Source organism: Carcharhinus amblyrhynchos, chromosome 5 (assembly GCF_965287045.1).
Source record: "Carcharhinus amblyrhynchos chromosome 5, sCarAmb.v2.hapA, whole genome shotgun sequence".
NCBI lineage: Eukaryota > Metazoa > Chordata > Chondrichthyes > Carcharhiniformes > Carcharhinidae > Carcharhinus > Carcharhinus amblyrhynchos.
The window spans coordinates 31,888,816-32,177,173 of record NC_137328.1 but is presented as its reverse complement, the minus strand read 5'-3'; the positions used below and the strand labels follow the sequence as shown (position 1 = coordinate 32,177,173).

The window sequence follows — 288,358 nt, the reverse complement described above, 5'->3', positions numbered from 1 at the left end:
TCAGAGACCCCTTAGCTGCCCATGCAGCCTGGCATTTCACTGGCCTCACCTTGGAAACTCACAGTTGCCCCCTATGAATTTAACTACTCCCACCCAATTCCAGTTGCCACTCCGGAAAGACAATCCCTCCAAGGAAACATTGTTTAAACCCCAGCAAGGGGGACCTGAGGTGAGCAAAGTCCACCCCTAGCACCAGATCAGGAGACTAAGGAAATTTGGCATATTCGCTACAACTCTGACCAACTTCTACAGATGCACTAGAGAAATCATTATTTCTGGTTGTATCACAGCTTGGTGCAGCTCCTGCTCCATCCAAGACTGCAAGGAGCTACAAAGGGTCTTGAATGAAACCCAGTCCATCACTCAAAGCAGATTCCCATACATTGACACCATCTACACTTTCTGCTGCCTTGAAAAGGTAGTCAGCATAATCAAGGACCCCACACATCCTGGACATACTCTATTCCACCTTCTTCCATCGGGAAAAAGATACAAAAGTCTGAGATCATGTATCAATTGACTCAAAAACAGCTTCTTTCCTGCTGCCATCAGACTTTTGAATGGACCTACCTCGCATTAAGTTGATTTTTCTCTACATCCTAACTATGACTGTAATACTAGATTTTGCACTCTCTCCTTTCTTTCCCTATGTGTGGTATGCTTTGCCTGTACAGCGCGCAAGTATACTAATATATGTGAGAATAATAAATCAAATCCAATCAAAGATTCCTGGGAGACATAGAGGTTTACAATAGTGAAAGCCTGCCAGAGCTTGCAAACAGCAAGACCGTATGTATTTGTGTGAGTATGTACATGTCTGTTTTATATATATGTATGTGTGTGTCTGTGTGTATGTATGTATGTGTGTGCATTGGTAGATGTTTGTCAATTTGAGTTGGTTGCCAGTATAATGGTAGTGTTTCTGTATGCATGCAGACATGCATGTACATATCGGAGTGCCACAGGTAAAGACTACAAGTGAATGTTACTAGAAACTGCATTCTTTTAAGCAAAAACTGAATTGACAGCAGGATTCCTGGTGCAATTATTCTTTACTGTATTTGAGGATTCCCAGGAGCTGCAGTTCAACCTGTGTGCTGCAGGCTGACCTTAGTAAAAGGCCACACGCAAACTTTTTAAAAATTCTTTCAAGGGATGTAGGCAACAGTAAAAAGGTCAGCAATTTTTGCCTATCCCTAATTGCCCTTGAAAAGGTGGTGGTGAACTGCCTTCTTAAACTGCTATAGTCCATGTGGGGTGTACGTATGCCACAGTACTATCAGAGAGGGAAGGAATGACAATATGGCTGGAATTTTCGGTTTTGGGATGAGCGAGGCTGTAAAATCCCACCTTAAATTTCCAAGTCCAGATGGTGAGTGACTTGGAGAGGAACTTCCAGGTGGTGGTGTTCCCAGGTATCTGCTACTCTTGTACTTCTAGGTGGTAGTGGTCATGGGTTTGGAAGGTGCTGCCCAAGAAAGTTGAGTCTCTGCAATGCATCTTGTAAATGATACACACTACTGCTACTGTGTAGAGGATGAAGTTAATGCTTGTGGATGGGATGCCAATCAAGTGGGCTGCTTTATCCTGGATGTTGTCAAGCTTCTTGCCTGTTAGAGCCGCAGTCATTCTGGCAAGTGGAGCGAATTCCATCACACACCTGACTTGTGCCTTGCAGATGGTGGACAGGCTTTGGGAAATGAGGAGGTGAATTACTCACCACAGGATTCCTAACCTTTGACCTGCTCTTTTAGCCACAATACTTATATGTTTGGTCCAGTTGAGTTTCAGGCCTCCAGGATGTTGATAATGGGGGAGTTAGTGATGATAATGCCATTGAATGTCAAGGAGCAATGGTTAGATCCTCTCTTGTTTGAGATGATCATTGCCTGGCATTTGTGTGGCTCAAATGTTACTTGCCACTTGTCAGCCTAAGTCAGGATATTGTCCAGGACTTGCTGCATTTGGACATGGATTGCTTCAGCATCTGAGGAGTAACAAATAATGCTGAACGTTGTGCAGTTATCAGCAAACATCCCCACTTCTGACCTTATGATGGAAGGAAGGTTATTAATGAATCAGCTGAAATTCATTGGGCTCAGGACATTACACCCTGAGGAACTCCTGCAGTAATACGCTGCAACTGAGATGACTGATCCCCAACCATCGTAACTATCTTTGTGCCAGGTATGGTTCCTGGTAAATGAGATACCGTTTATACATTGCTTCACCTCCCACGACCATGCTGATGAACAAAGACTTGATGACTTCTAGCTCTCTTCTTGTAACATCAATCGATGGATAGATTGTCTTAGCTATTAGATAACAAATCATGGCTTAAAGTCAATATTCTGGGGGTAAGAGAGGAAATCTAAAGTTTTAAAGTTTATTTATTAGCGTCACAAGTAGATTTACATTAACACTGCAACGGAATTACTGTGAAAGCCCCCTAGTCACCACACTCCAGCATCTGTTTGGATACACTGAGGGAGAATTTAGCATGGTTAATGCATCTAACCAGAATGTCTTTTGGACTGTGGGAGGAAACCCACGCAAACACAGGGAGAATGTGCAAACTCCACACAGACAGTGACCAAAGCTGGAATTGAACCCAGTTCACTGACGCTGTGAAGCAGCAGTGCTAACCAATGTGCCATGAGAAAGTTGGCTGGATTCTGCCCTTTCATGGTTCAAACCATACACCATCTTCCATTCACATAGTATGAAGTATTTTTGAAGTACCTTCGTTAGGTACATCCCATGGGGCCTTGAGGAGGATAATTAGACACAGATGAGTACTGAGCAAAAGGAAATGTTAAGAGGCATGAGTAAAATCTTGGTTCAGAACATAGGTTTTGACAGGGGGCTGAAATGATCACAGAGTGTTAGAGAGGGATTTCCTCAATATGAGGTCTAGTTGGCTGAAGGCACAGCCACCAAGTGAAAAGGAACAGGGTATGCACTCTGGATCAGAGCAATGGAAAGTTCTGGTGGGTAAGACTTTGTAAGATGGAGGGAATTGAAGAGAATGAGAAGGGCAACGTTGTAAAAGTTTTACATATGGCATGAGATTTGATTTGATTTATTATTGTCACATGTATTAGCATACAGTGAAAAGCATTGTTTCTTGCGCACTATAAGACAAAGCATACCATTCATAGAGAAGGAAACAAGAGAGTGCAGAATGTAGTTTTTATAGCTAGGGTGTAGAGAAAGATCAACTTAATGCAAGATAGGTCCATTCAAAAATCAGATGGCAGCAGGAAAGAAGCTGTTCTTGAGTTGACGGAACGTGACCTCAGACTTTTGTACCATTTTCCCGATGGAAGAAGGTGAAAGAGAGAATTTTAGATCTGAAGTGTTAGGCCAGCAAAGTGCAGTTTAAGTGAGCATGGACCGGAGTGATGGGCGAGCAAGACTTCAGCATTCACTGCATTTTACTCTTCTTCATCTAATAATGGGAGTGCAAGCCTCTGTTCCAGTGCACTATACTGTGTTGGCTTTGCCCCATGTCTTTGATGATTTAGTCAGTTATACCCACAAGCTGGTTATTAAATTATAGGCTGGAATTTTCTGGGGCCTGCCATTAGCCAGTGGCAGGATCTTCTGGTCCCAAAGTCTTCAAGCAGTTGAATGCACCCCTCGCCACCAGGAAACCCATGACAGGGGTGCACTGTTGGCAGGACTGGTAGATTGCACCAGTGTGAATGGCTGGATGTTAAGAAGCATGAATAAAAGCTTAGCTCAGAACATAGTTTTTGACAGGGGGCTTAAATGACCAAAGAGTGTTGGAGAGGTTTAGAGAGGAATTTCCTCAACGTGAGGTCTATTTGGCTGAAGGCACAGCTGCCAAGTGAAAAGGAAGTGGGTAAGACAACCCTGGATAAGTCCTGGAAATTAGAGGGTGTTGGCGAGAGGTCTGTAACATGTTAACTCCCCCATGAGGTGTCCCCACCAGTTACCTCTATAAGGGATGATAAATTCTTTTTAAAAAGTGCTCCACTCCTCAAGGTCCAAGCCCAAATCAATGGATTTGGCAAAGTGGCCCAATTAATCATGGCTCAATGTCTAAGTAGGAAGGTTATATATGGCTATAATACCACTCCATATGAGTACATAATCCAAACTGTTAGTACAGTGCAGTACTGGAGGAAATGTTGCATCATCTTTAGATGAAGCATTAAACCAAGAAACCATCTGTTTTCTCAGGTAATTGCAAGGGATACCTTGACCCTATTCAAAGAAGAGTTCTCCTGGTCTCCAGGCCAACACTCATCCCTCAATCAGTACATAAGTTGGTCATTTATGTCATTGCTATCTGTAGACCTTGCTGTGCACAAACTGGCTACCATGTTTACTACACTGCAATAGTGACTATACCTCAAAAGTATTTGATTGGTCCTGAGGTTGTAAAAAGCATTATATCAATGTAACTCCTTTCAGTCATATAGTGGGACTTACCAAGAGCTTTGGATGCATGTTTTCTGGTTTTGTTGCTCCCACCACTGGACCCACTCCTTCCAGTGGAGCTGGGATTGAGGCGCTATCTCTTTCAAAGCCGTGGAATCCCGGACATGCATAAGGCCAAATTTTGGAATTATACCAAATTAATTCCACACTGTCAATCCCATTATTCCTTTGGAGAATTATTCCTTTGTGTAACTGTTTTAGAATATTTAGAAAATGTTTCCTGGGAGTCTTGCTTTACCAATCTATTTGTTACTTGCACATAATACTTAGGCTTTAATAGTAGGGGCATTGAGTACAAGAATAAGGAGATGTAATGTCCTAACTATGTTAAGGGTTGTGGGTCATTTGCACATGCAGATTCAAACTAACAACGAGAGATTTATTGAAAGAGCTGTTGCCTCTAGAGAGCACTTGTAAAGAAATCTGCATCCAGGACGTCATTTTGAGCTTGTACCAGACGCTAATTCACCTTATCTGGCGTACTGCTTCCCGTTCTGGGCATCATACTTGAGGAAGGATGTGAATGCATTGGAGAGAGTTCAGAGGAGATTCATAAGAATGATTCCAGGGATAAAGACCCTTAGCTATGTGGATAAATTGGAAAAGTTGGGGCTGTTTCCACTGGAGAAAAGAAGGCTGAGAGGAGATTTGATAAAGATATTCAAGATCCTGAGGGGTATGGACAGGATATATAGTGAGAAACTGTTCTCAGTCATGAGAGCATTAAGAACTAGAGGGCACAGGTTCAAAATAATTGGAAAAAGCATTAAAAGTGATGTGAGGGAAATGTTTTTCAGCACAGGGTGGTTGGCGTCTAGAATGAACTTCCTAAGTGGGTGGTGCAGGCAGGTTCGATCGAAGTGTTCAAAAGGATTGCCATCTGAAAAAGAACGTACAAGGTTACAGAGATATGGCATGGGGGTGGGATTAGGTAAAATACTCCTTCAGAGAGCCAGTGCAGACTCGATAGGCTGAATGGCCTCTTTTTGCACTGTAAAGATTCTGTGATACAAGGAGTCAATCAAAAATTAGAACTGGACAAGGAGGCGCCAGCACTCCCATTATAATAGGCCTTGCTCAACATAATTTGCAATGTCAGACACAGGATCTGAGTAAGCACTGAACTGAAACCAATTTTCTGAAGCAACCTTTGTCCCCATGTCAACAAGAGTTCTGAAAAATTGGGAAGCAAGGAGCATGCAACAGCAAGATATTGTAAAACTGTGAACTGTCGACGGTTGTGATTTGTTTGAAGATTTTGTTTTTGAAATGTCAAAGATTTTACACTTAACCAACTAATCCAATCGGAAATGTCAATGTACTTTTTTTAAACTGGTGAACAGGTTGAAAGAATAAAATGTGCTGAGTCCAGCACAAGTTAAGTTAAACTAGTATTTGAATATCATAGAATTCCTAAGAAACCTATAAAAACAGGCCAGTAAATCTCAAGGCTACATACAAGGGCCAGTTCAGTACAATTGTGTACTGTCAAATTATGAAATGAGTATAGTTTTGGACTGTGGCATTGGAGTTGTCAGAGTTTAATATTAATACTTTATCAGAGTGTTATATTACGGTAGTGTCAGTTACTGCAGGATTAGAGTTTGCATTATTGTAAGATTAGAGTTATAAACTATCTCTGTACTTGCAAAGCACCTTCCTTTTCCTCCCATGTCCTTGAATATATTGTCAACTCTCAAACCTCTGCCCATATTGCCCATAAGTCTGTGCTTCAAAAGTACCTCAATAGCTGCAAGACATTTTGGGATATCCTGAAATTCTGAATCTATGAATACAAGGTGTGGAGAGTCTGCAGAAGGATCTAGATAGGCTGGGCGAATGGGCCAGGAAATGGCAAATGGAATTTAATGTTGGTAAGTGCGAGGTGGTCCACTTTGGTAGGAATAATGGTAGGAAGGACTATTACTTACGTGGCAAAAAACTGCAGCAGGCAACGGTGCAGAGGGACTTCGGGGTCCTTGTGCATGAGTTGCAAAAACCCAGCCTGCAGGTGCAGCAGGTGGTCAGGAAGGCGAATGGGATGCTGGCCTTCATAGCGAGGGGGATTGAATATAAAAGTAGGGAGGTCTTGCTGCAGCTGTATAGGGCATTGGTGAGGCCGCAGCTGGAGTACTGTGTGCAGTTTTGGTCGCCGCACTTACGCAAGGATATTTTGGCCTTGGAGGGAGTGCAGAGGAGGTTTACTAGGCTGATACCGGAGTTGAGGGGGTTGAGCTATGAGGAGAGGCTGAATAAACAAGGCTTGTACTCGTTAGAGTTTAGAAGAATGAGGGGAGATCTCATTGAGACATATAAGATGATGAATGGGATGGATAGGATAGAGGTGGAGAGACTCTTCCCGCTCAGAAAGGACAGTAGGACTAGGGGGCACAGCCTCAAGATAAAGGGGGGGCGGTTTAGAACGGAGTTGAGGGGGAACTTCTTCACTCAAAGGGTGGTGAATCTCTGGAATTCTCTGCCCATTGAAGTGGTGGAGGCTACCTCGCTCAATATTTTTAAGACGCGGGTTGATGGGTTTTTGATAAGCGAGGGGATTAAGGGTTATGGGGAGAGGGCGGGAATGTGGAACTGAGCCACGACAGATCAGCCATGATCTTATTGAATGGCGGGGCAGGCTCGAAGGGCTAGATGGCCTACTCCTGCTCCTATTTCTTACGTTCTTATGTTCTTATGTTATGTGTCCATTTATCCGCTTGTTCAACTATCCATCCCTCGTTTTCCCTCTGTTGAAAGGTCAGTACGAGTGCCCTCACTTGTTCCCAGTCCCATTAGAGGAGATGATGGTCTAGTGGTAGACTATTAATCTAGAAGCTCAACTAATGTTCTGGGGACCTGCGTTCAAATCCCACCATGGCAAATAAAAAAAAGTCTGGAATTAAGAATCTACTGATGACCATGAAGCCATTGTTGATTGTTGGAAAAACCCATCTGGTTCACGAATGTCCTTTAGGGAAGGAAATCTGCCATACTTAATCTGTCCTACATGTGACTCCAGAGCCACAGCAATGTGGTTAACTCTCAACTGCTCCCAGGCAACTAGGGTTGGGCAATAAATGCTGGCCCAGCTAGTGACACCATGTCCCTTAAATTAATTTAAAAAAAATCTTTCTGGTTTGATCATGGTAGGATCAACTGTAGAAATCAATTCTCTTTCATTTTACTTCCAGAATGGGATTGGCGACACCCAGTTCCACTTCTTCACCATCTCCCTTGATAGCTCCATTGTCCTCCTGTTGTCAGAATCTAGGGTGAGCCATAATTTCCTCCAGTCGGGTTGACCAGACCAAAGGAATCATCTTTGGCCATCACTCTTCTGTGGGAACTGACTCAAGCTAAACCACACTTTTCGCAACTTCAGTGCCCAATTCCTGAGTTGAGCTTTCGACCTCATTCCTTACCATTACAAAATTGCCTACTTCAACTCAGAAACATCAGCTGTCTGTCCCTATTGTTGCCTCAGTCTGTCTGCTGCTGAAACCCCAATCCATGCCTTAGTCACTTCTGCATTATCCAGTCTTCTTTTGTTCAGCTTCCCATCCCCCTTCACTACTCCCTGTCTCTAAGACCTCATCCTGCTCCAAAACTGCCCTCCCTCCAAAACACTCTGTACCTCTGACTTCAATCTCTTATGTATCCCCATCGTCCCACAACGCTGGTGGTTTTCTCATCAGTTGCATGGATATCCTGCACTGAAATTCCATTGTTCGTACTCTTGGCCTCTCTGTCCTTGGAATCCCTACAGTGCAGAAGGAGGCCATTCGGCCTATCGAGTCTGCACCAACTCTCTGAAAGAGCATCTTACCTAGGGCCACCCCACCACCCCCGCCCCGATCCTATTTCTGTAACCCTGTGTAGTTTAGCATGGCTAATCCACATATCTTACACATCTTTGGAAAGTGGAGAGCCTGGAGGAAACCCACACAGACATGGGAAGAATGTGCAAACTCCGCACAGGCAGTCACCCGAGACCAGAATCAAACCCTGATCACTGAGAGGCAGCAGTGCCAGCCACTGTGCTGCCCTCCTTTAAAATCATTCTTGGTATCCCTCCTAATATTACTTTATTTGGTTTGGTGCTCATTTTATTTTATCTTCTGTGAATCACATTGGGATATTTTTTCCATGATGAAGGCACTATATAAATGCAAGTTGCTTGACACATGGTAGGAAATAGGAAATGTTTAACTGTAATTCATTCCCCAGACATAAAGAACAGAATTCTCATTTTTCATTTTAGTTTTGCTTTTGCTGATCTTTACCATCTGAAAAGCCGATTTGAGTTACAATTCCTGGGAGTGAAGAGAATTGTCACCAGGGGGCAGTAGTTGAGTCAGCTGTTTGGGTCTTCTGCTCCAATGCTAAGAGAGAGTGGGTGGTGGATGGGGGAGCCCTTCAGACCACCACAGAAATTAAACTGACTGAACATGCAACCTCTAAACCACAACAAAGACCACAGTCACACATCACAGTCGACCACAAGGGGTACCAAAAGCTCAGATTTAATGCAGACAACAGTACAAAGAATATATTTTATAAAATCAGGCTCTTCAGTTCTAATCTCAAAACACTGAAGCAAGCGATGGAAACATACACCAGCTGCAAACACAAGAATCAAACTTAAGGTCTAGAATGTGCACAGCTGACAGCAAGCTGCTTGATGGTACCAAATGCATCCAGATGGTGGAACATGAAGGGACAAGCCATACAAATAATCTATTTCACCAGAAAATAAGATTTTCACATGATGCTCTGGTTCAACTCCACTATGATCAATGATGGCTCATTTCTCAATTTTGTTTTCCCTCACCAACTTGGAGAAATGCTTTGCTTTTAGGCTCTTAATAATAGAAACCGGGACATTAAGCATCATACTACGTGTTACACGCTATATAGGCAAATCCTGCAGCTAACATCTGCATATCGCAAGACCCTATAATTAATCTGTTTCTGGTTGTATTAGCTGACACAACCTTCTCACGGGTGGCAAGGGACCTTTTGCAACCAACTGAGTAAGCAGAGCTTTATTTTAATGTCTCACCCAAGCACCTCCAACATCATATTGATGGGTGGAATTTTCTGGCTTATTTTCAGGGTGTTGTCTCAGGCAAGAAAGTGTGTGTAGTGTGTATCAGCTGCTGCTGGCTTTTCCACTGAATTTTTAAATACTTGGGATAAAAGAAGCTGGAGGTGGGTCCCACATTGTCGTGCTGGCAGCGCCCACCCAGCTGGCAACATCAGCCTTCCAGAGATCAAGTACCTATTTTAAGGTGCACCTCCATCGAATAGAATAATAAGTTGTAACAAAGATTTCCCACCCCATGGGCATGGAGACAACCCCCATGGACACAGGGAGTGCACCTCCCCCAGACCTCCCCAGAGGAAGTCTGCCTTTCCCCTGCTTCTGGCACTGTCCCTGGCATTGCCAGTTGCCACTGTTCACCCAATGCTAGGGGACAATGCGAGATCTCACTAGCTCAAATCTCATTTTCCACCTCTCGTGAGATTTTGCATATCATTGCTATTTACGTCTGTGGAAAACAGGGCACAAATTCCACCCCCTCATCTCTCAGTCTTTTACCAGACCATCAGCCTAGATTGGGGTTCAAATCCACAATTTTCCTGATTCAATTTGTCTCAATCGAGTTGCCAATTCCAAAATGGCATTTAAAGGAAGAATTTCACCAGTTACAGACTCCTTACAAGGAGCTACGCATCACCCCATCAGATCACACAGGCAACTTAGAAGAATTTTCCCATCCCGCCTGCTGCATTTTTGTGGGTTGCAGGCGGACAGCAGCAGAGAATCCAGCAGCAGACACAACGTTGGAAACTCACCAGCGTAAAAACAGTTTGCAATTCTCTTGCCTGCAAAATAGTTAAATGCCACAGTATGGCATTTGCATTCATTAACATCTCCTGAATCATCATTAAAACAGCTATTCACCACAATTTCTGGAGTGGAGGTGCCGGTGTTGGACTGGGGTAAAGACAGTAAGAAGTCTCACAACACCAGGTTAAAGTCCAACAGGTTTATCTGGTAGTAAACACCACTAGCTATCGGGGTTTGCCCCTTCATCAGGTGAGTGGGAATTCTGATTTGATTTTCTGTTTGTGATCAATGTGCCATGCCCTGTGGAACAAGAGCAATGCGAGAGAAGACTTGAAGCCTTTGCTGCCATCTAATGATACACTGTGACCTCTGAGATGAGGATATGGCTAAGAATCTCCTCCTCACATGCAAATCTTGTCTTCTGCCGTTGCCACTGACACCCAATGCCGCTGGAGTATCAATTTTGATGAGATGACCTCATTCAATGGACGAATGGAGAAGGGTTAGAAAGACTTAACATCACGCACATCTGCATGACATCACACAAGACTGCAGAGACTATTTAACTGAGGTTGACATTACATGAGCATAAATCTCACAGTGTTCATTAACACTGGGCAGAATTCTCCTGTGGCTGCACCAGGCTGGGTTCAGAGCAAGGGGAGAGAATCTGACTGGAAAATTGCAAAAATCAGTGTCATGCCAGTGTTAAGTTTCTGTGGTATCTGCTGCTGGTGCTGCCATGATGGATTGGGATGCCTGCGAAGGCCATGCGAAACTAATTTGCATCCGACTAATAGGATGCAGATGAAAGCCTGATTGGAACCTTCCACCCGTACCCAATTTGCCGCAACTCCAGTGGGAAAACACAACGGTGCAAAAGGTATCTGGAACAACTTGCAGATGTTGGAACGTACCTGAACATTGCCGGAAGTGGATCTTCCAGCTTTAGTGTCATTGAGGAGGTCCATCTTCCAGCCTCAAAGTCTTCCAGGGGATCTATCTTCTTGCCTCAATAGTGGATCAGTGATGTTGGGCACATTTTCACTCGGGCATTTGTGTACGACAGTGGACTATGTGCCATCAGGCCCACCCACTGGGGAATTTGGTGCAAAATAACTGGTTTTATAATTAATTATGTTGGAACTGGAAGATATGCTTGTATTCCTGCTGATTTCTGCAGTGGAAATATTCCAAGTTCCTGCCTCTGCCGTAAGACTTAATTCCAGAGAGGAGAATTCTGTTCAGTATCACTGAGTGAGAGGATGGCTAAACCTCAACAGAGGATCCCAATGCACAAATTTACAGTGCTTTCAGTTGAACAAAACATTCACATCAAATTTATTCACAAAAGTGCAATTTCTTTACAGTGATAACACACCTGTAACCCAAAAGTGTCATCAAAATGGTTTAACTTTCCAAACCCTACTGCTACATGGAGATGGAGGCAGCCTGCTGATTGGCATCTCCTGATGATGACCTGGCAGACGCCCTCTGGTGGCCTTAGGTCTGAAAACCCAGGCCTATAAGGTTCTCCTGCTGAGGGGCAGAGTGGCCTGAGCAGCAGGGGTGGATGGGATCACAAGTAAAGGGGACTGACAGCAGCTAGCTGCACATCCTCGGGATGTCAGGTTAATGCTCATCATCCTGTGCATGCTGGTGAGACACTGCCTGATTCTTGCAGGTATGGTGCTCCTTGGGGCCGGTTCCTCAAAACCATGTGGCCTACATCTTGATGGTGTCCACGGGGTACGTGGCCATAAGTGCAGGGTCTCCGTGATAGTTGCCAACCTTTCCATGATGGCGCTCACATGTTGAAGGCACAACATTAGAGAGAACATGGAGGGACTCCTCCATCATTCAGTCTAGTCTGCTGAATTTCTACCTGATGTTCCACCAACTTGCATCTCCAACATTGATTCGTGGCTGCTTCCAGAAGCTCCCCATGGGAAATGGGGCTGAAGGGGCAATGTGAGTATAATCTGAATGTGCGCCCATCTCAGGATATTGGCTGACAGACTCCTTACAGGGCTTTGAGTTCATCTACAACTAAATTATCCCCTCTGAGAGTGGTCACAGATGTCCTTTACAATGCATAAAAGAGTGGATCAGCTGAGCCTGCACGTTCAGCCACTTATCAGAGGGAGGTGAGTACATCACTGGGCACTAATGTGAACATTCAATAACGAATGAACAAAAAACACAAAATTGTTTCTTCCACAATCTCGGAAATGTTCTTAACCCCTCTATAAACAATAGTGTGAGATAATCATGAGGCATTCCGGTGCATTTAACTCTCTGACTAAGCTAGTCTCAACAAATAACTTTGATACACACTTGAATAATGTGAAATTGATGTAATGTGAAATATTTATAAGAGAAATTTAAAATTGAAAAACATTTTGTGCTCTTAGGCCTTACACTCTTGGCAATGGTATTGAGCAAAAAAAGTGGTGATGCAGAGCTTCCCTGTTTAAGGGACCAGGAACAAGAAAAGGCCCCAGTTCAGTTAAAAATAGAGGGGCAGAGAAAAAGGCCATGGTGAAGAGATTTTAACTGAAGAAGATCAGTAACTCCATGGTGAGGACCGTTGGGGCAAAGGTACTCCTTTCAAGCAGCGGTGTTCTGCTTGGAACAGCCAAAGAGCTGAAATTGTGCTTGTAAGTTGATGCTTGAGTGTAGTCAGGAACCCAAGGGAATGTAATCTCAAAAGGTGAGATTGAAAACCCTGTGAGGTGAGCATCATTGATGTCTTCCAAGTTGGTGTGACTTTTGGAGAGAATTCCAAGGTTCAATCTTAGAAGATGAAGAATGGAGTCCCTCATGAGAGAGGTAAGAGTTTAATGGAGATTGGTTGACTTACAATGTTATTGACAGACAGGTGTGTTGTTGAGAAATCCAAGGACTCTTTTTTTGGTCACATTTGGCCCTTTGGCAGAGTCATGTGTTGAGCCACAGTTTGGCTATTAATTCACACATACTTCATATTGACCCTGTAAGTTAGAGTATAAGATAGATATTGTAAATAGTTCTTTCTTTCTGACTTTGTACAGTAAAGTTGATTTTTGTTTGTTCAAAATCCATGGAATCTTGTGGCTTTATTCACTGAGTGTCCTGAATCTCAAACTTCATCCACTTTAAACAAAACATTTATTGGTATCTAACCAGATGTTATCAACAATTCGGGGGTCTGGCCCAGGATTATAGCAATTCTTACAAAGTGAGCAAACTCACACTTCCCCACATGATACTCTATTGTCACTTCGTTGTCTATCCACTTAACCTGTCTCTTTGAAACCTTTGTGTACTCCTCACAGCTTGCATTCCCACTTATCTCTGTATCATTGGCATTATTCTCTATCTGTCCATTTAAGTCATTAATATAAACTATAAGTAAAGACCCAGCACTGATTCTTGAAAAATTACACTAGTCACCGCTGCCAACTTGAAAATGCCTCATGTACCCCTACTCTCTGCTTACTGCCTGATGATCAATCCTCTAAGCATGTGAATATATCATCCCAACTCAATGAGCCCTTATCACACTATTAGATTGCTACAGCCAATCTATCATAGTCACTAGATTAACAAAATGCCCTAAACAGTAATATGAGTGGTTACGGCCTTGCCATCCAGATGATGCACTGGTGTTTGTATTACAGCCAACAACAACCTCTCTGACATTATATCAGATGCATTGTTGACAGACTAGAGGATGTAGCCATAAAGGACACAACCTGCCAAAATGAAAGACATGTGATGATAATCCAGGGCAATTGTTTCTGAATTTTGACGGCAGGCATGAGCTCAGTGCGAGTGAAGATTAGAGTTGTGTTTGAAATACCCTAGAAGTGTGCTGGCCAGTGGGTGTGTCAGGTACTGGATGCATGGTCTAAAGTGGGAACTAAGTTGTTCCAGTCTTTGAGAGGTATGGTCAATAGACTTTCATCTCTGGCCAAATGACACGTCTCTGCATGAACAACATCAGACTTTGTTAATAAGCATGCAAAATTCCTTGGCAGAACACATTCTAAAATAGTCACTGATGTCTAAGCAATTTGGCTGGATATTTGGTTGTCATAATAACCAGCCCTTCACACTGAGGTTGTGTTCAGTCAGTTAAGTTTAGTTCATGTTCAGAAGTAACTCATCAGTTGCCAAAGATAGACTCATTTATCATAATGAACAGCAAACATTTTGTTTAAAGAACAGGGGGAGTTCAACACAAAAGCCTCACAATCAAAGAGCAAGGAACAAAGAAAATTACAGCACAGGAACAGGCTCTTCGGCCCTCCAAGCCTGCACCAACCATGTTACCTGACTTAACTAAAACCCCCTATGCTTCTGGGGACCATATCCCTCTATTCCCATCTCATTCATGTACTTGTCAAGATGCCCTCAAAAGTCACTATCTTATCCGCTTCCACTACCTCCCCCAGCAACAAGTTCCAGGCACCCACCACTCTCTGTGTAAGAATCTGTCTCGTACATCTCTTTTAAAACTTGCCCCTCGCACCTTAAACCTATGCCCCCCAGTAATTGACTCTTCCACCCTGGGAAAAAACTTCTGACCATCCATTCTGTCCATGCTTCTCATAATCTTGTAGATTTCTATCAGGTCTCCCCTCAACCTCTGTCACTCCAGTGAGAACAAATCAAGTTTCTCCAACCTTTCCTCACAACTAATGCCCTCCATACCAGGCAACATCCTGGTAAATCTTTTCTGTACCCTCTCCAAAGTCTTGACTACCTTCTCCACCTGCCTTGCACTTTCAGTGACCTGTGTACCTGTACACCCAGATCCTTTACCTATCAACACTCCTAAGGGTTCTACCATTTACTGTATATTTCCTATCTATATTAGATCTTCCAAAATGCATTACCTCACATTTGTCCAATCTCACAATCTTCTATATGCTTTTGGTTCACAACTCTACACAACAGGTTTTGCTCTAACTTGCATTTACCTAGTGTCTTTATCACAAGAGACAATGTCCTAAGGCACTTTACAGGGAGAAGTGAAAAGGAATAGGCACCATTTTGGCAAATTAGGAGAAGTAAGGAAAAAATGAAACTGAAGTGTTCAGACTGAAGTTCCAAAGGGGAGGCCAAGGGTTTGTTGAAAGATCCTGTCATTCAATAGTGAGGTGACGAGAGGGGAATGACATTAAGATAAGGACCAGGATATCCAATTCATAACATTCAGAGCAAGAATTAGAAAGGAAAAAAGCTACTGGTATGTGGCACAAGATAAAGGCAGGAGAGGTTTGAATAATTCATCTCAGCTGTTACAAAGGGTAAAACTGGAGATCACACCCCTGATTTCATTGACTCCTCCTGTCTGTGTAAATCTTGGTTCCTGAAATCCCAGCATTTAGCTACCCAAGCAAATCTCACTTCCCCATTGGAAGAATTATATGTAGCAGATAGTGATTTAGATTCCCCATCTGTGCCTAACAGCACAGTTGGAAAGTGGCCTTTAACATGAAACAGCAGGTGGTCTTATGACAAGCTACAGGAAAGCTTTCAGCCTATAGAAATAAATCAGTTCTGGGACGTCAGTTGCTGAAATGAAATCAAGGTTTTGATGTGGGGCTCTCACAGGGTAACACGGGGTCACAGGCCCCAACCTACAATACTATAGCCTGACCTCTAATCACCGCACCCAAGAGCAAATATACAAATATACAAACTGGTCCCCTAAGTCCCATTCTAACCCACAGGCTAGAATCTTTGTTTATTCTCCTCTCCTTCATATTTAAATCTGAATACATAAACTTACACATGCTCATTTCAAAGCATCGTGTTTTAACAATTTGTCATTATTACTGTGTCAGCAAACCTGAATTTGTGATTGTTGTTTGGTTTGCTTATTGGGCTGACTTTAAGCCTTATTCTAAGTTCCCTCTAAAGATAGTTCCAGAATTTCATTTTTAAAAGGAAGTCAGAACCCCTTTACACTGTCAACTTCCTCATCAGTTATTGCTGGCAACTAGATTTCATAAAGGCAGAGACACCAAGCTTCCCCCTTTCCTGTGTGGGCAAGAAAATATCAACTTGCAATATGATACAACACTTTGTTCAAAAATAGAAGATTAGGACATCTAAAAACATCTTGTAATCTTCACTGTACCCTGTCATTACCTTTCAGCTACAACATCAAAAGGCATCCCATTACACTTCAACAATGTTTCAGTTTAGCCTAGAGAAGCTTTCGACTGCACCTGCACAGTTGGTGTTTGCATCAAGACCTCATGTTCTCACTATGTGTTCTTGTTTGGCAGCCTGTAATTGGTCCAGCTTGTTGAATGCTACTTGTCCGAATTTTCAGGCCGTTCTCACTGGCAGGATCTTCCCGTCCCGCCAACTGTGAAGCCCCACCATGGGTTCCTCAGCAGCTAGGGGGAGGAGGGGGTGGGGGTGGGGGTGGGGGGGGGGGGGGGGGGGTGCATCCACCGGGAAATCCAGTCGACAATAACGGGACCAGAAGATTCCACCTCCGTCAACTGTGTGCCACCTCTGCTACCACCAAGGGGATGCACATAAAATTCCCTCCGACAGATTCATTTGGATCCTCTGTTAGAAGTGACAGGAACCAAAGTACCATCTTCACTTTCAGGATAATTTCCATCATGATATGCGGCATACCCTAAGTCAATGCCTGGTAGTATGTCCAATTTTATTCTTACTTAAGTATTTTCTAGTTGTTGAATTTAACTGAGTGGCTCAGTAGATCAATTCAGAAGGTAGTTAAGAGTTAACTACACCGCTGTGGTCGAGGAGCATGTATACACTAGACAGGGTAAGGACAACAGATTTCCTTCTGCTTAAGAATATCGGTGAACCAGATGGGTTTTATGAGAATCCTGTACTTTCATAATCATTAGTGATGAAACTAGTGTTTTATCCTTGACTTATAAACTGAATTGAGAATCGCCCCCAGCTGCCATGGTGTGATTTGAACTCATATGTCATTGGAATATTAATCTGGGCCTCCAGATTAATAGCCAAGGGCATTACCACCATGCTACCATCCCGTTAGGTGTTGGAAGTTCCAGATTTCCACTATCCTTTGTATGAAAGAAGTGCTTCCTGACATTACTGATGAGCAGCGTAGCCCTAATTTTAAAATTCTATCTCTTTTTTCTGGATTCCCTTAACAGAGGAAACATTTTATCTGCTTTATCAAATCCAGCTATAAACAGCTCAATTAGAACACCCTTTAATCTTCTATATTCAAGGGAATTTCAACCTATACAGTTTTTCCTTACAATTTAACCATTTTAAGCTGCTGTCATTTTGGTGAATCTGCCACTTCATCTTTCAAGGCTAATATACCTTTCAAGTGATACAGTACTCCAGATGGCATTTAACAAGAGCTGTGTAGAGACAATGTCAACTTCTTGAGTTCCAGCTACATTGAGACAAAGGCTAACATTCTATTCATCTTTCAACATATTTTTTGTGTCTGCCCACTAACTTTTGATGATTTTTGTACTTGGACCACAAAGTTTCCTTGCTCCTGCACCCCAACATCGCACCATTTAGAAAATAGTCAGCTCTATCTTATTAATCACAAGTAGGTTCATATTAACACTCTAATGAAGTTACTGTGAAAATCCCTAGTACCACTCTCCGGCACCTGTTCGGGTACACTGAGGGAGAATTTAGCGTGGCCAATGCACCTAACCAGCATGTCTTTCAGACAGTGGAAAGAAACTGGAGTATCTGGAGGAAACCCATGCAGACATATTCCCGTGGACAGTGAGTGTTGGCTCAGGATTACCCCATAGGCTTCCAAAAATTAATTCTATACTTTTTTAATAATGGAGTAATACTGGCAATTTTCCAATCCAATGAAACCATTCCTGGATTGAGAGAATTTTGAAAGATCATGACTAGTGCCTCGTGATTCTTGTAGTATCTTGCTGAGCAAACCATCGGATTCTGGAGATTCGTCTGTCTTTCATAAGAACATAAGAACATAAGAAATAGGAGCAGGAGTAGGCCTCTAGCCCTTCGAGCCTGCCCCGCCATTCAAGGCTGATCTGTCGTAGCTCAGTTCCACATTTCCGCCCTCTCCCCATAACCCTTAATCCCCTCTCTTATCAAAAACCCATCAATCCGCGTCTTAAAAACATTTAGCGAGGTAGCCTCCACCACTTCAACGAGCAGAGAATTCCAGAGATTCACCACCCTTTGAGTGAAGAAGTTCTTCCTCAACTCCATTCTAAACCGCCCCCCCTTTATCTTGAGGCTGTGCCCCCTAGTCCTACTGTCCTTTCTGAGCGGGAAGAGTCTCTCCACCTCTATCCTATCCATCCCATTCATCATCTTATACGTCTCAATGAGATCTCCCCTCATTCTTCTAAACTCTAATGAGTACAAGCCTAGTTTATTCAGCCTCTCCTCATAGCTCAACCCCCTCAACTCCGGCATCAGCCTAGTAAACTTCCTCTGCACTCCCGCCAAGGCCAAAATATCCTTGCGTAAGTACGGAGCCCAAAACTGCACACAGTACTCCAGCTGCGGCCTCACCAGTGCCCTATACAGCCGCAGCAAGACCTCCCTACTTTTAATTCAATCCCCCTCGCTATGAAGGCCAGCATCCCATTCGCCTTCCTGACCACCTGCTGCACCTGCAAGCTGGGTATTTGCGACTCATGCACAAGGACCCCGAGGTCCCTCTGCACCGTCGCCTGCTGCAGTTTTTCACCACATAAGTAATAGTCCTTCCTACCATTATTCCTACCAAAGTGGACCACCTCGCACTTGCCAACATTAAATTCCATTTGCCAGTTCCTGGCCCATTCGCCCAGCCTATCTAGATCCTTCTGTAGACTCTCCACACCTTCCGCACAATTTGCCGTTCCCCCAATCTTGGTGTCATCAGCAAATTTCGACACCCTACACTCGGTTCCCTCCTCCAGATCATCTATATAAATGGTAAATAGCTGAGGCCCCAGCACCGACCCCTGGGGCACTCCACTAGTCACCAACCGCCAATCCGAATAGCACCCATTGACCCCCACTCTCTGCCTCCTATTTGACAACCAATCCTCTATCCACGCTAACACCCTACCCCCAACTCCATGTCCCCTGACCTTCTGCAATAACCTCTTGTGAGGTACCTTGTCAACCGCCTTCTGAAAATCAAGAAAGACCACATCCACCGGCTCTCCTCTATCCACCGCCCTAGACACATCCTCATAGAACTCCAGTAAATTTGTCAGACACGACTTCCCTTTAACGAAACCGTGCTGTGTCTGCTCTATCAAGCAATTTCCCTCAAGATGCCTCGCTATTTCCTCCTTGATGACGGATTCTAACATTTTACCTACAACAGACGTTAAACTAACCGGCCTATAATTCCCTGCCTTTTGCCTGGCACCCTTCTTAAACAATGGCGTAACATTAGCCGTTTTCCAATCTTCCGGCACTTCCCCGGAATCCAGCGACGTCTGGAAAATAACCACCAAGGCATCCATTATCACCTCCGCCATTTCTTTCAGAACCCTCGGATGCATTCCATCCGGCCCTGGGGACTTGTCCATAATCAGCCCCTCCAGTCTGTCGAGCACCGCCTTTCTAGTAACAGTAATGTCACTGAGACCCTCCAGTCCTACCAGCTTTCCATCTCTAACACCCGGCAAATTATTCACGTCCTCCTCCGTGAAGACCGAAACAAAAAAGTTATTCAAGACCTCAGCCATATCCCCATCCCCTACCACTAAGTCCCCCTTCTCATCCTCTAAGGGTCCAACGTTCACCCTAGCCAGCCTCTTCCTTTTTATATATTTATAAAAACTCTTGCTATCCTTTTTTATATTAAGCGCTAGCCCAGCTTCATAGTTTCTCCTCCCCTTCTTTATCAAATTCTTTGTCAATCTTTGTTGACATTTAAACCTCTCCCAATCCTCTTCTCGCCCACTACTCTTAGCTACTCTAAACGCCTCCGCTTTTAGTTTAACACTTTCCTTCACCTCCTTCGTTATCCACGGCTTATTACCTCTCCTCCTACAGTCCTTTTTGACCATCGGAATAAATTTCTGCTGAGCACCAAGAAAGATCTCCTTAAAGATCCTCCACTGCTCCTCAGCAGACCTACCTTCCAATGCGCTCCCCCAGTCCACATTCGCCAATTCCTCTCTCATCCTACTATACTCCCCTCTGTTCAAACAAAGGACGCGTGTCCAGGAACCCACTTTCTCCTCCTCCATCTGCACCAGAAACTCCACCATACAATGATCACTCTCCCCAAGAGGATCCTTCACCGCAAGGTCCCTAATTCTACCCGATTTCATTTCATTAGTTTCTCCATCACCATGAACTAGATTTTACAGCCCCCATATTTTCAGCAGGAGAAGCATGTATAATAGGGGTGCCCAGATCACCACCTTCCTATCCATTCTCAAGCTCTTCCATATAATACCCTGGGTGGACGAGTGCTGAAATCAGCAGTATTAAATTAGAGTACCAAATGAACTTGTACCAAGCCAGCTGACCAGGATTTTACACTGTCCACCCCGCAATACAGTTGACGTGGGAAGATGGCAAGAATAGGCACTACATTTTTTGAAGTTGCATTAGAAAAAGAATGAGATGGAGGAGTGGGGGCACATGCCCCTCAGGGGCACCACCCCAAGATATCATCCCCTTCCTTGCTATCTGTCCTCCAAAAATTGGCCCCCCAATCCCTTGCCCTGGGCTGTCAGATCTCTCACTATACTAATAGCCCGGGACTTACCTGTCTCTAGCTGCCATCGCTCTTCTTCCTGTTCCTCCTTGCAGTCCCAGCAGCACCCACGACCGAGCACTGGTGCTGCCGGGACTGCTAGAGCAACTGACCAATGAGGTTGGCCAGCAGCTCCTGAAGGTGGAGCTTCCTCCCACTAAGGTGTGGATGTTATGGTGGCAGATCGGCAGGGGGGTTGGGAGAGCGCAGGGAGGTGTCAGCCACTGGCTAACTTTTCATCTGATCCAACTCTCCCTGGCCTCAGTAAAATCCAGCCCATATCTTTATATTGAATCTAGTTAGTTCATCTCTTTCATCTTTTGATTTACTTTTACTTTTCCTTCTCTCTGATGCTTTATCCTCATTCTCCGTTGTAAAGGCTGATCCACAGTCATTACTTAAGTCTATCATTTTCTGATTTCCAATCACAGTATCATAAAAGTCCCACATTGCTCTTTGCCATCCTTTTTGTCATATTTGTTAGAATCTTTTGTGTTGTCCTTGATGTCTCTTGCAATCTATTTCTGGTATTCCCTCTCTGTAGCTCCCACCAGTTCCTTTGCATCTTTTTGTTGCTCTTAATATCTTTTTCAGTTCATGGAATGTCTTCTGTTCCTTCCATTTCTTTAAGCCCTACCTTTTAGATTTACCTTATCTTTCACTGCCCTTCTTGAGCAAGGTTCTTTCATTACATAAATAGAACTGTTGCTCTTTAGTGTATATCTGGCTCTTGTAGTCCACCAAATACCTCCTTGAACACTTCTCTCAGTGTTCATCTGTCATCTTATCAATTAATAATTTTGACCAGTCTACTGTGGTCAATTTTTGCCACATCCAATATTTGTCTTAAAGCCTTGTGGATCATCATTCCCCTCTTGAATTTGATATCAAATTTAATCAAAAAATAGAACACAAGATTCGTTAGCTAAGTGTTCCCTCACTGTTTAATTGCTGACTAATTCAGACTCACTATTCATCACTAAATCTAATATGGTCAGTCATTTTGTTCATTTAAGAACATATCGTCTCAAAATATTGGACACAGTATTCCCTCTGTGACCTAACTAATGATTTGTGCAAGTTTAGTGTTACTCTGCTGTGTTGTACTCTATTTCCTGGATGTAAAACCTAGGATTTACTTTTTATTAACAATTTTATCAACATCTTTCCAATTTGTGCATCTGAATCCTGACTTCCATCTGCTCATCCACTCCTTTAAATTTTTACTGTTTAGTGAATGTGATTTCTCCTTAATTTACCCCCCAAATTTCAGCACTTCATATTTTTCAACAATAAATACCTAACCATAACTCAACCAATTAACCTAGAATTATATCTTCTTGAAGTCGCTTCACAGTTCATGATGCTTCCTCCTTTTGCATCACAAGCAAATTTTGATATAAAAAGAAAATTTAAAATAGATATGCAGGGGCTGAGTGTTTCTTCAAAAGGAACTCTTCAAATGCATACAATAAAAGATAGAACAAAACTTACTCCGGCTTATAAATCAAAGAAATGGTTTAATAAAGAAACATCATTACTCCAAACTTGGGACCACACCCTGGGCCACTCCAAGCTCCACACAATTCCAAACAGGTTCTTATTTATGGTGAGACAGCTGGTCAGCTGACTATTACATCACTCTGTAATTGGTTTCATGATTTACTGGGTCAGCTGACCCTTACAGCTGGTTATCAATACTCACTACATACAATACAAAGTTGTCAACGGTTATATTCTAACACTGAGTTTTAAATACTGAGAACAAATCAGTTCTCAGGACAGATGGGGGTGGAAATTTCAAAATTCTGAAACTTGATCCCAACTTAATGAAGTTGGCTCAGGGGGCTAAACAATTAATCCACTCTCGGAATGGGGTTGGTCACTGAAATCTTGCAAAAAGGCTGTGGGCTCCATTATAACTGCAATTTTTTCCTTAACCCCCAGGAGCTGGGTTTCCCAATGTTTAGAAATCCCATTTGGTAAAAGAAGATGAGGCAGACTGGATCTATGAGCTAAGTACATTTGCAGCACTGTAAAGCAGAAGTGTTTGCCCCTGCCACCCAGAAAGCTACCCGCTTTATAGACCCTGCAATCAGGCCCTGCATAGTCTAATTCACCCCACCATCCACATGAAATCCTAACCCTAACCCTAATTCCTCATCCTTTTCATGCAATCTATGACTATGTACAATCCACTTTCAACACTCCCCTACTTACCTCACCATCTGGTCTTACTCACCTGACCGCCAATCCGGCTGACTGTCAGGCTCCAAACCCACTGAGAACTTAAAAGAGGCATCCTACAGTTAATTTGAGTGGGTTATTCAGGAAATACTCCTCAGCCCCGAATTTCTTTACCTCTGAACTTGCAGTATCCAGCACCCTTATGAGATCAAGACATCGAAAACATTTTACAGACAATTAAGTACTTTTGATCTGTCGAAATGTATGACACATAGCTGCCAATTGGCATAGAACAAGGTTGCATGAATAGCAATGAGATCATAACCAAATAACCTGTGTTAGAGATATTGGATGAAGTATAAATATAGGCTGAGACACTGGGGAGAACTATCCTTCCCTCTTTGAAATTGTGTCATGGAAACTTTCATCCAAGCAGTTTAATGTTGCATCCAAAAGGCAGTGCACCTCAGTAATTCACTGACTGTCAGCCTAGATGTAGGGTTAAGAACCTGTAGTGGTACTTGTGCCCACAACCTTCTGACTCAGGGGTGTGAGTGCTAGGCCTGGCCCACAATGACTCCTAATTTGCATTGCCTGTCTACCTGAGTCCAGCTTGGTTATTTATTGGAAATACACTGAATTTAAAAGTTGTCTACAGGCAAGAATCGTGAGATTTTACTGAAACACACAGGCTAGAAAGCAGAAATAACCTATCTATGAATGTACAGAAAAGTGATTGATAGGCTGATGGTTTATCGCATTCCACATGTTGTCGCCTGCATAATATTAAATGAACCCATCTAATCCCCTCCACCACCAGCCAGACAGCCTCCTCAAGCAGGCAAAGGAAAGGTAAAGCTTAAACTAATTTTAACAATAAAGTTCTGGAAAACCCCTCTCTCCCCAAGGCAATCAAGCAAACTCTGGGAGACTGCACCAAATGATTCACTAATCATTGGTCACCTCACCCTTTTCCTATAGTTCAAGGTACCTTCCACACACAGGAAACTATCCAGCTTATTTTGAACACGTTCACCAACCATGGTCCAGATGTCAATAGCTCTCTATGAAAATAACTTCCCAACAGCTAGCAGATGAACTGGAACATAGAACATAGAACATAGAACACTACAGCACAAACAGGCCCTTCGGCCCACGAGTTGCGCCGATCACATCAACATCAACGATGGACAGCAAAAGGCCAGCTGGCCGATCAAGCCTGTTCCACATCACAATGGTGACAGTACTACAGCCATTCTGTTGACTTATTCTATTGTTGGTAATTGGAGTCTTTGTACCTCAAACCTCCCAGCAACTGTGTAAGCCCATTGGAGAAGCAAACAATTAAGGAAAAATCACATGGAACAAAAGGGGAAATAAATGGGAAAATCCTTTTCCAAATCCTCAGCAATCACAACCAGTCCAGGAGATCACATGAGCCACACACACATTAACAGAAAGCAAAGAGTGGGGGTAAATGAGTGTTTTTCTGGTTGGTAATCAGTGATTAGTGTTATGCCTCAGGGATCTGTGCTGGAACGCAATTGTTTACGATTTACATAGATGATTTGGAGTTGGGGACCAAGTATTGTGTGTCAAGATTCGTAGATGATACTAAGATGGGTGGAAGAGTAAAGTGTGCAGAGGATGCTGAAAGTCTACAAAGGGGTATACATAATTTAAGTGAGTGGGCGAGGGTCTGGCAGATGGTAAATGTGAAGTCATCCATTTTGTTAGGAATAACAGCAAAATGAACTATTATTTAAATGGTAAAAAATTGCAGAATGCTGCTGTGCAGAGATTCATTAGGTTGATTCTGGAGTTGAGAAGGTTGGCTTATGAGGACAGAATAAATAGACTAGGATTATACTCATTGGAATTCAGAAGAATGAGGGGAGATCTTATAGAAACATATAAGATTATGAAGGGAATAAATAAGATAGAAGCAGGGAAGTTGTTTCCATTTGTAGGTGAAACTAGAACTGGGGGGCATAGCCTCAAAATGAGGGGAAGCAGATTTAGAACGAGTTGAGAGGAACTTCTTCACACAAAGAGTTGTGAATCTGTGAAATTTCCTGCCCAGTGAAGCAGTTGAGGCTACCTCATTGAATGTCTTTAAGGCAAGGATAGAAAAATTTTTGAACAGTAAAGGAATTAAGGGTTATGGTGAGTGGGCGGGTAAGTGGAGCTGAGTCCACAAAAAGATCAGCCATGATCTTATTGAATGGCGGAGCAGGCTCGAGGTGCCAGATGGCCTACTCCTGCTCCTGGTTCATATATCTGTAGAACCAGTTACTGTTGAACTGATCCAGGTTACATAACTCTGTACTTTTACCTATTACCTATTCAGTCCCCCACTGTCAATCTTGAATCGGTGCCGTTAAGTCACTGTTGTTTCTCCTTGTAGTGCGCGTGACCAACAGCGAAAGCCCACATTTATTCCTTTTAATGTATCTGTAATTCAAACCAGTGATTATTACCGTTTAAATTTTTTACTTCCCCGCTCAGCTAAGCACCTGGATGTTATCCTTCAATAGTGAATAAACAATTACATTACCTTCTGTAAGACCCATGTTATTTAGGACTTTTGAAAAATTCTCTCATGAGCATCACTAGCCAGGCCAACATTTATTGCCCATCTCTAATTCAGTTCATCCCCACTCCAAAGATTTGAGTCCAAAGCATAGGCGCACACGCCAGAATAGTACTAAGAGCACGCTACGTTTTGGATGATTGTTCAAACTGTGGTCTAACAGTCCCCTCAGATGGATGTAAAGGGCCCCAGAACATTACTAATAGAACAGGAAGTTTGCAGGGTGGCCGATATTTATCCTTTAACAGCATCACTGAAAACGGCTATTTAATGATTTATTTACCCAATTGTTAATTGTGGGACAGTTGCTGATATGTTTCCTAATCAGCAGTCAAAAAAGTAAAGCATTTCAGGATGCCTCAAATCTATGAAAGGTGTGAGATAAATTTAAGTTTTTAACTAAGTGTTTGAGGAGGTAACTAAGTGTGTAGATGAAGGTAGAGCAGTTGATGTATATATAGATTTTAGTAAGGCGTTTGATAAGGTTCCCCATGGTAGGCTCATGAAGAAAGTAAGGAGGTGTGGGATACAAGGAAATTTGGCCAATTGGATAAGTAACTGGCTGTCTCAGAGTGAAGACAGAGGGTGGTGGTGGAGGGAAAATTTTCAGACTGGAGGCCAGTTACCAGCGGTGTATCACAGGGATCAGTGCTGGGTCCTCTACTATTTGTGATTTTTATCAATGACTTGGAAGAGGGGGCTGAAGGGTGGGTTAGTAAATTTGCTGTTGACACCAAGATTGGTAATCCTGATAAGTATGAGGTGATTCATTTTGGTAGGACAAACTTGAATTCGGATTACAGGGTCAATGGCAGGGTTCTGAGGGATGTGGTGGAACAGAGAGATCTTGGGGTTCATATCCAAGATCTCTGAAGGTTGCCAGTTAAATGACTAGAACTGTGAAGAAGGCTTATAGTGTGTTAGCGTTTATTAACAGGGGGTTTGAGTTTAAGAGCCGTGAGATTATGTTGCAACTATACTGGACCTTGGTGAGACCACATTTGGAATATTGTGTGCAGTTCTGGACACCTCACTATAAGAAGGATGTGGAAGCATTGGAGAGAGTGCAGAGGAGATTTACCAGGATGCTGCTTTGTTTGGAGGGTAGGTCTTATGAGGAAAGGTTGAGGGAGCTGGGGCTTTTCTCTTTAGGGCGGAGGAGGATGAGAGGCGACTTAATAGAGGTTTATAAGATGATGAGGGGGATAGATAGAGTGGATGTGCAGAGACTATTTCCTCGGGTGGATGTAGCTGTTACTAGGTGGCATAACTATAAGGTTCATGGTGGGAGATATAGGAGGGATGTCCAAGGTAGATTCTTTACTCAGAGAGTGGTTGGGGTATGGAAAGGACTGCCTGATGTGGTAGTGGAGTCGGACACTTTAGGAACTTTCAAGAGATTATTGGATAGGCATATGGAGCACACCAGAATGATAGGGAGTAGGATAGCTTGATCTTGGGTTGGACATAGTTCGGCACAACATTGTGGGCCGAAGGGCCTGTACTGTTCTATGTTCTATTAATTTTAAATTTTAATAATTTGATTGCAATACCATAACATAATTTACAGTAACACATTGCTCCGTACTCTCATCGGGGATGGCGATGGAGATTGGGGCTGGGGAGAAAGTGAGGGAGGAGGTCAGGGCTTCCACAGGGGCAGGGGGTTGCAGATGAGGGCTGCCCTGGTTGGGGGTGGGAAGAGTGGGTTGGGTAGTTTAGTGATTGGGGGGACTGTGGAGGTGGAGCCATCAAGGGAGTTCCGGGGAAGGCCAGCGATGGGGTGGGGCCATGCATGGATCTCCATACTGACAGAACAGCGCTTGCACAGTAGCCCACTCAGCGCAATGTTGCTGATCTCCCAGGTGGGAATAGGCCCCACCTCCTGCTTTTCAGAGTGAATCATGCTATGGTACTCTGCATTGCATAGAGTGTCAGAGATCCATTCAGCTGAGTACACCCTAAAAACGGATGGGAAATACTCCTGTTTTCCCACTCGTTGGGCACTAGCTTTGTTTTGGGAGAATTCCAGCCATGATTTTTAATCCATGTCTCTTTTTTTCAATTCAACAAAAGTAATCATTCACCATCTATTCTCCCAAACCTTTTGGTAATTTTGAAAACTCCCATGGGATTCTCCTTAATGCTCTCGGCAGCAGTGAAAATATATTTTCATCTCATTCTTTGTAACTATTGTGCTTCATTCTTGGTATGGTTTGAGAGACTCTTCACTGTCCCTTTTTCCTGGCACTGTCGTATTCCAGAAACCTGGCTGCCCAAAACAGCCCACAATATTCCAACTGTAATCTCTCCAGCGTCTTGTGCAAAATTTATTCTGCTTCAAACAATGTGGATCTTAGTCGAACTGAGTTGCAATCTTAATATTCAAAGGATGAAGGTAGTGCAGATGTTCCTGAGGTTTTGGTATGAATAATTGTTACCTTTGCTATAAAATCTGGTAACATTTTGCCAAATTACTTTAGAACAATTCATCCCAGAAACAACTGAAATTTCCAAGGTGGAATTTTTGCGAGATAAGGCTATTAGAGGAAATAGAGGAAAAGTGAGCAGAAAGAGTTGAGGAAAAGATCAGTCATTACTTAATGAAATGGTAGTATCATTTTGAGAAGAGCTACGTGTTACACTTGTTCTATGTTCTTATACTTTTGAATGCTTATCTGAAACTTTGAAAAGATTCAACAAGGAGATTTTTCACTTCTGTCTGAAATGGGTATAAAGTAGGTGAGACAACAAAGAAGACGGCATCTTTTAATTTATGGGATGCAGGCGGCACTGACTAGGCCAGCATTTATTGCTTTTGAGAAGGTGATGGTGAGCTGCCTTCTTAAACCGCTGTAGTCTCTCTTCTGTAGGTACACTCACTGTTCGGAAGGAAGTTCTGAACTTCTGACCCAGCAACAGTGAAGCAACAGTGATATAGTTCCAAGTCAGGATGGTGTATGACTTGGAGTGGAACTTGTAAGTAGTGATGTTCTCATATATCTCATAAAATCCCTACAGTGTAGAATCAGCTCTGATTCTCTGAAAGGGCATCTTACCCAGGTCCTATTCTGATAACTCCACCTATTTACCCCAATAATCTCCCTAACCTACAGAGTAAGAGACAAGTTAGCATGGCCAATCCACCTAACCTGCACATCTTTGGGCTGTGGGAGGCAAGCGGAGCATTGAGAAGAAACCCATGCAGGCACAGGAAGAACATATAAACTCGACACAGTCACCCAAAGCTGGAATTGAACAAAGGTCCCTGGCACTATGAGGCAGCAGGGCTAACCACTGTGCCATTGTGTCCATGCTATCCTTGATCTTCTGGCTGGGGGTCATGTGTTTGAAAGATGATGTCGAAGGAGCGGCATGGTGGCACATCAGGGAGCACTGTTGCCTCACAGCAGCAGGGACCCTCGTTCGGCTCTGGCCTTGGATGACCGTGCAGAGTTTGCACACTCTCCCCTTACCTACATGGGTGCTCCAGTTTCCTCCCATGTTCAAAAGATGTGAAGGTTAAATGCATTGGTCATGCTAAATTGCCCCTTAGTGTCCAGGGATCTGTGGGTTGGGTGGATTAGCCAGGGTAAATGCATAGAGCTTTGGGGATAGGACGGAGTAGTAGGCCTGGCTGGGACTCAGAGAGTCAGTGCAGACTTGATGAGCTAAATGGCCTCTTTCTGCACTGTAGGGATTCTACGAACGTTGGTGAGTTGCTGCAGTGTATCTTTCATATGGTACACACTGCCGCCACTGTGGTGGTTAGGATGGCAATCAAGCATGCTGCTTTGTCCTGGATAGTGACAAGTTCCTTGATTGTTACTGGAGTTGCATTATCCCTTTGTTTACAGTGTGCAAATCTTCATCTCTGCATCAAAGTTAGTGAACATGATTTCAGAAAGATATTGCTCCAGTTAAGATTTTTTAAAGCATGAGAAATGTTGTCAACATCTATAGTGAATATTTAGTGTGTTCTGTAGAAGGGTCATTTGGACTCAAAACATTAATTTTGTTTCACTCCACAGTTGCTGCCAGACTGGCTGAGTTTATCCAGCATTATCTGTTTTTATTTCAGATCTACAGCATCTGCAGTATGTTATTTTTAGTTGAGTGTTCCTATGGCATTGGCTTTTCACCATTTAATGCTGGCATGAGTCCATTTAGTATCTCTAGCCTTAGATTCCCATTTTTTTCATATTGATTGAGGCTTATTTAAACATTGTTTGGATTTGGACAATATTCAAATATGTGAAATGGGCTCCAATCAAAAATCATACATGCTTTTCTAACAGTCTTATCAATGGAAGGTATTTTGAGAGACATGATCTACAGGCATTTAGAGATGAAAGTACTAATTAAGGGCAGTCAGCATGGCTTTGTGAGTGGAAAATCATGTCTCATAAACTTGATTGAGTTTTTTGAAGGGGTAACCAAGAAGGTAAATGAGGGCAGTGCAGTTGATGTTGTCTCCATGGACTTTAGCAAGGCCTTTGACAAGGTACTGCATGGTAAGTTGCTGCATAAGGTTAAGTCTTATAGGATTCAGGGTGAGGTATCTAAATTGATACAGAATTGGCTTCTAGAGAGTTATTTTTCAAACTGGAGGCCTGTGACCAGTGGAGTGCCTCAGGGGTCAGTGTTGGGTCCACTGTTATTTATCATTTATATTAATGATTTGGATGAGAAAATAGGAGGCATGGTTAGTAAGTTTGCAGATGACACTAAGATTGGGGGCATAGTGGACATGAAGAAAGTTATCTCCAATTGCAATGGGATCTTGATCAATTGGGCCAGTGGGCTGACGAATGGCAGATGGAGTTTAATTTAGACAAACATGAGGCAATGCATTTTGATAGACTGAACCAGGGCAGGACTTACTCAGTTAATGGTAGGATGTTGGGGAGAGTTACAGAACAAAGAGATCTAGGGGTACATGTTCATAGCTCCTTGAAAGTGGAGTCACAGGTGGACAGAGTGGTGAAGAAGGCATTCGGCATGCTTCGTTTCATCGGTCAGAACTTTGAATACAGGAGTTGGAATGTCTTATTGAAGTTGTACAAGACATTGGTAAAGCCACACTTGGTCACCCTATTATAGAAAGGATATTATTAAACTAGAAAGAGTGCAGAAAAGATTTATTAGGATGCTACTGGGACTTGATGGATTGAGTTATAAGGAGACGCTGGATAGACTGGGACTTTTTTCTCTGGAGTGTAGGAGGCTGAGGGGTGACCTTATAGAGATCTATAAAATGAGGGGCATAGATCAGCTAGATAGCCAATATCTTTTCCCAAAGGTAGGGAAGTCTAAAACAAGAGGGCATAGGTTTAAGGTGAGAAGGGAAAGATACAAAAGTGTCCAGAGGGGCAAGTTTTTCACACTAAGGGTGGTGAGTGTCTGAAACAAGCTGCCAGAGATAGTAATAGAAGCGGGTACAATTTTGTCTTTTAAAAAGCATTTAGGTAGTTACATGGGTAGGATGGGTATAGAGGAACATGGGCCAAATGTGGGCAATTGGGACTAGCTTATGAGTTTTAAAAGAAAAGGGTGGCATGGACAAGTTGGGCCAAAGGGTCTGTTTCCATGCTGTAAATCTCTATGACTCTAATGTATCATAGAATCATAGAAACCCTACAGTGCAGAAAGAGGCCATCTGGCCAATCGAGTCTGCACCGACCACAATCCCATCCACATCCAACCCCCATATCCCCTACACATTTACCTGCTAATCCCTCTAATCTACACATCTCAGGACACTAAGGGGCAATTTTACTATGGCCAATCAACCTAACCCGCACATCTTTGGACTATTCTGTATCCTGTGCCCTCCTATGCAAAACCAGGGTCTCTCAATTCCCAAACTCACTTAATTTACACTATCTGTTGCCAATTGTCTTCCAAAATACATAAAAAATGATGAGGAGATTCTCTGATCTCATCCATACCTGCCCTACTGCCAATGAGAATGAAGAATTTGGCTCCACCTACTCCATTCACTACAATCGGACTGGAGAATCCCAGCCACGCATTGGGTCAGAGATTTCCGGTGCATAGTCCCACAGAATTGAAACAAGGTGAGTTAGCAAATAAGAAACATAACATAAAATGGAACTGTGTTGCCCTAGCTCGATGGGCTGGATCGCCAGGGGCCAGGGATTGCATATGTCCTCGGCATTGCAAGTTGGAGATTAGAGCAAAGGCTGGGTTGGGATCAAAGTTCAGATTTCAGCAACTTGACCTTAAGAGGCAATAGTTTGGATAGGGAGAAATTGTTCCTACTTGCAAGAGGTAGATAACCAGATGGATTTATAGTAATTGGCAAAAAGCCAGGGAGTGGGTGGAGAAGTGGTGGTCATTAAAAAGAATGTTTAGACTCAGTGAATTGCTATGATTTGGAAAGCACTGCCTGGAAGCAAATTTAAAACTAATTTTCAAATGGGAATTGGATATACACTTGAACAGGAAACTTCTTCACGGCTGTGAAGAGAGAGCAGTGGGTAGCTCTTTCAAAAAGCCAGCACAGGCAGGATGACCAAATGAATCTTTCTCTGCTATATAAATCTATGATTCTCTTTGATGCTTATAAATCTTACTGTAATCCAAAAAATAGGTCCACAGAATTGAAACAAGATGAGTTAGCAAATAAGGAACATAACAGCAAATGGAACTGTGTCGGCCAAGCTCCATGGACTGGATTGCCAGAGTCAGAGGCTGCATATGTCCTAGGCCACACAGGGGTGGATGTAAGGTCAAAGGCTAGTTTGGGGTCAAAGTTCAGATTTCATCAACTTGACCTTCAGAGGCAATAATTTAGGTGAAGGGAACACTGGGTGGAAGATCTAACGTCACAATTGCATTCCTGGCCATCATGAAATCCTCCAATGTGACACTGGCGTTCCCATCGGACATCAAAACAATAGTACGATCACAATTACAAAGTAAAATCTGAAATGAGCAAATTATTTGTAGCCTGTTTAAGTATGTCCTGTTAGAAACATTAACCAACCTCCAACCTTGAAATAACTAGCGAGAGGGAAAAGGGGATGGGGGTGGGAGATGGGTTATGTACCCCTAACACAATCTTCTTTCAGTTCGCTGTTGCATTCTACTGTTCCTTGGAATTGCCAACTTCAAGAGCAGCAGCTGCACTTTGAGATGAAAAGCCAGTTTATAGTCAGAGGAGTTGCAATTTGACCTGTTTGCTTGGGTTGAATTTACAGTGAGCACTGCCAAATTCTCTTCGGAACTGTAATCGAACAGCAGAGTACTGCAGATGCTGCAAAGCTTTTTATGCTTCTCAGGAACAGGCCTCACTGCCGCTTACATTTAGTAATTTGAGTGGATTTGGAACCTGCTCCTGTCAGACTGTCCCCTCCAAATCACAACAAATAGCAGAGAAGTGGAAATTCCTCTTGCTTGCACTGTGCATTCACACACTTCGGCTCTTGCCATGTGTGCGGCACTTGTACACATTTAAAACACTGTGAATGTTTACTTGAACTGGCTATGTACTATTTACTATGTTTCTCCATGTTGAGTTGAATGCTGAGCACAAATTGGCTCAGGATAAATAAGGCTTTAGATTCAGTGTGGATTGTTTCAGAGTCAACTGTTAACTTGTAACTAACAGGTGTACATGAAGAAGTTCATTCAAAACAGCAATTAAGATAACTATGCATTTCATGTGGATGGCAAGTATGATAGTCAATCTCTCTCAATAGAATCATTGAATCAGTTCCGTTTGCACTGATTATAACTTACCATTTGTCCATTTTTCTCCATATTCTGTCCACACTGACTTTATGTCAATGCTTGCCTTCCAAATGAGATGGTGGGGAAATTAATCATCTTACACAGTGCACTTTCATCAACAAATTCAACCTTGGCACTTTTGATATCAGTCAGTCAGTCAACTGAGAACAATACGACTAGCAACTGTGTGATCCTTCATCCAAGTTAAATGGCTGCCACGTGTTTCCAGAGTTGATGATAGTGATAAGATATAGGAAAATACTTAGTTCAAAGAACCAAGACAGTAAAGAGAAGGCAAAACACAGTGTGGCTCTTTTCCATTTGGTTTTAGCCAGCCAAATGACATGGATTTTATTATATTATGGTACAGCTAATGTCAAAACTGTTGGATTTTAATAACATATAGGTGATATAAACTAACATTTCTGCTTCAGTCCAAAGATGTGCAGGTTAGGTGGATTGGCCATGCTAAATTGCGCCTTAGTGTCAGGGGACTAGCTAGGGTATATGGGGTTATAGGGAGTTTCCTGGGTGAGATTGTGGTCGGTGCAGACTTGTTGGGCTGATTGTCTCCTTCTGCACTGTAGGATTCTATGACTCTACGATTTACAATAAAACCCTTGATAGATTTAAATACCCTCAATCATGTGACAAATCCTACATTAGCATATGAGGAATGTCATGGCTAAAATTAGACTAATTTGATTTGGTTTGATTTATTATTGTCACATATTATTATATAGTGAAATGTATTGTTTCTAGCGTGCTTTAGAGACAAAGCATACAGTACATAAGAAAGGAAAGGAGAGAGTCCAGAATGTAGTGTTACAGTCATTTCCAGGCTGTAGAGAAAGATCAGCTTAATGCAACGTATGTCCATTCAAAAGTCTGATGGCAGCCGGGAAGAAGCTGTTCTCGAGTCGCTTGGTATGTGACCTCAGACTTTTGTATCTTTTTTCCAATGGAAGAAAGTGGAACAGAGTACGTCTGGTGTCCAGGAAGTCTTTGATTATGCTGGCTGCTTTTCTAAGGCAGCGGGAAGTGTAGATAGTGTCAATGGGTGGGAGGCTGGTTTGAATGATGGACTGGACTTCGTTCACGATCCTTGGACAGGTAGGAGCCATACCAAGCTGCGATACAACCAGAGAGAATGCTTTCTATGGTGCATCTGTAAATGTTGGCAAGAGTCGTATCTGACATGCCAAATTTCATAGAAACATAGAAAAGTACAGCACAGTACAGGCCCTTTGCCCCTCAATGTTGCGCCAACCTATGTCCAAACCCACTCCCTATCATTCAGGTGTGCTCCATGTGCCTATCCAATAACCACTTGAAAGTTCCTAAAGTGTCTGACTCCACTATCACAGCAGGCAGTCTATTCCACACCCCAACCACTGAGTAACAAACCTATCTTGGACATCCCTCCTATATCTCCCAGCCTGAACTTTAAAGTTATGCCCCCTAGTAACAACTACATTCATCTGAGGAAATAGTTTTTGCACATCCACTCTATCTATCCCCCTCATCATCTTATAAACCTCTATTAAATCACCTCTCATCCTCCTCCGCTCTAAAGAGAAAAGCCCCAGCTCCCTCAACCTTTCCTCATAAGACCTACCCTCCAAACCAGGCAGCATCCTGGTAAATCTCCTCTGCACTCTCTCCAGTGCTTCCACATCCTTCTTATAGTGAGGTGACCAGAACTGCACACAATATTCTAAATGTGGTCCAGTATAGTTGCAGCATAACCCCACAGCTCTTAAACTCAAACCCCCTGTTAATAAACACTAACACACTATAAGTCTTCTTCACAGCTCTATCCACATGAGAGGCAACCTTCAGAGATCTGTGGATATGAACCCCAAGATCTCTCTGTTCCTCCACATTCCTCAGAACCCTGCCATTGATCCTGTAATCTGCATTCAAGTTTGTTCTACCAAAATGAATCACCTCGCACTTGTCAGGGTTAAACTCCGTCTGCCACTTCTCGGCCCAGCTCTGCATCCTATCGCTGTCTCTTTGCAGCCTGCAAGAGCCCTCCATCTCATCCACTACTCCACCAATCTTGGTGTCATCAGTAAATTTACTTCAGCCCCCGCTTCCAAGTCATTAATAGGTCTTCTGAGAAAGTAGAGACATTGGTGGGCTTTCTTAACTATGGTGTTGGCATGAAGAGACCAGGTAACATCTGGACACCTAAAAACGTGAAGCTCCTGATCATTTCTACTTAGTCCCCGTTGATGTAGACAGGGGCATGTTCTCCACTATGCTTCCTGAAGTCAATGACTATCTCCTTCATTTTGTTGACATTCAGAGAGAGATTATTGTTGTCGCATCAGTTCACCAGATTCTCCACTTCTTTCCTGTACTCTGTCTTGTCACTGTTTGAGATCCAATTCATTACGGTGGTGTCATCAGCAAACTTGAAAATCGAATTGGAGGGTATTTTGGCTACACAGTCATAGGTATATTAGGAGTATAGTAAGGGGCTAATGCCCCAGCCTTGTGGAGCATCAGTGTTGAGGATGATCGTGGAGGAGATGTTGTTGCCTATCCTTACTGGCTGCGAGCTGTGGGTTAGGAAGTTCAAGGTCCAGTCACAGAGGGAGGTGCTGAGTTCCAGGCCACGGAGTTTGGAGATGAGTTTCGCAGAAATAATGGTGTTGAAGGCTGAGTGTTCTGACGCTGAGTGCAGGGCCAAGGAAATGGTATCTGCTATGGAGCTGTTCCAGCAGTTGGCTAACTGTAGTGGATCCAGGCATCTGGGAGGCCAGAACTGATTCATACCATGCCTAAAGTTTCAAAGCATTTCATAATGATAGATGTTAGAGCCACTGGATGATAGCCATTAAGCCTTGCTGCCTGGTTTTTCTTTGGTACCGGGATGATGGTCATCTTCTTGAAACAGATAGGAACCTCAGATTGTTGTAAAGAAAGGGTGAAGATGCTAGTGCAGGGATCCCTGTTGTAAATGTGGAATCAGGGCAACCAGCAGTTTCTGTTGTCGAGGATGATACTTTAGAGCCATGGACCCTATGGAGAGGTCGCGTGGGAAGCTGAGTCGGTCAGGAGCGAGGGTGCGCATTCTGAGTCAGCAATGAAAATCAGTTGGGGCCAGGGAGGAGAAAAGAATAGACATGTCTTAGCTATGCCAGACCCAATCGTATTTATATAAATATCATTGTTAATAAATCAGTTATTATTTGAAGCCATAATGAATCACCTTCAAGTTATTACAGTCTTAAAGGAGGGAAACAAGAGGTGCAGGAAAGATATTCCAGAGTTTGGAGCCTATGCAACTGAAGGCGAAGTCACCAATGGTGGATCGATTAAAATCAGAAATGTTTGAGAGGGCAAAATTAGAGGGAGGCAGGAAACGCACAGGGATGGGATTACAGAGTTAGGGAGGAGGGAGGCCATGGAAACATTTAAAAACAAGGATGAGAATTAATTCTAGCTTCCCAAGCTCCTCAAAGTGGGGGAGCCCAGCAGCCTGCTGAGAACCTGAAAGATTCAGCAGACAGTTCGTGACTTTTTAACACGGCTATTACATTTGCTGCTGCCTTCTGAGTTTTCTAACCCAGAGTGAGTAAGCATAATGATAACAACTCTCAACAGTCTATTTCACCAATTTAAAGTGTCCTATCTACCCCTGCAGCATAGCACATGCCTTCAGACAGAGTGAGAAGCTACAACACGCAGCAAAGAAGCTTTGGTCATGTACTGCTGGACATGATGCTGTAGGTTTTAAGCGCTGCAGAGAGAGGCAGAAGCAAAAGCATGGAGAAATGATTGGAAATAACAGAGGTAAGCAGCCAGAGTGTGGTGCCAGATGAGTTTCAATGATTTATCGGGTGGATTGGCATGGCTTCTTCAACCACTATATATCATAATCTGCATCTTACCCACACTTCCTGGGTCCATCTGCTTTTTTATTCTTTCATGCCTATACTTTTTACCTACCCCCAATTGCCCCTGAACTCAATGATTTGCCAGACCTTTTCAGAGGACAGTTAAGAGTCAGCACATTATTGCTAAGCGTAGGCCAGATCAGGTAGGGATGGCAGATTTCCTTCCCTAATGAACATCAATGAACCAGATGAATCCTTGCAGCAATCAAAGATGATTTCATGGTCACTGTTACTGAGACTAGCTGTCAATTCCAGATTTATTAATCATGGTAGATTGTAGGATTTGAACCCAGGTCCTCACATCATTACCCTGGGTCTCTGGATATCGGTGTGTTTCCAGTGACAATACCACTACACCATCACTCTCCCTTTGTTCATTGGCATTTCTTTGTGCAGCAGGGTCACAATGTGTTCAGAATTGGTTTCCTGGCTGACTGAACTGCCTCAGCCTCAGTGAAGGGTACAAGAATCAGTCAGTCCCTTACATCCTAGCTATGTGTGGCCATTGGTGCCTTTGTTACATTTCCTCCTGCTGTTGCTCTTCCTCCTTCCCTTCCTCCAAAGAGATAAAGCACTCAGCAACTCCTTAGAATTCCTACAGTGCAGAAGGAAGACATTCGGCCCACCAAGTTCACACTGATAACAATCCCACCCAGGCCCTGCCCCTCAACTGATGTATTTATCCCTCAACTGATGTATTACCTTTCTCCCAACTAGAGCATCAATTGGTAATTTTAGGAGATCAAAGTTGGAAAAGATAAAACTTAACTGCAGTGCTGTCAACAGATTGGTTGATGCTAAAATAGACATCAGTACCTTCTGCATTAATACAGGAGTGTGTTCAAAGAGACACTTGGCTCAATGAAGGGGGTTCAAATGAAATTCAAATTAAAGCCTAAACCAAAAAGTTTCAAAGCAAGAGTGGTACCATGTGCAATTTGTCAAAGAAGAAATAGAATGACTTGTTAATACTGGTGTGGTCGAGCCAGTTACAATGAGTGGCTGGGTTACCCCCCATTGTACCAGTCGTGAAACCAGAAGGTTCAGTTTGTATTCATGGTGATTTTAAAAAAACTATAAATCCAGTGTTGCGTGCTGATCAATATCTGCTTCCTTTAACTGAACATTTTTTGCTGGGTTATCAAGTGGCAGAAATTCAGCAAGATTGATCTTTCACAAGCATATTTACAGATGAATGTAGTCACTGAATCTCAATGATTTCTTACGATCATTACTGATAAAGGTCTTTTTCATTATAAAAGATTGTCTTTTGGAATAACATCTGCAGCAGCCCCTATTCCGAAGATTGATGGATCAGCTTTTAATTGATCTCTCTGGTGTATAGTGTTACCTGGATGATATTCTAATTGTAAGGTCCAGTGAACAGGAGCACTTCAATAAGTTAGAAGCAACACTGGAAGGTCTTCAAACACATGGCTTGTGTATCAGAAATAAAAGTGTGACTTTTTCAAGACATCAGTCCAGTTTTTGGATCACGTTACTGTCTATAAAGAGCATCTAAAAATGTGGAAGCTATTTTAGAAGCTCCACGTCCGACAAATGTAATGCAATTGAGGTCCTTTCTATGAATACTAAATTACTGTGGTAAATTTGTTCAGTTCAAATCTATCATCAAGGAAGAAATAGTGAGACATTTGGATAGAAATTGTCCCATTGGGAAGACACAGCATGGGTTCATGAAAGGCATGTCATGTTTAACTAATTTAATGGAATTGTTTGAGGACATTACGAGCGCAATGAACAATGGGGAACCGGTGGATGTGGTGTATCTGGATTTGCAGAAGGCATTCGACAAGCTGTAGCACAAAATGCTGCTGTATAAGATAAAGGTGCACAACATTACAGGTAATGTAATGGCATGGATAGAGGATCAGTTAACTAACAGAAAGCAAAGAGTGGGAATAAAGGTTAGTAATCAGTGACTAGTGGTGTGTCTCAGGGAACTGCAGTGTTTAGAATTTATTAGATAATTTGGAGTTGGGGATCAAGTGTAGTGTATCAAAGTTTGCAAATGACACCAAGATGAGTGGCAGAGCAAAGTATGCAGAGGACATTGAAAGTCTGCAAAGGGATCTAGACAGTTTAAGTGAGTGGGCAAAAGTCTGGAGTACAATGTTGGTAAATGTGACGTCATCCACTTTGGCAGGAATAACAGCAAAATGGACAATGGCAAAACATTGCAGCATGCTGCTGTGCAGAGGGACCTGGGTGTCCCTGTGCATGAATCACAAAAAGTTGGTTTGCAGGTGCAGCAGGTAACTAAGAAGTCAAATGGAATGTCTTCCTTCATTGCTAGAGGGATGGCGATTAAAAACAGGGTGGTTATGTTGCAGCTGTATAAGGTGCTGCTCTGGCCACACCTGGAGTACCGTGTACAGTTTTGGTCTCCTTACTTCAGAAAGGATATACTGGCAATGGAAGGAGTGCAGAGGAGATTCACTGGGTTGATTCTGGAGTTGTGAGTGTTGGCTTATGGGGAGAGGCTGAGCAGACTGGGGCTATACTCATTGGAATTCAGAAGAATGAGGGGAGATCTTATAGAAACATATAAGATTATGAAGGGAATAGATAAGATAGAAGCAGGGAAGTTGTTTCCACTGGCAGGTGAAACTAGAACTAGGGGAGCATAGCCTCAAAATAAGGGGGAGCAGATTTTGGACTGAGTTGAGGAGGAACTTCTTCACACAAAGGGTTGTGAATCTGTAGAATTCCCAGCCCAGTGAAGCAGTTGAGGTACCTCACTGAATGTTTTCCAGCAAAGATAGATAGATTCTTGAACAGTAAAGGAATTAAGGGTTATGGTGAGTGGGCTGGTAAATGGAGTTAAGTCCACCAAAAGATCAGCCATGATCTTACTGAATGGTGGTGCAGGCTCGGAGGGCCAAATGGCCTACTCCTACTCCTAGTTCTTGTATTCTCGCTGAAAGATTTATACAATCCTTGAAACATTTTTTAAAAGATTCAAAAGCTTCATGAGAGCAAAATTCATAATCACATCACGTGAATAGCTTTTCAGCATCTTATAGAAATACTACTCATGCATCTTCCTACATTATTATTCTTAAAGAGAAAGTTGAGAACTGTGTTTGATTTGTTATCACCTCCAGAAACTTCAGAGAGTATAGAGCATCAATGATAATCTCAAGTTGCTAGATAAGAAGTGAGGGCAAAACAATGCTCATTCCAACAAAGAGATCACGTGTTAGCTTGTAATTATGCCATGAGGGAGAAATGGGTACCAGCTATAGTTTCAGAAAAACAGGTCCAATTTCTTACACAGTTTAAACCAAAGATGAATTTGTTTGGCAATGCCATGCTGACCAGTTGTCATCTGAACACAGCTACATGTGAATACACACATCACATGTGAATACATTCAATCACATGTGAACACAATCACCCACATGAATATACCTACACATGAACATACTGATCCACATTTGAATACACTAACCCACATGTGAACATTCTCACTCAAATGTTAATGCACTAGAAGTACATGTGAATACACTCAGGCAATTGTCAATACACTCACCCTCATACAAGCACACTCACCCACATGCGAACACATTCACCCACATGCATACACAGTCACCCACATGACAGCACACTCACCCACATGTGAACACATTCATCCACATGGGAACACATTCACCCACATGTGAACATTCTCACTCAAATGTTAACACACTAGAAGTACATGTGAATACACTCACACAATTGTCAATACACTCACCCACATGCAAACACACTCGCCCACCTGCAAACACACTCACCCACATGCAAACGCACTCGCCCACATGTGAGCACATTCACCCACATGCGAGCACACTCACCTACATGCGAGCACACTCACCTACATGCGAGCACACACACCCACATGCGTACACAGTCACCCCACATACGAGCACACTCACTCACATGTGAACACATTCACCCATGTGTGAACACATTCACCCACATGCGAGCACACACACCCACATGTGAGCACACTCACCCACATGTGAACACACTCACCCACGTGTGAGCACACATACCCACATGTGAACACTCATGCATATGTGAAGTTACCCATATGTAAACACACTCACTCAAATGTGGGCACATTGATCACATGGAAGACACTGACCCACATATGAACACTCATACCCACATGTAAACATTCCCACACTCACCCACACGTGAGCACTTACCCACATGCATGTAAAAACATGCATGTAAGAACAGTCAATGTTCACAATGACACATTCATTGTGAACATTGCCAGGCGCATGTGAACACACTCACCCATGTGTGAAGAAACACAGCTACTATCATATGAAAAAACATATCCACATGTTAACATACTCACACATGAACATACTCACTGACATGTGAACAGACAGTATAAACAACATATGGACACAGTCACCCATCTGTGAACAAATACACCCACCCCCATGTGAACATATGCGCAACACAATCACCCATCTGTGTTCAAATGCACATGTGAACACTTCCACCCACATAAACACACTAATCCATATGTGAACTTACCCACATGTGAATACATTCACCCATATGTGAAGCACACATGGACTCACTGACCCACATATGAAGAACTGATCCAATATGAACATACTGACTCAGAGGTGAACACACATCCATATGAACACACATCCATATGACTACAACCTCATGTGAGCACATGTGCAGATGAACACAGCTACACGTGATCACACTCACCAACATGTGAATACATACATTTGTCCACATGAGAACATATTGACTCACATATGAATACAGACTCACATTTGAACACACTTGGGGGGTGGAGGGGGGTGGGGCACAATGGCACAGTGGTTAGCATTGCTGCCTCACAGCACCAGGGACCCGGGTTCGATTCCCGGCTTGAGTCACGGTCTGTGTGGAGTCTGCACATTCTCCCCGTGTCTGCGTGGGTTTCCTCGGGGCGCTCCAGTTTCCTCTCACAGTCTGAAAGACATGATGGTTACATGCATTGACTCAGACAGGCACCCTAGTGTAGCAAGTAGAGGAATTTCACAGTAACTTCATTGCAGTGTTAATGTAAGCCTTATTTGTGACTAACAAATAAACTTCATAAACTCACCCACATGTGAACACATTCAATCATGTGAACATTCTCACCCAAGCGAACACGCTCACCCACATTTGAACACACCCACATGAGCACATTAATCCACACATACATGTGAACACACACATCTAAACACACTTACTCACATGTGAACACTTGCATCTGAATATACCTATATGTGAACACATGCATCTGCATATGGACACACCTATAATGTGAACATACTTTCCCACATCTGAGCACTCTCATCTACATGAACATTGACCAGGTTATTCTCCAATATCAGCAAAAGTCCAATATCGGGCAGGGAAAACAGCATTTAGGCCATCAACTGGATGATTCCATCGTATAGTGCCATATAGAGAAGAAGGCAGGCAAGCGTTCCATGCTGTACCACTGGCAGGCGGTCTCTGATTTGCTTGCCCTGCCATCAACTCAGCAAATCCATGATCTGGGCATCATTTTTAAAGGATGACGTAGCACACAGCGAGCAAACCAGGAAACAAACTGCATCCATGTGCACCCCTGGCATTCACCCAGGTATCAAGATGGTATTACCCTGGCATGACTCTCGCTGTGCTTTGTGGTGTGCTTATCTCTGAGCTTCCTGGGAATACTGCTTGCCAGTTACATGCCTTCTGAGATTAGTTTGTGCTTCACACCATTCTGACATTACGCTGCCATAGGTACATTACTTAGGTGGGAGATGATTTCAGCTTATGGGTCCAATAATAAGATATTCATTTATTATAATGAGTTTACTGATGGTGCACCGCACTAATGGGGTGGGGTGGTGGGAGATAATCACTTCCTGCTTTCACGTCGATGTGAAAAGCAACTTTGGTCTTTTCACAATATTTTCTGTTCCCATCACTGAACCTGCCTGATGCAAATGGGAGCAAAAAATCCTGGCCACAGACTCACTCTGTGAACACGGCTCATCCACATTTGGACACAGATTCACTGCAGCTAGCATAGGAAACTGTATAGCAATTTCTTGTTTCCACTATCTTGCATTCTTAAGGGACTTACATTTCTCTTCGCCAGTAACAACTTTATGCTGAGGGAGGTGAACACACATGTAAATAATGGGGCAATGGATAAACAGTATTGTTGCTGTACCTCTTGACTGATTCAGTTACAAACTAACCACCAACACTAGATGGCAATCTGCTGTACTGCTGCCAGGAACGTCCCGTTCCCATTAAGACTATAGCCAGGATGGCTTGTGAAGGGACACAAGTTAGAGTTGTGTTGGATTAACCTACAGAATGAACATGCCTCCTCTCAAGATCAGGTCATGTCTCTAACTGTGATGGGATGTGATTGCTCCTGTCCTGATTGTTGTGGGGCTGAAGTATTTCTGGCCGCACTCATATTGAAAAGATGATTTCTATGAGACTCCTATACTATTGCTGAGTCAATAACATTGCATGATTCTCTCTGTAATATCTTAATAGTGACCAATTCCATATCTATCCCTCAATCAATGTCTTTAAAAGAGAGGCTCTGGTCATTTATCTCTTCGCTATTTGTGGACGGTTGGCTGCTACATTTCTCTATTCTGCAACAGTGACTATGACTCAATACTGCATCATTGACTGGTGCGCACTGAGGTTGTGAAAAAGTTCTATAAGCACACAAATCCATTGAAATTGTGATCTCAGTTCTTTTTTCAGTAGCAAAGCCATTTAAACAGGAGAATTTTTTGGATGACAAAAAGCTTTGACGTACACACTGCCATGGAAATGCATGACAAAAGAATAATTTAAAATATTTTGTACCTAAGGTCTGGTTTAATATAATTACCACTTACAGTTACATTGCATTGGTGCAGTCAGGGCTTTGGCTACTAACAGCAAAAGCACCATATTACATGTCAATAATTGCTGGATTGATTCTTCATGGTTCAAGACTTGTTCAAATAGCTTCTATCCTGTCACACACAAAGTTCCACTCCGCAATACCAAATTTTGCATCCCACATCATCATTGCCTTCACTAGCACATTGTGATCCAACAAGTTGAATTAAAAATCCTCATCTATGTCCTCAAGTCTTACTCCAGCCTCCTCTCGCTTATTGTCTGCCTTCTGCTCCTCCAACACTGATGCCATGGGCATGCTTTCTCTCTCTCTATCTTGCCAGCAGCTGCCTCATTTCTCATCCCGAGGATTCCCTCCTGGAAACCTCCACCTATCCTTGTCTCCCCCTGTTAATTGAATCATTTGTGGTTTGCTACATACAGCTGGAGGGCATTGATTGGATGGTTATCTGAGCAATATAAAGAAGTCGTTTTGACACCTCTCCAAGTGGGAAAGATAAAACCAATACTGGCAAAAGGAAATGTCAGTTCCTTAAGAATGCAAGATAGTGGAAACTAGAAATTTCTATGCAATTAATGGTTAGTTAACGTTTCCTATGCTATCTGCAGTGAGTCTATGTTCATATGTGGATTCACGAGATATTCACCTATGATGTTTCCTCTGTGAATAAATCGATTCCAAGATTGGCAATGGTTTCTAAATTTACCAACTGGCTATCAGGAGTGTAACACTCTTCACCAGTACAATGTTCTTAAACCCATCTATTCAATGATTTTGCCACCATTCCTCCCCTTTTTACAATGACACAGCTTCTAGTCCAAAATTTCTCCAGAACTGCCCCACGACCATAAATACATTTTATGTATTTCAGATTGTGAGTTTCAGATTGACTAGGAAGGCTACAAGGGCAGTTTCTTGTCACTCTGTCACAGTTGCCAGTCTGTCAAGCATATCACTTGGTCAGACTGCAACTGTAACATTATCACTGACTCACATTTGTAACCACAACTTTTTTTTTGAGCCTAACTGTATGTCATAATATCACACTGTCACTCTATAGTGTAGCTCAGTCTGCAGTACTGACCACTCATACTTGTGGCAGTATTCAACTGTTACACTTGTAGCTTCTACTCTACTCTAATTGGTCATGCCTTTGACAATGTTACACTGTCAGCTTGTAATGACTTATGAAAATCTGACATGCTGTAACTTTGTAAATCTATCATAGAACCATACTGTGACTCTACCATGCTGTAGCTCTGAAAGGTTGCAACTCTGTAGCACTGCAACTTTGCCGCACAATAACTCTGCTGCACCGCAACTGGCATACTGGGCAGAATCCTATAAGAATTTGGCAGAGTGTCAGCTTGGAAGCAAAGAGGGAGGGATTCTCGCCGACAGCACTGGTGGGATTTCTGAATGAATCTTACACCTCATTATGAAAATGTTTGTACATACGAGAATCATGCCATGCTCGCAGTGTGTTCCCTCTGATTCACCCACCTCACCACAGTTTAATCACTGCAATCACTGGGGACTTCCATATAAATGGCTCTTCAGCACTTGTTCCACATCTATTGCAAGGAATGGCAGCCAGGAAGCCCACACCTCGTCTCTCAGAGGAAGCCCTGACCAGACTGTTGGATGGGGTAGAGTAGAAGCAGGGTACACTCCACCCCCGCTCCAGAAGAAAACCTTTTCCAGCGATCTCTGACTGCAATTCTGCTGCTTCTGTCTCCATTTCTGAGGCAGAGTCTCACGTTCCTGTCTTGGGATTTCTGTAGGTGGAGTTTCCCCTCTGCAGGCCAATGCATAACGTGCCAATGGACAAAACCACACGTAAGATGGGCTGACACCTTCAGACTAGGCTTAGCCTGACTTTTGAAATCTGGGTGGCAAAATCAAAGAAAAACAAGAAGCCCAGCAAAGGGTCCACAATGGACATCAGCCTGACAAGTCCTTCAAATCAGGAGACATCGTCTATGCATGGAACTTCTGAGATGGCTCCCCATGGATCCCAGCGGCTGTCCTTTCAAAAACCGGGGCTGGTGTCATACATGGTTGTAATGACTTTAATCAAGCAGTTGAGGTGGGCCTGTTAGAATATGAACTCCCTGCTTAAGGGCCAAATTGATGGGCCAATCAGGAAGCCTCTTGCTTTGTTCTTAACCAGGGCTGTCAGTTCCTCTGGCATGCCTCGTGTAGACTGCTCACTGAAAGCAGTGAATGTTATCGTCAGACTTGTAAATAAAGGGATTTTGGTGAAAGGACTTCTGCCTCCGAGGACTTATTATAATGATAAAAACTGGGGAGAAGACTATAAAAAATGTTAATCACTTTTACCACTTGGAACCCTCTACAGGAGCGACTGCTTTAACTGTGTAATTCTATGGTTCTATAGCTATTACTCTCATCTCACCTCTGGAATTCAGCTCTTTTGTCCATGTTTGAACTAAAGGCAGGAGCGAAGTGACCATGGTGAAACCCAAAATGGGTGTCACTGAACAGGTTATTGCTGAGCAGGTGATGCTTGTTTACGAACCCTTCCATCACTTTACTGATGGTGAAAAGTAGACTGACTGGGCGGTAATTGGCCGGGTTGGATTTGTCCTGCTTTTTATGTACAGGGTGTGCCTGGGCAATTTTCTTCATTGTTGGATAGATGCCAATGTTGCACCTGTACTGGAAGAGCATGGCTAGGGGAACAGCAATGCTCTGGAGCACAAGTCTTTTGCTGGAATGTTATCAGGGCTCATTGCCTTTGCAGTATCCAGTGCCTCCAACCATCTCTTGATATCATGTGGAGTGAATCGAATTGAATGGAGACTGGCATCTGAGATGCTGGGGAACACTGAAGGAAGTCTAGCTGAGGAAGCTCAACACTTCTGGCTGAAGATTGCTGCGAATGCTTCAGCCTTATTTTGTTTCAACCACTTTGTAACCCTGTCAAGACTGCCATGCTACATCTCTGTCATACAGTCACTTTGCCACACTGTAACCCTGTCAAAACTGTCACGCTGTATCTCTGTCAAAACTGTCATGATGTAATCCTGTCAGGATTGTCACGTTGTGTCTCTGTCAAGATTGTCACACTGTGTCTTTGCCATGCTGTGTCTGTCATATTGTAACTTTCTACACTGTAACTCTGTCAAGATTGTCACTCTGTGTCTGTCATACTATATTTTTATGCAAATATAAGGAGGAAGAGGGTAGCTAAGGAAAGGGTGGGTCCACTCAAGGACAGTGGAGGGAATGGGTGTGTGGAGCCAGATGAGGTAGATGAGCTCCTTAATGAATACTTTGCATCAGTATTCACAAAGGGGAAGGATGTGGTGGATGGTGAATGTAGAAAGAAGGATGTTGACATTCTAGGACATGTTGAGATAAGAATGTAGGAGGTATCGGAGGTTTAGAAAAACATTAAGATGTATAAGCCCCCAGGGCCAGATAGAGTCTTTCTCAGAATACTGAGAGACGCAAGGGAAGAAATTGCTGAGGACTGGCCAAAATTTCTGTATCCTCTTTCTGTAGCCACTTGTGAGTTACCAAAGGATTGGAGAATAACTAACATTTTTCCTTTCTTTAAGAAGGGCAGAAGAGACAATCCAGGAAATTACAGGCCTGTGAGCCTTACGTCAGTGGTGGGGAAATTATTGGAAAAGATTCTCAAGGACAGGATGTGCTCACATATGGGAGAGAATGGGCTTATTATGATAGGCAGCATGGTTTTGTGAAGGGGAGGTCATGTCTCACAAACTTGATTGAGTTCCTTGAGGAAGTGACAAGAAAAACTGACCAGGGCAGAGCAGTGGATGTCATATACATGGACTTTAGTAAAGCCTTCAGTAAGGTTCCTCATGGCAGGTTGACACAGAAAGTAAGTCATATGAGATCAGAGGTGAGCTGGCAAGATGGATACAAAACTGGCTTGGGCGTAGGAGCCATGACATGGAGATGCCAGTGTTGGACTGGGGTAAACACAGTAAGAAGCCTCACAACACAGGTTAAAGTCCAACAGGTTTATGTGGTAGCACAAGCCACTAACTTTTGGAGTGCTCCTCCTTCATTAGGTGAATGGGAGTTCTATTCACAAACAGGGCATATAAAGGCACAAACTCAATTCACAAAATAATGGTTGGAATGTGAGTCTTTACAGGTAATCAAATCTTAAAGGTACAGACAATGTGAGTGGAGAGAGGGTTAAGCACAGGCTAAAGAGATGTGTAACTGTCCTGGCTGGAGACAATAATGAGATTTTGCCAGCACAGGCAAGTCGCGAGGGTTACAGATAGTGTGACATGAACCCAAGATCTTGGTTCAGGCTGTCCTCATGCTTGCAGAACTTGGTTTTCAGTCTCTGCTCAGCGACTCTGCGCTGTCGTGTGTCGTGAAGGCCGCCTTGGAGAACGCTTACCCGAAGATCAGAGGAAAGGGTCGAATTGGACTCCTTCGGAAGGCTGCTGCCCTCGTCTTGATATGTATGCCCAAGCCGACGGGAGGTGCGTCAATGCCAGATTCATCAGCTGCATTCGCAAGACAGCCCCGAACATCACCCAAGCACAACGCAGTGCTATCTGCGCTCTCAAGACCAATCGCGACATTGTCATCAGACCAGCAGACAAAGGAGGGGCCATCGTCATACTGAACAGAATGGATTACTGCAAAGAACTGTACCGACAACCGAACAACGAGGAACACTACAGTTACCAGCAGATCCGACCAAAGAACATATCCATCAACTCAACAGACTGATCAAGACCTTTGATCCAAACCTCCAGAGCACCCTCGGTGCTCTCATCCCACATACTCCCCGCGTTGGAGGTCTCTACTGCCTCCCGAAGGTACACAAGGCAAACACACCCGGCTGTCCCATCATATCGGGCAATGGGACTCTGTGTGAGAACCTCTCCCGCTACATCGAGGGCACCCTGAAACCCACTGTACAAAGAACCCCCAGCTTTTGTCGCAACACTACGGACTTCCTACCGAAACTCAGCATACATGGAGCAGTTGAACCAGGAGCACTCCTCGTCACAACGGACGTCTCGGCACTCTACACCAGCATCCCCCACAACGATGGCATTGTTGCAACTGCCTCAGTATTCAATGCTGACAGCTGCCAATCTCCAGATGCAATTTTACAACTCATCCGCTTCATCCTGGGCCACAATGTCTTCGCGTTCAACAACCAGTTCTTCATCCAGACACACGGAACAGCCATGGGGATCAAATTCACACCTCAATATACCAACATCTTCATGCACAGGTTCAAACAAGATCTTTTCACCGCACAGGACCTTCAATCGATGCTACACACTACATACATCGATGACATTTTCTTCCTTTGGACTAGTGGTGAACAATCACTGAAACAACATGATGACATCAACAAGTTCCATCCCACCATCAGACTCACCATGGACTACTCTCCGGTAATGTCTGTATTCTTGAACACATGCATCTCCATCAAGGACAGTCACCTCAGCACTTCACTGTACCACCAGCCCATGGATTACTTCACGATATTCCACTTCTCCAGCTTCCACCCTAAACACATTAAAGAAGTCATCCCCTCCTTTATGGCTTTAAATTAAGGGGGGGTAGTTATAGGACGGATGTCAGGGGTAGGTTCTTTACCCAGAGGGTGGTGAGGGATTGGAATGCCCTGCCTGCTGCAGTTGTAAATGCGCCTAGTTTGGGGGCGTTTAAGAGATCCGTGGATAGGTTTATGGACGAAAAGGGATTGGTTTAGGTTAGTGGGTCATTGTTTTGTAACTGGTCGGCGCAACATCGTGGGCCGAAGGGCCTGTTCTGCGCTGTAATGTTCTATGTTCTATGTATACACAAGATCTGCTCAGATGAGGAGGATCGCAACAGACACTTCCAGACGCTGAAAGATGCCCTCATAAGAACAGGATATGGCGCTCGACTCATCGATCTACAGTTCCAATGTGCTGCACCAATCTCCTCAGAAGACAGACACGGGACACGGTGGAAAGAGTACCCTTTGTCATCCAGTACTTCCCTGGACACCTTCTCCAAAGCCTTCAATGTGTCATTGATGAAGATGAACATCTCGCCAAGGCCATCCCCACATCCCCACTTCTTGCCTTCAAAGAAACACACAACCTCAAACAGACCACTGTCCACAGCAAACTAGTAAAAAGTCTGACAACACCAGGTTTTAGTCCAACCGATTTATTTGATAATAGACTCACAAGCTTTTGGGGTTAGCCCCTTCGTCAGGTGAATGGAGAGTTCTGGCCTCAAACAGAGCATACAAAGCACAGACAGTTTAGAGATGTGCTTTGTATGCTCTGTCTGAGGCCAGAACTCTCCATTCACCTGACGAAGGGGCTAACCCCGAAAGCTTGTGAGTCTATTATCAAATAAATCGGTTGGACTAAAACCTGGTGTTGTCAGACTTTTTACTGTGTTTACGCCAGTCCAACGCCGGCATACCCACATCATCACAGCAAACTACCCAGCCTCCAGGAGAACACTGACAACAACATCACACAACCCTGCCACAGCAACCTCTGCAAGATGTGCCGGATCATCGACATGGATGCCATCATCTGACATGAGAATACCATCCATCAGGTACACAGTAAATACACTTGCAACTCGGCCAACATTGTCTACCTGATACGTTACAGAAAAGGATGTCCCGAGGCATGGTACATTGGGGAAACCACGCAGACGCTATGGCAACTGATGAATGAACACCGCTCGACAATCATCAGGCAAGAGTGTTCTGTTCCTGTTGGGAAACACTTCAGCGGTCACAGGCATTTGGCCTCTGATCTTTGGGTAAGCATTTTCCAAGGTGGTCTTCACGACACACGACAACGCAGAGTCGCTGAGCAGAGACTGATGGCCAAGTTCTGCACACACGAGGACGGCCTCAACCGGGATCTTGGGTTCGTTTCACACTATCTGTAACCCTCACGACATGCCTGGGTTTGCAAAATCTCACTAACTGCCCTGGCTGGAGGCAATACACATCTCTTTAACCTGTGCTTAACCCTTTTTCCACTCACATTTTCTGTACCTTTAAGACTTGATTACCTGTAAAGCCTCGCATTCCAACCATTATTTTGTAAATTGAGTTTGTGTCTTTATATGCCCTGTTTGTGAACTGAAATCCCACTCACCTGATGAAGGAGAAGCGCTCCGAAAGCTGGTGGCTTGTGCTACCAAATAAACTGTCGGACTTTAACCTGGTGTTGTGAGACTTCTTATTGGGCATAGGAAGAAGAGAGTAGCTGTGGAAGGGTATTTTAATAGCTGGAGGTCTGTGGCAAGCGATGTTCCACAAGGATCAGTGCTGACACCTCTTATGTTTGTAATAAACAACAAAGAACAAAGAGCAGTACAGCATAGGAGCAGGCCCTTCGGCCTTCCAAGCCTGCACTGATCATGATGCTTGTCTGAACTAAAACTGTATGCACTTATGGAGTTTGTATCCTTCCATTCCCATCCGATTCATGTATTCATCTAGATGCCCCTTAAGTGCCGCTATCATACCTGCTTCCACCACCTCCCTGGGCAATGTGTTCCAGACATTCAGCGCCCTCTAGAGGTAAGAAACTTGCCTCACACATCTTCTCTAAACTTTTCTCCACATACCTTAAACCTATGTCCCCTAGTACTTGACTTTTCTATCTTAGGAAAGAGCATCAGACTATCTATCCACTCTGTCCATGCCACTCATAACCTTGTAAACCTCTATCAGGTCATCCCTCAACCTCAATCATTCCAGTGAGAACAAACTGAGTTTATCCATGCTCTCCTCATATCTAATACCCTCCAGACCAGGCAACAGCCTGGTAAACCTCTTCTGCACCCTCTCCAAAGCATCCATTGGCCGTCTTGAAGATGATATTGGTAACTTGAAGGATGAGATGGCTCGTCACTTGCAAGAATACCAAGAGTGGTTGACCATAAAGATGGCTCTAGGTATTGAGATCATTTCCATGCTGTAACCCTGTCCAAGCTATCACACTGTGGCTCTATTATATTGTAACTTTGCCATGCTATAACTTTGTCAGGTCTGTCACGCTGTGTCTCAGTCATGAGTATCATGCTGTATCTCTGTTGTGCTGTAAATTTGCCACACTGTAACTTTGTCAAGATTGTCATGTTGTGTTTCTGTCAAGTCTGTCATTATGTGACTCTGATGTAGAGATGCTGGCGTTGGACTGGGGTAAACACAGTAAGAAGTCTCACAACACCAGGTTTAAGTCCAACCAGTTAAACCTGGACTTAAACCTGGTGTTGTGAGACTTCATACTGTGACTCTGTCATACTGTAACTTTGATGTGGAGATGCTGGCGTTGGACTGCGGTAAACACAATAAGAAGTCAGACTTCTTACTGTGTTTACTCCAGTCCAACGCCGGCATCTCCACATCATGACTACTATCGACACCGCAAACTGCCGGATCCAAGTGGAGAGGATCTCCAAGAAGATTGCGCATATCAACGCAGGGTCAATCTTCCATACTGTAACTTTGCCATACTGTAACTCTGTCAGATTGTCACACTGTGTCATGTCATGAGTGTAGCTTTCTCATACTGGAACCCTGTCAAGATTGTCATACTGTGTCTCATGCTGTAACTCGTCGGGATTGTCATACTCTGTCTCTGTCAGGACTGTAATGTTATGACTGTCATACTATAGGTTTTCCACACTTCAACCCTGTCAAGACTGTCATACTGTGTTTTTGTCATACAGTAACCTTGCCATGCTGTGAAGCTATAATTCTGTCTGATTTGATTTGATGCATTACTGTCACATGTATTAGTATACAGTGAAAAGTATTGTTTCTTGTGCGCTATACAGACAAAGCATGCCATTCATAGAGAAGGAAAGGAGAGAGTGCAGAATCTATTGTTACAGTCATAGCTAGGGTATAGAGAAAGATCAACTTAGTGGAGATAAGTCCATTCAAAGGTTTGATAGCAGCTGGGAAGAAGCTGTTTTTGAGTCGGTTGGCACATGACCTCAGACTTCTGCATCTTTTTCCCAATGGAAGAAGAAGGGTGCATTGGAGCCGGCAATTTTACATGTCTTCATCTTGTAGCCTGTTATACTGTAACATTGTCAGTGCTGCAACTCTGTCAAGACAGCCACACTGTTTCTCTGTCAAACATTATCTTTGCCATGCTTTAATACTGTCAGGATTGTCATGCAGTGTCTCTATCATTGGATAATGTTGTCACACTGTAATCTTGTCAAGGCTATCACACTGTGTTTCTGTCATGCTGTAAATTTGCCACACTGTAACTCTGTCAAGACTGTTATGCTGTGTCTCTATCATACTGTAACCTTGCCACACTGTATGCCAGTCAGGATCATCATGCTGCATCTCTGTTAATGCTATACTGTAACTGTGTCGTACCATAACTCTCACTCTCTCCCTTTATCTCTGCCTCTGTATAACTCTGTTAAGATGTAATTTGTCACCATGAAACTCTGCCATACTCTAACACTGTATTTCAGTCCAGCTGATTCAAGGGCAGATTGTAACTCTGTTGTGCTGTGACCTTTATCGTGCTGGACCTCTGTAACCCTATCACATTGTAACTCTGTCATGCTGTATCTCTGTATACACTGTAACGCTGTCACACTGTATTGCTGTCACACTAACACTGTCACACTGTAACTCTCATGGGGTGGCTCTGCCATGCGGTGACTCTAATAGCCTCCAAAAAAAATTCCTAAATAGGATGATTGAGCAATAAAGTTAGAAAAAACAGTTTACTCCTCAAAAAAATTGTTAAACCTTATAAAAATATGTACCTAATGGAAGTGTTTGAATGCCACTACTGCAGGAATAAGGCAGTTTGCGGTTCTGCTCTGTTAATTATTGTAGACAAACTGAGCCATTATCTGGAGTTCTCACACCTCCCGCTGTGACTAAATCATTAGTGTATGGAAAGTAAATAATTGTAGCCACTACCCCATTGTTTTAGCTCGCCCTCCAGAAAAAAGTAGCACCTGCTTTTTTTGCAGCCACTAAATCATTAGAAGCTGCATTTGGGTTTTAACACGTACGTAAAGGTGGATGCTGTCATCACTTGAATCTGAATTGCATTAAGTTCACTGATTTTTGAACTAGCAAATGACAGGGTGCTGAGTGGCTGGAGAGAGTGCGATGGTGGTGGAGCAGGAGTGTGGGACAGTAGTTAATTAACAAAGCAGCCTTTGTGAGGTTTTGTCTGCTACTTGCTGTATTAGGGGTGTTGGGGGGGCCAGCACAGTGCAAGAAGCTAACTTGCGCCTCTCAATGAATTTGAAAATTAGCATTTGCAATCCATGGTGGAAGATTCTAATGCAGCTGATAAACTGCTGATATGTATATCCAAAATTGTGCTTTGATATCATCTGATATGGAAATGGATGGATAGATTCCTAGTCAGAAGTGATTTGTCATTAAATCCCATCCTTTTAAAATGACATTGTAACTTTTATTTCTGTTCAGTGTCCAAAATGTTCAATCAAAAGACTGGTGTTCTTTCCTGTTTGGAATTGTAGTTCTGTTATACATTTGTTTCGGAATATGCCCTTCAGTGGACGGTGCTGGGTAGTGAGTCTGCGCTGTCCCCAGTCCTGCTTGTCAATGAAGTATCACGATGATGGAAGGTTTTTTATGAAGCAGCCCTGTCTGTTTTTTTGAAGTTGCACCTTCTGGAAATGATTTTGTTTGACTTGTTTGACTTGGGCCTTATAAGATAAACATGTAAAAGTCTGAGAAAAGTAGAAGAATTTCAGTGAGTGAGTAAACATTTCCCATCCCCCACTCTACATTGACACAAACTCCATCTTGCTTGAAGCATTCCCTCTCCACAGTTGACTTGCGGGGGTAGTGCACTCCATTCAGAGTCAACAAATGTCACTTTAGAAGCTTGGGCGGGTAAGTAACTAGAAGGAGCACAGGCAGAGTTAAAAGCTGCTCTAGGGCAGGGACTAGGATCAGGCAGATCAAGCCAATGCAAACCACCTGTTCTGTTAAAGACAGCGCAGTTTAAAAGGCAGGAACAAGAGGACGGTTTGGCAATAATGTAATAACAAAAGCAGCATTCTCTGAAACAGGGAAATACACCCACTGATCTGTTTAAAATTAAAACACAAAATCTGTTTTCAGAGAAATGGAAGCCTTAATCTTCAAGATGTTAAGTGGGAGGAATGCTGCTGGCAGAAACTCAATACCTGGTGCTTTGGGGAATGTGTGCACATGTTTGATTTAATCAGTGGATCCACGTGGGTTGAACCAGTGTGTGTATGTGTGCTGGAGCGGAGGTGGGGGTGGGGGGGGGAGGACCGGGGGAGGTGGGTCTTGACATGAGTGGAAAAAAATTGCTGACTCTCTTGTGCTTTAGCACTGAATATAGTTTTACCACAACACTGACACATGCCTTTCATGAGTGAGTTCAAACAACAGTCCCCCTGGAAATTAAAGAAGGAGTTCTAGAAACGGTAAATGTGATGCAAGAAAGGAAGTGACAAAAACATCACTGGGAAAGAAACAGGAACTTCTCAGAAAACAGTCAGCTTCCTATGAGACTTCTTTTTAAAAATCAGTCTCAGAGGCTTGGGGGGGTGGGTGACTGACTAGTCAGAAAGGGGTTTCAGTTACACAGCAGCAGAGGGGGAGGGGCTAGTCCTTGCCTAGTATGATCCAGTCCAGAGTTTCCGTCCAACCTCACTAATGTTCACTATTGTGCATTTAGAAATCATAGGTCCTTTGTGTTTAAGGACCTGGTAGGGAAATGATTTACAACTACCCAAACAAGCAAACCGATCTTCCTGACAGAGCCCTCACTGGATGGAGCACATGCTAGTCACGTCCACACTTTGAGCTGGGGAAGAGTAACATTGGGGTTTCATTGGTGATGATAATAGATGTCAGACTGTCATATGAATATTGATGCGAAAGCTAGTCTGCTTTCGTAGAGGAGCAGAAGGAAGCAAGATGGCTGCCCTTTAGGATTTGTTTGAAAGGAGACAGATTGTACTTTGCTGGATTTCTGCGACGCTGAGGGAGATACGGAGGCTGGAGCTATTTTTATGTACCAGTAAGATCTTATGCTTCTAATTTGCCTGTTTTCTTTGAAGCAAGCATGTGTGAAAATTTACTTTGCATGATCTCATGAAAGAGGAGAAAAGGTGGGGGGTTTGCAGAAAATTAGCCAAAGCCTCTCCAACATGGCTGACGATATTAGTTTGAATAAAGAAAAAAATTACCAGTGCAGTACTTGATTTGTTATCTTTGAAGTGTGCAGTCAGGTTTGTAATGCTGCCGTCTGCTTTCATTGTGAAATCTTTTTGAATTTTAAGCTGTGGAGAATTTACACGATCAGTTTTATCCTTATGTAGTTTTTTCCTCTTTTAGGTTTTGAAGTGTTTTTATCAGAACCCAGTAAAGGGATAGTGGTACCGTGGAACAGGTACTGTGTTTTCACCTCCCTGATGTGTGTGCACGGGTTTTAATGGCGTCTTTTAGTTTTTTTTTAATTTGTCATTTCTAATGTGTGCAGTGAAACCACTCTTCTCACGTACCAGGAAACACTTAAATAAATAAATGAAGGAATTGAAATGGCACAGAGAAATAGCTGTAGTATTCTGGCTTGATTTTTTTTATTTGGAGATCTTTGGTGTTTCTTTTTGCGTGTCAGCTTCTATTTGCTTGTTTGATGACTGACAAGCAGACACAAAGGCAAGAGCAGGGAAGAAAGGATCGCCGATCCCAAGGACTGCAAGGTCAGGGGCAGCCAAGGAAATGAAATACAATCTCGCTGCACCATTAAAGGGAGAAGGGGGATTTTAAAACAGGTTCTCCTTTCTCTCAGCAGTCTCAGTATTCAGCGAGCCCTGTGTTCCCAGTAGCTGTGCTGTGGACCAAATGGGGCTTACACACAGCCACAGCATAACTGCTGGCTTTACAGTTCACAAGCAGGCATTTCTTGAACGTGGTCCAGTACTGACTACTTGTTAAAGCTTTCTTTCTGATCATTCTTCTGCCTCATTTTAATGGGACTTTAAGATATTGGTCAGTGGTGTAACCCACATTTGCCAGCTTCCTCAAACATCTTTATGTGGATTGAAAACTAAATAGGTAGCCAGCTCTTTGAAGTAGAAAGGGGCTGTTTCAAAATAAAAGGTGTTTGCATGAATCTCAGATTAGAAAACATGGGTGGGGGCAAAACGGAGTCCATTTCGGTGAATGAGAGGTTTTTTTGTTAAACAGTACTACAGAATTCCTCCACTACCTATACAAACAAATCACTTATCAGTTGTATTTAGCTTATTGGGAAGGATAAATAGTCATTAGGATTAGCATTTTAATTACCTCCTTGAATATTTGTAGGTCATGAATAAAACAGCCTGGTTATCTGTGTAGTTAGATTGTGTATTCTCCAGCTCCTGCTTTCACTTCAGGTTTCAGAATTGGTGAGTCTGTAAATTTTGCATTAAAAAAAAAGTAAGTGTTGATGGAAGAATGCTGGCAGGATGAAGCAAATGATTCAGGTATGCTGAACAAACACGAGGAGAATGTTCGTTGACATTATCAGCAGAACTGAGGGGAAAATAACCCAGTATGATTTTATGCAAATAAAAAGCAGTGTGGAAAGGATGTGAGGAGATTTTACTCAACCCCCTTTCAGTTGGTGCATAACATTTCTCTTGTTAATGAACTTAAATCAGACTTAGTCAATCAAATCATATCTATTCTGTGGAGGAAAAGATGCTATAACAAACACTAAGTGACACTTTGAGGGAACATGGCTAGAGTGGTGGTGAGAGGGTTGGGAATGAGGCATTGGTTTGAGATATTTTCAAGTATGTGCAGTATACCGTTTGGGTCATAGTGCAGGTGACAATTTAAACCTTGAAACAAATTCTGCTTTCTGACTGAATGTCACATGTTGGCATGGTACCACAATATGTGCAGAGCTGTGTAGTATAATAAATAATACAATAGCAGCAGTCACCAATGTCTTTGTATTCTATTGGGCAATTGCAATTATGATAATCATATGTATTTAACAAAAGTTAATGTCAGCCCATGGCAGTGGAGTCTGCTCATCTGGCCATAGGTATTGCTGATTAAAGGTCCAGGACGATTTGCACTTCAAAGGAAAGTTTTAAACTTGGATTTATAAACAATTGGTATATCTTGATTCACAATCAATGAGGTACACGAGGTTTATAAGTCAATGCAGCAGTTGCATGAAGCAAGCTCCTACAAACAGTAATGAGATAAAGGTCAGACTTTCTGTTTTGGGATGTTGGTTGAGTGACAAAATATTGGTTAGGACACCAGGGAGAACTGCCCTACTCTTCTTGGGGGTAGGCAGGAATGTGGGGTTGAAGTTACAGGCAGATCAGCCATGATCTTATTGAATGATGGAGCAGGCTCGAGGGGCCAAGTGGCCGACTCCTTCCCCTTGTTCGTATGTTCGTATCTATGTGAGAGGGCAGATAGGGGTCTCTGAATAACAGCACCTCCAATGGTGCAACAATACTATGGTGCTGCATCAGTTTAGGGGGAATGGGTGTGGGGATGTGGGGAGAGGTGGTGGATCTCTGCATTATTGTATAGATCCCTAGGGAGGTAAATAAGGGAGAATGAAATGGACAATAATTGCTATAAACAAACAGCTGCTTGAATATGGTGTCTTACCACGACAAGGAAGTATGAGAAAAATACTGGGTGAGATTCTTTGGCTTCCCTTTAATGTTTTTCTCAGGGGCCGGGAGTACTGCACCGTTGTCCGACAGGATCCTCTGGTTCTGCCGCTGTCAATGGAATTCCCATTGAATCCACATATAGCGCTGGGAAACCCGCAGCAAGGGTCACGCTGCTGACAGGACCAGAAAATCTTTCCGGTATGAACGGCCAGAAAATTCCAGCCAATGTCTGTCATCGAACAATTTCTGTCACTACGTTTTCAAAAGAAATTTACTCAAATCTCTATAATAAACAATTCCTTGCTTTTTTTAAGTTGAAGAATATTAAGGCTAGGGCTTTAAAAACAAAATAAATGTCACACACTCTCTCCCTTGCATCACAGTGCTGAATATTGAACCATCCAATTCACTTAAAATAAAGTTAATGAAGGATGACTCAAAGTAGTGGAAGAAATCATGTGCAGGCATTGCTACCACACAGTCAAGGTAACAGCTTCTCAGTAAGTTATGGTATAATAACAGAATGTTCGATCCAGATGATCAAACATCATCCAGGTGAAGAGACACTTTTCTGCTCTTTTGTTGCAGTCTATAGATATTAAAGCTACGTACTGTCAACTCTGTTGAAATATTGAGGAAATAACGGGTGTTTCAGTTGTTTTGACAAGAGAACTCTTAGGCCACTATCCCACAGCAGCTGTGTAGAAGCGTACAGTGTGTTATACAGAGAACTGGACTGTAGGGGAGACACAAGTCCCCTATCTCTCACACAGTCATCCTTCAGGGTACATTCTGTATGCAAAACAGTGGATGTAACTGGTCTATGAATGAGATTTTGATAATCATATAAATTTGAACATGAGCCAGTGTCTGCTCAAACCATCTAGGCCCCAATCTCCAAGCATGCCTCCCTAAACCTCTTCACCATTCCAAGTCTCCTTCCTTCTTTAAGATACCTAAATGGACCTACTTCATTGACCAAAGTCACCAGTCCTCAAATCTCTCTGAGGGAATACTTAGCAAGTCAGGCAGCATCTGTATAGAGAGAAACAGAGTTAGTATTTCGGGACAATGACCTTTCAACAGAGCTAATATCTTCTTATGTGCCGCGATGTCAAATTTTGGTTGATAACACTCCTGTGAAACACCTTGGGACTTGCTTTAAAGATGCTATATAACTGCTAGTTGTTATTTTGAAACAAGAGATATAACAAGTAAATTCATTCACTAAGGTCCTTTAACAAAGGAAACTTGCTGTCCCTCCTTGTGCTTACTCAAGTCCCACATCAACAGGGTGCACCCTCGAATGCTTTCCAAAATGGCTTAATGAGCAGCAATGGACAATAAATGACAGCATTGCCAGTGACAACAACTTCTTGAGGATATTTCTAAAAGTAGACTGGGATTAGTGTACACTGTAAAACAATATAATGGCTGATATTTTCTGCTATAATTGATGGTTTCAGGGTAAATGTTGAACCTCCATTGCTGAAAGACTTAATTTTGGCTAGTTATCAGGTATAGAATTTCTGCTTTGATGAGCAGAGCAAGACTTTACAGATGACAAGTAAAAGGAATGGGCAATTAATTTGTTTACTGATGGTGTCTTTTGAGGGATGAATGTTGGCCCAGGACTCAGAGATCAAGTATCCTACTCTTTTTCAAACAGGGCCATGGGATTATTTATATCCATTCGAGAGGTTAGACAAGGTCATCTTTCAATGTCTCAATTGAAATGTAGCACCTATTATAGTGCAGCACTCCCTGAGCATATGTTGGAGCATTAGCAGAGATTCTGGCTGAGACCTAAGAGCGAAGCAAGAGACTATCAACTGAGCTAAGCTGACTTCTTTAGCATTGAATGGGCTATCAGGATAATTTTGACATAATAAGGGCAATATTAAAACTCATCTACCAATAACTCTGTGAAGCAAACGATTTCAGGATAATAAGGGGAAATTGATAGGGTAGATAGAGTGAAACAATGTCTTCTGGTTGGGGAGTGTAGGGTTAGGGAGCATGGTCTAAAACTTCAGGAGTGAAATGAGGAAATATATTTACATACAAGGGGGCTGTAAGAATTTGGAACTATCTTCACAGATGCTAGATCAATTGTCAATTTTAAATTGAGATTGACTGTATTTTGTTAAACAAAAGTATTAAGGGATATGGAGTAAAGGCAGTATTTGGAATTATGCTGTAGATCAGCCATGATCTCACTTAATGTGTATTACAGGCTCAAGGGGCAAAATGGCAAACACTTACTTCTGTGTCCATTCTTTATGAAACCCATTTGATTTTCAGTTCACTGAGTAAAATAACTTTCATTTAAATAGCATTTCCAATGACATCCCAAAATGTTTTACAGCCAATTAATTATTTTTGAAATGTAGTCACAGCTGTAAGGTAGAGAAAAACTAATTTATGCACAGTGAGATGCCACAAGAAGCAATGAGGCCATGGCCAGATAATCTGTTTTCAGTAATGTTAGTTGAGGGGTAGGGATTAGTCACGCCAGCTCCACTGCTCTACTTCAAAATAGTGCCATCGGATCTGAGAGGATAGACTGAGGATCAGTTTAACACCTCATCCAAAACACCTCTCCTGAGAATGCAGCACTCCTTCAGTACAGCATTGAGAATATCAGCTGGGGTTGTATGCTCAAATTTCTGCAGTGGATTTGAACTCTCAACGCAGGGGGTCTTGAACTCACAAGTGAGAGAGATACCAATTTAGCCAAGACAGTCATTGATTGTTTGTTAAAACATAAAATTAAATAAAAACCCAGGAAGCCAATTTTTGTAAGTGTTGCCATACTTTGACAGTACAGCACTTCAATGCAGGAAGTGAAATATTGGTGCTGTATTTCAAGGATGATCATTGCCACATACTGAAGTATTTAAAAACATTATTTGCACAAATGGCTCCACCAGGTTACTGCCAAGGTGGTGAAAGGAAAAATGACCCATACTTTCTCTGATCATCTTGTCACACCATTCTAAGGATTTAAAATGCCTGTAATCACTTATGGGGAGGCAGTGGTATACTGATATTGTCACTGGATTAATAATTCAGAGATTCAGGTTGGAAACCCACCATGGCAGATGGTGAAATTTGAATTCAATAAAAATCCAGAATTAAAATTTTGTTGGGTCTAGATAGAGTGAATGCAAGCAGGCTTTTTCCACTGAGGCTAGGGGAGAAAAAACCAGAGGGCATGGGTTAAGGGTGAAAGGAGAAAAGTTTAAAGGGAATATTAGGGGGGGGCTTCTTCACGCAGAGAGTGGTGGGAGTGTGGAATGAGCTGCCAGATAAAGTGGTAAATGCAGGGTCACTTTTAACATTTAAGAAAAACCTGGATGGGTTCACGGATGAGAGGGGTGTAGAGGGATATGGTCCAAGTGCAGGTCAGTGGGACTAGGCAAAAAATGGTTCGGCACAGACAAGAAGGGCCAAAAGGCCTGTTTCTGAGCTGTAATTTTCTATGGTTTTCTATGGTAAAATTTTAATGTTGATCATGAAATCATAAAAAAACCATCTGGTTTACTAATGTGAAAGAAATCTGCCAATCTTACTTGGTCTGCCCTATATGTGACTTCAGATCCACAGCAATGGCCCAGCAAGCCAGTCAGTTCAAGAGCAATAAATGCTAGCCGAGTAACACCCACATCCCATGAATGAACAGAGGGAAAAAATTCTGTGTGGCATTTATGGAAAGCAACATTTGGAAATTAAGAACAGGGTTAATAAGTTAATATCTCTGGGAATCGATGACTGTAAACAGACAGAATAGGGATGGCTAGCATTTGTTGATTCCATGTGTGGATGGACCAGGATAACCTTTCCCCCATCCACACTTGGAGGAGGCTTTGATAGGAATAATTTCTAAACAATAGGCAATAAAAAACAAGTAAACTACTTTCAAGAGTGAACTCCTTTCCAAACAGATAGTCATGTTAATATCTTTCAGCAAAGACCAGAGCGTTCACTGAATAGAGTGTTGGTTTAAAACTTAAAGTAACATAGCTTCTCACTCATGAGGCAAAAAGATCCTCAATTTTTAAGAACTGGAAGATAAGGTCTGGTAGCATGGTTGCTGTGATGGAAGATAAGATAAAACCAGAGAGCCACAGCCTAATTATTGTAAAAGTTATAGAGCAGAGTGTCTGTTGGCTGAATCCAGCTGCACTAAAGGAACCCAAACTGAGCTTTCCAAAGTCCAGAAAGTCTGCATTTCATCAGTGTTGAAGTACAACTGTGTCTGTGCAGGAGGAGTTCAAGCATGCTCTGCTGTTCGTTGTCTGCCAGAAGATTCACTTATGTGACCTCTTGACAGTTTTAATCAATGAACATCTCTGGTATGAATAGAATATCCTGCTTGTCAGTCCTATCAGGCAAAAAAATTCACCATGTGACCTGACCTCCTGACTTTGTCATTTCTAGTGTATCCCCTGTTCAATATAACTTCATTCTTGTCCTTTTTCCTCAGGTTGGTGCATTTCTGTAATTGTGAGGCACATGCAAAACCATGGGTGTGCTTAACAGTGTGATTTGATTCTGATAGATAAGGGAGTTAAGGGTTATGGGGAACAGGCGGGTAAGTGGAACTGAACCATTATCAGATCAGTCATGATCTTATTGAATGGTGTGGCAGGCTCGAGGGGCTATATGGCCTACTCCTGCTTCTATTTCTTGTGCTTACTTAGGAAGGGACTAAAAAGGCTCATATGCCCACTGTATGGAGTCTTGTGAAAGAGACACCATACACGACAGAGATCCATGTGTCCAGCACACAGCTATGGCTGATTCTTTTGTTTAATGAGCAAGTCTGCGACAAGATGAAAGTTAAGATCGCCACTAACCGATCAGATGAAAAATTTAGGAGGCATTTCTTCATACAGAAGAGATAGAAACTGAGTAGGCCATACAGCCACTTGGGTCTGTTCTACCCTTCAGTAAGATCATGGCCAAGTTTTTAACTTCAACTTCACTTTCCCACTTGATCATTACATCCTTTGATTCATCTTAATATTCAAGAATCTCAATGATTGAATGTCCATACCCCCATACTGAAAAGAATTCTAAAGCTTCATAACTCCAGGTGAAGAAACATTTCCTCATTTCAATCCTAAATGGCAGATGTCTTCTTCTGAGACTGTGCCTCTAATTCTAGAATTTCCAGTCTGGGGAAACAGCTTCTCAGAGACTATAAAGCCCAGTCAGAATCTTATATGCTTTAATGAGATCACCTCTCATTCCTTTAAACTCCAGACAGCAGTTGAATGTCAAATCCCTTGCATAAAGGCCAAAATACCATTTGCCTTCCAAATTACTTAGTGTACATTCACGTTGTGGATGGGATTTTCCAGTCCCTCCCTCCAGCGGGGTCTACAGGTCATGCCAAAATTGTTGCCTGTCAACAGATTTCCCAGGAGTGGGGCAGACGAGCCACACAGAAGCTCATAAATTTTGGCAGGACCAAAAAAATCCTGCTGACAGCCAGTGGCTCGGGAATTGGGAAAACCCAACACAGATGGGGACAGAAAGTCTCAGCTACCACATTTTGTATACAAAGATATCCCAACCCAGGTGAGCCCCAGCATTTAACCCTTTCTCACCATCAGATTAATCCTTTTTAAATTCTTCTATATGAGTAACTTCACATTTCCACATTGTACTCCATTTGTTATCTTCTTGCCCATTTATTTAACCCGATTATATCCTTTGCAGACTTCTTCTATCCTTCACACAGCCTACTTACCCACCTAGCTTTGTATTGTCAACAAACCTGGGTGCAACACATTTAGCCCTTTCATCCAAGTTATTACTATAGATTGTAAATGACCGAAGCAGCAGCATCCCAGCTTTACGCACCCCACTAGTGACAGCCTGTCAACCTGAAAATGGCTCATTTATTCCTGAGCTCTATTTCCAGTCCTTTAACCAATCTTTTACCCATGTTAATATCTCATCCCCACTTACCTCATCTTTGTATCCACCTTTGTATGGGACTTTATCAAGAATCTTTTGGAAATCTATACAGCTTCATACAAACTTATAAATAGTTTAAATACGATTTCCTTTCATAAAACCACTTTGGCTCTGCATAGCCATACAATCATTTTCTAGGTGCCATTACCACTTCCTTAGTAATGGATTCCAGGATTTTCCCAAGTATATGCTGGTTAGGTGGATTGGCCATGTTAAATTGCCCCTTAGTATCCCATGATGTGTAGGTTAGATGGATTAGCTGAGGTAAATGTGTGGGGTTACGGGGATAGGGTGGGGGAAAGGGCCTGGGTGAGATGCTCTGTCAAAGAGTCGGCCAGGCCCGATGGACCGAATGCCCTCTGTGCTGTAGGGATTCTGTGACTGTTCTCAAGTTACTTCATTGGCAGTTCGCTATTTTCTCTCACCTGCCTTTTCCTGAACAGGAAACATTCGCTATGCTCCAATCAATGGGGACAATTCCAGAATCCAGGAAATTTGAAAGATCAAAACCAATGCATTTACCTCTTAGAATCCTAGGACATAGACCATCAGATCAAGAGGATTGGCTAGCTTTTTGTCCTATTAGTTTCTCTTTGCTGATATCAGTTATTTTAAGTTCCTCACACAAAATGCTGGAATGTAAAACTTCCTGCCACATGGAGTGGTCAAGGCAGATGCCACAGGCAAATTTCTGGGGAGCCCTGATGCACACATCAGGGTGGAAGGAATAGAGGGATATGGTGGGGGGTGGTGGGCATGACAGGAAGAGGAAATTACAGTGGGAGGAAGTTTGTTAAGGGATAAATACTATGATAGTCCAGTTGGGTCAAATGGTATGGATTCAATGTCACTGAAACGAGCTCTTGCCCAAATTCCATATATATGTTCCTATTGTGCAAATCTCTGTGCCAGGAATACAATCGTCACAGAGTCTATAATAGTTCAGAAACAGGAGTAATAGATAAGGTTGTTGGCTTGTCACCTTATCTGGGAGTTTTAGTTATGCAAGATTGTAGCTATAGTGTGACGTTTTAAAGGTTTGTATTTTTAAAGTGAGTTTGTGCCCATCAATCTAAGGATTGGTTGGGCTGTGTCCAACTGTCAGCATCAAGTATTCCCTGATCAAATTTGGCATTGATCACGCACAAAGTAAACCCAAGAACACATCGTAATCTCACACTTGGAAATCTACTCGCAATGTCCTCACCCGATATTAGGCACCATTGTGTCCTTTGTGCAGAAAATTCCAATTTATTTTCCATAAGAATTGAATTATAGGTTCCTTTGTGATTGCTGCAAGAAGTTCTGACACAGCCGAGATTTCTTCCAACTTTAAAGATGACTCACCAGAGTGACATCCCAATAAAGCCAAGACCTCGGCTACTCTTTGTTATCCCAGTGTAGCTACCATACCATGTGAGTGGCTATTAATGGGTGTGTTTTCTGCCTCTAAGTTCACTCCTGTATCTTTTTCCTGACAGAAGAAGGTGGAAGAAAGTATGTAGGGGATGCGTGGGTCCTTAATTATGCTGGCTGCTTTTGTGACACAGCGGGGAGTGTAGACTAGTTTGAGGCTAGCTTGAGTGATAGACTGGGCTTCGTTCATGATCCTTTGTAGTTTTTTTGCAGTCTTGGACAGAGCAGGAGTGGCTCCTGTTCTGTCCAACCATAATTAAACCTAATGGTTGAACATGCTGGCAGTGCCGAATAGCCTATTCTTATTCCACTGTTCCTCAGAGAACAGTTTTTCCCTAATGCCGTTTTGAGTGTTTTCAAATGCGATCTGAACCTTCCCACAATTCTTGCTGTACATTCCACAGCAGAGTTTAGTATGTCAGTATTTTGCTTTTGCATTGATCATCTCCCCTGTTAATCAGTACACAGCGATGTCCTGAGCTCTGCCCTATTCAAAAGGAAATTGGATAATCATCTGAAGAGAAAAGAAATTGATGAGTGGGATTAGTTGAGTTGTTCTTACAGAGGGCTAGCATGGACACAACAGACCAAATGGCCTCCTTCCACAGTGTAACCATCCTCTGATTTTAAATTGATTGCGGACATGCAACAAGGGAAATAATTCTGATCTTTCCGTGAGAGAATTAATATGACCTCACTGCCACCTTCACAAATTGTGCTGGCATTAATGTTAATGACAGGGATTATCTGTGGGATTTGCCCTCTGGATCAGGGAGCAAGCCGGATTCATTGCACGTGCTCTTGTTTACAACACACATCCCCAGAATTCCGCAGGGTTATCACACAAACACAGATGAATTTCAAGTGTCTGGAACTTGAATGCCCAGCATTCTGTCGCTCAGCATTTTAACTGGATTGCACTTTTCCAAACCCTCAAAATGCAACAGCATCAAAATGCAATTTGAATTTTCTCTTGCTGAAGTCTGATAATCAGTGTACATATCATAAAAGCTGCATTATTCCCCGTGACAGAAAAGAACTCAATTGTCCCAAGGAGAAATTAAATTGGAATTGCCAACATGTGCGGTAAGGGATTTGTTTTGTTTGAAATGATTTGTAAACGTAAGAACATAAGAAATAGGAGCAGGAGTAGGCCATCTAGCCCTTCGACCCTGCCCCGCCATTCAATAAGATCATGGATGATCTGTCGTGGCTCAGTTCCACTTTCCCGCCCTCTCCCCATAACCCTTAATCCCCTTGCCTATCAAAAACCGATCAACCCGCGTCTTAAATATATTTAGCGAGGCAGCCTCCACCACTTCAACAGGCAGAGAATTCCAGAGATTCACCACCCTTTGAGTGAAGAAGTTCCTCCTCAACTCCGTTCTAAACCGCTCCCCCCCTTTATCTTGAGGCTGTGCCCTCTAGTCCTACTGTCCTTCCTGAGCAGGAAGAGCCTCTCCACCTCTATCCTATCCATCCCATTCATCATCTTATATGTCTCAATGAGATCTCCCCTCATTCTTCTAAACTCCAACAAGTACAAGCCTAGTTTATTCAGCCTCTCCTCATAGTTCAACCCCCTCAACTCCGGTATCAGCCTAGTAAACCTCCTCTGCACTCCCTCCAAGGACAAAATATCCTTGCGTAAGTGTGGCGACCAAAACTGCACACAGTACTCCAGCTGCGGCCTCACCAGTGCCCTGTACAGTTGCAGCAAGACCTCCCTACTTTTATATTCAATCCCCCTTGCTATGAAGGCCAGCATCCAATTTGCCTTCCTGACCACCTGCTGCACCTGCAGTAAACCTAGATGATAATGTCTTAACAAGGATGAGAAAAGCCATTTTGTCCCTTTTCAATCAATCCCTCTAATCACTTGTGTCCCCATCATTACTCCTCTTAACTAATCCTATAGTTTTTAAAGGGGACTAAAATCATTGCCCAGATTTGACTTTATCAGAACACATTTTTCACTGGACCCTATACTAAATTTACTGATGTCCAATTCTATTCTCTCCGTATCCTTTCATGCGTTAATTTGCAGTAAAAGTTTCTTGTACTGTGATGAGATGTTCTCTCCCTGTCCTCTTCCTAGGGTTTAATGATTAAACTTAACCCTTCATTCAAAACTCATCTCTCTAAAATGGTCTATCAGTTCTTCATGCATATTTTATGATCCATGTATTTATTTTGTGAACCAAATCATTTTGCCAACTTGCTCAGACTGGTACATTGGAAAACTGCAGCATTTACTAATTTGATTCCGTTCATCGTAAACTTATCTTCCCACAAATTTTTAACCTCAAATTTACATCATTGGGCAAATTGTTAACCAATTAAATCGGCGATCTCAATGGTTTAGCAAACCTTTTGCTGTACAGTGGCACAAAGGGTGGCACGGTGGTACAGTGGTTAGCACTGCTGCCTCACAGCGCCAGGCACCCATGTTCAATTCCAGCCTCGGTCACTGTCTGTGTGGAGTTTGCACTTTCTTCCCATGTCTGTGTGGATTTCCTCTGGGTGCTCCAGTTTCCTCCTGCAGTCCAAAAATGAGTGGTGAGGTTGATTGTTCATGCTAATTTGACTCTCATGTCAGGGGGGTTAGCAGGGTAAATGTATGGACTTAGAGGAATTGGGCATGTGTGGGATTGTGGTTGGTACAGGCTCAATGGGCCTAATAGAACATAGAACATTACAGCGCAATACAGGCCCTTCGGCCCTCGATTTGCACCAACCAGTGGAACCAATCTAATGACCCTCTAACCTAAACTATTCCAATGTTATCCATATGCCTATCCAATGACCATTTGAATGCCCTTAAAGTTGGCAAGTCCACAACTGCTGCAGGTAGGGCATTCCATGCTCTTACTACTCTCTGAGTAAAGAACCTACCTCTGACATCCGTCCTATAATTATCATCCCTCAATTTAAAGCTATGTCCCCTTGTGTTAGCTATCACCATCTGAGGAAAAAGGCTCTCACTGTCCACCCTATCTAACCCTCTGATCATCTTGTATGCCTCAATTAGGTCACCTTTTTCTGTAGTGTAGGGATTCTATGATTCACCACTGATTGATTTTTGAATCATTTTTTAATTTCAGTAAGCACACAATTAGGTTAGTCATCCAAGTTAATTATGTTGTAGATCATAACTATGTAGACTCTGACATTACATCCCCTTCCCCCTGAGCACACTCCATCCCACATCTTTGAAATTCATGTCTTATCAGCCCCAAAGTCCTTCCCTAGATTTCATAATAAGCTATATCATAGAAAGTTTTACAAACTATTTTACCTGGTACATTCTCAAATCAGTTAGTGAGGCTTTTCACATGGGACTATCCCTTTCAAATCCATGTGAATATCCATGAGTCATGTTTTATAATTAGCAGAGAGCTTTTTTCTTCCACTTTGAAGAGTAATATGGTCAAGAAAAATGAGTCAGTTTTGGATAGAATTTGCAGAAACTTGCAGAGAGCCTCAAATATCAAGATAGTGTGTGTTGTATCTTACATCTCAGATATGTATATCTGCATGAGCATTAGTGGCAGGCTACTGTTATAGTGTACCAATTCATCGATCATGGAATCTACAGTGCAGAAGGCCCATCAAGTCTGTGCCGACCACAATCCCACCCAGGTCCTATCCCCATAATCCCATGCATTTACCCTAGCTCGTCCCCCTGACACTGAGGTGCAATTTAGCATGGCCAATCCACCAAACCTGTACATTATTGGAGTATGGGAGGAAACTAGAGCATCCACAGAAAACCCACACAGACATGGGGAGAATGTGCAAACTCCACACAGACAGTGACCCAAGCTGGGAGCTGAACCCGGGTCCCTGGCGCTGTGAGGCAGCAGTGTTACTCACTATGCCACCATGCTGTCCTAGGTGTCACCGTGCTTCCCCAGTGCTCTATGTGCAGGTTATTTATTGGATTTAGTGGAAAAGGATTCAAGGTAGCGTTACAGATTTTTCAATGCAAACTAATGTGTTGTGGTATTAACAGTGGGTGTGAAAACTGTTTGAAATTATTCCTGCTAGTTGTTTTACTGAAAAATGTTGACGCGAGAACAAAACGGGATTGTTCCATTACATCACCAACTAAAGAACTTTCTGCCCTGATATTGCCCTATGCCATCAGTGACTTGTTGGGCATTTGATGTTCATTCCATTTGTGCTCTACTTTGTTTGTAGTGTAGCATGTTTTAACAGAAAGGATTGACAATAAAATGAAAGGTAGAATGTTTGAAGATTGGAATTGTGCAGGTTTGGATGTCAGACCGAGTGCCAACACTGCCTTCGTAGTGGCTATAGATATAGAATCCATGTGGAAACAATTTGGGAGTTGAGTTAGGTACAAAGATCCCAGGTGCTAATGAAAGAACAGAGAATTCTGCTGATGACCTGATCAACGTTCTTCCCTCAATCAACGTCACTATTGGTCATTCAGTTCATGGCTGTTGGTGGAATGTAATGGTGTGCCAAATTGTTTTGCATCATTCCCCTACATAACAATAGTGAGGACTCAAAGTAATCACTTCATGTGGTGCTTTCTGAAACATATATGACACAAAGATAAGCTGCTATATAAATGAAAGATAATTTTCTTTCAACTGTTGTCAGCTTTTACCCCTGATGGTGAAACCCTTAGCACTTCTTCACTTATCAGCATCTTTGGCTTCTCTTCAATACCAAATGAAATTCCCAACCTTCAGTGCCAACTATCTCAGAAACAAAAGCGTTTCCTTTTCGTCACTGGCGATGTCCTGCAGTGGAGGCTTTGACCTTTCACCTTTCTGTCCCTCAATTTAAGAATGCACAGAAATCTTTATGGCTTCAAAGTTTTGTTTTCATCTAAAGGAATTGTTTTTTGGACAGCAGATGGCCTTGCTTAAGTTAATGTTCACAGTTTAAAATTACAGCACTCCTGTGAGCTAATAACCATGGCAACCAAGCCCAATGAAAGAACTGAGCTCAACCATATTAGGCCTGCAGATGATCAGGAGATTCATCCGAACATGTTTAATCTATGAAGAAGTAGATTACTATGTACCGGGAAGGTGGATTAGAAAGGCAGTGTGGCTGTTTGGGTGTTTATGCTGTTTGAAATCTCAAAGTACTAACTGGAATGACATGAATTTTTTTACAGCTCAGTGCATGGTTTCTTCACAAGGGAAGAAGGACACAGGAGAAAGGGATAGAAACTAGCAGAATAGTAAAAACACTTCAACATTAATTAAAATTGACTTGCAACTACTTTTAGTCAATAGAACTCTAAAATGTGAAGTAATCAAGACAAAGAGCCAAACCGTTGATTCAGTTTGTCATGAAAGAAAATATTATTCTGAGGGAAAATTGTGATAAAAATATGTTTGAATTTCTATTCACATGGCAAGAATTGAACCGATGAAAGGAAATGTTTTTATTTTCCGGATATTTATTTAGCAAGTGATAGAGTTTGCAGCGACATTTGTTGTGAAGCCCATCAAACATGTTTTGTCTTATTCCTCACTGTTGATTTGAAATACCAAACTTCCAACACTCTGCAACATGGTGTAACGCTAGGCTCTCACCTTGTTTCCTCTCCATCCCATTTCCTCCATTTTAATATAAGCAAATGCAGAAGGTTTTTTTTTAAAGGGGGCCTTTTGGTAGTATCATTCAGCTTGCTGTTAAGCTGTTTGCTCTGGTTAGTTTCCAGGATACCTGCCACCCAGTCCTGACTGTGAACATCCCCAAGGTTTTGCTTTCAAAGTCAGAAATCAGTCATCAGAGTTCACTCCAAATGGACAGGGAACTCACTTCGTCATTGTGTAGATCTCCATACGGTGTTCAGACTTCTAAGAAGTTTAATTCAAATTGTACAGAATGAAAGAAAATTGATTTATTTGTGAATCTAGGCTAATTGCAATGAGAATGCTGGCAGATCTATGTCTTATTTGCCTTATTAAAACAAAAGAAAATATATTCATGTTGATTAATAGTGTGCAAACATCATCCAATAATTCTATTTTGTCACTATCTGCTACCACCAAAGTGTGATGAACTTTTTTTGGGTGTTTGAGATCTACAACTAAAGCTTGCACTTTACAAAGCGTCTTGAGCAAGAAAATGTTACTTCACGATAAAAACTGACAATAGGGTCAAACAACAAGGCATTACATCTGAAAACAAAAAGCTTGATTAAAGTGATAAGTTTCAAGGAGGAGAGTGAGAGAAGTGAAAAGTTTGAGAAAAGTAATGCCAGAGCTCATGACTGAAGGTATGGTCACTGGTGTTGGGGTAGAAGGCTGCAATACTGGAGAGGATTACAGTGTTATAGAGGAGGCAAAGCTATCAGACTATTTAAAAACAAAAATGAGAATTTTTAAATTGTGCTTTGGCACCTGGTCCACTGAATGTAGATCAACAAGATTAGGGATAATGGAAGAATGGAACTTGGTATGAACTAGGTCGCAGATAACACTGTGTCGAATGAGTGAACATTTTTGTCGGGTGACATTATGGGAGGCCAGCCAAGTGTGCATTGGAATAGACAAATACGGAGATACAGGCAGCATGGTTGAAGGTGTCAGCAGTCAATGGCTGAAGTGAAAAAGGAGTTGAGATAGGCAGTGTTAAACAATCTGGAAATAGTTAGTCTTAATGATAGTGAGGATATTGGGTTGGAAGCTTGGATCAGGTTGAAATAAAGTGCCAACATTGAGAGCAAACTGGTTCAGTCTGAGATAGTGGGTAGAATGGGGGATAAAATTGATGCTGGGGAAATAGAGTTTGTGGCGGGGCAACAATATATGACTGTAGTTTGAATTATATTGAGGCTTTGTTCTACTCTCAGAATTGTTAATGATTAGTACAGCACATACCATGCTTTTAAGCCATGTTCCCAAATAAATCAGTGTTGTCCTGCCACAACACATTTTTTATCAAACTCTTAAAAATATATGGGGAGTAACAAAATGAAAAAAGAGACCTCCGTTTAATCAGAATAGTGTACATTTCAGCCTACCAAACATGTATTAGTCCCATAAAAACACATTTGTTCTGCACCTTGTACACACCCACATCTTGCTGTAAGTGCTTCCCTGCGCAATCTGTAGAATCACTTCAGTATTTAATTATGGAAAGGGGTGGGTGTTTACTCCCTAGCGTAGTGTACACAAAGACTTCAGCTATCCCCCTTTACCTTGGGTAACCCATCTGGGAGTGGTGAATCTCTCTGCAGGCTGAATACCAGTTGCAACACGTCTGGTAAGGAATCAGAGCAATTTCAAAGATCAGCCTGAGTGATTGCCAAAAATATCAAACAGAGCAAAAACAAAACTTTGGTCCAATGTGGTGTTTAATCAGGAGCATGTGAGGAGTAACCTGCAGATAAGAAGGACTGTTCATCAGCAAAGCAGTCAACACAGTTTCTGCTGCAGAAATTACAGTGTTGTAAATGAAAGAGAAAATTGAAGATTTGGATTTATAGAACTCTGCAGGTCATTGCAAAGAGTACTCTTGAAGTATATTTATGGTTGTAATTTAAGGTGCACAGGAGCCAAGTTCTTGTGTCTCACAACAGCAAGGTGATAATGATCAGATATTTTGTTGTTTAGGAATCATTGTTGAGGGTTTAATATTGGTCATGATTGGAGAAAACTTCCTTGCTCTTCTTCAAAATGGTGCCATGGGATCTTTTAAGTCCATCTTGGATTAACAGCTCATCTGAAAGATGGCACTGCTGACAGTTTAGCATTTCTTCAGTAGTGAACTGTAGTGTAATTCTAAGATTTGTGCTAGAGTCTTTTGGGGCCGGGTGAGGGGAGGGGGCGAGGTGTGGTAGATAAGTGAGAGTGCCAACACTAAGACAGGACTGACTGGTTGAGCTTTGAATAGTAATTCATTGTAAAGTATGAATATACTTTGTATTCATCGAGATAGGAACGTGAAAGCTGATAAACGTAACATTTCTTTGTGTTTAGCACTGAATGGAAAAGTGTTTAGCACTGTTTCCAATAAGTTGCTTTTCTTTCAAGGGACACCTGGTACTATGTCCTTGTTGGCTTATGTTTTGAAGTGTTTGATTCATAGAGTTAGGGAATGTCTTTTACCCCATTCAGACATTGAATTGAGTAGCTTTCAGTTGATCATTGGAAAGGTTCTGATTCTCTTATCTTTATTCTCATCATTTGCAATGTATGGGGCATATTTTTCATTTTGCAGTGCACAGCATTGCCACTTGCATTCCCAAGGCTTGACATGCTCTCTCTCTCCAGGCTACTAACAGTTAACATTAGATATATATTTCATGGAATTGATGGATTTTGACTTACAAATCAGTCAAATTAGAGCATCTGTCGGGGATTTTTACCTTTTACCTCAATGCATATCGATGAGGTAAGAGTTCAGTTTCTATTTTCTGCAAGGGTTTAAACAGTCCCAACCAATTTATTGATAGACATGGACCCATAACACAAAATTGGTCCAATGTGGTGCTGGTTCAAAGGGATGAGAGTGTCATGTTAGAGGTGTAGCAATAGTCTGGCTGAGGTTTGGGGTGATGTACATCACTAAGGCATGGTGGAAGGAGTGTAACCCTGCCTTGGCTCATCCAGTGCAGTATCTGTGAGTGCTTGATGCTGAGGCAGGGTTCCAAAAAGAGAAAAATATCTCATTCAGTAAAAACAACAAGGAACAATGATGGAATGGAGCAGTGGAAAATCCAGTAGAGCTGTGGGTTTGAGTGGTGGGATGGGCAATGGGTGGACGGGCAGTTGCAGCTTGGGCAGTGGGGGAATGGACAATGGGACAGCTGGGCATTGGAGCATGGATATTGTGGGTGGGCAGTGGTGAATGGGGTTTAGGGGATGGAATGTAGAAGAGGGCTTGAGATGTAGAAGTTTTAAGTGGAAATACTCGCAGTTGTGCAACTGACAGTTAACAGTAAGAATCTTGCAGGAATTGAATAGGCTAGTGAAGAAAATTGTTGATGAAGAAATAGTAAAACAGATCTGGTGGTGTTACATTATTAAAGAGCTGCAGTGGCAGCGGCTGGTGTAGAATGGATCCTTGTGGCAGATGTAAGAACTCAATATAAAATAATTCTTGAACAGAAACAGAAAATGCTGGAAAATCTCAGCAGGTCCTCTGATGAAGCGTCAACCAGACTCACAATGTTGGCTCTATTCTCTCTCCACAGATGGAATCAGATCTGCTGAGAATTTCCAGCATTTTCTGTTTTTATTTCAGATTCCAGCATTCACAGTATTTTGCCTTTATGTTAAAATGACTGTGACATTTAAACACAGTTGCTGGCGGACCAGATCTAAATCTGGTTTGGTAATCTAAAGAACAGAACTTCAAATCCCACCATGGGTGTAAGAGAATCTAAATTGTGTTAAAAGAATTGGTGACAAGTGAAGAGGGCACTGTGCACATCTCCGCCATGACATATAAACCCACTGCTGTTCCTTGAGACTTTTCACTGCTTTGTTGATGCTCTACCTATAAAACTGAGAAAATAATTCTTTTTATTAAGAGTTTCCATCTCACTAAGAAAGCTTCAAGCCAATTCCCGTCCAGTAATCTGCTCTGAAAACTCTGCTCACACTTTGACAGCTGTGACACATTGCGCTACAGCAGTTGAAACCATCCACAATATCTTAAAACAATCAACAACATTCTAAGTAAAACAACCCACACAACATAATTCTAAACCAGTAAACCAATTATTTGCCCTATCTCTCTATGTCAACATCCTTTAAAAAAAAATCAGTATGCAAATCCTCATCTTCACCAAAAAATAAGCAGTTCTTCTTTGGTCATTCCCATCTGTGTAACAAGTTTTGTTGAAATCCATCTATTGGTTTAAAGACAGACATCCTTACTGGGCAAAAACAATAATGGAAAGATGGAATCAGTAGAAGTGACCCTAAATTGCCACAAAAAATTGCCCAACTTTTAAAAACCCTTTCACAGTACATGGCCATTGCTGGCTATGCCAGCGTTTTGTTGCCGATCTATAATTACCCTTGGAATGGTGGTGCTGAACCACCTTCTTGAATGGCTGCAATCCATGTGGGGTAGGTACACCCACAGTGCTGTTAAGAAGGGAGTTTCAGGATTTTGACCCAATGACAAGAAATGGGTTCATTAATCTCCCCTTGGGAAGTAACAACCATCCTTATTTCTTCTGCTCTGTATGTGACTCTAATCCCACATCAACTGCCTACCTTTGCGAAACTGCAATGCTTCAAAAAGTTGGGTGAGTTCATGCTGAACTTGTGGAGAATTCACAATTAACTGCCTGCTTGTATTGAGTTAGAGAACATCCTCTTCTGTAGTAAGAGGTGAAAGTGTAACAGGAAGCATGTGTGACTCTTACACGTACTCTGCAATATGCAGGATTTTTAATATATGATAAAATAGTATGAAGTGGGTCATTTAATTCAACAGGTTTGCTTACAAATTATGTGATTTAAATACAAAACACCATTCCTCAACTTTGCATCACTATTCTATCAGCAATAGCAATAGCCTGCAAACTGAATAATTATGTTTCTTTCAACAGTGACTGAACTCTTCTGTAAATCAATTAATTTCTCGAAAGACATTAAGTTGGTTGAACCTTCGTTGATAATGGAGATGGGTGATGGTGGTGGATCTTCTGATACCCTGCTGTAACTTTGGCAGAAGATATGGGGAAATGCCAAGAGATGGTGGGACACCCTCTGTGAGGGGTGCTGACATATATGTAGCAAACATGAAACTTGCAGTGGACATCCATTGTCTAATATCTTAGAAGTTGATGGTGATGCTAAGAAAGATGTGAAATAGATATTGTGAACAGAAAGATAGTCCAGTACCAAAGCAAAATTATAAAGTTGGGTATTGTGACTGAATTTAAGAATAAGTATTATTCATTTTTGGGATGTGTGGGCATCACTGGCCAGGTCAGCATTCATTGTTCATCCCTGTTTGCCCTGAGAAGTGGTATTAAGCCTTCCTAAATTGTCTGCAACTGAATGGTTTGCCAGGCCACATCAGAGGACAGTTAGGCAGAGAGTGGGGGTCAATGGGTGCTATTCGGATTGGTGGATGGTGACTAGTGGAGTGCCCCAGGGGTCGGTGCTGGGGCCTCAGCTATTTACCATTTATATAGATGATCTGGAGGAGGAAACCGAGTGTAGGGTATCAAAATTTGCTGATGACACCAAAATTGGTGGAAAGGCAAATTGTGCGGAGGGTGGGGAGAGTCTACAGAAGGATCTAGATAGGCTGGGCGAATGGGCCAGGAAATGGCAAATGGAATTTAATGTTGGCAAGTGTGAGGTGGTCCACTTTGGTAGGAATAATGGTAGGAAGGATTATTACTTACGTGGAGAAAAACTGCAGCAGGCGACGGTGCAGAGGGACCTCGGGGTCCTTGTGCATGAGTCACAAAAACCCAGCTTGCAGGTGCAGCAGGTGGTCAGGAAGGCGAATGGGATGCTGGCCTTCATCGCGAGGGGGATTGAATATAAAAGTAGGGAGGTCTTGCTGCGGCTGTATAGGGCATTGGTGAGGCCGCAGCTGGAGTACTGTGTGCAGTTTTGGGCGCCGTACTTACGCAAAGATATTTTGGCCTTGGAGGGAGTGCAGAGGAGGTTTACTAGGCTGATGCCAGAGTTGAGGGGGTTGAGCTATGAGGAGAGGCTGAATAAATTAGGCTTGTACTCGTTAGAGTTTAGAAGAATGAGGGGAGATCTCATTGAGACGTATAAGATGATGAATGGGATGGATAGGATAGAGGTGGAGAGACTCTTCCCGCTCAGAAAGGATAGTAGGACTAGGGGGCACAGCCTCAAGATAACGGGGGGGGGCGGTTTAGAACAGAGTTGAGGAGGAACTTCTTCACTCAAAGGGTGGTGAATCTCTGGAATTCTCTGCCCGTTGAAGTGGTGGAGGCTACCTCGCTAAATATTTTTAAGACGCGGGTTGATGGGTTTTTGATAATAGAGGGGATTAAGGGTTATGGGGAGAGGGCGGAAATGTGGAACTGAGCCACGACAGATCAGCCATGATCTTATTGAATGGCGAGGCAGGCTCGAAGGGCTAGTTGGCCTACTCCTGCTCCTATTTCTTATGTTCTTATGTTCTAAGATCAACCATGTTGATATGGGCCAGGTGTTACACATAGGCAGACTAGGCAAGGATGGCAGCTTTCCTTCCCTAATGGGCATGGTGAACGAGTTGTTTTTAATTTGAATTATAGAACCCAAGAATCATAGAATCCCCACAGTGCAGAAGAAGGCCACTCAGCCCATTGAGTCTGCATTGACAACAATCCCACTGAGGTCCCATTCCCGTATCCCCACATATTTACCCGCGAATCCCTCTAACCTACACATCCCGGAACATCAAGAGGCAATTTAGCATGGCCAATGCACCTAATCCACACATCTTTGGATTGTGGGAAGAAACTGGAGCACCTGGAGGAAACCCACGCAGACATTGGGAGAACGTACAAACTCCACACAGACAGTGACCCAAGTTACTGAGCTTTTAAAAGAAAGAACATTCATTTTTGCAGGATTTTTTTAAATGAAATTCCAAAGCACATAACAGCCATGGCAATGGTATTTGAAGTGCAGTCACTATTGTTTTGTAAGAAACGCAGCAAACAAAAATGCACAAAGTAGAGCCCCACAACTGTTTTTAGTGATGTTGGTTGTTACAATATAATTATTGATCAAGTCAACAGGGAGAACCAGGTCCCTGGAGCTGTGAGGGAGCAGTGCTAACCACTGTGCCACCCAATTACACGATTATTTCAATAGGCACATCCATCATTTCCAATTCAGGCAGTAGCACCAGAGCAATACCAAAGTGTCAACTGCAACTTAGTGGTATCACTCACACCCCGGGTCATATGATTGAGGGTTCGAGTCACCACTCACAGGGACATGAGTACAAAATTCAGGCTACCACTGCAGTGCATTACTGTGGAGGGTGCTGCAGTGGTGGACATACTGTCTTTTGTGTGGGAAGTTAAACCAAGGCCCTGTCTACCCTCTCTGCTTGATTCACTATTTCAAAGAAAAGTAGGGAAGTACAATATAAAGTTACTATTTCCCCTGACACTGGTATTCTTGCAATTGCCCTGGTGGATGCAAGATGAAAAGCTTTGACAAAATGTCCTTTTTTAGCAATACTCTTGATACCTGCTACCAAATGATTATTTGTACATCCGATTTTGGGAGAAGTAGCGCTTGCCTGGCATTTACAATTCTTTTGAGGAAATAAACTGTCTTTGTTTTTGCAGCATATTTTTGGTGCATTTTCAAATATAATTTGGACAAAATTATTCTAGAAGGGGATTTTGTTTTTAACAAAGAAGGCTGAAAGGAATGAACACCTTCACTTAGCTTGCGTACATTTTGTTGTGTGCTGTTCAATGCCCTGAGGCTTGGGTGGGTTCTGATGGTATCTACAAATACCAGCATTCGATTTAAACTATGAAGAAAATACATGGTTCTTTTCCACTGCAATGCATTTCCAGTTACTGAGTTTTTAAAGAAAGAACTTTCATTTATGCAGGATCTTTTATGAAATCCCAAAGCATATCACAGCCATGGCAATGGTATTTGAAGTGCAGTCACTGTTGTTTTGTAAGAAACGTAGCAAACAAAAATGCACAAAGTATTCACCTGATGAAGGAGCAGCTCTCCGAAAGCCCGTACTACCAAATAAACCTGTTGGATTTTAACCTGGTACTGTGAGACTCCTTACTGTGCCTATCCCAGTCCAACGCCAGCATCTCCATCTTGTGATTGCCGTAGTGTGTGCAAAATGGAAAGCTCTGACAAAAAGCTTTTTTTCTGTAATAAGCCAGATGATTTGTCCTGAGCAGCTGTGATACTCCCCAGCAATAGAAGTGACCTGAAAAGGCATGCTTACAGTATGAGGATCAACAGGAAATTATTGTTGCAAAAGAAAAATACCATGGGTGCTGGAAACCTAACATGAAAGCAGAATGTTTTGCAGGAAATACTCAGCCATTCTGGCAGCATCTGCAGGGGGAAGAAACTGATCAAATGTATCAGGTCAATGACTTTTCAGCCAGTGAACTGGGAAATATTAGAGATGTAACGGGTCTTAAACAAATGAAGGGTCGAGGAGTGTGGACAGTAAGGAAAGGAACAAAAGGAAAGTTTTTTTATTAGTGTCACAAATAGGCTTACACTAACACTGCAATGGAGTTACTGTGCTGTACTTTGGGTACACTGAGAAAGAATTTAGCATGACCAATGCACCTAAATAGCATGTCTTTCAGATTGTGGGACGAAACTGGAGCACCCGGAGGAAACTCACACAGACACGGGGAGAATGTGCACATTCCACAGAGACAGTGATCCAAGCTGGGAATCGAAAGAAGGTCCCCGGCGCTACGAGACAGCTCAGAAACGTCTGTGATAGGTTGGAGGGCAGGAGAGCTTCAATGATAAAAGGGTTCTTGGTGCAAGGTCAAAAGGAATGGGACAAGAAAGGCTATGTTTGGAGGAGGTGTGAATGGCAGGATCATTAACAGCTGCCATTCAAAAGAAAACAAAGGAAACATAAAGGAGAAGTCAGAGGAAATAACAAATCTAGCAAAGAGAAGGGAAATAAAATGGGAGCAGAAGTTCCAATTTAAAATTGTTGAGCTGAAAGTGTCTGAAAGGCTGTAAAGTGTTCAGTCGAGAGATGAGGGTCAGGATTTTCTGGCCGCCTGCACCCTAAGATTGTAAGTTTCTGCCCGACGTCAATGGTTGCATCATCAGAATGGACGCAACGGAGATGGAAACAGGGAGAATGGAATGGGAGACCTGTGAGGGAACAGGGCTTGAGGAAGTGCAATCAAGGTAACAGTGGAGTCATTGGGTTTGTAGTGAATATTGGTTATCAGCCTATCCCTAGAAATTGAGATAGGAAAGTCAGGGAAGGGAGGGAAAGGATCAGAGGCAGACCAGGTGAAGGCAAGAGGAAGATGGAACTTGGAAAGAAGATTGATGAGATTTTCCTGTGCTGGGTGAGAACAGAAAATGGCATCAGCACATCAGAGTCATTAGAATATGAGATAAAGAGGGGAAGGATGGGGACTGAGTAGGATTTGAATAATGAATGTTCCTCACATCCCACATGGAACCATCAGGTTACACGTAGCAACACCTTTTATTAAGAGAAAAGTGAGTGGAGTTGAAGTGAGTAGAGCTGAAGGAGACATTGTTCAGCATGAAAACAATTTTTGTCAGGTGGTGAAGGCTGGTGGGGAGAAGAGGCTGGCTGGCCTCCATTGATGGTTGAAGCAAAAAATCTTCAGACCATTCTGATGGGGGAAAGGAGGTGCAGGGCGATTGAACATCCATGGTGAAGAGAAGGCAGTTAGGGCCTGGAAACTGTTAAAGTGACAGAGGGCATCTGAAGAATCATTGGTATCAGTGGGAAGAGACTGGGGAAGAGGAAAGTTGAGTCGAGACAGGAAGAAATCAGATCAGTTGGGCAGCACCAGGCTGAAATGATGGGTTTACCAGGACAGCCCTATTCTTGCATCTTGTTGTTACAAAGAAAGAGTGCAGCTCAGGAACAGGCCTTTTGGCCCTCTCACTGTATTTGATCTTGCATTTAAATAGGGCAAGTGATAACCACAAAATGATTTTTTTAATGTATTGGTGTAGCATCAAGCATTGAAGCCTTAAGGGTTGGGAGTTAAAACAGTGCACAGAAGAGCAGTACGAGGATGTTAAGCTTTTGCAAAAAGTCCTGATCGTTTTGCTCCATTTCAAATAATCCTTCTCCATTTCAGGATAATGCCTGTCTAAAAATCAGAATTCTATCCCCTTGTTTATTGCAGTGTGTTGCTTGAAGATTGTCTGAATTGTGTCAATGTACAAATTTACAAGGGGATTAAATTATTTATGTTATTGGCCCCAGTCAGAATAATTTGTTCGGTTCTACGTAAGTTATTGATCTGCAAACGTCTAAGATTTCAACAAAGGTGTTGTAGCAGCAATGGAACTTAGGTTTCAAAGCATTGTTTTGTTGACTTTACCTGGAATCTGTAATACTGGTTTTCATAAAGCTCCAGTAATTCAGGAAAGACGAAGAACAAAAAATAATTTAAAGAGGCAAATGGAATGTTGGCTTTAATCTCAAAAGGAATGCACACTCTGATATAGCCATGCAAGTTCAGGTCAGACCCTATTTTAAGTATTGCATTCAGTTCTAGACACCACAGGTACAATATGTTGGCAAAGGAGTGGGCAGCAATGTAAGAAAAAGGCTAAAAGGGTTAAATTATGACAACAGGTTGTGTTAACTAATCTTGAATTCCTTTGCCCCTTAATCTTCTACAGTCAATCTAAATAAGGTGCTCACGACAATTAAAGGATTTGAAAGGGTAAAAGGACTTTGCTCAGGCAATCTGGAACTCCCGAATAATGTTGCCGTGTTGCCTGCCTGGTGTCAGGGTTAAGGGCATCTACTTGGAGCTGGAGAGGAACTTGGAGTGGGAGGGGAAAAACTGAGTTGTTGTTGTTTGTATACCAACACAACATGTAGCTTTAAGAAAGAGGTCCTGCTAAGGGAGATGAACAGCTATGGGCTAATTTAAAGAATAAAAATCACAAAGATAATAATCTCTGGACTACTATCTGACCCTTGGGAAAATTGGCATAGGGTAAATAAGATTGCTGAGTTGAATGAGTGATTTGAAGATTGGAGTGTCAAAAATGGGTTTCAACTGCTGCCTGTATTGGGCAAAGGGAAGAAGTTCCATTGGGATGAACTTCACTTGAATCGCACTGGGACCAGGGTTCTGGAAAGTGGGATAACTGGGCTGTTGCTAGGGCTTTAAACTAAATAGTATGTAGCCGTCAGGGAGAGTACAAGGGGAAATTTAAAAACTTAAAGAGAAAAGTCAAGGCAATAGTGCAATGTTTGGATAATATGGATAACAACAGGAGTAAATTACGCTAAGCTCCAGCCTCCTACTCTTGTATTCAATCCAACATTTTATACCCCAGAGCAAGTGGTAAATTTCAGAAATTCTGCACAGGAAAAGGAACTTTATCTGAAGTGCATGTCGGCAATCAGTTTATTCAATAATGTACAGGTGTCATTGAGTTTAAGTAGTGATGTGCATGAAGTCGCAGATCTCATAGAGTTTGATGTCATTAGCTAACTCCATGATTTATATGATGTCAATAACTAGCACGATGATATGTTTGATGTATTTTAGTTTACATAATGCACACTGAGAAAATGGCATACTATTTTTGCTTTTCAAGAAAGTTTTTATAGAATACATGTGTTGCAAGGTTGCATCTATTGCACATTTAACTGATCTGTGGAAGTGGTTGTGGGTCTTCTAGTTGGACTGCTGCAGTCCATGCGATGCAGTGCTTCTCTTGCCTCTCTTGACTCCATGCATGGAAAAATGTGATGCTCTGTTGGTTAGGCCAGGGAAGACCAAGATTCAGTTTTTTGGCTGTGTTACCCTATCATTAGTAGAACAGGAAAGGAACACCAAAGTTTGTCTTACCTGCTTGGTGGGGAGGAACCTCTGCTCCTTATTGGCTTCCGGTCACTGCTGGTGACTCTCATGTGACTCCTGGTGAAGGCTGGATCATGCTTGGCTGTAGTGCATCCTCCATTGCTATTTGGCTAACTTACCATCACTCGCTGTCCAGGTTCATACAGGAGATGGATCAGGACTGGACTTTCACTGACTGCCTGGCACTATATTGATGGTGACCCATTTTCCTGTGTCAGGGCTCATTACAGGTACAGGTCGAGCTCCCGTCATTACCTCTGTTAATGCCCCATGCCCACTGTTGTCAGAGAACACATTTCAGTGGGACTCTGAACCAGCACTAGTAAGAGCAGAAACCTAGTTTAAAGAAGTTACAGTATCAGCAAGATTTTTTCAAACAGTTCAAAAGGGCTGTCCAGAAGGTGTTGAAAGGAAGTGGAGCTCTGAGGGACAGGGGTCCATCAGTGCGTATCTCTATCCCAGTGATTGGGAGTGGAAATGAGTGATTGGTGATGGAATTATTTGAATGGACATGAAAATGGTTGATTGGATGTGATAAAATAATTGAATGATTTGGAAAATAGTGAACTAGTTGTGAAAAATAATTGATTGATTCCAAAGAATTTTGAGATTTTCAGAGATCTTAAAGGGCTACATAAATGTACACTGTGGCCTTTTAGTTCCAAATAAAGAGCCACCCAGCCCAAAAGATAGGAGGCACACAACACAACTGAAGGAGAGGATTTTTTTCTCTGTTTACAAGTTTTCAAAACTGTTGCTATTTGGACAAAAGAACAATTTAAGTGCCCTTTGTTCATGTGAACCCTGAGGGAAAGAAAAGTTAGACAATGGGATATTTAAATGCAGCTGAATGATCAGGCTGCAGAATACCCATGTGAATTTACTTGACCTTTGTGCTACTCAGATAGCCCACAATCAAGGGCAATATCTCACTATCCTGTCACTGACTGAATCTGAACTTGAACTGTATTGACTGTCAAGCTCATTACACAGTAATGGTGCACACTGTTTCCAGTACATTGAAACCATGTCAGCACTGATACTGTTCGTGTGCATCTGTACCTCTGTATGCATGTCAGAACATAGAACATTACAGGACAGTATAGGCCCTTCGGCCCTCAGTGTTGTGCTGAGCTATGTCCAATCCCAAGATCAAGTTATCCCATTCCCTATAATTCTGGAGAGCTCCATGTGCCTATCCAATTACCGTTCCTAAAGTGTCCGACTCCACTATCATAGCAGGCAGTCTATTCCACACCCCACCCACTCTCTGGGTGAAGAATCTACCTCGGACATCCCTCCTATATCTCCCACCATGAACCTTATAGTTATGCCCCCTAGTAACAGCTACATCCACCCGAGGAAATAGTCTCTGAATGTCCACTCTATCCCCCTCATCATCTTATAAACCTCTATTAAGGTAACCTTGATAGTGACCCAAGCCGGGAATTGAACCTGAGTCCCTGATGCTGTGAGGCAGCAGTGCTAATCACTGTGCCACTATGCCGGGTGCAACCCTTGCAACCAGGCCTTCCTGTACAACTTTAGAGGAGAAGGAGAAAGAGCAGATGGAAGACGAGAGGAGGAGGTGGAGGGGCAAGAGGAGGAGGCTTCCAGAAACCCTTTGCTCTGGATAGTCTGGCTGTGAGAAGCTACTTAGCCTCCTGTACCCCTGAGAACTCATTCTTGCACCACTGCAAACACCTTTGACTACAGGTCATTACTGCATTCTATTGACCAACATCCTGAAACAGGACATTCAAAACATCATTCCATAATAACTTTATCAAACAGCACTTTCAATAGTAGCCACACTACTGCATTCCCTTCCTGCCTGTCCTGTCTTTGTCCACCTGACTGTTCCTCTGCAGTGCTACCCAATGACTGGTGGAAGCAGCTGACTTTTATTGGGGAGGTTGCAAAATAGGACAACAACAAGCAGCTCTGGGTTTGACGGCCCAACTTCAGGCTGCACCATTTCAACATGGATGGCAGCAACCTTGACTAGCTGGGTGAAAGACAGTAGCAAGGGCACTGGCAGAGTTGCAGTGATGGGAGCATGAGTACCATCATTCCTGACAGGACAGCTGGATTGTGTTCCAGGAAGCTTTTGTCACTCCTTCAGGATACCACCTCAGTAATCCCAGTAATCTTCTGGAAAAGTGGATTACTGGAGTGCAGTGAGTGAGTTTCTCTGCCCCTGTGAACATTGATACCCACAGCCATGAAGGCAGCAGTCTGAACCAGCTTGGAATCAGGTTTGGCTTAAATGGCATCAAACATTGATCTCAAGACCTGAGCTTCCAGTGCAACACTCAACTGTTGGGAAGTTTCCACCTGTGCTGTAAAGGAAGTTGAGATATTAACCATCACACAGTACATCATGGGTATGTCTGCAAATTCTATGACAAATGTGGCCACCATTTACATGTTGGGAAGGATAGCCTCCATTAGACATGGGATAATCATACAGAATGATACTCCCATGCCTACTAATGGACCACATCAAATCTCTTTCGTCATGTGTGTTTGTATATACATACATATGTACAAATGTATATACGTATATAAAACAGGTTTGATATTTATTTTCAGCTGTGTGTTTATGTTGCTGTACATCTATGTGTTTGTTGTATTATCTGTATGCTTAGCTGTATATGTTCTGTGTGTATGTATATATATATGTATTTGGCTTTGTTTGTGAATGTGTATTTTTCAGTACATATATTTGTGTATACACTTGTGTAAGTATATACATATATATCTATGTGTATTTGTACATAAGTGCATCACAATGTACTTATGTGATTGTATATCTGTGTATGTCATGTGAGGCTGCACATATTTGCGTCTCATGTGTGAGTTTTTGTGCACGTGTATGTAGCTGTTGGTGCCTGTGTTTGTCCGTATCTGTATGCCTGTATCAGTGTGAGCTTGTCTGTATGCATTTCCATGTGTCTGAATGTTTGTATTCTGTATAAAACTATGTGATTACATGCATGTGTCTGTGTGTGCGCACACGCATATGTCTGTCTTCCTATGCATGTGTATGTGAATATCTGTCTGTGTATCTGTATGTGTGTCTGTCAATGTGTGCCTGTGTTTTTCAGTGTTTGTGTACATGTGTATATGTGTCTGTGTATTGAGTATGCAATTGTCTGTGTATGTTTTTCTATCTATCCATATGTATCTATGTTTGTGTTTATCGGTGGGTGAGATTTTCCCAGAAATTGGCACAGACCCGATGATAGGCGGGAACAGTGGTGCTGAAACTGCGGACAGCGATGGTGGCTTTGAAAAATGCCACCTTAGAAAAAAAGGGATAGGCTCCACAATGTATTGCTGGCCTCTGATTCACCACCCTAACAACAACTTAAATAACCGAGGATTGGGGCACTATTTTTAAAGGCTTCTCCTGGGCACAAATCGAGTAAACCAGTTCAAACCCCCGGGTACTACAAGGGCAGTGCCCGGGCATTACCATACCCTCCCCTGAGCCCTACACTCACCCCAGCTCTCCTGGAGGTCTGCTTGCCAGGCACAAACTTTGGTGACGAGTCGTGATTTGTGCAGTTCCGCCATCACACCAGCGTGGATGGATTTTCTACCAAAGTTGGGGGAGTGGGGTGGGGGATGATTTTGAGTAAGGGATGATACTGATAAGTTATTTTATTCTAATGATGTTCCCGACATTGAACATTGGGAACTGTGTTCAGTCACTGGCGGAGGGGACAATCGCGTCATGCATTTACAGCGACGTAAAATACCGATTTTCAGCTCTTGCGATATTTTCCGCTTCTGTTGCCAAACCGGCCCAAAGTGAACGGGAGCGGAAAATCCTGGTCTGTATCTTTGTGTGTGTTTCTGTGACTGTGTGTGCATTTCTGTGACGGCCCCTTTGTGCTTGTGTCTGTTTCTGTGTGTGTGTGTGTGTGTGTGTGTTTCTGTGGCTGTGCCTTGCGCCTATGAGTGTGTTTGTTTGTGTTACTGTAACTGTGATGTGTGTGTGTGCTTCTGTGTGTGTTTGTGTGTGTTTCCGTGACTCTGCCTGTGTGCGTGTTTGTGTGTGTTTCTGTGGCTGTGCCTGTGTGTTTGTGTTTCTGTGACTGTAACTGTGCCTATGTATTTCTGTGGCTGTGCCTGTGTGTATGTGTATGTTATGTATTTCTGTAGCTGTGCCTGTGTGCGTTTGTGTGTTCTTCTGTGACAATGTGTGCATTTGTGGTTATGCCTGTGTGTGTATGTATGTGTGTGTTTCTGTGATTATGCCTGTGTGTGTGTTTGTACGTGTTTCTGTGATTATGCCTGTGTGTGTGTTTGTTGTGTTTCTGTGACTATGCCTGTGTGTGTGCTTCTGTGGCCATCTCTGTGTGTGTTGCTATGACTGTGCCTGTGTATGTTTGTGTGTCTTTCTTTGCCCATTCCTGCATGTGTTTCTGTGACTGTGCGTCAGTTTGTGTTTGTTTGTGTTTCTTTGGCTGTGCCTGTGAGTGCCTATATTTCTGTGACTGTGCCTGTGTGCATGTGTTTGTGTGCATTTCTGTGATTGTGCCTATGTATGTGTTTTTGAGCAAGTTTCTGTTTTTAAGGCTGTGCCTTGTGTCTGTGTGTGTTTGTGTGCCTGTGCGTGTGTATGTCTTTCTGTGGCTATGTGTGTGTTTTAAAGGCTGTACATGTGGATGCCCATGTGTGTTTCTGTGGCTGTGCCTGTGTGTGCATTTGTGTGTGTTTCTGTGGCTGTGCATGCCTGCGTGCTTGTGTGTATTTCTGTGGTTGTGTGTACCTATGTGTATTTGTGTGTGTTTCTGTGGCGGTGCGTATCTATGTGTAAATGTGTGTGTTTCTGTGGCTGTGCATATCTCTGTGTGTTTGTGTGTGTTTCTGTGACGGTGCCTGCAAGCCGCAATAAGAGCACTGCACATGTGGCATTAAGTAAGTTATCCTGAGCTGACCTCTAGATCCCTGTGTTTACTGTGTAAGTAGCGAACTCTGCAGCTTTTTCTTTCACTAAGGGTTCTGCGCAGATGTTTCTGATGTCACATGTTACTGCCTATCACACAAATGTTTACTAAGAAAAGCTACCAGACCGGTTCTGAAATGGATAACTTGCAGCAAATATGAAATAAAGTTTTATGTCTGCCTGCTAGCCCGATTCAACTGCATTTAAACCAATAAAGCAGTTTTACTCACAGTTGAACTGCTACTCATTGTGTTTCAGGCAGAATATGCAAATACCATGGTTCAACCCATCCTACTGGGAAACCAGTTTGAGATCACTCCATAACAGGATGCCTTCAAACAGAATTATAAATGGCAACTGATATCAACCAATGTCCTGTTACTTAATTCATTTTCATAAGAGTTTTCAAATGCAGGCTCATCAAGAGAACACAGGAACAGAAAGGATTGCCCAGGCCCTTGAACCTGTTTTGCCAATCGGTTAGTTGACCTGCATCTCAACTCCATTTACACATCTTAGTACCATATCCCTGGACATTCTTTCCTGAGACAAATCATAGTCTTTAAATTGTTTCAACATCAACGGGGTTGGGGGGAGGGGGCTACTTCTTAATTTCATTCCTAAATGTCCTAGCTCTAATGTTGAAATCATGTGCTTGCTTTTCTGATTTCCCCCAAAAAGGAAATAATTTTACTGTATCCACACTACAAAACACGATTAGCTCAGCCCTCCAACTTTCCATGGGTGATTTTGTCTGCTTCACTGACACAGTTTTAACCATTTAAATAGATGAGAATTATCACCAGTTAAGGAAACTCAAAACACATTTAAAGAAAGAAAAATGTCAGGATGTTGTAGTCACGAATTTGATACAGATTTGCACAGCGTGTTGCCATAAAATGCAGTCCTCTAACTAACTGCTGTCCTAGTTACTCGGAGGCCAGCAGGTGAAGGCAACTTGTGGTGCAGCCAAAATCACCTATGTCAAGGCTAAACTTGTAGTGTGAACACAGCCCTGTAAAAATCTTACCTTAAGTGAGAAAAATTGAAATTCTAGGGGCACCCAACCAAGAGGAGTTTCAAGATAAATGCTCATGTTTAGGTTTCTAACACATCAGTGTTTGCTCATGTCTGAATCAGAATATCATGGATTCAGGTCCCAATCCAGAGGTGATGGCATGTAATTTATATTGACACTGTCAGAGATGGTGGTGACTTTCTGACGAGATGTTAAACTGAGCCCCCACTTGCTGTCTCAGGTGGATGCTAAAGATCCAATGGCAATATTTGGTCAAGAGCAAGGAAGTTTTTCCAGTCTCCTGGATAACATTGATTTCTCACCGAATACATAAAATAGATGATGTAGCATATTTATTTTCTTGCTGTTTGTAAGAGTTTTCTGTGTGCAGTTGGCTTCCGTATTTCCTACATTACCGTGGTGGTTACACTTCAAAAGTACCCACAATAGTTGCAAAACTCTTTGGACAACCTGTGGTTGTGAAACACACTTTGTAGATGTCAGTTGTTACTACCTTGAATGGTGTTTATTTACTCAATATCACTCCTTGCAGACCCAATTGGGAACAATCAGTTTGATATGTAGCTTATTGATATAAACAGGAGTAGTTCACAGTCAGTACATATTCTGTTGGCTATGTGGAGCTTGCATTAGTTTGGATTTGGTCTACAGATGAAGTAATTAAGAATTGGTAAATGTAGAACTAAAAATCACCCGTAACTAAGCAGTTGCATTTCTGTCCTTTCTGAAAGGTTCCATTTTCTCTTCACTATTGCAATTGTAAGGAAATCAAGTGTTATGGGAAGTGGGTGGCAAGGTGGAGTTGAGTTGGCCATGACCATATTGAATCATATTGGGCACGTGGTCATCTCCTGCTCCTGTTTCTCATGTTCTTGTGACAGAGAGTGTTTTGTTGTCAACTCTCCAGCATGACTGAAATGACTGATGTCATTAAATTTAACAGGAAAATAAGTGAGACAAGTTGTTAGATTTGTAGCCTCTTTTGGAGTTCATGCAGCAGATTCATTTTGAGAAAACCAAGAATTTGGGGATGATCTTTGATTGGATTGGCGTGTGAATGAGGCAACACTAACATTACCTGCACTGTTTCTACATCTCAGGGTAGGAAGGAACTGGAAATATCAGCACAGTGGCTCTGCAATTAGCTAATTCTTCAGAGAACTTAAGACTGGCTGGTCAAATTGATGTAACTGTATACTGTAACATAAGAAGCTGACTCTAAGAGTACAAGTCGACATTTGGGAAGATTAGGCAGGGTGAAAGGTTTTATTAGTTTAAACAAGGGTTAATGATCAAACAGATAACTACAATTGGCCATTTCTAGTCGACTGGACACTGGCCTTTTGCACAACAAACACTTAAGGTATTTGAAATCTTTTTTTTAGTTAGGTATTGCTGCAAAATGTGTGGTGCTATATCAAAGTTCTAATTTAAGCACACAGCACTCCAGTCACTCAGCCTTTGTTATCACATATGTAGAGAGACATTTCTGTGGGTGTAACCAGCTATGACATGAAAGTCCAATCCTCACTAAATCCTGACATGGATCTCACTGCCTGGAATTCAGCCCTGCCATGCCTATTAATAGCAGCACTTCTGGCAGTCCTCTTATCAGTCAGAGTGCATTAGCGGGGATTCCCCATCTGACGTTTAATTGCATTACGTTGATACGTTAATCTGGGAATTGGTCAGGCGGCAGATGCGACTTTGGGACGGCAGACTGGCTGAATGAGTTTTAAGACTATCTTAAAGATGTCCTAAAGCGAGACATATTGAGCTAAGCAGGTCTTTACGATTAATGTGGCAACACCCTAACACGCACAGTGAAGTCTTGTGATATTCTTCAAAACAGAACATTCTTAATACAGGGTATAATACGATTAAGGAAATGAGAAATGATCAGCTATGTTTATGGATCCCGAAGGTTGCCAGTCTCATCTGTAACTCAACTTTTTTTTTAAAAGCACGATTAGCGGGATATGACGGGTTATCAGTTTTGATGTATCTCAGGGACCATCGGAGCAGGGTATTGCATTCAGCTCCTCGAACTGATCCACCTTGTAAATTAATCAAAGCTGATGTATACCCCAAATTTATTCACCCCTCCTTTCCCCAAAACCTTCAAAATCTTTAGATAGCAGAAATTCAACCATCTCAGTCCTGACGGCTCTGATCTTCCCAGTGCCCACAGCCTTTTCAGGCAAACTTCCAGATTTCTATTACTGAGTGTGTGAAAAATGCTTCCCGATTTCCCTCTGAAATGGCTTGGTTGTAACATTGTTATGTCCTCTTGTCCCTATTGGTCCCACGAGAGGAAATAGTTTCTCCAAATCTAACCCATTGAATTCTTTGGATATTTAAACCACCTCAATCAAATGACTCACCAATTTTCTGTTCACAAAGCAACACAAAGAAGCAAAGCTGTCCTCACAAACTAACCCCCTAAACAAACATTTCCTCTCATTTTTCTGGTTGTGCAGTTGATTTATTTAAGCACACAGCTCCTTTAACTATGTTCACATGGTAATTTAAAGGAGCAGACTTGTCCACAGTCCATGTGGAGATTCTTCAGGTCGCAGCACTGTTACATTGCTCAAAACCCCAGTGCCATTCTGCTGTATGCTTTGTGCCCCACTCCAACACCAATTCATAACATTATTGAATATTATATATAAACGGTGTGCAAAACTCAATGCACTACTCCAGATGGAACCTGACCAATGCTCTGTATAACATTCTTGACCAGATATTTACAGCTTTCTGCGTTTGAATGGCTTTGTGATCTACCGCTCATCTTCTAATCATGCTGCCATACCAAGCAAGACTTTGATGTTGCTATCTCTGCCATTAAAAGTAAATGATTCTGAGTCTAGTATCAAGTAGAATCCACAAAATCAGAGTAGCCAAGAACTCTCAAGCATCAGCCAGGCTTGGGTAGTAGCACCATTTCCACCATCCCCCACTGCCCCCTCCAACCTCCACTCCTTCCCCCCATACCATGAGTCAAAAGGTTAGGGGTTCAAGGATGATCATTAAAGCCACCAAGAGCACAGTACAATGTAGGCTCATCAGATTAACGCCAAGAAAAAGTGACTTTAGATTAAGGAATAATTTCCACTTCAGCAGAGCAGGCTAAGGTTAGAAATATTTGTTTGATTTTATTACAAAGGGTATTTACAGAGTGAGTGGGAGAGATTATTTCTTGTGGTTTGGCAGTCAGTAATAAAAGGCCAACAATTTAAATTTGCCACTATGAAATTGTGCACGTGGAATTCTTTACCAGAGATAATTCTTAGGGCAGACACTACTCTGAGAAAGAAATAGAGGAGAATACAGGAATATGGAAACGTGAGACCTCAGGATTAGTTTGTGGATTCCTCCAGCAAAGTGCCAGGGCAGAAACTATAGGTGCAATGGGTTTTTTCTATGAGGCGTGTGTGTATGTTTGCACGGACAGGCATGTGTCCGTGCATATGTATAAATGTGTTTATGGGCTGGACCTATGTCTGTGAGGGAACCTATGTCTGTGTTGGAGAGGTGGAGCTCACATATAATTGGTAGGTAAAAATGAGGAGATAGTATGGAAGTTTGGGTAAAGACACTGGAAAAAGGTGCGGCATTTTTAATTAATTAAGAGCAACTGTTCCCTAAAATCTACAATAAAAATATAAGAACTACATTGCAAGATTTGTGCAACAGTTACTGCGGTTACAGGAACAAAGGCTGGTGTCTGTTATATCTTAAGGACATGTCAAAGCTCTTCACAGACAATAAATTACTTTTGAAATTAGATCATGGTCATTTTGTGGGTAGGTAAAGCAGCTCATTTGCACACAAGCAGCAATGAGATAAATCACAAGTTAACTTGTTCAGTGGAATTGGGTTAATGATAAATATTGCACAGGAACTCAGAAACAGTGCTGCAAGATGTTTTGTTTTAATTTATTTGAATAGGCAGTTAAATTCTTGATCTAGTACCTTATCTAGAAAACAGGACCCTCCACAATACAGCACTCTCTCAATATAACCTCGATTATCAGTCTCGATTACTCAATCACATGTTTAAGACCTGTTGTGGGGCTTGAACCCACAATCTTCAAATCAAACACAACCAATGAGCCAATTTGACATTTACTAAAGTGTGAGAATGAACTGCCCCAGCAGTCAGCAAAGCAGGTTTTGGCTGTGCCTGTCTAAGCTCTCCCTAAAGTGCACTTTTTGTGCAGGTTAATTAAATAATTACACCTCTTACAAAGGAAAACAGTGTGGGGTATTTTGTAACGTGCTATCACAGGGGGGTGAAGATAGCAGTTCATTGATAAAGCTTGTCTGGTAAATATTTTGAATTTGTTTTTGAAATAGATTGACTGGACCCAGTTCTCTCTTTGCTATAAATAAACATGTTGCTATATCAGCAAATGAAAACTACGCACAGTAAGGTTTAGAAACAGGGAATCGTAGCTTTGGCAAGGACTAATCTGGGCACGTTGAACTAAGAAAATAAACTTGAACACCAGCTATATTACAGGATTAGCAGAAGGCAGTTTTAGAGTCATAGAGTATTGCAGCACAAAAAGAGGCCCTTTGCCCTGTCGTGTCAACCTCTTCCATCTGTACTGTCCTCCATCATGGAGGAGAAGGGGTTAGGTGGCCATGCTAAATTGTCCCTTAGTGTCAGGGGGACTAGTTAGGGTAAGTGCATAGGGTTATGGGGATAGGGCCTTGGTGGGATAGTGGTTGGTGCAGACAGAATGGGCCGAATGGACTCCTTCTGTACTGTAGGATTCTATGATTCAGTGTTAACACTTTCAATTTGCAGCAGAAGGTCACAGATTCATGAATTTGAGCACAAAGTCTAGGCCAACACAATAATGCAGTACTGAGGGAGTGCTGCCTTTTCTGAGCTGCCATTTTGTCCCTCAGGTCAAAGGTCACAATGTTAAAATGGCAGCGTGGGCTTGTTGGGCCGAAGGGCCTGTTTCCTGTGCTGTGTTGTTCTTCGTTCTTCGTTCGTATCCTTTGGCATCTGTAGATGTTGTCAATGTCACCTCTTACTCAGCATGTCAGGAAACGTGCTGAATGTTTTACCCCCATCATGCACAGGTCTTGTCCTCTGGTTCCATGGTTGTGGGCAGGGGGAAACAGCTACTCATGGGCTCCGCTATTGACTTAGAATCCAAAAGAAACAACAATCCAAGAAATAGGCTTTGCTATTTTCTTTTTATTACTTTCCTCACTAACCATGACAAGTGGTGTTCTACTTTGTCATGAGACCACATTTACAGCAATATTGAGCATATTCTGCACAACCTTTTGCCATCTAAAGAGGTCATTCTGAGATTCTGCAGCCAACATGAAATGTCTTTTGCTGCGTTTATCAGTCTTGGATTCATGTTAGTTGACCCAGAGTGCTCACTGCTGGTGGAGCGGGGCAGAATATTCCTTCTGTGTCACCGCTCAGATTCAAACACTATCAACACTTTGTTCACTTAGGAGTGGCACAGTGGCTAGCATTGCTGCCTCACAGCGCCAGGGACCTGGGTTCAATTTCCAGCTTGGGTCCGATCTGTGTGGAGTTTGCACATTCTCCCCCTGTCTGCGTAGGTTTTCTCTGGGTGCTCTGATTTCCTCCCAAAGTCCGAAGATGTGTAGGTTAGGTGGCCATGCAAAATTGTCCCTTAGTGTCAAGGGGACTAGTTAGGGTAAGTGCATAGGGTTATGGGGATAGGGCCTTGGTGGGATAGTGGTTGGTGCAGACAGAATGGGCCAAATGGCTCCTTCTGTACTGTAGGATTCTATGATTCAGTGTTAACACTTTCAATTTGCAGCAGAAGGTCACAGATTCATGAATTTGAGCACAAAGTCTAGGCCAACACAATAATGCAGTACTGAGGGAGTGCTGCCTTTTCTGAGCTGCCATTTTGTCCCTCAGGTAAAAGGTCCCCCTAAAGATCCTTTGGCACTATCTCAAAGAAAAACAAAAGAGTTCTTTCCAGTTTCCTGGTTATTATATATCCCTCAATAGCAATAGATTATCTAATTAGAATATCAGTTAGAATGTTAGAATGAAGATGGTCACCGATTTCAGGGACCATAGTGGGGGATATGCCCCTGGCTAGATCAATGGGGACAAAGTGACAAAATTCCCCATGGTAGGCTCGTGAAGAAGATAAGAATGTGTGGGATAGAAGGAAATTTGGCCGATTGGATAAGTAACTGGCTGTCTCACAGAAGACAGAGGGTGGTGGTGGAGGGAAAATTTTCAGACTGGAGGCCAGTTACCAGTGGTGTACCACAGGGGTCAGTGCTGGGTCCTCTGCTATTTGTGATTTTTATCAATGACTTGGAAGAAGGGGGTGAAGAGTGGGTTAGTAAATTTGCTGATGACACCAAGATTGGTGGAGGAGTGGATGAGATGGCGGGCTCTTGCAGGCTGCAGAGAGACATTAATAGGAAGCAGAGCTGGGCTGAAAAGTGGCGGATGGAGTTTAACCCTGATAAGTGCGAGGTGATTCATTTTGGTAGGACAAACTTGAATGCAGATTACAGGATCAACAGCAGGGTTCTGAGGAATGTGGAGGAACAGAGAGATCTTGGGGTTCATATCCACAGATCTCTGAAGGTTGCCACTCAAGTGGATAGAGCCGTGAAGAAGGCTTATAGTGTGTTAGCGTTTATTAACAGGGGGTTTGAGTTTAAGAGCTGTGAGATTATGCTGCAACTATACCGGACGTTGGTGAGACCACATTTGGAATATTGTGTTCAGTTCTGGTCACCTCACTATAAGAAGGATGTGGAAGCACTGGAGAGAGTGCAGAGGAGATTTACCAGGATGCTGTCTGGTTTGGAGGGTAGGTCTTATGAGGAAAGGTTCAGGGAGCTGGGGCTTTTCTCTTTGGAGTGGAGGAGGCCGAGAGGTGACTTATTAGAGGTTTATAAGATGATGATGGGGGATTGATAGAGTGGATGTGCAGAGACTATTTCCTCAGGTGGATGTAGCTGTTACTAGGGGGCATAACTATAAGGTTCATGGTGGGAGATATAGGAGGAATGTCCGAGGTAGATTCTTTACTCAGAGAGTGGTTGGGGTGTGGAATAGACTGCCTGCTGTGATAGTGCAGTCGGACACTTCAGAAACTTTCAAGCGGTTATTGGATAGGCACATGGAGCACTCCAGAATTATAGGGTGTGGGATAGCTTGATCTTGGGATTGGACATAGTTCAGCACAACATTGAGGGCCAAAGGGCCTGTACTGTGCTGGAATGTTCTCTGTTCAATGTTCTAAAGTGGAAATGGTCAAGAGCTTCAAGTTTCTAAGTGTCCAAATCACTAACAACCTGTCTTGATACCTCCATGCAGACACTATAGTTAAGAAAGCCCACCTAGCCTCTACTTTCCCAGAAGACTAGGGAAATTTGGCATGACTGCTACAACTCTCACCATCTTTTACAGATGCACCATAGAAAGCATCCTTTCTGGTTGTATCAGCTTGGTATAGTTCCTGCTCTGTCCAAGACTGCAAAAAAACACAAACGAAACCCAGTCCATCACACAAACCAGCCTCCCATCCATTGATTCTGCCTGCACTTCCTGCTGCCTCGGAAAAGCATCCATATAATCAAGGACCCCGTGCACCCCAGACATACTCTTCCACTTTCTTCCATCAGGAAAAGATACAGAAGTCTAAGGATATGTACCAACCAACTCAAAAACAGCCTCTTCCCTGGTGTAATCAGACTTTTGAATGGACTTACCTCGTATTAAGTTGATCTTTCTCTACACCCCACTTATGACTGTAACACTACATCCTGCACATTGTCCTTTCCTTCTCTTTCCTTCTCATATCAAAATGACATAGCTAAATTATACCTGCTCAGTGTTTTGATCCATCTGTAGCCTTTGACTTGGTTTTACTACATCATCTTCCAATGCCCCTCCACATCATCCAGTTGGCTGGGACTGCTCTGACCTATTTCCATTCTTATTTGTTCAATTGCAGCCAGAGAAATTCCCTCATTGGCTTATCTTCCTGCTTCCACACTGTTACCCCTGGTGTCCCCCAAAATTTATCCTTGGCCTCCTTCTATATCTTGTCTAATTTTTTTCCCTCAGTACCATCATTAATAAGCAGTCAGTTTTGACATAAATGCTGATGATATCTATTTCTAGCTCACCTCCATCCCTTTTGAGTCCCACCACTTGTCAGACTGGCATCCCCAAATTTCCTCCAAGTATGCATTGGGAGGCTTGCAGCCATTGACCAAAGTTCTAATAACAAATTCTATTCCTTGTCAGCAGCTCCATTCCTCTCCCTCAGTTTTCTGAGGTTGGACCAGATGGTTCACAACCACAGTAGTACACTTCAGTCAAAGCTGAACTTTCAACCACATATCTGTGCAATCATTATGACTGCCTATTTACAACTCTGTAACATTGCCAGTTCTGGCTTTGCCTCAGCTTAACTGCCTCTAGACTGGACTTTTCCCATGCATTCCTGGCTGGCATCTTCTGTTATATCCTCGCAAATGTATGGTCATTCAAAATTCTGCTGCAGTGTCTAACTGGCAGTGAGTCCAATGCACTTGTCGCCCCTGCTCTCATTGACTTACATTAGCTGCTAGATAGGCAACATCTTAATTTTAAGATTCTATCATCATGGTCTGGCCCCCTCCTCATCTCTGTATTCTCCTCAAACCTTGCAGCCTCGCCAAGAACTCTGCATTCTGCTAATTGAGCACTCTCAATTTTAATCTCTCCAATCGCACCCTCAGCTACCTAGACACTAAACCCTGGAATTCTCAGTCTTAATCTCTCAGTCATTCCACCTTCATTTCTTCCTTTAAGACACCCCACCAAAATCTCCTTCTTCGACCAATTTCTTTTGGTTATAAAGAACAAAGAAAATTACAGCACAGCACCGACCATGCTGTTGGACTTAACTAAAACCCCTTGCCCTTCCAGGGACCATATCCCTCTATTCCCATCCTATTCACGTATGTGTCAAGACACCCCTTAAAAGTCACTACCTTATCCACTTCCATTACCTCCCTCGGCAATGAGTTCCAGGCACGCACTACTGTCTGTGTAAAAAATCTGCCTCGAACATCTCTTTTAAACCTTGCCCTTCGCATATTAAACCTGTGCCTCCTAGTAATTGACCCTTCTACACTGGGAAAGCTTCTGACTATCCACTCTGTCCATGCCTCTCATTATCTTGTAGACTTCTGTCAGGTCGCCCCTCAACCTCCATCGTTCCAGTGAGAACAAACCAAGTTTCTCCAAACTCTCCTCACAGCTAATGCCCTCCATACCAGGCAACATCCTGGTATGGAGGGCATCCTTTTTTGTACCCTCTCCAAAGCCTCCACATCTTTCTGGTAGTGTGGCTACCAGAATTGAACACTATATTCCAAGTGCGGTCTAACTAAGGTCTTTTAAAGCTGCAACATGACTTGCCAATTTTTAAACTCAATGCCCCAGCCAATGAAGGCAAACATGCTGTATGCCTTGTTGACTATCTTCTCCACCTGTGTTGCCACTTTCAGTGACCTGTATACCTGTACCCGCAGATCCCTTTGCCTATCAACACTCTTAAGGATTCTGCCATTTACTGTATATTTCCTATCTGTATTAGACCTTCCAAAATGCATTATCTCATGTTTGTGCGGATTAAACTCCATCTGCTATCTCTCCGCCCAGGTCTCCAAATGATCTATATCCTACTGTGTCCTCTGATGGTCCTCATCGCTATCTGCAAATCCACCAATTTTTGTGGTGTCCGCAAACTTACTAATCAAACCAGTTACATTTGCCTCCAAATCATTTATATATATTAACAAACAGCAAAGGTCCCAGCACTGATCCCTGTGGAACACCATTTGTCACAGCCCTCCATTCAAAAATGCATCCTTCCACTGCTACCCTCTGTCTTCTTTGACTGAGCCAGTTTTGTATCCACCTTGCCAGCTCACCTTTGATCCCATGTGACTTCACCTTCTGCACCAATCTGCCATGAGGGACCTTGTCAAAGGCCTTATTGAAGTCCATGTAGACAACATCCACTGCCCTACCCTCATCAATCATTTTTGTTACTTCCTCAAAAAACTTGATGAATTTCATGAGACAGGACCTCCCCTTCACAAAATCATGTTGCCTCTCACTAATATGTCTACTTATTTCCAAGAGGGAATAAATCCTGTCTCAAAGAATCCTCGCCAATAATTTCCCTACTACTGATGTAAGGCTCACAGGCCTGTAATTACCTGGATTATTCTTGCTATCCTTCTTAAACAAAGGAACAACATTGGCTATTCTCCAATCCTCTGGGACTTCCCTGTAGCCAGTGAGGATGCAAAGATTTCTCTCAATGCCCCAGCAATTTCCTCCCTTGCCTCTCTCAGTATTCTGAGGTATATCCTATCAGGCCCTGGGGACTTGTCTACCTTAATGTTTCTCAAAAACCCCAATACCTCCTGCTTTTTTTTCTCAACATGACTCAAACTATCTGCGCATCCTTTCCCAGACTCATCATCCACCAAGTCCTTCTCTTTGGTGAATACTAATGCAAAGTACTCATTTAATACCTCCTTATCTATCCTACTAATTCCCTTCTGTTGACTGAGTGTCAAATTTTATTTGATTATGCTTGTAAAGCATTTCTGCAAGTTTATTACTTAACAAGTGCTATTTGAAGGCTAGTTGCTGTTCTTGCTGCTTATGGGATCTTGCTGTGTGCAAAACTGACTATTGAGTTTCCTCCGACACAGGCTACATTATTAAAGTGGTGTTTTGGGATGTCATGAGGTTTTAAGAGACTCTATAGAATCTAAAGGCCCTCTACTTTTCACTTTGATCAGTCCCCTAATGGCTTCAGATTCTCATCTCTATTTCAACTGGCGCTTTGAAATGTAGCCAAGTTCCCTGTCACTCCCGGTGGTTTCCCAGTGGGTGTGAGTTTCACTTAGGCTGTTTAATGATTAATAAAGAGCAACTAAAAAAGAAGTGGCTGATGCAATTTCTAAGATAAGGATAAAATATTTTGGTTAAACACAAAGTTTCATGTGTTTATTAAGGGGCAAAAAATGGAAAAAAAAATCAAAGCAGCATTAATCAGAGTGCTGACCTCCATCTCCTCCACCATTCAGAGCACAGCCCTGTACTTGGAGTGGTGTAAAACTCACCTCTTACATTTCCAGCTTTGACTACCACATGCAGCTGCACTCATGGTCAATGAAGCCTGGGGCATTCCCCAGTTGTGCTCTATTCAGAGCGCAGTTTTACTCTGACTAAATAGCATCTTGATTATTCTTTGTGGGATCTTACTGCATCAAATTGGCTGCTCTGTTTGCCTACAGAGAAATAGTAAACGGGCTGTTCATTCATTGATTGCAAAACACTGTGGCATTGGGTGGATGTAACTAATCACTGTCTAAATGCAGGGTCTTTATTTCTGTTGCCGGGTGTTCTTCCCATATGCTGCACCTTATTCATGTCATAGAAAGAACCTGTTTATTCCTCAGCCACAGATTAGTTATTTTTATATAGAACCATAGAATGCTACAGTGCAGAAAGAGGCCCTTCGGCCCATCTGCACCAAACACAATCCCACCCAGGCCTTACTCCCATATCCCTACATATTATACCCACTAATCCCTCTAACCTCCGCTACCATGGACACTAAGGGGCAATTTCTTAGCATGGCCAATCAACCTAGTCCGCATATCTTTGGACTGTGGGAGGAAACCAGAGTACCCAGAGGAAACTCACACAGACACGAGGAGAATGTACAAACTCCACACAGACAGTGACCCGAGCCAGGAATCGAACACAGGACCCTGGAGCTGTGAAGCAACAGTGCTAACCACTGTGCTACCATACTGCCCCCATTTTTGCAGTAGGTTTAGTAGGTGCATTCACATTAAATGCAAATTTAGTGACAGACTGTCCAGTGATGATGGTTGATGTGTTTATCTCTTATCACAGGTACATAGGAACAGCTGGAGGCTATTCAGCCCTTCAAGCCTGTCCCAACTCTTGTTGTATCATGGCTAATCTGTGGCCTCAACTCCTTATCTGCATAATCTCATGACATTGTTAGCCAATAGAGTTCCATTGATTTCATTCTTAAAAACGCCCATTGACCCAACATTCAAAAATCTACAGCTTTTGTGGGTGCAGGGGAGGGGCCAGAATTCTGGATTTCTATAACAAGTTCAATTTCCCTTCAATTGGTTCATTTAGCATTATTTCCCATCATCATTAATTCTGCCATGAAAGGAAATATTTGCTCTGTATCTATCTTACCAAATCCCTTTTGACATCTTAAATATCTTAATCTGTTCACCCATTCAGAGTCATAGGGGATGATCTTACCATTGGCCCTGCCTCCCGATGGATGGGGCAAACCAGTAAAATCATGAGAGAGCTGGAAAATCAGGTTTGCGCCCAATTTGTCACCTCTCATGATCTTACCGGCACCGGATATCTGGCGCATCCATTGAGGCCTGCAGGGAAGTCGGTGGCAAGTATCCCTTGGGCAGTGCCAGCCTGGCACCCTGGCACTGCCCACCAGGTAATATCAGCGGGTGGGCTGATCAGTAAGAGGAGGGAGGGGAATCATTGCGCACGCTGCATAGTGATCAGTGGGGGAAGGGGAATGGCGATCGGGCAGCTGGGAGAAGGGGTGGTGAACGGCCGTGGGGCCTGCCTGAAAGCACCACAGGCAGATCTGCACATATGCAATTGTGGCCTCTACTGCTATCAGCCAGCTTTCGGGTGATTTATGCCCCACCCACTCCTCCTATTGGCGAGAAATGAATTTCAGGGTATTTTCATGCGTAAGAGTCAACATTTGGACTCACTGGAAAAAGGGATCCGAAACTTCAAACTTCTTCTGGTCTTAGAATTCTTTTCATAAGATTGCCCCATAGAGTTTTACAGCACAGAAAGAGGCCCTTCGGCTCATTGTATCCACGCCAGCCATCAAGCACCTAACTATTCTAATCCCATTTTCCAGCATTTGGCCTATAGTCTTCTATGCTATGGCCTTTCAAGTGTCCCTTTAACTATTTGTTAAGCATTGTGAAGGTTTCTGCCTGTACCACACTTTCAAGCAGTGAGTTTTAGATTCTCACCACCTTTTGGGTGAAAAAGATTTTTATCACATCTCCTATAAACCTCTTGCCTCTTGACTTAAATCTATGCCCCCGATTAATGACCCCTCTGCTAAGGGGAAAAGTTGCTTCCTATCCACCCTATCTTTGCCCCAAATCTTCTACATGAAAAGGAATACAAGAGAGATTTGTGCAAACTGCCCTCATATTTTAACCTTCTAAGCCCGATACCATTCTGTCATCAAACAAAAGTTGGCCAAAAAGCATTTATTAGGGATAGAGTGTAGCTGGTTTTCCTCTGCTTTGTAATGAGATATATCTGTTGACAAGCCCTTCGGTTCTATCAAATGTTGACCCACCAAATCTTGGCACGAGGAGACTCGAGTTTTCATTAAACAGGAATCGTGCCTCCTCAAAGTTTCATGTAGAGGGAGCATGAGTGCCATTGCAAGTGAGATGTAGGTTTTTATACCAATAAAATGCTTTGCTCATGCATTGTGTGCAAGAGTGGGAAAGCAATGAAGGCACTTCTGAAGCATCCCTCCATTTTAACAGTTAGTTCTGGACCAAGAGATAAAGCAATACCCCGGACTCAATTTTAATGAAGTGAAGACAAAATGGGGTCACAGTCAGACAAGAAATAGAAAGTGAACTTTCTTTTTATCATAATGGTACGCGACCTTTAATTTATCATAAATATATAATCAGGGCATAATATCATTGAAATATAAACAATGTGGCTATTTCCAGTCAAGGTTTCTTGTGGCTCGATTTTTGTTTGACCCGGGTTCAATTTTCAGGTTGGGTCACTGTCTGTGTGGAGTTTGCACATTCATAGAACATAGAACATTACAGCGCAGAACAGGCCCTTCGGCCCACGATGTTGCGCCGACCAGTTAAAAAACAATGACCCACTAACCTAAACCAATCCCTTTTTGTCCATAAACCTATCCACAGATCTCTTAAACGCCCCCAAACTAGGCGCATTTACAACCTCAGCAGGCAGGGCATTCCAATCCCTCACCACCCTCTGGGTAAAGAACCTACCCCTGACATCCGTCCTGTAACTACCCCCCCTTAATTTAAAGCCATGCCCCCTCATGCTAGCTTCCTCCATCCGAGGAAAAAGGCTATCACTGTCCACCCTATCTAAACCTCTAATCATCTTATATGTTTCAATAAGATCCCCTCTTAGCCGCCTTCTTTCTAGCGAAAACAATCCCAAATCCCTCAGTCTCTCCTCATAGGACCTCCCCTCCATACCAGGCAACATCCTGGTAAACCTCCTCTGCACCCTCTCCAAAGCCTCCACATCCTTCCTGTAATGTGGGGACCAGAACTGCACACAGTACTCTAAGTGCGGCCGCACCAGAGTTGTGTACAGTTGCAACATGACGCTGCGACTCCTAAATTCAATCCCCCTACCAATAAACGCCAAGACACCGTATGCCTTCTTAACAACCCTATCTACTTGATTCCCAACTTTCAGGGATCTATGTACACATACACCTAGATCCCTCTGTTCATCCACACTATTCAAAGTCCTCCCGTTAGCCCTATACTCAACACATCTGTTATTCCTACCAAAGTGAATTCTCCCCGTGACTGCGTAGATTTCCTTTGGGTGCTCCGGTTTCCTTCCACAGTCTGAAAGACGTGCCGGTTAGGCGCATTGGCCATGCTAAATTCTCCCTCACTGCACCCGAACAGGCACCGGAGTGTGGCAACTAGGGGATTTTCATAATAACTTAATTGCAGTGTTAATGTAAGCCTATGTGTGACTACTAAATAAACTTTAACTAATTAAGGAATTGAGATGAATCCACAAACTTTAAGCAAGTCTGGTGAATTATGACACAAAGATCTACCAGAGACCAAATATACCAAATTTAAGTAGAGTGATAATCAGGAAACTTTTCAACAAATCAATCCAAGGGAGACAGCAAATTTATACTGTATGAGAAAAATTGCTGACTGATTTGGCAAATGGACTCTGATTTGTAGAGGCATTGTCATGGAGCATGCACTAGTTGATGGTGACTGCCAGTCAACGGTTGAGATTTAAACCAGGCAGCTCGATCCAGTTGTTTAAGGAGAAATGAACCAGTGAATGGCTGTCATGTAGACTTTACTTTTGGTAAAAGCACATCAAGTAGCATCATATGTCACACCAAAAGTTTGGGCATTCAATCTTGCTAGATGTCACTTCAATACTGAGGGAGTGCCACCCTGTCACAAGTGTTGCGTTTTTGTTGAGATATTGAACTCAGGATTCATCTACTCTCTCGGCTTGATAAAAAGGCACGGTGACCAACTTTGGGTGAAAATAAAAACAAGGGATACTTCACTGTGGGAGACGGCAGAGGCAGGATTTGCTGAACATATAGGAACAGATCGGGCGGACGATTTTGGTCAGACCATAGGAGCAGTGTGGTGTGCTGCTGGCACCATGGAAACAGAGTGAGGAGTGGAGTGGGAGTGCGGTGAGGATACTAATGAGAAAAATTCCACCCCCCTACCCCGGCCTTCTCAACATGGGCCAGAACCCTCCTTTCTGACCCCCCCACATTCTAGCCTGAGAATGTAGGTATAACTGGCCCCAGCTTCAACTATTCCCTCCCAACTGGAATCCTCTTCAAGTTAGACCTGAGTGCTGCCAGTCCTCCTACTGGACAACCCTCTCCCCGACCCTCGAAGCCACCTGCCACTGCTGGACAACTTTGAGATGAGAATGCCAGATGGTGCTCCTGCTCTGTTGTTGCTGTGTGGGCTAGCGTCAGCATCTGTGCATAGCACAAATGCATGGATTAACGGAAAGCAGAGAAGAAAGCCAGGATAGATGGCATCCTGGGATGGCCAAATCCGGGACACAAGATGTAAAGCCAAATGTTGACAGTCCCGGAAAATCTGGGACAGTTGATCACCATGTACAAAGGATGCCAGAGCATTCTCCAGATTAGAGCCAAGAATTATTCCTGGTGCCTTGGCCAATATTTCTCTTTCAATCAACATCACTAAACAGATTATCCATTAGCATTATTTCTTTGCTGCACAAATTGGCTGCTTTGTTTCTGCCATTTACAACATGGTTGCACTTCAAAGGAATTTCATTAGCTGTAAAGTGAAGTACTTTGGATGTTCTGAGACAGCAAAAGCCACTATGCAAATGCAAATTACCTGCTCAGATCTGGTGTTTAAAGCAGCTCACTTTATTGCAAATAATGAAGTATACCTCTTAAAATAACAATTCTGATCTTGATTAAAAATTAAAGAAGCTGTTTGAAGTCAGTGTGATGAGCTGCTCATTGGCCAATTGCAACACAACATCCAACAACTCCGTTTAGATCAGCAGCTGCTGAACCTTTGACAAACATTGAGGTGTCACATGATGGACTGACATCAACCAGCAAGTGAAAATATGACAAGTATTAAACCACCTCTTATCAATACATTCAAAGGCTTGTGCTTCACTTGACTTCTATACGTGTCAGTTACGCAATTGTGGTCATGCCGGCTAACTGAGTATAGTTGGAAGATTTATGTATTCAGTCACTTCCTAAAGGTCCTTGGATTGCAACTCAATATGTTTAGATAATGGATTTGGTACTTTACTGTTCTTTTAATCAATCTCCTCTCCAGCTGCCTGTGATTGAAATCAATCCATCAAATGTTAATGCAACACAATCTATTTACATAAAGCTCTCATAAGATGCTGTACATGCAGGTTGTCTATTTCAGTTTTCTTATTCAATTAAGTAGGAAGAGGTCCAACCCTGCATTCCCAAACTCTGCGTCCTTCCAAATATGATATTTGTGCTCATCTACTCATAGATCCCAGGAGTCCCCTTCTGAAAACTCTCCATCTCCTCTAAGAGTCACCATGAAACCCACCCCTTTGGCCAATACTTGGACACCCTTCCTCCTGTCTCCTTGTGGTGTGCTTCAACTGCTATGAAGCACCTTGGGATGTTTCATCTACATGGGGAGCCCTGTGTAAATGGCAACTGTGGTTGCTGTTATTTGAATTGCACCTCCTTAGTTTTGCTGGTTTGGATTTTTCTACTGTCTCTTTTTGTTCTAATTTGTTTCGCAGATCCCCCCCATGTACCTCTGCCTCTTTGAGCCCTTACTGACTGAAACATAGAATAGATTGCAGCACCAAAACCATCAAGGATCAAACCCCTGTCCTGTCACGGGAAATGAAGATGCCAAAACAAAAAGGCCTGAAAATTAAATAACTTTGCCACTGAGCTATCAAGCAGTCCCAGGTTTTACCATTGATCTAAGCTGAGTCAGTGATTTCTGTCAAGCAGAAGTGACCTTATAGGCTTGTTACCTTTGACCTGAACATTCCTAAGATTACAAAAGGGAAAGATAAGATGAACCAGAGTTTTGATTCTGTCCCCTATCCAACGATCTGTGTGATATAGCTGAGGACAGGTTTATGCTCATTTGTGGTAGCCTCACCTGCTAGGAGGAAAAGAGATGCAGAGTATTTCTTAAATGGTGAGAGACTAGGAAGTTCTGATGTCTGGATCTGGGTTGTCTTGTTCATAGGTCACTAAAAACTAACATGCAGGTGCAGCAGATAATTGGGAAGGGAAATTGTATGTTGGCTTTTATTGTATGAGAATTTGAGTGCCAGAGTAAATAATAGGTAGGCAAAGGGATGATATCCTGAAGTGTGAATATAGACAGGCAGAAGGCTAAAGTGCAGGACCTCAAAGGTAGTAATTTCAGGACTACTACAGTTGCCACATGCTAGTGAGAGTATGAATAGGAGGATTAGGCAGGTGAATGTGTGGCTTGAGAACTAGTGCAGGGGACAGGAATTTAGATTTTTGGATCATTGGGGAAGGGCCGACCTATTCAAGGGGGACGTATTATACCTGAACTGGAGGGGGTCTAACGTCCTGGCGATTTGCTAGAGCCACTCAGGAGGGTTTAAACTAGTTTGACAGAGGGATGGGATCCAAAGCAGTAGGGAGACAGAGGCGAAGTTTGAGAACAGCGCAGAAGTTAAAGAGAGCACATTAAATAGTCAATAACCCTAGTACCAGACAGATCAGGCAAAATCAAGACAGAGAGCAAGGGCAGTCCAGATTAAACTGCATTTATTTCAATGCAAGAGCCCTGACGGACAAGGCAGATGAACTCAGGGCATGGATGGGTACATGGGACTGGGATATTATAGCAATTACTGAAATATGGCTAAGAGAGAGACAGGACTGGCAGCTCAATGTTCCAGGGTACAGATGCTATAGGAAAGATAGAACAGGAGATAAGAGAGGAGGGGGAGTTGCACTTTTGATTAGGGAAAGCATCACGGCCGTACTGAGAGGGGATATATCCAAGAGTTCGGCCACTGAGTCTATGTGGTTAGAACTGAGAAATAAGAAGGGGGAAATCCCTTTGATAGGGTTGTACTACAGGTTTGCAAATTGTCAGCAGGAAATTGAAGAGCAAATATGTAAGGAGATTACAGATAGCTGCAAGAAAAATAGGGTGGTAATAGGTAGAGATTTTAACTTTCTCAACATTGACTGGGACAGCCATAGTATTGGAGGGTTGGATGGAGAGAAATTTGTTGAGTGTATTCAGGAGGAATTTCTCATTCACTATGTGGGTGGTCCGACTAGAGAGGAGGCAAAACTTGACTTCCTCTTGGGAAATAAGGAAGGGCAGGTGACAGAAGTGTTAGTGAGGGATCACTTTGGGACCAGTGACCATAATTCTATTGGTTTTAAGATCGCTATGGAGAATGATAGTTAAAATTTTAAATCTAAATTCTAAAAGTTAAAATTCTAAACTGGGGCAAGGCCAATTTTGATGGTATCAGGCAGGAAATTTCAGAAGTTAACTGGGGGAGTCTGTGGGAAGACAAAGGGACGTCTGGTAAGTGGGAGGCTTTCAAAAGTATGTTAACCAGGGTTCAGGATAAACCCATTCCTCTTAGAGTGAAGGGCAAGGCTGGCAGAAGTCGGGAACCATGGATGACTTGGAATATTGAGGCCCTGGTCAAGAAGGAGAAAGAGGCACATGACATGCATAGGCAGCTGGGATCTAGTGAATCTCTTGAAGAGTACAGGGAGTGTAGGAGTAGAGTTAAGGGAGAAATCAGGAGAGCAAAAAGGGGACACAAGATTGTTTTGGCAGATAAGGCAAAGGAGAATCCAAACAGCTTCTACAAATACATAAAGGGCAATGGATTTACAAGGGAGAGAGTAGGGCCACTAAAGGATCAACAAGGTAATCTATGTGCGGATCCACAAGAGATGGGTGAGATCCTAATTGAATATTTCTCATCAGTATTTACTGTTGAGAAAAAATGGAACTTGGGGAAATAAATAGTGATGTCTTGAGGAGTGTACACATTACAAAGAAGGAGATGCTGGAAGTCTTAAAGTGCATCAAGGTAAATAAATCCCCAGGACCTGATGAGGTATATCCCAGGATATTGTGGGAGGCTAGGGAGGAAATTGCGGCTCCCCTAGCCGAGATATTTGCTTCATCGATAGTCACGGGTGAGGTGCCTGAAGATTGGAGAGTGGCAAATGTTGTGCCTTTGTTTAAAAAGGGCTGCAGGGAAAAGCCTGGGAACTACAGGCCAGTGAGCCTTACATCTGTGGTGGGTAAATTGTTGGAACGTATTTTTGAGAGATAGGATCTACAGGCATTTAGAGATGCAAGTACTGATTAAGGACAGTCAGCATGGCTTTGTGAGTGGAAAATCATGTCTCACAAATTTGATTGAGTTATTTGAAGGAGTGACCAAGAAGGTAGATGAGGGCAGTGCAGTTGTTGTTGTCTACATGGACCTTAGTAAGGCCTTTGACAAGGTATCACATGGTAGGTTGTTGCATAAAGTCAAATCTCATGGGATCCAGGGTGAGGTATCTTAATGGATACAAAATTGGCTTCTTGACAGAATGTAGAGGGTGGTTGCAGAGAATTTCAAATTGGAGGCCTGTGACCAGCGGTGTGCCTCAAGGATCAGTGCTGGATCCACTGTTTTTGTCATTTATATTAATGATCTGGATGGGAATATAGGAGACATGATTAGTTTGTTTGCAGATGACACTAAGATTGGTGGCATAGTGGACAGTGAAGAAAGTTATTTCCAATTGCAACGGGATCTCAATCAATTAGGCCAGTGGGCAGATGGAATTTCATTTAGATAAATGCGAGTGATGCATTTTGGTGGATTGAACCAGGGCAGGACTTATTCAGTTAATGGTAGGGCATTGGGGAGAATTACAGAACAAAGAGAGCTAGGGGTACATGTTCATAGCTCCTTGAAAATGGAGTCACAGGTGGACAGAGTGGTGCAGAAGCCATTTGGCATGCTTGGTTTAATCAGTCAGAACACTGAGTATAGGAGTTGGAATGTCTTGTTGAAGTTGTACAAGACTTTGGTAAGGCCACACTTGGAATACTGTGTGCACTTCTGGTCACCCTATTATAGAAAGTGTATTATTAAACTGGAAAGAATGCAGAAAAGATTTACTAGGATGCTACCAGGACTTGATGGATTGAGTTATAAGGAGAGGCTGGACAGACTGGGACTTTTTTCTCTGGAGCATAGGAGGCTGAGGGGTGATCTTATAGAGATCTATAAAATAATGAGGGGCACAGATCAGCTAGATAGTCAATATCTTTTCCCAAAGATAGGGGAGTCTAAAACTAGAGGGCATAGGTTTAAGGGGAAAGATACAAAAGTGTCCAGGGGGGCAATTTTTTCACACAAAAGGTGGTGAGTATCTGGAACAAGCTACCAGAGGTAGTAGTAGAGGCAGGTACAATTTTGCCTTTTAAAAAGCACTTAGGTAGTTACATGGGTACAATGGGTATCGAGGGATATGGGTCAAATGCGGGCAATTGGGGTTAGCTTAGGGATTTTCAAAAAAAAAGGGTGGCATAGACAAGTTGGGCCAAAGGGCCAACTTGCTGTAAACATCTATGACTTTATGACAAGGAGCGATTGAGGAGACTGGACAATGAGGTGATCTCATTGACACTTCATAAACTGCTAGAATGGGTAGATGTAGAAAGGATGTTCCCCCTGGCTGGGGTATCTAGAACAAAGACACAATCTCACAATAAGAGGCAAGCCATTTACACATGAACATATAAATTAGGAGGAGCAGGCCACTTTTGAGCCTGTTCCACCATTCAATAAGATTATGGTTCATCTGATTTTAACCTCAATTTTACATTCCTGCCTATTCTAGATAATCTTTCATCCCCTTGCTTATCAAGGATCAATCTGCCTCTTCCTTAAAGATATTCAACAACTCTGCCTCAACTAGCTTTTGAGGAAAAGAATTCCAGTATCTCACAACCCTCTCAACTGGATGACCCCTTATTTTGAAAGTGATCCTGAGTTCTTGATTCTCCCATTAGTGGAAACATCCTCTCTGCATCCACCCTGTCGGGTCCGCTCAGGATCTTATATATTTCAATCAAGTAAAGACTGAGATGAGGGGGAATTTCTACACTCAGAGGATGGTGAATCTTTAGAATTCTCTACCCTAAGGGGCTGTGTAAGGTCAATCATCAAGCATTTTCAAAACAGAAGTCAATAAAGTTCTGGATACTAATGACATCAAGGGATATGAGGAAAGCACTGCAAAGAGGCTTTGAGTTAGATGGTCAGCCATGACGAATCAAATGGCAGAGCTGGGTCAATGGGCTGAATGGCCTACTCCTAATTCTATGTTCTTTCAATGAGAAGAGTATTGTGAACTTGCACTTGCACCTTCTCCACGATCATACTCAACACCAGTGCCTCACAAGGCTGTGTCCTCAGCCCCTTACTATACTCCTTATATACCTCCAACTTGATTTTCAAGTTTGCTGATGACACCACCGTGGTGGGTCAGATCTCAAAAAATGACGAGACGGAGTATAGGAAAGGGATAGAGAATCTGGTGAATGGGTGCGAAGACAATAATCTCTCCCTCATTGTCAACAAAACAGAAGAGATAGTCATCGACTTCAGGAAGCTTAGTGGAAGACATGCCCCTGTCTACATCAATAGGGATGAAGTAGAAATGGTTGAGAGCTTCCTGTTTTTAGATGTCCAGATCACCAACAACCTGTCCTGGTCCCTCCATGCCAACACTATAATTAAGAAAGCCCACCAATGCCTCTACTTTCTTAGGAGACGAAGGAAATTTGGCATGTCGACTATGACTCTCACCAACTTTTACGATGCACCACAGAAGGCATTCTTTCTGGCTGTAACACAGCTTGGTGTGGCTCCTGCTTTATCCAAGATCACAAGAAGCTATAAAGGGTCATGAACGAAGCCCAGTCCATCATTCAAACCAGCCTCCGGCCGATGGACACTGTCTATACTTTCTACTTGCTCGGAAAAGCAGCAACATAATTAAAGACTCCATACACCCCAGATATACTCTCTTCCACCTTCTTCCATCAGGAAAAAGATACAGAAGCCTGAGGACATGTACCACCTGACTCAAGAACAGCTTCTTCCCTGCTGCCATCAGACTTCTGAATGGATCTACCTCGCACTAAGTTGATCTTTTTCTACACCTTACCTTTAGCTGTAACACTACATTCTGCACCCTCGCCTTTCCTTCTCTATGTAAGGTATGCTTTGTCAGTATAGTGTGCAAGAGACAATACTTTTCACTTATGTTAATACATGTGACAATAATAATTCAAATCAAATCCTGGTGTAGAATTGAAATTGGAATGCAAAGGCCAGGGGAACTCGCAAGATCTTCGATTCATGATCGCCAATAACTTCAGTGTCTGGACCTCTGTCACGTGCTTCCAGTAGGTGTGGCTCTGTGTCAGAAATACAAATTTAGAAAATGGATCCAACAAAGAATGGCCAGTTTGGATTAAAACTAGAGAGTCACAGTGTTGAGATCAGAATGGCCCCACCTTATTCTACCCTCAGCAGGCAAATTTATGTAGAGCCACTATTATTGTCAGGAATTACTACCTTATGGGGAGGAGCAATGGTATGTAAGATCTGTGGTGAAATTATAGAGGGCCATGGGAGTGAAAGCACAACAAAAATGAGCAAATCTTTACATGGCACTTTCAAATTATTTTTACAGTCATCCGTAATAGTCATGGTGGAACAGTACTTAGCACTTCAGCCTCACATAAGAACATAAGAACATAAGAACATAAGAAATAGGAGCAGGAGTAGGCCATCTGGCCCTTCGAGCCTGCCCCGCCATTCAATAAGATCATGGCTGATCTGTCGTGGCTCAGTTCCACTTTCCGGCCCTCTCCCCATAACCCTTAATCCCCTCTCTTATCAAAAAACCCATCAACCTGCGTCTTAAAAATATTTAGCGAGGCAGCCTCCACCACTTCAACGGGCAGAGAATTCCAGAGATTCACCACCCTTTGAGTGAAGAAGTTCCTCCTCAACTCCGTTCTAAAACGCCCCCCCTTTATCTTGAGGCTGTGCCCCCTAGTCCTACTGTCTTTTTTCAGTGGGAAGAGTCTCTCCACCTCTATCCTATCCATCCCATTCATCATCTTATACGTCTCAATGAGATCTCCCCTCATTCTTCTAAACTCCAACGAGTACAAGCCTAGTTTATTCAGCCTCTCCTCATAGTTCAACCCCCTCAACTCCGGTATCAGCCTAGTAAACCTCCTCTGCACTCCCTCCAAGGCCAAAATATCTTTGCGCAGGTGCGGCGCCCAAAACTGCACACAGTACTCCAGCTGCGGCCTCACCAATGCCCTATACAGCTCACAGCGGCAGGGACCTGGGTTCGATTCCCAACTTAGATTACTGTCTGTGCAGCATCTGCATGTTCTCCCTGTGTCTATGTGGGTTTCCCCTGGGTGCTCCAGTTTCCTCCTACAGTCCGAAAGTCATGCTGGTTAGGTGCATTGGCCATGCTAAATTCTCCCTCTGTGTACCCAAACAGGCACTGGAGTGTGGCAACTAGTGGATTTTTGTAGTAACTTAATTGCAGTATTAATACAATATAATTAATATATGACAATAATAAATAACATTAAAACTTTGAAAATATAGAGGCCAATTTGCCAAATTGGTGTGTTTTACTTAGCTATGGGCCGAGAGGAGAATGTGATCCACCTCCGATGATGCCACAAGAGTTTTGATACCAATCTGAGCATTCCTTCAATGCTGCAACTGTCTGGATTATAGACTGAAATGCTAGAATGAGGCTTGAACCCACAACGGTCTGATGCAGACGCAATCATGCTCAAGTTCTGATAGAAGAGCACACAAGGAGGAAAGTGATGAATTATAAAATTCGAGTCCCTCACTCGGTGATATCTTTATTTCCTGTGTGCGTCCTCTTTAGATCCCACAACTCTTCCCATTCCCTCTGCCCTTAAAGTTTAGCACTGACAAGCAAATTGATTTGTTTGTAAACATACAAGGCAGTTCAATTAGATTATTTGCCTGTAATTTCATGTCCCTGTATCTGCTCTGATCCTAGTCGCTCTCGGAATCCAATCACATGGCTGTGGGTTCAGATTATCATTCAGGACTATTAGGCCAAAGAAAAGGCGTTTCCAAAGAAATTGCAAAACATCCATTTATGGAGACGTCAACATACAATGAAAAGGGTGGTGTTGTCTTTCAAAGGCGTCAGGTTTCGCTGGTTTTGCAGGCAAGGACATATGGAAGCAAGTTTAAACATTGGACCTCCTGAAAATACCCTCAACAACAAAGCAGTGTCGCAATACATGGTTATGCGTTTCAAAGTTTAAACCTACGTTGTGTGTATTGTTGTCGATCAGGATGCAACATACCAGGAATAACTTATTTTCAGAACCGGTTTGTCAACTCAAAATTTGCAGTTCAACTTGCAGCTGGCAATTGGGCTGATCCCAGCTTTAGTCTGCAAAAGGGTAGGACTCGAGGAGGTAAATTCAGCAATCCCGCACTCTCATTGAGAGGCTGCGCTGGAAGGGTTGGCAAACCTAACTGTCACATCAGTAGCTGCCTTGTCCCCCACACCACCAGCTCCATCTCACTCCTCCAATTTACTTTACAGCTCTTTCTTTGCCCACATTTTAATACTTTCTTCACCCCTTCTCCCCACGTGTTTGCTTTGTTCTTATACTAACCACAGTAGGAGGAGGACGGTCTAGGTCCCTGTTTATGTAATCTTGTAGATCAAGATTTTTCCTGCTTGAGATTAGGGTGTGGTTGTGTTGTGGTTCTGTTACTGACCCAGTAATTCAGAGGCCAGTATCAACAATTCAGAGTGACCTTGAGCTCAACTCCTACAAATTTCTGGAAGTAAAAAGCTGGTATCAGTAAAAGTGGCCAAGAAACTCTGAATTTGTTACAAAAATCCAACTGGTTCATCGGTGTCTGATGGGAAGAAATCTGTGGCCCTTACCCAGTTTAATATGATCCCAAATTGACATGGACTCCTCTCTGCCTGCTGAAGTGGCCTAGAAAGTCACTCGGCTGTATCAAACCACCACTACCAACAGCTGAACAAAGAACAAAGAACAAAAACAGCCCGGGAAACAGGCCCTTCGGCCCAACGAGCCCACGCCGCCATTTTAACATTACGAGTCCCCCCTCCACCCATGACCCTTATCTATGCTTATGGCATTCCACATTGAGGGAAACTAATTTAGCGACAATTTATTACCACCAGTCAGCCTAATAGCACATCTTCGAGGTGTGGGAGGAAACCGGAGCAACCGGAGAAAACCCACGCAAGCACGGGGAGAATGCGCAAACTCCCACAGACACTGGCCCAAATCCACGTGTCTGCACAGCAAACAGTGATAGTCACTGAGCTGTCGTGTTGCCCAGCATCTGGTCCCGTTTAAGTGTACACTAACTACATGAAGTACTAGGCTATTCTCGAACAACCAAGAGCAGCCCAAGTACGACCCATCACGTGTATGCCCCTTGTCGGACAACAAGGGGGACTGACTTAAAACCTGTGAATTAAAAGAGAAAAACATTAGTATCATTCCACATCCTATACATTACCAGAGATGTTCCAAGGCTGAAGATGATGGCCATGCACCACCTTCTCAACAATGACCAATAGATGCCAACAACACTCACATCCTGAGTAACTTTATAAAAAAATTGTGGCAAAGTTGCAAACATCCAAAACTATTCACTGATCATTCGGAAATCATCTGCCTAATCCTATCGTGTTACCACAGCAAGTGTAAAGTAATCCCTTACTCTACCATCCGGAGTTCTTCATAGTTACATTTGTTCCTTGAGTGCCCTAAATAAGTTAGCCTTTGCTCACAATGAGGCAGTCTCATAATAATATTAGACTGTTGCATTGTAAACAATTAGTCCTGGTGCAAGATAATGATCCATCAGATGAAAGGCATTAATCTAAGTCAATGTGGATTTATGAAGGGCCAGTAACATGAGAACAATTTTTGCAATTTCTTTGGGGTTGGAATTGACTGAGGGGATGATGGTCCTATGGTTTGTACTATATGAAGAGATATAGTAATATATAATAGGGAGTTCAGGTGAAACTTCTTTACTCAAAGAATGGAGAGGAGTTGCAACTAACTCCCACAAGGAGTGGTTGAACTGAAAGGTATCGAGTCATTTAAGAGGCATCTAGACATGCATTCCAGGGACAAGTGTTGTGAAGTTGAGTTTATAAAGAATGTAAAATGCCAAAAGGAGAACAACAGTGTGTGGTCCCTTTAAAAGCTGGTTTTGTGTTCAATGCTGGAATGTTTAAAATGCAAGTATGGAGTACATAGATGGTAACATATGTAACATACATGTTGCATTACATTTGTAGGGTTGCGTTGACAATAGGCTCTGCAGGTTTTTGCATTTCTGACAGCCTATCAATTTAAAGAAAACATTCAGCTTACAGGAACCTATCAAATTTGAATTTGCTGTTGTTGTCAACTTCAGACCAATCTGGATACAAGGAATGGATAGGTCATCAGGATCATAAACAGGACCTCGCCCTCCTGCCTGGGGTTCAGTTGAGTTCAACTGAGAGCCCAGTTCTCAGAACAGAAGGACCAGCTCTCCATGCTGCGAGCTAAAGAACTATCTCTGGAGAGAAATCTCCATCTATCTAACAAAAGTGTATCAAATTAGAAAGATGTTAATAAACAGAAAAATCAACAAAAAAGCTCCAAAAGCCATCAGACCTGGTTGTATATTTTCTTTGAGAGCGACTAAAATTTTATTATTACTGATTTGATACTGAATGGTCCTTGTATATATTTGAACAGCATTGCAGTCGAATCTTATTTTAATTAATATGGTACTTGTTTAGTTAAAGTTCCGGTCGGACAAATAAAATAATTTGTAAATTATTCACTTAAAGTGAGTGTCAGATCTTTATGTTAATAAATCTCTAAATGTTAATGTAGAACAGTTAGTACACATTCTCAAACACTTTTACCAGATTATTAAGCAAGTTAAAAGGGATTAACCTCTGCATCGTAACACAAGGGAATAGCTGATTAACAGTATAGATTTAGGTTAGGAAAGATGGGAGGAGGCTTGAGTGAGCCGAACCACTGGCATGATGGACTGAATGGCATATATAACCTGGGCAAAAAGATTTTAATAGTAAATTTTGATAGATTATAATCTGGCAACCCTTCTCCCCAGTGGATATGAATTACATTTTAGTGTGCCAACCTCTTTGAAAATGATAAAGGCAAAATACTGCGGATGCTGCAATCTGAAAATCTGGACAGCGCAAGCTGCAGTCTGGACAGTGAAGAAAGTTATCTCCAATTGCAACGGGATCTTAATCAATTGGGCCAGTGGGTTGACAAATGGCAGATAGAGTTTAATTTAGACAAATGTGTAGTAATGCAATTTGGTCAATTGAATCAAGGAGAGTTACAGAACAAAGAAATCTAGGGGGTACATGTTCATAGCTCCTTGAAAGTGGAGTTACAGATGGACAGAGTGGTGAAGAAGGCATTTGACATGCTTGGTTTCACCGGTCAGAACATAGAATACAGGAGTTGGGGCATCTTGTTGAAGTTGTACAAGACATTGGTAAGGCCACACTTGGACTACTGTATGCACTTCTGGTCACCCTATTATAGAAAGGATATTATTAAACTAGAAAGAGTGCAGAAAAGATTTACTGGGATGCTACCAGGACTTAATGGATTGAGTTATAAGGAGAGGCTGAATAGACTGGGACTTTTTTCTCTGGAGCGTAGGAGAGTGAGGGTTGACCTTACAGAGGTCTATAAAATAATGAGGGGCATAGACAAGGTAGTCAATATCTTTTCTCAAAGGTAGGGGAAACTAGAGGGCATAGGTTTAAGGTGAGAGGGGAGAGATACAAAATTGTCCAGAGGGGTAGTATTTTCACACAAAAGGTGGTGAGTGTCTGGAACAAGCTGCCAGAGGTAGTAGTAGAGGCGGGAACAATTTTATCTTTATAAAGCATTTACATAGTTACATGGGTATGATGGGTATAGAGGGATATGGGTCAAATGTGGGCAATTGGGATTAGTTTAGGGGTTTAAAAAAAAAGCGGCATGAACAAGTTAGGCCAAAGGGCTAGTTTCCATGCTGTAAACTTCGATGACTCTATGACTTTATGACACAAAAACAGAAAATGCTGGAGAATCTCAGCAGGACTGACAGCATCTGTGGAGAGAGAATTGGCCTCCCATGACCTGTCATACCTTACATGCCAATCAATGGCGCTCTACCAATCCCAAAACCCCTCATTTCTTCCATGCAATCCTATGCTCACTCACCCACACTGTAACTCCATATACTCCAATTAATGGTCATCACTCAACCTTCCAAGGCTGTTTATAACCCCATGCCAATTATTGCCTACCAATGACTCCCACCTTCTGCCTTTTCACCTACCATACCTAGTTGTCTGGTATCCACCACAGGCAGACCTCAGGAGCCATGCTGAGACTTAAATAAATTCCAAGGGCAGAATGGGTGGAATGAGCCGGTAAAATCGCGCACGAGCCGAGAAATCAGGATCATGCCTGATTTCTCAGCTCTTGTGATTTTGCAAGACCTGGATTTCTGGCGCGATCAGCCTCTTGCCAGAAATGGATGAGAAGCTGACTAATTTCTTTAAACACAGTTTTACATTTGCTAGTAAGCCTGGCGTTCAATCATCCTGGCTCGTTTGCATTTATGACCTCACCAGGAGAGGTTTTCTACAGTGAGGAAAACAGCTGCTCCTCATGAATGGAGAACAGTCATGTTGGCATTACCAGTGGAAGCGGAGGCCATCCCCCCAGCGAGGTCGGGGGCAAGGCAGGGGTGTCTGCCTGGCATCTTGGCACTGCCAGCCTGGCACCTGGGCAATGCCAACCAGGCAGTGCCAGGGGCAGTGCCAATGAGGAACGGGCAGCCTACTACTACTCTACAAGCAATCGGTGGGGGAGGGAGGGTGGGTGGGGGCTCCGCAAATTGCTCTGGATGGCAGGGGGTGGTGTTGGGCTGTATCTCAGACCACAGCCCCCACAATTGTAAAGTGAAGGTGGAGTTAGTTGAGACTGTCTGCAGTAGCAGGGGCCTGACAGCTCTCTCTCTCTCTGTCTGTCAGGCCCCTGCTATTGTTAACACACATGTGCAGCATCACAATACCTCTGTTTACAGGCTGTCTGGTGAGTTAAGCCCCACCTACAGTCTCTGTGGCCAGAAACTCATTCATCTTTTCAGACAGAATGCATAAGATTGGATGTAAAAACTCGCCTGAAAAACGAATCTGGAACACTCTCATTTTCTGACTAGCTGGACACTTAGAAAACATCTCATAAAATTCCACGCTAAGTGTCTGTTGCAAACTTCTAAACTTTAAAATTTCTCATTCTTAAAAAAAACTATATTTACATTCCTCCAACTATTTAATTCCAAGAATAAATGTTTCATTCAAATGCTTAATCCCTTAGGAAACAAGCAGTGGATTTCAACACCCCCGTGAAACACACATGCCCAAATCCAGGCCCATTCCCAGTCCCACAACAATAGTAGGTATCATTGATTTCCATAGTTGCAAAAATTCAGACCACAATTTTGACTCATGGTCCCAGTGGGCAATTCTTCCCACAGGTAACATCAAATCAGAAAATGCCCCGCTTGTAGTCTTGCAAGAGGGGAAGCTAAACTCATGGGAAAGAAAAGGACACAACCAGACAGGATGGATAGCCTTTATGCTGCTTTTATTGTTCTTTGGCCCCAATCTCCTGCAGCATTGGTTTCTTAGGTTAGCAACAACAATCTGCATTTACATTGCACTTTTTAGTACAGTAAAATGTTCCAAAGCCATCACAGGAACAGCATCATCAGATAAAAGAAACTGACCCCAAGACAAGGGAGGAGACATTAGGACAAACGAGCAAAAAAAATGATCAAAAAGATAAGTTTGAAAGAGCTTTAAAAGAGGAGATAGTTGGAGCGGTTTAAGGAGAGAAATCCAGAGTGAGCAGCCTAATTGGCTGAAGGCATAGTCATCAAAGATGGGTAATGTTGGAGAGGTACAAGAGGCCGGCATTGGAGAGTTCTGAGAGGATTATAGGTCTTATGGCGGTTACAGAGACAGGGAAGAACACAGCCATGAGGGATTTGAACACATGGAAAATAATTTTAAATTTGAGGTAAAAACAGAAAATGTTCAAAGTACTCAGCAAATCAAGCAATATCACTGGAGAGAGAAACAGAGTTAACGCTGAGATTCTTTAACCTCGTCCATGGCTGGGATTCTCCAGGCCCATTGCAGTGACTGAAGTTTTGACTGAGCACCAAATTTTCTGTTGTCGCTGGCAGTGGTGACAGGGTGAACATCATTGGAGAATTCTGGCCAACGTTTGAGGTTCTGATAAAAGATCATCAAACTGAAATGTTACTATTTTTCTCTCCACAGATGCTGCCTGACCTGCTGAGTATTTCCAGCATTTTCTGTTGGTGTAACAGATTTCCAGCCTTCACAGCGTTCTGCTTTTAAACACGAAGAGTGACACAGTGGCACAGTAGTTAGCACTGTTGCCTCACAGTGCCAGGGCCCCAGATTCAACTCCAGCCTCAGGAGTTTGCACGTTCTTCCGTGTCTGTTTGGGTTTCCTCCAGGTGCTCCAGTTTCCTCCCACAGTCCAAAGGTGTATAGGTTAAGTAGGTTAAGGTAAGGGTGGTGGTGTAGCTCTGATATTTAATGATGACATCAAGCCAGTAGTGAGAGATGATATGGAAAAAAAGGCTGAATCCATTTGGGTAGAAATTAGAAATAGTAAGGAGAAAAAGTCACTGATAGGTGTGGCCTATAAGCCACCAAATAATATCATGGTGGGGCAAGAAATAAACAAAGAAATAACTGGTGCATGTGAAAATGGTATAGCAATTATCATGGGGGATTTTAATCTACATATCAATTGGTCAAACCAGGTCAGTCAAGGCAGTCTTCGAGTTCACAGTATGTATCTGCGATAGCTTCCCGAACAGTATGTAATGGAACCGACAAGGGAGCAAGCTATCCTAGATCTGATCCTGTGTAATGAGACAAGAATAATTAATGATCTTACAGTTAGGAATCCTCTCGGAAGAAGCAATCACAATATGGTTGAATGTAAAATACAGATGGAGCGTGAGAAGATAAAATCCAATACCAGTGTCTTGTGCTTAAACAAAGGAGGCAACAATGGGATGAGGGAGGAGTCGGCTAAGGTAGACTGGGAGAGAAAATTTTATGGTGGGACAATTTGAGGAACAGTGGAGGATTTTCAAAGCGATTTTTCATTGTGTTCAGCAAAAGAATATACCAGTGATAAGGAAAGATTGTAGAAAAAGAGATAATCAGCCATGGATATCTAAGGAAATAAAGAAGGGTATCAAATTAAAGAAAATGCGTACAAAGTGGCAAAGATTAGTGGGAAACTACCAGATTAGGAAATCTTTAAAGGTCAACAGAAAGCCACAAACAAAGCTATAAAGAAAAGTATGAGAGTAAACTAGCTCAGATATAAAAAAAAGATAGCAAAAGTTTCTACAAATATATAAAATGAAAAAGAGTGGTTAACATAAATATTGGACCTATAGAGGATGAGAAGGGAGATGTAATAACTGGAAATTAGAAAATGGCTGAGGCATTGAACAGGTATTTTGTGTCGGTCTTCACAGTGGAAGACACAAATAATGTGCCAAAAATGGACAGGAAGGTTATGGTGAGGACCTAGAAACTATCATTATCATGAAAGAGGTAGCGCTGGGCAAGCTAATGGGGCTAAAGGTTTCTTGGCCCTGATAGAATGCATCCCAGGGTACTAAAAGAGTTGGCAGGGGAAACAACAAATGCATTAGTGGTAATTTGCCAAAATTCGCTGGACTCTGGGGTGATTCCCCCAGATTGGAAAACAGCAAATGTGATGCCACTGTTTTAAAAAGGAGGTAGACAAACGGCAGATAACTACAGGCTGCGCTTAACTTTTGTAATAGGGAAAATACTTGAATCTATCATCAAGGAAGAAATAGCAGGACATCTGGATATAAACCGTCCCATTGGTAAGACGCAGCACGGGCTTATGAAGGGCAGGTCATGTTTGACCAATTTGCTGGAATTCTTTGAGAACATTACATGTGCAATGGGCAATGGGGAATCTGTGGATGTGGTGTGTCTGGATTTCCAGAAAGCATTTGACAAGGTACCATACCAAAGACAGCTGCATAAGATAAAGGTGCACGGTGTTACGGGTAATGTATTAGCATGAAAAGAGGATTGGTTAACTAACAAAAAGCAAAGAGTGGGGGTAAATGGGTGTTGTTCTGGTTGGTGATCAGTGACTAGTGGTGTACCTTAGGGATCAGTATTAGAACCCTCAACTGTTTACGATCTATATAAATGATTTAGAATTGGGGACCAAGTATAGTGTGTCAAAATTTGCAGATGACATTTAGAGGAGTGGCAGAGCAAAGTGTGCAGAGGATGTTGAAAGTCTGCAAAGGGTCTGGCAGATGGAGTACAATATTGGTAAATGTGAGGTCATCCATTTTGGTAGGAATTACAGCAAAATGGACTATTACTTAAATGGTAAAAAATTGCAGCATGCTGCTGTGTAGAGAGACCTGGGGCTCCTTGTGCAAGAAACTCAAAAAGTTGGTTTGCAAGTGCAGCAGGTAATAAAGAAGGCAAATAGAATTTTGTCGTTCATTGTTAGAGGGATGGAGTTTAAAAACAGCTAGGTCATGTTGCAGCTGGTGAGGCCACACCTGGAGTACTGTGTACAGTTTCAGTTTCCTTACTTGAGAAAGGATATACTGGCACTGAAGAGGGTGCGGAGGAAATTCACTAGGTTGATTCCAGAGTTGAGAGGGTTGGCTTATGAGGAGACACTGAGTAGACTGAGGCTATAGTCATTGGAATTCAGAAAAATGAGGGGAGATCTGACAGAAACATAGAAGATTATGAAGGGAATAGGTAAGATAAAAACAGGGAAGCTGTTTCCACTGGCAAGTGAAACTAGAACTAGGGGTCATGGCCTCAAAAGAACGGGAAGCAGATTTCGGACTGAATTGAAGAGGAACTTCTTCACACAAATGGTTGTGGATCTGTGGAATTCCCCGCCCAGTGAAGCAGTTGAGGCACCTTTTTAAATATGTTTAAGGCAAGAATAGGTAAATTTTTGAACAGTAAAATTATTATTAAGGGCAATGGTGAGTGGGTGAGTAAGTGGAGCTGAGTCTACAAAAAGATCAGCCATGATCTTTTTGAATGGCGGAGCAGGCTTGAGGGGCCAGATGGCCTAATCCTGCTCCTAGTTCTTATGTTCTTATTAGACATAATAAATGTACAGGGTTATGGGGATAGGGTGGAGAAGAGGGCCTGAGTGGGCTGGCCTTTTGGAAAGTCGGTGCAAACTTGATGGGCTGGATGACCTTTTCCTGCACCTTTAGGAGTTCAGAAAATTCTATGGTGATGTGTTGATGGATTGGAAGTAATGTAGTTCAATAAATAGAGTGGGGGTAGGTGGCTAGAACTTGGTGTGACTTAGCAACAAAATTGTGAATGAACTGAAATTTACAGAGATGGAGGATGGGAGGGCAGCCAGGAAAGCATTGGAAGTATCGAGTCAGGAGGCAACTCAAAAGTATTCAGGGATAAGTCTTGCCTCACAAATTTGATTGAATTCTTTGAGGAGGTAACGAAGTGTGTAGTGAAGGTAGAGCAGTTGATGTCGGTGACATGGATTTTAGTAAGGCATTTGATAAGGTTCCCCATGGTAGGCTCATGAAGAGGTAAGGAGGTGTGGGATAGAAGGAAATTTGGTCGATTGGATAAGTAACTGGTTGTCTCATAGGAGACTGAGGGTGGTGGTGGAGGGAACATTTTCAGACTGGAGGCCAGGTACCAGCAGTGTACCACAGGGGTCAGTACTGGATCCTCTGCTGTTTGTGATTTTTATCAGTGAGTTGGAAGAGGGGGCTGAAGGGTGGGTTAGTAAATTTCTAATCACACCAAGGTTGGTGGAGCAGTGGATGAGCTGGAGGGCTCTTGTAGGCTACAAAGAGACATTGATAGGACGCAGAGCTGGACTGAAAAGTGGCAGATGGAGTTTAACCCTGATAAGTGCGAGGTGATTAATTTTGGTAGGACAAACTTGAATGCAGATTACAGGGTCAACGGCAGGGTTCTGAGGAATGTGGAGGAACAGAGAGATCTTGGGCTTCATATCTACAAATCTCTGAAGGTTGCCACTCAAGTGGATAGAGCTGAGAAGAAGGTTATAGTGTGTTAACGTTTATTAACAGGGGGTTTGAGTTTAAGAGTCGTGGGGTTATGCTGCAACTATACAGAACCTTGGTGAGACCACATTTGGAATATTGTGTGCAATTCTGGTCATCTCACTAAACGAAGGCTGTGAAAGCATTAGAGAGAGAGCAGAGGAGGTTGACCAGGATGCTGCCTGGTTTGGAGGGTAGGTCTTATGAGGAAAGATTGAGGGAGCTGGGGCTTTTCTTGTTAGAGCAGAGGAGGATGAGAGGCGACTTAATAGAAGTTTATAAGATGATGAGTGGGATAGATAGAGTGGACGTTCAGAGACTATCTTCTCGGGTGGATGTAGCTGTTACTAGGGGGCATAACCATAAGGTTCATGGTGGGAGATATAGGAGGGATGTCCAAGGTCGGTTCTTACTCAGAGAATGGTTGAGGTGTGGAATGCACTGCCTGTTGTGATAGTGGAGTCGGACACTTTAGGAACTTTCAAGCAGTTATTGGATAGGCACATGGAGCACACCAGAATGTTATTATCTGAATGACATTATTGTTACTAGAGAGGCAGTGCTCAAAAGACTTGGAGGGACTGATTGTGGACAAGTCCCCAGGACCGGATGGAATGCATCCAAGGGTTCTGAAAGAAATGGTGGAGGTGATAGTGGATGCCTTGGTGATTATTTTCCAAACCTCGCTGGATTCCGGGGAAGTGCCGGAAGATTGGAAAACGGCTAATGTTACGCCGTTGTTTAAGAAGGGTGGCAGGCAAAAGGCAGGGAATTATAGGCCGGTTAGTTTAACGTCTGTTGGAGGTAAAATGTTAGAATCCGTGATCAAGGAGAAAATAGCAAGGCATCTTGAGGAGAATTGTTTGATAGAGCAGACGCAGCACGGTTTCATTAAGGGGAAGTCGTGTCTGACGAATTTATTGGAGTTCTATGAGGATGTGTCTAGGGCGGTGGATAGAGGAGAGCCGGTGGATGTGGCCTTTCTTGATTTTCAGAAGGCGTTTGATAAGGTGCCTCACAAGTGGTTATTACAGAAGGTCAGGGGGCATGGAGTTGGGGGTAGGGTGTTAGCGTGGATAGGGGATTGGCTGTCAAATAGGAGGCAGAGAGTGGGGGTCAATGGGTGCTATTCGGATTGGCGGATGGTGACTAGTGGAGTGCCCCAGGGGTCGGTGCTGGGGCCTCAGCTATTTACCATTTATATAGATGATCTGGAGGAGGGAACCAAGTGTATGGTGTCGAAATTTGCTGATGACACCAAGATTGGTGGAACGGCAAATTGTGCGGAGGGTGTGGAGAGTCTGCAGAAGGATCTAGATAGGCTGGGCGAATGGGCCAGGAACTGGCAAATGGAATTTAATGTTGGCAAGTGTGAGGTGGTCCACTTTGGTAGGAATAATGGTAGGAAGGACTATTACTTACATGGCGAAAAACTGCAGCAGGCGACGGTGCAGAGGGACCTCGGGGTCCTTGTGCATGAGTCGCAAAAACCCAGCCTGCAGGTGCAGCAGGTGGTCAGGAAGACAAATGGGATGCTGGCCTTCATAGCGAGGGGGATAGAATATAAAAGTAGGGAGGTCTTGCTGCAGCTGTATAGGGCACTGGTGAGGCCACAGCTGGAGTACTGTGTGCAGTTTTGGTCGCCGCACTCACGCAAGGATATTTTGGCCTTGGAGGGAGTGCAGAGGAGGTGCTCTGATACCGGAGTTGAGGGGGTTGAGCTATGAGGAGAGGCTGAATAAACTAGGCTTGTACTCGTTAGAGTTTAGAAGAATGAGGGGAGATCTCATTGAGACGTATAAGATGTTGAATGGGATGGATAGGATAGAGGTGGAGAGGCTCTTCCCGCTCAGAAAGGACAGTAGGACGAGGGGGCACAGCCTCAAGATAAAGGGGGGGCGGTTTAGAACGGAGTTGAGGAGGAACTTCTTCACTCAAAGGGTGGTGAATCTCTGGAATTCTCTGCCCATTGAAGTGGTGGAGGCTGCCTTGCTAAATATATTTAAGATGCGGGTTGATGGGTTTTTGATGGGCAAGGGGATTAAGGGTTATGGGGAGAGGGCGGGAAAGTGGAACTGAGACACGACAGATCAGCCATGATCTAATTGAATGGCGGGGCAGGCTCGAAGGGTTAGATGGCCTACTTCTGCTCCTATTTCTTATGTTCTTATGTTCTTAGGGACTGAGATGGCTTGATCTTGGGTTCAGACAAAGGTTGGCATAACTGCAAGGGCCGAAGGGCCTGTACTGTGCTGTACTGCTTTATGTTTCTATATTCCTATGTTAATACACGCAAAGAGGGTGATAGAAGATAACTACTGCTGACTCAACAATACATACTTAAAGCTTGATCTCTAATGGGTTGGACATTTACATAGTCTAATTTTCTAAACAAAAAGTAAAAGCTTTTGTCCAGCACTGCCATGCCATCCATCCCAAGTCAGTAAACAAGAAAGCTGCCAACAATGCTTTATTTTTAGATGCCTGAATATGAGCTGACCTGTTTGGAGTCTATGGCAGTTTCTAAAAGGCAGCAGCAATATCAGGCTGTGGTATAGTATTACACTTATTTCCATGGAACTCCAGTTATAGCAACAAAAAAAGATTTCCTGGTGGCATTCAGTCTTTGTAACTACAGCATCCATTACAGCTTCAAGATGTACCTATCTTGCAGAGTACATCATTGGAAAAGTATTCACCATTCTGCACTGCTCTATTTTAATTCCACTATAATATTGAGACATTGGGAGGGATCCTCCAATTTCATCCACACCTGCCCCGCTGCCGGAGGATGGAAAATTTGGCACCGGTGAGGTCGGAGCTTTCTGGCAATTGTGTTTTCTCACAACGAACTATGATGATCATTTTAGCAAATTTGCACTTGGAGATTTTCCTGTCCGCAGGCCCATATTCAAAATTAGGACATATTCTCCCATTCCTGATATAAATTCCCCCGGGAGCTACCCTGCAATGGGAATGCAACTTCCCAAACTACCCTCATAACCCTGTTTCTGGCCAACACTTTCACATTTGACATTGTTGTCTCTGAGGAAGGTAATGGATTCGAGGCACATGCACTCTCAAAGTCCCTTTTTGAATGTTATTATTGTTTCTGCCATTCTTTCAGGCAGTGTATTCCAAATCTCAAAATTCATTGTGTAAAAAAAAGGCTCCTCACCTTCTCCTCGTATTTTTTGTAAATTATTTCAAGTTGGTGTGGTTTCATTACTGATCTTCCTGACAGTAGATACATTTTCTCCTATTCACTTTTCTCAAAACCTCTCATAATTCTGAACACCTCCAGAAAACCTTCCTTTAACATGTTCGAAGGAAACAATCCCTAGTATCTCCCCATAAATGAATTCCCTCATTCCAGGCACCATTATATTAAATCTCTTCTGTTCCCTTCCAAGGCCTTGCCACCCTTCCTACAGAATATAGCCCAAAATTGGATAGCATTCACCACTGGAGTGATTTCTAAATATTTAACATAAATTCCTTGCTTTTGTACAATTTGTAAAGCCGCGGAACTTTGCAAACGAGACTAGTGACCTGCATCATATAGCCTTGGCAACACCATACCTGACACCATCCCAACTACATCTACTTGCAAAGTTTTATTTGTCTCACATGGTGTCTAGACTTTGATGATGACAAGTGCACTGCCATTGCTAGGTTCCATTTCTTGAGACAGCCAGTGCTAATTCATTTTGTATTTGGGTCACGTGTTACTTTGTTCGATGTGAAGCACTCTGCAATTGTCTTTGGTAGACAAGCATCTGCCACCTGTCTGCTGCATTTACATAAACATTGCAGATTCCTCGCTGCCCTCAGCTCTGCTGCTGCTTTCTGCTTTCATAATCAAAGTTTTGAGCCTTCTCCTTATACATCACTAGACATGCCACATAGAAACCAGGCCCTGTTATTGTCTGCCTAAATCTGAGCTGTGAGTCGTGATGTCAACGATCTGTTTTCGGAATCTGCATCATTTGTGTGTGACAGACTAGAGGTTAAAGATGGAGCACTTACTGTATTTCACATATCCCATCCCCCTGCCAGCCTTTCAATGTGGCTTCCTATTTCTCATCTGTTAAACAAATTTCATACCCTGCTCCCTCCATACTGCCCTAAATTCCCATGCCATCTGGTTTAATGAGATGACATTCTTGCATAATCTGCTCGACGGTCTCTACCACTTCAAATCACTGAAACTTTTTTACTGTTTGTTTTTCTTATGACATTCTCACAAAAGGTCAAGAAGATTGTTAGGCAGAATCTTCCAGTTCATAGCTCATAGTGATGATGGTTATGCTATTTCCATACTACTCCTACAGTCTGTTCTTTAAACTGGTCTGCATTATTTTGCCATACTTTAGATGTTTGGCTACCTCATGTTTAAGAGTCTGGATGCAATTTGCTTTCACTAACAATCATATCTGCTTGCCGTCAATATGCACATATCTCATCATCACACAGTAACAATCCCAATCCCTCACCATCAGCCAGTAACAATCCCAATCCCTCACCATCAGCCAGTAACAAGCTCAGTCCCTCACCATTAGTCAGTAACAAGCTCAGTCCCTCACCATCAGCCAGTGACAAGCTCAGTCCCTCACCATTAGTCAGTAACAAGCTCAGTCCCTCAACATTAGTCAGTTACAAGCTCAGTCCCTCACCCTCAGCCAGTAAAAATCCCTGTTACTGGGTATTGGTGAGGGACAATCCCAGTTCCTTACCAACACCCAGTAACAATCTCAGTATTTCATCATCACCCAATAACAATCTCAGTAATTTACCATCACCCAATAACAATCTCAGTATTTTACCATCACCCAATAACAATCTCAGTAATTTACCATTACCCAGTAACAATCTCAGTACTTTGCCATCACCCAATAACAATCTCAGTACTTCGCCATCACCCAATAACAATCTCAGTACTTTACCATCACCCAGTAACAATCTCAGTACTTCACCAATATCCTGTAATAATCTCAGTCACTGCTATCATCAAAGTCCACATCACCTCCATCCACACATTGACCAGAGCGAAGAACCTCAATGGACACAACTATACCTTAAAACCGCAAACTACTCTCACCATCTCCCAGATTCAAAAAGACGCAGTCACTCCAGGATGCGTGCAAGCCTGCAGGTAGACCGAAACAATGGCAGTTCCAAAGCTTTCCTTCCCAGCTTACTGCCTGCATATGTTCAATCTCTGGAAAACAAGCTAGATGAACTTAAGTCAGACTCACTTTCCAAAGAGAACTGAGAGATTGCTGCGTACTCTGTTTCACAGAGACATGGCTCATTCCTGCTTTATTGGACTGCGCCCTACAACCAGAGGGCTTCTTAATCCATCGAATGGACCATACAGCAGCCTCAGGCAAGGCTGGGAGGGGAGTTATCCTGGCGGTAGTTTACATCCCAGCCCATGTGGACATGAAGAATGTGCTGGACGAAAAATGCACACTACGAATAGCCTTGAGATGAAACATCCCTAGGTCTTGTTCATCATTATTGGGGATTCCTGTTCCACCAGAGGCCAAAACATCTAAACACTGCTACACAAATATCAAACATGCCTACCACTCCATCGCCTGCCCTTACTTTGGCAAAACAGACCACAAGGTTGGACTCCTGCTCTCAGTTTACAAGCAAAAAATGAAGCAGGAGAATCCATCAAAGAAAGTCAGGCAATGTTGGTCTGAGTAATCAGATAATCTCCTATAGGATTGCTCAGAGTCAGCGGATTAGTCTGTGTTTAAAAACTCTGCGACCAACCTGAACGAGTATGCCACTACAGTAACTGATTTCATTAGTAAGTGTGTAGAAGACTGTGTGCCAAATCCCCAACTGGAAATCATGGATGAACAGGAATATCCACTGCTTGCTGAAGTCTAGTTCTGAGGCTTTCAAGTCAGGCGACCCTGACCTATACAAGAAAGCCAGATACAATCTAAGGAGATCCATCAAAAATGCCAAAAGACAGTACTGGACTAAGCTAGAGTCCTAGTCTAGCCACACAAGTCCCTGACAACTATGGCAAGGTCTTATGAAGCTATGTAGAATCACTGGTTCCAACTGGTTCCCTGATGAGCTCTATGCCCATTTTGAGCAAGAGGTCAATGAGAGCATGCCCTCCACCCTGGAAGCCTTGGATAAGCCTTTATCTGGGGTCACCATTGCAGATGTCAGAACAGCTTTCTCGAAGGTTAACCCACTGAAAGTGACTGGCCCAGACGGGGTACCTGGGTGAGAACTCAGATCCTGCATGGATCAGCTGGTGGGAGGATTCACAGATATCTTCAACCTCTCTTTACAACAATCTGAGGTCCCTATCTGCTTCAAGATGACGAATATCATCCTGGTACCTAAGAAAATCCAAGCAGCGTGCCTTAATGATTATCATCTGATGGCTCTGACACCCATCATTATGAAGTGCTTCACAAGGTTAGTCATGGCATGAATCAATTCCAGCCTCCCGGGCTACCTAGATCCACTACAGTTTGCCTGCCACCACAACAGGTCCACAGCAGGTACCATTTCCCTGGCCCTGCATTCACCTTGGAACATCTAGATAACAAAGACACCTATGTTACACTCCTATTTATTGACTAGAGCTCAGCCTTTATTCTCACAAAACTCATCTCTAAACTCCGTGGTTGGGCCTTGGCTTCTCCCTCTGCGACCAGATCCTGAACTTCCTAATTCACAGGCTACAATCAGTAAGGATAGGCAACAACACCTCCTCCACGATCATCCTCAACACCAGTGCCCCAAATGGCTGTTCTCAGCCCCACACGATATTCCTTATATACCTATGACTATGTGGCCAAATTTCCCTCCAATTCGATTTTCAAGTTTGCTGGCAATACCACCACAGTAGGATAGATCTTAAACAATGACAAGACAGAGTATATGAATGAGATAGAGAATCTGGTGAACTAGTGTAGCGACAATAAACTCTCCCTCAATGTCAATAAAACGAAGGAAATTATCATCGACTTCAGGAAGCGTAATGGAGAACATGCCCCTATCTACATCAATGGGGACAAAGTAGAAAGGGTCGAGAGCTTCAGGTTTTTAAGTATCCAGATCACCAACAACCTGCCATGGTCCCCCCATGCCAATACTATAGTTAAAAAAGCCCACCAACACCTCTACTTTCTCAGAAGACTAAGGAAATTTGGCATGTCAGCAACGATTCTCACCAACTTTTACAGATGCACCATAGAAAGCATTCTTTCTGGTTGTATCACAGCTTGGTATGGCTCCTGCTCTGCCCAAGACTGTAAGAAACTCCAAAAAGTTGTGAATGTAGGCCAATCCATCACCCAAACCAGCCTCCCATCTGTTGACTCTGTCTACACTTCCCGCTGCCTGACCAAAGCAGCTAGCATAATTATGGACCCTACGCACCCCGCACCCTAGTTATTCTCTCTTCCAGCTTCTGCCATTGGGAAAAAGATACAAAAGTTTGAGGTTACATACCAACCGACTCAAGAACAGCTTCTTCCCAACTGCCAACAGACTTTTGAATGGACCTACCTTGCATTAAGCTGATCTTTCTCTACATCCTAGCTATGACTGTAACACTACATTCTGCACCATCTCATTTCCTTCTCTATGGACATTACGCTTTGTCTGTATAGCGCACAAGAAACAATACCTTTCACTGTATGCTAATACATGTGACAATAATAAATCAAATCAAATCAAATAACCTCACTAATACCCAGTAACCAGCCCAGCACCTCACCAATACCCAGTGACCCCTTCTGTCCCTGATTGGGTTAGCGTAGTGCTAAACTAACATGGAAGCATATCGTGTGTTCATACATCTCTTTGATCTCTCCATTAATATATTGTCTGCTGACTTCTGCTAAATTAGAAATAAAGAATGTATTTTGGAAAATTCTACCCCAACCATGTGATTTTCCAGTCATTAACTTTAATAGGTGAAAATCACGGGCTGGAAGTGTGCATTTTCCTGATATGCAATCTCAATGTGGAACAGGAGCAGCAGGATGGAAAGTTCTAGGCCTATGTGTGTGTTTAGCATGTGCCATATTGGTCACATCCCAGGCACCTCACCTTCAACTATTTCACTCATGAAATGGGAAGCAATTACTGCTGTGAGCATTACGAATCTGCCCACATGCAAACAGAAAGCAGGAACGAAGATTACCTTTCCCAATATCATTTCCCAGTATTCCACAGTCTGCAAAAACAAACCAAAGAAATCCCTCCAAATAACTTTTCAAATTCCTTTCAGCTGCCATCTTGGTTTCTCAAATAGCTAAAATCTTGATACCAGAAATAAGGTTTTGAACACAAAAATGGCAAAGTTCGCAATATCATAATTAAACTGCCCTTTATGTCTTTTTGTTTTTGAAATTTCTCTAACATTGTTTCAATTGGTGGCCTACATCTGTTGATAAAACTAGATCTATCACTCTTTCTTTCATTCTCGGAACAACTAGTTAATAGAGTACAATTTCCAAAAAGGATCAGGGTGACTTTATGCATGTAATCTTTGATCAGCATTCAGTGTTATTCTGTCAACAATTTACCCTTCACAGCATCCACAATAACATACAAGGCTGCTTTACTCAAAAACCTAACAAACAACACACATTCAAACAATGGGGGATCTGCATTGCTTAACACACCCAGATTAGTTTATAACTAAAAACAAGACTAGCTATTCACAAAATGTGCCATAACTTGCTGTTGGCCTCTGTTATTCCACTGCAGATAAAGAGTACAATTTTTAAAATAAAAATGCCAAAACAAAGTAAAACAAAACAGGGAGAGAGAGAGGAGCTAGTGGAAACAGAATGAGAGGAGTATATACAGTGAATGAATTCGTTTTGGCACATGCAGAGATGGAATCTGCTTTTCCTAAGTACACTGAACTAATTAATCATGAAAAATACAGTGAGAGAACCAATTATACTAAATATAGTAGAAGAATTAGTCTTGATAACAGTGAAAGACTTGTAATAATAGTGGAAGAGTCAATCATGATAATACAATGAAAGAATGAATCATGATGATGGGCAGCATGATGGCAAGCACTGCTGCCTCACAGCGCCAGGGACCCGAGTTCAGTTCCCAGCTTGAGTCACTGTCTGTGTGGAATTTGTACATTCTCCCCATGTTTGCATGGGTTTCATTGGGTGCTCCAGTTTCCTCCCACGTTCTGAAGGATGTGCTGGTTAGGTGCATTGACCCGAACAGGCGCTGGATTGTGGTGCCTAGGGGAGTTTCACAGTGGCTTCACTTAATGTAACCCTTGCTTGTGACTAATAAATAAACTTTAAAGATAATACATTGAAGAAATTAGTTATGAAAATACAGTGAAAGAATCAATTGTGATAACATGGTGAAGGAATCAGTCATGATACTTTCTACAGAACTGCTTTGAAATGCATCATTAACATGCAGCATTCAATCCAATGTAGGGCTGCAATGAGCTATTTGAATGTGGTCTCTATTTTAATACTCGTACCTTGTGTTCATCAGTTGTACGACAGTGAGTCTCGTAGCTGTTCATGCTAATAAGGGAAGAGACAGTGCAGGCTCATTTATTGCTGCACAGATGTTTGAGCTAATGCAATGTAAATTAATTATCCTGTGATGAGATAACATCAAGCTTACTGTGCATTGTCCTCCAAGTGGAATGTAAATTGCAATCACAGGACTCAGACAACACCAGCTTACCAGCCATCCTATCAATGGCTGGAATTCTCCAATCTCGCATGTTGCACCAGCACTGCTGGCAAAAACAGAGAATTTGGTGCTCAGCCAAAACTCCATTTACCAGAGGTGAACAAGTTTGGAGAATCACAGCCAATGTGTTTCAATGGGCAATAAATGCTCAACCTTTGAGCTTTTGATTTTCCATTCTTATTCTGTTCCTACCTCAAAAGACAAACTTCTTTCTTCACATCTATATTAATTGAGCATGAATGAACTAGACAAATTCTGCATTGCTTGTATTAACACTTACAGGCAGCTGAAGATGGAAACACCTGTTTAAATCAGGGCACAAATATATGGCTTTCTCAGGGGAGATCATGGATGGAATTTTCCCCCCAAAAAATGAAGGCCAGAGCTTCGTGCCACAGGATTCTATAGTCCCACCAGCAGCTCTCACCAACTTTTACAGATGCACCATAGAAAGCATTCTTTCTGGTTGTATCACAGCTTGGTATGGTTCCTGCTCTGCCCAAGATCGCAAAGAACTACAAAAGATTGTGAATGTGGCCCAATCCATCACGCAAACGAACTTCCCGTCCATTGATTCTGTCTACACTTCCTGCTGCCTCAGCAAAGCAGCCAGCATAATTAAGGACTTCAAGCACCCCGGACATTCTCTCTTCCACCTTCTTCCTTTGGGAAAAAGATACAAAAGTCTGAGGTCACGTACCAACCAACTCAAGAACAGCTTCTTCCCTGCTGCTGTCAGACTTTTGAATGGATTAAGTTGATCTTTCTCTACAACTAGCTATGACTGTAACACTGCATTCTGCACTCTCTCGTTTTCTTCTCTATGAATGATATGCATTGTCTGCATAGTGTGCAAGAAGCAATACTTTTCACTGTAAATACACGTGACAATAATAAATTAAATCAAATCAAAGGAAACCCCTGCCCACAAGTATCGTAGCAGCATGGAGTGACATCAATGGGAAATCCCACTGACAGTGGCAGGACCAGATAATCCTGCCACCAGCGAACACCCACCGCCTTCCATTGCTGGGAAACATGCGGCTGGGAGGCTGGATAATCTCGTCCTGAATGTCATAACGGCGAGAATACCAGGAGGATCGACGACAGTCCGTTTGGCAGGCTTTGCACCTCAATTCTCACACCCTCAGTTACTTGGTGAGTTGTGTGCAAGTTCAGGAGGGAGGGGTGCTAAACACAACAGTGAGTCTGGCTGCAAAACTCTCAGGTGCTATTTCACAGTGCACTGGGACACCCATTCCATAGACATTGGGACCCCAGCATGTTCCCCCAACCCTCCCCCGACTCAGGCCACCGGCATCAGGGCCCTTCTGCTGGGGCCCCCTACCTAACCCCCTATTGCACCCCCCAATTTATGACCACCTTCAATAGCTCTAACCCTGTACAAGTCCCCTCGACATGGTGCCCCTCGGCTCTCACTCAGGCCGCACCCTGACACACTGACAGTGCCAACTGACCCTGCCAGACTGTCTGGTGGGCATTGCCAGGTAGGCCCCTGCCTGATGGGCAATACCCAGCCTGCCCCCGACCCCCTGGGGGCTTCAATAGCCTCCAAGCACCCTGTTGTGGCCATCGTACCAGGTCTCCATCAGCAGCGAAGACCAGTAGTAATTCTCTCCGTTCATACACCTGCCTGAAGTTCAGAAGATCCTGGGAGCTGGGTGAATCCGGTGTCAGATGGGCTAAGCATATTTAAATGCTATTTTAAATGTGGTAATCGGCCTCATTTCTTTCTGGGATGCCAAATTTTCCATTCTCACTGGCAGTGGCAGTGGGGCATGTCAGATTGGAGAATTCTGGTCATTTTCTTATACTGAGACTGTGCATTGCTGAGATTCAATGATTTGGAGCAAATATTTTAGTTTTTTCAATTCATATGATCTTATAGAGGTCTATAAAATAATGAAGTGCATAGATCAACTCGATAGTCAATATCTTTTCCCAAAGATAGGGCAGTCGCAAACTAAAAGGCGTAGGTTTAAGGTGAGAGGGGAGAGATACAAAAGGGTCCAGAGGGGTAATTTTTTCATACAGAGGGTGCTGAGTGTCTGGAACAAGCTGCCATGGCGGGTACAATTTTGTCTTTTAAAAAGCATTTAGACAGTTACATAGGTAAGATGGGTATAGTGGGATATGGGCCAAGCATAGGCAATCGGGACTAGCTTAGGGGTTTTAAAAAAAGGGCAGCATGGGATAAGTTGGGTTGAAGGGCCTTTTCCATGCTGTAAACGTCTATGGCTCTGTGCTTGAGTTGTGGATATTGCTCCAAATGTCAGCTTCTATTGCCTATGCGTGGTTGCCTGGTGAAGGTGATGGCGAGCCATCATTTTGAACAACTAGAGCCCTTGTAAGATGGGCTTCCAGTATATTCAGGATTCTGATCCAGCAGTGATGAAAGAACAGACTATTGTCAGACTAGGAATATGTGCCGATCTTGGTGCTGACAGATAGGCGCGTGTGCAGTGGCCTGCTCAGCACTATGCTGCATGCCTCCCGATTGGGAATAGGCCCCACCCCCTGAATTCTGGAGTGAATCATGCTTGTGCACTCTACAGTGCACAGAGTGTGGGAGGTTCATTTTGAAACTCCCACGGAAAAAACCAGTGTGATTTACTCCAGTTTTCACGCAAATTTAACACTTTGAATTCTTTTGCAAGAATTGCAGCCTTCAACAATGGCTACACTTCAAAAGTATTTATGTAAAGCATTTTGGAAAGCCCTGACTTTGTGAAAGAGGCTGTACAAATGTAAGTCTTGCTTTAAAATAATTCATTATTTCTCCAGACTTACAGAATGGGGTTGTTTTTATTTATCGTTACAGCCACGTGAAAGTCTACTGACCAACTGCATGAAGTATGTTACTGTTTTGTAACTGCAAGGTTAGTGAACCAGAAAAAGAACCAGAAGTGAAATAAAGATAACTTTTCTTGTAATGTAGTGAACCCTGAAAGGGAGGCAGAGGTAGATCGAAGGAAGCTGGATAGTAAGGGAGTTAGACACTTCCTTCCCTCTCGAAAATCTGGGTTCAAATATAGCCTACGATTATATGACTGGTAGCTTTACTCTGTATCTAACTTGTAATGTATGTGTACTGGGAGTGTAGAGGGACTTTAATTATGTACCTGCTCCAGCTTTACTCTGTCTCAAATAGGTTGAATAGCTGAAATTGCATAGTTTGATGGAGATTTTGGAGGGAACTTTCCCTGGGTCTATTCTGTACTGTACCCAACTTGAGAGTGTTTAATCGGTAGTTTCTGATGGAACTCTGTAAAGGGAGCATTACTCTATATCTAATAGTACTGTACCTGAAATAAAAAGAGAAAACAGAGTGCTGGAAATTCTCAGCGGATCTGGCAACATCTGCGGAGAGAGAAACAGAATACATGTTTTGAGTTGAATATGGCATTTCTTCAGAACATAGGCTATGTCTGGTCTAGAAATGTTTGATGAAACCTTGTAAGGCAGATTTACTTGGTATCTAACCAACACAGTTCTGAAGATGTCATATTCAAATCAAGACATTTCTTTCTCCACAGGTGCTGTTCGACGTGAATTTTTCCAGCATTTCTGTTTTTATTTCAGGTTTCCAACATCATCAATGTTTTGCTGTTATTTTGTACTAAACATGTCCTAGAAATATTTGTTAAGACAGTGCAGTGGGAGATGTACTTTTATTGAACCTTTGCCATAGCTGCCCTGGGAGTATCTGATGGTGTGGAGATGCCAGCATTGGACTGGGATAAACACAGTAAGAAGTCTCACAACACCAGGTTAAAGTCCAATGGGTTTATTTGGTAGCACAAGCCACTAGCTTTCGGAGTGCTGTCCTTTCATCAGGTAAGATGATGAAGGGGTTGACGAAGGGGCAGCATTCCGAAAGCTAGTGGCTTGTGCTACCAAATAAACCTGATGGACTTTAACCTGGTGTTGTGAGACTTCTTACAGTGCCTGATGAGACAGCGTAGAAGGATCTTTGCTCTAAAAGTATTTGTTAGGATGGTGCGGAGGGAACATTACTTAGTATCGAACCTTCATTGTAGCTGTCCGTATTTGATTTAACATTATAGAGGGAGCTTTCCACTGTACTTAATCAATGCTGTATGTAGAGAATGTAGAGGGACTCTGTATCTAATCTGCATTGTACGCGTCCTTACCGTGACAGTATAGAAGGAGCTTTATCTGTATTTAACAGGTGGTTTGGCTGGTTTTGGAGTGTTTGATGGGATAGTGTGGAGGAACTGTTGCCCTATCTAATCTGCACTGTGCCTGCCCCAGTAGTTTTGATGGGACAGTTTAGAAGCAAATTTACTCTGTGTTTAACCCCATGTGGCACCTACCACGGAATTGTTTGATGGGATAGTTTGGGGAAGCTATTTAACATATGTCAATCTGACATAGGAATGTTTGATGAGATATTGTCAGAGAGATTTTGACTGGGATTTTGTGGCAGGACCTGGCACAGGAGATTCGGTGGCACAGGCAAAGTCCATTGACTTTTGGTGAGACTGAATGATCCCAACGATGGGCGAGACCAGAACATCCTTCCACACAATATGTAATGTTATATGAGGGCTGGGAATGTTTGATTGGACAGTGTATCTATGCAATACAATGTCCAGCCCTGCGATAGGAGAATGCATGGCGGGGGAGGGACTGTAAAACTCTGGCCTCTGTGTCTAACCTACACTCTGTCTATATGTCTATTTGGACAATTTAAAGACAGTGTAAAAGGAGCTTTACTGTATATTTAAACCATGCTGTGTCTGACCCAGGAGTGTTTGATTGGACATTGCGGTGGGTTATTTACTCTGTATTGGGAGTGGGGCTCTGTAGTTAACATTTGCTCCATCTGTTTGATGGGTCAGTGCAGGAGTGCATGTTTTATCTGTTTTGGGAACGTTTGTTGAGATAGTGTCGGAGAAAGCTTAATGCTGTTACATGCTTGATCAGTCCTGGGAATTGAACAGTGGAGATTATTTACTCTACTGAATATCAAATGCAATGTCTACTTGATCCAGGAGTGTTTTATGGCTGAGGGAAAAATTAGTGGGCAGGTCATTTGGGAGAGCTTCCCTGCTTTTCTTCAAAATATTTTATCTCTGCCTAATGCAGATTGGTCCTCAGAGTAACAGCTCATCTAAAATCTGAGACCTCTGACAGTGCAGCACTCCCTCCACAAGATATTTGGATATAATATATGGAAATATTTATATTTTTATGACTGTAGGCTTAATAAATATTTACCATTATTCAGCTGAAGGTTGAAATTTCAGCAGTTGCAAATTATGGCACCAGCTCAGAGTACAGACGTGGAATTGGAACAAAATCAGGACAAATCCTTCATGTAACAGGAAGTCACAGTTAAAATGACTTCATTTTTACTCAACTGAAAACTGTACAATGATGGAAATCTAAAGTGCTTGGCTTTGGACTCTTCAGCAGAACTGGTGCTACTTAGATCAGGAGTCTACCTTTAGCAGGCAAACTGCTGGGAGTTTCCAATATTTTCTATCTATATTTATGTTGTAATTCAATCTACAGGAATTAGTATATTGGGTACAGATCAAAGATGATTCAGGTTTTCGATTTCTGTTCACTTCAAAGAATTAGTAACTTCTCAGGCTTTGCTGTTACCTTTCTCATTAACTGCCAGAGTTTCCCGGATATTAATCATCAATTATTTAAAGACTTATTGGAAGCTTTCGGTTGATCAATATTTGTGAAACTGCTAGGTAAAAGCGCCAGTTTTTTATAAAGAGGGACTTGTATTTTAAAATATTTTCTTCAATATCTTACACATTTTAAAGAAAGATTGAATCATGAGGAGAGAATGGAAAAAGAAAAAAGAGACTACTTTTCAACTTTTCACATTTCTCAGACTTGAGATCAAATTAGCAAGTATTTAAAGATGTTTGAGACAATCAAGGACTTCCAGCAAACGTTTATAAATTGTGTTTGACAAATTTATTAGAGGTTCTTTTTATTGAAACAATTAATTGGATGTATAAAGGTATTGCAATTGCAATGCTGTATCAAATTCCACAAGATATTATTCTAGAACATAGAACATAGAACATTAGAGCGCAGAACAGGCCCTTCGGCCCATGATGTTGCGCCGACCAGTTAAAAAGCAATGACCCTCTAACCTAAACCAAACCCTTTCCATCCATAAACCTATCCACGGATCTCTTAAACGCCCCCAAACTAGGCGCATTTACAACTGCAGCAGGCAGGGCATTCCAATCCCTCACCACCCTCTGGGTAAAGAACCTACCCCTGACATCCGTCCTATAACTACCACCCCTTAATTTAAAGCTATGCCCCCTCCTGCTAGCTTTCTCCATCCGAGGAAAAAGGCTATCACTGTCCACCCTATCTAAACCTCTAATCATCTTATATGTTTCAATAAGGTCCCCTCTTAGCCGCCTTCTTTCCAACGAAAACAACCTCAAATCCCTCAGTCTCTCCTCATAGGACCTCCCCTCCATACCAGGCAACATCCTGGTAAACCTCCTCTGCACCCTCTCCAAAGCCTCCACATCCTTCCTATAATGTGGGGACCAGAACTGCACACAATACTCCAAGTGCGGCCGCACCAGAGTCTTGTACAGTTGCAACATGACGCTGCGGCTCCTAAATTCAATCCCCCTGCCAATAAACGCCAAGACACCGTATGCCTTCCTAACAACCCTATCTACTTGATTCCCAACTTTCAGGGATCTATGTACACATACACCTAGATCCCTCTGTTCATCCACACTATTCAGAGTCCTACCATTAGCCCTATACTCTACACATCCGTTATTCCTGCCAAAGTGAATTACCTCACACTTTTCCACATTAAACTCCATCCGCCACCTCTCGGCCCAGCTCTGCAACTTGTCCAAGTCCCCCTGTAAACTAAGACACCCTTCCTCACTATCTACCACACCTCCGACTTTGGTGTCATCAGCAAATTTACTAATCCACCCAACTATACCCTCATCCAGATCATTTATAAAAATTACAAACAGCAGTGGCCCCAAAACAGATCCCTGAGGCACACCACTCGTAACTGAACTCCATGACAAATACTTACCATCAACCACCACCCTCTGTCTCCTATCCGCTAGCCAATTCCTGATCCAATTACCTAAATCACCCTCAATCCCATACATTTGCATTTTCTGCAGAAGCCTTCCATGGTGAACCTTATCAAATGCCTTACTAAAGTCCATATATACCACGTCAACTGCCTTACCCCCATCCACCTCTTTGGTCACTTTCTCAAAAAACTCAATAAGGTTAGTAAGGCACGACCTACCCTCCACAAAACCACGTTAGAATGTTAATCATAGGAGGTTTACAGCAAAAGTTCAGCTATATGGTATAAGAGACGTAGCAGTTTGCAAAGAAAGTTACTTATTAAGACTATAAATATTTAGGATTAATATATGTTACTGCGACTAGGAGAGGTGTATTAGAAGTAATACAACTCAAGAATCAATGCTCCTGTTTGATTGCTCAATTCGGGCAAAAGTCCCTCTTGTCTCTGCCAGCCCTCTTGTCTCTGCCAGCTCCATTATGGGATGAGCAGTTCAACCACCACTGATCCTGCAACTTTCATATATATACATGGTTCAAGGCATTTGAGAAGAGATATGAACCGTGGGGAACAAGTCGGGAATTCTTTGATTGACAGATTTTGAGCTATAGAAAAAATATTTTCTCTATTGAGAAAGAAGTACTCAAATACATTCAAAACTCGAGAAAAGGTGTATTAGAAGTAATACAACTCAAGGGTCAATGCTCACTTTACTGAGCATTGTTGATTTGGACTTGTGTATTTTTGTTAACAGTACAAAATTAAGGTGTGGCCAACAAAATGAAGGATCATTTTAGAAATAGACAGATTAGCTAAAGCTTTATCATGGCCATTTGACAACATAGCTGTTTGACCTGACACATTTTACAACTTCATGGTTTTCAGAGAAACCTGTCCTGCTAGGATTCTTGACCATTGCTCCAAAACCCTACCTTGGTGAACATCAAAGTCAACGTGTTTTGGTGACCAGCATTGATCAAGGTGCAGTTTGACCAGAGTAAAGTGTGATACTGACTTCCTCTGATTTATATTCAACAGTCTTGACTGATATAGTACAACATTGTATTGGATTTCTATCAGTTGGACATGTTACACAGCGAGTCGAAGGCCTGGAGCTTTGCCCAAATTGAGCAATCAAAATAGCAAGCAGGACCCGATTGCGAGAATCTATTTCCATTCTCTTTCACTGCAAGCTCTGCCTTCAGAGAACAATGCTACAGGACACACACACACACACACACACACGCACACACACACGCACACACACACACACACACACACACACACACACACACCCTCTTGTCTCTGCCAGCTCCGCTATGGGATGAGCAGTTCAACCACCACTGATCCTGCAACTTTCATATGTATACATGGTTCAAGGCATTTGAGAAGAGATATGAACCGTGGGGAACAAGTAGGGAATTCTTTGATTGACAGACTTTGAGCTATAGAAAAAATATTTTCTCCACTGAGAAAAAGGTACTCAAATACATTCAAAACTGGAGAAAAGAGTTTTGAAACTCAAAGCATCATGATCTGATATAATCTAAATGTTGAGATTGCTTTTAATTTAAAAAAATGCTGTGCAGCTTTTAAAAAACTATATCTGCTCCTGGTTGACATTGATTAACAGGCCATCTGGCGTAGTTTAGAAAAAAAAGCCTATATCTACAGTTTTTAAAAGTTCTATTGTTTTCATTTCCAAGATTTTGTTTTGACAGTTGAAGCCATTTTAAATGCTTTGCTGAGTTTCAAAAGCTAAAAATCAATTTCTCCCAACAGTAGATAGTTTGAGTGACACTTCTAAGAAGTTATTAAAGGATTACTTGTATTTTATGTGGTTACTGACTAAATGTTTATTTGCTATTATGAGATTGGCCGCATGAGGGAATTTAATCATTTTAAAAGGCTCTGAAGCATTTTTTAAAAATGCTATTCTTGGTGCTACATTGGTCTACATTAGATTCCATGGGCATCATTGTAGTCATTTATTTATTGTGTCTGATACTCTAACCTAGCTCTGCTGCTCTTCTGATTTGGTACTGACTGTTAATTTCACAAACTTGCATTGAGTTTCCCAATCAAATGCAAAATCAATTTTCCTCATACACAAGTTATGCTCCCCAGACTCTACACATACATATTGGTTTCTTATTGCACCACACAGATGTAGTCAAAGTGTGGAATTCTCTGTTGCAGGGTGTTGTTGAAGAAGAGCTCATAATTAAAAGTCATTAGGAGAACTGCTTGCAAAAAGCAATTTATGAAAAGGTCTGAAGAGGGAGCAACAAATTGGATTAAACTGGAAGTCTCATGTGGAGAATAACATGGTTGCAGCTTTGAGGACAGGATATCATGTTTCATTGTTGCAATTCCCCTCAAAAAGACTATGGGACAATTAGCACTTCCAAGATGGGTAGGTTATTGTGAGGCTCATCACCACCTTCTCAAGAGCAGTTAGGGCAATAAATGCTAACATAGCCAGCAACATCAACAACCTCTGAATGAATAAATAACATTTTAAAATAGGCCAAAAGTGGGAAATGGTGTGGAGGCAAAGATCAGTCATGTTCTAATTGAAAAGCAAGAATGGGTTCAAGCGGCCAACTCCTGTTCCTAGCTTATTATGATTCTAGATGAAGCTAGACTGCAGCTAACCTCTCCCTGTTCTTCAGTAGGGCTGAGTGCCAGTGAGTGCCTGAAGGAAGCTTAGCTTTGTTCCCTTGTATAAATTTCTATTTAGTTCCTGCATAATTGCAAGTCTCAGGTTGGCAGGATGGCAGGTTTTCAGCCTGACCAATCCAAGGACAACGTGGAGCTGAAGCTAAATGATGTGTCTTTGACTGAACAGAGCCAAAAGTCCTCATTATGCCCATTGAAATGTGGTGAATGAGCAAGACTGGACTTCAATAAGCCATTCTTTATTGGCTCGGCTGTAGTAATGTAGAACTTGGCACGGTTGAAAAAGATGCTAATGACTAAATTGCGGCTCATTAGGAATGCTGTTCAGAATATTTAGCAGTATTTAAAATGATCAGCATGTCGTAAGCTAAATTCCACCACAGTGCTGAGTGAAGTAATGCAACTAAAATTGCCCAAAATTGCGCAAGTCACAGACTCCAAGATAATACCAAGACTGAAATTTGCTGGCTCAGTCGTGGGGGCACCATGTTCTTGTGGAATTGCTGGCACAGGCATTGCTTTTATTTTAGTTTTTACTGCCCATGTTGGATGTAAATGGCTGCATCTGCCGATCTGTGGTGGTGATTTGGGGAAGAATGTGGAAGCTGGTCACCCAACTCTCATGATCTCAGACATTGGGGTGGCATAGTGTCACGGTGGTTAGCACTGCTGCCTCACTGCACCAAGGACCCAGATTCAATTATCAACTTGAATCACTGCCTATGTGGAGTTTGCACATTCTCCAAGTGTCTGCATGGGTTTCCTCCAGGTGCATGGATTTCCTCCCATGTCCAAAGATGTGTGGGTTAGGTTGATTGGCCATGCTAAATTGCATCTTAGTGTCCCAGGATGTGTAGGTTAGAGGGATTAGCAATGTAAATAAGTGGGGTTGCGAGAATAAGGCCTGGGTGGGATTGTGGTCGGTGCAGATTCAATGGAGTCCTTCTGTAGGATTCTATGATTTTATTCTATGATCACTCTCTCAGACTCCTGGGAAAAAGGGGTTAAATATTCAAATAATCCTGTTATTTGCTTTTCTGAGGTCTAATGCAACTTTGTAGAAGCCAATACACGCTTATTGCACCAAGTCCCATTGGACCATAAAAGCATGGAAATTCCTGACTCTGGGAGTCTCTGCCTTGGATTTTATTCCCCTTTTTCTCCATTCCTCACAAGGGGACCAGGACAGCAGGGCAGCCACAGTGGCACAGTGGTTAGCACTGTTGCCTCACCACGCCTTGAACCTGGTTCAATTCCTGGCTTGGATCACTGTTTGTGTGGAGTCTGCACGTTCTCTCCGGGTCTGTGTGGGTTTCCTCCAGGTGCTCCGGTTTCCTCCCATAGTCTGAAAGAAGTGCTGGTTAGGTAGATTGGCCATTGCTAAAGTCTCAGAGTGCTCCAGTATAGGCGCCGGAGTGTGGCGACTAGGGAATTTTCATGGTAACTTCATTGCAATGTTAATGTAAGCCTACTTGTGACACTAATAAGTAAACTTCAACTTTAAACTTAAAGGAAACTGCTAGACATGGAGGAGTCTCGATGAAACCATTAGGGTTTTGCTGATCTCCTACTGGAGTTACAATGGGAGTCCAGCAGAATCCTGATAGGATTTTGAACCCCCTGTGTTTTCTCAATTGTTCCTGGAAACTGGGTAAAACTGGCAAGGTTTAATGTCAATCAAAGCTGCTTTTGCAAGTGAGTAACTTGCAAGAGCTCTTTACTGTTAACCCTACAGACAAGATCCACAGGTTCCCTTCCCTGATTGCATCTTTCAGTTGAACTGGCATGTTTCGTAATCACAATTTCTATTCATCAGTTGCCAATATTCGCTGGTTCTAGTATCAGAGAAACCTTCCTTATCCAGGTGGCAAGGGACAAAACCAGTGGCACTTTAAAACCTGCCACTGATAAAAAGTCAAGCTGAGCAGTATGGTGGTACAGTTATTAGCACTGCTGCCTCACAGCGCCAGGGATCCAGATTCAATTCCAGCCCGGTCACTGTCTGTTTGGAGCTTACGTGTTCTCCCTGTGTCTGCGTGGGTTTCCTCCACATGCTCCAGTTTCCTCCCACAGTCCAAAGATACGCGGATTAGGTGGATTAGCCATGCTAAGTTGACCCTAGTTTAAGGGTATTAGCAGGGTAAATGTGCGGGGTTGCGGGAATAGGGCCTGGGTGAGCTTGTAATCGGTACAGACTTTATGAACCGAATGGCCTCCTTCTGTTTCCATTCTTTTATTCTAAGAGCTATGAAGGGATGGAATTGATAGGGTGGGGGCGCTGTGGTATGATGTGAAAATCGCCAAGATTGCGGCATATCTAAAATGTTACCTTTCACAAAGCTGGCTGGCATTGCACCACACTGCAGGGTGTGACAGATTTATAGCTATTGACTCACAACAGGTCTCTTAGAGCAGCAGATGAGATACATGCAAGTGACTGTCAAGAGTCAGGCAGTGGGAAGTGGTGGAACCTGCTTGGCTTCAACAGATTTTAATCACACTTAAAAAAAACAAGAGAATACTATCTGACTCATTCAGTTCAGATCCACCCATCCCAGTAATTCAGATACACACCATCAATATTTCCAATCCATCCCTGTCAATATTTCTCACACCCCTACACCAATATTATAGATCCCCTCCCACCACTCCCATATTGTAATTTGAGCCAATTGTGATTTCTGTTTTTGCCCTGAAGTGAGAGAACTATTTTTGAGCTACAGTGTTCTCTGGAAGCTCACCAGCAGTCAATATGCTACCAACATCCACTACTCCCAAAAGTTCTCATCAACATATGGACACCAGTGAATCCTGAGAGAATTGCTTATATTTTTCCAGTAAGAAGTCTCACAACATCAGGTTAAAGTCCAACAGGTTTATTTGATAGCATAAGCTTTCAGAGCACTGCCCCTTCATCAGGTGAGTGGGAATTGCGTTCACAAACAGGGTATATATAGACACAAACTCAATTTACCAGATAATGGTTGGAATGCGAGTCTTTAAAGGTAATCAAGTCTTAAAGGTATAGGCAATGTGAGTGGAAAGAGTGTTAGGCACACGTTAAAGAGGTGTGTATTGTCTCCAGTCATGACAGTTAGTAAGATTTTGCAAGGCCAGGCAAGTCATGGGGGTTATAGGTAGTGTGACATGAACCCAAAATTTCAGCTGAGGCCATCCTCACGTGCGAAACTTGGCTATAAGTTTCTGTTCAGTGATTCTGCGTTGTCGTGTGTCGTGAAGACTGCCTTGGAGAACACTTACCTGAAGATTAGAGACACTCCTGCCTGGTGATTGTCGAGCGGTGGTCATTTATCCGTTGTCATAGCATCTGTGTGGAATCCCCAACGAACCATGCCTCAGGACATCCTTTCCTGCAGCGTATCAGGTCGATAACATTGGCCAAGTTGCAAGATTATGTACCATATACCTGGTGGATGGTGTTATCACATGGGATGATGGCATCCGTGTCGATGATCCACTTCAGACTTCACACTGAACATGGGCATTCAGCCTCTGATCTTTGAATAAGCGTTCTCCAAGGCAGCCTTCATGACACGCAATGAGAATCACTGAGCAGAAACTGATAGCCAAGTTCTGCACACATGAGGATGGCCTCAACCGTCCTTGGAATCTTGGGTTCATGTCACGCTGTCTGTAACCCCCACGACTTGCCTGGGTTTGCAAAATCTCACTAACTGTCCTGGCTGGAGACAATACACATCTCTTTAACCTGTGCTTGGCCCTCTCTCCACTCACATTGTTTGTACCTTTAAGGCTTGATTACCTGTAAAGACTCGCATTCCAACCTTTATCTTGTAAATTGAGTTTGTGTCAATATGATGGCATTTATCCCAGGCTGCTTAGGGAGGTGAGAGATGAAATTGCTGGGCCTCTGATGCAAATCTTTGTCTCTTCTTTGGACACAGGTGAGGTAAACACAGTAAAAAGTCTGACAACACCAGGTTTTAGTCCAACCGATTTCTTTGATAGTGTTGTCAATCGGTTGGACTAAAACCTGGTGTTATCAGACTTTTTACTGTGTTTACCCCAGTCCAACGCTGGCACATCCACATCACAGGTGAGGTCCCAGAGGACTGGAGGATAGCTAATGTGGTACCGCTGTTTAAAAAGGGCAGTAGGGATAACCCTGGTAATTATAGGCCAGTGAGTTTGACATTGGTGGTAGGAAAGTTGTTGGAAAAAAATTCTTAGGAATAGAACGTATAAGAATTTGGAGCGTTGCGATCTGATTAGGGATACGCAGCATGGCTTTGTTCAGGGGAGGTCTTGCCTTACGAATCTGGTAGAATTTTTTGAGGAGGTGACAAAAACGATTGACGATGGACGAGCCGTTGATGTCATCTTTATGGATGTAAGGCGTTTGACAAAATCCCTCATGGTAGGCTGGTAGAAAAGGTAAAGGCACATTGGATACAGGGACAGGTATCTAGATGGATTGAAAACTGGCTAGGCAACAGGAGACAGAGAGTAGGAGTGGAAGGGTCCTTTTCTAGCTGGAGTCTTTCACCAGTGGTGTGCCGCAGGGCTCAGTACTGGGACCTCTTCTGTTCGTAATATATATAAATGACTTGGAAGAGGGCGTACGTGGTGTGATCAGCAAGTTTGCAAATGACACCAAGATGGCAGGATTGGCAGATAGTGAGGAGGATTGTCAGGTGACACAGCAGGATATAGATAGGCTGGTATATTGGGCAGATAGATGGCAGATGGAATTTAATCCTGACAAATGCGAGGTGATGCATTTTGGAAGGAGTAATGCAGGGAGGAGTTACATGATAAAGGGTAGACCAATTAAGAGTATAGAAATGCAGAGGGACCTGGGAGTGCAAGTGCACAAGTCTCTGAAGATGGAAACCCAGGTGGAGAAGGTTGCAAAGAAAGCTTACGGAATGCTAGCCTTTATAGGAAGGGGTATAGAGTATAAGAGCTGGCGTCTAATGCTACAGTTGTACAGAACGTTGGTTAGACCGCATTTGGAGTACTGCGTCCAGTTCTGGTCACCTTACTATCGGAAGGACGTGGAGACCCTGGAGAGAGTGCAGAGGAGGTTTACCAGGACACTGCCTGGTATGGGAGGACTGGGTTATGAGAAAAGATTGGGTAAACTGGGGCTCTTTTCCTTAGAAAGACGGAGATTAAGAGGGGATCTGATAGAGGTGTATAAAATAATGAAGGATATAGATAGAGTCAACAGTGGCAGGCTTTTTCCTAGATTGGAGACAAATATCACGAGGGGTCATGAGCTAAGGGTGAGGGGGGAGAAGTATAATTTGGATACTAGAGGGAGGTTTTTCACACAGAGGGTCATGGGGGTATGTAATGTGCTACCAAGTAAGGTGGTGGAGGCAGGCACGCTGGACTTGTTTAAGGTTTACTTAGATAGGCACATGAGTGACACAGGGATGGAGGGTTATAGAAGACGGTTTTAAAAAGGGTCAGAGCCTCAGGACGATACTGGAAATCTAATGCTGCATGTTGATGTTTTGTCTCTTTTACTCCGCAGGTGTGTCAGTCCACCTTGTTGTCTAACGAGGGGCATGCACACGGTGGGTCGTGCGTGGACTGCTCTTGGATGTTCCGGGAGTGGCCTAGTACTTCGCGTCGTTGTGTGTACTTAACACTGGACCAGCAGATGGGCACCACAACAGCTCAGTGACTATCACTGCTAGCTGTGCAGATACATGGATTTGGGCCAGTGTCTGTGGGAGTTTGCGCATTTTCCCTGTGGTTGCATGGGTTTCCTCCAGGTGCTCCGGTTTCCTCCCACACCCCAAAGGTGTGCTCTGAGGCTGATTGGTGTAACAAATTGTCCCTAAATTATTCTCCCCTGAATCTGGTTTCCAATGGGGCTACCATACGCATACACACGGGTCAAGGGAGGTGTAGGAAAATGCTTTGTTAAGATGGCAGCGCGGGCTCGTTGGGCCGAAGGGCCTGTTTCCCGAGCTGTGTTGTTCTTTGTTTGTTCTTTTTATATGCCCCCTGTTTGTGAACACAACTCCCACTCACCTGATGAAGGGGCAGTGCTCCATAAGTTTGTGCTATCAAATAAACCTGTTGGACATTAAACTAGTGTTGTGAGACTTCTTACTGTGCTTACCCCAGTCCAACGCCGGTGTCTCCACATCATACTTTTCACCCAGTGAAGATGCACAATATCCCCCATTACACAAAACTCCCCGCTGGGAGCACATGTACACAACATTGGCTCTCCACAACAAATTAGAGACATATTTATATTTAAGTAATTGATGTGAAAACCATGAGGAACTGAGCCAAACGGGATAATGGGTTTTATATTGCTGCTAATAATTTCATGCGAGATCTGCAGTCACTAGCAGAACTCACCAAATGGTGCTACCTTTCTCTTAAGAAGTCTACAGGCAGGATTTAGCTTTGAACTAAAGTTAATGGTTGTGCAAGCACAAATTAAGAAATTGAGGGAGGCAATTTCGAGTGGCCTCGCGTGATGTTAATATAGTAAAATAGAAACTAGAAGCAGGAATAGGCCATTTGACCTTTGAGCCTGCTTCACCATTCATTATGATCATCAAATTCAATGTCCTGATCTCTCCCCCTCCAAATCCACCCCCCAATAATCCCTTAACCTCTTTAGCCCCAAGAACTTCGATAGTTTCATAAAAACCATAGTGAGGCAGTAATGGCTTCAAAATGAGATGGGAAGCCTTCCTGCACCATTATAACGCTGGTGGCATGGCTGACTATTTGAATAAGGGCCTACTCCAGGTGTTCAAAGTGTCTGCTTAATTTAGGAGTTAGGCCCTTTTTAGATGGAAATCAGGATCCGAGGAATGCATAAGACCCCTACTACTATCTTAGGTAGGAATCACTTGCAGTCTATGCAGTGCACCATCTGGCACATGCTCTCTCTCTCTCTCTCTCTGAAAGCAGCCCAGCAAAGGCAAATTTTGAATTATTTTGCGGTTTTAGTTAGAACATGAGACAAGTTGCCTCACAAATTGCTTGCAGTCAAGGGGTGAAAAAAAAGTGGCATTAAGCACCCTTACCCTTGGTATTTTAAACTGAAGCAAAGCAAAGCAAACAGTGCAAGGGTTAACACTCACAGCAGTGGGAGCTTTGGAATTCCACACTCAGCAAGCCTGACCTAAGCTCTAGTTTCCCATGGCTTTGATTACAGGCACCAATCTGTTATTTCCAACATCTGGAGGGTCCACCACATTTTGCTCCTCTCACAGGAAGTAACAGAGAGCAATTCCCTCATTCTTATATCAATCAGCCAACAGACTAAGTATCTGAGTTCAACATGTCTTGAGCCAATTACCCTGCGGTTTCTGTGCTATTGCAAGGTGTGTTTTTCACTTCAAACATGCAGGGGCTGTCATACAACTGATGTTTGAAATTGTTAATTCTCATTGCAATTAGAAATTTGGTACATATAGTAACATCCTTGGCCTAGCAGGGCTAGTCTCACCTGCAGGTGGTAAGATCATAGGTTCAATCCCCATTTCAGGATTTGAGAACCAGATATAGGCTGGCACTGCAGTGCATGATTGCGGAAGTGTTGTGTTATCCTAGACTAGGCTCTAAACACCCTGTTCAGGTGGCATTATTTAAAAAAGAGAAGCGATTTTCAATATCGTGACCAAGATTTATCCCTCAATCAACATCAGTAAAAACAGATTAGCTGGCTTTTCACCCAATTTCCTGTTTGTGGAATTTTGAACTGGATGAAATAGGTTGCTGCAGCATCGAGGTAGCAACAGTGACTGAGTTTAGAAAGGTTTTGTTGATATAATGCAAATCTGAGAGGGTGCTATGTTAGTACAAACTCCTTCTTTCATTTATGAATTCTGTAACTGTAGGAATCACCAATCCAAACATTGGCCTGGATATTCCAGAGGATTAATTTTATGACATAAAGACCTCAAGATTTGATGAGTGGCCGCTCGGCTTCCCTCTCTAATTTTGGCAGGAGATCAGTGGAACAGTGTTGGGATTTTAGCCAGTCTAAAATTGCAATGGCAGATCAGGAGAGCCAGCACAAAATTTCCAAACCTTTAAGTCTTGAAATTTTCTCTCTGATGCCATTCCGAAGTGACCCTGAAAATTAGGAGTGGCGGAGTAGTTAGTACTGCTGCCTCAACAGCTCAAGAGACCCAGGTTCAATTCCAGCCTTGGGTGACTGTGCAAATCCCCATGTCTGCATGGGATTCTTCCGGGTGCTTTGGTTTCCTCCCACAGTCCAAAGATATACACATTAGGGGTTTGGCTGTGCTAAATTGCCCCTTAGTCTCCCAAGATACATAGGTTAGATGGAGCGACCATGCTAAATTGCCCCTTAGTATCCCAAGATGTCTAGGTTAGGGAAATTAGCGGGGTAAATATGTAGGTTTATGTGGCCTGGGTAAGATGCTCTGTCGGAGAGTTGGTGCAGACTCAATGGGCTAAGTGGCTCTTCTGCACTGCAAGGATTCTATGATTTTAATTAAGATTCACAGGTGATGCTTTAAATGATCTTGGCTGAAAGGTTCTACAACTAAACTGTAACCACACATTTCTAACACAAAGGCTAATAACATCATTCTCCACAATTCAATCACATTGGAACAGTATCTCTGTTCCCTCGGTGGATGCAAGAAAATACCTCAGCTAATGCTAGCAAGTTGGAGACAGGAAAAAGAGATAGAAAGAAAAGGAAGAAGAGCAAGAGAAAGAAAAAATCATTTGTACAGCACATTTCACAACCATAGGATGTCCCAATTTACTTTTTGAGCTATTAAGTAATTTTGAAGTGTACACACTGTAACAAAGACCCACAAACACCCCAGTGTGAGTGTTTTCTCAACGATGTTAATTGAGGGATAGCTATTGGCCTGCATTTTTTTTGAAATGGTCCTGTGAGATCACGGGGCATTTATTTAACATCTCATCTGAAAGGCATCAACTCCGACAATGTAGCACTCTCTTTGGAGTGCACTGAAGTGCCAGTATAGACTGGGATTTGAAGTGATGACCTTCTGATTGGGAAGTAAGAGATCCATCAACTGCACCAAACATAGCAATTTCAGACTTGCATTAAATCGTATTACCTAATCATCTGGAAACCAATCCCATGTCAGTAGATTCTCAATGGGTGCCACAGACCTCAAACCTCATCTCTATCAAAGTGGCACCAGTTTTATCAGTGCAACGAGAGCCTCAACTAAATGTTGGGCTCCTGATTTGCACAATCAAGGGGACTAACAGGCAGAACTATTTTTGTATTTTACCAACATGGTGGGCAGTTCACTTTAAGGCAGAAATGTGTACATAATCCCTGAAATGTCGAAACTTAGTGGACCCTTTAGAGCCCCAAGAATAAATGCTGTGCAATTTCTATTCCTGTGTCTCTTTACCACTCAGGTATCTGATTAGAGTACAAACACTAACTTTCAAAAAGATAGCAGTCACTCCTGTTTATCATACTGTAAAAGTGTTGAACTATTTCCCACTAAAATTATATACAAGTCTGCTATCCTCACTGAGTAGAGCATACAACACAGAAACTGGCAATTCAGCCCAACTAGTGTCTATGCTGAACATAACTCCTCCTACCCTTCACTACATCATAGGCTATTACAAAGTTGTGGATTGCAAAGGAATAGATGTTCTCCCCCACCCAATTCTCCACCCCCACCCTGGTATGCTGCTTTGTGCATTTGCAAATGAAAACAGTACAGATTTTCAAATTGTACATTTTACGGAGTTGAGCAGATGATTGAAAGTGTGAGATTTGTTTGTTCTGGGTTTGTCAAGCTTTGAACATTTAACCGATATATCTGGGCTCATTGATGTGTCACCACAAATATGTAAGAGGTAAAGTGAATATGAAGGAAATATTGAACTGATTAATTTGTTTCAAATTTAACACTGAAGTCTCTAATTTGGCATAGATCAATTGAACCTCAAATTTATGTCATGCTTTGAGTTGCAAGTTGACTTGAGGGAGATGGTATGTTACACAAATGCTTACATGTTGTTACTTCAGGAATGTTATCAGCTGTTTGGCAATGTAAAATAATCTTTTCTTTTCCACCCCCGACAGATACGTTCAGTGGGTAACCTTGTGGATGGCCCTCAAGCAGACCAGATGGAACAGGAAAGAGCCAGTCATGTCGAGGACAAGAGACTGAGTCCAGTATTACCGATCCATTGTCACTCTCCAGAGCGGCACACTGAGAACGTAGCAGTGAAAGGAGAAAATGGAAGAGAATTCAATCAATTGCCAGAGGTACAGCAACACCACGTCAATGGAGATTGCAAATGGGACAGTGTGAAAAACAACCACGATCAGAGCCAAGCTCAGGAAAATGAGGAAAACTGTGACAACCTCGAGCCTCAGCAAGGAAACCTCGAATTTCCCCAGTGTATTCAGAATGGCGGCATAAAGCATGTCCTCAGTGAATCTTCGTCATGTGGGCTTCAACAACCGAAGAAAATCAAGCTGGACGAAGAGCCATATGGTGAAAATCCAGACGCAGAGAACCAGGAGGTGAAGCTGAAAGGGTGTATCCGGGATCAGACTGAATTTTGGGACTTTGACAGGCAGATCTTGCCTCGGAACACAGTCAAGTCTCCAAGTTCTGACAGTGATGACCCTGGATATCTCCAGCCACAATCGAATGAACATAACAAACTGGAAAAGAATACTGCCAGTTACAAAAATGGGGACATTTACTCACTCCTTGAAAGTAAACAGGTGCCAGTTCCAAATGGTGCTACAAGTTCCACATCTTCCACAGACAACCAGCAAGGTGCTGTCCGAGACAAAGCACTGTCTCTGTGCTATCCAGAGTACTCATTTACTGCAGCACACACTGTTACATCTCACGAACACACCAGAACAACTCAGACCATCACTGAACTGTCATGGAGAACAGCTCACACCTCACATACCTCGTATATGTTGAAAACAGAAGGGCAGCTGAAGCAGCAGATACAACAGCTGCCAGCGACCAAGAGCCAAGAGCCACAGAGCTCTGTCGGGCAGGTGCCCGGCCAGAGTTATCCTGTGGTATCTACCAAGTGTTTACACCTGCAGACCAGCAGCCCCAGCACTGTGTGCTTCACAAGGATGTCAGGAACCCCTGACACACTTTCCAAGGGGAGTACAACATTTATTGGTGCTACAGGCGGCTCGGCCAGTTTCTTGCAGGCTGCGGAGGGACTTCGTTTACATCCTGACCGACGCGCCTGCAATGTGGCCGATAACCACCGTGTGACTGGTGACCCGTGCCAACCAGAGTTGCCTAACAGCAGACCGTTGCCAGAGCAGGTGGATGCCGGTGCAGCAGGGCAGCTGCGACCTGCCCGGCCAAAGCCACCCAGCAGGGAGCTGGAACAAGGCAGTGCGACTGAGAATGGTGCCATTTCTTCTCAGCGGCTAACACAGCAGCACTGCGCTGGTGCACAGGTCAGAGAGGCAGCTCAGCAACTGCCTCCCGATGTTTGGCTGCAGCTCCAGTACGAATGCCAGCTGCTTCACCAGCAGAGGCAGCTTCACCAGCGGCAGCTAAATCAGAACAGTCAACAGAATCCCCCTTCCTGGCCCAACTCTGGAGTCAGTGGGCAGCAGATACTCCAGCAACTGGAAACGCGTCCAGACAGCAGGGACTCGCTGTCACAAGAGGGTCAAAGTTCACCTTTTAGTGGGCAGCACCAGCTCCAGGTGTCCCCAGATCAAGGGTTGGCTCACCCTCACCCGCTGAGGGGGCAGGAGCATCTGTGCAGCAGCAGGCAAGCAGTCAATGAGCAGCAGGCAGAATCGACCATCCCACTTCAAAGGCAGATGCCAGGAACGGGACTGGATCCAGCTGAGCTGGCAGGGTTGGAGATACATCGGCCACAGTCTGCCCCACAACAACTCCTGCAAGGCCAACAGGACAAGGTGGAGACTATGCCAGTAAAAGAGTCACTGCCACTAAGGTTAGCTCTGAGTCGGCCCCATTCAGTCCCTCAGCAGCAGGACATGGTGATTATGAAGGCCCGCTTCCGATCCTGGCACTTAGCGCAAAACTCACTGGCACAGGGACAGGGGGCGCCAGTACCTGAGGGGAGGCCCTCTTCCCACTGGCCGCACAGTCACCAAGCACAGATGCCAAACATCCAACAGCTACAGCAGCTTCCTCCAGATCCCAGTCAGAATGTGGCGTCAACTATTAAGAGCAACAATCATCAATATCAAAGTGGCACCGAACAACAATGTGGATACAGCTTAAAACCAGTGGAGCTCATCAAGACAGAAAACCCAATGGGAGTGCCAAATGAGCAACAATCCCAACCAACGCAGAAACCAAAAGGCCCATATTACAACATCCACAACAGTGCCCTTCACCGAAAACTTAGCGAGGCTGAATTAAACAAGATCATCCCGACTCATTGCAGCAATAGGCAACTCGTCCAAGGAGAGGCAGGACCATTCCACAGGGCAGAGAGCAACTCAAACCAAGACCTTCCCCTGATAAACAAGGCCATTGACCTGCAGAAAGTTCAATATGTTCAGCCAGGTTCAGGTCAAGCTCAGCAATTCAAGCAACAAGTACATCATATGTCTGTTATCCAACAGCTTCAGCAGCCACTGACGCAGCAGCAACATCCACAGCAACAATCTGAACCGAGCCAGCAAGTTTCTGCCCATAGGATGGAGCAAGGCAATTCAGTCCCTCACCCACACGCGACAGCAGGGCAAATGATCCGTGACTCGCAAAGCCCTCAGTGTCCATCCGGCATCCAAAAAGAAGACAAGTTTCTAACTAACGCAGCACTTAAAACTCATTTATTGCAACGGGACGAATTTCAAAGAAAAATGTACCAACAAGAAATTCAGGACGCCAAAGGATTTCAGAGAGTAATCAAGGTCGAGAAAGAATCTTCAACAGCCCCTTCCACAACTGTAAGCAGTGCCCAGCTGAAAGATAACCCTGAGATAATGAATCTTATTAAGCAGCAGAGTCAGAAATTCAGCTGTGACCAACAAAAGCAAGGAAGGAGCATCATTGAAGCACTGGAGCAGCGTTTCAAAGAGTATCAGCTCTCTTCACCCTTTGAGCAACAGTCAGGGGTCATCAAATCGCCCAAGCATGTGAAGGTGGAAACCTCCGGATCTGTCACTGTTTTGTCTGCTACTGCAGACTTTGAGTCAGATATAGGCGGAGACTCTACCCCAGCACTACAAACCAGTTCATCTACTGAAGCCACACCAACCAAAAGACGACCAGGATCCACACTCAGTAATTTTTTAGAGTCGCCCCTGAAATATTTGGACACCCCTGTAAAAAACCTACTGGACACCCCAAAAAAGACCCAATATGATGTCCCTGCATGCAGCTGTTTTGGTAAGTACTGTCATTTTACTACTTCATAGAGCATTCAAGTGGCAGAATACCTCAGAAACATGGCGGACCACACAGAACTGCGTATTGTACCAGTCATGCTTATCACAGAGCCACAACCCCCATAGAAGAATTCAAGAACATTTTGAGAAGATAGACCCCACTCAAGCTGTTTAGCAATATCCTGCTACCATCTTCCTCCTTTTGTGGTGGCTAAGGTTAAAATTTCCCCTTACTGTTTACAGAATTCCTGATGTTAGTAGAATAACTGTACATGACCTATACATGGGGCCTTGGTGACACCATACCCGGAGCACTGTGTGTATAAATTTCATCTCCTTTCCTGTGGAAAGATATATCTGTCTTACAGGAATGTAGCAGCAATTGGATTGATTCCTAGAATAAGGGGATTGAATTGACCAAGCCAATATTCCCTAGAATGCAGAAGAATAAAACATGGTCTCATTGAAACATGTAAAGTTTCAAGGAGCTTGACAGGGCAAATGCAAGGAGGGACTCCTGGCTGGAGTATCTAGAACTGGAGTAAGGGTCCAGCCATTTAGAACTGAAACGAGGAGAAATTTCTTCACTGAGATGTTTGTGGATCTTTGGAATCCTGTCAGCAGAGAAATGTGAATGCTCAGTCAAGGAGTATAGTCAAAACAGAGGATGATATATTTTTAGAGATTAAGTGGATTAAGAGGTCTAGGCCTAATTCAAAGAGGTGGAGGTGAGGTAGCAGATCATCCATGACCGTTTTCACTGATGAAGCAAGCTCACCCAGCTCCTATTTATTAGATTCCAGCAAGCTAACAGAATTAACCAGATCATGTCTGAATACATAAGGAACCAGTTCCTTTCTTCTCCCATTTTTGGTGTCAGACATTAACTTCACCAACTTTCTCAAATGAATGCTGCCAAGAACAGTGGTGGAATGAGATGCTGTTGGTAGCAACAGGATAAAGATATGAGTCATGCTAAAAAGAGAAGAGCAAATTTGTATTAGTACAGCCTGGAGAAAATTACTTTCTTACCAAGAATGGCATCAGAGAAAGGAAGCTAGAAGTTACAAAATAATATAGTACAAAAGGCCATTCAGCCCATTATGGGTGTTTTTTGGAAAAGCAATTCAATTGGTCACACTCCTTCACACTTTTCCCAAAACTCTGCACATATTCCCTTCTTAAATAAATTCACACAATTACTTTTTGAGAATTATTTAATCTGCTTCCAACAAACCTTATTGCGGAAGAGGAGAGTGTGTGTTGGGTTGTAATACTGGGTGAAGACTGGAGGTGATGGATTGTAATAGTGAGTAAAGACTGAGGATGATGAATTGTAATACTGAATGAAGGAATGGGGTGATGGATTGTGATACTGAGTGGAGGGCATGGAGTGATGGACTGCAATACTGAGTAAAGATTGCGAGCGATGCTGGTGTAAGACCTGTTGTGAGTAATAGCAATTGAAAAGTGTCATAGTGCCCATTCCGCACAGAACCAAACCATCAGTGTTCAGAAAGGATACAGAACTGAGACTTGCACAATGGAGTGGGAGAATAAAAAGAACCAATGCAGAGAACAGGAAAAACACTGCTAGCTATTACAATCCAAACCTTAATTGCTGACCGAAAGTTATAAGGAATACCTGTTAAAGGATGCCAAGATTAATTAACTAATTTCCTCCCAATTGACCTGATCCACAGGTGGGAGATGGTTTCGTGAGCAGACTCCCTCCCAATGATTGCTGAGCAATCATTGCATGGTGATATTATACAACTGGAACACCTCAGGGTCCCCTGGAGCTCCCTCCAGTGGCTTTAAGATGCTACTGTGATGTTTCACTACATTGTACTCGATAATCACCAGAGATTAGTCATCAGATGCCAGGCCTTGAAGCAAAAACTGAGGGAGGGTTAGCCTGCGAAGGTGAGCCACAGAAGCAGGGCACGGAGCCAAACAGAAAACAGACTGCTGAAGGAAGTTGCTGTGGGTGGTGAGGAAAGCTTGAGGAAAGAAAATTTGAAGATGCTGGGATACGTATCCAGTGGTTCTTGGAACACACGAATGGGATGGGTTTGTTGCACTTACTGAATATGTGGCCGCTCAAGCCCTATGCAAATTCCACCTTCCTACCTACTCCCCACACCTTTCGGCTCCCTATATTCCAAGAGTCTGTCTCAACTTTGAATATATTCAATGTCCCGGATTAGTGACCCTCTGAGAGAGAAAATTCTAACTCATCCACATCTTAGATGCACGATCCTTTATTTTGAAACTGTGCGCCTAGGTCTAGATTCCTTTCATCATTTACCCTGTCAAACCCCTTCAGAATTTAATATAAAAGTAAAGTTTATTTATTATTCACAAGTACAATAAGACTGCAATGAATTCACTGTGAAATTCCCCTAGTCGCCACACTACAGCGCCTATTCGAGTCAATGTATCTAACCAGCATGTCTTTCAGACTGTGGGAGGAAACCAGAACACCCAGAGGAAACCCACACAGATGCGGAGAGAATATGCAAATTCCACATAGAACAGTGACCCAAGCCCAGTCCCTGGCTCTGTGAGGCAGCAGTGCTAACCACTGTGCCATTGTGCTGCCCGTTCTTTCTCATTCTTCGAAATTCCAATGAGTACAGGTCCAACCTGTTCAACCTTTCCTCACTTCAGGAATCAAACCTAGTGAACCTTCTTTGAATTGCCTCCAGTTTAGGTATATATCTTCTTAAGTAAGGTGACCAGTACAATACTCTAAGTATGGTCTCACCAAAAACTTCCCTTTTATACCCCTTAAAATAAAGACCAACATTCCATTTGCTTCCCTAATTACTTGCTGTACCTTAGTAAGTCTGTACGAGTAAACCCAGATGCTTATTGTTCACAAAGTTCTGCAGTCTCCCCCTATTTAAATAACATTTTGCTTTTCCACTCCTTGCAAAGTGGCTAATCTGACATTTTCCTTCATTATACTGATGCCAGTGTCCTAGTGATTGAAACCCAATTCTCCCCCACTGCCATTCATTCAACTCTCAGATCTTATTGACCCTACCCCAAATTACCCACAGCAAATAATTCAGATATTATGACCATTTGATTCTGCTTCATTCCTTCGATAGAGCCTCTTTCTTAGTCCTGCCTGTTGTTGATTCCTATGTGGACAACTGGATCTTTCCCCTCTCATTATAAGTGCTTTCTGACCAGCCCGAAGGGAATGTCTATAACTCTGGCACCAGAGAAACAGTATTACATTCAGCACTCTCTTGGCTGCAGAGAACAGTATCGATCCCCTTAACTATACATTATTATATCCCTTTTCACTCCCACAACTTCAATGGCCTCTAGCACAACAGGGCATAGGTCACTTTGCTCATTCTCCCTGCAGTCCTCACTCTCATCCATCAGGAAGCAAGAATCTTAAACCTATTGGACAATGCAAGAGCTGAGGCTCCCCCAGAGCTACCTTTTGCATCCCCAGAACTATCTCCATTGTAGCCAATGCATTCTGTTGCTGAGCTTGGACCAAATTTGAATGAGACCTCACACTGGGAGCACAGGATGACCAAATAGACTTTCCAACAACATCAGATAAATTATCAAATCTCATCAAAACTGTTGTCATTCTACTTGGAGTGCCAAAGACTAAGTGAACAAAAAAGAAAGGATTTTGCATTTACATGGCACGTTTCGCAACCAAAGTGCTGCCCAGCTAATGATGTACATTTGAAGTGTAGTCACTGCTGTAATGTAGGAAATGCAGCGGATAATGTCCTCTGCTTTTATGATGTACAATGAAAGAAAAAATTGGCCAGCATGCCAGGACACTACTGCCCTGATCTTTTCCAAGTACTGCAATGGGATCTTTTATTTTCACTTGAGAGAGCATAGGTTTAGTGTCTCATTTGAAAGATCATCCTCTCAGTGTTATATTGGAGAGTCAGCCTGGATTATGTAAGAATTCAAGGCAGATTTCCCTTTTTGACCTTTCACAGAATAAAAACAAATTATACACTTGTGAAGGAACCAACGTTACTTTATTCCTGTGTAAGTATTAAATTGCCTTGAACTGATTAAAGGGAAGTAGGCTTGGATGAAAATGGCTTTTCAACTTAATTGTTTGTGTCCCACCAGAAAATCAGCCTTAACTGGATAGATTAGAAAAAATGCAATCACTTTTCTCAGAATAGAGAATTTTAAGGGTAGGTTTAATAAATGGTGTTCAAAATTATGAAAGATTTTGACAGGGTAGACAGAGTGAAACTGTCTCCACAGACAGGAGGATTGGTAACAGAGGAGGAAGATTTAAGAGAATTGGCAAAGAAGACAGTTAAAGAAATGAGAAGAGCTTTTATTTTATGCAGTGAGTTATTACGACCTAGAATGCACTAAAAGGGCGACGAAAGCCAATTCAATAACAAAAGGAATGGGAGAAATTCTTGAAAATTAAAAACTTGCAGGTGAAATGAGATGAATTGGATAGTACTTTCAAAGATAAGACTTGGACATTATGGGCCGAATGGCCTCCCTTTATGTTGTATGATTTTTCCCCTTTAACATCCACCTGAACTTTGATCTATTTCATTTAAAGGGCTGGAATTATGGAATGAGGGGTGGTGCACAATGAAAGGGACCAGAACATGGTGGCATAGCATGGCATGGTTATTGCTGAGGATATTCCATTGGGAAATATAAAAACTGTCTAAACACATGCAGCTTACAGCCCTGATCAATTTATTTCACACTCTGTGATGCGATGACTAATGTAGCAGTTGAACTTAAATTAAAACTGGGTGAAATTTCAAATCAGCAAATGATTGAGACAAGAAAGCAAATTGCTGGTATTCTCCTTTGCCAAAGTCATGTCAAAGTTTTGAATGTAATCAGGAGGGTATTGTTCATCTGACTTATTGCTGGGAATGACTTTTGGCAACCGTTTCAATGAAACTGAGTTTTGGGACTTTGGCTTTTATCCAGACATTACAACATGAGAAAAAGTTTGCATAGTTTTCATGATCTTTAAATCCTTTTTATTTGCCATATTGGAAAAACCGCAGAGTAAATTTGACTTGTGTGTCAACGCAAATATAACACCCCTTTAAACGAGGACAGGGCTGAGAATTCAACAAGTATATGGTGTGGTTAAAAATAAATTGCATTTAAATCATATAAAAGTCATATTCCAGTTATATATCCTATATTTTAAAATTTCTGATTGTATAACTTACATTCCTGCGCCATCACCTCCTCAGAACATCCCGAAGTGTTTTATAGCCAACAAATTACTTTTCATATTCTTGTTACTGCAGGGAAGACCATTTGCCCATAGCAAGATCCCACAGCAGTGTGATTAGTGGTCAAATAATCTGTTTGTAGGGACTTCAAGAGAACTTCCCTGCACTTCCTTCAATAATGCCAAGTCTTTGTACGTCCCTGAATGTTAAAAAAATGGTAGGGCCTTGGTTTAACATAACGATACAAAGGCAAAAATAATGCAGCCACTGGGCAACAGAAATAAAACCAGAAAATGCTGGAAATATTCAGCAGCGTGTATGGAGTGAAAAAGAGTGTTACCACGTAGTAGTTACACCTCGCCCCACCCCACCCACCTCCCGGCAAACTGGGTGGCAGAGGTATAAAACCGGGCGCATTGTGGTTGCACCGTGGTCATTGTCTCCATTCTGTGAGTGCCATTTTACCAGTGCTGAGGGAGGCACCATGTGGTCCACTTGCCCTTAGGTCAGTTGAAGCCCTTAGGTGGCCAATAAATAGCCACTGAAGAGTAGAGTTTATTAGTCACAAGTAAGGCTTACATTAACACTGCAATGAAGTTACTGTGAAGTTCCCCTGAGAATTCAAGGAACTTCTGCTGCAGCGTTCCTCTGAAGAGCTTCCTCCTGCTGCTGCTGGGATTTCATCAACTTTGTTGGTGACAAGAGCAAATCTCGAGGCTGCCAGTTAGTTGGGTAGGGGGAGGGTGGGATTTGCTGGGGTTGGGGAATGCCTCATATTTGGGCACCCTATGGTCAGTGCCTATTAATCCCCCCTACCCTGCACCCAAGGTTTATTCTCCCTCCCCAAATATTTTCCCCTGGCTGCCCGAACCACTTGCCAAAGCCTAGCCCTGGTGGTATCCTAGTCTGAGTCCATGGTAGCTCTTCCTCGGGGACAGTCTGTTGTCTTAGCAGTGGTCACCAATCTCAGTGGTGCTGGGATTAGAGAGTTGTCGGCCAGTTGATTGGCTAGCAGTGCATGGAGAGGGGATGTACTCCTTGAAAAGGGTAAAAATCCTGCCCTAAGCCAATTATTAGCCCGACAAACATTAAATAGTTGCGGAATGATATGATCATGTTGAGGTGAGCTTGCCCCCAGTCTTTCAGCCACTGCTGCTGTGCAAAATTTTGGCAAACGTTTCAGGTCAATGATCTTTCCTCAGACCTCTATCTAACATATCATCTCCTCAGTACTGAAGTGTCAGCCTAGATTATGCATTCAAGTACCCGCAGAACCCACAACATTCTGCCTCAATGCCTTGGATGAACCTAGACCACAGACTATGATGTTGCTGGGTCTGTTTTTGCTTTCTAAGTTCTCAGTTAGATTCAGTCAATGGAAGTAATTATAATTATTTATTGTTGATTAATGTGATTGATTCATTTACATTTTGCTGATAAGTAACCAATAGTTACTGTCTCATCAGAATAATAAAAATAGCATCATCATAATTTTTTCACTTAAATTAACAGAACAAATCAGTGAAAAGGATGAAGGCCCTTATTACACACACCTTGGAGCAGGCCGGAATGTAGCAGAAATTCGAGAGCTAATGGAAAACAGGTACAGTATTAAATTAAATGAACATATTAAAATTTTTGATGTGTACTATGGTTGTGGTTGTTGGCGGTCAATCATCCTAGTCCCAAGATATTGCTGCAGGAGTTCCTCTGGTTGGTGTCCTAGTCTCAACCATCTTCAGCTGCTTAAATCTCACCTTAGCTCCATTATAAGATCAGAAGTTGGGATGTTTGCTGATGATTGTGCAATTTAAAGCACCATTTGCAGTTCCTCAGGTACTGAAGCAGCCCATGCCCAAATGCAACATTAAGGCCTAGACTGACTAGTGACAAGTAACATGCGTGCTAGGCAACGAACATCTCCAATAGGAGAGAATCTAACCATCTCCTGTCGATTACCATGACTATCAACATCCTGGGGGTTATCATGGACCAGAAACTGAAGTGGACCAGTCATACAAATACTGTAGCCAAAAGAGCAGATCAGAGGCTGGGAAGTCTTTGGTGAGTAACTCGCCTCCCGACTTCCCAAATCTTATGCACAATCTAATAAGGTGCAAGTCAGGAGTGAGATGGCATACTCTCTACTTGTCAAGCTTACTTCAAGAAATTCAACACAATCCAGGACAAAACTGTTTACTTGACAGGCATCCCATCCATCATTTTAACAAGCAGTCCCTCCACCACCACCACACATTGGCAGTGGTGTGTGCCATCTACAAGATGCACTGCAGCAGCTGTCTAAAGTTCCTTCAACCACTTTCTTTTAAACTCCATCTGTCACTTTTCTGCCCAGCTCTGCATCCTATCAATGTCTGTTTGTAGCCTACAAGAGCCCTCCACCTCATCCACTACTCCACCAATCTTGGTGTCATCGGCAAATTTACTAACCCACTCTTCAGCCTCTCTTCCAAGTCATTGATAAAAATCACAAATAGCAGAGGATCCAGCACTGATCCCTATGGTACAATCAACACAATAAAATCAACACAAAGCAAAACCAGTTTGGCAATATGATAGCTGTCACAGATTGAGCACAGACTAAGGCTGTGAGGTCCTTTCTTTTAGGTGTCCTGGAAGTTCCCTGAAACTGCCATCAAGTATTTTAAGTATAGTGGGTTCCTTGAGGAATTAGTCAGCAATGGGCAGTGTACTTTCAGGATTTGTCAATGTCTCAGAGAGAAGGTCGACAGCTCAGGGGAGTGGGCAAGAGCTTTGTGGAAATATCTTTACAGCACTGCTTCTAGGGCAAGAGGAATAGGAGTTGCTTCATCATAGTCCTGATGTGGAGATGCCAGCGTTGGACTGGGGTAAACATGCACCTGACAAAGGGGCAAGCCCCAAAAGCTTGTGGGTTTACTATCAAATAAACTGGTTGGACTTTAACCTGGTGTTGTGAGACTTCTTACTGTCATCATAGTCCACCAGAGTGACCCTGTTTGGACCCACCACCTGCATACTGGACCCGCATACTGAGATTGGATCTCACCCCTCACTAGTCAGACATTCCTGACTTGGGGCAACCACCTCTACCCCATCAAAGTTGGGCTTTCCCATTCCATTAGGCCACCTCACTGTAATCAGACTTCCCTCCTGGATCAACAAGCAATTCCCCAATACCCCGTCCCTCACCTTCCATGCTGTTCAAAGGTACTCCCTCAAACTCAGCTGCAAATTCCCTCACTCCTCTTGGGCTCTGGCCTCTTCCAGAACATTCTCTGCACCATAAAGAGCCAAACCTATCTGTTGGGGCAGATAACTTCATTGATGGGAAGGGCACCTGCTGGAGAAGTCAAAATTCCTTCCGCTGCTCACAGGCCTACCCCAATAAATATCTGGGCCTATGTGTCACTTTAATGTAACTACAGTGTAAACATCTGCAGGAAAGAAACACTTGCTAAATAGGATCAAAGATTTCCTTCAACATTAAATCAAAATGCTTGTTACTGCTAGTGTTTTTCTGGTAAGTTTGATGTGTGGCAGGGATGACCAGTCACTGGCTGAATGTATAGCATGGAATTGGAAGTCAATGTGCATGCTCAGATATCATCCCTACAATGTCACAAACCTTTTCGCCAATCTTTCATTTTTTGGGGAGTAAAATCTGGGCATTTTGTTTTTACTTGGCTTGAAGTATTTACAGTCTGGGAGAAGAGCTCAACTGAAAGCTCAACTGAAAAGTGCAAAGGGTGTCTTTGAAAGAGAATGACTCACTTTACATGTGCAGGCCTGAATGGATAGGGCATGGGAACTGTTACGGTGAGTTGGCTGAACTAACAGAATAGTAATGAAACATAAGGGTCAGATCAGATTGAGCTTGGCTGATTGATTGGTAGTTCTTTCACGTTTTGTCTTTAAATGGAGAAGTGGAAAGCTGAATGTATCAAAAGCTGGATGTGTCAAAGGATTATTGTCATCACCAACTCCTGGCGAGAGACAAAACTTTCTCATGTAAGCAAATAGCTAACTTGGTAGCAGGCAACTTGGATGCCTGTGTTACGCTTTTAATGAGACTCTTTTCACATGATGGCCTTGACCTTCAGGCAAACACAGAAAGGGGAGAAACTTTGTCACATAGAGTTATTGGACTTTGCTTGGGCACAAGTGCTTCCTCAATTACAGCACTTAACAAATGCTCTAGATAAGAGCTCTGGAAAACAGAAAATAGGACAGGAAATGGGATTAGTTTGACTAGAGAACTGAAAATGGAACTATGTCAAATAAACCCTCAGACAAGGATCAAATTAATCACAGACCTGAAGGGTTGAATGGCCTTCTCCTGTGCTGAGATGTCTATTTGACGCCGATTAATGAGAAAAGCAGAGTCTTGTTTTGTATTGGCATCAAATTATCTACCCACCTAAATAGGCTGCACTTCAGAAATTCCAAGTCCAATTTAAATATAAATTCATTGGTTAAATGTAGAGAACGTGTTTCAACTTGTGGGAGAGTCAAAAAACCAGGTGGTGTAAACATAAGATTGTCATCAATAAATCCAGTAAGAAATTCAGCAGAAATGTATTTACCCAGAGAATGGCGAGAACTCAAAACTTGCAACCATATGGAGTAGCTGAAGCAAATTCCGAAATGTCCATTTTCACAATGGCGTCAACAACATCAAGACAGCAGCATGCAGGTTCCTGATCCACTCTCTCTCCCAACTGATGAAATTGAACAATTCCATGTCTGAAATAGGGACAGGAATCCCAAATATGGCTAACAATTTAAAGCCTGGTTGATACACTCTGGCTCCATATCGGGATGAGAAAATCTGGCCCTATTTATGTCTCTATAAAGCTAAAGATCCTATATGTCTTTTTAACCACTTTCACAACCCACCCTGTCAATAATTTGTGCACATCCTGTTCCTGCATATACTTTAGAATTGTATCCTTAGTTTATATTGCCTTTCCACTTTCTGCCCACCAAAACGTTTTACAGCTCACTTCTCCATGCTAGATTGTACCTTCCACTGATCTGTCCATTCCACCAGCTTGTTTAAGCCCTCTTGAAGTCAATCCTCATCCTCCTCACAGTTCACAATACTTCCAAGCTTTGTGTCACCTTCAGATTTTGAAATTATGCCCTTGACATCCAAGTCTAAATCCATTCTCTAAATACATGGTGGTTCTGTTATGGATCCCTGGGGAACCTCGCTATTTTCCTCTTATCCAAAAGTTATTCACCATTACTCTTAGTTTCCTGTCACTTCATATCCAGTAAAAAGTCTGACAACACCAGGTTTTAGTCCAACCTATTTATTTGATAATATTCTCACAAGCTTTCGAGGGGTTACCCTCTTCGTCAGGTGAATGGAGAGTTCTGGCCAGAACTCTCCATTCACCTGACGAAGAGGGTAACCCCTCGAAAGCTTGTGAGAATATTATCAAATAAATAGGTTGGACTAAAACCTGGTGTTGTCAGACTTTTTACTGTGTTTACACCAGTCCAACGCCGGCATACCCACATCATGACTTCATATCCATGCAGCCACTTTGTCTTATTCCATGAGCTTCAGTTTTGCTGGCAATCATGTGGTGGCACTTCATCAATCACCTTTGGAAGTTCATGTAACTGTAAAATGTAAAGTTGCCATAGTCACAGATGACTATAGGCAGCTCTCCCCTTTGAGAGAGAGAGCTGACTGGTGGTGATTTAAGCTAAAGATCACCATACCTCAGGTGAGGGGCAAGGTTGAGAAGGTGGGCCTTCATGAATAACCTCCATATGCACTACATCAATCACAGGACCCTCTTTAGCACTTCATCAAAAAAACTCAAATCACGTTAGTCGAATGTGATTTGTCCTGAGGAAATTTGAATTATCTTTCTTTAATTGATCCAGATTTGTCCAAGAGACTATTCATTTTGCCCTGGATTATTGTTTTGAAAAGCTTTACTACCACCAAAATTAGAATGATTGGCCTACAGTTGCTGGTGTATTATTTTTAATTCTCCAGTCCTGTGACACCAAACTGTATCTAAGGAGGATTTGAAAATTATGGCCAGCACCTCTGCAATTTTCACCCTTACTTACCTTGGTAACCTCAAATGTACCTGAAACTCAGAATTACAGAACGTTACCACAGGTAGAAGTTATTTGGCTTAATGTGTACACACCAACTCTCCAAATGAACAATTAACTTAGTGTAGAATTACAGTTAAAGGTGGCAGAATGCACTTTCTTCCTTTTTAGATAACAGTCTACTTCCCTTTTGAATACTTCAGTTAAACCTGCCTCCACCACACTCCCAAGCAATGCATTCCAGATCTTAACTACTCGGTGACAGCTTTTCCTCATGCTATTTTTGGATCTACAACCAATAACTATGAACCTGTGCCCCCTCATTCTCGACCCTTTCATGAACGAGAACAACCTCTCCTATCTACTCTGTACAAATCTTCTTCATTTTGAATTCCACTATCAAATCTCTCAGCCTTCTTTTCTCCAATGAAAACAATCCTTACTATCTTCAGAACTGAAGTTCCTCATCCCTGGAACTATTCTCATGAATTTGACCTGGCCCTGGTAAACTTAACAACTTTAAGTAAGGCATCTTTTCTGCTATCTCCTCCTTATCATTTTTTAGTCCAGCAGCTATTCAAACATCCCCCTCTTTCACTATGACTTTGGCAACATCTTCTATCTTGGTAAAGGCAGAAACAAGGTGCAGTCACTGCCTCTGCTTCCGCATTGGTTTCACTCTTCCTCTTTTGACAGTTCTACTATTTGAGTGATTTCCCTTTCACATTAATTTCCAGCCTTTTCACATGTTCCCTTTCTGCTCCTTCTATTTCCTTTGTCACTTTCCATCTGATCTTTCTCTATTCAGCCTGATTCTCGCTAGCATTATCAACCTGACGTGTCATAAGCCCTCTTTTTACTGTTTCATCTTCCTCTTTGTCTCAGTGTTTCTCAACCCTTTTCCCCACTGTGACCCCATTTTGTGGCTTAAAAATGGCAGTGACACCACCAGAGTGGAGGAATAGCGCTGTGGGGGCTTCAGGGCAGGCAGGCGGTGGTTGGACAGCTGAGTGCAAGAGGCCGTTTAAACTGCTGGGTTTTTGAATGAAAAACACTTACATTTTCACTGTCTTTTTTAGAACAGCAATCAGGCCCCAAATATTGGCCTCACCCAGCACTTTAAAAAAAAAAGGTTTAAGGGGGAGTCTCAAGGTCATTAACATTCAGTTGGAGCTCCAAGACAGCCATTGCTACCTCGGAGCTCACAACCCCGAAGTTTCATCTTGTGACCACAGCCCAGAGTTTGGGTACCCCTGGTCTAACTCTTTCCTCTACGAGGGAACTCTAGCAATGCTGGCCTTATATGTCTCTTTCATGGGAATGTACCTGAACCTCTTCCTCTTTGATGGCAGCCCATAATTCCATCAGTTTTCCCTACTAATGTTTGATTCCAATTTGCTCCCAAATCTGGAACGATTCCATTCTCAACCTAATGACATTGTCCCTCCTCCAATTAAGTACTTCTCCTCTAGATTGCTCATTGTCCTTTCCCACAGCTAACCTAAACTTTATGATATAATGCTCACTATTTGCTAAATGTTCCCATTATTGACACTTAACTAAATTGATTCACCTTATTCCCCAGAATCTGATCCAGAAATGCCTCCTTCCTCTTTGAGCTAGAAATGTACAGCCCAAGAAAATTCTGTTGAACACACTTTCAGAATCATTTCCCCCTCATTCCCTTTAATAATATTACTATGCCAGTCTATATTAAGATAATTGAAATTCCTCATTATCACTACTATATAGTTCTTCACTGTCCCTCATTAGCTCTTGGCCTATAAAGTGTATCTGGTAATGTAATGCAATCTCTACTGTTTCCTAACTCTAACCAATTTTGTCCTTTACCCTTCCAGCACTGTAATATTATCTTTAATATTATCACTTCTCCTTTTTACTCCCTACCTTTCTTGAATATTTGGTACCCAGGAATATTTAGTGCCCAGTCTGGCCCTTTTCAAGGCATGTCTCCATTATCATCAAGGCATCATATTCCTGTGTGCCAATCCACACCTGAAGCTCACCAACATTAGGTGCCACCTTCTGAGCATTTATGTTCATGCAGTGTACATCTGAATTCAATTGTACTAAATTTCCTCTGAGGCTGACCCCACCTAATACCTCAAACTACTTCTTACTCCAGTACTAACTCTCCCAATCATTTCTGTAGCTTGTTTCTTCTTTCTAATGTTAAGCTTAGCACAATGTTAGATACATTACAACTGTTGACACAGCCAGTGTGGACTGGTAAGCGTAGGAGCAAAGTAGGTTCAGAGGCAACTCAAGGTTCCAGTAAAGCCCAATAATGTTAATCTAAAGTAACAGTTTGGTACTTAGATGTGTAACTGCCCTGTGAAATTGCACAGTCCTTCGAATAAAAAGTAGGAAGGAACAAACCTGCATTTATCTTGCACCTTTCATCACCTCAGAACACCCCCAAGCACTTAAAAACAGTAAACAAGTATCTTTCAAGTATAGTCACTGTTTGTTAAGTAGGAAATGCATTTAAAAAAAGCAAGATCCCACAGGCGGCTGTGTGATTACAATGAGATAATCTGTTTGTTGAAGATAAAATATCAGCCAGGACATCAAGGAGAACTTTGGCTGCTGAGAGATTTTTTTAAGGTTCAGCCCAGAGGGTAGGTGGAGACTTTGTTTAATGAGCCATTTGGAAGTCTGCGCTGAGGTGTAAACCTGGCTTCTGTGCTCATGTTTGGAGTAAAACTTGGAAGTTACAACTTTCTGACTTGAAGGTTTTTGCTGCTGCCAAATATGTTAAACTAACATAATGGTTGAGTCCATAGCTATTAATAGGAATCTTTTTGAAATTAGATCCCGTGCGCCTCCCCACCCCAGAGTTATTTGAAGAACTTGTAATAAAATCCACGTGACTCAGTAAACATAGTGACTTTGCCTGATTTGCTCATGATTCCTGTAATGGAAGATGAAGGATGTCTCAAAGTTATCCTCAATCAGCAGCTTGTTCTTTGCCTCCTATTAGTGTCTGCTAATTCAGAATATCTCCATCAGAGCACTTCTGCCATCTATAGCTTCTTACTTTCCTTGTATAGTAGCAAAACTGTAATTATGTTTCCAGTTCTAGTGGGTGGCACAATGGCACAGTGGTTAGCACTGCTGCTTCATAGCTCCAGGGGCTTGGGTTTGATTCCCGGCTCGGGTCACTGTCTGTGTGGAGTTTGCACATTCTCCTTGTGTCTGCGTGGGCTTCCTCTGGGTACTCCAGTTTCCTTCCACAGTCCAAAGATGTGCAGGTTAGGTTGATTGGTCATGCTAAGAAATTGCCCCTTAGTGTCCAGGGATGTGTAGGTTAGAGGGATTAGTGGGTACAATGTGTAGGGATATGGGGGTAGGGCCTGGGTGGGATTGTGTTCGGTGCAGACTCCATGGCCAAAGGGCCTCTTTCTGCACTGTAGGGTTCTATTATTTCTATGAGTGCATAAACTCAGTGCTTCAGTAGGAATAGGTAAAGAATGGGTGAGGTGAAGGGGCGGTCAGAAGTGCATCAGGTCCTAGCCACCTCCCTGAGATTCACACTCTATAAACCAGCAGAAAATTTCTCTTCCTACGCTTTTCTTATTCCACTGACTGACTTTACAATACCACAATAATTGGAGGTTGAACCATCCTGGATCTCAAACCTTACTGCAAATTTGATCCCATGAAGAGATAGATGCTTGTGTCACAAAATCTCCCAAGCTGATGATTCTGCCCATGTCTGTGTCCTGTATTTACAGTATTCAAAACAGCACTCAAACATTGAAATACATGGAGCATCAGTCCACAATCAGTGTACACTGTAGAGCTCTGTCATAGTGACTCAGATTCCACTAAGGACTGGATACTGTCTGGTTGGATACCTGTATACTCCAAATCTCTGCTGATATTGAATAAATCTTTAAAAGGAGGTTGGAAATTGAAATTGAACTGAGTAAAAGATGTTTCTAATTCTGTGATCATGATTAATCTTTGGGATAATTCTTTCTTCCTCCCTCCCATGCACCCTCCCCCCCCCCCCCCCCCCCCAGGTTAAGCGAGAAAGGCAGTGCTATCAGAATAGAGAAAATAATTTACACAGGGAAAGAAGGCAAAAGCAGTCAAGGATGTCCTATTGCAAAATGGGTGAGTTGTTCCAACACTATTTCGCCAACATTTGTGACATGTAACAATGCACAATGTTTCTACTAATTTGTATTCAATTGTCAACTTACGAGATTGGATTTTGTGATGAGAAGCAAATGATGGTGCTAGTTATTCCTTACACGTACATTTGCCCATAGACTTTACACTGGAAGTTCCTGTTAGCCAAATATCCAAAAAACATGCAGGGTCGAAGGCCTACCTGAAATCCATGTGAACAGCCAACTGTGTCTCTGAAGAATCAGAAATGAGCAGCGCAGTGTCTGAACCAGGAAGTGTCAGTTGGAATATTGAATGGGGTGTCAAATCAGGTTTGGAGAGCAGTCTAAAGACAGCAGGAAAATGAAATTAGGAAAGAGAAATAAAAGAGACAGAACAAAAAAGTAAACAAAGTATTTATTTTAAAAAATCTCCAGCAATGATAAATATGAAGAAATAAGGTACCATGTTTAAAGCTAATTTTCAGTGTTAGAGAAGTTCTTTGTCAGTAATGAAGAATTAGCAGCCTGCTAATAGACTGTTAGCAGACTGTTAATGGACAAGCCCCAACATTTTTCTGGAGAGTTTAGTTTGTATATGTCACATAAATAAAGGAACTCCAGGCTGGGGTGGTACAGTGGCTAGCACTGCTGCCTAACAGTGCCAGGGATCTGGGTACGATTCCAGCCTTGCGTACCCGTTTGTTGGAGTTTACATACTCTCCCCGTGTCTGCATGGGTTTCATCCAGGTGTTCCGGTTGCCTCCCTAAATCCAAAGATTGTGAATTAGGTTGACTGGCTATGCTAAATTTCCCCTTAGTGTCAGAGGGATTGGCAGGGTAAATACGTGGCGTTATGGGGATAGAATGGAATTGTTGTTAGTGCTGGCTCGATGGGCCAAATGACCTCCTTCTGCACTGTAAGGATTCCATGATTTCCACATATTTCAATGTCAAGTCTCTCAGCCATTTGTTGTCATAGTGCAGCTTTTGGAGAAACAGAACAATGACTTCTTGATTCCCACATTTAACTGGTCATGTGCAGTCATCAGAAGTTGTTGTCCAATTTCCGTGGAAATAACACTGAGCGCTGTTACTGGGTGGATAAAGTGAAGTGCTCTACCTTAAGGGGGGCCTCTCTGGTTACACCCATACAGATGAATATTGAGTGCTCCATTATACTCCAGATTTGTAAGTATGGCTGAGACACTTGATATTGAGATATGTAATCATAGAATTAAAGAATATTTACAATGCAGGAGGCCACTCGGCCTGTTGTGTCATCCACTGTTCACTCCTTCATAACATTTAAATTTTTCTTAGGATGCACATTACTTACATAAAAACAGCCATTTTATTTGAAATGCAATATAGAAAACATGTTTAAGTTATCAAACTAGCACCTATTTAAAAGAAGTAATTACTGATTTTGAAATTTGGAGACAGTTGACACTGTGAAAGAGAGCTATCAGTCCATGTAATCTCACAGGAGGAAGCCATTTGGCCCATTTTGTCTGTGCCAGTTCTTTGAAAAAGTTATCCAATTCATCCCATTCCCTTGTCCTTCCCCTAGCCCTGCAGAATTTTCCTTTGCAAGTATGTTCAATTTCCTTTGGAAAGTTCTGCCTTGTCCATGGCTGGGATTCTCCGGTTCTGCTGCTATGAACAGGAATTTTGCTGAGCTCCAAATTCTCTGTTCTCGCTGGCGCAGGACATGTGAGACCACGGAACTCCAGCCCTAATTGAATTTTTTTGCATCAGCCTTTCAAGTAGTGTATTCCAGTGCATAAAGGATATCTTCTATTCTACAAACACCACCACCTTCCTTTGTCTTTAGCTATCATGTATTTGATGGAAAATATTGCTCCACATCTGTGGGCCATGAACAACTATTGAAGCTTAAGATTAGGTATTGAAATAAAGATGGGCAGTTGGAGATAAGAGGCAGAATTTTCCAAAACTAAGTGCAAGAAAATTACAGTGATTCGCGTTGGCATGTCTGGTGCGAATCTGATCATGATCTTCCTGCACTTCGTAACTTCTTGGGAGCGGAACAAGTTTTGCACCGGTTCAGAGAGGGGCAAGACCAATCCATGCCGGCATGCCCAGATTCACAGAAATCAGGGAGCCATTTTCAAAGGAAATCCTGATTTCAAAATGAAACCCCTTCCCTCCCCCATGGACATTGGAATCCCCCTCTCATTGATGGCAAGTTCTGCCCCCCTACAACATAAGGTTGCCAGCTTGATCCCCATGTCCTCATCATAGATTGCTGGCTCCCAATCAGTCCCCTTCAGGCCCCACTTTGTTCAGACCCTGCTCTCTTCAGGCACCATCAGTGCCAACCTTGCACCACCAGGGTTCCAGGGACTGCCAGGGTGCGAAGGGGCCCTGCTAGATTGTCCCCGATCATTCGGGGTCTTCAATGGCCTCTGAGCTCCCTTGTGTGACCGTCACACCCAGTAGTGATTTGCACGGGGTTCCAGTTGTGTCCAAGGGTTGGACAATTCGGGGAGCAAGGAGAATCTGGATTGAAACTGACGCAGCATAATTAAATATGCTAATCTGGTTCCCTCCCAGCGGATTACATTAGGGCATAGAGGATCCCAAAGGATGTCCTCACCGACACTAAATGCACTTGGCCCCTCCCCAACAATTCTCCGACTCTACATGGCTCCAGCATGCTTGGCGCATGAGTGCATGGGCCAGATAAATCACTCCAGAGTATAAATTAGCCATGATCTAATTGAATGGGTGATCAGACTTGAGAGGTTGAATGGCCTACTCTTGTTCTCGTCCCTAAAGGGCCAGCATTGAGTTGAAATGAAGGCTTTGTGACTGGAGGGTTGAATATCCAATCGTTAAATTTTTTTTTGTTGATGACTCCAGGTAATTCGGCGAAGTGGTGTTGAAGAGAAATTGCTCTGCCTGGTACGAGAGCGAGCTGGCCATTCCTGTGACACAGCGGTGGTTATCGTTCTGATCCTCGTGTGGGAAGGAATCCCGTTGCAATTTGCCGACAAACTGTATGTGGAGCTCACCGAAACCCTCAGGAAGCACGGTGCCCTAACAAGCCGCAGATGTGCACTAAATGAAGAGTATGAAATACAGGATTTTGCAATTATTTTGTAGTTTCAATAGCTTAGTGTGCACTGCTGCCTGTAAATAGGTCAATTCAGAGAGCAGGAGGGAGCCTGAGAGACAGTGACCTGGAATAAAATCCAGCCATGGTGAACAGATGAAAGACTGTGTTATTGTTAGGGTCCTGTGAATGAAGTTAGATAGCCAGTGGATGTGATTTATTTAGCTTTTGAGAAGGCTTTTGCCAAGGTGCCACATAGAAAACTGTTAAATAAGTCAAGTGCCCATGGTGTATAGGGTAAAATCCTGGCATGGATAGAGGATTGGCTGACCGACAGAATGTGGAGATGGTCCTGACAAACTGACAGAAGGCAAAGAGTGAGGACAAAGGGGTCTTTTTCAGGATGACAGCCTAATGGTGTGCCTCAGGGGTCAGTGCTGGGACAACAACTTTTCACAACATACATTAACAATTTGGAGGAAGGAACCAAAGACACTTGCTAAGTTTGCAGATGATACAAAGATATGTGGAGGGACAGGTAGTATTGAGGAAGCTGCAGCGGGACTTGGACAGGTTAGGAAGTGGCCAAAGAAGTGGCAAATAGAATACAATGTGAAAAAGTGTGAGGTTATGCACTTTGGAAGGAGGAATGGAGGCATAGACTATTTTCTAAATGGGAAATGCTTAGGAAATCAGAAACACAAAGGGACTTGGGAGTCCTTGTTCAAGATTCTTTTACGGTTCAGTCAGCAGTTAGGAAGGCAAATGCAATGTTAGTGTTCATGTCGAGAGGGCTAGAATACAAGAGCAGGGATGTACTTCTGTGGCTGTATAAGGCTCACATCAGACCCCATTTGGAGTATTGTGAGCAGTTTTGGGCTCCATATCTAAGGAAGGATGTGCTAGCCTTGGAAGGATCCTGAGGAGGTTCACAAGAATGATCCCTAGAATGAAGAACTTGTCGTATGAAGAATGGTTGAGGACTCTAGGTCTGTGCTTGTAGGAATTAAGAAGAATGAGAGGGGAACTTATTGAAACTTACAGAATACTGCGAGGCTTGGATAGAGTGGACGTGGAGAGGATATTTCCACTCGCAGGGAAAACTAGAACCAGAGGGCACAATCTCAGGCTAAAGCGTTGATCTTTTGAGGAGGAACTTCTTCAGCCAGTGAGTGGTGAATCTGTGGAACTCTTTGCCACAGAAGACTGTGGAGGCCACATCATTAAGTATCTTTAACACAGAGATGGATAGGTTCTTGATTAATAAGGGGGTCAGGGATTATGGTGAAAAGGCAGGAGAACGGGGATGAGAAAAACATGATTGAATGGCAGAGCAGACTCGATGGGCCGAGTGGCCTAATTCTGCTCCTATGACTTATGGTCTAATGACAAGTGTTTCAGTCTAATATGGGCTCATAGCATCAAACTTCTCCTGCTGACCTCTGATCTGTGGGAAAGGTGGTGCAACCTTGGCTCTGCTTCCAGTTTATCTTGTGAATGTTGGATGCGATGCCCACATCCCATGAACGAGTAAAGGAAGAAAAATGCATTTGACTATTTGAGAATTGTATTGCTGAAGCAGGAAGTGTTCATTTAGCTTTGCTGCGTTCTCAGAACCAACCCATTGTCGGGAGCAAATAAGTTCTGATTCTAAAATCCACAGTCTCTACAGACTAGGCTCTGAGCTGCCAGTGTGGCATCAGTAAACAGGCTTTTCAATGGCCCAACATGGAAATAAAGTTTGATAATGTAGTGGGCAAATTTTTTCCAGCATTGCGTATGCTATCAGTAAGCAGCAGGCTCCACAGGAAGCGCATGCAGGAAGATCACGAGCCATGAATGTATCCACTTCCTAAAGTGTGCCCACTGAGAGTGCCAGATTCCAAATTCCACTGCCCTCCCCCATGCAAATGCGATCTTTAGGATTGCAGTTGGTTATGCATGCTGTGCAGATTAATCCTTCCTTCTCCCCTTTTTCTTCTGGTCAACTGCAGAAGTTCCTGTAAGTCACAGTCAGCAATTGCCCCTTCACATCCTACACCAGTAAATCTTTCAAGATAAAACTGCTATTCAATATGGAAACTCAATGGATTATGTTACATTGTTTTCTCATGATGTAGTTAAAACTGACAGTCTTTCTAGTTGTCAGGCCCCATAACTGCCAAACCTTTGGCATAAAGTATGACTGCAGCAGTCAGTGTTGTCATCCAATACACTTTTTTTGGATCATTGTCCTATTATTTGCATGATTTACAGGGTAGCAAGATAATTCAAAAAGCAATATCTGGACCCAATCCAACTCCAAACCCACCACGCTCCCTACCCCCCCCCCCCCCCCCCCCCCCGCCCCCCGCCTTCATTTAGACCAGAAAAATCACAAAATTGGTCCCCGATTGTCTCCAGTTCAATCTCAGACCTCTAAAGCAGTATTTCTCAAAACTTGTTTTTCCACAAACCACTAAGATTGAGGAAAAGGCCCTGCAAACCACATAGCATTCCCACCCAACCTATTTTCTCTGCTAAAAAATCCTCATCAGAATTCATGGGAAGAATGGCACTGCCTTTGTTAAGACACCAATGAAGTTATGTCAAGCGGGTTCCTCTTCCTTGTTATCAACCCCACAATCTTAAAAATCTGATCTCACAGTTATATGATGTTGGGACTGGCAGCATGTGCTTCAGAGCCGTGTTGGTGATTCCTAGGATACTTGAACTGCATTTCTCGTCAAATTTGCAATTTGGAACAGTCTGCAGACCTAGAGGACACTGATGGCCCATAGTCGACTTTGGGAACCACCTGCTCAGGGAAAACCAGCCTTGACAACTGGAACCATGCTGCTCCCTGATTAGTACATTGGGTTTGGTGGCCTTTGCGTACCGTTCCTCCAAGCCCAATAGCTTTAATGGGCCGAAGATGCAGCTTCCCACTTGGCACATTTTTCAAGACAAGGAGGATGTGAAATAAAATGGGAAAGGGAAAGATGACAGCAGGGATCAGTGGGGCATGGAATGGAGAAGTGCTGTATGATGAAGGAATGAATAAAAGATAAAAGATAGGAAAGGATGGGCCAGATGGAAAGGAGGAGCAAAGAGATAGGAAAGGACAGGAGTTAAGATGGGGAGAGTTGGAAGGGTGGGAGAGAATTGTGAACTAAGGGCATGGAGGTGAAGGATGCTTGAGGAACAATGAGCAAGAGAAGATTGGTTGTGAGGAAGGAGGGGGAGGGAAGGAAATGAGAGGATGGGGCAAGGAGATAGAGAAAGGGGCTGGGATTTGTGCATTGCATCCAACTACTGTTTCCAGCCCGTGACACCCAACCCTAACCCCTAATGCTTGCATTTCCTTGTACCCTGAGAGAAACTGATCTGACCTAGTGGCATTGAAACAGAGATCCACAAGGTTATATACCGAGAACTCAGCAACGTCTAACCTGCCAACACCATGATATTATTAATTTTAAAGAATCTTAGACTGAGCTTTATTCCCCATTTACTAATTTGACCTCCTATTGTGCAAAACTCTGCAAACAGGGCCACGTTATAAAATATCGGCCTGCATGTTACTCCCCAGCAGTCTCCTGAAAAGCACAGTGTTGTGTCTGCCTTTTTTGAGCTTAATTAACCCATCATTTCCACCCATCCTTCAGTGCTAGAGGCAGTTACCACATCAGAAGATTTCCTATCCTGAATATAAGTGTGAAGAATATAGCTGGGCGATCCAAGCTACAAAGCCTTTTCTTGTAAATACATGTCAAGATTCTGCACTGATGGTGCTGACAGATAAACAACCCACACACTTCTCGGTGAGAATCTTCAGGAAGTGAGGCTTGGCACGGTCTCTGCTGCAGCTGTCAGCACCTCAGGACATTGACTCTCTGTCTGCCAGCTGCACATTCCAGCACTGTTGTCACTGTAAGCATTGGGCTGGGAAGCATGCACCTGTACAGCTGCGACAGAAAAAACTCTTCAGAAGGAGTGAACACCGCAAGCATGAACTTTTCCTGCCAGTATAAAGTTAGAAAGTGACCGGCTTGCTGCGATTTGTTTATTCTTTCATTATCCTGGGGCTTTTGGTACAGGTAAGGGCCTGAGGCCTGCTCTGAGAAGACTGGGCCCGCCAGCTAAAATTATCCAGTACTGCCTTAGAAATACCCCCTCCCTGCCCCAAACTGACTGTTAAGAGACATCAGTAGAGTAATAGTCACCTTGCTGTTTGTTATTGATTGGATTTAATGGACTACAGACCCAGGAGCTCCTGCTGTGTCTATGTAATGAAGAAATTCATCATCGAGCCTTCACAATCAAATATTTAACATTTCACTCAGTGTTTAAAAACCCCCGCATACTGGCAACTCACACATAATATATTCTTCCCCCATCTGCCTTGCCCCACTCCTCTCACCCCACCCCCTCACTCCATCCCCTTGTCCCTCACCCCCACCTAAGCCCCTCCAATGCATTCCCCTTACCCTGCCAGCACCTTCCCCCAACAGTTTCCCCACCCCCCACCAACATCTTCCCTTTCCCCCACCAACACTTTCCCTACCAACACCTTCCCCTCCCCAACTCCAACCCTCACACACCAATCACCCCTCTCAAATTCCTCTCATGCTGCAATGATAATAAAATAATTAGCTATCAAAGTTTATCAATCCTTCCACTCAAACATAAAAGTGAATAAATCAGTTCCACCCAAGCAGTGAGGAGTCACCTAGCTGAGACAAACGGCCACCACTTTCCAAACTCAAAACTGTTTGGAATCTAACCTGACCGATGCAGGAGGTGTTGGGCCAGGGTTTGGGCACCTCTTTTAACGAGTGCTGTGATGTTTGGAGAGCCTTCTTCTGTGGCTCAAGATTGAATCTAAAGCAATATGGCTGTCAGGGAGCCTCAGTTCCATAGAGCATCTATCAAAACCCTGCAGGATATTCTCAACTCTTAAGGCCTGAAAATGATGGCAGACACACACATGATCATCTGATAGAATTTGGCTTCCTGACATCCTCAATCAAGCTCTATCTTCTGCTACTTAGAGTCAATGGTCACATATAAACACTTGCAAGGTGTGATTGAATTCATTATTTTTGTTTAGGATGTGGGCATCGATGGCATGATGCCACTCATTGCCTATCCTGAGCTGCCTTGAAAAGATGATGGGTGGAAGGCCTTGCTGTTGAAGTGCTGCAGTTAGTAAGATGAAGGTGCTTAGACACTGTTAAGTAGCAAGTTTGAGGATTTTTGACCCAGTAGTTAAGCTGGAGGTATAAGTCCAAACTGGGATGAAGTGTAGCCATTTGAAATCCTAATGTCAGATACAAAGTCAAATGGCATCTTAGCTTAAATTTAAATCTTATTTCTGTCCTGCAGACGAACGTGCGCTTGCCAAGGACTGAACCAAGAAACATGTGGAGCTTCATTTTCCTTTGGATGTTCCTGGAGTATGTACTATAATGGATGTAAGTTCGCAAGAAGTAAAGCCCCCAGGAAATTCCGACTACTCGGGGATGATCCCAAAGAGGTCAGTGGTAATTCATCAAGCCTCTCTACCCACTAGTTGTCATTTTGTAAGACTTCTGCCAATGGCACACACACGTTAGAATTTTGGGTAACATTCCACCATTTGGGTGTTCTCGATGCAAAGGCTCACCCACCAAAAATGCATTTTAGGAGGTGGCATGCATGCAATCCTGATTTTCCTTCCATTAGATTTAATAGATTAAAATGTAAGGCCCACAATTTCTTGACTAGCAACCCTGCATGGACAAAGTCTCACAACTAAAGTACTGAGGTGTAACATTCAAATCTAACTGGTTCATATCTAGTAAGGTTGGCCTTTAATGCCCCATTACGAAACTATTGAGAAGGTGCAGTGTTTAAATCCCACTCCAGACTCTCCCAATGGATGAGTACCTTGTGAAAATATGTGTGCTGAAGTCAGTAACTACAAATTCCAGTAACAGTTCTCGAGATTTTAATTAAAACATTTATTGACAAAAGAAAATTTAAAAACTTAAACATACAAAATTACATTTACAAAGCTAAAATTAGTCTTACAGACATACTCACAAAAAATGTCCCTTTAGTCAACAGTCCAAATTTATTTAATCTATTAAAAAAATCCAGTGATATTACCACAAGGCACCCACTGTTGCTGTCAGAAAGAGATGTCCCACGGCTTTTCTCTCACTCCCACTGCTGTGGAAAGCTCTAAAAGCTTCAAACAAAGCCCTGCTTTCTGGAAAAAAAAGACACTTTTCTGGATTAGCTGAAAACTGCTTCACTTTGCTTCTTTTCAGAGCTCTCCCCCAACACAAAGCACACCCCAGGAGATCTTACATACCACCCCCGATACAGTTCCCAACCTCTCTTTAAATGTAGAACATAGAACACAGAAAAATTATAGCACAAACAGGCCCTTCGGCCCACAAGTTGCACCAATCATATCCTTACCTAATAGGCTTATCTATAACCCTCAATCCTATTAAATCCCATGTACTCATCCAGACGTCTCTTAAAAGACCCTATCGAATTTGCCTCCACCACCACCGATGGCAGCCAATTCCACGCACCCACCATCATCTGAGTGAAAAACTTACCCCTGACATCTCCTCTGTACCTACTCTCCAGCACCTTAAATCTGTGTCCCCTCGTAGCAACTATTTCAGCCCTGGGAAAAAAAATCTGAGAATCCACCCGATCTATACCTCTCAACATCTTATACACCTCTATCAGGTCACCTCTCATCGTTCGTCTCTCCAAGGAGACAAGACAGAGCTCCCTCAACCTATCCTCATAAGGCATGCCACCCAATCCAGGCAACATCCTTGCAAATCTCCTCTGCACCCTTTCAATAGCTTCGATATCCCTCCTGTAATGAGGCAACCAGAACTGACCACAGTACTCCAAGTGGGGTCTGACTAGAGTCTTATAAAGCTGCAGCATTATCTCCCAACTCCTAAACTCAATCCCTGGATTGGTGAAGGCCAGTACACCATACACCTTCTTAGCCACATCCTCTACTTGTGAGGCTGATTTAAGAGTCCTATGGACTCGGACCCCAAAGTCCTTCTGATCCTATACACTGCTAAGAGTCTTACCCTTGATATTATACTCCTTCATCCTATTTGACCTGCCAAAATGTACCACTACACATTCATCTGTGTTGAAGTCCATCTGCCACTTCTCTGCCCAGTCTTGCATCCTATCTATGTCACGCTGCAACTTCTGACATCCCTCCAAAGTATCCACAATACCACCAACCTTCGTGTCATCGAAACTTACCAACCCATCCCTCCACTTTCTCATCCAGGTCATTTATGAAAATTACAAACAGCAAGGGTCCCAGAACACTGGGAAACTCCACTGGTGACCAATCTCCATGCAGAAAAAGACACATCTACTACAACTCTCTGCCTTCTGCGGGCAAGCCAGTTCTGAATCCACAAGGCAACAGCCCCTTGGATCCCATGCCCTCTCACTTTCTCAAGAAGTCTTGCATGGGGGACCTTATCGAACGCTTTGCTGAAGTTCATATAAACCACATCTACCGCTCTTCCTTCGTCAATGTGTTTAGTCACATTTTCAAAGAACTTAGCCAGGCTCGTAAGGCACGATCTGCCTTTGACAAAGCCGTGCTGACTACTTTTGAGCATATTAAACTTCTTTAAATGTTCATAAATCCTGTCCCTCAGGGTCTTCTCCATCAGCTTACCAACCACTGAGGTTAGACTCACCGGTTGGTAATTTCCTGGGTTATCCCTATTCCCTTTCTTGAATACAGGAACCAGATCCGCAATCCTCCAATCCACCGGAACCTCTCCCTTCTCCATTGGTGACGCAAAGATCATCGCCAAAGACTCTGCAATCTCTTCCCTCACCTCCCACAGTAACCTGGGGTACATCCTGTCCGGTCCTGGCGACTTATCTATCTTGATGCTATTCAAAATTTCCAACACATCTTCTTTCTTAATGTCCACATACTCAATCTTTTCAGTCCGCTGCAGGCTGGCAGTACAACCACCCAGATCTTTTTCCACCATGAATACCAAGATAAGGTATTCATTAAGCACCTCTGCTATTTCTACCGGTTCTGTACAAACTATCCCATCTTCGCATTTTGTAGGTCCTATTCCTTCACATCTCATCTTTTTACTCTTCACATATTTGTAGAACGTCTTAAGGGTTCTCCTTAATCTTACCTGCCAAGGCCTTCTCATGACCCCTTCTGGCTCTCCTAATTTCCTTCTTAAGTTCCTTCCTACAAGCTGTATACCCCTCTAGATCCCTAACATCGCCTAGCTCTCTGAACCTTTTGTACATTTTCCTTTTCTTTTTGACTAAGTTCATTACAACTTCCAATGCACCACGGTTCCTGTAACCTACCAAAACCTCCCTGTCTCATCGGAATGTTGTCGTGCAGAGCTCCAGACAAACATTCCTTGAAAATCTGCCACTTTACTTCGGTACTTTTCCCTGAGAATACCTCCTTCCAATTTACTTGTCTAATTTCCTGCCTGATGGCTTCATATTTCCCCTATGTTTATGTTTAAATATGTTTAAAATATGTTTTCATTTTCCTTTTTTCTCATTGTCCTTATCCTTCTTTGAAATTTACCTCCCCCCGGATATAAATATCTTTCATGTTCTCTGTCTGGGCAAAACATTCCGGTAAAATTCAATTTAATAACTTTGCCTTATTTATTTATAACTTTTTCTGTATTGTAGTCCCCATGAAATTTAACAACTGAACATAACAAACCTTCTTTATTTCCTAATAAAATCAAATTACTGTGGATGCTGGAATTCTAGGAAGAGAAGTGGCAGTGAGTTAAACAATGGTCCTGGAAGAAAAGTGGCAGTGGGTTAAACACTGGCATTGACAAAGGGTCATCTGGACTCAAAACGTCAGCTCTTTTCTCTCGTTACAGATGCTACCAGATCTGCTGAGATTTTCCAGTATTTTCACTTTTGGCTTCTTTACCTCCTAATGCAAATCTTCACCCATGTCTTCTTTGTCTGTAGGACATCCAACTCTGCCCTATTCAATTGAAATGCCTGCCTTTCACAACGAGATCTTTTGATATGCTAAAATATTGCAGTCCAGCTGTCTTCCGTTTAATCGAATTAGTCACACATATATAGCCCCATGAATCTGCTCCACAGAATAACATAAGAAATCCCCAAAATACTAAAATAATGACATTTTTTTCATAAATAGTTAGAGCTATTGAAGGTCAGCTTGTGTATTTATCCATTGCAAACTAAAAAGAGGAATTTAAAGGGGTCGTTCTACAAATGTTGCACTGTCCTCAGGATCATATTGGTTAATGAGAAGTGTCTAGTCCATAATATTCCCACCCAAATCATGGGCTGCTGCATGTGACTTCCCTCAAAATGCTCCCTCTGAGTACCAATCCCTGTAGGAAGTACTGGATTGTGAAATCTCCCTGAAATGCTGCTTTTTAATCTTTCAATACTCCCTTTTCTGACGATTAATTTATATCTTTCTAATCAGGAGGAAAAACTAGAGTCGAATCTGCAAGGTCTGGCAAACCTGCTGGCCCCTGTTTACAAGAGGTTTGCCCCTGAAGCTTTCAACAACCAAGTGAGTGGTTGCCTTGTTTAATTTCACGTACATGTTTCTTCCACACAAATAAGGTAAACAATCTGAGGTGCGATTGACAGGAATGCCAATGGCAGGATGCGGAAGCAGAGTCTTGCAAAATTTACCCCAAAATACTGTCAGTTTCAAGACTGGTGGAAACAGTGACAAATACTATGAAATGTCAGGCCTATTCTAAAAAATATTTTCAGATGGAGTAGGACATAATGTGGGTTAATTTTGCCTTTGGATGATGGTTTAAAGTGAACAATAACAATTGAACTACTCTCTCCTGATGTTACAATCACTGGATAACAGCAGGCTGAGTCAGTATTGTCCTTTTCGCACCATCATTCAAAGTTACAACTCCTCAGATAAACTTGACAAGGTTGAAGAAGTGAAGAGCAGAAAATGTTAAGGGACATAACCTGAAAATAAAAGCCAGGCCATTCAAAGGTGATATCAGCGAGTACTTCTTGTAATGGAAAACTTAACCCTCTATCCCATTGAGCTGTTGAAGTCACCAGGAAATTCCATGACTGAGATCAATAAATACATTTGGTTTGCATAAGGCTCTTAAGTGACATGGAACCAAAGTGGGTACATGGAGTTGCAATAGGTGATCCAACTGAGGCAGAATGGGTTCGGGGGGCTGAATAGCCTGCTCCTGGTCCTATAAAAACTCACTACAGCAATTGAAAAAGAATTCCTTATAGACTGTAAGATCCATAAGTCTGAATGGGATATTTTGTTTTGTGTTTTCATGTTCCAGGTGAGTACTGTTTGATGCATCACTTTATACTGCTTATAATCAGCTAGCCCGGATTAATGTGGAAGAGCCTGTGAGAAAGCTGCATGCTTCATGTCTCACATCTCAGTGGGTGCAGCCTGAGGTCCCTGGTGGAAGCTGGCACTCCACAGCATGCTTCCTGTAAGTACAAAGAGTTCCATCAGCTCGCAGGCAAGGTTTGCATTCAGATGAACGCGAATATTTTGAGGAGAAATTTCAGCAAATTGTACATTTGCCTCAACCATAGAATTATCTGATGATTATATTGTGAAGAGTAATACAACTCGACCATCTCTAGTGACTCATCTGCACGATGGGCCTGCTATCCAAGTTGGAGAAGCTAGGGGAAGACAAATTTTCCTACTACATCCTAAGCCTTTAACTTGCAGAACATCACAGATGTATTAACTTAGCCTTAGGAAAGGTAAGTCTTGCATGCATTGCATGCTGATTTTGCCAAGTCGGATGTTCTTTAACAAATCCAACTGGAATTCCAGATCAACCAAGAATATCTTCAAAAGCTGTCCTGAGTCTGAAGCCAGCCTTTGGGCCCAAGTTACATGTGACACTTGGGTTACTCAATGCATTAGCCTGGCAGTACTGCTGTGGAAAAGGGGAGGGGGAAGGGGACAGTGGGGGGGGGAGGGGAAAGAGTAGTTTCTGCATTCACCACGAATGAAGGGGTGGCAAGGGAACAAATATTTCCCCTGAAAGTCGTGTTAAGAATGTTGATGAGACGGTTGCAGAGCAGGGACGGAAGCCTTTGCAGCTGCTGAGTAGGCCTGCGATGCATTTTCAGTGCAAGATTTATTCCTGATTTAACCCTCAATATGGTGGTGTTGCTGGATGAGGAAGTTCAAGCATCATGGGATTCACGCAAACATCCGTGGAGAAAGTACGGAACCTACGCTACCTGGGACTCTGAGGAGAAATTATGCTGATGAAGGCTCCAACAGAGCAGTAATCACTAAACGTGGCCTTTTCGTATTGCAATTTACTGGAGCTGTGATCAAACTGCAGGGCTGGTTTGGCCAAGACAGTGAAAATGACATTTACATTGAACTTTTCACCATTCAGCCACTTGAAAATAAGGCTGTGGTATGAGTAAAGACACTGTTAGTCATAGAAACAGGGGGATTTGAGAGACCCAACATTGACACCATGGCAGTATTACTGAAAATTACTTTAATCACCGGAGAACAAAGTAATTTTATGGCTTCTCTGGAAATTGAAGAGCAATAGATTGAGTGCTCATGGCCACTTAAGCACCAGCCCGAGATATAACCCATATTGTGTTCCAGGAATGTCTAAGTGGTCTGACTCACCGATCTCAAAGTCATACACTTGATGCAATTTCCTCAATTAACACCCAGAATGGCATCATCTTTCCAGCAGAAACCAGGTTGGAAAATTGGTTCTTGACACCAGTATATTGCCCTCAAACACCATATAAGAACAGCTACCACAGGCCAAAATTTAACCAATGGCAGACGTACTACAGTCAGGAGCCTTGGTAGGCAAAAAATTGACCAGCCATACACAGTGCACGGTTTGGAACATTTTAACAACCAGGCCCCATCTCATTGGCCCAGTCATTCTCCTGCCCAAACTTGACATGAAGCTTTGAATAATGCCAGGAAGATTGGCATTTTGATTAGCAGGAGGTCACCACTGGAACTCCAAAAGAACATTGGTGTAGAGAGTTTAGGGGATAGCAAATTCGAAGAGTATCATAGTCAGGGGTGGCGAAAGGAAACCTTTGGCAGAGGAGGCCAAAGTTTTCCCTGTGGTACCCAAAGTAGAATTTTAGCTCCTCTTGGTCTACATTTTTATTTTTGAAATTAGCACTTTGAAAAATATTATTAAAGTTCAACCTTTTCTAGCATCTTCTGGCTCGAGATCTACTTTTCATTAATTTGACCTGGCATGGAAGCTACAATAGCTCCCCCCATGTAGACCTCAGGTTAAATTGAATTTAGGCATAAAGCCACAACCAAATCCATTCTGCAAATTGGAAGAAAGGCCCCTTCTGTGTTCTGCTGAGTGCCGCACTCAAAACCTCAAAACAGCAGGTCTGGAAGGCAGCACAATCAGGGTAGAGAATGTGGGAAATCATACACAGTCAGCCTGATTTCCATAGGGTTAAAATCGATCATAATGAATCACTCAGGTGCTAAGAAGAAATATTTGAATGTCTTGAAGCAGTACTTTTGATTTATAGTCTGGGCACTGCACATCCTCACAATCAACAAAGGCGTACCCCTAGCTTTAGAGAGGAGCAGCAGCAACACACAGAGGAAGAAGATGAAGACATACAACAACAACCTCCAGCAGAAGTGCCCAGATACGAGGGCCAATCACTTTGCAACTCCTTGACAACTTTCTTGACTGTTGAAGATTTGGGCCTCTATCATTGGTCTTTTTGCCTCTTAATCACTACTTCATTCCCACTTCAATCTTCAATAGTATCAGCTACCTCTTGTTCTCCCAGTAGATCAGGTCATACTGTAAGAACTTGTGATTCCACTCTGCCTGTACAGTTTTGCAGGATGCCTTCCTGGTCTGTGCCAAGAGCACTGAAGGAGAATTTGCTTCATTGGAAAAGTAAGATGATTGACTGCTAGCTGCTAAATTTCTAGATTTGGAAGTGGGCATAGGGAATAAACATAGCCTTATGCTTCTTACCATAGTGGTCCTCAACTTCACACTCAGTTAAGGTAAGTTGACACTCAATGAAAAGCTCCAAAAACTTGCATATGCATTCCAGGCCAATACTGAAAGAGTGCTGCCTAAGTGGTGGTGCAGTTGAGAAATTAAATATAGACCCTATCTGCCTTCTCAGGTGGCTGTCAAAGCATTATTTAACAAGGGAATGTACTGTGGTTGTGAAATGTGCTATGTAAATGCAAACACTTCTTTTTCCAGACAAATACACATTAGGTTCTCTGTATAGGGCCTTAATAAAATCCTAGCAGGCAGATATTGGCCAGAATTCACCAGTGGAATTCTCTGGTCCCACTGGTGGCATACTCCACGCTGTGCATTTCCCAGCAGTGTGGAGTGATTTCAATGGGAGTTCTGATTGACAGCAGGGGGCGGTGGGGGGGTGGGGGGCGGACCAGAGGATCCTATTGCCAATGGGACTGCCTCCCACCACTGAGAAAAATGCTGAGAGGAGACCAGTGAACCTCACCCACCATTCCAATACTTTCTTCATATCCATTTCAGCCATAAGCATAAGCAACAGTTGCAATGGAATAAAAACCCTTTTACTCTTCAGATTATTAACAGCAATCTTTTTCTGAGCAAAACGTAATCACTAAAGCACAATATTTCTCTCACCTCCTTTCTTACACCCTCTTCCCTCCTAATGTTTTAATTAGAAATCCTGCACGTGTCTTGACTTCTACATTACATACCAGACTTCGTAAGTGAAGATTGAGATTTTGACTTCGCCAGATGTACTCCTAAACTATTTCCTCTCATTGCAAACAAAATACTGGAAATTCGGAATAAAAGCAGAAAAATGCTGAAAATACTCAGCATGTCATGCAGGATCGAGGAGGGGGAAACAGTTAATGTTTCAGGTTGATGAACTTTTATCAGAACTGAGATTAATTCTGTACAACAGGAATTGAAAATTTTGATATGAGAGATGAAAAGTGATCACAAATGTAGAAAATATGAGATTTGCTGAGGAAATGGCTGGGCATGTTAAGGAGCCAAAGGAAAACCTTCATACAGACAAGATGGCATGACAAGTACATTCCATCAGTACTTTGCATTTGTCTTTACAAAGGAAATGGATGTGAAGGTTACATTAACATATGAAAGGGAAGTTATGAAAAGGATAATAATAGAAGAGGTACAAAAAAGTTGGTAAGTCACCTGGTCAAGATGGAATGGTTGCTGAAAGAAGCAAAAGCTAAAATTGACAGAGTTATTGGTCACAATTTGTCAATCCTCATTGGATCCAGTAGCATTGCCAGAGGACTGAAAGATTATACAATTGTTCAAGAAAGTGAAAGAAACAAGAAAACTACAGGACGGTCAGTCAAACACCAGTGGTGGGGAAGTTATTGAAAACCAATATCAGAGGCAAAGTAAAGTTCCATTCGGAAAGGTATGGGTTAATCAAGGAGAGGCTGTATTGATTTGTTAAAGGTCAACCATGCCTGACTAACTTGATTGAATCATTTGCTGAGATAAAAAAAAGGGGGTTTAACAACATACTGTAACATATATATGTGGACTTTCAGAAGGCATTCAATAAAATGCCGTACAGGCATTACTCCAGACCATGGAAGACCATGGAATTCAGGGGAAAGTGATGGATTGGTACTAAAATTAGCTTAGCAATGGAAAAGAAAAACTAATGGACCCAAAACTGATTGTTAGGACAAAGTACCGCAAATCACCTCTCACTTGTTCAAACAAAAACACCAATCTGATATTTTCCCTTTGATTAATCTGCTTGAAACTTTGTTTTCCTGCAGTAATTCCCAGCCTTTTACTTTTACAGTCCATTTGCCTCATCCTTTCCCTCTCTAACTTTTCCCCATATTCTTTGCCTATCTACCCTGGTGAACTCATTTGGTGTCTCTTTTAAAAGTCTTCCACATGATGTGGGCATCGCTAGCTATGTTAACATTTTATTGCCCATCCCTGATTGCCCATAAGAAGGTGCCAGTGAATTGTCTTATTGAACAGTAAGTACACCCACAGTACCATTAGAAAGGAAGTTCCTGGATTTTAATTCAGGGATAACAAAGGGTGAACACCTGATGCCTGAGCTACTACTGCCATCATAAATGATCTGCTCACACTCACTAATCTATTCTCCAGTACCTAAACCAGCATCTGTTCCTACAGAATATTACAGAGCAATGTTCAGAGAAGAATCCAGTCTGTCTTCCACAGCTCCTGCTACAGTAAGAGGTGTCACAACACACACAAATCAGTGATTGCATACCACACTCCATCTCCTGCATTACTAAGAATGTATTTACACTATACACACATGGATCATTGATCTATCTTCACACACCATCCCCTAGATCTGTGCACAGTGAGTGATCATTCAGAGTGATGAGCTGCAATTTAAATGTTCATTTAACCCTGAGACACACATTTTGTTCTTCAGTGCATTTTATCTAGAACATTCCACAGGAGGATGAAACAATGGAAAACTACAAGAACATAAGAACATAAGAAATAGGAGCAGGAGTAGGCCATCTAGCCCTTCGAGCCTGCCCCGCCATTCAATAAGATCATGGCTGATCTGTCGTGGCTCAGTTCCACATTCCCGCCCTCTCCCCATAACCCTTAATCCCCTCTCTTATCAAAAACCCATCAACCTGCATCTTAAATATATTTAGCGAGGCAGCCTCCACCACTTCAACAGGCAGAGAATTCCAGAGGTTCACCACCCTTTGAGTGAAGAAGTTCCTCCTCAACTCCGTTCTAAACCGCTCCCCCCCTTTATCTTGAGGCTGTGCCCCCTAGTCCTACTGTCCTTTCTGAGCGGGAAGAGTCTCTCCACCTCTATCCTATCCATCCCATTCATCATCTTATATGTCTCAATGAGATCTCCCCTCATTCTTCTAAACTCTAACAGGTACAAGCCTAGTTTATTCAGCCTCTCCTCATAGCTCAACCCCCTCAACTCCGGTATCAGCCTAGTAAACCTCCTCTGCACTCCCTCCAAGGCCAAAATATCCTTGCGTAAGTGCGGCGACCAAAACTGCACACAGTACTCCAGCTGCGGCCTCACCAATGCCCTATACAGCTGCAGCAAGACCTCCCTACTTTTATAGGGTTGGTTTATTGCTACATTCTAACATTAAAATAAGGAACCATTTTCACCTGATTGATCATTTAACTACACTACAAAATATGAAAATTTCACGGATATGAGTTAGTCTGTAGGATGGAAGCACAGGTTTTCTGAGATCTGGATGTCTGTGCTGACCCATTCCTCACTCATATGTGACAAACCACCCCAAGCAATCAAAGTATCAGTCATATTAGGTCTACACAATCTCAGAACTATGGCTTAATTGAATTTTGTTTGTAAAACGTGTAACACATCCTATTGCCGTTGTTGACATTCAAGATTTGATTTCCATCTCACAGTTAACAGAAACATTTTATCTACTGTTGGTGATCAATTTTTTGGAGCTGGCAATAATCCCTGTCAAATGACCAGCAAGAAGCACACCCATACATCAGGGTAGTTGCTGCTTTGGCTGTAATTGATGATTGTAATGCATATTGTGCCCAAAATTGTGACTGTTTGAAAAATGTTTTTCTTTCCTTGGGTTTTTACCCAAACTCATTTTACACGTCATTGAATGTGAAACCTGCCATGAGCCCGTGTAATCAGGCAAAGTTTTCTTTTTAACTATATCACATGATTTTTTTTTGAATAATAACTTGATAAAGTTTCATTAATACTGCCAAGAATAGGAAACAGAAGCATTCAGTCAGTGTCAATCTAACACCTGAGTAATTTCAGGAAAATGATTTTTAAATAACATATAAATTAATTTCTAGTTAGATTGGGTTAGAGTAGTGAGTTTCTTACTAAATTTTAAATTCCAAATCTTTCAAAACATGCTAGTTGGCATCTCCACACTCAAAAATTCCAATTCATTTTTGGACCATTCTCAAAGACCTACTGGTGAATGTAATTAGTGGAAAATCCCAACAATGATTAATTACTGTGGATTTATGGCTTGTTTTGTGGATCGGGTCTCCTTCTAGCATGTTAAACATCTTGTTCATTTGTTAACAAATGGCTCCTCGATATAATCACGATGTGGAGTTGCTTGCATTGGACTGGGGTAGGCACAGTAAGTAGTCTCACAACATCAGGTTAAAGTCCAACAGGTTTATTTGGTAGCACGAGCTTTCGGAGCATTGCCTTTTCATCAGGGGAGTGAAGAGTTTGGTTCGCAAACAGGGCATATATAGACACAATTTTTTAATTGAGTTTGTGTCTATAAATGTCCTGTCTGTGAACTGAACTCTTCACCTACCTGATGAAGGGACAATGCTCTGAAAACTTGTGCTACCAAATAAACCTGTTGGACTTTAACCTGGTGTTGTGAGACTACTTACTGTAATATAATCACAGTCGTGTTCCGATTGGCTCACTATTCACGCTTTGCGGCAAAACTGTGAGCAGCTTAACGGAAAAGAACTTGACTGTATAATTTTAAAAAACTGTTTCATTCCTGCTTTGAGGGAAATTAAACTTGCCTTTCAATATCGTCTTGTGTATCGCGGACCTTGGATGCAGGAAACTCAATATATGATTGCACACACAGGAAAACTGACAGATTTAAATACAAGGGAACTACAGTGGGGAAGTTGGACAGAAAGAAAGTTGTTTTATTGCAAATGAATAAAGTTTTATCTTTTTTTTGCAGGTTGAGTTTGAGCAGAGGGCGATAGACTGTCGGCTTGGCCAGGTGGAAGGTCATCCATTCTCAGGGGTGACTGCTTGTGTAGATTTTTGTGCTCATGCTCATAGGGATTTACACAACATGCAGAATGGCAGCACAGTGGTATGTACTAGTTCTCTTCTTAATCATTTCATTCTAATCACTGACCTTCCACACACACATCTGCATTTAAATCATGTGGATTTATATCCAAAAACCATGTTTAACTCAGTCAACAGCACTTAACCTGACTTTAACACAATTATCTATAGTAACTTAGTCAATATCACATGTAACATCAAGTTGTATCACAGCCTGCATTTCTTCTTCATAAGATAAAGGAGCAGAATTATGCCATTCGGCCCATCATGGCTGGTATGCTCCTCATTCCCATAACCCTTCAACCCATTACCAATTAAAAATCTGAAATCTGTCTAACTTCTCCTTAAATTTACTCACTGTCCCAGCATCCACTGCACTTTGGGGTAGCGAATTCCACAGATTCACAACCCTTTGGGGGAATTAGTTTCTCCTCAACTCTGTTATAAATTTACTGTCTCTTGTCCTAAGACTATGACTGCATGTCCTAAAATGCCCCACAAGAGGAAGCATCTGGGCTCCATGTCTACTTTCTCCAAACATCTTATCATCTTATATACCTCAATTCGATCTTCCTTCATTCTTCTAAATTCCAGAGATTATAGGCCTAAACCATTCAATCTGTCTTCAGATGAGAAACCCCTCATTTTGGGAATCAATCTAGTGAACCTCTTCTGAGCTGCCTCCAATGTCACTATATCTTTCCTCAAATAATGGGGATCAAAACTGTGCACAATACTTCAAGTCAGTCTTAACAATGCCTTGTATAGTTGCAACAGTACTTTATTACTTTTATATTCTATTCCTTTAGTTATAAATGCCAACATTTCATTTGTTTCCTTTATTATCTGCTGTACCTGCATGCTAGTTTTCTGTGGCTCATGAACGAATATACCCAGATCCCCTTGCACGGGAGCACCCTGATGTCTCTTCCCATTTAGATAATAAGTTGCCTTCACATTTTTCCAACCAAAATGCATGACCTCACTTATCCACATTAAACTCCATCTGCCACTTTTTGGCCCACTCTCCTAATCTATATCCATTTATAAGGTTCTTATTTCATCGTTGCACTTTACTGTCTCATCTATTTTTGTGTTATCTGCAAATTTGGCTATAGATCCTTCTATCCCTGTATCCAAGTCGTTAATAGAAAATTTAAGTAGTTGGGGCCCAACGACGGAACCCTGTGCCACCCTACTAGTTACTTTTTGGCATCCAGAAAGAAACGATTTATCCCGACTCTGTCTTCTGTCCATCAGCCTGTCACCTATCCAAGTGAATAAATTGCCCCTAATCCCATATGGTCTAACTTTGTGAATTAACCTTTTGTAAGGCACCTGATCAAATGCCTTTTGGAAGTCTGGATATACTACATCTACAGGATCCCCATTATCCACTTTGCTTGTTACAACTTTGAAGAACTCTAGCAAATTAGTCAAATATGATTTGCCCTTCATATAACAATGCTGACTCTGATGGATAGTGTTTTGGCTTTCCAAATGTCCTGATATTACTTCCTTGATAATTGATTCTCACACTTTCCCAACAACAGATGTTAAACTAACTGCTCTGTTATAATTGGAATATTATATGGTTATAATTGGAATATTATAACCAATGGATTCACTATCTCTGCCACCACTTCCTTTAATACCTTAGGATGTAGGCCATCAGAGTCAGAGGATTTGTCTGCCCTCAATCCCAATCGATGTTGATTGCTCTAAATTTGACCCTTTCTATTCCCTCTGATTTGCCGGGTCCTATAGGAATGATACTAGTGTCCTCCACCATGAAAACTGAGGCAAAGTATTGATTTAGCATCTCTGCCATTTCAGTGTTTTCCACTATTAGCTCTCCAATTTCATCTTCCAAGGGACCAACATTCACCTTAGCAATTTTCTTTCCTTTTATATACTTGCTATCCTCCTTGACATTTTGCACTAGTTTTCTTTTGCAATTTACCTTTGCTCTTTTTTTTAGTGTCTCTTTGTTTATGTTTGAAAGTTTCCCAGTCTTCCAGTCTGCCACTGGCCTTTTGCAATATGACCATGGAAATCATAGAATCCCTACAGTACAGAAGAAGGCCATTCGGCCCATCGAGTCTGCACCGACCACCATCCCACCCATGCCGTACCCCCATATCCCTACATACTTTACCTAATAATCCCTCTAGTCTATGCATCTCAGGATACTAAGGGGCAATTTTAGCATGGCCAATCAACCTAACCCGCACATCTTTCGACTGTGGGAGGAAACCGGAGCACCCGGAGGAAACCCATGCAGACACAAGGAGAATGTGCAAACTCCACAGACAATGACCCAAGCCGGGAATCAAACCCAGGTCACTGGCGCTGTGAAGCAGCAGTGCCAACCACTGTGCTACCGTGTGGCTCCATATATTCCCATGATATATCTTAGTTTTTGTCTTTATATTGTCCTTGACTTCCTTTTTGAGCCGTGGATGTTTTTTACCCCCCTTACCATTTTTCTTCCTCGCTGGGATATATTTTAGTTGTGAGGAATTGAGTATCTCTTTAAATGACTGCCCCTTCTTATCTGATGTCCTGTCTTTTAGCCTTCCTGCGCACTCTACTCAGGCCAAATTGGTCCACATGCCTATGTAATTTGCTTTAATCCAAGAACACTAGTGGGACTCCACTTTCTCACCCCCAAACTGAATTTTGAAAGCTATCATGTTTCTATTTTACTGCCCATGACCAGTATGTATGTATGCAAAAGGTGGGTGTTCTCTCACCTCCAGGGTCAATGTCCCAGTTAGATAATTCAAGCAGCAATTTTTTGTACTTTAAAGTAACAGTTACTTATTCTCACCTGCTTATCCCAGTGATAATGCAATGTTTCACTCATTTGTCTCACACAAACTCATGTGTAAAGGTTAGATCTAGATAAAGGCAAAATACTGTTACGGCTTATAATTGCATCAGTCTCTTTAATGGCAAATCTGTAGTTTCTTAGATAAATTTCATGTTTTAATGTTGAAGTGAAGGTCTCAGTAAGCTGTGAGGTTTCTTGTAGTTGAATTTCCAGGAGTTTTGAATGAACACAAGGTTATAATAGGTGTGAATCCTTCATTCTGACATAATCTCCCACTTTAAAGGTATTGTCAGGATGACTATAAATGTCCATATTTAATTAAGTATTTGCTTGAGACTTAGGACCATCTGAAACTCAAAATGCTAAAGGCTACATGATTTGCATTGGCCATTTTAATAGTCAGTGTCTGTCCAATTTTTAAAATTATTGACTAAAAATTTCTAATTTACTGGGACCTAACAATCAACCCAATCATTTATATTTAACCCAATCACCTATATTAACACAATAATCACAGTAACTCATTTGTCTGCATGTGAAACACAATGCCATAATCACTCATATTTAACTCAAAAATTACATATGATTCAATCACCACTTAATTACCAGCACTTCAACTATCATAAGCATCAGTCTGTGGAGGGAAGCAGTGGTGTAGTGGTATTGTCACTGGACTAATAATCTCAGACCTCGGGTAAAGCTCTGGGGACCTGGGTTTGAAATGAATTCAATAAAAATCTGGAATTAAAATTCTAATGATTGCCAGGGGAAATCACTAATGTCCTTTAAGGAATTAAATCTGCCATCCTTACCTGATCTGGCTGACATGTGATTCCAAATCCACATGTGGTTGACTTTTAATTACCCTCTCAAATACATCAAGCCACAAGAAGGCTATCAACAGGAGCAGAATTATACTCAACCACAATCTATAACCTCATGGCCTGGCATATTCCAACTCTAAGATTATCACCAAATCAGAGGATCAACTCTAGTTTAATGGAGGGTGCAGGAGAACATGACAGGAGCAGCAACAAGCATACCTAAAAATGAGGTGTCATCCTGGTGAAGATACAACATGTGACCACTTGCATGCCAAACAACATAATCTACAGGCAATAATCTACAGGCAATAATGGAGCTAAGTGATTCCACAACCAATGGATTCAAGGGGCAATTTAGCATGACCAATCAACAGAATCCACACATCTTTGGATTGTGGAAGGAAACTGGAGCAGCCAGAAGAAACCCATGCAGACATGGGGAGAATGCGCGAACTCCAAACAGACAGTTATACGAGGCTGGAAATGAACCCGGGTCTCTGGCACTGAGAGACAGCAGTGCTGACCACTGTGCCACCGTGCCACTCTTGGGATGGAGTTTTACACCAGCGAGATTTTACAGTGTCGCCGAAGTAAATAGAATTTTAAAAGACTCACCGCATTTTACGCCACAATGAGGACTTAGATTCCACTCATAACGGAAGAGATGAACATTTAATATTTTTACCCTTTTTCATCATTGTGTATCTCATGATATTCATGAAAGAAATGGTGTGTACTTCCAAACTCTTCATGAAGACATTACTTAAAAGAGTGGCACTGGTACACAAAGAGATGTAAAATGTTTGACTTAAAGTAAAACAAACAAGTTAGATAACAAAAGTAAGCAAAAGGATGTGGGGTAAACTTTACAATTTGCTTAACAGAATGGCATATTGGGAATCTGGAGTATCACTGCTTGCAAGGCTGTTCATACATCACAGAAATTTATGGCTAGTTGGCAAGGTTTAAATGCTGTATTCATATCACAGAACCACCTTTGGAGGGACAAATTATGTAAATAATTTCCGGGTGTCAATTATAGTTGTTGTTCCAAGGAAGATTTTTATTGCCAAGCAATGGTATTAAATGCTGTGCTCTCCTTCATTCAGTGTGCTGGCTCCTGCTTCTTACTGCGCTGATATCATTGGTCAGAGTTTTCCCGCTGCTTTGAATCTAATGTTACGCTGCTGTTTAAAAAAGGTAGCAGACGAAAGGCAGGGAATTATAGGCCGGTTAGTTTAACGTCCGTAGTTGGAAAAATGCTAGAATCCATCATCAAAGAAGAAATAGCGAGACACCTAGAAAAGAATGGTTTGATCGAGCAGACGCAGCACGGATTCGTGAAGGGGAAATCGTGTTTAACAAATTTGTTGGATTTCTATGAGGATGTGACTAGTGCAGTAGACAGGGGGGAACCGGTGGATGTGGTGTTTTTAGATTTCTAGAAGGCGTTTGATAAGGTGCCTCACAAAAGGTTGCTGCAAAAGGTTAGGGAGCATGGATTTGGGGGTAAGGTGTTAGCATGGATAGAGGATTGGTTGTCTAATAGGAAGCAGAGAGTTGGAATCAATGGGTACTATTGTGGTTAGCAGTTGGTGACTAGTGGAGTGCCGCAGGGATTGGTGCTGGGGCCTCAACTATTTACCATTTACATAGATGATATGGAGGAGGGGGTGTATGGTGTAGTGTAATGAAAAGTGTAATGAAAAGTGTATGGTGTATGGGTAATGAAATTTGCTGATGACACGAAGATGAGTGGAAAAGCAAATTGCGTGGAAGGCACGGAGAGTCTGCAGAGAGATCTGGATAGGCTGAGCGAGTGGGCGAGGACCTGGCAGATGGAGTATAATGTTAGCAAATGTGAGGTTATCCACTTTGGCAGAAATAATAGTAGGAGGGATTATTATTTAAAGGGCAAAAAGCTGCAGCATGCTACGGTGCAGAGGGACCTGGGGGTCCTTGTGCACGAATCGCAAAAACCCAGTCTGCAGGTGCAGCAGGTGATCAAGAAGGCAAATGGAACGTTGGCCTTTATAGCGACGGGGGATAGAATATAAAAGCAGGGAGGTCTTGCTGCAACTGTACAGGGCACAGGTGAGGCCGCAACTGGAGTACTGTGTGCGGTTTTGGTTACTGCATTTGCGAAAGGATATATTGGCCTTGGAGGGAGTGCAGAGAAGGTTCACTAGGCTGATGCCGGAGATGACAGGGTTAGCCTATGAAGAGAGATTGAATAGACTGGGTCTGTACTCATTAGAGTTTAGAAGGATGAGGGGGGATCTTATTGAGACATATAAGATAATGAAGGGGCTAGATAGGGTAGAGGCAGAGAGATTCTTCCTGCTTGGAAAGGATAGCAGAACTTAGAGGGCACAGCCTCAAGATAAGGTGCAGTTTAGATCGGAGTTGAGGAGGAACTTCTTCACTCAAAGGGTGGTGAGCCTCTGGAATTCTCTGCCCACTGAAGTGGTGGAGGCTACCTCGCTGAATATATTTAAGTCACGGGTAGATAGGTTTCTGATAGAGAAGGGAATTAAGGGTTATTGGGGAGAAAGCGGGAAAGTGGAACTGATCCACTTGTTGAATGGCAGGGCAGGCTCAAAGGGCTAGATGGCCTACCCCTGCTCCTATTTCTTGTGTTCTTATGAATCTGTGTCCACAGTGCCAAAAGCTTAAGAAATTTAGAAAAGGGGCAGAATTTGCATTGGTTATATTGTATAAGCTAAGTTATAGCTGCATTGTGGGATGGGCTACAAAAAAACATAAAATCAGTACAGTCCTTGGTTCAATGACTTCTCCATTGTATATTTCACAATGTGAACAGAAATTGTTTGATAGGATTAATAAAATGATTCTCCCCATGTCTACATGGGTTTCCTCTGAGTTCTCCAGTTTCCTTCCACAGTCCAAAGATGTGCAGGTTAGGCGAATTAGCCATGATCATTGTTACAGCGATGGGGCAAGGTGGAGAGCTCTTTCGGAGGGTTGATGCACAATCGATGGGCCAAATTGCCTCCTTCTGCATTGAAAGGTTTCTATGGTTCAATCGTGAACATGTTAGCTGGTCCAAAGGTGGACTTTTCCCACTATCTATCATACAGATTTCAATTTGCATTGCAGTTTTGCATCTTTAAGTTGTACAACAACAAAATGTATCACTGAATACCAATTTGATGAATGCTCTTTTCTGCCAATCTGTGCAGGTTTGTACACTTACCAAAGAGGACAATCGGGTTATTGGCCAAATACCAGATGATGAACAGCTCCACGTACTGCCTTTGTACAAAATCTCTTCCACTGATGAGTTTGGAAACGCAGAAGCTCAGGATGCAAAGATCAAGCAAGGTGCTATCCAGGTGCTAAGCTCCTTCCCCCGTGTGGTGCGAATGTTGGCCCACCCTGTGAAAAGTGGGCGGCAGAAGAAAGAAGCCAAGAAGGCAGCTGCAGCAGCTGCAGCAGCAGAGAGGCTCTTGAATCAAGAGAACAGCACCACAAAAGTGGAAAAGGGTCATTCAACTGCAGCACGATCAAATCAGGCCAGCACGGAGAATGCAACAGCCAACCAGCCGATGCCAAGTAATTTAGGTAAAATCAACTACTAATTTTCAGCCACAAGTCTAGCGTGTATGGATCAGCCATCAATGATACTAAAGCAGGATCCAAATGGATAGAGATAAAGTTAATAAAAGGTAATAAAGGATCTATTACACTAATAGCCTGCAGGCCACATAATAGTGAAAGGGAGGTGAGAAAAGAAAGACAGTAAGGAATCTCACAACACCAGGTTAAAGTTCAGGTGACTCACCTGAAGAAGGAACGATACTCCAAAATCTTGTGCAACCAAATAAACCTGTTGGATTTTAACTTGTGTTTTGAGACTTCTTACTGTGCTTACCCCAGTCCAACGCCGGCATCTCCACATCAGAAAAGCAAGATGCAAACAAATTAGGAGATTGAGTAAAAAATATGGAAGAATAGTCATGGATGATTTTATCTGTCAACATCAGGTGACTACTCAAGTATTAATGAGGTTTTGATTTGATTTATTATTGTCACATGTATTAGTATACAATGAAAAGTATTGTTTTTTGCGTGCTATACAGACAAAGTGTAGTACATAGAGAAGGAAAGGAGAGGATGCAGAATATAGTGTTACAGTCATAGCTAACGTGTAGAGGAAGATCAACTTAATGCAAGGTAGGTCTATTGAAAAGTCTGACAGCAGCAGGGAAGAAGTTGTTCTTGAATCAGTTGGTATGTGATCTCAAACTTTTGTATCTTTTTCCCGACGTAAGATGGTGGAAGAGAATGTGTCCGGGGTGCATGTGGGGACCCTAATAATGCTGGTTGTTTTTCCGAGGTATTGGGAAGTGTAGACAGTGTTAGTGGTTAGGAGGCTAGTTTGCGTGATGGACTAGGTTTTGTTCATGACCCTTTATAGTTTCTTACAGTGTTGGACAGAGCAGGAGCCATACCAAGCTGTGATACAGCCAGAAAGAATGTTTTCTATGGTACATCTGTAAAAGTTGTTGAGAGTCATAGCTGACATGCCAAATTTCCTTAGTCTTCTGAAACAGTGGAGGCACTGGTGGGCTTTCTTAACTATATTGTCAGCATGAAGTTACTCGGACAGATTGTTGGTAGTCTGAACACATTAAAAATCTGAAGCTCCCGACTATTTCTACTTCATCCTCTACAGAAGTAGACAGGGACACGTCTTCCGGTATGCTTCCTGAAATCGCTATCTCCTCCGTTTTGTTGACATTGAGAGAGAGATTATTGTTGTCGCATCAGCTCACCAGATTCTCTGTCTCTTTCCTGTACACCATCTCATCATTGTTTGAGATCCGACCCACTACAGTGGTGTTATCAGCAAACTTGAAAATCGAGTTGGAGGAGAATTTGGCCACACAGTCATAGGTGTATAAGTATAGTAAGGGGCTGAGGACACAGCCTTGAGAGCCACTGATTTTGAGGATGATCGTGGAGGGTGGGTAAAGAGGATAGGGGAATTGAGTTTCTATGATATGTACAAGACACCTTTCTAATCCAATATATAAAAAGCCTAACAAGGGATCTAGTGGTGGGGAATGATCCTGAGCAGATAACAGAAGTAAAAGTAGGGAATATCGAGGCAATAGCGACTATAACGTAATACATTTTAAGTTGATGACAGAGAAGGGCATAAGTTAGTTGAAAAAAATTAATAGATTGGAGAAAAGCTGAATTTAAAGGAGAGAACAGAATTTGGGAAAATGAAGTGGGCGACTATATTGAAAGGCAATGATGTAGAACTATAATCACAGGATTGTTACAGTGCAGAAAAAGGCCATTTGGCCAATCGTGTCTGCACCACCTCTTCAAACGAACATCATAGCTGAATGTCATTCTTCTGCTTTCTCCCGTTACCCCTGTACATTATTTCTATTCAAGTGATCATCTAATGCCCTCTTGAATGCCTCCATTAAACTTACCTCCACCACACTTCCAGATAGTGCATTCCAGACCTGAACCACTTGTTGTATGAAAAGATTTTTTCTCACATCACACTTGCTTATTTTGCAAATCACTTTAAATCTGTGCCCTTGCATTCTTGATCCTTTATATGAGTGGTAACAGTTTCTCCCCATTTATTCTATCCAAGCCCTTCATGATTTTGAACATTGCTATCAAATCTGCTCTTGGCTGTTCTCCTCTAAGGAGAACAGTCCTAATCTCTCCAATCTATCTTCATAATTGAAGTTTCTTATCCCTGGAACAATTCATGCAAACCTTTTCTGCACTCTCTGATGCATTCTTTTCTCTCCCAGAACTGTAAACAGTATTATAGATAAGATCTATCTAGTGTCTTGTATAAGTTCAGCATAACATCCTTGCTCTTGTGCTCTGTATTCCTATTAATAAAATCCAGAATATTATATGCTTTATTAACTGCTCTCTCCATCTGTCCTGCCACCTTCAATGATCCATGCACATATGTACTAAGGTCCTTCTGTCCTGCACCCCTTTCAAGAATTTTACCCCTTATTTTGTGTTTCCTTTTCATGTTCTTCCTATCAAAGTGCACCACCTCACACATCTCTGCATTGAACTTCATCTGTCACCTATTTGCTTACTCCACCAACGTGATGGGGAAGATACTAAATGGTTTTTTTGCATCCGTATTTACTGAGGAAACGGGCATGGAGTCTACGGAAATAGGGCAAACAGGTAGGGAGGTCATGGAACTTTTACAGATTAAAGAGGAGGAGGTGCTGACTGTCTTGAGGCAAATCAGAGTGGCTAAATCCCCAGAACCGGACAGGGTATTCCCACGGACCTTGAGAGAGGCTAGTGTTGAACTTGCAGGAGCCCTGGCAGACATATTTAAAATGTCAGTATGCACGGGGGAGGCGCCAGATGATTGGAGGGTGGCTCATGTTGTTCCGTTGATAAAAAAGGGTTCCAAAAAAAATCCAGGAAATTATAGGGCAGTAAGTTTGACGTTGGTGGTGGGCAAGTTATTGGAAGGTGTGATAAGGGATAGGATCTACAAATGTTTGGATATACAGGGACTTATTAGGGAGAGTCAACATGGCTTTGTGTGTGGTAAGTCTTGTTTAACCAATCTATTAGAGTTTTTTGAGGAGGTTACCAGGAAAGTGGATGCAGGGAAGGCGATGGATGTTGTCTACCTGGATTTTAGCAAGGCCTTTGATAAGGTCCCTCATGGGACGTTAGTTAGGAAGGTTCAGTCGCTAGGTATAGATGGGGAGGTTGTAAATCGGATTAGACACTGGCTCAATGGAAGAAGCCAGAGAGTGGTTGTGGAGGATTGCTTCTCTGAGTGGAGGCCTGTGACTAGTGGTGTGCCACAGGGATCAGTGATAGGTCCATTGTTGTTTGTCATCTATATCAATGGTCTGGATGATAATGTGGTAAGTTGGATCAGCAAATTTGCTGATGATACAAAGATTGGAGGTGTAGTGGACAATGAGGAAGGTTTTCAAAGCTTGCAGAGGGATCTGGACCAACTAAAAAAAGGGCTGAAAAATGGCAAATGGAAATTAACGCAGACAAATGTGAGGTATTGCACAATGGAAGGACAACCAAAGTAGAACGTACAGGATAAATGGTAGGACTCCGAACAGTGCAGTTGAAAAGAGGGATCTGGGAATACAGGTACAGAATTCCCTAAAAGTGACGTCACAGGTGGATAGAGTCATAAAGAGTGCTTTTGGTACATTGGCCTTTATAAATCAGAGTATCGAGTATAAAAGTTGGAGTGTTATGGTAAGGTTTTATAAGGCATTGGTGAGGCCGAATTTAGAGTATTGTGTACAGTTTTGGTCACCTAGTTACAGGAAGGATGTAAATAAGATTGAAAGAGTGCAGAGAAGGTTCACGAGGGTGTTGCCGGGACTTGAGAAGCTGAGTTACAGAGGGAGATTGAATAGGTTAGGATTTTATTCCCTGGAGCGTAGAAGAATGAGAGGAGATTTGATAGCGGTGTATAAGATTTTGATTAGTATAGATAGAGTGAATGCAAGCAGGCTTTTTCCACTGAGGCTAGGGGAGAAAAAAACCAGAGGGCATGGGTTACGGGCAAAAGGAAAAAAGTTTAAAGGGAATATTAGGGGGGGCTTCTTCACACAGAGAGTGATGGGGGCGTGGAATGAGCTGCCGGATAAAGTGGTAAATGCGGGGTCACTTTTAACATTTAAGAAAAACTTGGACAGGTACATGGATGAGAGGGGTGTGGACGGATATGGTCCAAGTGCAGGTCAGTGTGTGTAGGCAAAAAATGGTTTGGCACAGACAAGAAGGGCCAAAAGGCCTGTTTCTGAGCTGTAATTTTCTATGGTTCTATGGTGTCTACGCTCTTTTCTACACTGTCCTCTTCATAGTTTACAATGCTTCCAAGTTTGGTATCATCAGCAAACTTTAGAATTGTTTTCTGCACACCAAGATCTAAATCATTAATATATATCAGGAGAAGGATCCCAACAACAAACCCAGGGGAACACCACTACAAATCATCCTCTAGCTCAAAAATCATCCATTGACCATTACTTCTGCTTCCTATTATTCAGCCAATGTTATATCCACATTGTTACCGTTCTTTTTATTCCATGAGTTATAATCTTTCTCATAAGTCTGTTGTATGGCACTGCATGAAATGCATTCTGAAATTCCATGTACACCATATCACGGGCATTACCCTCATTGACCCTTTCTGTTAACTCCTCAAAACACTACAACATGTTAGTTATGCACAATTCCCCCTTTAGAAATCCATACTGGTTCTTCCTAACAGCCCGCATTTTTCTATGTGACTATTAACTGTTATAAGAAAGTACAATCAGAGGAGCAAAGAGAAATTGCAAAACACATAATAGTAAAGGATAAGCACAGCAATAAAATTATTATATTGTACAACCCCAGGAAAAGAGCTGGGGATAGGTAACAAAAAGTACCTAAATGAAACTACCAAGCATTATCATGGAAGACGCATCTTTACAAGGGCAGGTGGGTTCTAACGCCCACCTCATCCATTTAGGGATAGGCAATAAATATGGCTGTTTTGGTTTTGCCCATATTCCAAGCAAAATTGAGGATTATTAGTTTGTAAAGATTGTAAACAATTTCATCCTTCAATTATTCACATGGGAATACTTGAGTAATATGTCCTCCTTAAATAGAAATATGTGTTGGAGAACATGAAAGACAAAATAATCTCAAAACAAATAAATCCCAAACAATAGATGGTCTTTATCCCAGAGTGTATAGATTGCAGAGAAAACTTTGAGGTCCCACACATAATTGTCCCACAAATAATCCCTGGTCATGAGGAAGAGCCAATAAGAGCATTTCCAAGCCAGTAGTTTGGAAATAAGCTAAAGTGATGCCCATCTTCACAAAGGGTACAAAGCAACTAGAGGCTTGGGGATTCAGCAGCTTTATTTCCATTCTGTGTAAAATAATACAATCAACTATCAATTATTCTCCCAATCTCACTGGATTACAAATTGTTAAAATTGTTGCGGATGAATCCAGTGTACCAGGGATTAATTGGGTTAATCAAACACACCTTGGAAAGCATTTTTAGAGGCACATTGGCAAAAGTAATAGTAATAAAAAATTAGAGGACAAACATGATGGAGGCCACCTTGGACTTTGCAAAATTGTGTTAAATGGACAACCACAAATCAGCAACCCATTTTACATCTCTGCTAATTGTCAATTTTGTATCAATAGATACAAAAATTGGAAGAGATGCAAAATAGGCTGCCATTCAATATCGCCTATTCTGCATGATTGTAGAGTCAAAAACTGCAAATTTTTAAAATTGATGTTAACTTTGAGCTATAAACAAGCAAGCCATGGAATCCTGGAAAAGAAATAATGGAGAATATAGACTAATGAGAGAGCGTCTAGATGTATTTCAGGAAACAGTCAAAAATCATTGGATTAGTAAGGAGCAACCAGCGGATAAAAGGAGTTCATAAGACATTATGGACTCAGTTTTCTTCCCCCATGGAATTTTGGCAGATTGTGTTCTCTGGTTAACTTGATGCAGAAAGTCCTTGCAGATGCCTGGACTCCCAACAATTTGAACGGATCCTGCTCTTCAGTCAGATAATATCCAGGGTGCAGGCCTCATTGCAACTTTTCATGCCTAAAGGGTAAAAGGCCCTTTTGCAGAAGCCATGATAATTGAGCTGATGTTCAACTTTAGGTTTGTCAGGTAGGGACATTCCTACATGTGTTTCTATTGGTTTCCTTCAATTCAGGATTGTTAACAATACCAAAGAAAATAATCTTGGTAACTTCAGGACAACTGAAGAAGAAAAGTTGGAACTGAGTAACAACTTCCCTTATAAACTCTTCATGTGAACCATCTGATAAACTGTTTCATGGTTAATAAATCGGGGGCGATTTGATGTGACCCAAATTAACAAAGGATTTATTGCCAACAATAAATAGTTATCTGCAACAAAGGATTTGACAGAATTAATTGTGCGACTCCACCACATCCTTCTGTGGCTCCAACTGAGGATCCTTCTTGACTTGGGATATGCGCCCTTGGATCCAATTAACTCAATTTCCTGCTTTGACACTCCATTGAGTCTGGCCTGATGTGGCCCTCAGGGAACTCACCCTTAAAGGGACCACTTTCATTATGTGATACTAATTTGCTGCAAATAGCGCAAAGGAAGAGAAAAGGAGATGGGCAAAGATCAGTAGCATCAAAATAAATAAAGAGCTTCAGTGGAAGGACTAGTACAGGCAAAATATACAGAAATGTCTCCTTAAGGTTCTATCATCCTATGTTCCAAGTGTTTGACATGACCCCAACAATATACAGTAAAGCACTATTCATTCAAATACACAGACATTCCATGCTTTTATATATTACAGCTATTTATACGGTGATATTGCAGGGATACAATAGAAAAAGATTTTCATGTGTTTAACAATTAATATGATTAAATGTTAGCTGCAATGTGATCCAGTTATGCCTGAGGCAGTTTTAAGTGGGAAAAATAATCCCCAGTTAAGGGATATCTTGTTCCATCTCTTACAATGTTATGGAAATCAGGTTCGACTCAATACCATACGATTTTGACAGTGGCAGCCAGAAATTGTCTCTGATGTAGGAGCTGCAGGCTCCTTTTGTTCTGATAATTGATTCTGATCACCTAAATACAGGGGAGCAAAAAAAGCAAATTCTCAATTTCTCTCACCTTTGTATGAGCTGCTGAAATGTGAAATTATCAGTAAGATATTCATCTTGAATTCCAATTATTACTGGGGCAACGACACACACAAATTATGCTTCATCCTTATTGAACTGCAACAAAGGGAAGGCCAAAGTGCAACATGTTAGTAACTGCCCTTTCACTCTTGGACTGGATTCTCTGACCTTGCCCACAGCTGGGATTCTCCGGTCCCACAAGTGAATGGAGATTTGGTTGATCACCAGATGCCCTGTAGTCACTGGCAGTGGCGACAGGGCTTGAACAACTGAAGAATTCCAGCCTTGGTTCCTGAATTGCAATCCCAAAACAGCTTGTAGTCAATTGCTCATAATTGGTCCCTCAGCCAAATTTTAGTAAGGCCACAGAAATGGAAAACAGAACATTTTTCCACTGTGTGTTAAATATTCTCATGCCAGTTATAGATTTAGAATGCAGCTCCACTTGCAGCCTTCGACTCAAAGTAACCCAAAAGGTTTATATTAGCCACTGCACCAGTGTGCTCATGTTTTTCCATTCCCATTACCTAATTAAAATACTGTAATGTAGCAGCAATAATATATACCGTCAGGAACGTTCTGATCTGTTTTCACTATCCTGTACACTGCTGCCAGTACAAGTGCACCAATTACAAATGAAACCATTTTGTTGATGCAAGATTTTCACCTATACCACGATCTATTTTGTCTGAATGATTTTCACTATATGTACTAAATTAAACGTTTTAGAAAGCAGTGGATTGGCTTGGAGAAGTGACACACTGGATGGGGAATAGAGGGTGGGGAGGAGTAGTTTTAACCAATAAAAATGGGCAGAGTTCATGTCAAATGCCTATTTAACAAACCCTTTTGAGATCAATGAAGCATAAGATCAGGTGGGGTGTAAAAGGCGCACCCACGAAGCGGTTCTGTTCCCACCACATGGCTGGGCTACAGTTTCTTTTAATAATTCATGGGACATGGGTGTCACTGGCTGGCCAGCATTTGTTGCCCATCGCTATTGCCTGAGGGCAGTTGAAAGTCAACCACATTGGCTTTGGAGTTACATGTAGGCCAGACCAGGTAAGGACATTAGTGAACCAGATGGGTTTTTCCGACTATCAACAATGGTTTCATGATTATCAGCAGATTCTTAATTCCAGATATTTTTTATTGAACTCAAATTCCATCAGCTGCTGTGACAGGAATCAAACTTGGATCCCCAGAATATTAGCTGAGTTTGTGAATTAATAGTCTAACAATAATACCACTTGGTCTTCGCCTCCCCATTACTGATCTGAACTGGTCTCCATTAAACATGAGAAGTTCAGATGGAGCCTTTAAGAGCCTCATGAGCATAAAAGACTGAGTGATATTCACCTTCATTCTTTGTCAGTGAACTGATTGAGCAGATTGTCCATCTGTTATACAACCTACCAGAATTTAATTTCTTTATAAAATGAATGGACATTAAAGCCAGGTTGTTTCTGGAACAGGCCGATGATCCACTCTTCCAATTTATTGCCTCAGCAGTTTAAAACAACTCCAAATTTCTCTTCAACTCTGAACATAGATTGGAAGACATTGGTTCAAAATTGACAAGCCCCAAAATAATTTATAAATGTGTTGTGACACAGTAATGGAATTATAGAAGAGACACGCTATAAAAATAGTTGGTAGTAAGTTAACTAAGTCTGTCAAAAAAGGACTCAATAAATATCTGATTGGGCGTAAAAATGAAGATTATAAAGACAGAGTTGGCAAATAATAAAATACTCTATAATGCATCATAGCTGCTGAACTGCTAGAGCTGAAGGATATTTCCAGCCTATGTAGAGTATTTAATAAGGCTAAATAGTTGCTGTATTGGGATGGATGGATATTGCAGAGTTTGCCTGATTTATTTTTCAGAATTAAGAATATATATCTCAAATTGTTAAATCTAATTAAGTAGGCAGAGCCTATAATAGGGTTGATTACACCTGGCTTGTGAAAGAGAAGTTCCAGTGAACAAATTTGCCTTAACACCAATTCAAACTCAGTGACATGGAGATGATACACCTTGGGGGGATTCTCCATTAGACTCAAGGAGGCAGTTAAGGAGGGACATTACCTCCACCCTATCCACCATCAGCCAATGCAGGGATTTCTTTTGAACTGTCTGCTTGGCATAGGCCTCTCCTACCACCTGAAGAGGTGCTTACATAGGCATCAATTTTGGCCTCAACTGGTCCATTGGTGGTTGGACTGCTTGCACCACTCCCACTGTTAGTATAATTGCAGTGGGTTGGCCTTCATCCTTCAAATACATGGTAGGAGCATTAATTCCAGCCCCAGATATCCATAGTAGATTTTCTAACTATGGAATGCAAATTATGGCTACAATGATTGCCTGAGCGAAGGAGAATATCAAACATCTAAAATTATCCTTATTATGATTCTTCAATCAAGTTTATGGACTAAATAGCTTTCCCTTGCTCCAGGGCCTCTGAAAGTCTAACTTACAAAGGAATATCTTGGTTTGAACTGTGCAGTGTTTTGTTCCTTGCATGTATCCTCATTGCTTCAGCTACAGCTTTGTATAATGGTTGAGATGTTTCCTGAAAAATTGGATTGTAGAATAAAATTGAACAATGCTCATAAATAAGCAAGATTCTGGCAGATTATGAAAGTCTTCCTCATGAGTTAATTAGGATCCTGTAACTTACAGCTATTGAATACCAAATGTTAGCCCTTTGATCTAAATTATTACTGAATAGAAATACCTGACATTCTAAACCTTTCTTTGTTTGCTTTGATTGTAGGTCGCATCATTCCTCCAGCTATTCAGCAACATTCGATGCCCAGTTTCTACCCATCGGCCCCACCAAGCACTTACCCAGGTTATCAGTGCAATGGAAGCACACCAGTTGATAACTTTCACCATTATATGGGATCTTATTATCCATCACTCGCACATCATATGGACATGTACCGTTATCAAGTTCCAATGAACAAGCTAACCCTGCCACCAATTCAAACGCTCTATCAGCAGTTTTCAAACTCGTACAGATATGGCAATAATCAGATGTGTATGAGCCGATTTTGTAATTATGGTATGCAGGTTAATGGTTACAGTGGTTGCCCGATTGATAATAGAATACCAAACATCCAACATTATTCTCCCTACGATTCTTCCCCTCAAGTTGAGGCCCAACTTCCAGAACCTGCTTCTAAATCCGTGTCAAATTTGAGTCATCAGTCTTTGGATAATTCAGCAGTAGCTCGTGGCAGCCAACACTCTTCACACACAAGTTCCTACCGAGCAAATGATCATCATCCTGCTAATTCTTTCCAGATAGAAAATAAAGAAAATGAACTTAATCTGCTTGGAGCTAATGGCATTTCAAGGCTTCCTACGTCAGTTAATTATGACATGGCTAATGTTTCACAAGCAGAAGTAGCTGCAGCCGTCAATCTCAGAATCCCAGAAAACACCTCTCAAATGCCTTCACAAAACAACATGCCTGTTGCAGAAGAAACTCAAGAGGTTTGGTCAGACAGTGAACACAACTTCCTAGATAAAGATATTGGAGGAGTTGCTGTGGCACCATGCCATGGGTCCATTCTTATTGAATGTGCAAAACGTGAACTACATGCAACAACTCCATTGAAGAACCCCAACAGAAATCACCCAACGAGGATATCACTTGTATTTTATCAACACAAGAGTATGAATGAGCCAAAACATGGATTAGCACTCTGGGAGGCCAAGATGGCAGATAAAGCCAGAGAAAGAGAAGAAGAGGCAGAGAGGCTTGGTGTGGATTATGTGCCGACCAAATCTTACAGCAAGAAAGCAAAACGAGAGGTCCCAGAATCCCATGAGCCCATAGAACCACCTCAGATACGATTTATGAAGACTCTTGCACAAAGGACTATGACTTTCACAACAAACTCAGTAACTACAGCGTTCCCATATGCCTTCACACGGGTTACAGGGCCTTACAGTCGATGGATATAGCTTCCTACTCATATGGGTTACCTCATATTCTGTCTAGCATTTGGCAAGGCAGCTGTGCTATACCCAATGAGGAGACAAAAGTGTTTTTTTTAGGAGCGTTGGGAAAAAAGTGTAACACACCAGCAAATGGAGACAGCCTGCAAAACACTTACCCTGTATCCCAGCTCAACTGTTAAAGAGTGTTCACAGTAAGGACCAAGCTGAAAAGTGTCCTATGCAAAAAAAAATGCTGTTTCAGAACATCATTCTAGAATATAGATGCATGCAGAATCTTTCTGTAAATTAATTTAATCTAAATATTTATGCCAGACACAAGTGACCTCTAATGTCATTAATGAGCCTATTCTTTGAAAGTGGGACAGGAAGAGAAGCTAATCCTCTGGTGCTGAGTTTTATTGTTACCAGGGCAACAATTAAAAGCTACACATTTCCAACATGTAGTTTTTGTTACAAAAAAATGTCCGTCAAACTCTTAGCAGTTTGTTTTGCCTTTATATATTGTTTGCAGATAACAGTCAACTCAAACAGCTAGAACCGATTTTAGTTGACTAGTCAGGAAAAACACTGAAAAGTTTGAAGATCATGGTGCTATGAACAGTTTGAAGACCATGGTGCTATATTGAGAGGATTTTTTTAACATCTTTGATGTAAGTCTCAAATGCCATTTAAATGGTTTCATAATGATTAACATTTTTCACTTGATTAATTGATGCTGAGGTGTCCTTTCATAGTATAGACACATTTTAACTTAAAGCTACACCTGTTTTTTTTTAAAAAAGGCCTACATTTAAAATGTAGTAAAGTACTTTGGAGGGTCAGTGAATTCTGATTCTGTAGTAAGGATCCTCAAAATGAATTTTACAGAATATTTTGTAAGATTTTAGTGTTCAAAAAGCACTTTGAATATTTTAAGCTTTGACAACTTGAAGGGTGATAGGGTACCAAGGCATTAAGAGATTTACTGTAAAAAAAACCTGTCAAAGTACTTTATAATATCCTAGCCATAAATCAGATAATCGGCTATGTATACTTAAGTGTCATTGATTATCTTACAGTTTGGGATTTACTGGACACAAGGGGGAAACCTTAACAGAATTTCACAAAGAACACTGATTCTGGTGCTCACATACAGCATGCAGCTATATTTGTTATATTAAAATATAACAGTCCATAATACATCACTAAAGTGATTGTGCAGTTTTAGATCCTAGGCTTTCATATTAACACTTATCTCACAGCATGTTTTTGACAATAATACTATGGTTATCCTAGACCAATTAAGACATTTATAAATGAATTATATATTCACTCAATAGATTTGATTTGAGATGAGATGTTAATGTTTGGGTAGAAATGTCTTTTTTATATATAGTTACAATGTAAGCAGTGTCTTTGAGAGAGAGAAAGAGAGGGAGCTGACAACGTGCCAGGGAAGATGAAAACAGGGTTAGTTGTATCCAAATGGAGAAATCAGGCAGCTGGCTTGCTGTGGTAATGTTCAAATCATTAATTTGTAAATATAAAAAAAACAAAAAAAGGTTAAAAAGTGTACAGTAAATTAACTTGTAAACAGAATTTTCTTTTTTTTACTTAACGCTTTTACTATTTTAGTACTGTAATATTTTCCTAATACTTTTTTTTAAGCTTTTCTTTTCAGAATGGTGCTACTCAATCTGCTACAGTTAAAATGTGAGTTTAAGAAGTGTAAAGAGGGTTGGAGATGTTCCTACTAGTCATATACCTCAGCTCTTGTACTGAGCAACAGGAAAATGATGATTCAGAAGTCAGTAGTGTTTTGTACACCACCATTGTTTAATTTAAAATAGTCTTTATGACATATACATGCATTTTTTTCATTTTGATACTTGATAACTTGAAACTCAAGCTTTTGTTCTACAAGAAGATCAGGGATATTACAACTCTTATATTCTCCTTTATGCCAATACATCACCTGTGTTTTAATATCACCCTTTATCTTGTTTTTATTTTCAGGGATACCTTCACTTTGTTTAATCCCTATTTGGATTTTATGTGTATAGTGGGATACATGTACTTGATGCTTCTAAAATGAGCGTTAGTAAAGCAATGGCTTTGTTTTTAATTTTAAGCGAGAAAGTGTGTAATAGTTCTTTTTATTCTTTAAGAATTTGGATGATGTATGTATGTATGCACTGAGCTGATAAAAGGGAAGAAAAAGAAAAGAAATGAGAAGTTTGTTATTTTCATGTGGGGTATGGGGTGGGTGGGGTGGGTGGTTATTGATGTCTCATATGAATGAGTGAACTTGTGCCACTTGTTGTACAGGGCCCAGCTTCAGTAGCAACATGTCTGTTGGAAGTAAAGTGCACGTATAGGGTATTGGGTTGATGCTAGCCATACTTGAAGATGCTTCAGAGTGGTGTTGACATTACTTGAATTTAATTTCAGCTTGATTGACGCACGGCAGTATATATTATTCACTTCTCAAGCTAGAGGTTAATGTATACTCAAGTGTAGGATATGTGGCTGAATTTGACACTAAAAATCAGTTTTGGTGTGCATTTTGTATGCGTTTCTGTTCTGTATTTTACTTTTGCTTTGCTCTTTACTGATAAATTGGGTATGTTGAAAAAAGATAAAATGAGGCTGGTTATAAATACTGTAAGTAATGTACTAAAAGCGGAAAGTTATTTGAAAGCTGTTTATTATATCATTCCTGATAATGCTGAGATGTGGGTGTTTTTAATAAAATTTATATTTATTTAATGCAGACATATACAAGTTGTGTGTTCCTTTTATAAAAAAAAGCTTAATGAAACACTTTGCATCATGAGAAATATCTATTTGGACATAAAGTTGAAATCCAGTGAAGCTCTATTTACAAAACAATCAAATTCCTACAAAGTGGGAATATTTCTAATACCTTGATTGTAGCTACTTGCAAAGAATAATCAAGAAACCCAACATAATTCTTTACTTTTTTTTGTTTATTATTAGTTACTTACTACAAAGAACAAAGAACAATACAGCACAAGAAACAGGCCCTTTGTCCCTTAAAGCCTGTGCCGCTCATTGGTCCAACTAGACCATTTTTTTGTTTCCCTCCATTCCCAGTCTGCTCGTGTGACTATCCAGATAAGTCTTAAACGATCCCAGTGTGTCCGGTCCCACCACCCTGCTTGGCAGTGCATTCCAGACCCCCACCACCCTCTGTGTAAAATAGGTTCCTCTGATATCTGAGTTAAACCTCGCCCCCGTCACCTTGAACCTGTGACACCTCGTGTTTGTCACCTCCAACCTGGGAAAAAGCATCCCACTGTTCACCCTATCCATACCTCTCATAATTTTATACACCTCTATTAGGGCTCCCCTCATTCTCCAGCTTTCCAGGGAAAACAATCCCAGTTTACCCATCTCTCCTCATAGCTAAGACCCTCCATACCAGGCAACATCCTGGTAAACCTTCTCTGTACTCTCTCCAAAGCCTCCACGTCCTTCTAATAGTGCGGCGACCAGAACTGGATGCAGTACTCCAAGTGTGGCCTAGCCAACGTTCTATACAGCTGTAACATCAGAAGCCAATTTTTATACTCTATACACCATCCTATAAAGGCAAGCATGCCATATGCCTTCTTCACCACCTTCTCCACCTGTGCTGCCACCTTCAAGGATCTGTGGACTTGCAAAGCCAGGTCCCTCAGTGTGTCTATACTTTTGATGGTTCTACCATTCATTGTATAGCTCCCCCCCCACATTAGTTCTACCAAAATGCATCACTTCGCATTTATCTGGATTAAATTCCACCTGCCATTTCTCCGCCCAATTTTCCAGCCTATCTATATCCTGCTGTATTCTCCAACAATGTTCATCGGTATCCGCAAGACCAGCCATCTTTGTGTCATCCGCAAACTTACTGATCACACCAGTTACACCTTCTTCCAAATCATTTATATATATCACAAATAGCAGAGGTCCCAGTACAGAGCCCTGTGAAACACCACTGGTCACAGACCTCTAGCTGGAAAAGGACCCTTCCACTGCTACCCTCTGTCTTCTTTGGCCAAGCCTGTTCTCTACCCATCTAGCCAACTCTCCTTTTATCCCATGAGATTTAACCTTTTGCACCAATAGATGACATCCATGGCTCTTCCCTCGTCAACCGTTTTTGTCACATCCTCAAAAAACTCCACCAAATTTGTGAGGCATGACCTCCCTCTTACAAAACCATGCTGTCTATCACTAATGGGATTATTCCGCTCTAAATGTGCATGCATCCTATCTCTAAGAATCCTCTCCAACAACTTCCGTCCCACGGACATCAAGCTCACCGGCCTATAATTACCTGGATTATCCTTGCTACCCTTCTTACATAACAGTACTACATTCGTTATCCTCCAATCCTCAGGGGCCTCACCTATGTCCAACGAAGAGACAAAGATTTCTGTCAGAGGCACAGCAATTTCATCTCTTGTCTCCCTGAGCAGTCTAGGATAGATACCATCAGGCCCTGGGGATTTGTCAGTTTTAATGTTCCTTACAAAACCTAACACTTCTTCCCTTGTAATGGAGATTTTCTCAAATGGGTATTTATCCAACAATTTTTACAAAAAAAGTCCCAAAGTGCAAATGGAGAATAATAGACAATCAACTAAAGAATTGGATATCAGGAAAGGGTGGGTGCAAAGAATGTTTTGAGGGAGTTTCTTAAAGGAGATGGAGGGATTTTGTAAGGGAATTACTGAGTAGGGCTTAGGTACAGCTGTCAGTGCTAGGGCAAAAGGGACAAAGAGAAGACAAGATTCTGTGGATCTAGAGTAAGAGGAACGGAGAGATCAGTGATGGACACTCTGTCATACTTGAGGAGGTATGAGAATAAGAACTTTAAATTTGAAATGTTGAGAAACTGGGAGACAATGTAGATCAGAAAAGAGAGTTAATAGATGAGAGGAACTTGGTGTAGGATAGAATCTTCTGATGCTACAACTTGGCTATCACCTCTGAGTCAGAAGATTGTGGGTTCTAACTCCACTTCAGAGATTTGAGCACAATATTAAGGCCACAGATATATTTTGGGTGAAATATTAAATTGAAGCCGCAGTTGCCTATTCATGTGAACGTTTAAAATATCCATGACAAAATTTGAAGCTCAGGAAATTCTGCTATTCTGCCCAAAATTTATTACAACTAATACTCATGTACTGTTCAGCAGACCTGACTTTGAACAAGTCAACTGTTACTTTTGTAAACAGTAGTAGCTACAGAAGTATCAACTGGCTAAGAGCATCTTGAGGACTTTAAAGCCACTACATAAATAGAAGTATATTTCTTTTTCTGAATTTGTACAAATATGGAATTAGTACTGTCATGTTTTAGGTTTTATTGTGCCCTGTGCAGAGTTTCAAAAACGACTCCGCACACATTCCTAGAGATAGCAGCTTTGCCTCAGCACTAGCATGTGAGGTAGGAGGATAAGAGTTAAATCCCAATCTAGAGACTGGAACACATAATCTAGGCTGAAGGGAGTACAACACTGTTGGACTTAGTATTATCTGATGAGATGTTAACACCAAGGCCCTGTTTGCCCACTCAGGTGGATGTTGAAGATTCCATGGTACAATTTGAAGAGAAGTAGAATTTATCCTGCTGTTGGATTTTTTGTCTTTGGCTCAGAAAATGCGAGTCAGGACAGACCCCACTTTGCTGACTTGAAACAATCACTCCTTCTCATTCTTGCCATACCTTCATCTCTGTGGCATCACTCAGACCTCAGGAGCCATGTAATAGCACTGAAAAGTCTTTAAAATGGACTTTAAAAGCACTTATAATCTAATAAAATTGTCAATCACTTATGTATTGAATCGCACAGCACAGCAAAAGAATGCCTTTACCATAGGGAAAATACTAAATCACTCAAAGTGATCATTAAATTGTGTAAACAACCAGAGGCAGAGACTGCTCTACAAAACTTTCCAGCCCTTATGCTCTGTCTGAATTCATATTATCCAAGAGACCCACTTCCTGCTCCTGAAACGCTGTCCTCTGTGACTGTGACAAAGGTAAATGATCTCTTCTCGAATTGTTTCCAGCATTTGACACAATTGATCCCACCATCCTCCTCTAAAGCCTCTGAAGGCATCCACCTGGATGAGATGATTCTTGCATGGTTTCATTCTTATCAACCATCGCAAGTATCACATGTACACTAACGACACCCAGCTTGACTTCACCCGCATCTCCAGCCTCAATTTCAGTGTTGCTAAATTACCTGACTGCTTTTCTGACATCTAATTTTAGATGTGCAGACATTTTATCCAGTTAAATAATGGGAAGATTGAAACGATTGTTTTTGTTCCCCGCTCCAAACTCCAATCCCTAGTGACTGACTTATCTGTGTCTCTGGCAACAGTCTTAAACGAAACCAGTCAGTTCGCAACTTTAATGTCAAGGTTGACCCTCAGCTGAGCTTCCAGCCATTTACCTGCACCTTCACTGAGACCGCCTACTTCCACCTTTGTAACATTATTTGACTGCGCTGTCTCAGCTGTTCTGTTGCTGAAATCCTCATTTATGCCTATGTTACCTCTAGACTTGACAATTCTATTGCACTTCTGGCTTGTCACTCATAATTTAGTCTTGGTAACTTAAGGTCATCCATGGTCATACCTTAACTCGCACCAAATCTCATTCACCCATCAACCCCATGCTCATTGATTTATGTTGGTTTTCAGTCAAGTAATATCTTGAGTTTAAAATTCTCATCTTTCTTTTCAAGTCCCTGCATGGTCTTGCTCTTCCCCAAGTCTGTAATCTCTTCCAACCCCACAACTCTCTGAGCTTCCGTAATTCTGGCCCTGGAGCATCCCTGGTTTTAATTTCTGTCATGTCCTGATCCTCTCTCTGGTGTGCTTTAATTAATCAAACAACAGAGGAAAATATAGAGTATCACACAATGCTCCCTGGGCTAAAATCTGCAGGTACGATTTTTGAGGATAAATTCTACCTAATAAGAAATCAATTCAAGCGTTTAACTGAATTAAAGAATGTTTGACAAACAATAGAATTAAAAAAAAGATACTTTTCTAAATCCAGCGCAATACTTATCCTATAAGGTTTCACTTAACCAGCAGTGTAGGTGAGTATATCTATCTTGATAACCCAGAAATATTACCTGCAAAGTGCCTGGAATACTTTTTGAAGTTCAAAGCTTGGGTGCACGAAATGAAAAGACATCGTTTTTGTTTGAACTATTCTCAATGAAAGTGTTAACCTACTTAGTAAAAAATAATACAAAAGGATAAGAAATGTTAAAAGTGACCACCTTAAGGTTTTGTACCTGAATGCTCTGAGCATTCAAAACAAAATGGAAGAATTAGTTGCACAGATAGATGTAAAGGGGTATAATATAGTTGGCATTACAGAGATGTGTCTTCAAGGTGAGCAAAGATGGGATCAAAATATGGGCAACTGGTCAGCACTGCTGCCTCACAGCGCCAGGGTCCCAAGTTTGATTCCCGGCTTGGGTCACTGTGTGGAGCTTTCATGTTCTCCCCGTGACTGCATGCTCCAGTTTCTTCCCACAGTCTGAAAGATGTGCTGGATAGATGCATTGATCCAAACAGGCACCGGAGTGTGGCAACTAGGGGAATTTCACAGTAACTTCATTGCAGTGTTAATGTAAGCCTTATGTGTGATTAATAAACAAACTTTAGGCATTGAGGGCTATTCAGTGTTTAGGAAGGACAGACAGAAAGGAAAAGATGGTGGAGTTGTATTGTTGATTGAACATAATATCAGTATGATATAATTAAGGAAAGATATTAGCATAGATGATGTGGAAGCTGTATGGGTCATGTTAAGAAACAACAAGGGGCAAAAAACATTGATGGGGATGGCATACAGATTGCCAAAATTTAGTGGTAATATTGGGAAATCAGAGATGCATGTGTTAAAGGAATGTGTGATTATGGGTTACAATAATTTGCACATAGTTTGGGAGAGGCAAATTAGTCACAGTACAATATAGGTGAACTCCAGAAGTTGTTTATTCCTACTTAGTGTAAGAGCGGTAAGGGAATTGTGGCCAAACCATGGCTCAGAAGGGAAGTTAGAGATAGGATCAGATTCAAGGAAGAAACTTACAAATTAGCAAGAAAAAGCAAAAGGCCTGAGGATTGGGAGCAGTTTAAAATTCAGCAAAGGAGGACCAAGGGATTGATTAAGAGGAGAAGAAGGGTATGAAAGTAAGCTAGCATGGAACATAAAAAATGACTAATAGTTTCTATAGGTATGTAAAGAGAAAAAGATTGACAAAAAATGAATGTGGCCCTTCCAGTCAAAAACTGAAGAATTTATAATGGGGAATAAAGAGGAATTAAATTTGTACTTTGCTTCAGTGTCCACAAAGGAAGACATGAATAATGTGCTAGACGTGCTGAAATATGCTTTAATGAGGAGCTGAAGGAAATCAGCAGTTGAAAAACGGTTTTAGGAAATTGATCAGATTAAAGATGGATAAATCTCCAGGTCCTGATAATCCTTAATACTGTGGGATGAAGAAGTGGCCTTGGAAATAGTAGATTCATTGGTGGTTATTTTCCAAAATTCTTTGGACTCTAGAATAATTCCTACAGATTAGAGGATAGCTAATGTAAGTCCGCTATTCAAAAAGAAAGCTAATGAGAAAATAGGGAACTATAGACCAGTGAGCCTAATGTCAGTGCTGGGGAAGTTGCAAGAGTTTATCATCAAGGGTACCACTGGGAGGCAGTGGTATAATCAGACAAAGTTAGCACAGATTCACAAAAGGGAAGTCATGCTTCACAAATCTATTGGAATTCTTTGAGGATGCAACTAGTAAAGCTGACTGAGGAGAACCAGTGGATATAGTTTATTTAGATTTTCAGAAGGTTTTTGACAAGGTCTCACATAACTATTATGCAAAATTAAAGCACATAGGATTGCAGGTAATGTCTTGAGATGGATAGAAAGTTGGTTAACAGATAGGAAGCAAACAGTTGGCATGAATGGGTCTTTTTCTGATTGGCAGTCAGTGACTAGCGGGGTTCCACTAGCACCCCAACTGTTCACATAATATATTAATGATTTGGAAGAGGGAACTGAATGTATTATTTCCAAATTTGTAGATGATACGAAGTTGGATAGGAGGGTGAGTTATGAGGAGTGTGCAGAGATGCTTCAGCGTGATTTTGACAGGCTGAGTGGGTATCTGCATGGCCGATGCACTATAATGTGGATAAATATGAAGTTATTCACTTTGGTAGCAAAAATAGGAAGGCAGATTATTATTTCAATGGATGTAAATTAAGAGAGGTGGATACTCAGCCAGACCTTGGTGTCCTCATTCATCAGTTGCTGAAAGTAAGCATGCAGGTACAGCAGGCAGTAAAGACAAATGGTATGATGGCCCTCATAGTGAGATGATTTGAGCACAGGGATAGGGTTGTTTTATTGCAATTGTATAGGGTGTTGGTGAGACTGCACCTGGAGTATTGTGTGCAGTTTTGGTGTCCTTATCTGAAGAAGGATGTCCTTGCTATAGAGGGAGTATAGTGAAGGTTTACCAGGCTGATTCCTGGGATGGCAGGTCTGTCATGTGAGAGAGTAAGTTGGTTGAGATTATATTCACTGGAGTTTAGAAGAGTGAGAGGGCATCTCATAGAAACTTACAAAATTCTAACAGGATTAGACAGGGAAGGCTCAGAAAGAATGTTCCCCATGGTGGGAGAGTCCAGAATTAGGAGTCATAGTTTGAGGATAAGGGATAAAGCTTTTAGAACTGAAGTCAGGAGAAATGTCTTTACCAGAGGGTGATGAATGAGTGGCATTCAGGGTGGCATGATGGCACAGTCGTTTGTACTGGGACAAGCGCCAGGGACCTGGATTCGATTCCCCTGGGGCAATGTCTGTTTGCACATTCTCCCCATGTTTGTGTGGATGGGCCAAATGGCCTCCTTGTGTACTGTAGGGATTCTATGATTCTATGAATTCACTATCACCGAATGTAGTTGAGGCAAAAACATTGTCTGATTTCAAGAAGAAATTAGATATAGCTCTTGGGACTAAAGGGATATGAGGGGTAAGGGGGATCAGGATATTGAATTTGATGATCAGCCATCATAAAAATGAATGGCACAGCAGGCTTGAAAGGCCAAATGGTATACTCCTACTTCTAGTTTCTATATGAGGCCCCAGCTCCTTTGCATATTTTCTTGCGCTTTCCCTTAAAGTGATTGTTAACAATATGCACATTCTGTGTTATCTGCTATGTTTACTTACATATTAACAATACAGACAATGAGGCGTTAGGAGGTTTGGTAACTACTCTCCACAGCATTCTCAACACCTGACCTGCTCCTGTATCCACAGCATTTATATGGCTGGTCCAGTTCAGATTCTGGTCAATGGCAATCTCAGGGTGTTGATACTTGGGGATTCAGTGATGGTAATGCCATTTTATGTGAAGGGAAGATGATTAGATTCTCTCTTGTGGCAATAGCCATTCCCTGATACTCGTGTGGCATGAATGTTAGTTGCCACTTATCAGGTGGCAACCAGGTTTTGCTGCATATAAATTGCTTCAGTATCTAAGGAATGAATGACGCTGAACATTGTGCAATCATCAGCAAACATACACACTTCTGACCTTATGATGGAAGGAAAGTCATTGATGAAGCAGCTGAAAATGGTTGGCCCTAGGTCAGTACCCTGAGGACTCCTGCAGAGATGTACCAGGACTGAGATGATTGACTTCCAATCACCACAACCATCAGGTGTATCCTCACAACTTAAAACATGAGTGGTCTGGCTTATCTGGCTGACAGGAAAGAGCAACAGTGGGGTATTGGGGAGAGGGAAGAAAGTGAATCCATCGGTAGAGCAGCAGATTCTGGCTCCACGATTCCAATGTCACTAGCTCAAGGCAGTCGCTCAGCCAGCTGAAGCAAGCTCCTTTTGACAAGATGCACAAAGCCACCTTGGCAGCTGCCTGGACCCACTACCACCCACTCTCACACAACCCCTGCCATACATACCAGATTCGCCACAATGCAACTGGAAAAAACATTGTTAAAAAGCATTCCAAACAATCTGGTGTTCAAATGTCAGGGGTCACCTGAACAATGCCTGGGGTAACCTTGTTCTCCTGGTGAGTGCTTTTCATTTTTAGGAGTCCATCTTTTTTCTTCAATAATGGGTCAGTGATCTTGGACGCCTTTTCAACGTGGCATGCGGACATAAAAATGAACTACGTTGCATCATATAGGCCTGCCCGCTGACAGAATATGGTGCAACACAGCCAGGTGCATAATTAATGAGTTCGCAATCAGAGATATGGCATATTTTCCTGCCAACCTCTGTAGCGGGAAACACTCCAACTTCCCACCGTGGCATTTGGTCTAAAAATCTCTGATGTAGCACTCCATCAGCACTGCACTGAAATATCACCTTAGATTGTTCAAATCAAACTGGGAAGAGTGTTGAGAGGAGCAAGATTCCTTTGAAATAAGAAATAAGAAATAGGAGCAGGAGTAGGCCATCTAGCCCTTCGAGCCTGCCCCGCCATTCAATAAGATCATGGCTGATCTGTCATGGCTCAGTTCCACTTTCCCGCCCTCTCCCCATAACCCTTAATCCCCTCTCTTATCAAGAACCCATCAACCCGCTTCTTAAAAATATTTAGCAAGGCAGCCTCCACCACTTCAACGGGCAGAGAATTCCAGAGATTCACCACCCTTTGAGTGAAGAAGTTCCTCCTCAACTCCGTTCTAAACCGCCTCCCCTTTATCTTGAGGCTGTGCCCCCTAGTCCTACTGTCTTTTTTGAGCGGGAAGAGTCTCTCCACCTCTATCCTATCCATCCCATTCATCATCTTATACGTCTCAATGAGATCTCCCCTCATTCTTCTAAACTCTAACGAGTACAAGCCTAGTTTATTCAGCCTCTCCTCATAGCTCAACCCCCTCAACTCTGGTATCAGCCTAGTAAACCTCCTCTGCACTCCCTCCAAGGCCAAAATATCCTTGCGCAGGTGCGGCGCCCAAAACTGCACACAGTACTCCAGCTGCGGCCTCACCAATGCCCTATACAGCTGCAGCAAGACCTCCCTACTTTTATATTCAATCCCCCTCGCTATGAAGGCCAGCATCCCATTCGCCTTCCTGACCACCTGCTGCACCTGCAAGCTGGGTTTTTGCGACTCATGCACAAGGACCCCGAGGTCCCTCTGCACCGTCGCCTGCTGCAGTTTTTCACCACGTAAGTAATAGTCCTTCCTACCATTCTTCCTACCAAAGTGGACCACCTCACACTTGCCAACATTAAATTCCATTTGCCATTTCCTGGCCCATTCGCCCAGCCTATCTAGATCCTTCTGCAGACTCTCCACACCCTCTGCACAATTTGCCTTTCCCCCAATCTTGGTGTCATCAGCAAATTTCGACACCCTACACTCGGTTCCCTCCTCCAGATCATCTATATAAATGGTAAATAGCTGAGGCCCCAGCACCGACCCCTGGGGCATCCCACTAGTCACCAACCGCCAATCCGAATAGCACCCATTGACCCCCACTCTCTGTCTCCTATTTGACAACCAATCCTCTATCCACGCTAACACCCTACCCCCAACTCCATGTCCCCTGACCTTCTGCAATAACCTCTTGTGAGGTACCTTGTCAAACGCCTTCTGAAAATCCAGAAAGACCACACCTTTGAATAAGCTGGGAAAACTTCAGACAGCCAACTTACTTTGTTTCATTTAAAACTTGATGAAAACCAAGTTGTGCATTAGAAACAAACATCAAAACAAACATCAGGTTCAGGCATTTATTACAGCAATGGGCATCAGCTTTTAAATATCTGTATTTAACAAAGAAGGTGCACAGATTATCAGCTCAAAAAAAACTTTTGATATTGTCCATTTATATTACGAAGTGCTGATCAAAACAAAATTCTTCACAAGTTCAACCAAGAGGAAGTTGATGATGAGGTTAATTTAAAATTACTCTAGCCCTATATCTTCACTCTACTTCCACGCTCTGCAGGTAGTTTTAACTTGAGGGAATAATTTATATTATTAGATCGACCAAATGTTATACTTCTCCCCCAATTTTCATTTATGTTGACTTCAATGGAACAATGAAGTTGATCCAATATTGCCTCTTATACATTACCACCCAAAGCCAACATTACACCCTCTTCATTCCCTGATGTAACATAGACTTGCTTCTCTTTAATCGACCAGCTGAACAGGCTTGTTTTACATCAGTAGTGGGAACAGATTCAGCATCTGGAAAATAGATTTTGAGTGTGCTTGCCTGGGGTTAGCTATCTATCCTGCTGTGAGGGAAGGTATGAAAATCACTGCCATGCTGCCTGAAATGCTTGGCTTGCTGATTCCACAATGCATGTGAAATCATAAGCAAGGCACATCTAAGTCCCTGATAACAAAGGTACCAACTACTAATGTATATATGTCAAATTAACCCTTGCATAATCCTGGATAGAAACAATATCAAGACAAGAATCATAAAAGATAATTAACATAAAATGTACATTAATGTTGCATAGTATTTTAGAAGCCATTCTAAATTCAACTTTTGACTGGGACAATGGAAAATTAATCAAGGAGTGTACTTTTTTATTTTCATGGTGCACTACCACAGAGAACCAATAACACAGGAAAACTAATTACTTATCACATGAAGAATGAAAAAATGAAATTTATCTTTTACAAATTGTATCCTCACACAGGCTGGTCAATATCTCTCTCAACAGTTTCCACCACAGCTCCTTCTGATCATTAAGCATTAAACAACGGTGGATTGTCAGTCAGAATTTTTTCTTGAAGCATCTGTAGAAATACATTGCTGGTCAATTTCATGGTTTGTAGTTGCACACAATTTGCACCATCAGTTTTTGGAAATTCATTGTTTCACATAGTAATGTGGTCAACATTCACTTGCTGAGGAAGTACCACATGTCCACTGGAGAAAGAAAGAAAACTATGTAAGATCACTTCTATCACTTAAAATAGAGTAGTGTGTGTTTAACATTAATTCCAGATGCTTTTGAAAATCTTCAACATAACAATGCTATTTTAAGGGCAGAGATCTACCAAGTAGCATTGTTGAAACATTGCTCATCTTCCCTTGTTTGTCTCTTCAATTCCTACTACTGCCATTTTACAGTGGGCTCCTACTGGACAGTAATGAACTGACGAATATATTTTTCACACTATGCTTGAATCAAATAAAGATATTTATTCCCTCTACTGTGCAATGTGGGGAGCAGGCAAGAGGCCATTCATTCCATAAATTGCAATTCTATAGACACTGACCTGTTCAACTCTTATCCTCACTCTAAACTCCAAATTCCAAAAAGCCCTGCTAAGTCAGCAGATAGCTTTTGATATCTGAAGTACAGAAGTTCCCAAAATGGAGGAGGTGAGGAGTGCACCAAGGCGTGAGATGAGAGCAAAGCAGCAAAGTGCAGCAACTCTGCCTCCAGCAGCAACTCTCTGGTGCATTTCCTTGCATCAAAACCATAACTTACAGAAGTGGAGCCAGTACTTGAAGTTAAAAGATAGTTAAAAAGCACACAATTTAGCATAAACAAATGGTTGCACAATAACAAATATGCAATATGAGAGCTCATTTCTTCATCCAAAAATTTGAAACTTGAAGGAAAAAGAAAAGCAAACTCCATGTAGCTCAGTACAGTCAAATGAGGTGGAGTGTTCCCATTTTCACGGTTAAAAATAAAACCTTACTCTGAGGTTGATGAATATCTGCCCCAAGTGGAAATAAGTCATACTGATGAGTTAAGCTCTTACTTCATGCACGGTTCAGAGATATGTTGTGGTTAGACTTTGACCAGACCACCATCGAATAATACAGCACAGAAGGTGGTATTGTATGGTTTAATGTGCTTGTGCCAGCTCTTTCAAACAGTTATCCAGTTAGTTCCAGTCCCTGCTCTTTCCCCATGCTTCTGTGATTTCTTATGTTCAAGTATTTATCCAATTCCCTTTTGAAAGTTATTATTGAATTTGTTTCCACCACAATTTCAGTCAGTGCATTCCACAACAAAACAACTTGCTGTGTAAAAAAGAATGTTTCCTTATGTCACTCTTGTTCTTTTTCCAATTACCATAACCTCTGGTTACCAACCTCTGTTGTGATTTTGAACATCTGCATCAAATTTCTCCTTAACCTTCTCTGCTTAAGGAAAACAACCCCGATTTCTCTAGTTCATGCACCTTCTGGAAAGCCTTTCATAGAACATAGAACATAGAACATTACAGCGCGGAACAGGCCCTTCGGCCCACAATGTTGCGCCGACCAGTCTTATTTTTAAAAAAAAATTGACCCACTAATCTAAACCAATCCCATTTCGTCCATAAACCTATCCACCAATCTCTTAAACGCCCCCAAACTAGGCGCATTTACAACTGCAGCTGGCAGGGCATTCCAGTCCCTCACCACCCTCTGGGTAAAGAACCTGCCCCTGACATCCGTCCTATAACTACCCCCCCCTTAATTTAAAGCCATGCCCCCTCGTGCTAGCTTTCTCCATCTGAGGAAACAGGCTATCACCATCCACCCTATCTAAACCTCTAATCATCTTATATGTTTCTATAAGATCCCCTCTTAGCCGCCTTCTTTCCAGTGAAAACAACCCCAAATCCCTCAGTCTCTCCTCATAGGACCTCCCCTGCATACCAGGCAACATCCTGGTAAACCTCCTCTGCACCCTCTCCAAAGCCTCCACATCCTTCCTGTAATGTGGGGACCAGAACTGCACACAGTACTCCAAGTGCGGCCGCACCAGAGTTGTGTACAGTTGCAACATGACGCTGCGACTCCTAAATTCAATCCCCCTACCAATAAACGCCAAGACACCGTACGCCTTCTTAACAACCTTATCTACTTGATTCCCAACTTTCAGGGATCTATGTACACATACACCTAGATCCCTCTGCTCCTCCACTCTATTCAAAGTCCTCCCGTTAGCCCTATACTCAACACATCTGTTATTCCTACCGAAATGGATTACCTCACACTTCTCCGCATTAAACTCCATCCGCCACCTCGCGGCCCAGCTCTGCAACCTGTCCAAGTCACCCTGCAAACTTCGACACCCTTCCTCACAATCTACCACACCTCCGACTTTGGTGTCATCAGCAAACTTACTAATCCACCCAACTATACCCTCATCCAGATCATTAATAAAGATTACAAACAGCAGTGGCCCCAAAACAGATCCCTGAGGCACACCACTTGTAACCGAACTCCATGATGAATAATTACCATCAACCACCACCCTCTGTCTCCTATCTGCTAACCAATTCCTGATCCAAGTACCTAAATTACCACCAATCCCATACATCTGCATTTTCTGCAGAAGCATACCATGGTGAACCTTATCAAACGCCTTACTAAAATCCATATATACGTCTACTGCCTTACCCCCATCCACCTCTTTGGTCACCTTCTCAAAGAACTCAATAAGGTTAGTAAGGCACGGCCTTCCCGCTACAAAACCATGCTGACTATCTCTAATCAATTCATTACTCTCCAAATAACTATAAATCCTATCCCTAATAATTCTTTCTAAAACCTTGCCCACTACGGAAGTAAGACTCACTGGTCTATAATTCCCAGGGAAGTCTCTGTTCCCCTTCTTAAACAATGGGACAACATTCGCTGTCCTCCAATCTTCCGGTACTATACCAGAGACCAACGACGACCTGAAGATCAGAGCCAGTGGCTCTGCAATCACCTCTCTTGCCTCCCATAGAATCCTAGGGTAAATCCCGTCTGGACCAGGGGACTTATCTATTTTCAACCCTTCTAGAATATCCAACACATCCTCTGTATCAACTGCAATACTTTCTATTTTACACCCCTTCACCCCAGTGACCTCCTCAGCTACATTCATATCGTCCTGCGTGAACACCGAAGAGAAATAATGGTTCAATGCCTCTCCAATCTCTTCCGGTTCCACACACAACTTAAGAAATAAAATAAGAACATAAGAAATAGGAGCACTTCCCCCTACTGTCAGTCTCTGATGCCCAGAATTGGCTACAAATTCCAGCTGATCAGTCTTACTTCAAGGTTTAGAATAATGTCATTGCTTTTGTATTCTATTCATAAAGCCAAAGATCCCAGAACACTCAACACTTTTCTCAACTTGTCCTGTCACCTTATTTGTGTACTAACACCATCACATAGAGTCCTGAACCTCCTTTGAAATTATTTTAATTTTCTCCTTATCCCTCTTTCCAAAATAAACTCATTCACTCAACAGTTCTGTGTTAAATATCTTCTGCCTTTTTTTTCAAATTTCACATTTGTTTCCATTCCCTCCTGAAGCCTGTTTCCAACCAAACCACCACCCCTGCCATCGCCACAGTTTACTATATTTCCAATTTCTGCGTCACCTGCAAACTTTGAAATTATGCCCAATATGCTCAAGTCCAATGATATATATTAATAACAATAGTGGCCCCAACACCCAATCTTCTGAACTTTAAGAAGGCTCACGCAGTTTTGCTAAACCTGAAAATGTTAACATCCTTCCCGTCCAACAAAATGCATTCCCTATGGAAGACTAGCAAACAAAATCTGCTCAGGCTACCCCTTCCCAAGGTTCAAGACATCCCTTTACAATTAGTGCTCAATAATGTGCTGCCAATGATGCTACCAATAGTCTGTCTGAATCTGGACGTTACTTTATCTTTCTGCTTGCCCGAATGCCAGTAGGTATAGAGGCAACCACGTGAGTAATGCAAACACAGTAGATTAATAAGATATTGGAAGAAAAGATATAAAAGCACAGGGAGAAAGGCAGATAGAAAGAGGTAAAAATAGATGAGAGAATCAGAAATGCAGTAAAAAGTTGAGTAGGTGGGGAAAACCATGTCCAGAAGTGAAGGCGTGAGACAGAGATATAGACACAAAAATAAAAAATACTAGAAAATCTCAATGAGTTTGACAGCATCTGGGGAGAAAGAGTAGAGCCAACATTTCAAACCTGGACGATTCTTCGTCAGAGTTAAGAGCAAAAAAATCAGAAGAAATTTATACTATTGGGGTGGAAGCTGGGGGAGGTGCTGTATTTGGACAAAGGGAACATAAATGAGGATGAAGACAGCTGAGAAAGGTGCTAAAAGTGACCACAGTGATCAGAATGTAGACGAGATATAGATGGACAGATATGTACAAATCTGTACATATCTAAATGCAAATGAAGGGATTGAGAGACAAATAATTGAGGACATAAAAGAGGAAAAACAGGCTGAAGTGAATGAGGGACAGAAGTCAGGAAATGATCCACAAATGACCTGGGCTGACAATTTCAAAATGGCAAAACAGATTGGGAGTTGTATCTGGTGTTACAAAGAATTTGACAGCACTGAAACAGGTCATTTGGCGGAACAGATCCACACTGAAGTTCATGCTGCTCATGAGTCTCCATTCGCCATACTCCATCGCACATTATTAACATACCCTTCTATTCCTTTCTCCCTCATGTTCTATTCTAGCTTCTCCTTTATACATGTTCACTACTCTTGAATATTATGTTAAATCTTAATTCTTCTGAACTTAAAAGGTCACTTAAACATTTGCACCTTGCTTATCCATTGGAATAGATCTTGATTTTGTCCAATCATGTGGAACAGGTGGTAATGAGTCAGAGGCTCATTGAATGGATTTAATGGAAATGAAAATCAGGAGGTGTATGAAACAGGCTGCCAACTCAAGTCAACAATTACCGCACGTTGATGAAAAGAACTGCCTGTTTGCTTCAAAAACCTTTATATTAATATCATCGTGCATTTGTTTATAAGGTAAATTAATTGATAAACACTATAATAATATCATACCATCATCTGGGATACTGCTTGATTTGACATATTTTGGTGCCTGTAAAACAAAATACAATGAACATTTCTTTTGTGTACTGACTCATCCTGTGGATCTGTAACTTCACAGCTGAATATTGCACTCCTTTTCTTTACTTTTGGACATTTTTATTTGAATGCAAATAGTGTAACATGTACATTGTTTGAATTGGAGCCAAGCATAGAATCAAAAAATCTGTCAATGTTTATAATACTAAAACCAAGTCATCACATTGCCTCTTCATGCATCCTCAAAATGACACATGGAAGCTGGGTCCGTCGCAGCCCCAGGACAAAGGTTCAGAGGAACTCTGAGGAGTTTTGGCCGAGACACACTACGTGCAGATCCACAGGCTTCTGGACCTGCCCTGGCACTCATGGACCAAAATCCCAGCTACAGACAGATAGCTCCACTGTTTTATGGATATCTTGGAATAGCTGAAGGCAAAGGGAGTAAATCCTGACCAAAAAATCTGAAGTGGAGCTCAAAGGTGGGCTGATGTCTAAATATGTTATCTGTCCAGCGGCACCTGCAACCCAGCCAGGGCCAAACATAGCGCATTGCAATCCTTTTGACTCAACTGGGGATGTCGGAGAGGGACTCCATAGATTTTGTCCAGGTTTATGCCCTGGGGAGGATACTGTAGCTTCCCTGCAGAGTGTTAACACAACATGGGAGACAGTGATTAACTAATAAACCCAACTTGTTTGGCATAGAGAATAGGTGCTATGGGCTTTCTCTGATATTAAGAAGGTCATCACACCCCACTAGTCAGCACAGCACACCTCAAGATGGGCAGCTGTTGACTATTAAGGTGTTGGCCCACCGCAGTTCAGTTGCTTCAATGGGAGCTTGAAACTTCTACTCAACAAGTGGATGAAATTTATCACATCAGACAAACAAACAGAAAGAAGTGTCCAACTTTTCATCTGACAAGCTGGAATGTCAGGATTGACAGTGACTTGCAACAGCTCCATAACACGTGCAAGGCAGCTGTGATCAAATAGAACTTGGTAAGCTGAACATTGACATAGCTTCCCTATGAAGGGCCAGGTTCACAGAGAATGGATCACTGAAAGAAAAACATTACATATTCATCTGGCAGGGGAAGAGTTTTGGGGAACACATGAGTAAGGCATAGATTTTGTGTAAGGAACTCCCTATTCTTGATGATAGAACTCCCACAAGTGGTTCAGAATATGCTCTCTCCATTTACCTTTCGACTCAAAACAGGGTCAGTTAACCTCATGAGTATCTATGCTGCAAGACTTGTGCTCTATTGCAGAGGCAAAAGACCAGCTCTATAAGAAGTTTTATACTGCTATCAACAGAATCCTGAAGTCAGAACATCTTTGCCTACTGATGGATTTCAATGAAATAATGGTCACAGACCATGCACTGGGAGAGATAAATCAAAATGGAAAGAGACAACTTGAGCTTTGCTGCTTTCACAAACTTGGTGTAACTAATAACTTTTCTCAGAACAAACAATGCCTCAAGGTGTCTTGGAGACCCCAAGATCAGAGCATTGTCATTAGTTGGATCCAATCATCACCAAATGTGACCCTCTGAACAGAATTCTCAACACACACTGCCACTACAGTGCTGACTAATACAGATCACATGTGCACTAGGGTTAGGATACAACTCTTGAAGTTTCTTAACTCAAAGCAGAAATGTCATCCTCGTATCATTGTCAGTCATACTGCTTGCCCAGACAAAAACCAACAGTTTCACAACTTGGTTGAATAGGCAATCTCTGGTATTTCCCCCCCACACAATGCAGAAGTGAAATGGGGCATACTTTTGGACACCAGATGCAATACTACACACAACATATGAGGAGAGGGCAGAAATTGCTGACTGGTTCGAAGTTAACATCACCAGGAGTGGCATCATCACAAGGACTGCAGCTGTTCAAGGGTGGACAATAATTCAGCTTTGTCAGCATTGTCTGTATCCTGAGGACAAATTTTAAAAATGAGAACTGTGGGTGAAGGTTTGGAGAATTAAAAGTGCAAATTTTCCTGTGAGTCTGACCCAAAGTGGGTAATGCGGCAAATCACATTCAGTTGCACTACACTGAACTTACATTCCGGGTTGAGTTAATTTTAATTTAATGGCCAAGTCACACACAGGAAATACCTGTGATTGGTAGCATGATCAGTGGTGAGAGAGATATTTCACCCATGCTGTTCGTCCATCATCATCAATGAGGACCTCGACACCATTAGTCATTTTGAGGCTGGTTGCAGTGTGTCCGAAGATGACTGATCAGGCCAATTCGGGCACAGAATTTCCTGGCACATATTGGACAGACTTGTGTAGTTGTTGCGCTGGTGGCTCTGGACTTGCGCAGCTCGTGCTTAAGCAATACACCTTGCTTCGTGAGCTTGACAGCCTTTGTGGATGAGGCAGCGCCAGGTAGGGCAGTTTTGGGCCAGCGTTTCCCAGGTGGTCGTGTCAATGTCAAGCAACTTCAGGGAGGCCTTGAGTGTGTCTTTGAAACGTTTTTTCTGCCCTCCATGCGAGCGACTTCCAGCAGAGAGTTCCCCAAAACGGAGCTGCTTGGGTATGCGCTCGTCTGTCATACAGATGACATGACCTGCCCAGCGTGTCTGCGCTCTCATCAGCAGTGTGTGGACTAATGGCAGACTTGCTCTAGAGAGAACTTCAGTGTCTGGTACTTTGTCTTGCCATCGGATGCATAATATTCTGCGAAGACAAGTCATGTGGAAATGATTGAGCTGTTTTGCATGCCTTCGATACACAGTCCATGTTTCACAGGCATACAGGAGGGTAGTGAGTACCACGGCGCTGTAGACCTTCAGTTTTGTTGCTGGGCTGATTCCTCGATGTTCCCATACAGTGGAGCGCAGTCTACCGAAAGCAGAGCTTGCCTTTGCTATTCTGCAGTTAACTTCTGTATCAAGTCACTGCTTGGGAGAGGGTGCTGCCAAGAAAAGTGAACTGATACACTGCCTGTAGTTTCTGCCCTTTGATTGTGATTATGGGTTCTGTGTATGGTGCATGAGCAGCAGGCTGGTACATGACTTCGGTCTTTTTAATGTTGATGGTGAGTCCAAAGTTGTCATAAGCCGTGGAAAATTTGTCCATACTGACTTGCATCTCTGGCTCCGAGCCAGCATACAGGGCGCAGTCATCAGCAAACAGGAACTCTCTCAGAATGGTCCCCTTCACTTTGGTAATAGCTTGAAGTCTCCTCAGGTTGAAGAGCTTCCCATCCACTCTGTACTTGAGGCTGATTCCAGCAACACTGTCCTGGAAGGCATCATTCAGCATGCTGAACAGCGTGGGTGCGAGCACACAGCCCTGCTTGACACCATTGGTGACTGGGAATGCCTCAGAGGATTCTCCACCATCCAGTACTCTGGCCATCACGGAACTGGCGTACCATCTGAATGAATTTGGGAGGGCAGCCGAACTTTGACATGATCCTCCACAGGCCTTGTTGGCTTAGTGTCGAAGGCTTTCGTGAGGTCAACAAAGGTTGTGTCGAGCTTGCGATTCTGCTCCTGACATTTCTCCTGAAGTTGGTGCGCAGCAAAAATCATGACAGTAGTCCCACAACCTTTGCGGAAGCCACACTGTGACTCTGGAAGCAGGCCCAGCTCTAGAGGCATTCCAGAGCTTAAGGGCGTTCAAATGGTCAGTGGATAGGCATATGGATAACATTGGAATAGTTTAGGTTAGAGGGTCCTTAGATTGGCTCCACTGGTCGGCTCGGGCCTGTACTGCGCTGTAATGTTCTATGTTCTAGATGAGCGACCAGATGATTTAGCAGGACTCTTGCGAGGGTTTTTCCTATGATGGAGAGCAGTGAGATTCCACAGTGATTGTCACATACTTGCCAATTGCCCTTCCTCTTGTAGAGGTGTACAATGGAAGCATCTTTAAGTTCCTGAGGAATGGATCCTTGTTTCCAAAAGGACTGGAATAACTCGGTGAGCTTCTCGATAAGTGCAGGACGAGCAGCTTTATAGATCTTCGCAGGTATGGCATCTGCCCCTGGGGCTTTGCCACTGGATAGCTGGCTGACAGCTTTCGTGACTTCTGCTACTACTGGTGGGTCATCCATGGCGCTGTTGATATCAACCTGTGGAATCTTGTCTCTTGCCTCAGCGTTAATAGATGACGGTTGGTTGAGGACGGCTTCAAAGTGTTCAGCCCATCTCTGCAGGATCTGAGCCTTCTCTGTAATGAGAGTTGCACCATCTGTACTCAGGAGGGGGGAGCTCCCAAGAGATTGAGGTCCATAGAGTGCGTTGAGGGCTTCATAGACCCGTTTCAAGTCATTTCTGTCCTGGTGCTCAGCCCATCTCTGCAGGATCTGAGCCTTCTCTGTAATGAGAGTTGTACCATCTGTACTCAGGAGGGGGGAGCTCCCAAGAGATTGAGGTCCATAGAGGGTGCTGAGGATTTCATAGAACCGTTTCAAATTGTTTCTGTCCTGGTGCTCAGCCCATCTCTGCAGGATCTGAGCCTCCTCTGTAATGAGAGTTGTACCATCTGTACTCTGGAGGGGGGAACTCCCATGAGATTGAGGTCCATAGAGTGTGTTGAGGGCTTCATAGACCCGTTTCAAGTCATTTCTGTCCTGGTGTTCAGCCCATCTCTGCAGGATCTGAGCCTTCTCTGTAATGAGAGTTGTACCATCTGTACTCAGGAGGGGGGAGCTCCCAAGAGATTGAGGTCCATAGAGAGTGTTGAGGATTTCATTGAACCATTTCAAGTCGTTTCTGTCAGCGTATCCCCGTATTTCATCTGCCCTGGTACTCAGCCAGGCATCCTGCATTTTACGCAGTTTATTCTGGACTGTCCTGCGAGCACTGGTGAAAGCATTGTTCTTGGCAGCTGAAGATGGGTCGGTCTGACAGGCCCGATGAAGACAGTGCTTTTCAACAAGTAGAGCCTGTATCTCCTCATCATTCTCATCAAGCCAATCATGCTGCTTGCGGATAAAGGGCCCGAGCGCCTTCAGCGCAGATGTATGGACAGCATCCCTGAGGCGCTCCCAGTCGTCCTCAGCGCTGCTTGCAAAGTGTAGGTCAGCAAGCTTGATTTCTAAGTCTTCAGCCAGTGCTGAAGGTATGCTGGGGTTCTTTAGCTTGGCCATATTGATTCTTTTCATAACCTTGCTTCCTTGTGGTCGCCTCTTGGGTCTGATGCATAGCCTCATTTTGGAGGCAACGAGCCTGTGATCCGTCCAGCAATCAGCACCACACACGGCTTTGGTCACTCTGACATCTTGCCTGTCTTTTCTCCTGACAATGACATAGTCGATAAGATGCCAATGCTTAGAGCGGGGGTGCATCCAGGAGGTCGTGTTACGGGTAGGCAGACGGAAGGTTGTGTTGGTGATGAGGAGATCGTATGCTGCACAGGTCTTCATTAAGAGTAGGCCGTTACTGTTACCCTTGCCCACGCCATGCCTCCCAATGAGTCCCTGCCAGATTGCAGAGTCGCACCCTACTCTTGCATTGAAATCACCAAGCGAGATCAGCTTGTCGGTACTGCTCACTGCTGATAGTAGGGCACCTAGTTCTTCACAGAACTTGTCTTTCATCTTGTCCGGGTTGTTCATTGTGGGGGCACAGGCGCTGATCAGGGTGGCTTGACTTCTGTTCTGTAGCGGAAGCTGTAATGTCATAAGCTGGTCGTTCACACCCTTGGGTAGACTATCAAGTTTCCGAACAAGGTGACTCCTGATGGCGAATCCAACTCCAGCGTCACTATGCTCATCGCTGCCATGGCCGCTCCAGAAAAAAGTGTATCCACCTCCAGTTTCAATCAACTGACCTACGTTGGCAAGATGAGTTTCGCTCAGGGCTGCAATGTCAATGTTGTATCTTGCAAGCTCTCTGGCAATTAAGGCTGTTCTTCTCTGTGGTCGGTGTGCTGTAGGGTTGTCCAAAAGCATGCGCATGTTCCAAGTGCCAATGCTGAGTGGTGCCACCTTGTGTTTTATTTCGTTTGTTCGACCGCAAGATGGGATCCCCACCAGCCACGGTAAACTGATCAGGGTGTAGTGAAGCAGGCAATGTTTAGGGCACCTTTTCTAGCCCCTTCCTCATTCTACAGAGGTGAGCGGTGCATTCCTGAAGTGGACTGCTCAGTCGCCCAGGTAGACGCCGAGTTCCACTGCTGCTCTGGTCAGCGAAAAACGACCATTAGACCTGAGCCACCTGCATGCTGGTCCGTGACTACGGCTTCCAGTGTATCCACACCTGCTGCTTCGTTGCTCGCCCATCACCACAGGACTTCAAGGGTTGAACAGGACACTGATGATGATGTCAAAACTAGCACTTGATTTGGATTAAAGTGAGGGAGAGTTGTGCAGCATCAGCCTCACTCTCTCTTCCCAATTCCCATCTAGATCCAGTGGCAAGACGAGTCAAGATGGCTGGAGGTGGGACTAGGTGCAGTGGATGACCAGGATATCTTGTATCTTATCCTGCTCTTCGTATTCCACGACGTTTGCAGAGACCGCCTTCTTGACCGTTGGACCTTCCATTGGTCTCGTCTGCTCAATCCGCCAGACTCTGTCTTCACATGCTGGGATAGACATCTCCCTATCTCATCGAGGGTTGAGACCCGTCGGCTACCCTCACCTGGTTTAGCCGGCTTGTCGAGGCCGTAGCCCAGGGTGTGGCCGCTGTCGCATGCAAACGGCTACGGGGAGCCACAGGTGAGAGCTGAGTGCCAGGTGGGGACAAAAGATGGACAAGCCACCCTGAAAGGATGCGACATGTTCCCCCACCAAAGGTACCACCCCTCCCTGACACCCCATACACCCCAAATGACCCATTTCACCCATACATCCAAATGACATCATAGAACATAGAAAAACTATAGCACAAACAGGCGCTTCGGCCCACAAGCTGCACCGATCATATCTCTGACTACCAGGCTTACCTATAACCTTCAATCCTATTAAGTTCCACGTACTCATCCAGAAGTCTCTTAAAAAACCCTATCGAATGTGCCTCCACCACCACCGACGGCAGCCGATTCCACTCACCCACCACCCCGAGTGAAAAACTTACCCCTGATATCTGCTCTGTACCTACTCCCCAACACCTTAAACCTATGTCCTCTTGAGGCAGCCATTTCAGCCCTGGGAAATAGCCTCTCCCATTCAAGAGTCCACCCATTCAATACCTCTCAACAACTTATACACCTCTATCAGGTCATCTCTCATCATTTGTCTCTCCAAGGAGAAAAGACCGAGGTGTCTCAACCTATCCTCTTAAGGCATGCCACCCAACCCAGGCAACATCCTTGTAAATCTCCTCTGCACCCTTTCAATAGCTTCCACATCCCTCCTGTAATGAGGTGACTAGAACTGAGCACAGTAATCCAACTGGAGTCCGACCAGGGTCGTGTAAAGCAGCAGCATTATCTCCTGACTCCTAAACTCAATTCCTCAACTGATGAAGGCCAGTACACCATAAGCCTTCTTAACCACATCCTCTACCTACGAAGCCAATTTGAGAGTTCTCTGGACCTGGACCCCAAGATCCTTCTGATCTTCTACACTGCTAAGAGTCTTACCCTTAATATTATATTCCTTCATCCCATTTGACCTGCCAAAATGTACCACTACACATTTATCTGGGTTGAAGTCCATCTGCCACTTCTCCGCCCAGTCTTGCATCCTATCTATGTCATGCTGCAACTTCTGACATCCCTCCGAACTATCCACAACTCCTCCAACCTTCGTGTCATCGGCAAACTTATCAACCCATCCCTCCACTTCCTCATCCAGGTCATTTATAAAAATCACAAACAGCAAGGGTCCCAGGACAGATCCCTGGGGCACACCACTGGTGACCGACCTCCATGAAGAAAAAGTCCCATCTATAAACACTCTCTGCCTTCTGTGGGAAAGCCAGTTCTGGATCTACAAGGCAACATCCCCTTGGATCCCATGTCCCCTCATTTTCTCAATCAGTCTTGCATGGGGGACCGTATCGAACACCTTGCTGAAGTCCATATAAACCACATCCACCATTCTTTCTTCATCAATGTGTTTAGTCACATTTTCAAAGAACTCAACCAGGCTCGTAAGGCACGATCTGCCTTTGACAAGGCCGTGCTGACTACTTTTGATCATACTCTACTTCTCTAACTGTTCATAAATCCTGTCTCTCAGGATCTTCTCCATCAACTTACCAACCACTGAGGTTAGACTCACCGGTCAGTAATTTCCTGGGCTATCTCTATTCCCTTTCTTGAACATAGGAACCACATCTGCAATCCTCCGGAACCTCTCCCGTCTCCATCAATGACACAAAGACCATTGCCAGAGGCTCTGCAATCCCTTCCCTTGCCTCCCACAGTAACCTGGGATATATCCCATCTGGTCCCAGCGCCTTATCTATCTTGATGCTATTCAAAAGCTCCAACACATCCTCTTTCTTAATGTCCACATACTCATGCTTTTCAGTCCGCCGCAAGCCTGCACTACAACCAACCAGATCTTTTTCCACTGTGAGTACAGAAGTATTCATTGAGCATCTCTGCTATTTCTATAGCTCCTATTCCTTCACATCTCATCCTTTTTTTTTACGTATTTGTAGAACACCTTAGGGTTTTCCTTAATCTTACCTGCCAAGGCCTTCTCATGAGCCCTTCTGGCTCTCCTAATTTCCTTCTTAAGTTCCTTCCTACAAGCCGTATACTCCTCTAGATCCCTAACATTACCTAGTTCTTTGAACCTTTTGTATGCTTTTCTTTTCTTTTTGACTAGATTCATTACAACTTTCGTGCACCACGGTTCCTGTAACCTACCAAAACTTCCCTGCCTCATCGGAACGTTTCGTGCAGAACTCCAGTCAAACATTCCTTGAAAATCTGCCACTTCGGTACATTTCCCCGAGAATACCGCCTTCCAATTTACGCCTCTAATTTCCTGCTTGATGGCTTCATATTTCCCCTTATTCCAGATAAACACTTTCCTAGCTTGCCTGATCCTATCTCTCTCCAATGCTTTTGTAAAGGAAATAGAGTTATGGTCACTATCCCCAAAATGCTTTCCCACTGAGAGATCTGACACCTGTCCAGGTTCATTACCCAATACCAGATTGAGTACAACCTCTCTTCTTGTAGGCTTATCCACATACTGTTTCAGGAAATCCTCCTGAATACACTAATAAACTCCTCTCCATCCAAACCCCTTATCCTAAGGATATTCCAATCGATATTTGGGAAATTAAAGTCTCACGACAACTTTGTTATTATTACATCTCTCCAGGATCTGTTTCCCTATCTGCTCCTCAACAACCCTGTTACTACTGGGCAACCTATAGAAAACACCCAGTAAAGTTCTTGACCCCTTCCTGTTCCAAACTTCCATCCAACAGAGACTCTGTAGACAATCCCTCCATGGCGTCCACCTTCTCCACAGCCGTTGACACTATCACTGATCAACAGTGCCACCTCCCCCCACCTCTTTTGTCTACCTCCCTGTCCCTCCTGAAACATGTGAAACGCGGCACTTCAAGTATCCAGTCCTGTCCCTGAGATATCCAGGTCTCTGTAATGGCCACCACATCACATTTCCAAGCATCACTGCAACATTACTGAAATATTACAATGTAAATAAGCGCATCCTACTCCCTTTAACACCAGGTCTACGAAATGAACTGAGATCTGATATGTGATTTTCAAACCCATTTCTTGTTGCTAATGACGACTATACACTCAAATATTGAGCATGAACAATCTGAAGATCTGACCCACGATTGCATCATGCTGATATCTATTCATTTTCTGCATACCTTAACCCAAGTTCTGAAAACTGTTACAGTAAAGATTGAGTGTCCAGGGGTTACAAGGACTGGTAATCACCAAACAAAATTTTGAAAAGAAAGTTTTTTTTCTCCTATTTCTCTATCCTTCATGCAGGTGAGCAGGAGCACAAACACGTCAATAATCACTGTCTATCCTACCATTAACAACTGAAAATATCATTTATATTGCACTTTTAATATTGTAACATTTCCGACAGGCCTTCAGAGGAAAGCTGGACACAGAATTTGACACTGAACCACAAAGAAATATGAGGACAGATGAGCAAAAGCTTAGGCAAAGTTTTATGAAGTGTCTTAAAAGAGTAGAGAGGCAGACAGTTTTGGGAGGATATTCCAGGCAGCTGAAGCCATGGCTACCAATGGTGAAGTGATTAAAATTGAGGATGCACATGGCACCAGAATTGGAGGAACATATAATTCTCAGGGAGTTATGGCATTTGAGGAGGTTACAGAGATGTGAAAGAGTGATACATGGAGAGGTTGGAAAACAGTGATAAAACTTGAAAATGAAACCATTGTTTAACTGGTCAGCAAGAACAAGGGTGATGAGTGAACAGAACTTGATATGAGTGAGGAGGATACGGGCAGCAAGAATTGACAGCTGCGATTTATGTGCAAAGTCCCCCTGTGTGTGAAGCCAACTACTTCTTCGGTGGGGAAGTTCTTGAACTGAGATCTCGTCACCACAATTCCTGTTATTGCTCTCTCACGAGAGTAAACAGCCATAATGGGATTTGCTCCTGCTGTAAGCGAACCCTGAGAATCGCAGCCACTGTCTTTCTAAACAAAGCATGTAAATAACTTTTAACATTACTACATCACTATAAACAGACTCCTACTTACCGATAGTACTATCGATTCTACTTCTTCTTGACTACAACAGAAGGGGCTGTCATCAATTGACACATTTTTGCTGGGGTTAAAAAAAAATTATTAAATATGCTCCATAAAGTTCAGCAATAACATTTATAACTATGGTTACAAGAATTAAAAAAGAATTAATTGCTGATTCATTTCCAATGATACTGCCCAGCTCTTAGCAGTGCATATCTTCTGACTGGTTTGTTAATGAAGGATTTTGAGGTTATATTCTCAGCAAAGATTGACTATTTTGAATTATTCTGTGTAACATTAAAGACAAAACCTGAAAATGGAAAGAAGTGAAACAAATTAACATGCAGGGACTATAACATTGTAATAATTCCCTCCCAGCTCTTAATCCTGCCAAACTAAATGACTGATGATGTAATGACCATGTCATCTCATATCCAGGTACACTCAGAAGGAATAAACGTCATGAACGGCAGATTTTGGTTTGAATTGCGAACTGCGCAGAACTTGCAGTCAGCTCATTTGGACCATGCCAGTGTTTATGTTCCACATGAACCTTCACTCTCTCCATTTACTTTGTCTCACCTCAGCCTTCCTTCCTTTCTTTTAGCTTTTCCATTGTCACCACATTGCTATTTGTTCACCCATCAAATCAACCACTAGTTATGGATCGTGTGGGTGCTTTTAAGCTGGATGCCCTTATGCTGCTACCTTCCCCACTTATTTGGGGGCAGAGGGGGTGGTGGGTCTAGCACCGATACACACCGGTTTGTGTGCACTAATAGCTGGGTTCATCCCACCCTATCAACATATTCTTCTATTCTTGTCTCCTTCATGTACATACCTAGCTTCCACTTAAAATATTGCCTATGCTAATCATTTCAATCACTCCATGCAATACCAAGAGCGCAGATCTTGCTATATGTACGATGTAGCAGGTCAGTTTTCGCTATATACACAGCAAAGATTGTTGTGCTTGTCAGGAATTAAATTAATGAACAAAATTTAATACAAGTTATATTTACTCATTTTGGAATTGACTGAGGTGAATGCATTGCAATATACATTAGACCCTTACAAATATCTTTCCAGGTTTCTAAAAAATATTCAACCACCACTATAGTTAAAGTTTATTTAAACTCACCAACTAATACCGCCTCCATCAATCTTCTTGCAGATTAAAGATTGCCAGTATTCGTGAGTAGACTTAATTACTTCAATAGCAAAATTCTACAAATAAAATACAAGTATGAAGTTTATCCATCTGCATGACTCTGAATAATCAGTTATCGGTAGAATTATTTAAAAGTGCTAAGAGGGACAATAAATTTAAAGGGGAACAATTTTCCCAACTCTTTTGTTTTAAATGATATATAATTAGTTTTGCACAAGAAAATGTTCCTATTTAGGAAAGGATATGAGAAAAATTATTTCCAGTAACTATTTTAATTTCTACACATATACTACAGTTGGGAGCTGGTGTTTCCTTTGCAATTTACAGCAGAGTTTAAATATGTGAAAGAAATACCATTTTGGTACCAGTAGCAGACAGCATATACCTCACCGGCAGGGTCAATGGGAACTTAGGAAAAGACAACCACTTTCCTGGATTTATTTGATTATATTTCCATATACAGAAGTGGTTTTAAAACTTGCCTATAAAATAAAACTTCTGAAGTGGCACGGTGACAGTGGTTAGCACTGCTGCCTCACAGAGCCAGGAACCTGGCTTTGATTCCCAGCTTAGGTCACTGTCTGTGCAGAGCCTGCATTTTCTCTGTGTCTGCATGGGTTTCCTCCAGGTGCCCCAGTTTCCTCCCGCAGTCTGAAAGATGTGCTGGCTGGATACATTGGCCATGCTAAATTCTCCCTCAGTGTACCTGAACAGGTGCCAGAGTGTGGCAACTAGGGGATATTCACAGGAACTTCATTTCAGTGCTAATTTATGCCTACTTGTGGCGCAATTAAATAAACTTTAAAAACTTATTTTAAAATTGCCAATTAAATATGATGGGGTGTCTGAACCAAACATCTTGGAAGACAATAAAGGATATGTAGACATACCTGCAACAATTCACACTTACTGATGCTGCAGAGTCCTAATAGTTTGAACTCAGCAGGGGTCATTGTTTGTGGACCCGCCCTAGGCAGTGTGGAGATGCGAGTTAGTAGGAAGTTTGGAGCTCGGTTTTACACAAAAATAGAAAGTAAACAGTATAGTTTGGGAAAAAATTAAAACAAAATGCTGTTATAGAATACCACTGCATATCATAATCAATTTATAAATCAGGAAAATTATAAATTAACTTGACACTGTTGGAAATTTCACTCGGTCGAGTGATTCATGGCTCAATGGGTAGCCATGTCAGCCATGCTTCCGTGTCAGAATGTTGTTGTTTCATGTCACCATCCAAGACTTGAGCACATAAATCTAAACTCAAACTCCAATGCAGTACTGAGCTTGTGTTGTGCTGTTGGTGCTGTCTTTCAGATGAGACATTAAACTGAGGCCCCATCTGGTTTCTCAATGGGTTCAGTCCACTAGCAGGCAAGTAAACACAAGGCAGCAGCAGCATTAGGACACAGCGCAAACCTTTCCAACAAGTTACTAAAAGATGCCATCTGCTATTTTGAAGTAGTCATGATGTGGAGATGCTGGCGTTGGACTGAGGTAAACACGGTAAGAAATCTCACAACACCAGGTTAAAGTCCAACCAATTTCTTTGATAGTAAACCCACAAGTTTTTGGAAACGTTGTTCCTTTGTCAGGTGAGTAGAAAGTTCTGATCAGAGAAGGGCATATAAAGGCATACACAGTTTACAGAATACTGATTAGAATGCGAGTCTTTACAGCTAACCTGCTATTCAAGTCTTAAAGGTTCAGACAATGTGAGTGGAGATAGCACTAAGCATAGGTTAAAGAGATGTGTATTGTCTCAAGATAGGACAGTAAGTGAGATGTTGCAAGTTCAGGCAAGTCATGGGGGTTACAAATAGTACGACATGAACCCAAGATCCAGGTTGAGGCCGTCCTCATGTGTGGGGAACTTGGCTATCAATCTCTCCTCAGCGACTCTGCGCTGTCATGTGGCATGAAGGCCGCCTTGGAGAACACTTACCCGAAGATCAGAGGCCGAATACACGACAGCGCAAAGTCGCTGAGCAGAAACTGATAGCCAAGTTCCACACACATGAAGACAGCCTCAACTGGGATCTTAGGTTCACGTTGCACTATCTGTAAGCCCCATGACTTGCCTGAACTTGCAACATCTCACTTACTGTCCTGTCTGGAGACAATACACATCTCTTTAACCTACGCTTAGTGCTATCTCCACTCACATTGTCTGCACCTTTAAGAATTGAATAGCAGGTTAGCTGTAAAGACTCACATTCTAATCAGAATTCTGAAAACTGTGTGTGTCTTTGTATGCCCTTCTCTGATCAGAACTTTCTACTCACCTGACAAAGGAACAGCGTTTCCAAAAGCTTGTGGGTTTACTATCAAATAAACTGATTGGACTTGAACCTGGTGTTGTGATGTTTCTTACTATTCTGAAGTAGAACAGGAGAATTATTCCCAGTGTCCTGGCCAATATTTATTTCTCAATCAACATTACTAAGAAATAGATTATCTGGTCATTAACAAATTGCTCTTTGTGGCAGGTTGCTGTGCACAAATTGGCTGTTGCAGTTCCAACATTAATGAAGTAATTTTAAATTGTAGTCTTCATTGTAGCTCTAAAGGATGTTAGGACATCTGGCTATTGTGAAAGGCACTACATAAACACAAATCTTTTTCTCTTTTCAGGGAGTTTGGGCAGAATGAATACCTTATACAGGAAAACAAAATAAATTAGGCAGTTAGGCATTAGTAAACACTGGGATGAAACATTAAATCTATTCATGCATCATCCATTGTATCCACCCCAACCTGCTCACTGATTCATCCACACTGCAAAAATTGCAAAGAACACTGTATTCAAAATAAAGGATACCTGGTCTTTGAATTCTCCATTGAAACCTAACTGGTTTTCTGGCTTCCCATCAGGAACCTTGTATAATTTAAACCAATTTACAGTGGCCTCCAAGTAGCCTGGCTTGTATTTCCTGACATCACCAATATCTGTGGGTTGTAAATCATAAATGTAATTCACAATAAAAGCAACATTTCCACAATGCTTCAGAATGACATTCATTGAAAAATGGCTTTAATGCATTCTACCTTTTCCTTTTGAAAAGACCAATGCTGGACCAGAGACCCGAGAGGTTGACTCTGTAATCTACACTTCAATGGAATGTGTAACCGGCTGAAGCTGAAATGTACCTTTCTTTTTAAACTTTCTAAAATTTAACATCAGCTGATGTTGCCCCAAAACCTCATGGAGTTAGGAGATAACAATACTCGAAGTTGAACAAACATTCACAGTTTACAGTGCTCAGAAGGGATATGACAAATGATTGTAATATGTTTTTTTCAGCACTTAAAACACTACTTTGAATCCATGACAATTTAGTACAATTAAAGCACATATTGCAATCAACTTTGTCTTATTAAAAGTTGTACCATTTAACTCAGTGGTGGAATGTCCGTCTCTAAATCTGGATTCAAACTCCACTCCAAAAGTACTAGAGCACGTAATTTAGGCCAATGTTTCAGTGCAATGCCAAAGGATTGCTGTACGGTCAAAGGTGCCATCTATTGGATGAGATGTTACACAATTCCTAAAAGAGCAGGGCAGTCTTCAGTCTCCTGGCCAATACCTACCCCTTGATAGCAACTAAATAAAAAATGTTTTGCTCATTTATCTCACTGTTATATGTGAGACCGTTCTGCGCGTTAATTGGTAACTGAATTTGTTTACACAATACCTTCACAGCAAAAGTTAATCAGCTTTAAAGCATCTTGAAATAATCCGAGACTTGGAAAGGTCTATATAAATGCAAGTTGCTTCTTTCTTTCGTTATTTTTATTTCAAGTGTGAATTCTTTATTAAGTGCTCTTGACTGGTATATACAAATATACATGTTCAGACTGAACATCATTTCAATCAGTTTAGGAAAGGGAGATCTACCATAGCTGCAATGAAGTTTCACATCATTCAGCCAATGCAGCCTTTGAAAAGCAGCTGTGTTTAGCAACAGCTGAACACACACGAACCATATGTCGTACACAACACTTGTGCCACATTCACAGGGTGCTTATACAGACTTCTTTGTGAAGCTCATTCTTAAACCAAATGAGGTACACACAGCAATCAAAAGGCTCGGTGAATGCTGGCCACGGTTACCAAGTATTGGGACACTATAACATGGAGAAGGGGTTGCAAGGAGCCAAAGCCTTACTGAAAACTATTTTACATTTGTCAAACACTAATTGTTATTTTTCTGATTGTTCTTGGTGACTTTAAAGTTTAATACAACAGTGGTCGAATAGTTACATTCACTGTGAGAGTTTTAAGAAACTGTGTCAAAATGGGGCGGCACAGTGGTACAATGGTTAGCAATGCTGCCTCATAGCGCCAGGGACCTAGATTTGATTCCCGGCTTGGGTCATTGTCTGCGTGGAGTTTGCATGTTCATCCTGTGTCTGTGCGGGTTTCCTGTGGGTGCTCTGATTTCCTCCCACAGTCCAAAGACATGCTGGTTAGGTGCATTGGCCATGCTAAATTCTCCCTCAGTGCATCCCAACAGATGCAGGAGTGTGGTGACCAGGGGATTTTCACAGTAACTTCACTGCAGTGTTAATGTAAGCATACTTGTGACTGATAAATAAACTGTACTTTTAAAAAAATAACTTTTTGCACTGCATTGTTTTCAACACTTTAGTGAGAATGAAGAAATATTTGTGGTCAGTTAGAAATTTATCTGGTCTAATAATCACAAAGTAAGTCAGAATTTTCCAGCCTCTCCCACTGGCAACATCTGGTCCCATCAACGTTGATCTCTTGCAGCAGGTTTCTTAGCAGTAGGATGGGTCCGCAGGTCCAAAAGATCCCACTGGCCAACAGCTCACCACATCCATTGTAGGAAAGTGCGGATAATCCCGGCCCACAGTCCAGATGTGTGTCATCTTAATTAAGATGGTAGGCCATCACTAAAATATGGCTCAGGGGAGAGATCCAATCTTCTGCTAAACTGTTTTCACTGGGGTATCTGTATGTGCATTGCAGCTTTTTCATCTGATTACTGCTTGCAAGAATTAGGCCATTTGTATGTGTACACACACATCCAATCTTGCATGGAGCAACCACTTCAAAGAGAAGATTCACTCAAAAACAGTCTCTCAATAGCTCCAGATTAGGTCAGACAAGTCAAATTTCATGAAAAAGAAAAAGAACTATAGATGTTGGAAGTCTGAGATAGTTTTTTTTAAATTCAGTAAATACAAATACAAAATAGTACTGCCAGCCTCTGTAAAGAGAAAAGACTGATTAGCTTTTTGATAAAACTTCTCCAGAACAAAAAACTGCCTTTTTTATATCTTTCAATTTTCAGTTCTGAGAAGGCCACTTACCCAAAACGTTTATCATGTCACTTACCTTTATGGATGCTCCCTCTTTGCCAACAGCATTTCCTGTTTTATCTGATAGAGGCTGGAACCAGGAGAAACAGGACAGCACGGTGGCACAGGGCCAGGGACCTGAGTTCGATTTTCGGCTCGGGTCACTGTGTGGAGTTTCTTTCAGGTGTTTTGGTTTCCTTCCACAGTCCAAAGATATGCAGGTTAGGTTGATTGGCTGTGCTAAATTGCCCCTAGTGTCAGGGGGACTAGCTAAAGTAAGTGCATGGGGTTGTGGGGGTGGGGCCTGGGTGGGATTGTGGTTGGTGCAGACTCGATGAGCTGAATGGCCTCCTTCTGCACTGTACAATTCTATGATTACCACTCTGAGTTCTGCCTAGGCCTAGGATATTGTACGGCCTGAGTTTTGAGGCCTTATTTGTATTGTTCTAGCAGGAAGTTAATTGCAATTCTTTCTATTTTTGATTCTAAGGGGGCGATTCCCCAGCCTTGCATGTTCATGCACAGATCGAGCTGGGGCTGCATGGGACTGGAGAACAGTGGGGAGGAGATACAGCAGGTTCAGCCCCGGGGGGAACCTGCTTTGGAATTTTCCCCACATTCGACTGCCAATTTAATCCCAGTGAGGGTGGGAACCAAATAGCTGCCATTACATCATTTAAATATGCTGTGTCGGTTTTAAGACAGATTCTCCCTGCTCTCAGGATTCTCCAACCCTTGGGGCAGAGGAAACCTGGCATCACTTATTACAGGTTTCCAAAACAGTTGTGATGGCCAGGCAGAACTAGGTTGACACACCCAGACTGCCAGGTTGGCAGTGCCAAAAAGGGAGGCCTGAAACAGTGGTGGGGTTCCACTAACTGGATGAAGGGGGAGTGATTACCCAGCGTTGGTGAGAATGGATGGGGTGTGGGGGGGCTCACCTTCATATCTGTGTGTTGTGTTTGGGTGGGTGGATTATGGGAGGTTGCCTCTCTGGAGTCTAGGGTTGGAGGTGTTCCTCATATCTGTGGAGTCTCACAATGTCCATGGTGGGGGAAAGGGTGGGGACCTGTCACTTAACTTTGAAATCAGGGCAAGGGCGGCCTGATCTCTGGGGTGTCATCTTGCCAGCATTTTTAGGTCCCCAGTCCAAAAAAATTCTAAGCGTGGGAGAATTCAGTGAGAATCTCCCCAGGCTCCAAAAGAATTTCTAAGGGTGGGTAAATTGCAAACTGAATGGCACTGATCCTTCCAGCGGAAATATCACTGGTTTTCCCACCATGGGCAACACTTAGAAATCCTTTGGGAGAACTGTGCCTTGAAACAAAATTTCACTACAGTCTTTCTAAAGTGGGATGACCATCATCTTAGGCTGTGATTTTCTGGCCCTGACACTGGAAGGGAGTGAAGTGTAGTTAGGTGTTCCTCTTCACCACCAGCTCAGGTCAGATTATGTCATAGCCTTAGAGTTTTTTTAGCTGCAACTACATAAGGAGAATTTGCATGCTCAGCAGTCACTTGTGAGCCAGGCTGGCAGCTTAATCATTAACAGTACGTTGGAGTACTGCAAACCAACTGATTTTGGGTTGCAGGTTATAAATGTTGTGACAAAGGAATCATTGCTTCAGAGCTTCCATTACTAGGAGTGTCACCTTGGAGCCACCTGCCTCCTCCTCTGTCCTCCCTCAACAAGAACAACTGTCACTGGTTGGTCAGTCCATCATGTAACTCCATAAGTGTTAAAGGCAATAAACATTGTAGACTAATTGAACTTGCCATTAAACAGTTGTGCTTCTGGGTCCTCGAGATTGATAGCAATGATTTTCCAGTCCATTTCCCCTTCATCAATAAGAGCTAATGCTCCCAACACTTTTACCTGAATAACTTCACCACAAGAACATACCTGGTAGAAAAAGAAGTGAAAATACAGCAGTTAAATCTCATATTTAATGATAATGCATTGATAGTTCTCTCATTGAGGATAGTTTAAAGTTTATTAGTCTCATAAGTAGGCTTACATTAACACTACATGAGGTTACTGTGAAAATCCGCTCGACAGACAGGTGTCCCACATTATTTATGCGTGTAAGTCTACTGTTTAGTTCTGTTCACTTATGGGTTAATAAATCCATAGTGTAGTTTATAGCCTAAACTGCAGTCTTCCCTCATCTAAGATTGAGGAAGATCATACTGGTGCATTTGATATAACTAGCAGCTAAATACAGTGATAAACATTTTCTATTCAATTCCTGAGCTCATCACAAATTAAGTGAACATCAGTCAGGAAAGAATATTCAACCCACCTCAATCAAAGAGGAACTAATACTTTTGATTTCAAGCACAGTAGAATCTTGGAGACAAATGCATAAGATATAACTGTATAACTATTGCAATGCACCCCAATGTAATAATCAGTTTAAGCTAAAATTAAGCCCAAATAATATTCGTCTTTATCCTAAGTGTGAATTTCCTGCTTGAGCAGTTAACACTTCAATCCATTATCATTTAGCATTTTTCCCAGCCTCCCTGGCTTACATTGCCATGAGATTTTATTGCTTAGGGGGCGCGAGTCTCTCAACATCCCAGCTAAAATCAACAGTTCAGCTTTGGGAGATTAAACTTATTTTCCAAAATTTTACCTTGTACTTTTTTCTAGTTAATTCTGTGAAAACCAGGAAGCAATCATTTTACTCAAATATTTTGATGAAATCTGTGGCAAATTTTGCCAAATTAGTCGTTAACAAAGTGCATGCAAGCATGTCAACAATCAACATATTTATCAGTAACTGTCATATCTTACACACACACACACACACACACAGTTTCTGAACTGTTGGAGACAAGCTGATAAGGTTGCTTCAGTTATTTAGGTGCCAGCTGTAGATCGGTGATACCAATGTCACTTCTGCATCAGAGAATTGTGAATTCTAGCCCCACCACCACTTCAGATTTTGAGCACATAACCTAGGGGTCTAAACTGAAATTTTTACAGTTCTTATGATGTGCTGCCTTTCAGATGAAGTGTTAAACTGAAGTCCCAGTGGGCATAAAAGATATCATGTCACTAAGAGGGGGAATTCCTTGCTAACTTTTAACCCTCACACATCATTACAATGGATGATTTGGTCACTGTCACATGGCTGTTTATGGGACCTTGCTGTGTGCAAATTTCACTGCTCTGGTTCCTAGAACAGTAACTATATTTCAAACTTAATTAATTGGCTGTGAATGACTTTTTGAAGTCTTGAAGTTATGAAAGGCATATATAAATAGAAGTCTTTTTTTCTTTATTTGCACAGAAATTTCCCAAGACTCTATGGAACATCATAAACACAAAACTTTCAGAGCATTTTGCAAAAGAGGATTTTATCAGTGACCAGTGGTTTAATGATGTCGCCTTTTATGCAATCCCCAAGAATTGACTCAGAGGAAACTCAACTCTCAGCAAGAAGCAGTACGTGACCTGAGAAGATAATGAGTCAGATAAAGGAGGTGTGAGTCTCCTTTTATAAACCCACTCAAAAAAAAGTTTTGTTTAACTTACAGTTTGAGGAAAGTTATCTTACAAGATTATCCTCTACAAAAATAAGTTTGGTAAATATCACTGTTCCTTCATAAATCCTAAATGTGTGGCTGCAATGACAGCCTAGTGGATTTCATTTTGGACACTTTCTCCAATGATTGAACAATGCAAATATACAACAACACGGCTTGGTTTGACTAATGCATTTGTTGGTGGCAGGCTTTCTTGTGCGGTGCATGTTGTAAAGTTAACAGATTTACAACAACATCGTGTCCGTTTCTTTCAAAGCCTAACCCGTTCTGTGTCTAGCTCACGCCATCTCAATGTTTGACTTCAATTAACCTAAAATGAACCCTTTAATCTGCACTTTAAAAGATAATTTCATCTGAATTCTCACTTTATTTCTGTATTTTAATTCCCATTATGGTTATTTATACAAAAAAGCTTGTGACAACCAATTTACACAGAAAAATGGGAGAAATAACTAGATTATTTGTTTTAGTGATGTTACTTGAAGAATAAGAACATCCAGGACACTGGGGAGAACTTCTCTGTCCTTCTTCATCAGCCTGAGAGGGTTTAACGCTCATCTGAGAGACTGCATATCCAACAATGCAGCACTCTCTCAAAATTACACTGAAATGTTGGCCTGGATTATGTTTTTTTGGGTGTCACTTGTATTGCCCATCCTTAACGGTCCTTTCACTCTCATTTCAACCACATGGCTGTGGATCTGGAGTCATATGTAGGCCAGAACAGCTAAGGATGGCAGATTCCATCAAGTCATGACAATTCATTCCAGGTTTCTATTGAATTCACCATTGCCACGATGTGATTTGAGCCAGGTCTCCAGAGTATTACCCTGGGTGACTGGATTATTAGTCAGTGACGATACCACTATAGCATCAACCTCCCTTTGTGCTCTGTAGTGAACATTGAACACACAACCTTTTGATTCAGACGTGAAAAAGCTACCATTAATTAATTTCCGGCTTACTAAACAGCCGTTTTCAACCCGGCTCTATATTAACATCTATAGAATACTGGTTCAGCATGATTCCTGGAAATTAATTTGGTTATAATAAAATGTTTGAAAAACTAACCCTTGATCCAATGTCGCAGACATCAATTGGATCATTATCACCAGCACAGTCTGTATGAGGATCCTTGTGACAGGGGGCTTCCCAAGTCTGTCAGGTAAAAAAAAAGGACGTTCAAGATTTAAGTCAAACTGGGTTGCTCTTCAAATGGTCATAGTGTACGTCCTAGTGTAGCTGTAAACAATGTGATTGTAGTTCTCATGGTAAAACTGATGGATTCGTGGAACACAAAACATCATTGAAAATCTGAGGATCCCAAGTAGTAAAATTGTCTATTAAACATCCTTCACATTTCAACATTTTGTCTTCACATTCTTACTTCAACAATTTGATCTACTTTTACGTTGCTCTCTTTTACTTTTTAAATCTGCTTTTATAAGTATTTTTCAAATTGTCTGAAGTTTCAGTGGGACAACATTTCTGATGGACCCATGGGACATGGAGAGACATCCGATGTGTCTTCAATCATTAAAAGCTGCCTCTTACTTGCAAGAAATGAGAAAAACGGGATGTGAACATAAAGTACGTTGGTTTAAATTGCTTAATTACTGAAAAATGATCAACCGATAAACATATAAACACATATCAAATATATAGTGTTACACAAAAATCCCATTGTAACAACAAAAGGAAACAATTGCCGCACTTATGCAAGGATATTTTGGCCTTGGAGGGAGTGCAGAGGAGGTTTACTAGGCTGATTCCGGAGTTGAGGGGGTTGAACTATGAGGAGAGGCTGAATAAACTAAGCTTGTACTCATTAGAGTTTAGAAGAATGAGGGGAGATCTCATTGAGACGTATAAGATGTTGAATGGGATGGATAGGATAGAGGTGGAGAGGCTGCTCCCGCTCAGAAAGGACAGTAGGACTAGAGGGCACAGCCTCAGGATAAAGGGGGGGCGGTTTAGAACGGAGTTGAGGAGGAACTTCTTCACTCAAAGGGTGGTGAATCTCTGGAATTCTCTGCCCGTTGAAGTGGTGGAGGCTGCCTCGCTCAATATTTTTAAGACGCGGGTTGATAGGTTTTTGATAGGCAAGGGGATTAAGGGTTATGGGGAGAGGGCGGGAATGTGGAACTGAGCCACGACAGATCAGCCATGATCTTATTGAATGGCGGGGCAGGCTCGAGGGGCTAGATGGCCTACTCCTGCTCCTATTTCTTATGTTCTTATCAATCATTCCCTTCAAAAACTGGAAAAGAAACCTTTGAAGCATAGTCAAAGATTATAGGGAACAGGCTGGGAAATGGAGTTGAGGCCTTGATCAAATCAGCCATGATCTTACTGAATCGTAAAGCAGGCTTGGGATTGTATGGTCTATTCCTCATTCTATTTCTTACATTCTCTTATCATATCATATCCCATTCCTTTCTGTCTTGCACCCTTCCTATCGTTCCGTGTCCTTCCCTCAGTTTCCTATCGTCTTCGCTCCAATGACTCCTCTACTCCATCAACATTTCCACTTTTAATAGCTTTAGGGGTGAAGCTTAAATCAAGTCCATGGTTGTAAGAATAGATTTCCTCTTCCAAAATCATTGAAAGGAATGCTACCATGTTTTAGGACCAATGCTGGGTACACTTCAGAAGACTGGAGTGTTTGGGAAGATATAAGTTAGATGTGTGCTCCAGTGCCTAGGGTATTTCTCCCAGTATTTAGTTACATTTGAAAGTCTCTCACTTGTGCCAGGGATGTATATCACAGTTCCCTCATTGTCACCCGTCCAATATCCTTGAATTCCCTAACTTACACTAGCATGGAATGCCTTCAGCAGAGGGACTACAGCAGCTCATGGAGAAGGCTCATTGCCATCTTCTTGGGATAATTTGGGATGAGCAATAAATCTGGGTTTGCCACAACTGGCCACATTCCAAGAATAAATGAAAAATAAACTTGACAGATACTAAGACTGAAGAATAGAATATGCTTCTATACCTTTGGCCCCACTGCATAGTTTTCATTCCAATGTAATACTTTTAAACAATATGTAAATTAAACAGCTTTATGAGTGGTTGTGGGTTTCAAGCAAAGACTAAAAGACGTGGCTTGCACATGCAAATTCAAACTAACAACAAGTTTATTGAAAGAGATGCTCTTTGTACAGAACAGAAACTGAAACTTTGGACAAAGCTTGGCACAACATCGAAGGCCGAAAGGCCTGTACTGTGCTGTACTGTTCTATGTTCTATACAGTAGTCTGTGAAGCATACCTAATTACATCATCATCAAATCATGTTATCAGCTCTTAAAGCAATCATGCAACCATTTAAATATATAATTCAGCTGCCCTCACACTTGCATTCTCTGCACACATTGCAATTCTAAGAGCCTATCACTCATCAATTCGTGACTTTAATAATCCTTTCCATTTCCTGTATTTCCCCTGCTCCCACCCTTGTTGCTAATGTTATTTTGATGTTTACTATTCTTCTCAAGGTTGCTCTGGGAACAGAGCGATCTTGGATTCACAGTGCCAATGACAGCATTCTATTTCCTTCCGATACTCAGAAGAACCTTTCTTTTTGCACTCACTGGTACTCTAAGAATTAGACTAATGAGAAGCAGTAGTAGTAGCTGTCAAACAAAATTAAAGCATGGGTAAGCAGTTAAAATAGTCGTTGTAAACGTCTGACCTTGCCTGTGATCCTCTGATACCACTATAGTGAATGAGTTTTGGCTGAGCGCCAAATTCTCCATTCTCACTGGCAGTGGGAGCGAGGTGAACAAAATCGGAGAATGCTATCCAGTATCTCCACTGACTAAAACGTGAAAATGTTCCAACTTAAGGTGCGTGTACACAAAAGAAAATAACTAATACAAGAGGAAAAGAATTGGGCCATCATTTTTGCTTTTGTCTTCTTCATTCCTTTAAGATATTTCACCCTCTGAGCAATCTTCAGGAAAGATTCAACATCCAGAAAGAGCAAAACACTAAATCTCTTCCTACCCTGATGTTTTTGACACTGATGGACAATCGTGTTGATCTTGATTTTGATTTGATTTGATTTATTATCACATGTATTAACATACAATGAAAAGTATTGTTTCTTGCGCGCTATACAGGCAAAACATACTGTTCATAGAGAAGGAAACGAGACAGTGCAGAATGTAGTGTTACAGTCATAGCCAGGGTGTAGAGAAAGATCAACTTAATGCAAGGTAAGTCCATTCAAAAGTCTGACAGCAGCAGAGAAGAAGCTGTTCTTGACTCGGTTAGTATGTGGCCTCAGACTTTTGTATCTTTTTTTCCGAAGGAAGAAGGTGGAAGAGAGAATGTCCTGGGTGCATGGGATCTTCCATAGTGCCACTTTGCACAGTAAACCACCTGAGTTTTCTTTTAATGGAGACATTCTTCAGGATTACACTAGGTTCACAGAGCCTTTGAGATAATTTGACAAAATAACATAAGCTCCAAACCATAATTCTAAAACCTTAAGGGCGATGACAGCAATATTTATGAAAGATAAGCTTTGATCAAAGAATAAGGATGATCATACTGAAGGCAAGACTACATATGATCAGTGGCCACTGTAATAATCAGGAGCAGGAAAGCTACAGATTAGTTACCTTCAGTTCAGGGCAGCATGGTCAGTTACAATACAACTCACTCAAAATAGCCCTTAGAGCAAACCTGGTCCTTTCCTCTCTGCACAGTTCAGTATCACACAGAGCTTAAAAATAAATTCTGTCAAACACCAAATCAGTTAATTACCAAATAAACAAAAAAACTTAATTTCTGAAGAGAACTTCACAAAGTTTCATCATTCTTAACCTGAGGTAATGCTCCATAATTCCAGATATAACCCTTGTGAGGAAAGATGTTCGCTACATAACGCATTTTTCCATTTTTCATATCCTGCTTGATTGGGTTTAAAGGAATGTTTGTAGCAATCTGAAAAGAAATAGAAATAATATTACAAATATGGAATGAAAAATGTTTTGGCAAATTTTATGATATTTTTATTTTATATGCATATTTTTTAATTTTCCTGCCTGCCTGCTCAGATGGACTTCAAAGATCTCATGATTAAATTCAAGGAAGAACAACATGTAGTTCTCCCAGCGAACCGGCCAGCAAACATCACCATAAATTGACCATCTGGCGTTCATCGAATTGCTGTTTGTAGGGCACTGTGTATGCAAATTGGCTGCTGTATCTGCCTATATTACCACAATGGCTACAGTTCAGAACCACATCTTTGGCCACAAAGAGAGTTGGGGCATCTTGAAGATGTGAAAGGTGCTGTGTACATACAAGCTCTTCCTTCCTATTAGCTTTCAAGACATACTTCAAAATATCCACGTGAAACCATGTCAACATAGGATACGCAGAACACCTAGGTGACAGACATCTAAAACCAACACAAATGGTATGCTGAAGAATGTTCTAGAAAAAAAAGTACTTTTTGGTGCATGAACCAGCCATTTGGTTTTGTTTTTATTCTAATTGTAAGTCTGAATGAGGAACAGGATATTGTGTGAAATATACCTACACTGGGAGGTGGAGGGGGTTGGTGGGCATGGTGAGGGACAGAAAGCATGTCCCTCCCCACAATCTGGCAGCAATAAAGCACTACAAGGTGGACTAACAAGGGCTAGTGCAAACATCCATCCCTCACTGGAGCAGACACCCCACTCCCTGGAGCTATCAGCCAATTAAATTTACTGGCAGCTCCATAAGCCCCAACATTGGCCAGTATCAAGACTGCAGAATGGAAAGAAGATCAAGGCCCGTGGAACCCTGAAGCAGTTAAGTCTGGGATCTTGGGCTGGGGGGGTTTGAGAAGGTTAGGCAGATGGAAGGAGGTGGGCTTAGGGGATGGTGAGGGGTTTCCAACCAAGAGAACTGTCTTTCCTTGATCAGCCAAAGGCAGCTGCAGAAGGGCGAATCTCCTTCCTTCGCACACTTTACATTTAAAAATTGGGCTTCCAGCTCCTGCACACACCAAAAGTTTTATGATATGGCAGTGCATTAGTAGAACCAATTGGCTTGATAACAAGCCTAAGTGACCCTTGATTATTCATTTAAATATCAAGGCCAGCTGCTGATTTTGATGTCACCCCGCACCCTGTGTTATGATCATGAACTGACAAAGAATGGCTATTTCTTTCAATAAAAAAGTTCAATTTAGCCAAGAGAGAGAGACAGGAACAAATTGTTCCACACAATAAATAGTTTGGAGCTGCAATGCATTGTCTGAATATGCGGATCTACCAATGACTTTCATCAGGCAATTAGATAACTGAAAAAGAATTCGCAAGGTTATGGAAAAAGCAGCAGAAAACTGGGACTAATAGGATACCTCATTCCAAAAGCTAGCATAGATACGATGGTTCAAGTTCGTTAGCAAGAAGAACACTAGTTTGCATTGAATCATCAGCCATTTTGCACTAGTGATCTCAAATATCACCCAATTAAATGAAGTTTAAATACCAAAAGAACTCACCTCCATTTTGGCGTTTGTCCAACGAGGCACTTCTACAACCATATTAAACAATGCCTGTAAAAGAATGCAACATCTGAGCAACAGCAGTGCAACATCTTTATTCATGATTTACATCTGATAATGCAAAGCTGCAATTTAAAGAATAAGCAGATGTTAATGATTCGTGTGTGTGTGGTCCAACAGTCTTGGGATGTTATTTGTGGGTTATGAATGGATACCTGCAATTACCTTTAATAAAACCAAATACAAATGGGTGTTGGACGTGAATAATCAGTATTTCCAAACATTTCCCAATTTCTCAAACCATTCTCTCTTCCACCTTCTTCTGTTGGGAAAATGATACAAAAACATGTACCAACTGACTCAAGAACAGTCTTCCCTGCTGCCATCAGATTTCTGAATGGACCTATTTTATATTCAGTGGCCCTCTCTTTACACCCTACTTATGACTGTAACACTACATTCTGCACCCTCTCCTTTCCTTCTCCCCTATATATTCTATGAATGGCATGCTTTATGTGCAAGAAACAATACTTTTCACTGTATATTAATACATGTGACAATAATAAATCAAATCAAAAATGGGGAGGGGAGGACAGGGAATGCTGTGGGCGGGGGGGTGGTGGAAAGATGGAGGGCACTGATGGGCAGGTGGAAGGAGAGTGCTGGGGGAGGAGGAGGATGGAAATTGCTGGGGAAGAGGCAGAAGGATAGAGGCTGCAGGGAAGAGGGCAGTTGTGGGGGTTGGGGAAATGGGGAGCACTGGGTCCATGCTGGACACTCTCTTTTTTATTCCAGGGGCTTAAACCTAGTCAGCAAGTCTAGCATGGAGCACTTTACCAACTGCCATCTGGTTGTCCTGAGACATCACTTCAACCACCAGAAACTCATTCCCATTAAGAACTGAATCAAGTACTTAAACAAAAGTATGCAGACTCCCCCTAATTAATCCATACTTGCCATGTGACTGCACATTTTGTCCCAAATGATCAACTTTGAAAGCTACTCTGCCACTGAGGTTAAACTGTAGTTGCGGGGCTTATCCTCAAACACCTCTCCTCCCTCCAAGTTCCCAACCTGCGCACCCCCCAACCTCCATTCCTCAATCTTACAGATCTTGTACACTTTCCCTCTCCCTGGCCTTCATGGATCTTTAGACTTCACTAGGTCTAACTTTAGCAATTGTCCTGTTCTCAGGCTTTGTATCAAAAGAAGATTGGAGGATTATGGCCTGTCCCTTTCCAGTTCCATCATTACCTCCCTAGCTTCTTTGGTTGAATCCTATCTGGTCCCGGTGACATTAAGTTCAGCCAATCTTTCAAATATTACCTTTTTAAATCATTCTTCACCTCTTATCATTTTTTTGCCCATTCAGTATCTCAATTACCCTTCTTTCAGTATAACATTGACAGTATTTTTCTTCCCTGCTAAAGACAGATGCAAAAAACTAATTGAATACATTGGCCATGCCCTCCACATCGATGTGAAGGTCATAAGAACATAATAAGAACATAAGAAATAGGAGCAGGAGTAGGCCATCTAGCCCTTCAAGCCTGCCCCGCCATTCAATAAGATCATGGCTGATCTGTCGCTGCTCAGTTCCACTTTCCCGCCCTCTCCCCGTAACCCTTAATCCCCTCTCTTATCAAAAACCCATCAACCCGCGTCTTAAAAATATTTAGCGAGGCAGCCTCCACCACTTCAACGGGCAGAGAATTCCAGAGATTCACCACCCTTTGAGTGAAGAAGTTCCTCCTCAACTCCGTTCTAAACCGCCCCCCTTTTATCTTGAGGCTGTGCCCCCTAGTCCTACTGTCTTTTTTGAGCAGGAAGAGTCTCTCCACCTCTATCCTATCCATCCCATTCATCATCTTATACGTCTCAATGAGATCTCCCCTCATTCTTCTAAACTCTAATGAGTACAAGCCCAGTTTATTCAGCCTCTCCTCATAGCTCAACCCCCTCAACTCCGGTATCAGCCTAGTAAACCTCCTCTGCACTCCCTCCAAGGCCAAAATATCCTTGCGCAGGTGCGGCGCCCAAAACTGCACACAGCACTCCAGCTGCGGCCTCACCAATGCCCTATACAGTTGCAGCAAGACCTCCCTACTTTTATATTCAATCCCCCTCGCTATGAAGGCCAGCATCCCATTCACCTTCCTGACCACCTGCAAGCTGGGTTTTTGCAACTCATACACAAGGACCCCGAGGTCCCTCTGCACCGTCGCCTGCTGCAGTTTTTCGCCCTGTAAGTAATAGTCCTTCCTACCAAAGGTCCCATTTTTGGTTCTCTAATTGGCCAACTCTACCACCATTTTACTATTTATATGCTGGCTAAAGATGTTTGGATTCCTTTTCATAGAAGCTGCCAGTCTTTTCTCACTCTTTGCCTCTCATTTCCTTTTCCATCTCTGAATTTTCTATATTCAGTCTGATTCTCACACATATTATCAATCCGACATTTGTCATATGAAACCTCTTGCTCAGTCTTATTATGTGCCATAACTTCCGAGCTCCTCCGCGTTGTTTTACTGTTGAGAGGCAGATTTCCGCTGGACAAATGCTGCACACTGGGAACCATCCAGATTAAAACCCCTTCTAATTTCTGAGTAACTATTATGCAGGCACATACTGACCACCCCCATCGCTCCCTCCCCCCAACTGTCTCCTCCCAAATCTCCTCTCACCAGATTCACCCACCGCAACACCCCGAGAGTCTCTCTCCACCCCTAACTATCCACCCCCCTCTCACCCCACAGGACTCCCCCCGCACTTTGGGAACTCTTCCCCACTCCCCTCCCCTCAGCTAGGCTCGACTCTCAACCACACCCTCCAAGGTCAAACCTTACATCCAGACATGACAGCCCCCAGCCCAACCAGGCTAGGCCTGACCCAGAAACACACACACCCACTCTCCCACAGCTAACTCAATCCCACTTGCTCCCTCTGAGGTCCAACACGACACCTCCTATCTGAGGCTCAAATCAACCCCCAACTCATGTCTGATCTAACAAATCCACCAGAGGCCCAATACCCTGCTCCCCCTTCCCAAGCAAGGCTCAAACCTGACACAACAGTCCCCAGGTCAAAGGCCAGTCCCAACCCGCACCACTGCCCTACCACCAGACCCCACCTAATCAAGCCCCTCCCCAAGAGACCCAATAGCTCTCATCACCAAGGCCCACCTCCCACCAAATCAACCCCCATCCCCGAGGCCTACCTCCACTCCACAGGGCCCAACAGCCCCCACTCCATGAGGCCTATATCCCACCCCCTGAGACTTGTCTCCTACCTCCAGCCCCAGAAGATCAACCCCTGAGGTCTGCCTCCCATCACTCCCCCTCACACCTGATCCCCTACACCATCTCCAAGGCCCAACAAGGGCCACCTCTCCTCCCTCCAAGTTCCCAACCTGCGCACCCCCCAACCTCCATTCCTCAATCTTAACAGATCTTGTACACTTTCCCTCTCCCTAGCCTTCATGGATCTTTAGACTTCATTAGGTCTTTAAAATTATCTGCAGTTAGTACTGTAAAAAAGGAGTAGGGCTTCCTTTGCATTGATGTATGCTGGGTCCCAAGGACACTCTGCACTACCCAGATCTTACTTGACTCGAGTTGGAATGTTGAGTAAGATAGGATTTTGGATAAGTAACTGGGATTGGAGTTTCAATCTGACACTGATTGCCACTTGGAGCAAGTGCAGGAACTTGTATCTTTTATCATTTCAGGAGCCAGAGAACCCCTACAGTGCAGAAAGAAGCTATCTGGCCCATCGAGACTGCACCAACTTTCCCAAAGAGCATACCACCCAGGCCCTGCTCTCCACCCTAGCCCTGTAACCCCACACAGGCCCTGAGTTTGTTTGTTCTACCTTGGTCTCTTGTGAGAAAGTATCTTGGCTCTATGTTAACCATCCCCTCTTTAAATGTAATCATTACTTCTTGACAGTATAATCTACCAAACCTTGATTTCAATTTACCTACAACAAATCTGTTCTCATCACACTGAAATGTGACTGGGTATTTTCACTCCAGAGTCTTCCTTGTCCATTTCTGGTACCATGATTACTGTTTCCTAAATGTTCCCTGACTAATATTTGATCCATTTCATTTCCCAGACCTATATCCAGCAATCCCTCCATTCTTTTTGGGCTGGGAACATACTGATCAAGAAAATTCACATGAACACATTTCAGAAGCTTTCCCCTTCTCTGCCCTTTGCATTATTCCAGTCTATGTTAGGATAATTAAAGAGCCCATTATCACTATAGGTTTTGTACATCTCTTCAATTTCTCATTAAATTTGTTCTTCAATAAATAAATATACCTTTCCCACTACTTGGTCATCTATTGAATACACCGCATTTCATACTACCATATGGGTATACGCACTTGCAGCCCACCAACCATTTCTTCTAAACCATCTTTCAGCCAGTAGATACAAGATACCAATTTAGACCTTATTACAGCTTATTCTACCCTATTAACTACTTATTATTTGTTACTCTAATGCTATCTGTCTCTCCCAATCCTTTGTGTGTTTTGTTTACCCTTTGCTACACTACATCTTGGCTCCCATCCCTCTGCTAAGTTAGTTCATAGCCCTGCTACAACACCAGTGGACTGCCCAGTGAGGACATTGGTCTCATTTCCGTTGATTTACAACCTGTTCAGTGCTTACAGGTCCCACCTCGCCCAAAACCATTCCCAATGTTTCTTGGATCTAAAACCCTCCCTCATACACTCATCTGTTCTGTTCTCCTACTTCTAAGTTAAATTGTGCTTAATTAACTTGCTCAAGTACTTCGATAAAGTAACAGAGGGGCTTGGTGGAATGCGGGTAGTGCGCTGCACATTGAATAGGATGTCACCTCGTAGGCTTGCCAGCATGGTCGGAGCCCTTGATATAAAAGGAATTGTGGCAGCCTGGAGACAAAATTGGCTGAATGGAACACAGAACAGTGGTGAACGGTTGTTATCTGGACTAGAGGAAGGGATAAGATGGGATTCCCCAGGGGTCAGTGTTAGGACCCCTGCTTTTCCTGACCTAGACTTAGATATGATGTGGCGATGCCAGTGTTGGACTGGGGTAAACATAATAAGGAGTCTCACAATACCAGGCTGAAGTCCAACAGATTTATTTGGCAGCAAAAGCCACAAGCTTTCGCAGCGCTGCTCCTTCGTCAAATAAATGGGAGTTCTAGTCACACACAAGGAGTTTGTGTCTTTATGTGCCCTGTTTGTGAACAGAACTCCCATTTATCTGACAAAGGAGCAGCGCTCCGAAAGCTAATGGCTTTTGCTACCAAATAAACCTGTTGGACTTCTCACTAGACTTAGGTGTACAGGGCATCGTTTCAAAATTTGTGGAAGGCCCAAAACTTGGAAGTGTTGTGAACTGTGAACGTAAACAGGGTTGTGGAAGGGTGGCAGATGAAATTTAATGCAGAGAAGTACGATGTGATAAAATGATGAGTAACAATATAAGATAAAAGGTACAATCCTAAAATGGGTGCAGGTCTGAAGGGAGCATGAGGTATATATGAACAAATTATTGAAGGTGGCAAGGCAGGTTCAGAAAGCAATCAAAAAGTAATGGTGTAGAATGCAAAAGGAAGGACTTTAAGAGAAACCTTTGTAGACAATGGTTCAACCTCAAATGGAGTATTGCATCCCGTTCTGCACTCAACTGTTTAGGAAGGAAGTGAAGGCATTAGAAAGGGTGTAGAAAAGATTCACAGAAATGGTTCCAGGAATGAGAAACTCGAGTTCCATGGACAGATTGGAGAAGCTGAGGCTGTTCTCTATGGAGAACAGAAAATTAACAGATGTGATAAAGACATTCAAAATAATTAAGTGTCTGGACAGAGAAGATAGGTAGAAACTGTATCTGTTGGCAGAAGGATTGACAACCAGAAGGCCGCAGTAAAAGATGATTTATAAAAGCACCAGAAACGTGAAGAAAAACTTAAGTTTACACAGCGAGTGGTTAGGATCTGGAATGCACTGCCTGAGACTCTGATGGAGGTAAAATGAATCTTGACCTTTAAAAGAGAATTGGACAATTATCCAAAGATTTACAAGGCAATGGGTAAAGGTGGGCAAGTGCAGCTAGCTGAATTGTTCTTGCAGAGAGCTGGGACAAATGGGACAGACTAAATGGTCTCCTTCTATGCTCCAATCAACCTAGGATTGTACACTGTCAAGAAATCAAGGAGTAATACTATCATATTTTTCAAATACAGGTTAGTAGAGGTGTGATTGATGTAAGTGACAGAAGGTGCAAAAGAAGTGGGTTTGATATGTTAATGACCAGAGGGAACCAAAGGTAATTTAACTCAGAATTTACATAAGGCAATAAAGAAAGTATTGAAGTGGAACTTCATGTTATTGGTGCTTCTTTTATAAATCACCTTATATCACTGCCCTCTGGTTGTTGACCTTTCTGCCAACAGATTCTCCGTATCTTTGTTAGCTCTGCTTTCTCTCTCTGCAGATGCTGCCAGATCTGCTGAGTTTTCCCAGCATCCTCAGTTCCTGTTTCAAATTCCAGCATCTGCAGTAATTTGTTTATTTTAGTGTTGAAGTGGGTTGTTTTAGTTCAAAGGAGAACATATACAAATTGTAAGTGATTAGGTTTACTTACTTTTTAAAAGTGTAGCAGCTATCAAGTAAAAGAAAGGATATGAGCAATTCTGGGAAATGGAAACATGAGACATTAGATAACATTTTGCTACCGTTTATGCTAGCAGAATATTGTGGCCCAATCGATGGTGCACCCCCGCTGTGAGTTTCCTGGCAGTGAGGGGTGTGTTCAATGGAAATCACACTGACAACAGTGGGACTATAAATCCCACAAACAGCGAGTGATGGACCACCTTCTATGAAACACACCACCGAGGGGGAAAATCTCACCCTGTACGAAACAGTAGAGGAATGGAGATCAAGGGGAAGGAACACATTTAAGCCTGTGAGAGTGGGTGGCCGCTAAGCTCCCCCAGAAGAGAGTATGGTCACTGGTAATAGCTAAAAGATGCAGTGGGCAAGGGTCAGATCGGGAGAACCAGCTTGCTATCATCCTTACAGAACACTCAAAGAGCAACAGTTTGGTAAAGTTATTGGAATTCTATAGATTTAAAAATCCAACAGCAGCCTGTTCTTATGCTGTAATTTTCTTTGTTTGCTGTTGCCATCAGAAAAGGTAAGGTTAGCTCTAAATGTTGCTTAAGCTAAGATCTTTTTGGAACCCTGTTAAAATATGGTTAACTGGGTGAAGCTATTGTATTTAAGTGTATTTTTTAAACTTTTCTTTATTTTAAGAAACATTCACTTTAATATAAAATCATCAATTGGTTGGAGACGTAATTTCCTGATTTCTGAAAACCTCCATCATATACAAATTGCAAAATCAAAATTATTTTGGCATGTTTAAAGTTTCCCTTTGGGATCTGGGCAGCTCAGCATTCACCATCAGCCATACCTTCACAAAACTCACTTGCATACTGCACCAGGAGTAATGTGGAGATTACTTACTACCTTCCTGCACGTAGTCTTGCTCTCTAACAACTGTCTTCACCTCAGAGTGCTTTGCAATGGCTCAGTGACATTCTTGACCCTAGCACCAGCAAGTGAAACACCATCCTGGATTTAAGTCTGCAGCATTAGAAATGCCTGTCTCGTTCTCTTAAGTCTTAAAGCTCTTATCATTATTGCTCTTCACAGTGGATACGTTTATGGATGGTAAGGGTTTGGTTTAGGTTAGAGGGTCATTGTTTTTTTTTTAACTGGTCGGTGCAACATCGTGGGCCGAAGGGCCTGTTCTGCGCTGTAATGTTCTATGTTCTATATGTTCTATGTTCTTCCTGCTCACTTCACAGCTGAACCACCTGTGGTGCTGTGGACTTGGATCTGGCTGCAGTCACTAGTTAACCATATTTCACCACATCAGTGAAAAGGATTGCAAAGTCCAGGTTTTCTTTCCAGAATTCTTTCCATATATTGGTGGTACTTCGTGGAGGAAGTTTCTGAATGGAAGGCAGTGACAAGTGGTATTCCTCAGGGATCGGTGCTGGGATCTTTGCAATATATATAAATGACTTGGAGGAAAATGTAACTGATTTGATTAGTAAGTTTGCGGATGACACAAGGTTGGTGGATTTGCGGATAGTGATGAGGACCATCAGAGGATGCAGCAGGATATAGATTGGTTGGAAACTTGGGCAGAGAGATGGCAGATGGAGTTTAATCTGGACAAATGTGAGGTAATGTGAGGGAGTGACGAAGATGATTGATGAGGGTAGGGCAGTAGATGTTGTCTACATGGACTTCACTAAAACCTTTGACAAGGGCCCTCATGGCAGACCGGTGCAGAAGGTGAAGTCGCATTGGATCAGAGGTGAGCTAGCAAGATGAATACAAAACTGGCTCAGTCATAGAAGACAGAGGGTAGCAGTGAAAGGGTGTGTTTCTGAATGGAGGGCTGTGACAAGTGGTGTTCCTCAGGGATCAGTACTGGGATCTTTACTGTTTGTAAGTATATACAAGTGTTTTGGAAGAAAATGTAACTGGATTGATTAGTAAGTTTGCGGATGAAACAAAGGTTGGTGGATTTGTGAATAGCGATGAGAACTATCAGATACAGCAGGATATAGATCAGCTGGAGACTTGGGCGCAGAGATGGCAGACGGAATTTAATCTGAACAAATGTGAGGTAATTCATTTTGGAAGGTCTAATACAGATAGGAAATTTACAGTAAATGGCAGAACCCTTAAGAGTATTGATAGGCAAAGGGATCTGGGTGTCACTGAAAGTGGCAACGCAGATGGAGAAGGTAGTCAAGAAGGCATGCGGCATGCTTGCCTTCATCGGCTGGGGTAGTTTTGTTGCAGCTTTATAGAACCTTAGTTAGGCCACATTTAGAATATAGTGTTCAATTCTGGTTGCCACACTACCAGAAGGATGTGGAGGCTTTGGAGAGGGTACAGAGAAGATTTACCAGGATGTTGCCTGGTATGGAGGGCATTAACTATGAGGAAAGGTGGGAGAAACTTGGTTTGTTCTCACTGGAGTGACAGAGGTTGAGGGAAGACCTGATAGAAGTCCACAAGATTATGAGAGGCATGGACAGAGTGGATAGTCAGAAGCTTTTTCCCAGGGTGGAAGAGTCAATTACTAGGGGGTGTAGGTTTAAGGTGCAAGGGGCAAGGTTTAAAGGAGATGTATAAGGCAGACTTTTTATGATGTGGAGATGATGGTGTTGGACTGGGGTAAACAGATTAATACGTCTCACAACACCAGGGTAAAGTCCAACAGGTTCATTTGGTAGCAAACACCACTAGTTTTAAGCATAGGTTAAAAAGATGTGTATTGTCTCCAGACAGGCAATAAGTGAGATGTTGCACGCCCAGGCAAGTCATAGGGGTTACAAATAGTGTGATATGAACCCAAGATCCCGGGTGAGGCCGTCCTCCTGTGTGGAACTTGGCTATCAGTTTCTGCTCAGCGACTCTGCACGTTGTATGTCGAGAAGGCTGCCTTGGAGAACGTTTACCCGAAGATCAGAGGCCGAATGCCTGTGACTGCTGAAGTGTTTACCAACAGGGAGAGAACAGTCTTGCCTGGTGATTGTCGAGCGGTGTTCATTCATTCGTTGTCGTAGCGTCTGCATGGTCTCCCCAACGTACCATGCCTCAGGACATCCTTTCCTGCAGCGTATCAGGTATACGTTGGCCAAGTTGCAAAAGTATCTGCCATGCACCTGGTGGATGGTGTTCTCATGTGAGATGATGGCACCCATGTCAATGATCCGGCATGTCTTGAAGAGGTTCATGTGGCAGAGTTGTGAGATGCCGTGGTCACTATTCTCCTGAAGGCTGGGTAGTTTGTTGCGGACAGTGGTCTGTTGAGGTTGTGCGGTTGTTTGAAGGCTAGAAGTGGGACTGTGGGGATGGCCTTGGCGAGACATGTTGAAGACTCCAGAGAAGATGTTGTAGTTTCTCCGGTCCAGGGAAGTACTGGACGACAAAGGGTATTCTGCCCCCGTGTCAAGAATAGAAGGTTGGTCAGGGCAAGATTAGGGCCAGTTACAGACAGTAGGGGGAAGTTGTGTGTGGAACCGGAAGAGATTGGAGAGGCATTGAACCATTATTTCTCTTCGGTGTTCACGCAGGACGATATGAATGTAGCTGAGGAGGTCACTGGGGTGAAGGGGTGTAAAATAGAAAGTATTGTAGTTGATACAGAGGATGTGTTGGATATTCTAGATGGGTTGAAAATAGATAAGTCCCCTGGTCCAGACGGGATTTACCCTAGGATTCTATGGGAGGCAAGAGAGGTGATTGCAGAGCCACTGGCTCTGATCTTCAGGTCGTCGTTGGTCTCTGGTATAGTACCGGAAGATTGGAGGACAGCGAATGTTGTCCCATTGTTTAAGAAGGGGAGCAGAGACTTCCCTGGGAATTATAGACCAGTGAGTCTTACTTCCGTAGTGGGCAAGGTTTTAGAAAGAATTATTAGGGATAGGATTTATAGTTATTTGGAGAGTAATGAATTGATTAGAGATAGTCAGCATGGTTTTGTAGCGGGAAGGTCGTGCCTTACTAACCTTATTGAGTTCTTTGAGAAGGTGACCAAAGAGGTGGATAGGGGTAAGGCAGTAGATGTGGTATATATGGATTTTAGTAAGGCGTTTGATAAGGTTCACCATGGTATGCTTCTGCAGAAAATGCAGATGTATGGGATTGGTGGTAATTTAGGTACTTGGATCAGGAATTGGTTAGCAGATAGGAGACAGAGGGTGGTGGTTGATGGTAATTATTCATCATGGAGTTCGGTTACGAGTGGTGTGCCTCAGGGATCTGTTTTGGGGCCACTGCTGTTTGTAATCTTTATTAATGATCTGGATGAGGGTATAGTTGGGTGGATTAGTAAGTTTGCTGATGACACCAAAGTCGGAGGTGTGGTAGATTGTGAGGAAGGGTGTCGAAGTTTGCAGGGTGACTTGGACAGGTTGCAGAGCTGGGCCGCGAGGTGGCGGATGGAGTTTAATGTGGAGAAGTGTGAGGTAATCCATTTCGGTAGGAATAACAGATGTGTTGAGTATAGGGCTAACGGGAGGACTTTGAATAGAGTGGAGGAGCAGAGGGATCTAGGTGTATGTGTACATAGATCCCTGAAAGTTGGGAATCAAGTAGATAAGGTTGTTAAGAAGGCGTACGGTGTCTTGGCGTTTATTGGTAGGGGGATTGAATTTAGGAGTCGCAGCGTCATGTTGCAACTGTACACAACTCTGGTGCGGCCGCACTTGGAGTACTGTGTGCAGTTCTGGTCCCCACATTACAGGAAGGATGTGGAGGCTTTGGAGAGGGTGCAGAGGAGGTTTACCAGGATGTTGCCTGGTATGCAGGGGAGGTCCTATGAGGAGAGACTGAGGGATTTGGGGTTGTTTTCACTGGAAAGAAGGCGGCTAAGAGGGGATCTTATAGAAACATATAAGATGATTAGAGGTTTAGATAGGGTGGATGGTGATAGCCTGTTTCCTCGGATGGAGAAATCTAACACGAGGGGGCATGGCTTTAAATTAAGGGGGGGTAGTTATAGGACAGATGTCAGGGGCAGGTTCTTTACCCAGAGGGTGGTGAGGGACTGGAATGCCCTGCCTGCTGCAGTTGTAAATGCGCCTAGTTTGGGGGCGTTTAAGAGATTGGTGGATAGGTTTATGGATGAAAAGGGATTGGTTTAGATTAGTGGGTCAATGTTTTTTTTTAAAAATAAGACTGGTCGGCGCAACATTGTGGGCCGAAGGGCCTGTTCCGCGCTGTAATGTTCTATGTTCTATATGTGTCCGTCTTCTGAGAAGGTCAATTCCTGTTGGTGAACACTTCAGCAGTCATAGGCATTCTGCCTCTGATCTTCAGGTAAATGTTCTCCAAGGCGGCCTTCATGACATATGACAGCGCAGAGTTGCTGAGCAGAAACTGAAAGCCAAGTTCTGCACTCGAGGGCGGCCTCAACCGGGATCTTGGGTTCACGTCACACTATTTCTAAGTCCCATGACTTGCCTGGGCTTGCAACATCTCACTTACTGTCCTGTCTGGAGACAATACACATCTCTTTAACCCGTGCTTAATGCTATCTCCACTCACATTGTCTGCACCTTTAAGACTTGAATAGCTGCAAAGACGTGCATTCTAATCAGTATTCTGTAAACTGAGTGTGTGCCTGTTTGTGATCAGAACTCCCTATTCATCTGACGAAAGGGAAAAACTCCGAAAGCTAGTGGCATTTGCTACCAAATAAATCTGTTGGACTTTAACTTGGTGTTGGCAGATTTTTTTTTACACAGAGTACTGGGGTGCCTGGAACTTGTTGCCGGGGGAGGTAGTGGAAGCGGATACGGTAATGACTTTTAAGGGTTGTCTTGACAAGTACATGAATAGAATGGGAATAGAGGGATATGGTCACTGGAAGGGTAGAGGGTTTTAGTTAAGTCAGGCAGTATGGTCGGTGCAAGATTGGAGGACCGAAGGGCCTGTTCCTGTGCTGTAATTCTTTGTAATGCATTTTGGAATGTCTAATAAGGATAGGAAATACACAGTAAATGGCAGAACACTTAAGAGTATTGATAAGCAATGAGATCTGGGTGTACAGGTACACAGGACACTGAAAGTGGCAACGCAGGTGGAGAAGGTAGTATAAGAACATAAGAAATAGGAGCAGGAGTAGGCCATCTAGCCCTTCGAGCCTGCCCCGCCATTCAATAAGATCATGGCTGATCTGAAGTGGATCAGTTCCACTTTCCCCCCATTATCCTTAATTCTCTTGACTATCAGAAACCTATCTACCCGTGACTTAAATATATTCAGCAAGGTAGCCTCCACCACTTCAATGCGCAGAAAATTCCAGAGATTCACCACCCTTTGAGTGAAGAAGTTCCTCCTCAACTCCAACCTAAACTGCGCCCCCCCCCCCCCCCCTTATTTTGAGGCTGTGCCCTCTAGTCCTGCTATCCTTTCTAAGCGGGAAGACTCTACCCTATCTATCCCTTTCATTATCTTATTTGTCTCTATAAGATCCCCCCTCAGCTTTCTAAACTCTAACGAGTACAGACCCAGTCTATTTAATCTCTCTTCATAGGCTAACCCCCTCATCTCCGGTATCAGCCTAGTGAACATTCTCTGCACTCCCTCCAAGGCCAATATATCCTTCCGCAAGTGTGGCGACCAAAACTGCACACAGTACTTCAGCTGCAGCCTCACCAGTATCCTGTACAGTTGCAGCAAGACCTCCCTTTTATATTCTATCCCCCCTCGCTATAAAGGCCAACATTCCATTCGCCTTCTTGATCACCTGCTGCACCTGCAGACTGGGTTTTTGCGATTCGTGCACAAGGACCCCCAGGTCCCTCTGCACCATTGCACACTGCAGCTTTTTGCCTTTTAAATAATAATCCTTCCTACTATTATTTCTACCAAAGTGGATAACTTCACACTCGCTAACATTATACTCCATCTGCCAGGTCCTCGCCCACTCACTCAGCCTATCCAGATCTCTCTGCAGACTTTCCACACCCTCCACGCAATTTGCTTTTCCACTCATCTTCGTGTCATCAGCAAATTTCGTCACCCTACGCTCAGCTCCCTCCTCCAGATCATCTATGTAAATGGTAAACAGTCAAAAGGCATATAGCATGTTTGCCTTCAGCAGCCAGGGCATTGAGTTTAAAAATTGGCAAGTCATGTTGCAGCTTTATAGAACCTTAGTTAGACAGCACTTGTAATATAGTGTTCAATTCTGGTTGCCACACTACCAGAAAGATGTGGAGACTTAGAAGAGGGTACAGAAAAGATTTACCAGGATGTTGCCTGGTATGGAGGGCATTAGCTATGAGGAGATGTTGGAGAAACTTGGTTTGTTCTCACTGGAACGATGGAGGTTGAAGGGCAACCTGAGGCATGAACAGAGTGGATAGTCAGATGTTTTTTCCCAGGGTGGAAGAGTCAATTACTAGGGGGCACAGGTTTAAGATGCAAGGGGCAAGATTTACAGGAAACGTATGAAGCAGATTTTTTTACACAGAAGGTGGTGGGTGCCTGGAACACACTGCCGGGGGTGGTAGTGGAAACAGATATAGGAATGGCTTTTAAGGGGCGTCTTTACAAATACATGAATAGGATGAGAATAAGGGGATATGGTCCCCTGAAGGGTAGAGGGTTTTAGTTAAGTTGGGCAACATGGTTGGTGCAGGCTTGGAGGACCAAAGGGTTTGTTCCTGTGCTTTGGTTCTGAAGTGAACTAAGTACAGAGGAGCGGATACATCACAATATTTACATTCAGAGATGGAAACAATGTGGAGTTAAATTACATTCATAATATATTTGCTGTGAGGGAGGTGGGAAGCAAGCATTCTTCTTTTAAAATGGCAGTGGTGGAAGGGGCAACTATAGATTCCCTACCTCGCACAAAGAGGCCATCTGGCCCATTGAGTCTGCACCAACTTTCCAAAAAGCCACCCCACTGAGGCCGTTCCCTCTGCCCTGTAACCTTGCGCATCTTTGCACTGTGGGAGGAAACAGGAGCACATGGAGGAAACTCATGCAGACACAGGAGAACATGCAAACTCCACACAAGACAGTAACCCAAGGCCAGAATCAAACCTAAGTCCCTAGCACCATGAGGCAGCAATGCAAACCACTATGCAACCCAACCTGAAGACTGATACTCAATTGGTAGCGATTCAAGGTTGAATGTGTCTGTGATTATACTAAAGTTTCTGTGGGAAGGCGGGAGCAAGGTTCCTGCTAAATCTATGAATTTTTGTTTAGCAATGGGAGTGAGATATCCGCTCATTTAGGAATCTAGGTTCTATATCTTATTTTGAAACAATGCATTTCTTCCTTCAGAACAATCAATACAATGTGACTAAAACAAAATCAAAATATAGCAGATGCTGGAGATGTGATATTATCTGAAGAAAGGCCCTTGACCTGAAACGTTAACTGTTTCTCTCTCTGCAGATACGGCCAGGCTTGCTGAGTATATGCCACAAATTCTATTTAATACAATTTGGCGGTCAGACCGTGGAATGACTTATGTTACTAATCACAGACCAAACAAGATATTGGCAATTTTCCACCTTTGTGGTGGCCAACTTATGGTCCTCCTGGTGCTCTGGTTTCCTCCCACAGTCCAAATATATGCAGGTTAGGTGGATTAGCCATGATAATCTGCCCCAGTGCATAGGTTAGGTGGATTAGCTATGCTGATGTGCTGAATTGCGGGGATGGGCCTGGGTGCTCTTCGGTGGATTGGTGCAGGTTCAATGGGCCGAATGGTATCTTCTGCACTGTAGGGATTTTAAGATTCTATGATACTGCTGCTTGACTCTTCGATAGATGACTCAGTAGATAATAAAGACAGTCCTGACTGTCTTTACAGCATTATGTTTTATACAGTCTGCATTTCTGGGAATACACACTAGCCACTGATATTTTGCCATCTGTTATTTGAAAACAGTTCCAGTGGGAGGAAAATTGCTTATCCTTGCTGCCCTTAGAGTTTGGTGGCTTTTTGAGTCTGAAATTTGATCTGTGCTTCTTTGGAACTGAGTGAACCTAATTGTCCTCATCTTTATTAACATGTGTGCCAATCTCCAAGGATTGCTGAAGCATTGTGCATTGAAGCACAGAAATTTTACACAGAGATTTCAAAGAAAAGGCTTAAGGCAATATTAGATGGAGAAGCCATTTAAGTTAATGAAAAACAACTTGCAGTTTCATTGTGTCTTTCATGTAATAGAATGTGCTAGGGACCTCACAAGACGATATTTGACACTGGGCCAAAGGAGAAGACACAAGAACAAATCCCTTTCTAAAAGAGAGGAAAGAGAGGTTTAAAGAAGGAATTCCAGAACTTAGAACCTAGATAGCTGAAGACCCAACCACCTATAGAGGGGTGAAGGAAGTGGGGATGCTCAAGAAGCCAGAGGAATGGTGAATTCTTACAGGCCTGTACCTGGAAAAGGACAGAGAGATAGGGAACAGCAAGGCCGTGGAAGAACTTGAAAATTTAAATTTTAAAATTGACTCATTGCTGAAGTATTCTGACAACACTACCTATGGATACAATACTATGAAAGCATTGTTCCCAAAGCAACAGGAATAGGCATTCAGCATGCTCCATCATACCATTCAATCACAGCTGATCTGTACCTCAAACTCATGAACCTGCCTTTGACCCATGCCCATTGATACCCATGCCCAAAAGAATTATCAATTTTAGTCTAGAACAGGCCAACTGAGCAACAGCCATCAGTCTTTCAGGGAGGAGAGTTTCAATCCTTCCTGTGACTGTGTCCTGAATGACACAGCTCAACTCTTAAGGTTATGCCCTCTTGTTCTGTGTTCCTCATCAGAGGAAAAACTTTCTTAATATCTACCTGAGCAAATCCTTTACCTTATCCTTACCCAAATCCTTACTTTAAACACCTCAGTTAGATCACTTGCCAACCTTCCAACCTCAAAGAAAAAAAAGATAAATATATGGAACACGTCCTCATAATCTAAGCCCTAAATATGCAATATCATTCCGGTAAAGCTGCACTGTGCCAAAGCACAACACCGGCCACGGCGGGGGGCGGGCAGCAGCGGAGGGAGAGAGAGATGGGGGGGAGCTAGGGGGCTCAAAAGCATCATCTGGTGGTACAGCTAGAATTGGGAGGGGTGCCAGCTGCCTCATTGCTCCTTTCAAGTGGTAAATCCTACTGAAGTGACACCTGCAGGCTTTCCAGGGATTGAAACAGGCAACTGTTGACGGTTCATCGGTGGAAAATTCCATAGGTGATGGTCACCATCTCTAAAAACAGCATATCGCATAAACAATAATTAAAGCGTCGTCACTAATTTCCTGCAGTGTTGCACACAGAGCCAATATCACACGTGGTCTTCAGAGGACAGTAGAGAGGCACCGCTACTGGCCATCAGGGTTTCCTGAGGAAACCGGGACAAGCTGGAGTTCTTGCACTGGGATAAAAAACACACACATGCCGAAAACTAAGAGCAAATTCAGTAGGAATTTCAGATTCGAAGAGGGAAGGTGAATTGACGTTTAAATTCAATTACTTCACACAGAAAAAGGCAATAGAATGTGAAAGGTAGAAATAGTGCCAAGTGAAATGCTCTTTTTTATTGTTTTGATTTGCAAAAACGTAAATACGTGAGAAAAACCTTTTCATGCAGCAAGTGGTTTGGATCTGGACTGCTTGAAGTATGGAGGAGGCCGGTTTAATTGAGGCATCAAGAAGGCACTAGATGATTATTTGAATAGAAACAATGTGCAGGAATATGGGGAAAGGCAGGAAAATGGCACAAAGCCATAACACTCACTGGAGAGCCGGTGCAGACACAATGGGCTGAACAGCCTCCTTATGCACTGTAATAACTCTGTTATTCTGCGAAAATAAGTAAGTAATTTGTAAGTCTTGTTTTACATCTCTCCTGATTTGATGTTGATGGAAATAAAAATCAGGAGGGATATGTACTGTGGACTCATTATTGCCTTAAGCGAAGATTAACCCCCAAGAGTGGAAGTGAAAAAAACTGCCAGAGTGTACAAGACTAAAAGAAACAACATTGTAAGTGGGAAATAAAAGCCCAGTTGCAATTAAGATCATAAGATTTAGAAGCAGGAATAGGTTTCATGGCCTCTCAAACCTACTATGTCATTCAACAAGATCATGGCTGATCTGATTATGGCCTTAACTCCAATTTCTTGCCTGCCCCCCTTTAACCTTTGACTCCCTATATACCAAAAATCTATAATCTAACTGTCTTGAATATAGTCAATGTCCCAACTTTCATTCTCTGTAGAAGAGAATTCCAAAGATTAATGACCCACTGAGACACTAAATTCTTCCACATTAGATAATCTTTCCTAATAAGTAGCACAGGTAGTACAGTGGTTAGCACTGCTGCTTGACAGCTTCAGGGACCTAGGTTTGATTCCTGGCTTGGGTCACTTTCTGTGTGGAGTTTGCACATTCTCCCTGTGTCTGCATGGGTCCCCTCCGGGTGCTCCGGTTTCCTCCCACAGTCCAAATATGTGTGGGTTAGGTTGATTGGCTATGCTAAAATTGCCCCTTAGTGTCTTGAGATGCGTAGGTTAGAGAGATTAGTGGGTTAAATATGTAGGGAAATGGGGGTGGGACCTGGGTGGGATTACGGTTGGTGCAGACTCGATGGGCCTAATGGCCTTTTTCTGCACTATAGGGATTCTATGATTCCATGATAATTATCTGTCAATTTCAGTCTTGAAAATCTTGATTAACTCTGTTTTCATACATTTTAAAGAAAAGACTTCCAGAATTTTCTCCATTTCTTGATCCATATTTACCCCTCAGCAAACATCATTAAAAAAAACACAGGTTGTATGCTCATTCATCACATTGTGTATGTGATATGATCAAACTACCTGTCACAATTCCTTACTTTAGTGAGTGTATATCAAGGACTCTTAACCTGATGTGCTTTGGAACGTCCTCGAAAACATGAAGCCCTCTATATGAATGCAAAAACCTTTTCTTTTGTTTAGTCATGCAAAAATTACTGGCATACTCATTGATGAGGCAAGAGGTGAGGACCATTAAACAACATTAAAAAGGTAAAAAAGTTGGAATTTAAGACTGCAAAGATCTGGACTGAGTCTTGTTGGTCTCCCGTTGTAATTTCCATAACTTGAAATCTCTGAAGGAGGAAGAGTACAAGATATAGATTTATAGGCTGATATAAGGCAGAAACAAGCCATTTGTTCCATGGAATCCATACTGCTGCTGTATCTCTCCATTCTTCTCATAAACAAACAAATAAACAATTTAGCTAGACAGCGCCAACACGGAAGAAGAGATAAGAACATCGTAAGTGTATTAGATGTAAAGCAGAGAAACAGGCCACTTCATTTCTGCAGATTTAGAGAAGAGCTTTTATAAAAAGTAGCGATAAAATTTGCTTTATATATTAAAAAGTTTTATTTTTGGACCAAATATTTTGGAAGTCGGTTTGAACGAGAGACTATAATCCACCTAACCAAATGGTCAACCCATCTTTGGTAGACCAATAAACAGATGACATTATTAGCCTACAACATAGTAAAAATTGTGTGATGGCATTTACCTTATCAATCACTGCATAAAGTGGAATATCATGAAAAGGAGAAATGTATTTACCCTCAGAATTCTCTGCAAACAAAGAAGATGATGAAGATTAGACAGTTAACATTCCAAGGCAGAATATGAAACATTCCTAACAGTACTGTGGTATACAGACAATTTTTGTTATTCAACTTTTTCCAATGGACTTGAGCTCTCTCAGTGCACTGGAATTGGAGTGCTGTGCTGTCCAAGATGCCATCTGTTGGATGATTTAAAAAAAGGCCACATTTGCCCCCCCTGACCAATACACACACACACACGGAGAACATAGATCCAACTGTACTTCAGAAAGAAAAGGATAGCTTTCCCCAGCGTCCTGGCAAATATTTATCCTTCAATCAACACCATTAACACAAACAGATTATCTGTTATCACCTCACTGATGTTTCTGGGACCTTGCTATGCCCAAATTGGCAGCAGTAATTCTTATAGCACCAGTTAATAAATCTCACAAAGCTACTTCATTGGCTGTAAAGATTATGAAAAGCACTTTATAAACTGAACATTTGTTCTTTCTTCTCATAATCTTTAGGATGGAAGAATTTAAATCAATGTAATCAAGCATAGGAGCTGCATTTGTTATGCACTAGATTTTGGATTGGATTTTCTGTTTGGATGTGGGGGTCAGGAAATTTCCCAGCTTGGCATGCCTGCCTTGAGACAAAGTGCCCACAAAGACAGAATTTTCATTCTGGCAGGCAGGTGTGAACAAGAGTTGGGCTGCCAGTTGCCATGATGAGCCATTTAAGGCCCATCCCAATGCTTTGAGACTTTGGCCCAGTTATAATAAGAACTGTAAGGCCTTCTGGCACTATGCCCAAACACATCCCATACTCAATCCATGCCAACTTATGCCTTCCACCATCTCCCATAAGCCCCTCATACCATCTATGTCAAACTATGCTCCTCCACCCATCCATTCATTCATACCCTCCATGCCAAGCTATAACCTTCAATTCACCCTTATGGTTCCTGAGACCCTCCATGCCTACCAAGCCCATTAGCTCAGTGCACACACTGTAAAGAGCAAGGAATCCGATGGTGACAATAGGATGTGTTAAAAAACAAAATGCCAGAAAAACGCAGCAGCCAGGCAGCATCTGTGGAGAGAGAAACAGAGTTACCATCGAGTCCAATATGCTCCTTTTTTGGATCGGAGCAATTAAATATATTTGAAAAGTTTGATAGAACTTAAGAGAGGAAATGCAACGCTTTTTGTTCTTGGTTAACAGTTCTCACCCTGGTGTAAGACCTTCATGACTTCACAATCAATACCAACCCAGTTCTAACTCCCCCAATCAATAACCTCCTCTAGTTCAACAACCTACTCCACACAAGACCACCAAGCTCTCCAATTGTCCAATTCTGATTTTTCAGTACCCAATTCTCCTTTCCCAACTCCCTTTCCTCCCAAAAGACCCAATTTAAAAGCCATTTTTACAAGATTTTGGAAATCCCTCCTAATATCTGCCGCTCTGGCTTGGTCTCCTATTTGTTTTTAAAATTGTGCCTCTATAAAGTGGCTTGGGTCGTTATTTTACGTTAAAGGCATAATATAAAATTACAAGTTGTTACAGTCAAATTAGATTAGTTAACACTTCATTGAACATAAGAACATAAGAAATAGGAGCAGGAGTAGGCCATCCAGCCCTTCGAGCCTGCCCCGCCATTCAATAAGATCGTGGCTGATCTGTCGCGGCTCAGTTCCACATTCCCGCCCTCTCCCCATAACCCTTAATCCCCTCGCTTATCAAAAACCCATCAACCCGCATCTTAAAAATATTTAGCGAGGGAGCCTCCACCGCTTCAACGGGCAGAGAATTCCAGAGATTCACCACCCTTTGAGTGAAGAAGTTCCTCCTCAACTCCGTTCTAAACCGCCCCCCCTTTATCTTGAGGCTGTGCCCCCTAGTCCTACTGTCCTTTCTGAGCGGGAAGAGTCTCTCCACCTCTATTCTATCCATCCCATTCATCATCTTATATGTCTCAATGAGATCTCCCCTCATTCTTCTAAACTCTAACGAGTACAAGCCTAGTTTATTCAGCCTCTCCTCATAGCTCAACCCCCTCAACTCCGGTATCAGCCTAGTAAACCTCCTCTGCACTCCCTCCAAGGCCAAAATATCCTTGCGTAAGTGCTGACATCATGTTCAATGACATTAGAAAATGTTTAATTTGTTCACAGGATGTGGGCATCACTGGCAAGCCAGAGTTTGTGAATCCCTAGTTGCCTTTGAGAAGGTGCTGGTGAGCTGCCTTTTTAAATTGATGCTTTCCACGTGTAGGTACACACACACTGCAGTTGGGGAGTTCCAGGATTTTAACCCAGTAACACTGAATGAATGAAAATATAAGACGGTGTTTGGCTTGGAGGGGAACTTGCAGTATTTCGAAGCATTTGCTGCCCCCTTCTTCTAGGTCTTGGAGGCCACAGATTTGGAAGGTGCTGTTGGGAGTATTGGGTGAGTTGATGCAGTGCATCTTGTAGACGATGCACACTGCTGTTGTACATTTGTGCTGGAGGGGGTGCCACTCAAGCAGGCTGCTTTGATTGGATTCTGTTGAGTTTCTTTGTTGTTGTTGAAGCTCCACTCAGGCAAGTGGAAAGTATTCTATCACATTCCTGACTTGTTCGTTGTGGATGGTGGACAGGCTTTGAGGAATCAGGAGTATTTACTTGCTGTAGAATTCTCAGCCTTTAACCTGTTCTTCTAACCACAGAATGCACATGGTTAATCCAGTTTATTTTCTTGTCAATGGTAACCCCCAGGGTGCTGATCGCGGGGGACTGAGTGACATTAATGCCATAGAATGTCAAGGGGTGGTGGTTAGATTCTCTCTTCTTAGAACATCAGAAGACAGCCATCTGGCCCCTTCAAGCCCGCTTCACCATTTAATAAGATCATGGCTGATCTTTTTGTGGACTCAGCTCCACTCACCTGCCCACTCACCATAGCCCTTAATTCCTTTACTGTTCAAAAATTGATCTATCTTGCCTTAAAAACATTCAATGAGGTACCCTCAGCTGCTTCATTGGGCAGGGAATTCCACAGATTCACAACCCTTTGTGTGAAGAAATTCCTCCTCAACTCTGTCCTAAATCTGTTCCCCCTTATTATGAGGCTGTGACCCCGAGTTCCAGTTTCACCTGCCAGTGGAAATAGCCTCCCTGCTTCCATCTTATCTATTCTCTTCATAATCTTATGTTTCTGTAAGATCTCCACTCATTCTTCTGAATTCCAAAGATACAGCCCCAGTCTGCTCAGTCTCTCCTCATAAGCCAACCCTCTCAACTCCAGAATCAACCTAGTGAATGTCCTCTGCACCCCCTCCAGTGCTAGTATATCCTTTCTCAAGTAACGAGATCAAAACTATACCCAGTACTCCAGATATGGCCTCGCCAGTGTCTCATGCAGCTGCAACATAATCTCGCTGTTTTTAAACTCCACCCCTCTAGCTATGAAGGATAAAATTTCATTTGCCTCCTTAATTACCTGCTGCACCTGCAAGCCAACTCCTTGTGATTCTTGCACAAGGACACCCAGGTCTCTCTACACAGCAGCATACTGCACTTCTTTTACCATTTAAATAATAGTCCATTTTGCTGTTATTCCTATCAAAATGGATGACCTCACATTTACCAATATTGTATTCCATCTGCCAGATCCTTGCCCACTCACTTAGACTATCTATATTCCTTTGCAGACTTTTAGCGTCCTCTGTACACTTTGCTCTGCCACTCATCTTAGTATCAACTGTGAATTTTGGCACACTATCCTTGGTCCCCAACTCCAAATCATCTATGTAAATCGTAAACAACTGTGGTCCCAACACTGATCCCTGAGGCACACCATTAGCCACTGATCACCAACCAGAAAAACATCCACTTACCCCTAGTCTTTACTTTCTGTTAGTTAACCAATCCTCTATCCAAGCTTATACATTATCTGTAACACCACGCTTATACATTACCTGCACATTTATCTTGTGCAGCAGTCTTTGGTGTGGCACCTTGTCAAATGCCTTCTGCAAATCCAGATAAATCACATCCTCAGGTTCCCCATTGTTCACAGCGCACGTGACGTTCTCAAAGGATTCCACCAAATTGGACAAACATGACCCACCCTTCATGAACCCTTGCTTCATCTTACCAATGGGACAATTTAAATCCAGATGTCTCGCTATTTCTTCCTTGATAATAGATTAAAGCACTTTCCCTACTACAGAAGTTAAGATAACCGGTCTACAGTTACCCACCTTAGTCTACCTCCTCTTTGAAACAGTGACATCACATTTGGTGTTTTCTAATCTGCAGGAACCACCCCAGAGTCTAGCGAATTTTGGGTAAATTACCACGGGTGCATTTGCTATTACCTCCAACATCTCTTTTAGTACCATGGGATTACAGAAGGTCATTGCCTGGCACTTTTGTGGCATGAATGTTACTTGCCACTTGGTGGTCTGTGGGCAGCAAATTCGGAGGGGGGCCCGTGGGGGAGAATGTAGACAATACCAAGTTAACTGTGTGTGTGTGTGTGTGTATGTGTGTGTGTGTGTGTGAAGGGTCAGGTTCTGTGGGATGCAGGGGACAGTGTGGGCTCAGGGGAGGGGACATAGCGTATAATGGGTTCTGTGTCAGGTATATTCTGGCACTGGAGGTCTGGGGGCTGTGTGTGTGGAGGGGGGAATGTGTGGGAACAGTGGGGGTTGGGATGGGGTCTGGGTGTGTGGGGGGAAGCGGGTATGGTGTGTGGGTTAGGGTTTGGGTATCTGAGTGTCAGGGGTTGGAGATTGGTGTGGGGAGGCGGTGGGGATTAGGGTCTGTATTGGGCATGTGAGAGGGTGGAGGTTTGTATGTGTCGGGGCAGAGGGGCAGGGTCTGGGCGTGTGTCGGGGCAGAGGGGCAGGGTCTGGGCGTGTGTCGGGGCAGAGGGGCAGGGTCTGGGCGTGTGTCGGGGCAGAGGGGCAGGGTCTGGGCGTGTGTCGGGGCAGAGTGTATATATTTGGGTGGGAGTTGGGTGTATATGTTTGGGTGTTTAGGTGTTTGGGTGGGTGGGACGGGGTGTGGAGGTTAGTGTCAGGTACATTATAGGACAATTCAAACCCAGGCTGGGGGCTGTGTGTGTGTGCGCGCACGCGCGGGGTCGGGGGGAGGTGACTAGATGTTGGGTGTGTGTCCAGGCCGGTGGGAAGGGGCGGTTGGGATCGGTTACATTCTAGAACGGTTCAAACCCGGGCCATGGATCGCGCGCCCGGGCTGATCAATGGCAGCTGACGGGTAGCTCCATTTCCGGCTGACCTTTAACCTTAGGGTCACACTCACTCAGGTAAAGGCAGTAGTTCGGTGTCCAAGCCTCTCCCCGCTCCTCCTTCCCATAGCTGCAGTGCCATGTCCGGGCATGATAGCCTAGGCAGCTCCCCGAGCTCGTTCTCCACCCAAACAGTAGCCGAGCGCTCTGCAGCAATCGCGCAACAACGTTCATAGCTGCAACGGAAAAAATATCTGCCCACAGAAGCGGGGGAACCTTTCCACCGGCACTCCAACCCAGACAGGAAGTTCCGGTCACTCCCTGCGCCCTCCACCGGTGAGACAAAGCACTACATCACTTCTCTCCCAGTGCTCTCAGAACGCCCCCTTACTGTCAGATTGCGGCATCTACACCCTCATAACCAACTTTCGCAACTAATTACATCGTTTGGTGTACATTAAGTATCAAGCTGCTCACTGACCAAGTCAGGACACCTTTAACTCACACTAAGAAGCTACTACAAAGCAACTCATACAAAAGAAAGGAAATACAGAGTAGATGCAGAAAGGCTGTTTCCCTTGCTGGGGGTTCAGAGGACACAATCTAAGGGGCCATTTGGGACTGAGCTGATGAGGAATGTCTTCAATCAGAGAGCTGGAAATCTTTGGAATTCTCTACTCCAAAGGGCTTGAAAGCTCCATCATTGAATATATTTAAAGCAGAGATTGATAGATTTCTGGATATTCAAAGACATCAAAGGGTATGGGACAGTGCAGGAGAAAGTGGCACTGGGGTAGGTGCTCAGCCATGATCAGGCTTATACCTACTCCTATGCATAGCCACAGTCTAGTGTGAAGATATTTTTGTTGTACATTAAAGTTTGCAGATGAAAACTAAAAAGTTTCTCTCTTTACACATGCTGCCAGATCTGTTCAACATTTCCAGCATTTTCTGTTTCCATTGCAGATAACTAACATCTGCATTATGTTGCATTTTTTTGGTGTCAGCTTTGGTTTAGTTCATAACACCTCTGCCTCTGAATCTCAAGGTTCAAAAATTAAGGCTGACTGTACTGTATTTAATGGAGGTGGTACTGCAGTGTTTCAGATGACTCATTAAACTGAGGGCCCATCTGTCTGTTTGGATAGATGTAAAAGGTCCAATGGCATTATTTCAAAGCTGAGCAGGAGTGTTATGCCTGGTGTTGCGGCAAATGTTTATTCTTTAATCGGAAAAAAAAGCTGTGGGTGTTTTCTAAAGATAAATTGACTGCCGTTGTCTCAGTGACAACTCTTCAAAAGTAGTTTAGTGGCTGTCAAACATTTTGAGAGGTCTGATGGTTATGCAAAACATTTTATAAATGCAATAAAAGCAGAAATGATGGATAAACGTAGCAGGTCTGGCAACATCTGTGAAGAAAGAAACAGCTAACGTTTCAGGTCTAAATGGCCTCTCTACAGAGCCTTCTTCATGGGCAGTGCTTCAGGATTGAGGATGAATTGTTTCTAGTTCAGTGGGTTGTGGGCTGGCTGCTAAGTTCAAGGTGACTCTACCACGTGTGGGGCCGGTGGTTCGCGAACGGCTGGGTAGATGAAGTGTTCTCTCTCATGCCTTGATTACACCTCTGAATGTTCCCAGTGAAGTCTCTCAATGTGCTCAGTGCCTTACCCAATGATCCTTCTCCATTTTGGTTGGTCACCAAGTCAGAGACTCCCCTGACAGAAACACTGGCAATGTCACTGTCCCTGTTTGCACTCATTTGTTCCTACAACTTCCAAATTCCGTTTGACAATCTGAAACTTCACAGACTAGCTCTCTCCCCCTTCCCCCACAAATGTCCTGGCATCTTCCCAGTGTCCTTCCGCATTGTGCTGTGGTAGAAATCTATACTTTTGTATAAGAAGATTAAAAATACTTTTGAAACTCCTAGACTGGAAAATTGCTCTTGCACCAAAAGCTGGTGGAAAGTAGATGGTGGCTCTAGAACGCCTACCCGAATATAGAGGGTAATAGGTCACTTCACACTGGAGCCTGGGCCTCATCCACATCCCTTTGGCCAACTGTGGATGTCAATCAAACATTCCATCATTTCCACTCCCCGTTGATCCACATCAGCATCTGTTTGAATTAACGAGAAACGTACCTTTTCATTTCCTACCAATTTGGTAATGGGATTTTCAAACAGTGTTAGGCTGCTGATTAGCATTGTCTCATTATAAGTAGGTGTCCTGGCTGTCTGGGAATCTGGGTAGATGTGATGAGACTTTGATCTTCATTATTTGTCAGGCATCAGCATCCTTTAATAGCACCACTGAGCCTGCATTGGATTCTTACCCAATTCTCATCTTCGCAAATGGATGTGTATGTATGTGTGTATGAAGGAACATTGCTCAGCATGGTTGTCCAATCTGACTGGCCTGCCATCCATTTGTAGATACTTTTCATTCTTTTAAACCAGATTGGGATTCCTCTGCAAATACAAGCTCGAGGAACAGCACCTTCTCTTTCAATAGGGTACATTACAGGCTTATGGACTTGACATTGAACAAAGAACAGCACAGCACAGGAAACAGGCCCTTTGGCCCTACAAGCCTGTGCCACCCATTTTAACACACTTAGTGAGTGCATTATTCGAGTCTTACATCGCTCGTCGACGTTTTTGTCTACTTCTAGTGGAACTCCACAATAAAGGGGGTGGAAATTTAGGGAATTGTATGTACGCTAGATTAAGGGAGATCCAATTCAGGGACAACTTATTGACGCCAATCTGCCTAAAAAGCACGTTTTTGGGATGTGGGAGGAAACCGGAGTACCCAGAGAAAACTCATGCAAGCACGGGGAGAATGTGCAAACTCCCACAGACATTGATCCAAGCCGAAGATCCAACCCGGGTCCCTGTAACTGTACAGCAAACGGTGAAAGTCACTGAGCTGATGTGTTGCCCGTCATTTGGTTCAGTTCAAGCGTACACTAACAGATGTGAAGCACTAGGCAACTCTTGAAGCAACATCCAAGAGCAACCCTCGCACAATCCACCGCGTGTATGCACCTTATTGGCCAACAAGGCGGACCGAATCGCCTGTGGATATAAAAGGAGACATCAATAAACATAAATAGAAATACAACAGGCTATACAGACAATGATGGAGTCTTCCATATAAGTTCATATGGCCTCCTGGCGGGCTGTGAGCCCTACGGTCTGACAAGTGACAAGCTTGTCTTGAGGCATAAGTAATCTATCATTTGTTGTTGAAGATCCCCAATAGCTCCAATGTAAGTGACAGGTGAGCCTTGAAATTTGTTGGATGACTGATAGGAATCTATTAATTCCCAGGAACGTCATAAGGCTCTTGATCTTCAACTAGAACATTTGTTTAGATCCCTCCATTTCCAGTCTGCTCATGTGACTATCCAGGTCAGTCTTAAACAACCCTAGCATGTCTGCCTCCACCCCCTACTTGGCAGTGCATTCCAGGCCCCCACAACCCTCTGTGTAAAAAAACGTTTTTGTCACCTCCTCAAAAAACTCCACCAAATTTGTAAGGCACGACCTCCCTCTTACAAAACCATGCTGTCTGTCACTAATGAGATTGTTCCGTTCTAAATGCACATACATCCTATCTCTAAGGATCCTCTCCAACAACTTCCCTACCAAGGATGTCAAGCTCACCGGCCTATAATTACCCGGGTTATCCCTGCTACCCTTTTTAAATAACGGTACCACATTCGCTATCCTCCAATCCTCTGGGACATCACCGGTGTCCAATGAACAGACAAAGATTTCCGTCAGAGGCCCAGCAATTTCATCTCTTGTCTCCCTGAGCAATCTAGAATAAATACCATTAGGCCCCGGGGATTTTGTCAGTTTTAATGTTCCCTAAAAAACCTAACACTTCCTCCCTTGTAATGGAGATTTTCTCCAATGGGTCAACAACTCCATCTGAGACATTCCCAGCCAACAAGTCCCTCTCCTTTGTGAATACTGACGCAAAGTATTCATTCAGGATCTCCCCTATAAGGTTGATAAGGTTCACCATGCGTTTGATAAGGTTCACCATGGTAGGCTTCTGCAGAAAATGCAGATGTATGGGATTGGGGGTAATCTAGGTACTTGGATCAGGAATTGGCTAGCAGATAGGAGACAGAGGGTGGTGGTTGATGGTAAATATTCGTCATGGAGTTCGGTTACGAGTGGTGTGCCTCAGGGATCTGTTTTGGGGCCACTGCTGTTTGTAATTTTTATTAATGATCTGGATGAGGGTATAGTTGGGTGGATTAGTAAGTTTGCTGATGACACCAAAGTCGGAGGTGTGGTAGATTGTGAGGAAGGGTATCATAGTTTGCAGGGTGACTTAGACAGGTTGCAGAGCTGGGCCGCGAGGTGGCGGATGGAGTTTAATGCGGAGAAGTGTGAGGTAATTCATTTCGGTAGGAGTAACAGATGTGTTGAGTTTAGGGCTAACGGGAGGACTTTGAATAGTGTGGATGAACAGAGGGATCTAGGTGTATGTGTACATAGATCCCTGAAAGTTGTTAAGGTTGTTAAGAAGGAATACGGTGTCTTGGCGTTTATTGGTAGGGGGATTGAATTTATGAGTCGCAGCGTCACGTTGCAACTGTACACAACTCTGGTGCGGCTGCACTTGGAGTACTGTGTGCAGTTCTGGTCCCCACATTACAGGAAGGACGTGGAGGCTTTGGAGAGGGTGCAGAGGAGGTTTACCAGGATGTTGCCTGGTATGGAGGGGAGGTCCTATGAGGAGAGACTAAGGGATTTGGGGTTGTTTTCGCTGGAAAGAAGGAGGCTAAGAGGGGATCTTATTGAAACGTATAAGATGATTAGAGGTTTAGATAGGGTGGATAGTGATAGCCTTTTTCCTCGGATGGAGAAAGCTAGCACGAGGGGGCATGGCTTTAAATTAAGGGGGGCTAGTTATAGGATGGATGTCAGGGGTTGGTTCTTTACCCAGAGGGTGGTGAGGGACTGGAATGCCCTGCCTGCTGCAGTTGTAAATGCGCCTAGTTTGGGGGCGTTTAAGAGATCTGTGGATGGG

The 288,358-nt window shown here is 42.6% G+C and overlaps 2 protein-coding genes across 9 annotated transcripts; one reads left to right on the top strand and one right to left on the bottom strand.

Moving 5' to 3' along the window:
- The first annotated feature begins 56,119 nt into the window (after positions 1-56,119).
- On the top strand, positions 56,120-215,453 carry LOC145342941 (methylcytosine dioxygenase TET2-like). Of its 7 annotated transcripts, XM_080188583.1 has the most exons (12): positions 56,120-56,531; positions 56,849-56,903; positions 57,824-57,906; positions 154,567-157,855; positions 164,598-164,688; positions 173,219-173,312; positions 176,198-176,406; positions 181,758-181,908; positions 185,905-185,994; positions 194,215-194,352; positions 201,194-201,575; positions 211,512-215,453. In XM_080188583.1, the coding sequence occupies exons 4-12, from the start codon at positions 154,612-154,614 to the stop codon at positions 212,708-212,710; spliced, it is 5,598 nt and encodes a 1,865-aa protein (XP_080044709.1). In that variant the 5' UTR covers positions 56,120-56,531; positions 56,849-56,903; positions 57,824-57,906; positions 154,567-154,611; the 3' UTR covers positions 212,711-215,453. The 7 variants fall into 7 exon arrangements, with proteins under 7 accessions (XP_080044709.1, XP_080044706.1, XP_080044708.1 ...); XM_080188580.1 differs by lacking the exon at positions 57,824-57,906; XM_080188582.1 differs by lacking the exon at positions 57,824-57,906 and having other exon boundaries at positions 56,833-56,903.
- A 10,062-nt stretch (positions 215,454-225,515) lies between these two features.
- On the bottom strand, positions 225,516-283,594 carry LOC145342940 (inorganic pyrophosphatase-like). Of its 2 annotated transcripts, XM_080188576.1 has the most exons (12): positions 282,028-282,933; positions 279,017-279,155; positions 278,018-278,082; positions 258,853-258,906; positions 257,178-257,297; positions 253,411-253,497; positions 250,561-250,687; positions 246,278-246,405; positions 243,427-243,512; positions 242,295-242,364; positions 231,597-231,636; positions 225,516-226,689 (listed from the first exon to the last, which is right to left on the bottom strand). In XM_080188576.1, the coding sequence occupies exons 1-12, from the start codon at positions 282,199-282,201 to the stop codon at positions 226,661-226,663; spliced, it is 1,119 nt and encodes a 372-aa protein (XP_080044702.1). In that variant the 5' UTR covers positions 282,202-282,933; the 3' UTR covers positions 225,516-226,660. The 2 variants fall into 2 exon arrangements, with proteins under 2 accessions (XP_080044702.1, XP_080044703.1); XM_080188577.1 differs by lacking the exons at positions 279,017-279,155; positions 282,028-282,933 and adding an exon at positions 283,379-283,594.
- Positions 283,595-288,358: the final 4,764 nt, after the last annotated feature.

Bases quoted from the DNA above. Each gene is read 5' to 3' on its own strand.
- LOC145342941 (XM_080188578.1), top strand. From the start codon at position 137,569: ATGTTACTGTTTTGTAACTGCAAG. The intron at 181,909-185,904 runs GTCAGTGGTAAT...CTTTCTAATCAG, and splicing joins TCGGGGATGATCCCAAAGAG to GAGGAAAAACTAGAGTCGAA. The intron at 194,353-201,193 runs GTATGTACTAGT...CAATCTGTGCAG, and splicing joins TGCAGAATGGCAGCACAGTG to GTTTGTACACTTACCAAAGA.
- LOC145342940 (XM_080188576.1), bottom strand. From the start codon at position 282,201: ATGAAGCAAGGGTTCATGAAGGGTGGGTCATGTTTGTCCAATTTGGTG. The intron at 257,298-258,852 runs GTGAGTTCTTTT...ATTTCTTTTCAG, and splicing joins GGACAAACGCCAAAATGGAG to ATTGCTACAAACATTCCTTT. The intron at 246,406-250,560 runs GCAAGTTCAATT...TACAACCCACAG, and splicing joins AGAAGCACAACTGTTTAATG to ATATTGGTGATGTCAGGAAA.